Source organism: Myxocyprinus asiaticus, chromosome 37 (genome assembly GCF_019703515.2).
Source record: "Myxocyprinus asiaticus isolate MX2 ecotype Aquarium Trade chromosome 37, UBuf_Myxa_2, whole genome shotgun sequence".
In the NCBI taxonomy this organism is placed as follows: Eukaryota; Metazoa; Chordata; class Actinopteri; order Cypriniformes; family Catostomidae; genus Myxocyprinus; species Myxocyprinus asiaticus.
The window spans coordinates 14,418,543-14,706,900 of record NC_059380.1 but is presented as its reverse complement, the minus strand read 5'-3'; the positions used below and the strand labels follow the sequence as shown (position 1 = coordinate 14,706,900).

The 288,358-nt window shown below is 38.8% G+C and overlaps 5 protein-coding genes and 2 pseudogenes across 13 annotated transcripts; 4 read left to right on the top strand and 3 right to left on the bottom strand.

Moving 5' to 3' along the window:
- Window positions 1-4,991: 4,991 nt before the first annotated feature.
- Window positions 4,992-46,221, top strand: LOC127428069 (calcium-activated potassium channel subunit beta-2-like). 6 transcript variants are annotated; one of them, XM_051676131.1, is made up of 7 exons: window positions 4,992-5,045; window positions 5,556-5,645; window positions 32,148-32,261; window positions 34,473-34,643; window positions 42,309-42,504; window positions 44,103-44,383; window positions 44,487-46,221. In XM_051676131.1, the coding sequence occupies exons 3-7, from the start codon at window positions 32,212-32,214 to the stop codon at window positions 44,569-44,571; spliced, it is 783 nt and encodes a 260-aa protein (XP_051532091.1). In that variant the 5' UTR covers window positions 4,992-5,045; window positions 5,556-5,645; window positions 32,148-32,211; the 3' UTR covers window positions 44,572-46,221. The 6 variants fall into 6 exon arrangements, with proteins under 6 accessions (XP_051532091.1, XP_051532088.1, XP_051532093.1 ...); XM_051676128.1 differs by lacking the exon at window positions 5,556-5,645 and having other exon boundaries at window positions 5,015-5,045; XM_051676133.1 differs by lacking the exons at window positions 4,992-5,045; window positions 5,556-5,645 and adding an exon at window positions 7,064-7,792.
- Window positions 46,222-59,717: 13,496 nt separating this feature from the next.
- Window positions 59,718-64,817, bottom strand: LOC127428074 (actin-related protein 2/3 complex subunit 4-like). Its single transcript, XM_051676138.1, has 6 exons — window positions 64,707-64,817; window positions 63,998-64,116; window positions 63,794-63,905; window positions 63,614-63,709; window positions 61,566-61,736; window positions 59,718-61,468 (listed from the first exon to the last, which is right to left on the bottom strand). Exons 1-6 carry the CDS (start codon window positions 64,707-64,709, stop codon window positions 61,463-61,465), a joined length of 507 nt encoding a protein of 168 aa, XP_051532098.1. The 5' UTR covers window positions 64,710-64,817; the 3' UTR covers window positions 59,718-61,462.
- A 490-nt stretch (window positions 64,818-65,307) lies between these two features.
- LOC127428067 (transcriptional adapter 3) lies at window positions 65,308-84,868 on the top strand. Of its 2 annotated transcripts, none has more exons than XM_051676123.1 (9): window positions 65,308-65,452; window positions 66,032-66,265; window positions 66,371-66,621; window positions 68,727-68,832; window positions 68,980-69,112; window positions 69,275-69,378; window positions 69,519-69,619; window positions 83,370-83,561; window positions 83,830-84,635. In XM_051676123.1, exons 2-9 carry the CDS (start codon window positions 66,056-66,058, stop codon window positions 84,020-84,022), a joined length of 1,290 nt encoding a protein of 429 aa, XP_051532083.1. In that variant the 5' UTR covers window positions 65,308-65,452; window positions 66,032-66,055; the 3' UTR covers window positions 84,023-84,635. The 2 variants fall into 2 exon arrangements, with proteins under 2 accessions (XP_051532083.1, XP_051532084.1); XM_051676124.1 differs by lacking the exon at window positions 65,308-65,452 and adding an exon at window positions 65,479-65,777 and having other exon boundaries at window positions 83,830-84,868.
- A 4,272-nt stretch (window positions 84,869-89,140) lies between these two features.
- LOC127428072 (abasic site processing protein HMCES-like) lies at window positions 89,141-93,597 on the top strand (annotated as a pseudogene).
- LOC127428073 (ras-related protein rab7-like) lies at window positions 93,110-107,081 on the bottom strand. Of its 3 annotated transcripts, none has more exons than XR_007895019.1 (7): window positions 106,783-107,081; window positions 98,693-98,755; window positions 97,436-97,562; window positions 95,942-96,160; window positions 94,614-94,742; window positions 93,641-94,487; window positions 93,110-93,432 (listed from the first exon to the last, which is right to left on the bottom strand). XR_007895019.1 is itself a non-coding variant. In XM_051676137.1 (7 exons), the coding sequence occupies exons 3-7, from the start codon at window positions 98,743-98,745 to the stop codon at window positions 94,392-94,394; spliced, it is 624 nt and encodes a 207-aa protein (XP_051532097.1). In that variant the 5' UTR covers window positions 98,746-98,755; window positions 104,407-104,517; window positions 106,783-107,081; the 3' UTR covers window positions 93,110-94,391. The 3 variants fall into 3 exon arrangements, 2 of the variants coding, with proteins under 2 accessions (XP_051532097.1, XP_051532095.1); XM_051676137.1 differs by adding an exon at window positions 104,407-104,517 and having other exon boundaries at window positions 93,110-94,487; XM_051676135.1 differs by having other exon boundaries at window positions 93,110-94,487.
- Window positions 107,082-117,430: 10,349 nt separating this feature from the next.
- On the top strand, window positions 117,431-200,138 carry LOC127427777 (S-adenosylmethionine mitochondrial carrier protein-like; annotated as a pseudogene).
- A 1,851-nt stretch (window positions 200,139-201,989) lies between these two features.
- On the bottom strand, window positions 201,990-268,941 carry LOC127428058 (leucine-rich repeats and immunoglobulin-like domains protein 1). Its single transcript, XM_051676098.1, has 18 exons — window positions 267,722-268,941; window positions 249,623-249,694; window positions 238,244-238,318; window positions 231,686-231,823; window positions 231,424-231,567; window positions 229,505-229,648; window positions 229,163-229,306; window positions 222,011-222,154; window positions 218,244-218,324; window positions 214,035-214,106; window positions 213,563-213,634; window positions 213,252-213,415; window positions 211,300-211,620; window positions 209,999-210,280; window positions 205,727-206,158; window positions 205,471-205,602; window positions 204,767-205,042; window positions 201,990-204,036 (listed from the first exon to the last, which is right to left on the bottom strand). Exons 1-18 carry the CDS (start codon window positions 267,922-267,924, stop codon window positions 203,846-203,848), a joined length of 3,087 nt encoding a protein of 1,028 aa, XP_051532058.1. The 5' UTR covers window positions 267,925-268,941; the 3' UTR covers window positions 201,990-203,845.
- Between the last annotated feature and the right edge of the window lie 19,417 nt (window positions 268,942-288,358).

The window sequence follows — 288,358 nt, the reverse complement described above, 5'->3', positions numbered from 1 at the left end:
TTTATCCAGCTCTCCATACGTGATGCCAATCAGATGAAGTCCTGTTTGGTTGAGTGTACCAGCGAGACCCAGTCTCCACTTCCAGCCATCACCCTGGGCCATCAGAGGAGCCCATGCAAGTAGACTCCTCTCACCTTAGCCCTTCTGAATGACAACGCCACATCTACTCCCATCTCTGTCTCTACTGCGGCACGGCTGACCATCACATTGCCCAATGCCCAATCCGTCCTCCAAGACTCATGGTGAGTTCAGCCACCACCACACCTGCCATCTATTTGCCCTTGAGCACCACAGTGACCATCTCATCTGCAGCTTATTCCTTCACAGTCTCCGCCGTCCTCGACTCCAGTGCTGCGGCCAAATTCATCTCACGGACACTCTGCAAATGGCTCCACCTCCATCTGACTACGTGCCCCAATGCAAACCATCGGAACCTGGAGTACCTAAGGGACGCTCGTCGGTTGAAATGCCACCAGGCCCGGTGGGCATTATTCTTCACCAGGTTCAACTTCCACATCACTTATCATCCAGGGTCCAAAAACACCAAGGCAGACGCTCTCTCCCGACTACACACACCGGATCCCATTTCTACTACTCCTGAAACCATTTTGCCATCTTCCCTGATCATCAGTCCTATCCACTGGGCCCTGGATGACCAAATCGTGGAAGCTACCATCGCTGAACCTGCTCCACCAGGGTGCCCAGAGAGGCGCACTTATGTTCCCACTCCACTCCATCAACAACTCATGGAACCAGTCCACTCCTCCTTGGGAACAGGGCTTTCAAGGGAGGTATTCACCAGACCCTCTTGCTCCTCAAGGATCGTTATTGGTGGCCCTGTATGTCCCGTGAGGTTCTATGGTTCATCCAATCCTGCCCTTCCTTCAGGCAAACTGGTTCCACTACCCATTCCACATCGACCCTGATCACACCTAGGAGTGGATTTTATCACCGATCTCCCTTCCTCCGATGGCTTCACCTGTGTACTAGTCGCCGTAGATTGGTTCTCCAAGGCATGTCGTCTAGTTCCTATGAAGGCCCTTCCCATGGCTCTGGAGACCACGGAAGCCCTGTTCCACCACATCTTCTGGAACTTCTGTCTGCCAGAGGACATCGTTTCAGATTGCGGTCCCCAATTCACCTCGAAGGTATGGAAGGCCTTCTTCTCCCTCCTAGGTGTGTCAGTGAGCCTCTCCTCCAGTTATCACCCCCAGACCAATGGACAGACTGAGCGCAAGATCCAGGAGATAGGACGATTCCTCCGAAACTACTGCCACCACAACCAGCACAGTTGGAACTGGTACCTCCCCTGGGCCAAGTACACCCAAAACTCCCTGTGCCAACCTACCACCGGCCTAACACACTTCCAATGTGTGGTCAGTTTCCATCCTCCCCTGTTCCTTTGGTCAGGGGAACCTTCTGACGTACCTTCCGTCAACCACTGGTTCACAGAGAGCGAGAGGGTCTTGGATGCCGCACACGTACACCTCCAGAAAGCGGTCCGACGCCATAAAGATCAGGTGGATGCTCGACACTCTACTCCTCCACTCTACCAACCAGGACAGAAGGTCTGGCTATCTACTCAGGACATCAAACTCTGACTACCCTGCAAAAAGCTAAGTCCCCGTTTCATAGGTCCCTTCACTATTTCACATCAGATAAACCCAGTCACATACTGACTTCTACTCCCTTCACACTACCGTATCTCACCTACCTTTCACGTATCCCACCTGAAACCATATCACTCATCTCAGTCTTCCTCTTCCCCTAGATCCTGGACATCTCGAGTACCTCGTTGACTGGGAGGGGTATGGCCCAGAAGAAAGATTGTGGGTGACTCAGGACGACATCCTGGATCCGGCCCTATTAACCAGCTTCCACGCGGACCATCCACAATATCCTGCTATGCGTAGTTGGGGAAGGCCTCGACTTCGGGAGTTCCGGGCCTCTGGAGCAGCCCGTGGAGGGTGGGGGGGGGGGGAGGTAATGTCACATCCACACCGGACTCCCATTCTCATTCCACACTCCGCTCTCTCTCCCCTGATTATTAATTGCCCGCATCTGTTCCCAATCCATGGCTCATCACTCTCCACTATAAATATTCACTCCGCCACTTCGTCATTGTCATGTCTCTGCAAGGAAATCTAGACTCACTAGCTCTCCCTGTTCTAAACGTGAAGCTGAACTCGGAAGCAGAACTCCTCTCTGCTAACCTTCAACCAAGTCCTTATAATGCTCCCTTGTCTCCCAGAGACTTCCTGTGCTCACTCTTTGTCAACCTTGCCTCCTTACTAAACGGACTTCTCTCTGATCTGTGTGTTCAATAAAGTTCCCGCATCTGTGTTAACCAGCCATCTGTGTCTGTGTGCTACGTTACAATATGCATATCTGCTGAACTATGGCATGTGACGCACAGAGGCGTGAGTGTCGTTAACACTGTTGTGCATAATGACACCAAATTAAAAAAGAAAAACAATAAAAAAACACAAATATAGCGACCCATGTTTTGTTCTCCATCATGTTCACGTTTGTGATGATGCAAATTGATGATGAAAAAGCACTAGGGTTCAACAGAATCTGAAAGAGTCTGAAACCAGACCAACTTTGCAGGGGGCGCAGAGAACAATTGCTTTTGAAATTCAGACCACAGCAAACATGCCCAGTAATAAAGCCACCTAAAAGGGGCGTGTGGTGTGAGACCAGCTTTATTATCTAAAGCTAACATGATCAGGCACATGGTTGTGGGGCTTTTTCCTGCTACAATCCTGACATGAGTGGAATCACTCAGGTGAAACAGGATAACTGTGATCATATCCATATCTGCTCATATGGACTGAGCTCAGATTGTGCCATAATGCCTTTGCATGTGCAATAGCAGTGTCAAATCAGCAGGCTATTTTAAGCCTCTCTGTGTGGTTGCAAGTCATGTGGGATTTGTAGATAGCGACATTATGCTCTGAGCTGGAAGACTGCAGGCAGTATGAGTAAAGACAGGACTAAATGGATTGATCCTAACTATGATACACACACACTGTTTCAGTCTAGAGCGATTGATTAATTTTGTCGAGTAAAGACCCCCATGGAGCACCATTATTTGTAGTGGGTACAATTTCGTCATTCCATAGATTACACCATATAAACAACACACCCTTGAGATTTATCGCTAGCCCTCTTGGGTACACCACACAGCCGCTACAATGTAATTTATTCTAAATGAATGTGTAATATAAGCAGCAAGTTAGCAGGGCTACCCCATCCTGATGTATCAGTGCAGATCATTGAGTCTTACTGAGTCAGCCTAATAGAATGAGACATACTCCCTCTGAGAAACACACTGGCTGTCCCACATATAGAACATGTTACCAGCTCCACTGTACTGCTTGAAGGCTTTCTCAAAACCCAACACAGACTGAAAAATAGAAGGTTACAGATGATTTAAGGGGAAAATTAAATCTGATTAAATTAGCATAGTGTTAGCATACAAAAAGTTTCTATTTGAATGTTGATTATTTTGCTATTATCTTTCATGAAGGTAAAACTATGGTGTGTTTCTGACCATTTTTCAAGAGCTTTGCTCCCTTGCAATGCAAGAACACACTCTGTATTAACCTTAAATGTGTAACCTTTTTTTTTTCATATTTTTTTTTTAAAGGCCAATGCCAAGGCAATATAGCTCAAAAGACAGAAAGACAGAGAGAGGATGTAAACATGAACTTCGTCATGTTTCTGTGGGAACAGAGCCACCTAGTGCATGTGTGTGTACATCCTGTGGCAGGGAAAGGTAAAGGCAAGTTAATAGTAGTTCTTTAGGGTTCTGAGAGACTGTGAAAAGAACAGGTTATAGATTAGTACATATTCTATTTGCACTGAGCTGTTTTGAACATCTAAACAAAGTTCTTTAAACTTTAAAGGTGAAGTAATAATGTTTTTATTCTATTATCTGATGATTTAAAGTTTTTAATTGACAAAACTGCTTCAAAATGTTTTCTGCATTTCCTTTCATTTTCATGTCACTCTTAATTAGAATAATAATTAAATTTTTTGTCACTAAGCCACAATGTTCTGCTATTTTCTGTATACTCTCTGTATACTTTCTGTATACTTTGTTCAAAAGCAAAGCTTTTGAAAATAAAACTATAAAATAAATCATTTAAATTATACACTTTTTAAATATATATATATATATATATATATATATATATATATATATATATATATATATATATATATATATATATATATAAATGAAATCAATTAAAATGTGATACTGCTTTGCAGGAGCAATGTTGGAAGAATAGCTTACCCAATAATAATTATTATTATTTTACTCACTTTCAAGTCTGATATAACCACCATAAAAGTTGTCCATATCACCCGTGAGCTGAATTTTGTCTTCAAGAGTGCTGTGTGAGAAACAGACTGAAATCTTAGTGTTAATTCTCTGAAAATGTCCCCCTTCATCCATTGAAATTTGGGGTGCACATGACAACGTAATTGTTTTTTTATTTTTATTTTTTTTACTTTCATTGGTTCATCTGTGTGTTTGTCACCGTGGTAATTTGAATGAGTGTTAATGAATGAGGTTTGAGAACAAGAGCAGTCTTCCTTGCCAACTGTATTACAGAAATGAATTTCATCAATAAAAGTCCTGATGGGTCATTCATTCATTCATTCATTCTTTCTTTCTTTCTTTCTTTCTTTCTTTCTTTCTTTCATTCATTAAGCCTTTCTTTCATTCATTGTCTTTCTTTATTTCTATCTTTAATACATGTGACTGTACTTGGAAATAGAATAACAAACACACCTCTCCAAACTTCAAGGCCAAATTTAAGGATTTTCTGAAGTCTCTGCAGACATGTATTTTTGTTGTTGTGTAGACTTTTGTTCACAATTGAAGTCTGGCTCCCTCTTACTGTGTCAGAACTGACGGAAGTGCTACATACTTCCTTCAATTCTTTCCTCCTGGGACCAACACAAAGTGCTCTGTCAGAGAACAACACAGTACTGCAAGAGAGATACATGAAAGGACCTGTTAGAGAACAGGGGTAAGATGTTTTTTCCTCTTTTTTTGTCTTTTTTTCCCTTTCTCACTTTCTTTCTTTGTCTCCCCAAACTTCTGATTTTTAAGCATTAATTTTTAATCATTAACCTGGACTGATAGGTAATCATTTATTTATTTATATATGTATTTATTTATTTACTTTCCATCTGGTGATGGAGTAAAGAGTTTATTTCTCAGTCCACAAAGAGGATATTGTATTTTGTTGATCACTGTTTACATTAACTTGGGTGATTGGGTTTTAAAGCTTAGAATCTTGTAACATAGAAGCTTTTTTAGAACTCATAAACGTGTTGTAGAATGTTTTAGGATTCATAAACATTTTAAAGGAATAGTTCATCCAAATATGAAAATTCCTGCATCATTAACTCACCCTGATGTTATTTCAAACCAGTATGCCTTTATGTCTTCCGTGGAACACAAAAGGTGATACAATAGTCAGTATGTTAGTCACAGTCACCATTCACTTCAATTGCATATTTTTTTTTCCATACAGTGAAAGGTAACCATTCTACCAAACAGGTTGTCATTCTTCTTTTGTGTTCCAAGGAAGAGAGAATTGCATACGGTTTGGAACAACATCAGGGTGAGTGACTGATGACAATTTTCATTTTTGTGTGAACTGTTCCTTTAAAGTGGCTTCTGACATCACTGAGGAACTTGTTATGCAACTTGCAGCCTTCAGCACTAGATGGCAGAGTAATTCAAATGCAGAGGCTTTGCCTCTTTGCAGGTTGGCAATGGCAAGTTCTCCTTAGAAAATTCCTAATTCTGCCTAAAAGAGAACTAGCGCATTATAACAATCAAGACATAATGTTTTAACAAAAAATATATTGCAGAAAACATCAGCATTAACGCTACACTCTTAAAATTAATGGTTCCAATAAGAATTTAAAAGGGTTTAAACCTGCACAGGAGAACATTTTTATTTTAAAGAATGTACAGTAGATAATAGAATAGTATTACTAAACATATATAAAATGAAAATAAATCTCTTTTTATCACTCCTTATCTTTCTGTCGCTGGCTTCTGTGTTGTCTGATGTCACATACCCCCATTAAAACCTCTTAGTGTCTTACCCTCCATTTTAACTATTTAAAGTACATTTTCCTTCCAAGGGATTAAATATTTTAAAATAATAACTCACACAACTGTTTTTTTTTCCTTCTTTCTTTCTTTGTACAAGAAAATAAAAACAAAACAAGGTATGGTTATTTTTTTTCACACAAAGATAAAAGCTTTCGATATATGTTTAATAATCGTAAACACTAAATTGGGAGGAAGATTTGAAAAACAGACATACCCACTAACAAGGTACCAAAAAAATACCATGGTATTAATATTCATAAAAAATTTTGGGGTAAGACTGATCTAACTGTGAACTCGGCAACAGTAGGTTGAAAGTTCTACAGCTAAAATCGGTCCCCAGTGGCCGAAGCTGGAAGTGTTGCGTTTGGGCATGTGTGAGCTCCAGTTTCTGGGTAAAATGTAAATCAGGTTGTAAAGCAATTTTTAGTTGTAAATTAAGCTATAAGTCTATATTTCTACAGTATATGTTTATTTATATTTAATTCCATATTTTATAAGCCATACGCTAAACTCAAACCCCAATCCAAAACCTAACTGTCAGTGGAGTCAAATGTAATCTTAGAGGAAAAATGCAACCTCCGAATCACCCTTACCATTGATTATGTGAGAGCGATACTTCCTGCTTTCAATGTTGGTACCATGGCAATTCCATGGTACTCTTTGAAGTGTAAATAACATGGTATATGCAATGTGGCATTTATGCAGTTACAGTACCATGGTATATACTGTATAGGCAAATTCTAGTTAAAGATTTGGATACCCCTACTATTTCTTTATTATTATTATTATTTCACATTTTATCATAATAGTTCAGTGTTTTATACTTTATGAAGTCATCAAAACCTTAATAACACAAATGGACAAAATAATGTGCAAATGTTAATATTAATTCAAAACTATCTTATTTTTAGTTTCTTCAGAGTAGCCACCCTTTGATTTCAGTTATGCACATTCTGAACATTCTCGCAACTTCATGAAGTGCCACCTGAGATGCTTTTTAAACATTACTGAAGGAGTTCTCTTGTATCCTGGGCACTTGGCTGCTTTTCCCTCATTATCCTGTCCAAAGGAGAGAAAACAATCTTAGTTTTGTAAAGAAATAAGCACAATTTATATTTACTCTTCAAAACTAATTGTTAACATTTTATCAGACGCCTTCAAAAGGTTTATAAGATCACAAGAAACATGAAATAAGTGTCCACATTTTTGACCGGTTGTGAACCATATTATTTCCATCTGATACCACTGTACCATGGTATCACCACAGTACTTTTTTGTAAGGGATGTTTTCATCTACTTTATAGAATTGCTCACTAGAACTATCTGTTGCTTGGTCATCACTACCAGGAGTGTGTGTGCATGTGTATGTGTGTGTACACTAGTCGACTAATTTTAAGCATGAGAGAGCAAGTGAATCTATTGTGCCTGTCACTCTAGTTGCACCAGCAGCTATCTGAAACATTTTGAGCACACAGGCTCACACTCAAGAGTTAGCACGTCTCTCTGAATAATAGTGCTCCTCACAAACAGGCTTATCCAATAGAACACCTGCAGAAGAGTTAAAACTGCCACTGACAGTCACAATCGCCCTCTGGGAATGGGGTTATCAGCCAGGTAATCGAGAAGGAACAAAGACACCCAAAGGTAGGCACGATTTATGCAAAAAATCTGCCACTTTTAGCTAGACAACTAGAGTTCGATTAGATTCACACATGGATAGCCAGTGTGTTATCTGGGATTTATTGTGAGACTTGTTCACATACGTTTATGTGTGTGCATGCGTGCGTGCGTGCGTGTGTGCGTGTGTGTGTGTGTGTGTGTGTGTGTGTGTGTGTGTGTGTGTTTAGGTGTAGTAAGTGTGTGTACTGGTTACACAGAAATGATAAAGAGAAGGGAAAAAAGCACTAGAGTAAACATCCTCCGAAATTGAAGTTCTAGCCTCAAGACACTGGGACGTTATCCTTCATTTCAACTCAGTCTCATGAAAATTCATACATATTTTACAAGTTGGCTATTTCGTATGAATTTGTACGATTTCATCACGTGCAAATGCCCAGATGTCTAATGCGGAAGCAAGTGCGAGTTTCGAGCACGAGGCGTTAAGGACATGCTTATTAATATTATGCCCTTACCCAAACCCCTTATCTAAACCTAGCCGATCATTAGAGTTTGTAAACATAATAGGAAGCTGTTGTGTGTGACAGAAGCAAGTAATTGTCGCGTATTAGATGGAAAGTCATACGAATTCATACGAGTGCAGTCGTACGATATCATACGAATTAGCCAAATTTAGAAAAGTCGTATGAAATCCTTGCGATTTCGCCATGAGAGTGTGTAGTTTTTTTAAGTCTCGTCTTGTTTGTTTATTAAACTTTGTTGAGTCTTTGAAATCAGTTGCGATTGCACCGCTATTACAACATACCCTTCGAGCAATCTGGGTTTGTGTGACTTGTGGTTTGTCTTTTATCTTGATTTAACAAGTTTATCATATAAAACAGATGATTCTTTGATGTTGTGTTAGTGTATTTGTGTCTATAGGGGACCACTCGTCATCCAGGTGTAGCAGAAGGGTTTTTGAATTCCTGCCTTGGCCTTTTGACCTATATTTGGTGAAAGTCCATTGGCTGACCTTCAGTGTTTGGAATAGAAGCCTGCAGTGCCTCTGGTGCCTTTGTTTTCAGTTACCCGACCTGATCCCGAGCCAGTAGGCAGCAAAGCCACCTCCCATTAGCACTTAGCACCCAGGGGAGACGCTTGCCGAGGGGCTTTCTGGAAGTGCTCATCATGCTTTCTAACTGGCTGTGGATAAATTTAAAGGAATAGTTCACCTTAAAAAGAAAATTATGTCTTAATTTAGTCATCTTCCAATGTCGTTCCAAACCATTATGACTTTCTTTCTTATGCAGAAGAAAAGTAGGATTTTGTTAATGAATATCCAGTCTGTCTTTTCAATACAATGGCAGTTGATAGTGACTCACTTTAAAGTTTAAAAATGGTTTATTGCTGAACTTTACGTTTATCTTACACAGGTAAAATATTAATTGTTCACTGATACTTAGTCATATGCAGAAGGTGGACAAAACAACAAAAACTGTGAGTCTCTGGCTCTAAACTGAACTCATGGAATTAATTTTTATTATAGTTTCGAGATTAGAGTTAATGTTAGAGCCTCAAGATGTTGACTTTTACATTTAAAATAATTTAATGAAATCAATTTGCTTTTAAACATACATCAGACACTATTACTGTACTAAAACCTGGATGTTTTAATAAAATCATTGGACTCTGGTCATTTTTATTCAGTGTTTTTTTTTTTCTTTCTTTTTTTTCTCTTTTTTTTTTTTAAAACCAACATCAAGTTTTTATATTTTAATTTATATGAATATATATCTTAAATGTAATATAAATCTTATATGTACCTTAGGTCCTGTGACTGGTAACCATTTCAATAACCTTTTTAATTTTTTATCACCTTTTAGCCTTCAGTTCATCTTAAATGGTCCTGCGTGTGACAAATGATTTCTTAGTACAAATAGTCCATGTATGTATAATAATTATAAAAGAATTAGAAAAGTGCTGTTTAAATGTTGTAGATGGAGTATAGCATATCACACCGCATGAAATGTCAAGTATTTCATGTCAAATTCCCACTTAAATAAACTCTACACAAAATCAACTGATCAGCTTTCACTGGCAACTGCACTGCAGGTGAAAATATGATGCATCTGTATAGTTTGTTTATTATTAAAATGTCCCTACCAATGTTAAAACCAAAACTACGACCTTGAAGGATACATATGTCTTTAGAACAGGATCTCGTATTTTATGACCACAATACAGTGTGTTGCATCTTCAAATGGTGCAAACCCACAATATTGTGACCTTATAGTCCTCATAATAAAAGTCACATTGTGTTTGACTGAGCAGACCAGTTGCTTTGTATAGGGATAGCCAAGGGTGTCACTAGACTTAAAATGTAAAAGAAAGTGGTACAGAAAATGGTGAAGAAAGTACAATAAATTCACTTTTACTCTATTAGTTGTGGGTTTTCATTAATAGACAAACTACAAAATTATTTGGCAATAATCTATTACAGCCTTAAATTAAGTCATGTTAATGCTGTACAATTAAAGTTAATCAATTCACAGAATAAAATGCATTAGGGCTCTTAATATATAGCCTATCCACTAACACACAGTGGCACGTTTACTTGGTCTATTAAAAAACATAAGGAGTATGTATCTCAGAGAATTGAACTCAAGATTTCTGTCACCACTTAGCGAAGATATTATCACTGTACTTAAATACCATATTATGTCATTCTTTTTAATTGAATTCAAATGCATCTTTTCCCTGTATTTTTGCTTCTTACGGTACTTTATTTAAATTTAGTTGATAATTTATTATCTTTTCAAGCAAAGCTTGATGACAGAATGAATAGCCAAATCAAAAAAATATGTATACAGGTAGGTCTATACAGTAGGTATGGAACTAATATGCTGACTAATGACTTAAAAGGACTAATATGCCATTTAAAGGAATATTCCAGATTAATATGTTAAGCTCTATCGGCAACATTTGTGGCATAATGTTGATTACCACAAAAATTAACTTAGACGTGTCTGTCCTTTACTTAGAAAAAAGCAAAAATCTGGCTTACAGTGAGGCACTTACAATGGATGTGAATGGGGCCAATATGTAAATGTTAAAATAATCACTGTTTCAACAGTATAGCCACAAGACATAAACAATATGCATGTTAACAGGATTTTATTGTGATGAAATATGTTAAACAAAATGATATTATAACCAATTTTACAACTTCATTGTCATGATGAACTAATGCTGTGAACCCTAAAACCCTAAAACTGCCATGAAAAATACAATTTAAAAAAAATTTAGAGCTCAAATAATACACGTTTTAACAGAAGAATTAATGTAAATGCTTTTATTAAATTATAAGCTTCACATGTCTGCCCTTAAACCCTCCAAAAATTGGCCCCATTCACTTTCATTGTAAATGCCTCACTGTAACCTTTTTTCCTTTTTAAAAAAGAAAAAGAAAAGAAACAGAGGGACGAGTGTTACTTTTTGGTAATCAACATTATGCCACAATTGCTATAATTCGAGCTTAACTTGTACTGAACCCGAAATATTCCTTTAGCTCTAGTGACACTTTTAATTGACAAATGACCTTGAACAGGCAACATAGGACCTTTGACAACACAAAGCTCAACTGATTTGTGTTATAGCTGGAACTGTTATTGAGTTTAGAGACCTGTAATTTTCTGTACCCCAGTGCATTTGTGAGCTCGTTCAAACAGAGACCCATTGATCAATAAAATGCTATAATTATTTTGTCCTTGGGTCAAAATGGTGAAACATAAAAAGCTAAGTGTGTACTCAGTCAGAAATGTTCACCTGACCCGCCCAGGACTTGTCAGTGAAGGTCCACAAGTGCAGGGGTTGACGCATCAATATTTGGAGATATATCGGGAGAAGCATGTATAAAGTGAGAGTTATGGAAGTTTCCAGATTCTGACAGCACCAGAAAGCTCTATGTGACACCTGGCATAACATGACTTCTAAGAAATCCTCTGAGTTCTTTTGAGGCAGCAAGTGCAGAGACTTATTTATTCATCTTAGGTTACATGATCTAAGGGTATATTGGAGTGTGGGGGTCGGGTGTTCAGGCTCAAAGAGAAACACTCTACAACCTGCGGAAATCACATGAGCATTCACGCCGAGCTGTCTGGCACTTCTTGCCTGCCGTTATTTATCCAACCACAAGAAGAACATCCAGATGGTTACGGGGTTACCATCACCCCTTAGGATGAAGTAACATTGTTTGCTTAGGTGACCTTAACTGGGGTCAGAATGGCTGTGAATGAAGGGTGACAGCAAAAATAAACAGGATCATTACATAACGTGATACAGTCTGGTTGGCTTCTGTGAAACTCAGTGGCTGGGTGGTTGTTATGGATGTTATGATGTGTATTTAATGAGTGTGTTGTTCATATGTTGTTGCTGCCTAGCTGTAACCATGATTTAGATCTGTTAAATGACCTCTTGTATGTTTGACTTTGAAGTCATGGCAAATTTTTCAGAAGTTTTTTTTTTACACTTTGGCGTCTCTCTTGCTGGGGATGCCTGGTCTGCCAAGATCAGAAATTAACAGGGGCTAGGGGCAGAAATGTCACAGAAATTGAAAAAAATCTAATAAAATTAAAAATGTGGGGTAAAAAAAACAAATAATAATAAATAAAAATAATGCCCTCATAATGAATTCTTCTGTTTTGTTTGCATCATCTAATATATTTTATTCTAGGCCTAGTTCAATATATCATCATACAAACTATGATCTGATGCTGATTTAATTTGATAGGTAATAACTTAATTACTCAGAATGAAAATGCATTTTAATTATTTATTTTTAAAAAATATATATATTTTACATGAAAGTATGACACACAGTGTGTTTTTTATGGTTACAAAAAATATGCCCTTATTAAGAGAAAAATGCCCCTGAAAATCAATTCCTTAGGGCAAATATTGCCCCTTAATAAAAAAGTTTGTATTTGAGTTATAAAGTTGTTTAAATCATCGTTTTTACAGTCATTTTAGGGTTTATGGCATTACATCATCATGGCAATAACGTTGTGAAATTGGATATAACTTTACACAGAAAAATCATGTTAAAACATTTTATATATTTTATTTATTTATTTATTTATTTATTTATTTATTATACATCTTGTGGCAATGCTTTTCAAACAACGAGTATTTTAACATTTACAGATTGGCCCCATTCACTTCCATTGTAAGTGATTCACTGTAACCCAGATTTTTGCAGAAAAGGAAGGACAAACCAAATTAGTTTTTATGGTAATCAACTTTATGCTGCAAATGCTGTTGATTGAGTTTAACTTGTATTAAACCTGGAATATTCCTTTAATTTACACAATGTAGAGAATAATCAATATACAAACTTGTAGAGTATTCACATAATACAAAGTATACACATAATCAGGGTTGGGAGGGTTACTTTTGAAATGTATTCCACTACAGATTATAGAATACATGCTGTAAAATGTAATTTGTAACGTATTCTGTTAGATTACTCAAGGTCAGTAACGTATTCTAAATACTTTGGATTACTTCTTCAGCACTGGTGGATTGTTTCACTTGTTTTGACTATAAAAACTCTGCCAGTACAGTAAGACAAAATGCACATGTTCAAAATACATTCTCTGAAAAACCTAAATATCTTATGCAGTGTTGTTTCTAAAACAAGATAAATCAAATTGATGTTGCTTTAAGGATTTTTAGATATTTTTTTTAGGAAAACAATACAAAAATTATCAAAAATACGATTTTTGCCCTAATATCAAAGGTCTTACTAGAAAAAAATAAATTATGATCCAACGTGAATTTTCTTGATAAAAAAATATGATTGTGCCTGGTAACATGTGCATGTAAAATGGCTAGAAATAGCATTTTAGCTTAGCGTAAAGCTGACAATTTACACAAGGTTTATTTCTATTTCTTCTGCTCCAGACTTACTTCAAACGTACTTCTCTGTCTGCTCATATGAATGTAACACAACATAAGAAAGTGTTTCACCGCTGTTCAAATGCACTTTGGATCGCATCATTTATATGTATAAATGTTTCCATCTGAAAGGACTAAATATTAAATGAAACTAATGACAATAAAATGCAAAGTAATCTCTTCAGTAATCAAAATACTTTTTGAATGTAACTGTATTCTAATTACCAACGATTTAAATTGTAACTGTAGTGGAATACAGTTACTTATATTTTGTATTTTAAAAACTTAATCCCGTTACATGTATTCCATTACTCCCCATCCCTGCACATAATACAAAGATTTACAAAATGTGCAACAAGAAGTGTGTGGGGCAGTTAAAGGGGTCATGACATGCCTTTAGTATTTTAATATGTATAAGCTTCACTTATAATATTAGTAAAGTTTTTTGCACAAAAAAATAAATAAAATAAAACAAAATATTCATATATTTGTAAAACAATCATTTTCCACTCTCATTCTGACCCTCTGTGAGAAACGCTTGGTGTTTGTGCTGCTTCTCTGGTAGTGCTTTGTTTTACAGTACTGTTCTACATTTACTTACTATATAATTGCAACAACTACAGTAGTTACTAGGTACTAACCCTAACCCATATTTAAGTACATGTATTTACCTAATATTACTCAGTACTTTCTTGGGTAAGTACACTGTAAGCATACTGAAAATTCACGTACTGTAAAATAAAGTGCAACCGCTTCTCCTTTAAGACTTGACAATAAACGCCTGTCAGCATGAACAAAGAGAGAGATGTTAGTGAAACCAGTTGCAGTTTTTAATGATGAAGATAATCTACAAACAGAAATAGCACAAGGCTTGATAAACAAAAGAACAACTTAGCTCAATGCCACTATGGACGAGACTAGACAATGAGTGAGGAAACACGAAGGAATATATACAGACATGGGAATAACACCACAATGAACAGTTGGGGACACTGATGGGAAACTGGTGAATGTTATGATGGTGCCTGCTGGGAAATGTCGTGTGGTGGAAAAACTACCACATAAGTCCATGAAAGGAGTCAAACTAAGAGTCCGTGAATATGAAGGGATTGTGACATGAAGCTCGGAAGGCAGAGCCGTGGGAGGCTCGGAAGGCAGAGCCTCGGGAGGCTCGATAAAGGAAGATGGAGCCGTGGAAGTCTCGATGAAGGAGATCTCCAGGACCATCGAGGCTGGGGAGAACATGGTCTCCGTTGAAGGGTGCTCGGAGACCACTGGAATCAGAGTAGCCCCCCGAAAATTCCTCTAGGGCTAGAGCAGGCGTGAAAGCTGGCTCTGGGATGGACGAGGCTTCAAGAACTAGCTCGTTGACTGTGGCAGACGTGGGCATTGGCTCGTTGACCGAAAGACCGTACTGCAAGAGTGTAGTCCTCCTCCAAGAGTGTATTCCTCCTCCATTGCTCCCACAGAGAAGGCTGATCCACTAAATAACAATGCCAGATCCATAAATTGGGCCAGGGTCCAGGGGCTTTTGCCATAAGGCATAAGGGACTTCACTGGTTCATTCAAACCATACCGGAACATGTTCTTCAGAGCCACATCATTGAAGTTCACCTCTATGGCCAATTCACAAAATCCTGCAACTTACTCTTCCAGCGAGTGGTCCTTTTAACGCAGCCGGAAGAGTCTTACTGATGGGTTAATTCTTTGTTGTGGTCTAATCTTCCGTCAGCAAAGAGAGTGGGTTAGTGAACCCAATTGCAGTTTTTAATGATGAAGAAGGCAATCTACAAACAGAAATAGCACAAGGCTTGATAAATAAAAGAACAACTTAGCTCAATGCCACTATGTACGAGACTAGACAATGAGTGAGGAAACACGAGGGAATATATACAGACATGGGAATAACAACACAAGGAACAGCTGGGAACACTGATGGGAAACAGGTGAATTTAATGATGACGGTGCCTGCTGGGAAATGTAGTGTGGGGGAAAAAAACTACCACATAAAAGTCCATGAAAGTGTCAAACTAAGAGTCTGTGAACATGAAGAGATGTGACAACGCCCACTGTTATGATTGGCTCTCTGCCCTTGACTAACCTACTTTCTCCTTGCCGTTTATCTGCTCGCCACTACTGGGCGGGGCTACGGAAGCATTTAAGGTAAAGTAGGTGTTGATGTGTTGTTATGGAGGCGATCAGATGCAAATGTCTATCACAGTGTGACATCACTAAGTGGAGAAAGTAGACAATGAGTCGTTTTGGCAGCTTGGTTTCAACAAACTCATTTTGCAGTGAGGAATAAGTTTTGAATTCTGATAATTACAGTATGTTTTTATAGTACAATGGCCACCATAACATGGGACATTGAAAATCAGTGTGATGATTCTATTTTAAACTTTAACATGATTGTTCAGACAAAGAGCAACTAATGGAGGGAATACATTTATTGACTGTGGGCGAACTTTGATTGCATTACTGTAATCAGTGTGTGTCCTGACATGTAGTCAACTTTAGTGCAGTGAAATATGCAGTGGAGAGAGCCTTTTCAAGACACCTTTTCTTTAATTTACAGTGTGATGTGAATAGATAGATAGATAGATAGATAGATAGATAGATAGATAGATAGATAGATAGAACTTAAATTATCTACTTAATTTGTATACAGTACATAAAAATATTACATACAGTATGTCACAATAGCTTATCATATTGATGTAGGGTTCACAGAATGGTTTATATTCTGGTTATGTTTAAATTTAGCAGCACAACTTCTTTCCTGTGCTTGTCTCATATTGTAAGCCCTGCTCTGTGATTTATCCCTGTTGTTTATGTGTCATTACCCTGCGGCTGCAGCTGTGTCAATGAGCCTGAGTGAGTGTGATTAACAGTCTGCTGACTGGATCTCTGACCAGTGGTAGTGGTGGAGGAAAACAGCAAGCTTTACATTCACCAGTTGATGGCTGCTGTCGAGAGCACTCTGCTTTTTCACTCGAAATGTATTGACAAATGGACGGGCTGCACTAGCTCTCCCTGAGAGTATCATGTCAATCTCTCACGGCCAGTCTGGTTTGTTAAACACTTTGCTGGCACACACCTGACCATATTAGAACCCTCATGTTGTGGCTGATGCTGATGCAGACTGCGAAGGTTGTTGTACCTTCCGGGGAGATCTTTGTGATTTGAGGTATTTAAAAATGCAGCACCACAGACAAACAGCATGAGATAAAGGCTAAGGACTTTTTATAGTCTTGATGTGGTAAGAAGTAATAGCTGTTCTAGCCCTAGTGTGCCAGTCACTCTCTCAATGCTGAGCAACCTGACCTAAATCTTGGCTACCCAAGCTGCTGTCTTTGGTGGTAGGAAGAGTGTGGTATAATAAACTTTTGGTAATGTTGTTGGTGAACTTTATTTGATTAGCAAGATAAAGATGAAGATATCTCCATCATGATGTAGCACAATGTACCTTGTAACATAATGAGGTATGTGCCAGGAGAAAATTTTAGGGATGTTAATTGAGATGATGTGAGAATGGTGTGTATTATAACAACGTAGAAAAAATAATAGTATTTCTCGACTGGACAGTATAATCTCAAAGGTATGAGCTTTAGTGATTCCAAGAAATGACAAAGATATAAATCTGTGGAGATATTGAGTTTACCAGTCAACTGACTCTTTGATCATTTTTACTGTAAGAAGGAACCTGCACCATGTTTGAGAAACTTTATGTGAATTTCCACTCGACTAGAAATTCTGCATGTTTGAAAAAATGTTGTTATTGCTTTGTATATAGTTAAGTGGTTATATCAGTTTTTGAAACTTTTTTCACACATCTCTGAAATTCAAGAATTTTAACAAACTTACTGCCATTATGCATCATGCAATTTGTTACTGCCTTGTAAAAATACTATAGGAGAGCTGATTTGAAACATCCATTGGAGGAAGAAAGAAGAGGAGGAGGAAGAGATAGGGGGAATCTCTCATTGCACACTCTTACTCTAATCTCCTCTAACCAAATTGTAATTATTTATTAGGCATATTTATTTAAGTTTTAAACATTACATTACTGATGTATTCTTACTGTTTAATAACAACATATCGTCTTTATATTGCCATTACAATTATGCTTATCAAAGAAGCCTAATATAAGTTATACTGTATTACGTGTCTAGTAATTTAAACCTATCATGCGCAGACTGCGGAGACTCCCTATTGATTTCAATGCTGTTTTTTTAAACACTTTTTTATCCTTTGAAATAGTTTACAATGGCTTTCCAATGATCAAAATATATTAATACAATTTATTAAATGTCCCATTGTCTTTGATAAACTGTGAAAGATGCCAGAAAGATACATTTAAGTTGCACTTAATGGACTTTTTTTCAAAGCTCTCGTTATTTTACGAATGTTTTTACGAACTACTTGGATAACGATGCTTTTGGGAAATGCGCCTTAGAGATTAAGTATTACTTAAGAGCTTCTAACATTCTCAGCCTATGACACTAAAAAGTGCTACACTGCCTGCACCACCAAAGCGGTGCCCTTGGTCTGACAAAATCACCACCTCAAGGAGCAATGACAGCTTTGACATCAGTGATGTCAAGTGCCAGTGGCTCTCACATGTCTTGTTACCAGCATTGCAACATCAAAATAAAATTTACTGCCTGGTTCTTCGACCGACAGGTCTTGGTCTTGGTCTTGGGGATAGGTCTTGGTCTGGATCTGGGTCTTGAAAGGTCTAGTCTTGGTCTGGATCTGGGTCTCGAGGGGTCTAGTCTTGGTCTGGGTCTTAAGGGGTCTAATCTTGGTCTGGATCTTGGAGTGTCTGGTCTTGACTACACCTCTGGGTATGCACGTGTGACGTAATCGCATTGGAATTTGAAACACGCAAGTACTGACGCATGTCAAAAAATCCGGAAAAGCAGCTCTGCTACAAGTGAGAGGGAGGAATGCTGTATGGTAGCTTGGTTGGTTTTAGTTTAGATATGTATTGATCTGTTTCTTTACTCACAATGGTGCATTTGTGTGCTTATCCTGGATGTCTTAACCAAGATAACGTTGGTATCATGGCAATTCAAATACATCACACGAGAGACTGCTTGGACTCTACCCTCTCGTGAAGCTTACCCTCACGTTGCATTAGAGTTAAAAGTACTTAAATATTTATCTTTTATTCACACCAAGGAGTGATCGTATTGCTTTAGAAGACATTAATATAACTGCTGGAGTCGTATCGATGACGTTTATGCTGACTGTCTGTGATTTTTGGAGCTTCAAAATATTAGTGTCCATTCACTTGCATTTTAAGGACCTACTGAGCTAAGATATTTTTCTGTTTTTCTTCAAATGTGTTCTGGTGAAGAAAGAAAGTCGTACTCACCTGGGATATCATGAGGGTGAGTAAATAATGAGAGAATTTAAATTTTTTAGGTGAACTATCCCTTTAATAGGTAGATAAGGTCTAATCATGCGAAAGCAGTTAGCAGTTCTAATGATTTTACATACTTTTTTTTTATTTTTTATATGTTGATCAAACTTTAGCTGGGAGTCCAAAATAATACCTACAAATTTTAAATCATAAACAGGGGGCCTGGGTAGCTCAGTGGTAAAATATGCTGGCTACCACTCCTGGAGTTCGCTAGTTCAAATCCCAGGGCATGCTGAGTGACTCCAGCCAGGTCTCCTAAGCAACCAAATTGGCCCAGTTGCTAGGGAGGGTAGAGTCACATGGGGTAACCTCCTCATGGTCACTATAATGTGGTTCATTCTCAGTGGGGCACATGGTGAAGTTGGCAGTCTCAGACACAGAGGCAACTGGGATTTGTCCTCCACCACCCAGACTGAGGCAAATCACTACATGACCACAAGGACTTAAAAGCACATTGGGAATTGGGCATTCCAAATTGGGAGAAAAAAAGGGGAAAAATAAAAAATCATAAACTTTCTCTATTTTCTTTTGATCAATGGTAATTATAAAATCATTGATTGTTTCCTTTCTAATTGAGAAACACATTGATACAATAGTACACATTTTGTTTATCTTTTCTGTTTGAGAGTTTACCTGGGAGAACAGACATTTTAAAATAAGAGTCCCCGGTGTACATCTGGATAGAGGTCTGCACGGGACAGGTTTTTCCATCCTGCTCCCACAAGTTTCTGTCACGCACCCAAACACTCCCGCTAAATTGTACTCCACATTCACCCACTCTCTGCCCGCAGTGATTTTCTTCCTGACCGCTCACATTCCCACAACCCCGCATTTGTTTTCCACATAGAGCAAAAGCCATACAAATAGAAAACAAGTATACACAAGGAACGTTTTATTTTTCTGTTATTGCTATTATCAGACAACGTGTGAAAATGAAGCTAATTTGACTTGCCTGAAGTTGTTTTTTTAACACTAAATTGACCATTTTCTAGTCTGAGTTTCACATCATTTGATGACAGTGTTTGCTTTGCTCTGCCATTCTTCTAAAGCCCCACTTAAAGAAATCCAATCGGGTCCCATGGGTCTTGCAGGGAGTTCCGCAGGAATGCAGACCTCTACATCGGGCTTGTTTATAATGAAAAAGTCCCACATTATGCACACATCTTATTTTTTGAAGTTATTATTGGGATTTTGGCTGCACATTAAACTGCATTTAGAATTTCACTCAATTTGGACTCTTGTAACCTCTGTGTTTGGGCTGCCCTGTTACAGTAAGGAAAGGCTAAGAACATTATATATATATATTGATTTTAAAAACTTTAAAAAGACATTAGGTTTCTTTCTTCAGCTTTATATCTTGCTTCCGAACAACCATCTAAATCTAGCAATTCTGTAATTTGACAATGAAAAACAACCATTTGGCTCGTAAATGTTTCATTTTAGGAGCCAGTGGCTCCATAGTGATTTTTTTTTAGTCTGGAGCCCTGTTTATGTCAAAAATATCAAGTACTTTTTATTCCTCAGTATACGACCCCTTTAAGTTCTAGGCTATTAGCTCCGAAAAAGATCAATAATTCAGAATTCAGTTGTTTACTAATAAATACATGACTCTGGGGTTGTTCATGCTGATTTGTCTTCAGCAAGCTTGTAATTTAGTAGATAAAGCTGTTTGCCAGAGGAAAATTTTTAGCACTGTGATCTGTTTATGATGGTAAAATTACTTGAATATCTGTTGAGGACTTTCTTTAAAAAAAAGGGTACATTTAAATAATAACACTTATTAGTGTGCTCATCTGAATTCAGCTCTTCTTGAATCAGGATCCAAAAATAGCATCCAGCTGGTGTCACACTTGAAATACCATGTTCCAAAATTGAGTAAGGCAGTTACTTGGATGTGATTACTGGGGTAATAAATGTTATCATCTTGACACCATCTTTTCAACACGCAGCTCTGCAAATGGCCCGTTTGCCCTGCCGTGACTCACAATAACAATGAACCGAAGTGAAGACAATTTCTGGTTTGTTCTTTCAACCTCAGCTACACTCCACCAATATTTACAACCTAGAGATAGTTCAGCAGCACTTGCTTGTCAAATACCCCCATCAGCGCAAGATTCCTGCCCCCCTTCCTTCTTCCCACTAATACTTTTGATGCTAATTGTGGCAGGCACTGGTTGTAAATTTCACATTGTAAAATGTAAAGCATGTATTGCTGTTGTGATGTCAGACTCCAGTTGTTTTGGAGCCTTGAAAGACACACTGACCTTCCAACACCAAAGGCTTCATGATACACACCCCAGTAACACACAAGTGTACTTAGACTTGCACCATCTGCTTCAAGGGAGATACTTCTTAGCATCAGAAAATACCCAGGGGGAATTCACATAGAATGAATTGTCAACTGACAACATTATATGAGCATTGTTTTTGTGCTGGATTCACTAAAGTAATTATGCAATTCAGGTTACAGAGTAAACATGGCCAATATTTTTGTGCTGAATGCAATTTGCACATTGGAATCCCTGATCTTGCCAGTGGTGGTCCTGACATCTTAAAAAGTTAATTAAGACTGCTTTATTATCTATCCAATCACCATTCTAACACTTGTCAATTTAACAAACAGAGCAAATCACACTATGCTATCTACAGACTGACAAGCATTTATTAATGAGTGCCAAACAATCACTTGGTTTGAGATCCTTCAATAATTTTGATTTCATTTTGTCTTAATTTGAAACTCTCTCTTCACCTGTTGTATTAACCACAAGCAGGCTTGAAGATGCACTAAACTGATACTGAAAGTTAATTGGCAGTTATGGGCGGATTCAAAACACTGCTTCATGAATCTTCAAAACCGCTTTGAACCCATGCTTTATAGTGCGTATCAAACTGGCTATGTAAAATGAGTTATGCAAACGAGACTACGCCTCATCATTCTGTTTTGAAACGTTTCAAAATATTTCATGGTTTGACGTTCATGGTTTGATCCCATAATCAACCCCTGAATCAGTGTCAAATGTATGGCTGTAACTGATCTCGAGTCAGTTTAGCTATAACTTTTAGGTTCTTAAAATCTAACTGATTCAAATAAGATATGCTCATTTAAATTTAGTCATTATAAATTCCCCGTCAATCACCTTGAGTTAAGTTCCCTCTGAAATACACAATGACGGTGGTCGAGCCAGCTCCTTTTATACCTGTATGTCCGGGGGAGTGGCATGCAGATTCCACTCGCCAGTTCTCATTGGCCTTTTCTCAAAGATCAGAGGTGTTTGGGGCTCCCAAGAGCGACCCCTAGTGTCACTACATCGACACAACGTCGAGTGAGTGACAGAAGGGGAACTTGTGTTTCACATACACTTGAGCTGGATTCCCATACTGACAATATGTGAACTGTCATATGAGCTTATCGTTACAAATGTGTATTGCACAAACTGTATAGGCATGAATAAATGTTGATACACATATCGTTTTACTAAGTATGAAAATAAACTTGATTTAGAATCAGTAAAAATAATAAAAAATAAAAACATATAACATATAACTTATATGAAGGTCTACATCTTTTGCAAACATTCATATCTGTGTATTTGAGGATAATACAGATTGCCCTTAAAGAAAATGTGAAAATATATGACAGTAAATAGTTTCCAAAGCATTGTGTCATTGTAGTTGCTTTCCACTGGAGTCCTCCCATTATATCTATGGCTGTGTCCAGCAAATGTCTTCAGCGTACTGTGTTTCGAGCGTTTTGAAACATTGACTCGTTTTGCAAAGCAATTGGTTCAACTGATTCAAAGCTTTGTTTCTCACATCACTACTAATTGGCTTGAAAGATTACTTTTGGTAATGATTGCAGAAGGATGCTTTTTCAACTATATTTTGGATGGAAGCAAATTATGTTATGTCATTTCCATATATATTCTGATTGGCCAGTGTACTAATGAGATGAGCCTTTGTGCTGTCAGCCTCTTCCTTTTCATTTTTTTCGAACTCTGCAAAGGTCTGTCCATGAACTATCACTCTGTGGCCTTAAGCAAGGTACTAAATCCCAATATCATCTAGCAGGACTGCCCCTGTATTATGTATATGTAAGTCACTTTGGATAAAAGCATAAGCTAAACGATTAGTTGGTAATCAGCTTATCGTATTTGAATTTGAACACTAATATGTAATGTTGTGCATCAGGGTCAGAAGTTAAACAGGGTTTGGGGAAAAAAATGTCCCAGATATTGAAAATATGGGGGCAAAGCACTTCCATAGTGAACTCTTCTGCTTTTTATCTGTTATCTTACATTTTTTATTTTTCATTAAATTGTATTATCTTATAAGCCTCTTTAGTTATGGGTTTAGCACAGGTTTAGTGCCTCTGCTGACACCATAGTGACATGGAGCTGTCAAATATCATCTGTTACAGTATATTTTGCAATATTTACAGCTTCATTTGTATTTGCTGTTAATCTGATTTTAAAGGTAACAACCATAATTGTTCAGATTGAAAATATTTTTTTTCTTAAGTGATTTAATTTGACAAAAGAGGGAATTTAACAAAAATGGACAGCATAATGTGTAATTTTATATATTTATAAAAAATAAAATAAACATGTTCTCATTACAGGTAAAACATGCCCCTTGGGCATAATACAACCCCTTAATCTAAAAAAATAAATAAAATATTCACAAAAAAAGTTATTAAGCCACAATGAGTTCAAAACATACATTTCAAACTTAAACAACTCTGTAAAATACAGTATCACCGCAGTATTGGATGTCCTGTTATGCCAGGACATCCAGTACTAATTTCAGAGAAAGCCTGCCTACTAACAAACCTAATTTACCCCTGAAGAATTTTATTGAGCCTTCATAAAATATCTTTATATCACTGGTAGTACTTTACTTAAATGGTGACGGAATTTACTTGAGACCCATTTATGTGTAATAAAATATTGATTCCACTTTATAAATAGACTAATAACTTATAAATATCTTGGACAGTCACAAAATGAGACTTTTATATTAAATTTAAATTAAACACAATGACTGACGCATTCAAGGAGTCATGACATGCCTTTTTTTAATTATTTTAATATGTTCGTTGAGGTTCGCTTATAATATTAGTAAAGTTTGCACAAAGAACTCCATATATATTTGTAATACATGATAATTTTCCACCCTTATTCTGACCCTCTGTCAGAAACGCTCGGCTTTGGTGCTGCTTCTCCTTTAAGAATTGACAGTAAACGCCCACTGTCATGATTGGCTCTTTGCTCTTGACTGACCTGCTCTCTCTTTGCCATCTCACATCTCACCACTACTGGGCGGGGCTATGGAAGTAAAAAGATAAAGTAGGCATTGATGTGTTGTTGTGGAGAGGGTCAAATTCAAATGTCTACCACATAGTGTGATATCACAATGTGGAGCAGAGCATGAAAATTTTGGCAGCTTGGTTTCAACAAATGCTCTTTTTGCAGTTTGGAGGATGTTTTGAGTTCTGAAACTTACAGTATGTTTTTATAGTACAATTAACTCTTACATGTGAAAATGTAATTCCTCATGTCACAAACCCTTTCAGTCTCAGGATTTCATTAAAACATTTTCTGATTCTGATCACATATTTGTGTCATAAACGTAAAGAGTTTAAGGAACAGAGTAATATTTGCATTTTCATCAATCACACTTGTCACTATGTAGGACTTACTCTGTGGTTCGTCTGCATACATCTGTGCAAAGAAAAAGTATTTTGTATTCCGAACACTCTCGTGTACATGTGTTTACATAATGTTAGCATCCCATGCCAGCAGCGTTGAAAGATCCAAAATAAAATTCTCATTAGTTTAATAGACCTGAAAATGCTCCATTAAAAGGTAATTATATTTGCTTGATGAGAGCAGTAAATTAGCACAAAAAGAAACGGTTGTCAAGATCTGAAACAATAATTGAATAGAGAGTTTACTAGAAAAGAATGTCTTTTCTGATCCATCATTAACAGCCAGTAATTAACCAACAGTACATTTTTAACATCTTTTGATGACAGTGCTTTTACCTAATTAAGTTTTTAATCGTCAATACAGATGTGATCTTGATTAATTTGCCAACTTTTCATTGATTCAGATCCCTTCCAGAGTACAATATTCAAAAGTCTGATTCAGAGTAAATGAAGCTGTCACACCTTGTTTGTTCTGTGTGTACAAATACACACTTTATTTTGATGTTTCTTTATATTTCATCACACAGGCGAGAATACCATGTATTCATTAAGTTATCATTCCTGTCTTGCCGATCTAAAGATTTAAAGACTCTTTAAAGAAGTGTCTTTAAAAACTTTAAAGTAGAGCCTTCCAAAAGTTGCGCTCTGGTCAAACATCTACTATAATTTAATGAAATATGTGCGCTCTATACTGTATGTTACTTGCAAGAAAGATTATTTAATCAGAATACACAGCTCCTTTTGAATGGTCATTCAGTGGAGAAAGATTGATGAGACTGAAGATTGATGAAGTTACATATCTACCTGTAGGGGTTAACATGGTGGCCCTTGCCAGTTATTTTTAGGTATTTATAATTCAGGAGGAGGTGACATCCTTATTTTGAAGTACATTTTATTGGATGAAAATTTGGATACACACATCTGAGCAAGGTGAGTATATCTGCTAAAAGTTTATTTTGTCAATGTTTAGAAGTACACTAGCATACCGATGGACTCAAGGCCAACAGACATTATCTAAAAGACTCAAATCTCCCATTTTGATTTCATAGGGATTTTAATAGTTGATGACATACCTACAGTACATCTACAGTACAAATGTGGTCTCTGTAACTGATTGTTTCATTCAGCTTTGAACATTTCATTTAACCTTATCAGTGATGTTGTCCTTTGGTGTTTACCTCTGTTTTTGTCATTAGAGCCATAATTTCATGCAACATTAGGTGTGTAATTGTGTGTTAAATAACAAGGGTGAGCAAGGATCACATTGCTGATGAATGCAACATGGTTAATGAGACTCAGTGGACACAAAAGCATAGTTACATACAGCTAACTCAGACAATAACGTTGATTGTTATCATGCTAATGAAAGAAATATGAAAGAAAGAAATGTCCTACCCCGGTATCTCCAAAAAAGGTGTGTTTTGTTGCTTTGCTCTACTACCCTGCTGATAGGTAAACCAGTCTAAGCTTGGTCTTAGCTGGTCTCCCAGCCTGGTCAGCCTGGTCTGTTTGCTGGTTTCAAAGGGGTTTGGGGTATTTGTCAACAGGGAAAAAAATGGTTCAAGGAACGAAAACAAAAACTGAAAACAAACAAATAATTTTGCAGAACGTAACCGAAAATGGGAAAAAAATATATTTTAAATTGTTCCGGAGTGAAAACGTTATTTTAAAATGCTGTTAACCAGTTATAACCGGTTAATTTCGTTATGATAATTTTTTTATGAAACCAAAGGCCAAAGGGTTTATCACAGTACATTTTTAGAATTACACCAGAGATTCTTTTATACAGTATATAGAGATAACAACCTCCGCAATAGGTGAGAGCATAAAGGTCAACTAGCATGTTACGACAGTAAGTCACCATTTGCGGATACCATACAAACAAATGAGCAATAAACCTACCTTTCGCAAAATCATCTGTGACTTCTCTTATAAAATGTCAATTTATCGTAGTAAACTCCACACATAGTTCATTCCAAAATGATTGTTTAGTGTAAAACATGTTGAAGATTAGCGGATAGGTGCTCAATTCATTAAGTGATAAGCTGTTTCCTCATAAAAGCAGTTTATTTAGCACACTGAGGCATCTCCTCCATAGACATCCATTCAAAAAGAACATCCTCTTGTCTCCTCGGTAGTGTACTGCCCATAGAATGTCTATGGGAGCACCGTGTTATGCTATTTTAGGCTAAGCTTGTAGGCTCCCCTAGAGAAGTTCGAACTACATGACTTCATGTTGCCCGAAAAAATGAAACATGCTTTGATCCTGAAGGAAACTGCTGCATCACACATTTCTTTGCCTAATTATCCATTGTGGTTGTCATATTCTGTGAATGAAGACCTTTTTAACAACTATATAGAATTATTACATATACATGCATGGCTAATCCAGATACAAGGAAAACATTATTAGAGGTAAAAAGTAAATTTCACAATTGATTACTAGTTGTCACAGAATTGTTGTTAGATATGATGCATTAATACAGATTGATGCTGTCGGGTTTTGTAAATTAATGTAATTTAATTTACAAACTGATACTTTAACTGACCCTGCGCTCTGACCCCAGCTTGGCTGGGATATGCAAACACTTGGGGGCAGTGGTAGCTCAGTGGTTAAGGCTCTGGGTTACTGATCAGAAGGTTGGGGGTTCAAGCCCCAGCACTGCCAAGATGCCACTGTTGGGCCCTTGAGCAAGGCCCTTGACCCTATCTGCTCCAAGGGTGCCGTATCATGGCTGACCCTGCACTCTGACCCCAGCCTAGCTGGGATATGTGAAAAAGAAGAATTTCACTGTATATGTGCAAATGTGTGATGAATAAAGAAAATTATTTAATTATTTACTGCTAATTAGCTGTATGCTTGTTATGATTTCTATGCTGATAAATGTGATAAACACACAAAAAATTAGCTTATTTTCGTGAGGCATGTGGCTTATTTTGGGCAGAACTTCTGAACCGGAACCAAAAATACCTTTTTTTCTCAGAACGAACTGAAATGAAAAACATTTTGTTTTTAGTCCCTGTTTGTCTGTTGGTCAGCCTGGACCAGCTGAAAACCAGCATGGATAGACTTCAACTATTGACTATGCCATCTTAAATCAGACAAGACCAGCAAATCAGCTTTGTTAGTCAGTTGTTAGCTTTGGTTCTCAGGTGGTTTTGCACAGAGTAATCTGGGCCTTATGTAGACAGTTATGACTGGTAAAGGGCAATAATTATTTATCATTTTCATGTGTCAGGCCTCCAGAAGGCAGCATAAGCATGTCATTTTGCAAAAGATGAAAAGACAGTGGAGCAGCCCACCTGGAACAACACATCCCTGTCTCTCTCTATTTGCTAAATGGCTTGGAAAAGCACAACTAAATCAGAATCTCTACAAAGTTCATATTCATTATGAGTCTTGACTATATCATCATGTCCTGACACACTGGACTGCCTGCTGCTCAGTATTTCTGAGATTCCAGTCTGTTCTCCACATGCTGAGTATCTACAACCAAGGGTGATTCTTCTAGGTGGGCTCAGAGGACTAATGCTTGCCTCAAGTGCAAGATTTATTTTCTTTATTATTATTTTTTTTTTACTTTTTCAAATGAATTAAAATCATATTTGTTTGACAGTTGTATTTATATATATGAATAATGGTGGCGTCATTGGTTTCTTTTTTGTGATTTTACTGGAAAGGAGTGTGTTTGGATGAGAGAGAGAAATTAAAGGCAACTCTACATGACGATTATTGACACTAAATGTTGGAACGATAATACTTAATGTAACAAAGTTTTTTATGACTGTCACTCAAAAAAAAATCTTTTTGCCTATTTTTAAGATTTAAAAATCAAATGTAATTGTGTAATGTTTATCAAAAATAAATGAATAAAGCTTAAAATATGTAGTTTTTTAAATTAAAGGTTCCTCAATTCAATTTGATGTAATTTTATGAAACTGAAATGCATAAATCGTATTTTTATTTTTATTTTTCCATCTACAACGCCTCATAAATCACTGCAATGACAATATGGGTTTAGTAAATCCCATAATGCACAGCCATATCGGATAAACATTCCAGATGTTTTGGGCGAGCGCCAGATGTCTGTGTTTTTTGCAACACAAAAGGCCCATGTTAGGTGTTATTTATCCAGAAAGGTGATTTGAAGGGCAAATACCAAAAACAGTCCATGACATACTAGGCTTTTTTAAAAAACATTTCATATTAGAGCCATTTTATAGCCTTAAAGCCAATATACTGTATATACATTAGAAAAACTGTATGCTTTTCATCTGGTACCATTTTATGTTACCCTGCCATTTTTTTAGCAGATGTTTTATTGGGTGCAATGGGGTACAGTGTGTTTCCTTGGGTCAGTGGATCCTGTCTGGCTCAGGCTCATATCTAGTTCATCTCCCTGTGAGCTGCAGCACTCAGCATAGAAAAGAGAGTAAACATGCACAGATATGATATTTGGTATATTCTTATGGTGGCGTTTACCACTCTCTCCTGCAGGGTAGTGACCTGGACACTGTGGCTTATCAGACCTTCATATTGAAATAAGTGTTGGGTACAGACACAGTTGTTCACTCTGTGGGAAACAAAGCTGACACATAAAAAAATAAAAAAATAAATAACATTTACCATGGTGCTCCATGTTTTTTTGGATGTTGTACCATAGTAGTATTTAAAGTACCTTGGAGTATCATGTAAATACCATGGAATATAAATATGGTAATCAGTCAGTACCATGGTATTGAACAAAGTACCATGGTATTAACATTTGATACCATCAATACACCATGGTACTTCTACCACAGTAGCAATAATAATTTTATAGTTAATAGTTAAGTAAAACACAATACTTTTCCAGGTCAGACAGGAAGAATATTATTGTGACTCTAGGTATGACCTATTTTTGCACAGGTGATGGGTTAGAGGAAAAGCTCACTCAAAAATAACAATTAAGTCATTAATTACTCCCCTTATGCACCTTATGAATCTCCATGCAGATTTATGGTAACTGCAGCTGTTACTTCAAGGAAATAATTCTACCTGATCTAACCCATGAAATTAGCTTTGTACGGTCACCCTAATGCATTCTGGTTGATTCAGGGTATAATATTAATAAAGAATCATATTTTTTGACTTGACTAAAACCAGTAAATTTCGATGTTACCGCACAAAGCCCATTTTATAGGTTGCACTGAAAAAAAGTGGTAGCCTGCAATTGATGCATCAACGATTTAGTTATGCTTGATTTAACCCATTCCAATGCCTTTTTTTTTTTTTTTTTGGTGTAACTTAATTTGTCAAGTAAATTTAGAGATTGAACAATATTTTTACTTGAGTAAAACCAGTTAATTTTGATGTTACCACATGAAGCAAATTCTTTAGATTACCTCACACATTTTATTACAGTGTAAGTTAGCAAAGCTTCGTCTACATAGCACTTTTTAAAACTGTTTGATAGAATAAGAAAAAAGAAATACGCTAACCTTCAAAAGTTTAGGGTCACTTACACATTCTTTATTTTTTATATTTTCACATTTTAGAATAATAGTAAAGTCATCACAACTATGGAATAATAGAAATGGAAATATGGGAATTATGTTGTGACTAAAAAAATCCAAAATAAATCAAAACTGTGTTATATTTTAGCATCTTCAAAGTGGCCACAATTTGCCTAGATTTTGCAGAAATGTACTCTTGGCATTTTCTCAACCAACTTCTTGAGGTATCACCCTGGGATGCTTTTTAAAAAGTATTGAAGGAGTTCCCATCTATATGCTTGGCACTTAGTGGCTGCTTTTCTTAATTATTCGGTCCAAGTCATCCATTTCAAAAACTTTTTTTTTTATTTATTTTTTTTATAAAATTGTAATTTTGTAATTAAATACATTAATCTGTTGGCACAATTATATTTTTGTCAACAAAACTAATTTCAAACATATAAGCATACACCTTCAGATCAAAAGATTTTTAAGATCATGAGAAACATTTCAGCAAGTGACCCCAAACCTTTGAAAGGTAGTGTAATTACATCAGAAAAGGTGCACAGCTGCATGGTCCCGGGTTTGACATCACTAATGCCAAAACAGCATTCATTCTCACAAATGTTTTTACTTGATGATTCATTTTGAATATGTGGGAATTTGAATGATATTTGAGAACTACAGTAGAGGGGAAGATTTTCTGTGAATAACTACCTAAATTTCTGTCTGTACCTCACGCAATGCTATAGTACGGCTTTAGAAGACTTTGAATATAGCTCATGGGTCATATAAACTCCTATCATTGTTCTTTATGGTGTTTTTGGTCCTTTTTGGAGCTTGATAGCTGTGACCTCTATGAACTTTCATTGTATGGCTAAGAGCTATGTGAAGATTCATCAAACACTCTCTTTTTGTGTTCCATAAACAAAATAACAGCATGATTTGAAACTACATGGAGGTGAGTAAATAATGAAAGATCCAGCACAATATGACCAGCACAATATCACGAAATCCAATGCCGTGCTATAGCATAAACTTCTCAAAAGACTAATTTCTCCAACTCACAAATACATTTCCACTTTAACATTTGGCAGACACTATGAAAAGAACTGAGTTGTGTGATCTCGCCCCATTCTCAGACACTCCAATACACATGAGCCAAGACTGGATAGCAGAAGTGTGCATTCATACAGATGCAAGTGGCCCAAAACACCTGTGTCACCTCGATGCTACAGGGCTCTCCATCAACACCAGTCAGCAACAGGGTACTGTGGAGGAGGAGGCTTTGAACGACGCTCCCGCTCTCTCTCTCTCTCTCTCTCTCTCTCCTTTCCTCTCTCACTCTCTCAGGACTGGAGGAATAGATCAATGCTGTAAATGGTCTTCCTCTCCCTGCTCACTACTCTCATTATTATTTTCCATCCTGCCACTCGCCAGTCCATGAATAGTCAATATCAAACCAACAGACAGGGAATGAGGGACCAGATGCTTAGTACAATGCTTGTATTTATGGAGAGCTGTTACCAACCATGTGGGACAGAGCTTCTGTCAAGGATTCTAGTTTGGATTCTAATCTCTTTTCTCTATTTGAGGACCAATGGACTCTCTCTTTGGATTTGTCATGTTTGCCAACAGTGATGGACGCATTTGTCACAGCGGACCTGTGAAAGGCTAAAACTCTGTGGAGAACCTAGAATGTTCTTGAAGACCTAAAGGCTGATAGTTTTGGGTGTTATAAAAAAAGACACATTTATCTTTTGATATTGGGGACAGTGTGCAGGCAAACCGGTGTGGAGGGAAGCACATGGTTGATAACGAGTGTGTTTTTCTGTCAGGTTTTCCCAGCAGTCTTTTGCAAGTCCTTCAGAGAGAGCTGCACACAGTGGATTAACAGGGAGAATGTTTCTGTGGGCTGGAAGCAAAGCTCAAAGACCAGGAATTGAGAGAAGGTAAAGTACATTGACTCGACAAACTATAACTAAACCACCTGACAGCATCATGTTTACTTATTACTGTCTCGGTATGAGGATTGTTTGATTTAATGATGATTACAAGTGCAGAATGAAATAATAGGGCATAACGGAATAACTGTTTTAGTTACAACTATAAAATAAACATCTGAGCAATATGTACTCTCAAAGTTCTAGAATTGCTCAATTTATATTTATAGCAGGGAAATTCACTGCTATTGTTATGTCGTATTTCATTTAATGAAAAAAATCACTATTAATGTAACATTATAGTTCATTTACAGTTATTCTGGGTAGTTCACTCACTATTATTGTTAAATCATAGTTTATTTAATGCAAGAAAATTCACACTATTATGGTTCATTATAGTTCATTTGCAGTAATGCCGGGAAAATCACTTACTTATCTGTTTGCTCCTATGACAGTAGATTATTGTTACATATAGTTAATTTCCTGTAATGCAGGGAAATTCTCTCACTATTCATTACTGTTACATTGTAGTTCAATAATACAAGAAAATTCATTCACTATTATTGTTACATTATAGTTTATTTACAGTCATGCCGCGAAAACCATTTACGATTATTGTCACTTTACAGTTAATTTACAGTAAAGCCAGGAAAATCACTTATGGTATTGTTTCATATAGTTAATTTCCTGTAATGCAGGGAAATCAACTCACTGTTATTGTTGCATCATAGTTTATTTAATGCAAGGAAATTCACTCACTATTATTGTTACATCGTAGTTAATTTAAAGGTGCACTCAGTAATTTTTCCACTTTAAAAAAGCTTTACTCCTAAAGAAATGAATTGTAATTTTGAAACATGTATAAAATCATGACCGCTCACATAAGAAAAAAATTTACTCACAATTATTTTGATTAAATAGTTCATTTTATGCAAGGAATTCCACTCACTATTATTGTTCCCATCATAGTTTATTTTAATGAAGGGAACTTCCTTCACTTTCATTGGTACATTGTAGTTCATTTAACACAACTATTATTGTTATATCCTAGTTCAGTTTTGTAGGGAAATTCACTCACTACTATTTGCAGTTCTGTCAGTATTTGATAAGTATAACTGTTCACTTAAATTTATTTTTTCAGTTTCATTCACTCTCAGAGAATGTGGATTTTAATGAGCAAAGTAATCATGAATTCTGATGTAAACACAGGATGTTATGTGAGATTTTGATCCCTTTACTCACAGTAATTATCTAAAGGTCATTGATAAAGATAGACAGGTTAGACAGCTTGCCATCTCCCCCATGCATAATCTTCAAAAGCAATATGACCTGCTGTGAAAACATGATTAAATAATCATGAGTGAAATATTTGGAGGGGAACTGACTATGCATATGTACTAGGACAGTAGACCATGTCCAGGGTTGGGGAGTAATGGAATACATATAACTGGATTACGTATTTAAAATACAAAATATAAGTAACTGTATTCCACTACAGTTACAATTTAAATCATTAGTAATTAGAATATAGTTACATTCAAAAAGTATTTTGATTACCAAAGAGATTACTTTGCATTTTATTGTCATTTGTTTAATTTAATATTTAGCTCTTTCAGATGGAAAACATTTATACATATAAATTATGAGATCCAAAATGCATTTGAACAGCAGTGAAACACTATGAAGTGTTACATTCATAGGAGCAAACAGATAAGTAAGTTTGAAGTAAGTTTGGAGCAGAAGAAATAGAAATAAACCTTGTGTAAATTGTCAGCTTTACGCTAAGCTAAAATGCTGTTTCTAGCCATTTTACGTGCACATGTTACTAGGCACCAGCATGTATTCTGTAATCTGTAGTAGAAAAGTAACCCTCCCAACCCTGCCCATGTCTGGGTGTCATTTGTACAGTGGGCCTCAAACTTTGTAATTCAATGTTGAAATGTGAATTTTCTTGATTCAAAATGGAATAATTCCCACAGCCATCACCACTGTGTCCTTGAGCAAGGCACTTAACTCCAGGCTGCTCCAGGGGGATTGTCCCTGTAATAAGTGCACTGTAAGTCGCTTTGGATAAAAGTGTCTGCCAAATGCATAAATGTAAATGTAAATGAATAAAACATTAAATCGTGGAAATGTGATTTGTTGGTGTCATATTTGTTTATTTACACACCTTGCCTTATTTAATCCATGCTGATCTCTGTGTGTCTTGTTACTTTCCAGGACCATTTATCAGAAGATTCGTGAGTATGATATTTTGGAGAAGAGAAGGACAGTGACAGCTCTGAAGGCTGGAGAAGACAGAGCTATTCTCTTAGGCCTTAGTATGATCCTTTGTTCTGCCATGATGTACTTTGTGTTGGGAATCACAATGGTGCGCTCTTACTCAGACAGGTAAAGATGCTCAGTTACCATCTTTTAGAAACAGCAATGCACAAAAATATATTAAAATCACAAACTTAAACATCCCTAGATTAAAGAATATCGGAGCAAATATAGTTGCTAACATATTATTGAAAGCCTTTAATTTCAGGTGTTACTGATAATGCCTTCTATTCCATTCTATTCTATTGTATTTCAGTTGGTTCTGCGCTATTCTATTCTGTTATTGAAAAGATGTGGTTATAAATGTTTAATTTAATGTATTCTTTTCTGTTCTATTACATTATGTCCATTTCTATTCTATTCTGTCCATTGTATCCTGTTCTATTTTTTCAAAGCTTTAGATTACAGGTGTTTCTCACATTCTGTTCTATTTTTGAAAGCTTTAGATTATACAGTAGGTGTTTCTCACATTCTATTCTATTCTATTCTATTCTGTCCATTGTATCTTATTCTATTATTGAAAGCTTTAGATTATACAGTAGGTGTTTCTCACATTCTATTCTTTTCTGTTATATTATACACTATATTGCCAAAAGTATTCGCTCATCTGCCTTTAGACGCATATGAACTTAAGTGACATCCCATTCTTAATCCATAGGGTTTAATATGACGTTGCCCTACCCTTTGCAGCTATAACAGCTTCAACTCTTCTGGGAAGGCTTTCCACAAGGTTTAGGAGTGTGTTTATGGGAATTTTTGACCATTCTTCCAGAAGCGCATTTGTGAGTTCAGACACTGATGTTGGACGAGAAGGCCTGGCTCGCAGTCTTCGCTCTAATTCATCCCAAAGGTGCTCTGTCGGGTTGAGGTCAGGACTCTGTGCAGGCCAGTCAAGTTCTTCCACACCAAACTCGCTCATCCATGTCTTTATGGACCTTACTTTGTGCACTGGTGTGCAGTCATGTTGGAACAGGAAGGGGCCATCCCCAAACTGTTCCCACAAAGTTGGGAGCATGGAATTGTCCAAAATCTCTTGGTATGCTGAAGCATTCAGAGTTCCTTTCACTGGAACTAAGGGGCCAAACCCAGCTCCTGAAAAACAACCCCACACCATAATTCCCCCCCAACAAACTTCACAGTTGGCACAATGCAGTCAGACAAGTACCGTTCTCCTGGCAACCGCCAAACCCAGACTCGTCCATCAGATTGCCAGATGGAGAAGCGTGATTCGTCACTCCAGAGAACGCGTCTCCACTGCTCTAGAGTCCAGTGGTGGCGTGCTTTACACCACTGCATCCGACACTTTGCATTGCACTTGGTGATGTATGGCTTGGATGCAGCTGCTCGGCCATGGAAACCCATTCCATGAAGCTCTCTACGCACTGTTCTTGAGCTAATCTGAAGGCCACATGAACTTTGGAGGTCTGTAGCGATTGACTCTGCAGAAAGTTGGCGACCTCTGCGCACTATGCGCCTCAGCATCCGCTGACCCCGCTCTGTCATTTTACGTGGCCTACCACTTCGTGGCTGAGTTGCTGTCATTCCCAATCACTTCCACTTTGTTATAATACCACTGACAGTTGACTGTGGAATATTTAGTAGCGAGGAAATTTCACAACTGGACTTGTTGCACAGGTGGCATCCTATCACAGTACCACGCTGGAATTCACTGAGCTCCTGAGAGCGGCCCATTCTTTCACAAATGTTTGTAGAAGCAGTCTGCATGCCTAGGTGCTTCATTTTATACACCTGTGGCCATGAAAGTGATTGGAACACCTGAATTCAATTATTTGGATGGGTGAGCGAATACTTTTGGCAATATAGTGTATTATAACATGGTCTGTTCTAATACTCGATTCTGATTGGCTGAAATGTGTGCAGTTCAAACCGTTGAATGTGCAGGTAGTTCCGGTCAGCTTTAATCACCAGTATTAATGTACTGTTTGTAACCATAGCAACATAACATTTCAGAGTAAGCAGAGTGAGCTGCAGCAATTGAAAACATTTCCTTACCACTTTCATCAGCATAGCTAATATAATGGAGTTCAGCTTGTTTTGCTCGGAGAGTGAGAGATTGAAATCAGGACCTATTAAATGTGTCTTTCGCTGTCCAGCAAGGTGATGCAAGATGATTTAAACTGTAATGTGTTGTGTATATTATGTTGCTGTGCTGAAGTGCCGTCTATAGCCACTAGAGCTTTAAATTTAAAATTATTTAAAATTAATGATTTTAAATGTACGACATGGAGGTGAAGAACCACCCAACGTGAAGCGGAGGGTGATTTCCTCCACAAAGTGCATTTAAAATCATTTAATGTACACCTAGCCGTGGATTATCCCACTTATACCATGGTCACTTGAATTGATTAGTTACAGCTGTAATATATTTTCTGTTCTGTTCTGTTCTATTCTATTCTATTCTATTCTATTACATTGCATTGCATTCCATTCCATTCCATTCCATTCCATTCCATTCCATTCTATTCTGTCCATTGTATCATATTCTATTCATGAAAGCTTTAGATTATAGGTGTTTCTCACATTCTATTCTATTCTATTTTTAAAGCTTTAAATTATCATATCATATTCTGTTATGTTATATTCCATTACAAGTGTTTCCCATATTCTATTCTATTTTTGAAACATTTTGAAAACAGATTTATCTTAAGATGTCTTCTATTCTATTCTGTCCATTGTATCATATTCTATTCATGAAAGCTTTAAATTATAGGTGTTTCTCACATTCTATTCTATTCTATTTTTGAAAGCTTTAAATTATCATATCATATTCTGTTATGTTATATTCCATTACAAGTGTTTCCCATATTCTATTCTATTTTTGAAACATTTTGAAAACAGATTTATCTTAAGATGTCTTCTATTCTATTCTCTTCTATTCTATTCTAAACTATTCTATTCTTGAAAGCTTTTAGTTACAGATTGTAACGGGGTTCGTGATGGGGGGCAAGGAGGAGGCGGGAACCGGCAGAACAGTCAACATAACTTTAATGAGATAAATCAACTTCAAATCAAATCAAATCCCTTTATTGTCACAACCATATACACAAGTCGAACAGTAGGTGAAGGTCTTGGGTGCAGTTCCAAGCAACATAGCAGTATGACAGCTACAATAAACATCTGATTTACACATAACACAGTTTGCACATCTTGTTACACAACACAATATACACCTAATAATATACAAAATACAGTATACACAAAATAAGAAGACTGTATACAAAAAAAAATAATAATATACAATATACAGTATACACAAAATAAGACTGTATACAACAAAAATACACTGTAACCAACCCCATTTAAACAGTGGAAATAAATATGAAGTGTTGTGTTGACATTCAGCTGTCGGTTGATAGTCAGTTGCCAGTGTGTTATTAAGTGAAGTATAAATGTGGGTCCAGTCTGAGGCTAATAAAGTGCAGTGCTGATATATGTATCGTGAGCGATCAAGAGTTCAAAAGTCTGATTGCTTGGGGGAAGAAGCTGTCATGAAGTCGGCTGGTGCGGGTCCTGATGCTGCGATACCGCCTGACTGATGGTAGCAGTGAGAGTAGCCCATGGCTCGGGTGGCTGGAGTCTCTGATGATCCTCCAAGCTTTTTTCACACACCGCCTGGTATATATGTCCTGGAGGGAGGGAAGCTAATCTCCGATGATGTGTCTGGCAGTTCGCACCACACTTTGCAGAGCTTTGCGGTTGAGGGCGGTGCTGTTGCCATTCCAGGCGGTGATGCAGCCAGTCAGGATGCTCTCTACAGTGCTGGTGTAGAACCGTGTGAGGATGTGGTGGGTCATTCCAAACTTCCTCAGCCGTCTCAGGAAGAAGAGGTGCTGGTGAGCCTTCTTCACAATGGCTTTAGTGTGGACGGACCATATGAGTTCCTCAGTGATGTGGACACCGAGGAACTTGAAGCTGCTGACTCTCTCCACCGGTGCTCCATTGATGGTGATGGGGCTGTGTTCTCTGTCTTTTCTCCTGAAGTCCACCACAAGCTCCTTGGTCTTACTGACGTTGAGGGAGAGGTTGTGCTCCTGACACCAGCGTGTCAGAGTGTGCACCTCCTCTCTGTAGGCTGTTTCATCATTGTCAGTGATCAGACCTATTACCGTCATATCATCAGCAAAATTAATGAGGGCATTGGAGCTGTTTGTTGCCACAGAGTCATGTGTGTACAGGGAATACAGAAGTGGGCTGAGAACACAGCCCTGCGGGGCTCCAGTGTTGAGGGTCAGTGATGAGATGTTGCTGCCCATTCTAACCACCTGGCATCTGCTTGACAGGAAGTCCAGGATCCAGCTGCACAGAGAGCTGTTTAAGCCCAAAGTCTGGAGTTTCACATCAAGCTTGGAGGGCACTATGGTGTTGAATGCTGAGCTGTAGTCTACAAACAGCATTCTCACATATGTGTTCCTTTTTTCCAGGTGGGAGAGAGCAGTGTGTAGTGTAGATGCAATGACATCATCAGTGGAGCAGTTGCTGCGGTATGCAAATTGCAGTGAGTCCAGTGAGGCAGGCAGCACAGAGAAGATGTAATCTCTGAATAGCCTCTCAAAGCATTTGCTGTTGATGGGGGTCAGAGCAACAGGATGCCAGTCATTTAAGCAAGTGATTTTGGATTGCTTTGGTACAGGCACAATGGTGGACGTTTTAAAGCATGTGGGGACCACAGACAAGGAGAGGGAAAGGTTGAAAATGTCCGTAAAAACACCAGCCAGTTGGTTCGGCACGCTCTGATGACGTGGCCCGGAATGCCATCTGGACCCGCAGCTTTACGGTTACGTCCACTACAGAGACGGAGAGTGAACTAACCTCTGTAGCTTCGGCCGCGAGAGCTCTATCCGCGAGGGCAGTGTTATTTCCCTCGAAACAAAAATAAAAATGATTAAGCTCATTTGGGAGAGAGGCAGTGGTGTTCACGGCGGAGTATTTATTTCCTTTGAAGTCCGTGATGATATTAATTCCCTGCCACATGCTTCTAGAGTCGGTGGTGTTGAACTGTCCTTCAATCTTGTCCCTGTACTGGCGTTTGGCTGCCCTGATAGTTTTGCAGAGTGCATAACTGGCCTGTTTATGCTCCTCCGCATTAAGTGCCGCACGAACATCGCTGTTAATCCACGGTTTCTGGTTAGGGTAGATCTGTATTGTTTTGGTCAGCACTACATCATCTATGCACTTCCTGATGAAACACGTTATGGTATCAGCGTAGACCTCGATGTCGTCATCAGAGGTGGACCGGAACATCTCCCAGTCCACGTGATCAAAACAGTCCTGTAGCGTAGAATCTGATTGGTCTGACCAGCACTGGATCGTTCTGAGGGCAGATGCTTCCTGTTTTAACTAAAATAAACATAAACACACAGACACACACACAATGGCCACGCGTGTCTCTCTCTCCTCCTGGCTGATTAGGACAATTCAATGCCGGGCATGCATTCTCATGGCCCGGCCACACCCTCCTCCTCGTCACACTCCTCCACCACCCAATTCAGGCCAGAGACAGAGAGAGTGAGAGAGAGAGAGAGAGAGAGGAGAGAGAGAGAAAAGCTCGCTCGCCGGTCCACGTACATGCCGTTGCCTGGTCCTCAGCCACTTCTCCGCTGGAGAATGGCAGCAAGTCCTCCGACCCCTAGTGGACGATAACAGCTCCTCTGCTTCCTGGTGGATTGGAGCCGTTCCTCTGACTGCCAGAGGCCGGCAGCATCTCCTCCGTCCCCTGGCAGACGGCCGCGGCTCCTCCGCTTCCCGGCAGATGGCATCATAGAGGACTCCCTCCTCCTTCCGTGTTTCAGCACCAATGTAACGGGGTTCGTGATGGGGGGCAGGGAGGAGGCGGGAATCAGCAGAACAGTCAACATAACTTTAATTACATAAATCAACTTAAACAAACATAAACAACAGACACACACACACACAGCGGCCGCGTGTCTCTCTCTCGAACTGGCGTCCCCGGCTTGTCTTTATCCCCCCTCCCGGCTGATTAGGACAATTCAGCACCGGGCGTGCATCCTCATGGCCTGGCCACACCCTCCTCATCATCACACAGATTTTTCATAAAATGTCTTCAATTCTGTTCCATTTTATTGTGTTATAGTCTTCAAATCTTTTGATTACAGGTGTTTTTGATAGTGTCTGTTATGGAGAACTGCCCTTTTTAGTGTAATACATGTCATTCATTTCACCTGGTTATGAAATTTTGTCCATCATCAGTGATCAGGCAGCGTAATTATATTGTCCACATTGTACTGCATGTTCACTGATTTTATCCCTATTTGACCAGTACAGACAGATTGGCCAAAATTATAGGAGCTAAAATTCTGGTCATGTAGGGCCCTTTCAAATGCCACTGACCCACTGCAGATTGTGCACAGATAAGAGCTGGCATACACTGCAGACAAAGTCAATTACAGAGGCAGCTGATCCTTTGGAATAATGGTTGAGCACAAGGTGTGTTATTCATAGAGTGAAAGACAAGAGGCCTGGCACAAAGACAACAACTAACATGCAATCCCTTGACACTGACCCTGATATACAAATATTGTGTTTAGGGCTAAAAATAAAGCAGCTTTTATTACAGAAATATTTACAGTGTGATCACTTAAATGGGTTGTGTATATGCATAAAGTACAATAGCCAGCTTATAATCTTAGTTGTTTTATTGTCATGACAAAACATGATTTGACAGCTGTGTCCAATTTAGTGGCCTTCATGTTTGTTTGTTTGTTTGTTTGTCTATTTATTTGCTTGCTTACTTGCTTGTTTGTTTTTTGGTGTTTTACCAAATCCAAACTCAGAAACCGTATGCATAAAGAAATAAACCATTTATAAAAATAATTCTGAAGAACCAAATAATGAAAGCAACAATTTGAAAGTTTCAATTGTTTGAAAATTATTTTAAAATTAAAAAGCTTAAAAATTATTTTACTAGTGCCTTCAATTAGCTGTTGAATTTGTATATTATTTGATAGTAATCACCTGAGAAGTTTGAGAAATGAAATTAAACTATTAGCAGTCAAGGGGAAAATAAGTCTTTGGGGCGGAAAAGGGCTAAGACAATAATGACGTAAACGCCAAAGTAGGATTTCCACACATAACTGACTTTGATGTCACTGCATTCCAAACAAACAAATGTCCTTAAGCAGGATGGAAAATGAAGCCAAGGGCATCACTGCTGGAGGACATGCCTTTTAACCCTGAACATGGCCACAAACTGCTATGAAAAGTGAATTAAAATTCTGAGAGGTCCTGCCGTGATGTTGTTTTACTACTCCAGCTCTGCACTAACACATTCGATTTTGCATTACAAGGGAAATCAACAGCTAATAGGTTGATTTCCATGGATTTCCCTATGTCTATGCATTAAGATAGGAAAAAGTAGCTTTCTAAACAGCTTTAAGTCAGGATTGCAAAGTCCTATTTTAGAAAGCTTCCTCCCTGCAGAATTTAGTTCCAACTTCAATCAAGCACACCTGATCTAGCTAATCAAGGTCTTGAAATTGAAAATTTGGAACTAAACTCTGTAGGAAGGTTGTTCTAATAGGATTGAGGGCCCCTGTACTGATTTGACCCACAAATGTCATTCTAAAGGCACTTTAATGTCACTATAAAGGCTTTGATGTCATTATAATGGCACAATTATGGGAAGAAGTGGTCTGATGGTAGGTAACCAAAGAATATTTTTCCTAAACCTTTTTTCTGTTATCTCTTTCGTCATAGTGTTTGGACAGAGGAGTCTAACTGCACAGTGCTGAATTCTAGTATAGTTGCTGAAATTAATTGTAGCTATAGCTGTGGGTCAGAATGCAGGAAGAGTTCCAAGTATCCCTGTCTTCGAGTGTATGTCAGCCTGAACTCCTCTGGCAGAGTTCTGCGGCTCTCCCACAATGAGGAGGCCCATGAGGCCAACCCTGAGGTACTTCTGATCTTACGCATTTCCTATGCTATATCACATTACTTGGGAATGGTGATGCATGGACAGCTTTTTTGACACTACTAACTATGAAATCTAAAATACTTTATTTGACTGCATGGTGGAATTAGATTTTTTGTTACAAAAAAACAGAATGCCCACATTTAGTCCAATACAGATAAAACATGGAAAACAGAGATTAAACCACTTCAGCCAAAATGTTGCAGTAAAAACCTAATCTTTTGCAATCATGATTCATGTTGTTTGTGCTATAGAGCACTAACCGTCTGGTTTCTGAAGCAAGAATCCCATTCATTTTCTCCTTTTCTCTCAAAATTTTTTTTAATGATAACTTATAAACCTTTAAAGACAGACCTAGCTCTGAGGTTGTTAATCAATAGTGCATGCTTATGTTGAAGCCATCAATCTGCGTTATTTCAACTTCATAAAAAAAAAAAAAAAAAAGAACTACTGTTTCTTGTGAAGAACTACACTACCCATGGTCAATACAGCATGCAGCATAATTAAGTAAGCCATTCTTAGCTTGATTCCCCCAAAAAGGTGTAAACATTTTGGCTCTGCTCTGTTTCGCAAAATATTGTTGGGGGGTGCGTTTCCCATACAACAATGTAACTCACTGTTTAACCAATGCATCGTTGGAGAAACTAACTAGCTAGTCACAACTGTTTCCCTAATTTACACATACACCAGAAAGCCGTTTAATGCGAGAAAGCTGCTGAAGATGGTGACGGATAGCCTACATACTGTTTGCTGCAATAGACGGGTTTGCCTTTACATAAGATTTTGGGGTTCTCCCGATGCACTTGAGTACTTACGCACATACACACTCTTTAAAAATATATAAACGCATCTTATGCGTTAACATAAACACGTAAAATCTGTGTTCTCCGACAGAAACTGTGTGTGTTAAAGCGCTTTCTCATAACAGCCTTTAATCCCTTAAGCAGCTGCTTTCGCGTTTACATGACGTTTCAGAACACCACATTCTGCAAAACCCCAGAATAAGCCGTTTTCTTAAATGCATGTAAAAGTGTTGACAGAATGAAAGATACATGTGAAATGAAAGAAATATAAGCCACAGCGAAGTCAAATGATGTTCACACAGCAAACTAACAAGGAAGTTTACTTCTAACCACAGGTGGAGAGCTGTATTTCCAACCACACAACCTGCTGTTCTAATGTGCGTTGGAACTACGGTTTCGGGAAACACCAAATCATTTAACTATGTTGGTAAAGATGGAACTTACGACCACAGTTGGCTAATGATGCTTTTGGGAAACGCACCCGTTTGTTTGAACATCCTGACCAGCCCAACATAGCAACATTGGCTCAACAAATGGCGTGAGTTTGGGGTGGGACTATGTTTTTGTTCAACCGATGGCAGGCCTGGGCCCAGGAAACCGGTTTGAGAACAAGTTTTGCAATTCTGTTTGATGACACTAGTTGCACAAATATTACAAAAATTAACTTTTAAGAAAAAGTATCCACTTGATCTCATATCTTATTGATATGCCGATGGGTGTTTAATCATATGAATTGAATACTTTTCAGTAAATGCATTTCTTTCTATTTTCCTACAGTGTTTTTACATACCAAAATGTCGCAAGGATTCTACACTGATGCACACCATTGTCATGAACATCTCAGAAAGACTTAAGACACATCAGCAAGTGTCATGTTACTACGACCCCTCAGATCAGCAGGATAGTGTTCTCCTGACACGTCTTTATGGCCGTGGGGCCATCATTAGCTCCCTCCTCTGGCCCACATGTACGCTTGTAGGGGGCACACTTATCATCGCTATGGTGAAACTAACTCAGTACCTGTCCTTCCTGTGTGAGCGGATCAGCCGCATCAAAAGGTGAGACTGATGGTGTGCCAATGGATCACCAAGATTAGCCCTTAGCTCAGATGCACTGGAGAGAACGAGAGAGAAAGATCTCTAATCAATGTGTTCCTTGCAGGATGGGGCTGTACCCACTAACGGGAGCCTCGCACGCCAGGGTCTGCACTCAGAAGTATAATGGTGGCATCCAGGATGGGGTTTGATTGTGACAACAACATGCAGATCCATCGACAAACTTGATTTCTACCTTTTCACAGCATTAACACATAAGACTCAAAGTGTGTTAGCTCTCATATGGTCTTCTTCCGAGTCCCCATCAGTACTGTTAATCTGTCAATGTTGTGTTGGCAAGGCTGTAGTACTGTCGTAAATGAGAACTTCCTGTAATACTCAGCCCCCACTGAAGTCAGGCTCAGCAGAGTCCCTAGTGGTCACAGCTGGAATTTCCTAACATGAGACTGGCTAAAGTCCAATCCCCTGAAACTCAAGGGTCAAAATATCTGGTCAAGTTATGGAGTGTTAATTACACTTGATGACCATTGGATCACAGTGACTCCATTCCAAGAAGACACCACTACTAAGTGTCTTGACCAGCTGTTACTAATGTGGGCTAATGACAGAACTAAAGTAATTTGCACACACTATTTTCATCAACTATGTGACTGCGGTCTTTCACTGCTTTTTGACAAACACCTGTGGATCTCTTCTATACCAAAGGTCATTTGTTAAATTACTTTACAGTGTCTCCTACTGCTGAGTTTCATATGAAATCCTGTCTAGTTCTAGAAGAACACCATTTTAGCAAACTCAGTTAAAATTTTACAGTGATGAAGGACAATATAGCTGCGTTCCAAAACCTAGTAAGCTGTCTAGCATTTTAAGGCAGCATAGGCACACTCCAGATATGACGGCATTGTTATGCTGCCTTCTAAGACACCTTCTTTTAGCCATAATTTAAGGCAGCATTTCACGTGTTCTTTGCAGATAAGGCAATCTCAGCTCATTAAACAGCTCAATAAACATAGGTTGAGAGAAAGGTAAGTTGTAAATTTATTTCATTCCATTGCAAAAAGTATTCATGAAAATAGTCCAATACCTAATATTTGTGCATGCTATGTATTTTTATTATTAAAAGAATATCACGTTGTTAGCTGAGCAACATGCTAACGTCAAATTCTGTTGCAATCAATTGTGTCAAGTCTCGCATGCATGAGAAACACTATTTGTGTATCACATGAAGTTGCTACTTATGTTAAGTGTTCAAAATCAGTCACTTATGATACAAGGTGCTTTCTTAGAAGACAGTTGCCTATGTAGGCAATAAACAGCACAGCAGCTCGCTAGGTTTTGCAACAGAGCTTATAAGTTTACCTAAATTGATTTTAGATGTAAGTTATAGTGAATGCATAAAGACAGTGATAGCCCTCCTACATAATTTTTCAGCTGACATTATTCTTTGAATACATTCAAAACATAATAACAATCAAGTGCACCTGTGTCTGTGATAAACATTTCTGATTGTCCTGTCATATCAAGGTTTTTCTATTATTTATATGTCCTGTAATGCAAACGTAAAGCTTTTCAGTTTGTGTGGACATTTGGTGATTGTTCAACAGATCTATATAAATATGACATCAATTTGTATGCCACCTTGGAAGGCTAATTTGCCATGGGTTCCCTCTGGAATTTTTGACTAATTGAAAAAGTTTTTGATTTATGCGTACAATATGCATTCATAACTAATTTAACAGCAAGGTCCTCTCTTTCAGGATTTCATGTTAATTTTTAGTGCATTTTGCCAACTTTAAACTGGAGAGCAATGACCTATTAAAGGGATCCCATTGAACTTTAAAGGAATAGTTGACCCCAAAATGAAAATCCTGTCATCATTTACTCAACTTCATGTTTTTGCAAACCCATATACAGGGTTGGGGAGTAACAAAATACAAGTAACAGGACTGCGTATTTAAAATACAAAATATAAGTAACTGTATTCCACTACAGTTACAATTTAAATCATTGGTATTTAGAATACAGTTACATTCAAAAAGTATTTTGATTACTGAAGAGATTACTTTGCATTTTATTGTCATTTGTTTCATTTAATATTTAGTCCTTTCAGATGGAAAAATTTATACATATAATTGATGCGATCCAAAGTGCATTTGAACAGCGGTGAAACACTTTCTTATGACGTGTTACATTCATACGCACGGACAGAGAAGTAAGTTTGAAGTAAGTTTGGAGCACAAGAAATATAAATAAACCTTGTGTAAATTGTCAGCTTTACGCTAAGCTAAAATGCTATTTCTATTTTACATGCACGTTACCAGGCACGATCATATTTTTTTATCAAGAAAATTCATGTTGGATCATAATTTCTTTTTTCTAGTCAGACCTTTGATATTAGGGCAAAAATCTTATTCTTGATAATAATTTTTGTATTGTTTTCCTGTAAAAATATCAAAAAATCCTTAAAACAAGATCAATTTGATTTATCTTGTTTTAGAAACAACACTGCATAAGATATTTAGGTTTTTCAGAGAATGTATTTTGAACATGTGTATTTTGTCTTACTGTACTGGCAGAGTTTTTATAGTCAAAACAAGTGAAAAAAATCTACCAGTGCTGAAGAAGTAATCCAAAGTATTTAGAATACGTTACTGACCTTGAGTAATCTAACGAAATATGTTACAAATTAAATTTTATGTCATGTATTCTGTAATCTGTAGTGGAATACATTTCAAAAGTAACCCTCCCAACCCTGCCCATATGACATTCTTTCATTATTGGGACTCAAAAGGAGACGTTTGGCAAAATGTTAGTCTCAGTCACCATTCACTTTCATTGTTAAGGTGATGCTCCATCGTGTTTTAAATCAACAAAACATACCTCCCTACCCTAAACCTTATACCTAAACCTAACTGATAGTCATAAAAAGCAAATGTAAGATTTTGAAGATTAATGCTCTATCAAGTTTTAAATAAACAAAACCGATGTCCTGAACCTTAAAGGAATAGTTCACCCAAAAATGAAAATTCTCTCATCATTTACTCACCCTCATGCCATCCCAGATGTGTATGACTTTCTTTCTTCTGCAAAACATAAATTATGATTTTTAGAAGAAGATTACAGCTCTATATGTTCATACAATGCAAGTGAATGGGTGCCAAATAATTTTTGATGCTCCAAAAAGCACATAAACGTAATCCATATGACTCCAGTGTTCTAATCCATATTTTCAGAAGTGATATGAAAGGTGTGGGTGAGAAACAGATCAATATTTAAGTCATTTTTTGCTTGAAATTCTCCTCCCTGTCCAGTAGGGGGCGATATGCATGAAGAATGTGAATCACCAAAACACAAGAAGAAGAATGTGAAAGTGATCTGTTTCTCACCCATACCTATCATATCATTTCTAAAGATTTTGATTTAACCTAAACCTAACCAATAGTGTCAAAAGCAAATGTGAGTGGAAAACCGCAGTTGCTGAATCAATGTCATTTTGTTGCGCTCCCAGGACACTTCCAGCTCACATGTTGACTTGCGTTCTCTTCACAAGCAATGTAAAACAAATTTTGCCACAATTTCTGTATAATAACATGATTCTATGAGACCAGGTTGGGCTGTTTGTGTTTGAGATTTGCTTTTCGTATTAGGCTCACAATTGATGTCTAACATACAGTATTAATTCATGTTGATTAGTACACAAATCTGTGGTTTATTTTCCCTTTTTTGCTCCCTTTGTCTTTATCAAGATGATCTCAAATTGCACAATTAATTTTTATTCCAAAGTCAAATACGTTTCAAATCATGTAACATCACAGACAAACAGCAGAAACATTCTTCTAGAGTTTATAACAAAAGTTACTCAAGACCCCTGTGCAAAAGAGGCACAAGGAGCTGCATTCTCAGCATTAGCTGATTTGACTGTCCTTGGGAGATGGATTTGGCCTGAATGGTACCTCAATGTTGTCTCAAGAGGAGAACCTTTTTAAAGTGCAATCTGGTTACTGGCTGTGATGAATCAGACTGAAAATTAATCAGTCCGAAGCCCTTCACTAACTCTCCCTCTCACATGACACACACACACCTCCTGTACATCTTTCAAGCCTCATAAATAGACCCTTTTAATGGCTTTTACCCACCAAAGGAGGGCTTTTCCTCTTTTAAATAATTGTTAGAAAGAGATCAAAGCCTTGATTGAATGCTGTCATGATGTCCTATTTTATGTGTCAGATATGCTATTTTCTACAAGAATGTATTTTCCGTTTGAGACAAATAAGCCTGTGTGTTTAGACTGTGGCTCTTACACTCACCCTGAAGAGAGCATTAGAAGATGACCATATAATTTTTTTGCTTTGTCTGATATGGTTTGCAGTGACACATTATTGGTCCTCTGCAGCGGCTGATGAGATCTGCCTGGTGGAGTGTTTTATTGGGTTTCCGAAATGAAGTATTGCTCATAACTCCAGAGTAACTAACTGCCAGTCAAAATGATGGGATATGGAGATGAAGTTCACCGGGACTCTGGCTGTTTTGAAGATGATGCATTGTTTTAAAGTCTTCTGTCAAGCATCTCCACATAATGCACAGTCAATAGAACATTAGCTGTCAGATGCTCTAGTATAATGTTATATAATGTTTTTGTTAGATCATGTGACATTGTCATGTGACATCAGTTAGCCCCACCTTATTAAAACCTCCAACCAGGAAATTTTCCACACCCTGATGAAGGCTTTGTAAGCCACAACGCGTTGGTTTGTGGTATGTTTTAATCCAAATGCCATGACTTAATAAAGGCTTTTAAAAAGTTTAAACACTACTCTGAGTGCCTTGGACTACTAGAGCATCTGAACAGAATATCCCTTATCCAAAGAGCACCAGTGGGAATTATTATACACCCAAGTGGCACTTTTTGCATGCTGTGTTTGACTGCAACATTAGCTGTCATTTTAAATGGCGATAATAAAATTAGAAATCCTACAATTTTATTTACTTTCTAAATGCAACTTATTTGCATATTATGTACATGCAATTATCTATTTCTATACAATCTACAACTGTCTTCAGATGAGTAATTACAATGTAAATACACAGCTACTAACAATGGTCATAATTATTTCCATTTCTATTACCTCTGGTCAACCAATTCATTAGTGGTTTTTGTCAAGTCAAGCATCACTATTACTAAGGCTCATACTTGGGGTTAGGTATTTTAACAAACCATTAACACTACGTTTTAAACATAATTCACCACACAGTGTTTGTAATACAAAAATAAATACCTCAAATCAAGCAGCATGTTGAGTACAGGTGTACTATGACTTTTTTAAGTGATCAGACTTATAATGTTTGCCTTGTGGACAAAAATGGTCAAACAATTCCATTAGAGTCTAATTCGAATAAAAGTAGAATAAAACTAATAGAGACTTGGGGTGGGCTCGTTTCAGTTGGGCCACTAAAATCCTATTCAGAAGGGATTAGACATCCGGACATAACATATGTCTGTAAACAGAGGTGTGCACCTTTTTTATTTTAGGGTGCACCAACTCAGTTGAATTTGGACTGACAAAATTTAGACATGTGAATAAAGATTTCTGCCACAGATATTCTTTTTTTACAAGCAACAATCATTTAATTTAATTATCGAAGGTACAAATACGTTTTTGGAATTTCAGATAATCCATTCAAAATCCTGTTGGCTCAAAAATCTAAAGTTAGAAATACAAGGACTTTATCTCCCTGTGTAAATTCCCATAGCCGAGTTCGCCTGTTATACAGCTGGCTTTGACGTTCTTGAGCCCGTAACAAATTCTCCTGTGATAGCTGCCCCAACGTGTGGAGTTTTGCTCTCAGGTCAAGAACGTATTGAATTTCGTTTTTGCTGTTTGATGATCCCTCCTCCCAATTTTCCCTCACGACACCTAAGACACCATCAGGTTTATGCCCATACAATAATTCAAACGGGGAGAACCCCGTGGAGGCTTGCGGTACCTCTCGTACTGCGAATAAGAGGGGTTCAAGCCACTTTTCCCAATTCCGAGCATCTTCGTGTACGAACTTACAAATCACGTTTTTCAGGGTTTTATTAAACCATTCGACCAAGCCGTCCGTTTGTGGGTGGTACACACTTGTCCGAATCGATTTAATTCCCAATAATTCATACAGCTCGCATAGTGTACATGACATGAAAGTAGTGCCTTGATCAGTGAGGATTTATTTTGGAATCCCCAATCGGGAGATAATTCTGAAGAGTGCCTCTGCAACACTACGTGCTGAAATGTTATGTAGAGGCACTGCTTCCGGATATCGCGTTGCGTAGTCTACCAGAACCATCACAAAGTGATGTCCGTGTGCCATCCGCTCTAATGGCCCGACGAGGTCCATACCAATTCTTTCGAAGGGGGCCTCGATCAAAGGAAGTGGGCGCAAAGGTGCTCTTGGTGTGGCTAGCGGATTCACCAGCTGACATTCACGGCATGCCGCACACCACCTGCGAACATCCTTGTGAATGCCCGGCCAATAAAAATAGGCCATTTGATGGTTTAGTGTTTTTTCTCACCCTAAGTGACCAGCCATCGGATTATAATGAGCCATCTGGAATAACATTTCCCAACAGCTCCGCGATATTAATTGCTGGGTTGTATCTTCTTTTGTCTGAGCAACCTGTGTCACTCGATACAACCGATCATTTATAATAGAAAAGTACAGATATGCGACTGCAATTTCTGGCTGAAGATGTTGACCATCAATCATTCTCACTTGGTTGAAGGCATGCCTAAGAGTCTCGTCTCACATCTGCTCCAGAGGGAAATGCCGGCGGGGAATCCTCTAAGGGCTGGGGAAGCCGAGACTTCCCCCTCCCTTACATCATCCTGACACGATCTGACATAGACAGCCCTAGCTCTGCCTCCCCAGACAGTGCATCACAAATCCCACACCGAGACGTTCTGTTACAGGACCCATCCAAACAAATTTTCCTTAATGAAGTGGACGCTGGCCAATTCATGCCCAAAATTAGCGGATGGGTGAGGCCGGAACTAACCGCCACCTCGACACTATGCTTTCGTCCCTGGAAATGAATTGTCACAGTCACTACAGGATAATCGTGGATATCCCCATGCACACACTTTATCTTCACCTTGTGACTAGCACCCAAAGCCTCATCTTGAACCAGGCATTTATGGAAGTAAGTTTGGCTGCAACCCGAATCTACCAAGGCCTGGTATGTACCCCCCTTAATACTCACAGGTATGTGGTACATCCCAGCTCGATTGGGGGTGGCATGCAGTGCGTCAGGGCCCCGAACCAATGTCCCCACCTTCATCGCTGGGCATTGGTCCTAGAAATGCCCGGGCTCCCCACAGCTCCAGCAAACCGGCCCAGACTTCATGGCCATGGCAACGGGTCCACCAACCTGGGAGTGAGAGTGGAGAGGGACAGAGCAAATGGGAGGAATGGGCAAATCTTGAAACCGGGGAAGCTCCCTGCTTCCAGGGAGTGGGAACTGGACAGGAGGCAGGGGAGGGGAGAGAGAGAGAGAGAGAGAGAAGAGAGAGATAATGATGAGGGCTTTCCGGCCCATGGATAGGCTGCCATGTGATCCTCTGCCAGCTGGACGGTGTCATCCAGCGACGCCGGGCGATAGCATTGGACCCACTCTGCAGTTCCCCTTGGCAGACGAGCGATGAATTGCTCCAACACCATCAGATCGATCACTGCCTCGGCGTCGCACTCCTCCCCAGCCCGGACCCACTTCCGGCAGGCATCACGGAGCAGCTGGGCATAAACAAACGGGTAGCCGACCTCACTGAGCGTGAGGGAGCGAAACCTCTGGCTGTGTTGTTCTTGAGTGCGGCCAAGCCCTTCTAAGATCGCTTTCTTCAGGGCCTCATACTTTACTCGGATGTCTGTGGGGAGTTGCTGAGCCGCTGGGCTTCCCCGGACAGCAGCGGAAGCAGCCGAATCGCCCACTCGGCTTTTGGCCATCTGGAGATGGTCGCGGTCTGTTCAAAGAGCCCCACAAATGCCTCTGGGTCGTCCTGAGACCGCATCTTGGTCAGCATGAATCTCTGCCTCCGGGGTCGCAGCTGAGGACTTCTAGGGTACCAGGCTACGTAATGCCCGCCAATCCTCCATTTGACATTGCAGGAGCTCCTGGAAACGCTGCTCCTTGGCCAGGAGGGACTGATGTTGCGTCTGTTGCATGTCTGCAAGGGCTCGGATGACCTCGCCCAGTGGTGAGGATTCCATGGCAGCAGCTCTTCCTCCAAAGTTCCCGGGTTTCGGCACCAGTGTAACAGGGTTCGATACGTGTTGACAAGGAGGAAGCGGAGGACAGAAACTTCAACTCAAACAGTAAGTTTTATTTTCACACTCAAACGATAAATAGCTTTTCAGTTTAACAGTCACACAGACTCAGTGGGTGTGTGTGCAGGGCTCTCTCTCTCCCCTCTACTGGCGTCTGGCTCGCATTTAACTCTGTCTCCACTCTCACTGCAATGACAAACAGCTGTTAGAGACAGTCATTGACAGGTGATGATCCTTACCGTTCTCATCTCCCGATCTCACTCTCCATTCACAAGCCGGCGCTCGACCACGCCCCCACTACCACAGTTGCTAAGAAGTTTCTAAATAGGGACTTATAACTATAAAAAAAATAACCACACAGAGCACCTTAGCAACTACCCACAACACTCTAGTATTGTAGTGAAGATTGCATGGGAAAGCACCACTCACATTCTCTTGAGAAAATGTAAAAATATAGTTTTACTTATCACACTAAATATTGGACTTCTGCATTGAATAGTACGTCACTATAATGGTGTAAAAGGCCTCACATCAACACAGGTAAAGAATGACGGGTCAGGTAATGTAATGTGTGATGTAGAGAGGCCATTCACACATAACAAAGAGCAAATCAGCATGTTCTTAATGTTCCAGTTGCCCTCATTCACCTCATCACACAACAAACAGGTCTCTCTCTCTCCCTTCTCTGGGAACAGGAAATCCCACACTTCCTGCTGTTCCCCTGGCAACAGAACGTAGTCATGACCTTACAGACACCTCCTCACAAATATGGCCCTTCCTGTGCTTAGGCCAAGCTGCTGTGTTGTTTGTTAAACTAGGACATCTGTGAAGGGCACTATTGGGATGAAGCAATATAGAAGAAGAAGCTCAAAGTGGTGCTTACTTAGTGGTCATTACAAGCAGCATCACTTCTACTATTGCTTATATATAGGGTTAAGGGTTAAAAAAGAAATGTTCCCAAAAATGAAAAAATTTAGTTTGCTTTAAAACATGGATGCCTGCTGACATTATGTTTAGTGAGATACCGAATTTTTTTTGTTTTGTATAATACATTTAAAATGTAAAAAATAAGAGATTTATTGCTACTTTCAGAATAAACACTCTCTGTCAGCTTCCTAAGATAGATGTGCAAAGAGTGCTCTGCTCTTTAATATATTGGTTATTTGATGCGGCCACTTAACCCGTGGTTTCCGCTTCTCAGTGACGTGGTCATTTTGGCTGTTAAGAGGCAGCACAAGAGTCAGAGAAGATGTCAACAGCGTTCAGAATGTTAGTGACAGCACACGTGTGGTTCAGGATGTCACTGCCAGTAATATGGGCTCATCGTTCTATAATCTGCACAGATGACCCATGTGTCAGATCTTAAAGATCATGTGTTCAGTGATTACATGGCATAAACAGTTAAGTGGTTTTGTATAAAAGTGAAAGTAAGGCTTGTTAAATTCTGATTTTGACACACTGGGGCCATGCTGAAATACATATATTTTGTTCATTTGAGTCAGAATTCTGCAGTATTTAAATGGACCAAAATTCATGAAAATGACTGAATTGTAAAATATATATATATATTCATTAAATAGAATTTACTGCTGGACAAAACATTCTCAATAAAATATCATACCACTGTGATCGCAGGGAAGTGAGCAAAGGCTTATGGCAAAAATGCAGCACAGCTCTCAGTACTCTGTGGTTCTTTGGCACCCTCTGCTGTCTGATCACGCGGATTTATTTTTATAAACAAAATAAATAATAATACAAAATACATATAATTTTTTTGTTAGAATATATATATATATATATATATATATATATATATATATATATATATATATATATATATATATATATACATACTTTGTATGGATAATACAGAAAAATACATTACAAATGATTATCAATATACAGGTGCATCTCAATAAATTAGAATGTCGTGGAAAAGTTCATTTATTTCAGTAATTCAACTAAAATTGTGAAACTCATGTATTAAATAAATTCAATGCAACCAACCGAGTGAACCGCAGCCTTATGAGGATAGACAAGCAAAATCGATTCAAGAATTTGGGTGAACTTCACAAGGAATGGACTGAGGCTGGGGTCAAGGCATCAAGAGCCACCACACACAGACGTGTCAAGGAATTTGGCTACAGTTGTCGTATTCCTCTTGTTAAGCCACTCCTGAACCACAGACAACGTCAGAGGCGTCTTACCTGGGCTAAGGAGAAGAAGAATTGGACTGCTGCCCAGTGGTCCAAAGTCCTCTTTTCAGATGAGAGCAAGTTTTGTATTTCATTTGGAAACCAAGGTCCTAGAGTCTGGAGGAAGGGTGGAGAAGCTCATAGCCCAAGTTGCTTGAAGTCCAGTGTTAAGTTTCCACAGTCTGTGATGATTTGGGGTGCAATGTCATCTGCTGGTGTTGGTCCATTGTGTTTTTTGAAAACCAAAATCACTGCACCCGTTTACCAAGAAATTTTGGAGCACTTCATGCTTCCTTCTGCTGACCAGCTTTTTAAAGATGCTGATTTCATTTTCCAGCAGGATTTGGCACCTGCCCACACTGCCAAAAGCACCAAAAGTTGGTTAAATGACCATGGTGTTGGTGTGCTTGACTGGCCAGCAAACTCACCAGACCTGAACCCCATAGAGAATCTATGGGGTATTGTCAAGAGGAAAATGAGAAACAAGAGACCAAAAAAATGCAGATGAGCTGAAGGCCACTGTCAAAGAAACCTGGGCTTCCATACCACCTCAGCAGTGCCACAAAATGATCACCTCCATGCCAAGCCAAATTGAGGCAGTAATTAAAGCAAAAGGAGCCCCTACCAAGTATTGAGTACATATACAGTAAATGAATATACTTTCCAGAAGGCCAACAATTCACTAAAAATGTTTTTTTTTATTGGTCTTATGATGTATTCTAATTTTTTGAGATAGTGAATTGGTGGGTTTTTGTTAAATGTGAGCCAAAATCATCATATTTAAAAGAACCAAAGACTTAAACTACTTCAGTCTGTGTGCACTGAATTTATTTAATACACGAGTTTCACAATTTGAGTTGAATTACTGAAATAAATGAACTTTTCCACGACATTCTAATTTATTGAGATGCACCTGTACATTTTAAGAATAGAGTGAAAAGTTTAACTGAAAATTGTACAAACAATTTATAATTTATTTTCTTGTTTTTTGGTATGTCCCTCTTTTGCTTTTATATGTCATTCTTGCATGCACTCAAACTGGCATTAACTCCACAAATTTGTGCAAAACCTGATGGTCTGTGTCATCCAGCATGATTTGAGAATTTTCCAAAGAGCACCTTGTGTGCGTCAGTGGAAGCAAGGAAATGTGACCATACAAAGGAGTAAACTTGACATAAATGTGTGTAATTTATGACAACTTTTCTTTGTTGTAATTTTTTTTTTAATCCAAACACTTTGTGTATTTGGCTTACTGTAAATGGAGAGGAAAAAACACAGACCTGTATGTCATGGTCTACAAATCTCTATCATCTATGCATGCATAACCAACAGCATGTATCCACACATTACACTCACACACACCTGGTGACTCACTATCACCAATCCACATAAGATATTGATGATATTGAATTGCACAAGATATTGAAAGCTGATACCCCTGGTCATAAAGCAACTTCCACCTTAAACCTTAGCACTCTTTATTCTGAGTCTAATTAGACATGTTTAAATTTGAACTATGCTGGAGGCAAGTATATTATTTGGGACAGCATTATGAGATGACATTTGTTCTCTGCAATGCATGTGTTTGTAAGTGAGGCAGGGCTGTAAAGGTAGTGATGGCATGTGTGTGACTGAGATCTGCCATTGTGTTGGTGACATTTAAAAGCCTAAGTTGACCTGGATAGAGTATTAAGTTACAAACACCAAAGCCCTGTCCTCAGCCCTGCATTTGGCAAAACTATCACAATGTGTTTTTAGTGCATGCTCATCAATCAGTATGCTGCCAACAGTACTGATCAAATGAATGTTTAGTGCTACTGATTTGACCACTGAGCAGAAAAAAAGACCTTGCAGGTCATTTTCAGGGGGAGGTAAAGATGTAAAACAGGCACTCCAAAGGAATAAACTAAAAACAATCTATCCAAACTTTGCACATACACTTTCATATTCTCTTCCTTGAGTAGAACCTAGATAAATATAAGTGGATTCAAAAGTCTAAACTCTGTAGGTCCATACAATGCAAGTGAATGGTGGGCAGAACTTTGAAGTTCCAAAAAGCACATAAAGGCAGCAGAAAATTAATCCATGTGACTCCAGTGGTTAAATCCATGTCTTTAGAAGCGATATGATAGGTGTGGGTGGGAAACAGATAATTATTTATATCCTTTTTTTACTATAAATCTCCACCTTTGACCAGCCCCAACCTGTAGATTATGATATGCACGAAAAATGTGAATCACCAAATAACAAAAGAAGAATGTGGAGGTGAAATGGGTGATTTAGAGTAAAAAAAGACTTAAATATTGATCTGTTTCTCAACCACACTTATTATCTAACTTCTGAAGATATGGATTTAACCACTGGAGTCGTATGGATTACTTTTATGCTGTATTTATACTGGTGGCCAAAAGTTTGGAATAATGTACAGATTATGCTGTTTCGGAAGGAAACTTTAACTCACCACAGTGAATCAGGACATTACTGATGTAAAAAAACAGCACCATCACTATATGAAAAAAGTAATTTTTGATCAAATCTAGACAGGCCCCATTTCCAGCAGCCATCACTCCAACACTTTATCCTTGAGTAATCATAATAAATTGCTAATTTAGTACTAGAAAATCACTTGCCATTATATCAAACACAGTTGAAAGCTATTTGGTTCGTTAAATGAAGCTTAACATTGTCTTTGTGTTTGTTATTGAGTTGCCACAGTATGCAATAGTCTTAAGGTCAATATTAGGCCAACAATGGTCAAAAAGAAACAGCTTTCTCTAGAAACTCATCACTCAATTATTGTTTTGAGGAATGAAGGCTTACAATGCTTGAAACTGACCAAAAAACTGAAGATTTAATACAAAGGTATACACTACAGTCTTCAAAGACAAAGGACAACTGGCTCTAACAAGGACAGAAAGAGATGCAAAAGGCAACTAAACAAGAGGATAAGTACACCAGAGTCTCTAGTTTGAGAAACAGATGCCTCACATGTCCTCAGCTGACAGCTTCATTGAATTCTACCCGCCCAACACCAGTTTCATGTACAACAGTAAAGAGAAGACTCAGGGGTGCAGGCCTTATGGGAAGAATTGCAAAGAAAAAGCCACTTTTGAAACAGAAAAAGTCGATTTCAGCTTGAGTGCATGTTGTCATTAAAGCAAAATGGGGACACACCAAATATTAAGAAATTCTGAAATTCTTTTTTTCTTTTTACTTCTAACTCTAATCATTTTAATTTGCAATGGGAAAAAATGGTTCAATTTAAAAAGCATGCAAAATAAAAGCATTTTCACTTACAGGCTTAAACTTTGGACCCCACTGTTCATGGTATGGTGGCTCTAGTTAGTTTATTCTGTTTGTTTTTTGTTTTTTTGTGGAAAATGCATCACCTTTATAGTTATAAGTTTTTTTTTTTTTATCTGTATTTTATTAGTACCCAGGACTCAGTTTTTAGCATTAGTATTAATTAGGTTAATCATTATCATTTTGTTCAAACTTGGCTGAACCAATCATATACAGTACATGCTTTGTCCAGATATAATGAGATGTGAGTGTCAGGAGGATGTACTATAGTGTCTTTCTTTCCCTCTTCTTTTTGTGGTTTGTTTTCATGGCCACATATCGTCATCCACTCATCAGTTTAAATAAACACCTGCATGCAAAACCTCTCACTAGCTCTAAATTAATCCTGAGTGTGAATTGCTGTGGGGTCAGATAGAATCCTATTGTACTGAGATGAGATATCTCTACCCAGTCCTTGAACTTTACAAATGGAGAAATGATATTTGAAGTTTCATAATGCATTGTCAACCCACATGGATTGATATTTAGCTTTTGTGTGTCTTTGACAGACCCACAAGGATGTGGCATCCAGTTTACGCCAGTTGCAGACTCGCAGTCTCATCCTACTAGTGGACCTGAGCCACAGCATGAGAACAGAAAGAAGTGTCACACAACTTCGTGATTTTTTTTTTAACTTGTATAACAATGTTTCTCAACCAGGGGGTCGGGACCTACTAGGTGGGCTCAGTACACTTCCAGGGGACCTCAAGATCTCTTAATATTTTCTAAAATAAGGTAGATTATTATAATTTGTATATAATTATTATTATTCAACTTACTGAAAATGCTAAAAATGTAATATTTCCCTTCAAAAGCTTGCTTTTTATGAAGAATATACAGTTCTAGACATTTCTGGAATCAAAAATGTATCATGATTGTTTTAATCTATTGACGCTAGTAGTTTCTTTCATTAGAAAACTTTGAAAACAAGCTTTGTCATCATTACAGTAGAAGTATCAAAGGAAATTTTAGATATATCTTAAAATATAAATATCTCATTGCCAACATGGGGGGCCTTCGAATATTTTCTCCGACAGTGAGGGGCATTGGAGTCAAAAAGGTTGAGAACCACTGTTGTATAACACTATCTGCCCCATGAAGAAAGGCTGTAGACAGGACATTGAAAGCAGACTTTTAGAGAGCAGACTGATGACAGATAAGCATTCTCATACTCAAGTGCAAACACGTGGCTCTGATAACCATCACATTGGACATACTGACTAAAGGCTTGCAAGGTGACATCACACAATCCAAACACAATCAAAGCCATGGCTATTCCTGGACAGCCTGTGAAAAGCACACATTTGGTCAACTGTTTGGCAGTCACACTTTAAAATCTGTGGATGGAGTGGCTGAGAATTGCCAGCATGTGTTATGCTTTACAGTAGTCCAACAGTATGGTGATACTGCTAACATTACAGTTCATGATTCCCCTACACACTGTCTATTAGAACACACTAGAATTCATTTAATCCATCAAGCAAGATTAATTCCTCAAGCAATGTAGAAAGGCATTTTTATTGTAAATTTAAACAGCTCTTAAAGGAATAATTTACCCAAAAAAGAAAATTCTCTCATTATTCACTTACCCTGATGCCATCCCAGATGTGTATAACTGCCTTTCTTCAGCAACACAAATAAAGATTTTTAGAAGACAGAGCTCTGTCAAGTCCTTATAATGCAAATACATAGGTGCCAGAACTTTGACGGTACACAAGTCACATTTAGGAAACATAAAATTAATCCACCGTCCAGGGCTCTGATGCTGTTTGAAATGGCCGAACTCTCACATGATGTTCGTTCTTCTGTTGTAAAGAAGACGTTTTAATTATCGATTTATTTTTTTACACAAACATATCGATTTGATTCAGAAGACATTCATTGATCGACTGGAGTTGCATGAATTACTTTTATGCTGCCTAAATGTGACTTTTGGACCATCAAAGTATTGGCACCCATGTACTTCCATTATAAGGAACTGACAGAGCTCCATCTTCTAAAAATCTTCATTTGTGTTCTGCTGAAGAAAGACAGTCATACACATATGGAATGGCATCAGGGTGAATAATGAGAGAATTTTCATTTTTGGGTGAGCTATTCCTTTAACATCCTACTAATGATATGGATTATTTGGATTGAAATATGGATTATGTTATTGTGTATTTCCATTGTGACCTCTCTGGTGCAGTTAACATCACAGCAATATTGTCACACTCAGATTACAATTTATTGGCTGGCCTGTCTGGGTATCCTTAGTAACCTATTTCCAAGTTGTAATGCTAAAAATGAAGGATGACAAAGTCAAAACACCACTGATTTCTAAACCATTGAGGAATAACATTCTCTTTTGTACTCAGTCTAGTTTTAAGTAAGATCCTTATGAAATATTATGCACAGACTGCAAATAATAATAATAATGTTACTTTGTTGAGCAAAAAGCTGATATATAAAAGATATATAAACAGAAACAGGTGTTTGTGGAATACTCAATTAATATATATATTAGAAGAGGATGAAATCACAAGAGTAAAACTACAGGATAAAGTGTGATTCAAATGAAGACATGGTATTTAAGAAGAAAGATTCTACACCCAAAGATGCTTTTATAAAACACCATTGAAATGTTTGCATAAACCAAATTAGGATACTAATCCCAAGAGATACAGAAAGATCAATATATTTTTATTGGTATTATGTTTTATGTGTTTTTTTTTTTTTCTGTTTAGTTATCATCATATTGGAGTAGCTGTGCCAAAATATAAACACCTATTTTTTTTCCTCTCATGATGTCTTTAACATTGGTTTGATTCTATTTTTATTGAAACAAAAATGAACACGAGTACATGTACGTATATAAAAGACAACAGAAAAAAAAAAATGTACACTCTGCCAATCAACAACATTCTTGTGCCCATCAATATTAAATACAGGTAATACTTTTAAGGACCTGCCTTGTTTTTGTTTTTTTATTCCCTAAACAGAAAACTAGAGTAATAAATTCTGGACTAAATGTACAATTGTTAATATCCATGGGCACAAGGAGCACCTTGAACAGAAGGCAAAGGGGACTGCATATGGTGCTAGAGGATTGGTCAGTTGTTCCTGTGGACCTTCTTGCTGATTGGTTTCAAACTGATGAATTCTTCCCCCTTTGCTCTGTGGTGATTTTAAAAACTTCGAATGTTTTTGTCCACAAGAACCGACACAACACCTCTGATGGGTATTAGGAATGTAGAAAGGATCCTCAGAACTGCAAAAGAGTTAAATTAAAAATGAAATTTTCCATTTATTTAAACATGGCTATAATAAAATAAGCATGACCCATCTCAATTGAGCAGAAAACATACGTTCTTGAGGAATTCCTCTGCGACAATTCGGGCCCGAGCATTGACTGACAGCTTCATCTCGCTGATCTCCTTATCGATCTCCTCCATGAAATGGATAACAAAGTCCACCAGCTTGTGTTTATACATCTGTTCTGTGTGAAAATTGGTGATGAGGAAGCTGATGTCATAGCCCTGAAAATCACAAAAGAGGAAATGAGGAAGCTATGCTCAGCTACGCATTTCAACCCTAAAAGGTGCTGAAGGATAACACGCATAAATTGTGCCTAGTACCAGATAGATATCACAGATATAAGTGTCCCTAAATATCACACCGTGCTCTGCTTTTTTCAAGCGTTTAGGTTTTCTGACATTTGGTCTTTGGAGAGTGTTTCTGAAAGAGGGTGTAAGGTTGAAGGTTTGGGGCAGTCTATTTTAATGGAAGTCAGCAAAACAGCTTAACAATCTAACAGCACCTTTATCGTTGATCATTTTTTGTGACATACAACCTATAGCAGGACAATTAAACTAGCAGCCTGCTGACCAAATCCGGCCTGTTTGAAATTTTCAGTGGCCCGGGTGAGGTTGTTAAATGTCTTAGGCTGTTCACACCAAATAGGTTTTGTCTGTTCACAGTGTTTTTCAATTGTTTTCCTATTTTAGACATTGCACCATGTCTCGTGCAGAAGTGTTGTGGGTTTTTTTATGCTTTCAGAGGGTGCGCTACAAATAATATTTATCATTTTTAAGGAACTGGAAGATTAAAGGAATAGTTCAACCAAAATGAAAATTCTCTCATCATTTACTCACCCTCATGCCATCCCAGATTTGTATGACTTTCTTTCTTCAACAGAACACAAAGTTTTTTTTAGAAAAAATATCTCAGCTCTGCAGGTCTATACAATGCAAGTGAATGATCAGACCTTTTGTAGCTCCAAAAATCACATAAAGGAAACATATAAGTAATTCATAAGACTCCAGTGGTTAAATCCACGTCTTCAGAAGCGATAGAATAGCTGTGGGTGAGAAACAAAACAATATTTAAGTCCTTTTTTTTTAACTAAAATCTCAACTTTCACTTTCAGTTTTACATCTGAAAGTCATATGTGGTGCCTGTTTAGTATCACTTTCACATGTGAAAGTTAAAGTGGAGATTTAGAGTAAAAAAGGACTTAAATATTGTTCTGTTTCTCACCCACACCTATTATATCGCTTCTGAAGATATTAATTTAACCACAGTAGTCGTATGGATTACGTCTATGTTTCGTTTATGTGATTTTTGGAGCTACAAAAGGTCTGATCACCATTCACTTGCATTGTACGGAGCTACAGAGCTGAGATGTTTTTCTAAAAATCTTTGTTTGTGTTCTGCTGAAGAAAGAAAGTCATACACATCTGGGATGGCATGAGTGTACGTAAATGATGAAAGAATTGTCATTTTTGGGTGAACTATTCCTTTAAAGAACTAAAATCATGGACGACATGGAGAAATAACTGAAACAAAAAAGTTCTATTCAGTAATCTGGTCAAGAAAACATTTGATTTGAAAAGTCAAGTTTAAATCATTGCATCTACAACAAACTTCACTGTTATGGTTCAATAAAATTTTCAGTCAGTATCAGTCTGTTTACCCTCTCTGTTATGGACCAATTTTGAAAGCACTTTTTAGTAGATTTTTTTTTTTTTTTTTTACATTTTTTTTGTCTCAAGTCATCTGTGTTATTATTATTTTTTTTTTCAGAATTTCCTCTGGAAAATATTTCTCATGAATAAATAAATAAAGCTATAAACACGGATGCTTTTTTTCATTTAGTGAATAAATTTTATAGGCCTATTGCACGATATCTAATGGAAGATTTCCGTTAACAAAATATTCTGGCTTGGCACGCTTGCCCCTAAGATTTTTTTTCCATCTGGCCCACTAGTCGATGAAGTTGAATAGTCCTGACCCTTAGTATGCAAAATGTAAATAACACTTTATACAACAGAGTTTTCTGCTCTTAGCTCCAACAACCTTATGCATAATTCCATATTGCTTCATACCTTCTTTGTTCTTTATAAATTTTTCTCACCTCAACAGGTTTCCTCCGCAGGATAAAGAAGTTCTCTGCTCGCATCATCATGAACCTCATAAATTTATGGCACAGGATCTTCTCAATCTCATCAGCCTAAACAAATCATTAGAAGATGATGCAACCTTTGAAAAAAGCATCACTGCATCAACCTTCTGCAGTGCATCTTTGATTTCTTACCTGTTTGACAGCAATGCTGACTCTCACAGAGTTTATGGAGCCCTCGATCAGAACCTTCTCCTTGTCATTGCGGCTTATGACCACTGGCTGCAACAGAAGCTCTTTGCTGCTCCTGTATGGAAACAGAGAATTGAAATTGCATGTCGCCCAAAAAACAAAACATACACAGAAGAAGGGTGTGGGGTTTATCTGCGATTTCCTCACCTGACCTCCACCTCTGGCTTATTGTGTCTCTCCACCACCTGAGAGGAGAAGTTCTCCAAACACAAGGCTGCTTGAAGAGTGGAGCGCACTGCGTTCAGGTAGGGTCGCAATGTCGCCGTCTAAATATTAAAGAAGCAAATATTTGATAGCAAACATGAAATAACATTCACTTCATAGCCACAACCACTATTCATTGCGTAAAATCAGTGCATGCACACAACATGATTAAGAGCAGTTTTGTTTTTGACAACTGGACTGGGCCTATTCATGATGTACATGACAATCGTACAGATACTTAAAAGTCAATCATGTTGGTGTGACTATCATCTGTGACTATGATTCAACGACAGTGCTTGAACATCACTTTATCCTAGTATTGTTACGTATTGACTTGTGAATGAATGGAACGAGTGGCAGTTATTAAATCGTTTAAGTAACTGAATCTATGCGATATCAGTTTCATTTAAACGTGTAAATGTCTTTTTATACAACTGTCTTTGCCTCCAAGTCAGTGACGTTAGCCAGCTAGCACAAATTAAGACATCACTCGATCAAACAAGGCAAAAAAAAAAAAAAAAAAAAAACACTGCTGCGCAATCTGCTATTTCATGCAAATGGAATATGGAAAGATTATTCATCCGGTTATTTAGTTTTGTATGCTATGATAAGAAATAACGGCTGCAACTTAAAATAAATGTAAATCTCTTACCATTTTATTTGAGGTCTGTGGAGGAAGACGGAAGTCCGCACACCACGCCTGTAGAGAAGAAAACACAAGCCTTCACTGCGCTCCCACACTGCCGTAATATACCTAGTAGAACCGCAAACTATATTGCCGTAATCTATTTATTGTTTTTGTTGAGATGAAATTGTATAATTTATTAAGATAAATATGATATAATTATTTTGTATATGTCATATGTTTTTTAAAGGAAAGTAAAAATTTGAAAACTGTAGATACAAAAATAACCACAAAGTTTTCCCCATCTATTCTGATGTTTACGGTTAAGCCCTGTAGCAAATTTACCTTGATTCGCTTTTTCTTCCTTATATGGCAAATAGCACGACGGGGTCCAAAGCATTTTAGTGGAAGAGGTGGCGCTAATCTAAAAATAATACTGTCCTGAAATAAACATGTTCTCTTGGTACATTAAATAATCTTTTATTATACTGTTTGAATCAAACATGGACACGCTTATGTCAGGAATATACCATTCCCATTGTAACTATGTAATTTCGGAGGAAGTAACATTTATATGGGGGTGTTTATCTGAAAGTGAATAGTGATACTGTAAAACCTTCATAAATAGTTGTCACAAATTGTGTTACTAATACACACGTTAGTGATGCAAATGTCCCTGTAATACGTATTCTTGTTAATCGTTTATTCGGTGAGCTGTCTCCCCCCACATTCACATAATGGTTTAGTCAATAATGGATGCCCCTTCGACGGAGGTAAATAATGAAATTTTTATTAATTTTTGTATTTTGTGCTTTCAGTTTATTCTCCTGTTTTGTTTATTAACATGTTATTTATTTGCCGAGACAGACCTTTCTGTTTTAAACACCACACATATTTATTCGGACATATTGTGACCGGTTTCCTAAGGTTTGAATAGCATGCAGTGAACTAGCATATAGCCACTAGCTTACAGTCTGTACTCAAAATCTCACTCTGGTCTTATATATGGAGGGCATTATTATATTGTATACGAGAGAGAGAAAGAGAAAGAGAAAGTAGTGATGCAACACATGCAAGATATCAGCTGTCACCTAAACGGTAATGAATAACATTGCTGTACAGCTTGCATGCCTTGTTACAGTGTGTAGCTGTTGACTGGCAGCACTTGTGCCCAGCACACATATGAGACAGCCTCCAGATCACACCTTTAAACCGCATTACTAAAATAAAAGTCATTTCTGATTACTTATGGTAGAGGATTACTAAGAAGAATTAACCAAATATATCTCTTGATCTATTGCTGGACATTTTCATCTTCACACAGCCTTGGCTTTATGTGTTCCTCTTTTAAGATTTAAGTTCCTGTTACTGAGAAGATGAGTGAGCTGAAGGACTGTCCCCCTCTGAAGTACTACGACTTTAAACCTGTGGACCATGTGAAAGTGTGTCCACGATACACTGCTGTGCTCAGCCGCTCGGAGGATGATGGCATTGGCATTGAAGAGCTGGACACCCTTCAGCTGGAGCTGGAAACACTCCTTTCTTCTGCGAGCCGGCGTCTCAGAGCACTGGAAGAACAGAGACAGGTTAAAAAAAAAAAAAAAAAAAAAAAATTGAGGATTGTCTCTCTCTATTTTTCTTTGACCCTCTACATTATTTGACTAAGTATTTATTTTTACTCTCCGAAACAGATTCTTACAGACTGGCAGGACAAAAAAGGGGACAAAAGGTTCCTGAAATTGGGGAAAGATGCAGATCTTTCAGCTTCTTCTCGCCATTCAAAGCCCAAGAAACAGAAGCTTGATGGAAAAGGTAGTCATGCTCCCGGGCCTGGACCAGGCAGACCGAAGTCTAAGAACATACAGACCAAAGTCCAGGATTTTGAGTTTGAAGTGGACCCGCAAGATATACCCCGCAATCCCAAAAATGATGCTCCAAACAGGTTAGCTGAAGTTGATCTTTCATTTGTGATGCATAATAGATATTGTTTTAAGCACAAGCCTAAAAGGACATACTCAAAATACAATGGCTGTTGTTCATTCCCACATTGTATTACAGGCATAATTGTGGTCTCTTTTGAAAGGAGACACTTGAAAGTTTGCTGTTAAAAAGTAAAAAATCAATAAAAGTCATGAAAAAAAAATAAATGTTAGAAAAGCTCACATTTATTGTAAAGTGATCAGCTAATTTTTTTCCATAAATATTTATATGAAATAATATATGACACTGGCCTTGTTGATGCATAGAAACATAATGGAGCGAAGCCACAAGTCTGATAATGTTCCATTTCAAATTTGAGGATGATAACTTTAAAACTCTTAGTTATATGAATCATTTTCCATTCTGGCCTCAAATAGCATTAGCCGTTAGCATTAGCGCCTAAATACAGAATAGTAAACATTATAACATAAACATGATCTTATGCATATATTTTACTTCCAATCATAATCGAGTTGTTTAAGCAGTGTGTTTTAATGATCTCATGTGGATTCCAATCATATAATGAGGCAGAAAGCAGATTATTGGCAGGTGAAGATGATAGTAGGTGTACAGCTCTTCTGCAATTACAGCTACAGAACTGTCAGTAATCATATACAAATACCAGAGACTGCATGGAAATAATAGACAAACCATATATTTTTGTAATCGTCTACTTATTTACAATAAGTCTCAGCAGTCTACTGATTCGTTTTATGCTTGATAGTAATTTATCCTATTATGGGATGGGATGGAGGAAGTCCCTGTCATGTGGGCATTGAGGTACGCATGATGTCATAACTTCCTCTTTATCTTCACCATATTTGGACAGAGAAATTAACTTGTGCGCCTTCTAGCTTCATGGAGGTTTGAAAATCACCATATGAAATTATTACAGTGTGACAGCGGATCATATCTCATAATTTAGTGGAAAATGGACATAAATAATTCTTTATGAAGTAAATATGAGAGTATATAAAAGATTCCATAAATGTGCACACTGTTGGACTAAATGTTCTATTGGATTAACGATTAAATAAGAATTGAATGTTGATAACATACAGTTAATGCAAACAATACCGATTGTAAAATTGCTGGCGATCCCTGCCAGTGGAGAAAGAGTTCCCACAAAAATGAAAATTCTCTCATTATATACTCACCCTCATGCCATCCCAGATGTGTATGACTTTCTTTCTACTGCAGAACACAGATTTAGATTTTTAGAAAAATATTTCAGCTCTGCAGATCCATACAATGCAAGTAAATGGTGACCAAAACTTTGAAGTGCCAAAAAGCACATAAAGGCGGCATAGAAGTAATCCATAGGACTCCTGTGGTTTAGTCAATGTCTTCTGAAGCGATCCAATCAGTTTTCGGTGAAAATAGACTAAAATATAACATCAGCAGTCTCTTTGGCGATCATGATTTCAAGTATGATTACACTTCCTAGCACCTTGTGCAACAGTAGAAAGATGCCTGAAGTTGAAATCATGATCATGCTTAGAGACAGCAATGGCAAGATGTGGTCTGTTTTCCCCCAAAACCGATTGGATCGCTTCAGAAGACATGGATTAAACCACCAGAGTCTTATGGATTACTTTTATGCTGCCTTTATGTGCTTTTTAAAGCTTCAAATTTTTGGTCACCATTCACTTGCATTGTATGGACCTACAGAGCTGAGATATTCTTCTAAAAATCTTCATTTGATTTCTGCAGAAGAAAGAAAGTCACACATCTGGGATGGCATGATGGTGAGTAAATGATGAGAGCATTTTTATTTTTTTGGGTGAACTATTCCTTTAATTGTCCTCAGTAACAAGGCCAGTGAGTGCATGGAGCTTTTGCCATGTCTGAAACCTTCTGAGAGAATCTGTTTATCAGGATTTCGACCAGACTTACCTTGATCAACTATCTCAGACTACATTCTTTACTCATATCACAAAGCCTAGATGTTAAAAGCCAGACGTACTTTCTTGATCCCAGAGGGGGAATATTTAGTCATCAATATTCAGTATTTATGTGCTACTGTAATGTAAGGGCTGTTTTCATGACACTGTGTGTGTAAAACAGATTCTGGGCCTCGGTGGAGCCTTACTGTGCGGACATCACAAATGAAGAGGTCAGAGTTCTTGAAGAACTACTCAAACCACCTGAAGATGAAGCTGAGTACTACAAGGTAAATATTTTTTAGACCCAGATTCTTGCTCTATATTATTGCAGTTTTCTCTTTACTGCAGACTTCTGTTGCCTAATTGTAAACAGTATATAGTAAAATGCATGCTTTGTTGCTTTTGTGTTAGTTGTTCATGTTATTGCCTTGCAGATCCCAGCCCTGGGGAAGCATTATTCCCAGCGCTGGGCTCAAGAGGACCTGTTAGAGGAGCAAAGAGAGGGATCAAGGGCCAATGACAAGAAGAAAAGCATTATGGGTCCTCTTTCTGAACTGGATGCCAAAGGTATTTCTTTAGTTAAAGACTGAAGATATGTCTTGATTTCTGTCACAACATTGTAATGGTCAAAGTAATGTCTTTTCTTGTGTTTAACCTGAAATCTGTTTGTTTGTTTTATTCATCCTGTATATCAAATATCATGTAAATTTTGTTACATTGTTTATGTAGATGTAGATGCCCTGCTTAAGAAGTCAGAGTCACAGCATGAGCCTCCGGAGGACAGCTGTCCTTTTGGCCCTCTTACTCAGCGGCTTCTACAAGCACTTGTTGAGGTCAGTGAGTCTTCTATGCCCATATTACTCTTAAGTAATTATATTGCGTGACATTTATTCAGGTTTGTAGCAGCTTAGTTTATATTAGGGTATGAATGTTTCTGTCACATGTTAGATATTGTCCTTTTTCATGCATGTAGGAAAATATTATATCCCCTATGGAGGATTCCCCCATTCCAGACATTCCAGGAAAGGACGATGGAGCTGGTACATCTCCTCGTAGCCAGGGTAAAGCCTTCAGGTAAAATTTTTATGAGTTTGGAGCTGCATCAGTATATTAGTGTAGTTTGATGAGTTTAGCCTTCACTTGTTTATAATACTGGATTTACAAAAATGGAAGTAGACTGTGAAATGGCCATTTTTAGCTAAATTAGCAGCCCTTTCAATTCCTTTATTCTCTCATTTTTTATCTAAAGTCAACATGAAATGGCACTCACAACTGATTTTAGTTTTGTTGTGTACATGGATGAATCGAGCACAATAAAACAGGAACATGTATTAAGATTGTAAACAGGGACTAAAAATGGTTCAAGGAGCGAAACCAAAAATGAACAAATCTTTTTGCACAACGTAACCAAAAACGGGAATGAAATCTCTTTCAATTGTTCCAGTGTGAAAACATACTTTTTTAATGTTGGTAACCGGTTGATTTTGTTTCCGCTAATTTTTTCATGAAACCAAAGACCAAAGGGTTTATCACAACAAATTTTCATAATTACACCACTTCCTGTTGCCTGAAAAAATTAGGCTGCTCACTTTTTAGTGGAACATAAGCATGCACTTTTATTCGGAAGGACACCGCTAGTTTAAAACGATGTTAAAAAAAGTTTAAATAATTTGGCTCGCAAAAGGTGACGTTTAGTCCAAACGCATCCAGGCAGTGTGTGCGTGCATGCAGGAGAGAGAGATTTAGGCTATTAATTGATTTTAGATGGCCAAATGAATATTTTAAATATTTTTGGGGATATATTTAATATTAAGAATACATTTATTGAAAAGGCAATACTATATATAGGCTATTGATACTATGCTTGGCATGATTTCTATCCTGAAAATCCCCCACATTGGAAAAAATGTACAGGTAATAACTTAGTTTTGCTTATTTTGGGTCCCTTAGTCCATCATTTTTAGCTTGTTTTTCCAAAGTAGGTGGCTTGTTTCTCTTGTGAAATCTGGAAACACTGCAACTGGTATATCACCCACCCTTAGCACAAAGTACTGTCATTTTAAAAAGAAAGTTATTACCATTTGTGAGGAGGAGGGCGTGGCCGGGCCGTGAGGGTGCACCCTGGCGCCGAGTTGCTCCAATCAACGTGAGAGAGAGATAAGGAGGAGCCGGGGATGCCAGAGAGAGAGAGAGAGAGACGCACGCAGCAGTGTGTGTGTGTGTGTCAGTGTGAAGCAGTGTCTTATTGTGTGTCACGGAAGAGTGCAGCAATAAATGTCTATGTGTATTGTTCAACCTGGTCCCAGCTTCCTCCTTTCCACCCAACAAAGAACCTTGTTATATTGGTGCTGAAATCTGTGAAGGAGGAAGGATTCGCTCTCATGGAGTCCTTGCCGCTGCCGTCCGCCTGGAGGCGGAGGAGCCCGCTGCCGTCCGCCTGGAGGCGGAGGAGCCCGCTGCCGTTCGCCAGGAGCCAGTGAAGCTGGCTGAGGACCATTTGACAGCGTGTTCACTCCGGCGAACCGGAGTGTTTTTCATTTTTTTTTTCTTCTTCTTTCTCCCACTCTCTTTCTCTGTCCCCTCTCCCTCCCCTCGTCCTACTCAGGTTCCCAGGAGGCGGGGAAGACCAGCCGGTGGCGGAACGGCCGAAGGGGCAACTCCTCCCCTCCAGGAAGTTGGTTCCCTGGCCTGAATCGGGTGTTGGGGGTATGTGACGATGAGGAGGGTGTGGCTGGGCCGTGAGGATGCACGTGTGGTGCTGAGTTGCCTCAATCACAGGGAATGAGAGATAAGGAGGTGCCGAGGACACCAAAGAGAGAGAGAGAGAGAGAGACGCATTCAGCATCCTCTTTTCCACCCAACAGCGAACCTTGTTACATGTAACTAGGTTCATTGTTGGGTGGAAAGGACAAAGCTGGGACTGGGTTGAACAATACATGTAGACATTTATTGCTGGACTCTTCCGTGACACAAAATAAGGCACTGCTTAACACACACACACACACACACACACACTGCTGCGTGCGTCTCTCTCTCCCTCTCTCTGGCGTCTCTGGCTCCTCCTCATCTCTCTCCCACTGATTGCGGCAGCTCAGCGCCAGGCTTGCATCCTCACTGCCTGGCCACGCCCTCCTCCTCCATCACACCATTCTTTTATTTCATTCTAACTGGTTAACATTTGGAAAGGAGGCTGTGGAATGCTGGAACCGGAATGAAAAAATACTGTTTCTGCTCAGATCAAACTGAAATTAAAAACATTTAGTTCTTAGTTCCTGATTGTAAATGGGGTCAATTTTTATTTAAAGGGATAGTTCACCCAAAAATGAAAATTCTCTCATTTACTCACCCTCATGCCATCCCAGATGTATATGACGTTCTTCTCTAAAACACAAAGAGTTTTAGAATAATATCTCAGCTCTGTTGCTCCATACAGTTCAAGTGAATGGGTGCCAGGCCATAGATAAAGGCAACATTAAAGTAATCTGTATGACTCCAAGTGGTTTAATCAATGTCTTCTGAAGCGATCCAGTCGGATTTGGTTGAGAACAGACCAAAATGTAACTCCTTTTTCACTGTACATCTTATCATTGCAGTGTCTGTGCACGATCATGATTTCAAGCTCGATTACACTTCCTAGTGCCTGACACATGTGCAGAGCACTAGATGGTGCTACAGGAAGTGTAATCGAGATTGAAATCATAATCGCCAAGGAGATTGATGTCAAGATGGACAGTGAAAAAGGAGATACATTTCGGTCAGTTCTCACCCAAAACCAACTGGATCACTTTAGAAGACATTGATTTGACCACTGGAGTTTGATTGATTATGTTTATCCTGACTTGATCTGCTTTTTGGAGCTTCAAAGGCCTGGCCACCATTCATTTGCATTGAATGGACCTACAGAGCTGAGATATTCTTCTAAAAGTGTTCAGGAGAAGAAAGTAAGTCATAGGTGACGCTATGTGAGGGTTGTTTGCTTAAAGGCGAGCTCCGCTTAAACTTTGTTATAATTATCCTTTTAAGCAATTTTAACCAGTGAAAACTGTAATAGTTTTGTTTGTTAAACTGTGCTGGGAGGGCAGGATGTTGAAAAAATGGCAGAGGTTCAGTCGATAGTGACAGCAGCGAGCTTTGTGATGTAGGTAGGGATATCTCAAACATTTATGCATAGCTGACGAAAATCTCGACCGACATGGAGGGCCTCGCAGAAATACGTAGAGCGATCACATCTATGGAGGCGAATCTTTCCACCCTGATTACAAGAATGGACGATGTTGAAAAACGTGTAGAGTTTCTGGAGTCGGCCGAAAGAGAGCTACAGGCTAACCTGCCTGTTTCCAAGGCTGATGTGGAGCAGGTGTGGGAAAAACTAGAGGATATGGAAAATTGGAGCAGATGTAATAATGTTCATTTCATTGGAATCCCAGAGGGAAAGGAAGGTCAGGATATGTTGAAGTTTTTGGACAAGCTTATTCAGAATTTGATCGACACAGCACGCACACCGAGCTCTCTGTCAGCTTCCCTGGGTTGGTGACAGACCCCGATGTATCCTGGTTAGATTTTTGTGGTCAGCTGACCGAGACTTTGTTCTACGAGTGGCAAGGAGTAAAGGCAAGCTGTGCTGGGAGGACCACGACATCATGGCTTTTCCGGACTTGCTAGATCGACTCAAGTGAAGCGGTATGGATTCAAAGAGTGTAAAAAATTGATGCACCAATAGAAAGTAAGTTTTGCACTGCTCTATCCGGCTAAGCTGAGAATTGACCGCAAAGATGGGTGTAAGACGTTTACATGCCAACGACAAGCTATGGCCTTCATTAAATCAATGGAGTGAGTGGGTAACTTTGCCTGCACTCAATCAACAATACAGACTAGACATCGTGCATTTTACTGATGCAGCCTGAGAGGGTTTGTTGTTGTGTTGTCCGCCCACTGGCTCCTGCCTGACTCTTTTTTTTTTTTTCTTTCTTTTTTTTCTATCCCTTTGTTAACTTGCTGTAGAGCTCATTTGCTCACGTTGTGGGTTCGATGTTATCATTTACTGGGGCCTATGTTATTTTTTATTTTTCATTTAATTGAACATATTTATGTACAATTTAATGGCATGGTTTATGTTAAGAAAAAAGGGGAAAAAAACAAAACAAACAAACAAAATTATATATACAGTGCATCTGGAAAGTATTCACAGCGCTTCACTTTTTCCAAATTTTGTTATGTTACAGCCTTATTCCAAAATGGATTAAATTCATTATTTTCCTCAAAATTCTACAAACAATACCCCATAATGACAACGTGAAAGAAGTTTGTTTAAAATCTTTGCAAATGTATTAAAAATAAAAAACTAAAAAAAAAAAGAAATCACATGTACATGAGTATTCACAGCCTTTGCTCAATACTTTGTTGAAGCACCTTTGGCACCAGTTACAGCCTCAAGTCTTTTTGAGTATGATGGTACAAGCTTGGCACACCTATTTTTGGGCAGTTTCTCCCATTCTTCTTTGCAGGACCTCTCAAGCTCCATCTGGTTGAATGGGGAGCGTTGGTGCACAGCCATTTTCAGATCTCTCCAGAGATGTTCAGTCGGGCTCTGGCTGGGCCACTCAAGGACATTCACAGAGTTGTCCCGTAGCCACTCCTTTGTTATCTTGGCTGTGTGCTTAGGGTCGTTGTCCTGTTGAAAGATGAACCTTTGCCCCAGTCTGAGGTCCAGAGCGCTCTGGAGCAGGTTTTCATCAAGGATGTCTCTGTACATTGCTGCATTCATCTTTCCCTCGATCCTGACTAGTCTCCCAGTTCCTGCCGCTGAAAATCATCCACACAGCATGATGCTGCCACCACCATGCTTCACTGTAGGGATGGTATTGGCCAGGTGATGAGCGGTGCCTGGTTTCCTCCAGACATGACGCTTGCCATTCAGGCCAAAGAGTTCAATCTTTGTTTCTCATGGTCTGAGAGTCCTTCAGGTGCCTTTTGGCAAACTCTAGGTGGGCTGTCATGTGCCTTTTACTGAGGAGTGGCTTCCGTCTGGCCACTCTACCATACAGGCCTGATTGGTGGAGTGCTGCAGAGATGGTTGTTCTTCTGGAAGGTTCTCCTTTCTCCACAGAGAAATGCTGGAGCTCTGTCAGAGTGACCATCGGGTTCTTGGTCACCTCCCTGACTAAGGCCCTTCTCCCCCGATCGCTCAGTTTGGCCAGGCGGCCAGCTCTAGGAAGAGTCCTGGTGGTTCCAAACCTCTTCCATTACGGATGCCACTGTGCTCATTGGGACCTTCAATGCTGCAGAAATTTTTCGGAGGTCTACAGACGATTCCTTGGACTTCATGGCTTGGTTTGTGCTCTGACATGCACTGTTAACTGTGGAACCTTATATAGACAGGTGTGTGCCTTTCCAAATCATGTCCAATCAACTGAATTTACCACAGATGGACTCCAATCAAGTTGTAGAAACATCTCAAGGAAGATCAGTGGAAACAGGATGCACCTGAGCTCAATTTTGAGTGTCATGGCAAAGGCTGTGAATACTTATTTACATGTGATTTTTTTCGTTTTTTATTTTTAATAAATTTGCAAAGATTTCAAACAAACTCCTTTCACATTGTCATTATGGGGTATTGTTTGTAGAATTTTGAGGAAAATAATGAATTTAATCCATTTTGGAATAAGGCTGTAACATAACAAAATGTGGAAAAAGTGAAGCGCTGTGAATACTTTCCGGATGCAGTGTGTGTGTGTGTGTGTGTGTGTGTGTGTGTGTGTGTGTGTGTGTGTGTGTAATATATATATATAAAATATACATTTATATATACACTGGTAGCCAAAAGTTTGGAATAATGTACAGATTTTGCTGTTTCGGAAGGAAATTGGTACTTTAATTCACCAAAGTGGCATTCAACTGATCACGAAGTATAGTCAGGACATTACTGATGTAAAAAACAGCACCATCACTATTTGAAAAAAGTCATTTTTGATCAAACCTAGACAGGCCCCATTTCCAGCAGCCATCACTCCAAAAACTTATCCTTGAGTAATCAAACTAAATTGCTAATTTGGTACTAGAAAATCACTTGCCATTATATCAAACACTGCTGAAAGCTATTTGGTTCGTTAAATGAAACTTTACATTGTCTTTGTGTTTGTTTTTGAGTTGACACAGTATGCAATAGACTGGCATGTCTTAAGGACAATATTAGGTCAAAAATGGCAAAAAAGAAACTGCTTTCTCATCAGTCAATCATAGTTTTGAGGAATGAAGGCTATACGATGCATGAAATTGCCAAAAAACTGAAGATTTCATACAAAGGTATACACTACAGTCTTCAAAGACAAAGGACAACTGGCTCTAACAAGGACAGAAAGAGATGTGGAAGGCCAGATGTACAACTAAACAAGAGGATAAGTACATCAGAGTCTCTAGTTTGAGAAATAGACGCCTCAGCTGACAGCTTCATTGAATTCTACCTGCTCAACACCAGTTTCATGTACAACAGTTAAGAGAAGACTCAGGGGTGCAGGCCTTATGGGAAGAATTGCAAAGAAAAAGCCACTTATGAAACAGAAAAAAAAAAAAAAAAGAAATGGTTAGAGTGGACAAAGAAACACAGACACTGGACAACAGATAATTGGAAAAGAGTGTTATGGATCTTAACCCATTGAGCTTTTGTGGGATCAGCTAGACTGTAAGGTGTGTGAGAAGTGCCCGACAAGAGAGCCACATCTATGTCAAGTGCTACAGAAAGCATGGGGTGAAATGTCACCTGAGTATCTGGACAAACTGACAGCTAGAATGCCAAGGATCTGCAAAGCTGTCATTGCTGCACATGGAGGATTTTTTGATGAGAACTCTTTGAAGTTGTTTAAGAAGTTCTGAATTTTTTTCAAATTGTAATAGCACATTTTCACATTATTAATGTCCTTACGATATATTGTGATCAGTTGAATGCCACTGAGGTGATATATACACTACCGTTCAAAAGTTTAGGGTCACTTACTCATTCTTTATTTTAAATTTTTTTTTTTTTTTTTTTCACATTTTAGAATAATAGTAAAGTCATCTAAACTATGTAATAACAGAAATGGAACCGGGAATTATGCTGTGATAATAAAAATCCAAAATAAATCAAAACTATGTTATATTTTAGCATCTTCAAAGTGGCCACACTTTGCCTAGATTTTGCAGAAATGTACTCTTGGCATTTTCTCAACCAACTTCTTGAGGTATCACCCTGGGATGCTTTTTAAACAGTATTGAAGGAGTTCCCATCTAAATTCTGGGCACTTAGTGGCTGCTTTTCTTAATTATTCGGTCCAAGTCATCCATTTCAAAAACTTTATATATATATATATATATATATATAAAATTTTTGTTTTGTAATTAAATAAATTAATCTGTTGGCAAAATTATATTTTTGTTTACAAAATTAATTTCTAACATTTAAGCATTCGCCTTCAGATCAAAAGGTTTTTAAGATCATGAGAAACATTTCAGGCATGTGACCCCAAACTTTTGAACGGTAGTGTATATATAATACACTGGCGGCCAGAAGTTTGGAATATTGTACAGATTTTGCTCTTATGGAAAGAAATTGGTACTTTTATTCACCAAAGTGGCATTCAACTGATCACAATGTATAGTGTGGGGTTAAGATCCATAACACTCTTTTTCAATTATCTGTTGTCCAATGTCTGTGTTTCTTTGCCCACTCTAACCTTTTTTTTTTTGTTGTTTTTCTGTTTCAAAAGTGGCTTATTCTTTGCAATTCTTCCCATAAGGCCTGCACCCCTGAGTCTTCTCTTTACTGTTGTACATGAAACTGGTGTTGAGCTGGTAGAATTCAATGAAGCTGTCAGCTGAGGACATGTAAGACATCTATTTCTCAAACTAGAGACTGATGTACTTATCCTCTTGTTTAGTTGTACATCTGGCCTTCCACTTCTCTTTCTGTGCTTGTTAGAGCCAGTTGTCCTTTGTCTTTGAAGACTGTAGTGTACACCTTTGTATGAAATCTTTTTTTTTTTTTTTTTTTTTGGCAATTTCAAACATTGTATAGCCTTCATTCCTCAAAACTATGATTGACTGACAAATTTCTAGAGAAAGCTGTTTCTTTTTTGCCACTTTTGACCTAATATTGTCCTTAAGACATGCCAGTCTATTGCATAACTGTGGCAACTCAAAAATAAACACAAAGACAATGTTAAGCTTCAGCAGTGTTTGATATAATGGCAAGTGATTTTCTAGTACCAAATTAGCAATTTAGTTTGATTACTCAAGGAAAAGGTGTTGGAGTGATGGCTGCTGGAAATGGGGCCTGTCTAGATTTGATCAAAAATGACTTTTTTCAAATAGTGATGGTGCTGTTTTTTACAATCAGTAATGTCCTGACTATACTTTGTGATCAGTTGAATGCCAATTTGGTGAATTATAGTACCAATTTCCTTCCGAAACAGCAAAACCTGTACATTATTCCAAACTTTTGGCTGCCAGTGTGTGTGTGTGTATATATATATATATATATATATATATGTATATGTAAAAATCACCAGACTTGAGCAGTCTGGTAGCAATAGTGTACAGAAAGTCTCATGACCGTGCATTGACCATTGGATTTCTGAGCGATGGACACCATTTGGGATTGTTATGTGCGAGGTTGAAGTGCATTTTTTCTGTTCTTTGGGTTATTAAGGATGTTATGGTTACATCAATGTTGGATAGTGGTCTATATAATTTAGCATTGGGTACCCAATTGATCTTTTTTTTATGTCAATATGTCACACTTTAATATAGGTAAAATGTTTCTCTCCACGTGGAATGTTAATGGGCTGGCACCCTATAAAAAGAAGGAAGGTGCTATCTTTTCTGAAGAGCAAAAAATGTGACAGTGTTCCTTCAAGAAATGCACCTTTCTTCACAAGAAGCTGAAAAACTTGGCAGGGCATTGGGTGGGCATGTGTTTTGCAGTGCTGGTTTGAATAAGAGCTGGGGAGTCATCACATTGATAAGTAAGCATTTACAATTTAAATGTCTCAAACAGATTAAAGATAATTTAGGAAGAATCATTATTGTTTTGGCTGAAATACAGGGGCAAAATCTGATTTTGGATAATATTTATGCACCCAACACTGATGATCAGTACTTTTTTATAGATCTTGAGGGTAAGCTACAAGCTGCTGGGATCCTTCATGATATGGTTTTGGGTGGAGACTTCAATCTTTTAATGGATTCGGTCCTCGATCATAGTGATGCAAAGGTGTGTACAGAGTACAAAGGTGACACTACAGAGGATGTGTAAAAATCTTGGTCTTACAGACATTTGAAAACTTCTGAACCCATCTGTGAGGGATTACACCTTTTTTTCTCAGTTCATAAGATTTGTTTTATATATATCTAGATATCTAAGTCACTTATTCCATCTGCCACTAACTGCTCAATTTGGAATATTTTAGTTTCAGATCATGCTTTGGTGTGTTTAGAGATGTTGCCACATAAAGAGAAAAGGAAATTATGTAGATGATGCTTTAATACATCCCTTCTGCTGGATCCAGCATTTCAACAGATGTTAAAGATAGAAGTTAATGCTTATGTAGAAACCAGTTGGTCCTCAGTGTCCTCTGTGGGCATGGCATGGGAGGTGCTTAAGGCAGTTCTTAGGGGGCAGATCATACATTATGCCTCATTCATTAAAAAGTTCAAAGCACAGGAATTCAAAGAATTGGAAAAGAGTATTAAAAGTGCTGAAACAGAGCTGAAGCGATGGTCGTCATCCAATGGTCTTAGAGAGTTGACTCAGCTAAAATATAGGTACAATACTATTTTGTCACAGAAGGTAGAGTTTTGGTTATTCAGGGAAAGACAGACATCTTTTGAGTCAGGGGACAAGGCAGGGAGACCTCTTGCCATATACATAAAACAGAAAGAGTTTTTTTCCCACTTTTCTTTCAGTGAAGTCTTCTGGAGGCAATATATTTACTTTTCCCAACAGATATTAATAAAGCCTTTAAAGAATTATATTTCAATCTTTATAGTTCCATGTCCACGTCTTCCGACAAGGATATTAGCAACTTCGTTGAGCCATTAGAACTTCCTAAAATGACGAATGATCATATAGACATTCTTGACTCAGATATTAATTTGGAGGAGCTTATTAAGGTAATTAAAGCGTTGCCAAAATATAAGGCCAGGTGGTTTTGCCACAGAATGTTTTAGATCTTATATCACAGAACTGGCTACACTTTTGTTAGAAGTTTACACTGAGTCATTAAAGAAAGGTAAACTACCGCCAACCATGGCGCAAGCCCTGATCAGTCTCATTCTTTAAAAAAAAATAAAGACCCAAATGAATGTAAAAGTTATCGTCCAATTTTCCTGATTCAGTTAGATGTAAAAAATATTGTCTAAAATTCTGGCTAATCGATAAAGCAGAATAATTCCATCAATTATACATATAGATCAAGTGGGGTTTATACGTGGTTGTAGTTCTTCTGATAATATTAGACATTTTATAAATATTATGTGGTCAGTAGCGAATGATCAGACCCCGATCGCTGCCATCTCACTTGATGCTGAGAAGGCATTTGATAGGGTGGAATGGGACTATCTTTTTAAGATTTTGGAAATTTACATCTTTGGGAACACTTTTATTGGGTGAATTAAGTTACTTTTTAACAACCTGTAGCGGCAGTGCAAACTAATGGATTAATTTAAAAAAATCTTCTCTTGGTAGGGGAACCTGGCAAGGCTGTCCTCTCTACCCTTTATTGTTCTATCTTACCCTGGTACCATTAGCAGCCACAATAAGAAAAGAGGATGATTTGCTTGGCATTGTAGCAGGAGGTGTGGTGCATACATTTCTACTCTACGCAGATGATATATTATTATTTGTCTCCGACCCTAAAAGATCTATGCCTAGCCTCCATAGAATTATTAATTCCCCAAATTTTCAGGATATAGGGGTAAGGTATTTAGGCATTTTATTTCCAGCAAATTTGAGAGATTTAGTTATGTTTATTTTGACCCATTAATGAAAAGGTTCTTGTATAATGTGAATAGGTGGGCTTCATTACATCTGTCTATGGCAGGGAAGGTCAATGTTATAAAATGAATTGTATCCCTAAATTCAATTATCTACTACAGTCTCTCACTCTAGAAGTTCCACTTTCTTATTTTAAACAATTTGATAGAATATGTAAGTCTTTTATTTGGAATGGTAAATGACCTCGGTTGCATTTCAGTAAGTGACAAAGACCAATTGAAAAAGGAGGCTTAGGCCTCTCCAAAATTTTATTTTATTACTATGCTTTTAATCTCAGACACTTTGCCCATTGGTCTCTTCCACCTGAGAGAGCCCATCCCTGGTACAACGTTGAACAAGTGGTCCTTGTCCCAATCTCATCATTGCAAAGTCTTTCTATTAAATTGCCTAGAGAAGCAAAAATGCATCCTGTTATTTCACATTTACATTCATTATGGACAAAGGTTTCAGTTCCAAAATGTATATGGCTAAACCCCAAAATTATGTATTAACAAGTCCCCCTTTTGCTGGAAAGAATGGATTGAGAGGGGTGTTGCTACACTTGGTGAACTTTATGAAAATGGAGCTTTGACATCATTTGATAATATAACCCAGCAATTTGGGATTTCTAGGTCTCAATTTTTACAGGTATTTACAGTTGCGCCATCTACTTTGTACTATTTTCGATGGTAGTACACAGTCACCTAAAGCTGCAGACAACCACTGTATGGTACTCACAGCCTTTGGAAAGGGTCATGAAGCATCAGTGTATTATTCCTCGTTGATTCAGAGTCTTGGTGACGGGGCCTTAACTACTCTTAAGAGGTTATGGGAAAGAGATTTGAACTTGGTATTGGAGGATGGGGAATGGGAAAGAATTAAAAAATATATTAAAACTATGTCTAGGGATGCAAGGGTACACCTTATTCAGTTTAAGATTTTGTATAGTTTCTACTGGACTTCCTCTAGATTGTTTAGACTTAGTCTAAAAGACACACCTACCTGCTGGCGATGTCAGTTGGAGGATGGATACATGGCCCATGCTCTGTGGTTCTGTGCTAAGATTCAAGAAATCTGGGTAAGAGAATTTTTTTCACTTTTCCACTGCATGGTACAGCTCGACTCGACTCTACTCGCTTTTTGGGGGTTTTCCACTGTGGACAGTACCTGGTACATTTTTTAGTACCACCTCAGTCAAGGTTCCAAGCGAGCCGAGCCGATACTAAACGTGACGTCAAAACCCTGCAGATCACTGCTTGGTCAGAGAATCGTCACTACCAACGTCACTGGATTTGCGACACGGGACATCAACTTGCTAGTTTTAAAGTTAGCAACAGCGATAGCAGTATCATTTGTTCACACGACTTTCGAATAGTAAAAAGAAATGGCTGTATGCAAAACCACGCCATGGTCAATAAACGAGGTGCAGACATTCCTCTTGTTAGCGACAAACGAAACGACGCGAAACGAAAAAGTCTTTCAGGAAGTGTCTCAGCTGTTGGCTGCACACGGCTACCACCGGACCTACCAACAGTGTAGGGAAAAGTTAAAAAAAACTTAAAAGTGACTAAAGAACCATCAAGGAACACAACAGCCGGAGTGGTTCAAACAGAAGAAAGTGGAAGTGGTTCGACCAAATGGACGTTATCTATGGCAGTAGACCGGCGAGCAATAAGAGGGAGAGTGCCCTGGACTCGGCCACAGCGTTGTTGGAGGATGGTACGTTTTGTTATGTTAACTCTATATTCTGCTTGAAAGCTTTTTTATTTAGTTGACCAGCTACTGGAAAGCTTGCTTCTAAAACAACCAGGCCAATTTAACTGTTACACTTGTGTAAAATTACCATGCAACAACTGCTTTATGCAGCACAATGAGCTAGTAGCTAACAGCTAGCAGTCTTGTTATTGTTTATGGTCAGTAATGTTTGTGTTGCGTTTAAGATGATGTCACGGCAGTAGAGGCGGCACAACTATGATGATCAGCCTATAATCCCAACCACGTTGAGGCGGCACTAAACTGCAGTGGAAAAGCAAGCTCAGAAAAGTAAAGCGAGCAGATTCGAGTCGAACCGTAACGTGCAGTGGAAAAGTGCCATTAGATACTTAAATTTCATTCAGCCCCAGACTATGTATATTGGGTGATGGGGCGGTCATTAAAGTAGGTGACAAATATACAAAAAGCTGGGTCCAAACTACTGTAGTATAATGATTGGCAGACAGATAATTCTAAGAGGATGGAAGTCAGTTGGCTCTCCCTCATTTCAAGAATGGTTCACTGAATTGGGTAGGGTGGCAGCATTGGAAAAGATGTCATATAAACAGCTTGGCAAAATAGACACATGGTAAGAAATGGGACAGGTATTTGGCCTTTCTGGAGGGCTCTCTGTGAGGACCATGTGGAGAGAAACAGAATTCTGGTGGTAATTGTAAATTCTATTCTTTGTGGAATTCTTTCTTTTCTCTTTGTTTGTTGATTTTTATATTTTTTATATTCTCAAATATTTTCTTTTGTTTGTTTGCTTATATGTGTGCATGGTGTAATTTAGGCTTTGACCACAGGGATATTTGTTGAGGGGCAGGGTGGGAAAGGGGAGGGGGATATAATGGGAGCTAAGTTGATTCTGTGTGTATATGTTCTGTTTATTCCATATTTCACATAAGAATCAATAAAAATGTTAATAGCAAAAAAACAAAAAGAAAAAGTCAAACATCTTAGATGGCATGAGGGTGAGTAAATGATGAGAGAATTTTCATTTTTAGGTGAACTAACCCTTTAATGTTAATTTAAAATGATCTCATCTTTTGCCCTCTTTCACAGTGTGCCTCACACACGCTCTCTAGAGGCTCGTATAAGAGAGGAGCTTGTGTCTCAGGGGTTGCTGGACTCTGATGAGAGGCAAGGTGTCGGGGGTGAGTCTGAAGATGAGGTGCTGGCTGAGCTTAAGAAGAGACAGGCTGAACTCAAAGCGCTGACCACCCACAATCGCTCACGCAAGCAAGAGCTTCTCAAGTGAGTCACAGCCAACAGATCAAGACTTTTGTCAACAAATGGTGAAGTTTAGCTCATGAGAAGAAACCTGTAATCTTGCAACCCTTTCAAGAGTTAGAACTATTACTACTTCTCCATGGTTTAGTCAAATGTCTTTGAGTAGTCATAGAGACTTCCTAAGTAGAAATGTGTTTTGATATAGAATTGTTTTATTTACATGCATATTCAAAAACAAGGCTTAATGAAAGTTAGGGAAGGTAAATTTTCAATTTAACCCCTGTCTATGTAGGTTGGCACGGGAAGAGATGCGAAAACAGGAGCTTCGTCACCGGGTTCGAGTGGCTGATAACGAGGTCATGGAGGCCTTCCGTCGCATTATGGCAGCCAGGCAAAAGAAACGCACTCCTACAAAAAAAGAGAAAGATCAGGCTTGGAAAGCACTGAAAGAGAGAGAAAGTATTCTCAAACTCTTAGATGGATAAATATGATTGGCAGCTATCTTGTGTTGTATGTTAATTTGTATGATTTTGGCTTGGGACCATTCATTCAGACAACAGCAAATGAACAGTCTGGCACCTAGGTTAAAATCAGAAATGGTCCGAGACTTTTATTACAGTAGGCAACTTGAACATATCAGAGAATATTAATGTGATCATATTGTACTTATGATCATATACTTTGACTGCTTTTGATCCACAATTAGACTTGTCCATGACTAGTTATGAATAAAGTTGTTTGACACTAAGGTCTCTAAGTGCCACAGACTATACATGATGCCAGAACTATGGCACCTCCAGTTTACCATATTTTTATTTTATTTATTTTTTTGCCTTTTTGTACAAATGCAATCGATTACCAAAATAGATTGACAATAGTTTTTACATTATTAGTGTTAATAGTATTTTGGTTTCTACATGGGTTAGGGCAAGGACAGGTTATTTTGAGTTGTATATGATTGTAAGAAAATGGAGCTGTAAAAAGGTATTTTAAGAAAAATGTATTTTTGTTTGTAATTGGAAATTAAGTGTATGTTGTTGTTTTGTCCATTGTATCTGACAGTTTTTATAGTGTTCTAAACCATGGCATTGCTGTTGCATGTATGTGTGAAAATAAAAAATAAACATTTAAATAAATACTAGTTTGTATGTCCTATTCGCCAACAGTCAAAAGCGTTTATTTGTAATGTTATAAAAGGTTGTCCTGATAGTGGGCGCTATTACATGTTTCTATTGGGCGGAGAGTAGACTAGAGGCCTTTTATTTATTTATTTATTTATTGAATGAATGGATGTTTATGGAGATGTTTCAGTGTGCTGGAAACAACTAATCACTTAATGCATTTATCGCCTGTCTGCTAATCTTCAACATGTTTTACACTAATAAATCTTTTTGGAATGAACTATACGTGGAGGTTACTAGGGGAGAGCGGGGACGGTTGCAACATGGGGCAGTTGCAACATGGCTTATTCCTCCAATCAGGAATGAGCTAGAGTGATGATACTCATACTGTACATGCTCAGTTAGCCCCTCCCCCTTTCTGCAAGAAAGCAGCCACATGTGTCCATTCCTTCTGCAAAAAATACTTTTTAAGGTAATCAGTGTTTCCTTAGCTTCTAAAAGGCATAGCTACCATGTGTCAAGGCTATTGTGCCAAGCTAGCATAGCAAGTTTTATCATGGCTGTCAGTGTAGGGACAGTTGCACTATGACAACATTGATGTAAAAGCTTGTCATAACCAGTATTGTGTAAGTTACTCTAAAAAGTAATAATTAACCAAAGCATGGTTGTTACTCTTGAAAATGTTTTTTCATTTTACTAGTCTTTGTCTTAATACAGCCAATTTAACTGTACACACACACACAGTTCAGTTCAGATAAGTACACAAAAGTATTTCAGTGAATTTCAGTGTCTTGATTTTGATTTAAAAAAATATTTTGTAGTTCAAATTTATTGTAATAATGAACCAAAACATGGTTGTTACTTGAAAATATGTTTTTCCTTTTACTAATCTTTGTCTTTAGACAGTTAATTTAACTTAGTGAAGACCCTGTCTGTGCACAAAAAAAATTATTGCAAAATTATGTTAAAGAATGATTTTTATTACATTTTAATGAATGTTGCAACCATCCCCTCTTATGGGGTCAGTTGCAACATTTGGCTTTGTCTATTCAAGTATAAATTGTATGTATATTATCATATGTACACATGTTACAGCAGTGTGGGTGGGTAGCTGAGAGATGTGGGTTTAATGTATTAAAATTTTGTCTTTCCAGTACAAACAGTCTCTGAGAAACTGAAGGAAATGCAAAAAGTGTTGCAACCGTTCCCGCTCTCCCCTACGATAAAATAGCTGTTTTATAATAGAAGATGCACAATTTTGCGACAGGTAGGTGTCAGGTTACGGCTCTCCCCATTCGTTTGTATGATATCCGCAAACGGCGACTTACTGTCGTAACACACTAGTTTCTTTGAAGTTTGAACTTCAACGTCGCTCCGGTCTACTTCAGGGGTCAGTTGCACCGTCTCGTACGTTACAACTTAGCCTAGTTGTGGCGTAAATGGGCACTAAGTCACAATTTACGCACTACTAAATATTTGAGTGTTGCACCATTAAACTTAGGTAGGACGTAACTCTACGTATAAACTAAATATTTACGGAAGCCTCCGACCAGGAGTAACGGATGGAATAAAAAAGCAGACTGATATTTTATGACATCAATGAGCTCATGTTTTGCGTGACAGTCTTCAATCCTTTCGACATACAGTATGATGTTGACATTTACATTAGTTTACATTTACGTATATATATATATATACACACAGGTGCATCTCAAATTAGAATGTTGTGGAAAAGTTCATTTATTTCAGTAATTCAACTCAAATTGTGAAACTCGTGTATTAAATAAATTCAATGCACACAGACTGAAGTAGTTTAAGTCTTTGGTTCTTTTAATTGTGATGATTTTGGCTCACATTTAACAAAAACCCACCAATTCACTATCTCAAAAAATTAGAATACATCATAAGACCAATAAAAAAAAAAACATTTTTAGTGAATTGTTGGCCTTCTGGAAAGTATGTTCATTTACTGTATATGTACTCAATACTTGGTAGGGGCTCCTTTTGCTTTAATTACTGCCTCAATTCGGCGTGGCATGGAGGTGATCAGTTTGTGGCACTGCTGAGGTGGTATGGAAGCCCAGGTTTCTTTGACAGTGGCCTTCAGCTCATCTGCATTTTTTGGTCTCTTGTTTCTCATTTTCCTCTTGACAATACCCCATAGATTCTCTATGGGGTTCAGGTCTGGTGAGTTTGCTGGCCAGTCAAGCACACCAACACCATGGTCATTTAACCAACTTTTGGTGCTTTTGGCAGTGTGGGCAGGTGCCAAATCCTGCTGGAAAATGAAATCAGCATCTTTAAAAAGCTGGTCAGCAGAAGGAAGCATGAAGTGCTCCAAAATTTCTTGGTAAACGGGTGCAGTGACTTTGGTTTTCAAAAGACACAATGGACCAACACCAGCAGATGACATTGCACCCCAAATCATCACAGGCTGTGGAAACTTAACACTGGACTTCAAGCAACTTGGGCTATGAGCTTCTCCACCCTTCCTCCAGACTCTAGGACCTTGGTTTCCAAATGAAATACAAAACTTGCTCTCATCTGAAAAGAGGACTTTGGACCACTGGGCAACAGTCCAGTTCTTCTTCTCCTTAGCCCAGGTAAGACGCCTCTGATGTTGTCTGTGGTTCAGGAGTGGCTTAACAAGAGGAATACGACAACTGTAGCCAAATTCCTTGACACGTCTGTGTGTGGTGGCTCTTGATGCCTTGACCCCAGCCTCAGTCCATTCCTTGTGAAGTTCACCCAAATTCTTGAATCGATTTTGCTTGACAATCCTCATAAGGCTGCGGTTCTCTCGGTTCGTTGTGCATCTTTTTCTTCCGCACTTTTTCCTTCCACTCAACTTTCTGTTAACATGCTTGGATACAGCACTCTGTGAACAGCCAGCTTCTCTGGCAATGAATGTTTGTGGCTTACCCTCCTTGTGAAGGGTGTCAATGATTGTCTTCTGGACAACTGTCAGATCAGCAATCTTCCCCATGATTGTGTAGCCTAGTGAACCAAACTGAGAGACCATTTTGAAGGCTCAGGAAACCTTTGCAGGTGTTTTGAGTTGATTAGCTGATTGGCATGTCACCATATTCTAATTTTTTGAGATAGTGAATTGGTGGGTTTTTGTTAAATGTGAGCCAAAATCATCACAATTAAAAGAACCAAAGACTTAAACTACTTCAGTCAGTGTGCATTGAATTTATTTAATACACGAGTTTCACAATTTGAGTTGAATTACTGAAATAAATGAACTTTTCCACGACATTCTAATTTATTGAGATGCACCTGTATATATATATTAAAATGAATATTTAGACAGGGCAAATCTACTATTTATCAAATCTACTTTTATTACATATCGTATTTTAATGGGGATATAATTTATTACAGCTGACAGTTACCTGAGCAAACAAGGTTTGAACATCAACCATAACAAGATCAAATTGAAGTTCACAGATCTTTAACAGTTCTGTGTACAAATTTGAAGGCTGCTTATTGGATAAATACAGGTAAACGTCATATGTGACTACACATTACTTTACGGAGAAGCTTACGACCTACTAGTTAAGTCTTGCCTTAAGAACAGGTGGTGCAACCAAATGAAGCACCAACTTAGTTACAAACTAACTAGTAGTTACTAAGCCCTTAGTGTGAACTTTATGTCCCAACTTACGTGAGACCTTACGCACAGCTGGTGCAACCTTACCCAGAACACTAACTTTTCCCATAACAAGTGAGAATTTAACCATATGTTTCTAGTATGTATTTCTCTGTGCATCTGTTACAGGAGCCAGCTGGTAGGTAGCTGTGCAGTATGTAAACCGTACTCCCCTGGCCTCAAGAGGTGCACTAGTGACTGACACTAGGGGCTTTAGCCTCCTCGCTAGTGCACCTGCCTCCCATCCCGGAGACCCCAATTTGAATCCCGCCCGGAGTGCGTTAAGCAGGACCAGATACACATCTGTATTTATCTTTTGTGCCAGTCTATAAAAATAAAAAATAAATAACGGGGTGACTCAATTCAGAAAAAGTTGCATGAAACTAGCCGCCTAGCGTCTAGCTGCTTCAAGTTTAGTGTAAACATTATTTATTGTTAAGTTTTCTAATATGGTTCGAGGTCAAATTTGCATGTGTGCAGCAAATTTATTTCGATAACTAAATGTAAAGTGAGGAAATGTTTACTCCCATTTGAATGACCAGACAGATATAGTTAGTTTGCCTTTGACACTAGTTGTTGAGTGTCTTGTCCCAATGTGACTCTACCCACCCTAGCAACCGGAGCAATTGGTTGCTTAGGAAGCCTGAATGGAGTCACTCAGCACACCCTAGATTTGAACTTGTGACTCCAGGTGTGGCAGTTAGTGTCTTTACATGCTGAGCTACCCAGGCCCCTCATTAGAGTATTTTTAAACTGATTGTCACTTCGTCAGTTTTGATGGCTATTGGCTAATGTGTGGTGACGTCATGCAGATTTGGCGTGCCAGCATGTGCGGGAGAACGGCATACACTCTCGAGCTGGAAGAGATCAGTTGCGTGCCTCTGTATGGAAACTGAAGAGGACAGTGTCACCGATCCTGGTGGAAGGATGGAGACACTGACAAATACAGACCTTCATACAACAAGAGTATTCAGTCCTTCAGCCCCGTTCTGCTGTCCAACAGACACTTCAACAAGGCACGAAAACGAGTCATTTTGTCAAAACATGCATGCTTTGCCACTGGAGAACAATTATTTAATTTAGTTATTTGTTTTTCCATAGGATGCCCCTGTAGATGAGTGTGTATTCCTGGCATGGTTTAAGGAAAATGACCCCAACAAGATGCGGTACAGCACCTCTAATTGCCACAGTGAATGCCTCCTAGAAAAAAAGTCATACAAGGTACAAATGTCCAGTGTCCAGATATGCATAGACCACATTCACATAAAAGCAGAATACGGCTGTCAGTCCTGTTTGGAGTTCAAAGTATGTTTGTTCATACACAGTTCGATTATGTAACAGATTCCAATATAATAAGAAGGCATACAAGGTTAAAATGGGAAGTTTTCAACCACCACATATCTTAGAGGATGAAAGCAGCAGGAGCCGAAATGTCATAGAGGCTAGAATAAAATGTTAATTATTAATGACTCAATGCAAAGCACTGACATTTACTGTCGGTATCTTTGACTTTGGTTAACTGTCCATACCGACATTATTCTGCTGTCACCTGTGCAGTATGTTGTACAGGATAATTTGAGACCCTGTTTACAACTGGTATTAAGATGAGTCACGATCACATGTGGTCAGGTGAAACAAATCACTGTTTATACCTGATCGCTTAAATGCATCTCCTGTGACCACTTTTGTTTGGATTGGAGGGGACAGTCTCTGATTTCATGACGACATACATCAATCACTATGTTACTGTGTTACTGCATGATATCAAAGCGCAACAAAGTCAGAAAAGACAAATAAAGCAAAAAAACAATGGCTCGCTGAAATTTAATCCGAGCACAAACACAAAATTTCGAGCAGAATTATCCATTATTTTTGTGGATTTCTTGTATTAACCTGAGCTTCAGATTTGTGTGCTTGCCATCAGTCCTGCATGTTGAAATCAGACACACTGAAGAAGATCCGTGAAGTTCTCATGCTTCCGTATGTATGTATATATTGCAGATTTTTCCGATCGGACAGTTTTTCCTTTTAAAGCCGCTCGTAGCCAGCAAAGTTTAAACTCTTGTTTTATCGCAGTGGTTAATTGACAGGTGAGGGGTGTTGCTTCACTGCTGTCTGAGACACATTCAGGATGGATAGCGTTTACATCTCAAATGTGATGTGGTCACGTGTGTTTTGTCTCCCTTTATATGTGGTTTTTCGTTTTTTGACCTCATTCGACCTGTATTTAGGGCTGACCGCTTGTGATCGGATCACCCGAAACACATCTTAAAGGTATAGTTCACTCAAAAATGAAAATTCTCATTTACTCACCCTCATGCCATCCCAGATGTGTATGACTTACTTTCTTGTGCAAACACAAACAAAGATTTTTAGAAGAATATCTCAGCTCTGTTGGTCCTCACAATACAAGTGAATGGTGACCAAACCTTTGAAGCTCCAAAAATCACATAAAAGCCACATAAAAGGAATCATAAGACTCCAGTAGTTAAATTCATATCTACAGAAGCTATATGAAAGATGTGGGTACCATAAATCTCCACTTTTCACAAGAGTAGATTTATAATGAAAAAGGACTTAAATATTGATCTGTTTTTCATCCACACTCATATTGCTTCTGAAGATATCGATTAAACCACTGGCATTTTATGGAATACTTTTATGTGGATTTTTGGAGGTTCAAAGGTCAGGTCACCATTCACTTGTATTGAATGGACCAACAGAGCTGAGATACAGTATTTTTTTTAAAATCTTCATTTATTTGTCAACAGAAGAAAGGAAGTCATACACATTTGGAATGGCATGGGGGTGAGTAAATGATGTGAGAATTTTAATTTTTTGGTGTACTATCCCTTCAATACCAGGTGTAGACGAGGTCTGAGAGTCACACCTGTTAGTAAATATGATTGTCAATCCCAAACACTAACCAGAATGTTTAAATGCGTCTGTCTTACAGAATCCTCTTCTGAAAGGCAGCACTGTGTTGTTCTAACTGATGGCTTCTATGAATGCGACGACTCAAGGAGAAACAGCCTTTCTTCTTTTACTTCCCACAAAGCCAAGAAGGAAAATTGCCCAGTCAACAAAGCACACAGGAGAGGAGTGAGCAAAGACTGGACCAAGGAGAGGTTGGCTAAGTGATGGTTTTTAATTGTCATAAGATGGAAATGCATTGTTCACCCTTGCCAGTCTAACTTATCAGTTTTTCTTTTGTTCATTCCTCAATATCTCCCTACAGAATGATCAAGAAGACAGTGACTGGACAGGGTGGTGTCTGCTGACAATGGCACGGCTGTTTGACTGCTGGAGTCCTCCAAGTGGTGGAGAGGCACTGTACACAGTCATTACTGTAGATGCCTCACCAAACATTCAAAGCATCCACGACAGGTTCAGTACATTAATATGACGAATCATCAAATTTTCATGTAGCAATGTCAGTTTCATACAGTTAGCCAAAGTTTGTTGTGCTTGCTTGTTTGAGTCACTGTGTTTTGTAACAGGACGCCTGCTGTACTGGATGGAGAGGATGAGGTAAGACAGTGGTTGGATTTTGGAAAAGTGAAATCACTAGAAGCCTTGAAGTTGCTTCATCCAAAGTCCTCCCTGACCTTTCACCCCATCTCATCATTGGTCAACAATTCACATAATAAATTCTCCAGAGTGTCTACAGCCTGTAGATCCCACAGTTAAAAAGGTGAAGAAACATTGGTTTGGAACAGTAGTGAATACAACCCGTAGAGGGTGCTGGACCTTAAAGGAATATTTTGGTTTCAATACAAGTTCGGCTCAATCGACAGCATTTGTGGCATAATGTTGATAACCACAAAAAATTATTTTGACTCAAGGTTCAGTAAGGCATTTACAATGTAAGTGAATGGGGCCAATATTTGGAGGGTAACTTGAATTGAACCCAGAATATTCCTACAAGTACTGGCATGTCTTATACCTGTTTGGTTTGGACTTATAGTTTTGCTCAGTAGCTCTTAGTGATAAGGATGGAAAGGGTGTGCTAGATTTCTAAATGTACAACCTTAATGACCGTTACTAGTTTTTATAGATGTAATGATGCCAAAATCTTTATCATAGTCACAACTCTTTATAAAAGCATTCATATGGATCATACCTTAATAGACAAAATGCTAGCCTCATACCTTCCCTGTCCAAACCCCTCATCCTTCAGCCAGTAGTAAAATTATAAGCTGGCTGAAGACCGCCTCACCCACTAAGAGGAAGGATCCTGATGAAGATGCTGCATTTAAAGCACCAGAAGAAAAGCTTGTATCTGAGAAGCAGACAAAACCATCTTGGCCTCTCCAGCAATGGCTGCCAGGAACAGGTTCCAGTAAGAAACCAAGAACTTTATAATAGAGAAAGAAACATTACAGTGCACTGCCAGTGTCCATTCACACAGACTGGAATGAGCTTTCTCTTCAACCAAAGAGAAGTGTAATGATCAGAGCTGGTGACCAGTAACTAGTATAAGACGATACACCCAATGGATGAAGAGTCATCTTAAAAACGGCATAAGAATGGAGTCAAATCTAGACTAAACTTTGACATGCCTTGCAATGTTGGCTAAAACAGTTCTGCACTTGTTTTCAAAGTATTAAGTGTGTTGTTACTAGTGTGCATTTGGTCTTTTTCCTTCCTTTCATGATTTATGATGCAAATAAATGTTTACAATTCATGGATACGTTTGATACATGGTTCATTTAAAATTGTTCCAGTTGATAACACATAAGTATTGAATAAATGTTAGTCTGAAGATCCAAAGCAAACATGCAGTGTACAACAGCTGTATTCAACAACTTAATTTTAATTCCATTATTACTTTGAAATACATTTATCTTGAACAATGAATATGCTGTGCATTTTGTTTCATTAAATGTCAAAATTCAGTTTTCCTCCATTATTGTCTAGTTGTGTTTATTTATATATGCAATGCAGATAATAATTATAACAATAATAATAATAAAGAACAAACAGACAGAAAAAGATCTGAGTGATACCAAGCACTTAACTTCTCTACCATTACTGGTAGAGTTAGGGCAAAAAAAAAACAACAAAAAAAAAAACAAAGAGACAGACAAGAGATGGCCTACCCCAGTGGTTCCCAACCCTGTTCCTGGAGGCCCCCCAACACTGCATATATATATTTATACATTTAGTATATCTCCCTTTTCTGACACACCCAATTCAGGTCTTGGGAGTCTCCACTAATGAGCTGATGAGTTGAATCAGGTGTGTTTGATTAGGGAGATATCCAAAATGTGTAGTGTTGGGGGCCTCCAGGAACAGGGTTGGGAACCACTGGCCTATGTCACTACTTGTTCATGGCAGACTCACGGTGATACGGTCATGCTGACATGACGATTAGAGAAAAAGACAATATAGACATATTTAATGTCATGATAGTACGAATTGTAATGAGAGATATTCAAAAGAATATCTACATTCCCCATCCCCTATCATACAACTGACAATACCCCCCCTCTCTTATTGATTAACAGGAGGACAACAACCAGGTGTACAATGGATTAACTGGCTGCAGTTCTCAGATGTAATAGTGGGGGGCAGTATTAGACTCCAGTGCTTTGGGACAAAGCTAGAATGATGGTTAATTGTTGCAACAGGAGGGGCATTTTGTGTTAATGACATAGAGATGCAAATAGAGCATGTCGCATGCTTTTTGCCAGGTCGCCAGTTTATTTCAAGCAGAATGATGAAGCAGTTGAAAATGGCGGGTGAAAAGTTTCAGTAGGACTTGTACATGGGTGAACTGCTTTTGCAGAACCAGTAGATGATGTCGGGATTGTGTACGAAAAATGTTTCTTATTTACTTTGGGCATCAGGTTTAGCCTCTTCAACATTTGTGGGTGTGTGTTGTGTCTATGACTGTGAATGCAAACTGTGTAGGATCATGAAGAGGAAGTCTGCTCGTTGACAAAGGCCAGTGATTATAGAGTAAAGGGTGAAGAAAGAAAATGAGAGAGACAGAAACGCAAAAGAGAGAAAGGGAGTGAGGCAGAGACAAAGCCAGAGAGGCTGAAGGTGAACGTAGCACCCCCCTGGAGGTCCTCAGCAGCTACAAGTCTCTGCTGATGGCTTGGCTCTATCATTCCGGTCTAGTTTAATTGGCTCAGGAAACTCATTGTATAACTCCACTTCGGTTTCCTTCAAAAAAAAAAAAAAAAAAAAAAGAACGAGCACAGTTAGCATCCTCTACATCATGACTCAAAGTATAAAACGTACTTAAAAATATATTTTCGGGATATTTATATTAGTATACAGTGCATGTACCTGTTTGAGTGCATTACGTGCAATGGTCTGGAAAGCCTGCTCAACGTTGATGGCCTCTTTTGCACTGGTCTCAAAGTATGGGATGTTATTCTTACTCTGACACCAAGCCTGTGCTCGCTTGGTTGCTACCTGAGGGTGAGATTGTGTGGAAAAAAAATCTGTAATGAAAATGTGTTGAAGGTACAGAGCTACAAAAGCAGTGAAAAGGGTTGTGGCCACTGTTAGTACATGAATGTGTTTTAAATGAACTAGTTTGTATTGTTAAGGTGGCGCCGTTATGGAATTATTTTTCCATGTAAACTCACGGTAGATGGACGTGTTTGACCGTTGCAAAAGATAGGGTATCGGTGATCCTACATTAACTCCCTTAGTCTATGAATGGCCTCTTAGAATGTAAAATGATCTTTAAATATTCTATTCTCACTTCTATATGTTCAAAACACTCTTGTCTGGTAAAATTCAGTTACTACACCTGGTTATATACGTGACTTCAAAGGATAAAATACCATTTCTCTCGACTGACACTCTGTAACGACCTGATTGACTATAAATCTTCACAGATATACACTCACCGACCACTTTATTAAGTACACCTGTACACCTACCTATTTGTGCGTTTATCTATTCAGCCAATAGTGTGGCAGCAGTGTAATGCATAAAATTGTGCAGATACAGGTCAGGACCTTCAGTTAATGTTCACATCAACCATGAGTGTGGGGAAAAATTGTGATCTCAGTGATTTCGACTGTGGCATGATTTTTGGTTCTTGGCTGACAGAAGTGGAATCCGACATGGTCTTCTACTGTTATAGCCCATTTGCATCAAGGTTTGACATGTTGTGCATTCTGAGATGCTATTCTGCTCACTACAATTGTACAGAGGGGTAATCTGTGTTACCTTAGCCTTTCTGTCAGCTCAAACAGTCTGGCCATTCTCCGTTGACCTCTCTCATCAACAAGGCATTTCCATCCGCAGAACTGCTGCTAACTGGATGTTTTTGGTTTTTGGCACCATTCTGAGTAGACTCTAGACATTGTTGTGCGTGCAAATCTCAGGAGATCAGCAGTTACAGAAATACTCAAACCAGCCCCTCTGGCACCAAAAATCATGCCACGGACGAAATCACTGAGATCAAATTTTTTTCCCATTCTGATGGTTGATGTGAACATTAACTGAAGGTCCTGACCCGTATCTGCATGATTGTATGCAATGCACTGCTGCCACACGATTATAATCGCATTAATAAGTAGGTGTACCTAATAAATTGGTTAGAGAGTGTAAATACACTTTACAAACTCATTTGCCTACAGGAATGGCACTTCACACACCTGCCTATTCTCTAGGTCAATTTTGTTGCCCAGCACCACAAAGGGGAAGTTCTCTGGGTCACGTGGGCTGGCCTGGATCAAGAACTCGTCCCTCCAGCTGTCCAGTGTTTTGAAAGTGTTGGGGGCAGTGACATCGAACACAAGCACACAACAGTCTGCACCGCGGTAAAATGCCACGCCCAAAGACTGGAACCTCTCTTGACCTGCTGTGTCCCATATCTGTATATAACAACAAAACAATGTGTTGGCAAGTTAATTCTGTTTTTACGTTAACAGCAATTCAGCATTCATATATGATTTTGTCAGGCTGAATTGAAATATTTACTATGTAGTTGGAACTATAAGAAAACTTGTTTAAAATGTGAGAAAAGATTTATACATTATTATTAAGTATTTTTTTAAGGAGGCATATCAGACATTTTAAACAGCAATTGTTTTTCCCCTGAGGTCCACTAGGTTTATAATGTAAGACCATTCATGACCACTGCCCACACTCTCTATGACCCTTAGAAATAGATGTTCCATTTTTGGCTGCTGCAGCACCCTTTAGAAATGCCCCCTTCGCATGTGAAATGAGCAGCAGCGCTTTTCCGCAAGCTGCGGGCTAACTATCGAGTCCACTACAGGGTCTTTGGAAAGCCTGCATTACATTGTGGCATTTTAATAAAACAATCCGAGCTAATGTGCTGCACAAACAGTTACAATTAAGGGGCGGTCACACTACACTTTGTGCTCCATTCACTCCCATTCAAACGCATCCGAAAGCGGGAGACCGGAAACACAAGCTCATGCGAAGAAATTTCGAACAATGCTGCATACAGAAGTTTAAGCTTGGTGAACTCTGAACTGCGAATCTGGAAGACGAGAGGACGCGTAACCAATAGAAGATCAAAATGTCTTACACTGACCTCTTGACTCAATTCAATGGATACAAATTTCAAAGCCATCAATATGACATCATATCCTGGTCCGTTGTATTTTCCAAAAAAAATAAAAAAAAATAAATAATAATAATAATAATTTGCGTGCTCAAAGCCTAGTGTGACCCCCTTTTCTACTGAAATTATCAGGGTCCTTGTTTAAAAAAAATATACTTAAGCCACTAGTTTTTTAAAAACAAAATTTTTTTGGGGATCCTTCAGATGGATATGCAGAGTCGCAGGTGCTACACAGCCTGAAAACCCAATATTTTCAGAACAAGCTGTTTTTCCCAGCTTAGTTTCAAGTCTTTTTTGGACTGGGGATGAAGTTTTGAAAGTTATTTATGTTTTCTTCACACAATGTACTCTTCTGTTTTAAAGGATCAAGCACAATTTGATTCCTCATAATATGACCCCTTAAAGTCTAAACTCAGCTGAATGAAATGTCAGGTAAGGTGCATATTTTCCAAAAACACACTGGCATGCAGGAAATAAAAAAATGTTTTAGATGCTTTCATTTTCAAAGTGTTATGTGCTTTTCAGTAAATATTTGCCTGTAAAATACCCTCTGTACCTGCATTGTGACGAGTCGATCGTCAACCATCACTTCTTTTGTCAGAAAATCTGCTCCTATAGTGGCTTTATACTGATTACTGAACTTTTTATTCACATACTGATTCATCAGAGATGTCTTTCCAACCCTGTTGAGACAAACAAAGAATAATGATACCAACCAAATTGGTAATCACTGATGCAAATCCACACTTCAGGTAGAAGCCGAGGAGATGGCTGTAATGTGGATATAGTGAAATAAAAAGTCAAACTGACACTATTTTCTTGAGCATTTCTCTCCCACCCACAAACTCTCCCATTTTCACCCTGCTGAGTTCCAATCCGGAAAGCTCATAACACAATGCGAGTAAATATATGACTACAAACTGAATATTTTGTCGATTTGTATTTGGGTGGTTGACATGACATGGCTTTTATATGTCTAGTGTTTCATACATATAATAATAGTAAACTTTCTTAAGATACAGTATATGCTTATATTGTTAGTCAAACTGTGCATTAGTAAAGTGTAATAGGGTGCAAGTGGAATTTCTAGCACTGTTCACATTTTTCTTTACCCATAATTTACATCTAAATGATTGTGTTGTATGACTCCCCGGGCTAAACTCCAATTAATGCGGTTTCATTTTTCATACCAATCAGTTTGTTCAAACTGTTTATTTCAATTAATAGTGTAAAATCAATAACACTGATAACATTAGATTTACTTAAAAAGCGGCTTTATTAACTATGTTTTCATTTATGTTCCATCAATAAGAGTGTTTATTTTGATTGGTGTAGACTTGCTGCGTTCATGGCAGGTCGAAATGATCCTAATTCGAGTTCCCAACAAATTAAAACTTTTTATTTAAAAATATGACAAAAAGACATAAAATATGCATACATCAACAGCAAAATCAGAGATTATTTTGGGATTATGAATGTTGGTATAGAAATTAATAATTTCTGAGTCAGACGATGTAAAAAGCTTTGAGTACATTCTCGGAGTTTAAATTATGGTATTTCCAACATGACATGAATGCAATGTACGTAGATTAATGTAGTTTCTGCCACTTTAATTTACCATCAGTTTGTGGCTCTTTGGACATTTTGGTCAATATATGTTATCACTTAGGTTTAACATATTTCCAAATAACACATTTTAAGGCTTAAATGACAACCATTGAGGTAAAATAGAGGAGGGGGACGGGGTACTGATCTATTAAACAGAATGCTCTTTATCTAGCCCTATATCTAATTTTGAAATGTGGAAACTCACCCAGAGTCTCCAAGGATGATCACCTTTAGTAGAACTTTCTTCCTTGATGTCATAGTGTCACAGCTGTGGGAGGAGAAAGCATAGCATGAAGCAAGGGTTTTAACAGCACCGCTCATTTGAATAAAAAAAGAAGTGAAAGCAGACCCTCTGTACTCACATAGGCCTAATTTAAGGGCAGGGACCCAGGGCACAAACTTCATCAAATTACTACATGCTAAACCCACAATTGCACATTTCATTTCACTTGCACACTCTAAAGGGTGTTATAAAAGCCCTTTTTGTTTGGATGAAAAAACCCATGATTCTGCTTGCACCTCAAATTGGTCATATGCACTCTTACTACCAAAGTCACGAGGAACACACTCTCACAGACGACATGCGCACGCCTACTGTTAAACATACAGACTTCCATTTTTAAGAAGATGGCTGGAACATATCATTCATGAAGGACTTTTTAGCCTTTTAAATCAATGAAGGCCCATCTGCTGAGATGCAGGGGTATACCCATGTCCGGAAATTGAAAGAGAGAGAACATAGGGGATGGATCATTACTTAATACTCTGGAAGTAAATTAAGCTGACAGCGCTGACCCTTTTTACATTCTTAATCAAATGGGACATTTGAGCACTGAGCACTTAAACACGGTCAGGAGTCAGGACATCTTCATTTCGGCCAGAATACAAGACGTCCCGACTAATATAGGACAGTTGGCAACTCTATTCTTAATACACATGTGTTTTTGTTTACGTTTCATTGGTGCACATTAGTGATGAGGAGGAGGGCGGGGCCGGGCGTGCGTAGCCCAATCGGGCTAATCAGCCAAGGAGAAGAATAAGTGCAGTGGGATGCGGCAGTTCGAGAGAGAGAGAGCCACACACAGCTGTCGTGTGTGTGTTTATGTTTGTGTCTTTTTGTTTCTTTAAATATTTCTTTGACTGTTCAGCTGGTTCCCGCCTCCTCCTTTCCCATTTTAACCCTGTTACAACATTATTTCAAAGAAAAATATTATTTGTCTGCATACTCTTTCATCACAATGGAATAACTGCTCCACCTCTGAAAAGACTCTCCTTCCCGGATAACATCACCAAGTCCTCAGATTTCTTAACCTCTCCTGTAGAGTTGGGGTACTCGAATTTTAATGGACTTGTCACGGACTTGGATGCATTTTTACTCTGACTCGAGCCTTTGGGACTCTGGTTTTTTTTCCGAGTCCAGCCGAGTCCATGGCCTTTGTGATGCAATAAAAAAAATAAAATAACGAAACAGAAATAAATGAACATCTCTTTCTGCATGCAGCTGTAGTACCCCCTTAAGTTGTAGATGTAGCCAGAGTTTGTTTCACCTTGTTAAGCAAACACACACATACACACATATGCACGCGCACAGTTACACTCATCAGTCAACCAATACGCTTAAATGTTACTACGGAGACTACTGTTTAACATCGATTACGGAGGTGGCTGGCACGACGAAAACATAAAGACAGGTATGTAGCCAATGTACTAGAAACAAGGCAGTTTCGCACGGCACGGGACCTGACAATTGGTAAAATTGCACATGCCATTTGTGCAACCAAGGTGCTTGCATTGCGGTTTCATCGTGGTTAAGAACTTAAAGTATTTTTAGAAATAATGTATCCACACATGTAGGCTTCTGAAATGGTCCATAATAGCTTGATGAATTAACTGTGCAACTTTTTAAGAATTCAAAAAAAAATCTTTATTGCTGAAGCAGACAGCAACTCTAAACAGATAAACAGCACCTTATTATTATTGATTTATTATTTTCACAGCATTCAAAGCATGCATTATTCAATGGCAGAGTTTGTGTATGAAGCTACTTCACATAACGGTTTGAATTTAGTTGGTTATTAAATTTTTATTTTAACGTTTTTTTTTTTTAGCTTATATCTCTGAAACTTTTGAAGGACAATTCTGTTAAATTTAACTCAATATTATTATTTTTCATGTTTTTTTTTGTTTTGTTTTTTTTTGTGGTTAAAGAAGACCTCAGTGAAATTCTTTGGTTGATATTTAAAGATTTCATAATGATTGTAGACTACCGTGGCTGCTGCTCAAGCAAATATAAAATATTTTTCATCTTCGGTGTCAGCTGCTGCTAGACACACACAGACGCATCAGGAGTTTAGGTGCACTAGCAGCACGCAGAACTGTTTTCTGCTAATTAACTATGTCTGTGTTAAATGGCCCTAATATTAGCAGTGGGCTTTTCCTGTGTTTTTGGATGTAACATTTGCAGTCAAATCATGAGATGTAACTTCTCAGCAAGTACTAATTACTACTGTGTTGACTCATTTGTATGTGTTTTCCCAAACCAGTTGGCAGATAGAGACTCCCAGTATAGACTATTATTTCTTTAGATAGGGATAATTTTAGATAAATTGAAAGGACATATTGAAAATGTAGAAGAAATAAAAACTAATTTAAAATTCAAAACATTAATAACCCAGGTTGTAATGACTAATACAAGTTTCACTTACTTTAGTCTATGTTTGTTTTTGTCAAGATTTTGTAACATTTATATATTGACAAATTGTTTTTCTTAGTTGTGAAGGTTAAAATAAGCTTAAAATATTGATATTGAGTTTACGTTTACAATTTTCAGATTAATTCGGACTCGGCCTGTTATGGACTCGGTCTTGAGTCTGACTCAGCCCCTTTTGGACTCGGTCACGGCTCATACTCGATTGTTTAAAGACTCGGACTTGACTCAGAATGGACAAAGGTGGACTCGAACCCAACACTACTCTCCTGTCATGCCACCAGTCGAGACCACTTTTCAAGCTCCAATCAATTCCCAATTGATAAAATCAAGTCTTACCCTGTTTACTTAGTAATACATCACATCATGGAAGTAAAATGGGTTGCAAACTATCAAAACTGAAAATTACTGGGAGGTCCCAATTCACACTTTATGGAGCTATTTGTTGGGCGATGACACAACACTGAAAGCATGGTGTGGTACCTAACTAATACTGGTAATGCCAGAAATATGAAATGGAGAATGGCAAGGTCTTCATGAAGACAATCATGGCTAAAAAAAAAGACAAAAAAAAACAAAAAAAACAAAAAAAAACAAGGGCCTAGCATTGTCATGTACCTTGCAAAACATTATGACATCACAACTTAAACATGGCATAGTTTCATAGGGCTGAATGTTTTTTATTTGTTTTATTATTATCTAAAAAATGGCTTTGTTCATAAGTCGATAAGACTCTTTACATGATGAGGGTGAGCAAATCAAACACACATTCTATGCAAGCATTGTGTCTTCATCTGAAATTCTGAGAACTTTGAAGCCTGATTTTGGGCACCTAGGCTTTGGTAACGCAACAGCTGAAAGACAAGCACAGCTATATACAAAATTATAAGACTGAAGTTACAAATTTACTCCTGGAGAATTGTCAGACAATGCGGAAAGAAAGTTCACTTGACTGTGTGTACAATCTATCAGTCTGAAGACTTAACATGAGAGTGCAAAACAATATATTTAGGCTGGCGACAGAACCCAAATGTAAACATTCATTTTGGGGGGAAAAATGTCTAAAGAAACTGCTCATAGCTAAACAATAAGACATTATGTACAGATAACACGAACCCTCACTACCTCAGAGTGCAAAGATCATTGCTGCTTTCTACTCACTGGGGGTCGCATGTTGGTTATTTGTCCTATAGTACGATCATAGGTGCAAGCAGTTAAAGTGGTTTTAAATAGAGACCATCTGAAAATAGGTCTATACACTACAGATCCATTAGTATACCTTTTAGCTGCTAATTTCCATATATTATGTAACAGCAACTAATAGGCTAAAATCAGGCAGATAAAATCAATTGTAGGGTGGATTATGCAATTAGCCTTTCATTTAGCAGTGAAGCCTCTGTCTGTTGGCTTGGGGATTAGGTTTACTTTAGAATATGCTTCTTCTGCCTTGATTTAGCCTTGAGAATGTCAGAAGAACATTGGGATCCAAATGTAAGTTTTGGGGGAGGACAAAATAAATGCTTTGCAGCTTTTAAAGCTAGCTTACATATCTTGATAAATCAGAGTTTTTTTTTTTGTATTTTATTTTTTTTATGTTACGTTATTCAGGCTTTAATTTAAATCTAGCTTCCCCCACAAAAAAAATTAAAATAACTGTAGTGGTATCATCGTACATGGATATATTTCATATACCAAAGTACTACAGCTGTTTAAAAATATTGTTTTTCCGATTAATCACGATCTTCATTCGAGCAAACCCGACAGTGATTCTTAAATTCCTGAGATCGATCTTTTACGTTTACTTTAAAGTTTACTTCAGTTCAGTTGTGTTGATTACTGTATCTGTTAAATAAATAGCAAATTAACTGCATAGTTTGGGCCCTGTTGTTAAGTTTAAAATTTATATTTTCATAATGTACAAAGTTAGAAGGTTCCCTGCAATTTACAACATTAGCTGAGAGAATGCAAGAAAAATGGATATTATAACTGAAATATACCTAAATAAATCAGAATCTAATCAAATCGTATCGAAATTGGAATCGAATCGAGAGCTTGTGAATCGGAATCTAATCAAATCAGGAAATCTGTATTGACACCCAGCTGTACAAGGTACTTCAAAGAACACCATGATATATCTCCAAAAAAACATGGTAGTACCATAGTACTTTTTTGTTAGCGCTTAATGTAAGGTCACTTTTCCCCCTTAAACTGCGGCACAAAATTTCCTAAGCTAAATAATAAAACCTCTAGCAACATCCTCAACAGTCTCAAACCTCCCAAATTGCTTCTTCCACACCAAAACTTGCATGAATATCAAAAGCCAACAGCCATACCCAAGCCAAATGCTAATTAGCTGAGTTTCCATCTAAATGTCGAAACGCATTTTTTAAGCGCATTTCTAAAAACTCGACTGAAGAAAATACGAATCGTTGCACATTTCTATCCACTATGTCATGTGCATTATCTTGAGGGAGCTGCCTTGTCATAATGGAGCAGCTGAATGGTCTCCTTGCATCGGGGAGAGTTTTATTTGCAGGATTGGGGCAACTGTACCACGTTTTATTGAAATGCTGCCAGGAGACAACACAGAATAAGTATAATATTGGGGCTGAAATAGCTGTGAAGCCCATATGCTGCTAGCCTCCGATTTCCTGGGAGCGCCCGCTCTCAACTGTTCTGACGGATAGCGAGGACCCACTTTAAGGACCAGCTGTGGGTTAAACACTTCCGAAAGTCAAGGGCTATGTTCGAAGAATTATGTTCCTAGGTCGCACCTTTTGTTGGGCCAGTCACTTCAAGCTATCACACACTCATTACATATGATGTGCACAAATGGTCAAAAAACAAGGCTCTTCACATATCAAGCATTTCCATTCAGGATTTCTTATGCACAATTTCAAAATAGGCATAGTTGGATAGAAGATCTTCAGGCTCCTACTAAGCACATCATATGAAACGACCCTCAAGGACTAAATGATAAACTGCTTGATTTTCATTTAAAATAGTTTACTCTAAAATCAGGGTCACAAAAACTACCAAAGCTTGAAGAGTGGTTAAGAATTGATCTAGCATTTTATTTCCAGAAAAGAACGTTCCTTTCTGCTAGTAACATGCTTGAGGATCCACAGCTGCAGAGAGCTTCACAAGTGAGCTGAAGAGCCCCTCCACACAATACTCAGATAGGATGAACATCATAACTGAAAGTCACCAACCTGGAACACTTGCTTTTACTTTCTCTCGACAAACGCAGTTCCTCACATTGTTTCAACAAATATTATGCAACCATCAAGAATGGCGGCAATCACTAATAAACTGAAGTAAGCCTGTGGCAAGATAGGAAAACAAAGCAAAAAGACAAGAGTAAAGAAAAACTGTTGATGTCTTTCCTTCGTTCACCCCACATTACATCACTAATACAAGAACATAACAAATGTATAATAAATTATGTTTTATAATCAAGACTACAAAAAGCTAGGGTCAGATCCCAACTTGTTTAACTGCTGTTTTGTGAAGACAATCCAGATACTGGAAGACAGCTGTGAGTTATGAGACAAAATTGGAGCATATTCAGTTAAAATAACACAAAAGTCTTCAAACATTTACTGTATCCTGGTTCGCAACATAAAACATCCTCTCTGATTTCAACCTTAAAAGCAGGCAGGCACACATAAATTCAGTATGATGGCTACAATCTTTAAGCGACTTTATGATTTTCATGGCAGTATGGCTGTCTTGCCTACTACTACTACTAGTGAGCTGCCTACCAAGACAGAATTTTTTTTGTATGTGACTGAAAGAAGCTCCAAATTGCTGCACATACCTATGATGCCAGCAAATTTGAAATGGAATTGTATAGCAGCTTACAACTTAACTCAACACTATGCTACACTGCTGTCACATGAACTCATGTTGTTTATTTAATTCAGTGACAGGCATCCAGTTATTTCTTTGGAACTAAAAATGGTTATTGTGCATTTGAATTTAATTTTGTGTAAAAGTGTCTGAACCTTTGTCAGTCCTATCAAATAACGAAAAAAAAAAAAAAGAGACGTTGGAAAATTCATATTGCTCCTGGTTCAAGTCGATCAAACAGTGTTATGGGATAAAGTATCTTGCGTAGTGTGATCTGGTTATATATTGCACATTTTGGCAAGTGTACCAAGCCATCTGAGTATTCTGCATTGCATGCTGCGTGATTTGTGTGTTGGTTTCAAACATGGGGTTCAAAACCCTCTTAATTAAAATCATTTTTGAGAACGTTACCATCCAAAGTACATTTTCACAATCACATTGTTTGCTACAGCTCTTGAATAAACAAGCGAACATAAACAAACCATACTGGCATACATTATGGCAAGGGTCAACTATGTTATGAAGGCATTTTTACTGAAAGGTTTAAATGTTTTCTAAGGACAAAGTCAGGTTTGCATGTTGCCACATTTATATTGGGGCAAGTTGTCATGTGTTTTAAATGTCATAAACTTATATTTAATATTGTAGCTTATCAGTTACAATATTTGCTGGCCAAAACAATGTTTTACTATTTGTTCATTACCTTTTCCATTTTTGTTGTTTCATAAATCGTTTTGTGCCTCATAACTGTTTTACTTTACAAATTTAGCTGAAAATCATGTCACTATTTTAATGCCACATTCCATCTTATTTCCAGGGCAATAAAGGTGAAACATTTTCAATAGCTCTTTTTGTAGCCAAGTTTAAGATATGATGCTTTACAGAAATTGACTTTCTATGAGATATATCATATATGAGACACTATATGCTGCTGAAATAGTAATAGTATGGTAGTATGAGACACAGTCGCTGTCTCTGTAGGCATCTCACTAGGTTTTCAGCCCACGACTGCTACTGCCAACAGTTTTTGGACTCCATATTTAATCTAGAACCCATGACACTCGGTAAAGTCGGATCACATGGTACACAACATTTTCCCTTAGTGAATGTGAACTATAGTCAGCAACGCATTTCATAACATAAAAGTCTACGTTACTTCTGAATCTGAAATAAGAGTGCTCGGCTTATTTTGTTATTATGGAGCCTTTATACTCATAGTCATTCGCTTCTTTCGCAATACTTCACTCCTGTTTCAAGTGTGCTGTAAACATTCGGGCAGAAACTGAGTGTTTGATGCGGCTGCTTGTTGTGCAATCAGCTGATTTGATATGAAAGCCAATCAGCGCCCTGAAATCCATATCTGGTCGATTGTTATTAAGTTAGTGGCATTTTTTAATGTCCTATTGCATAGTCTGTTAGCTCAAGACATTGATCTGATGAAACTCGAAACATATGATCATTCAGGGCCTGAATGCAGACGGATCACAATTTTAGAGCGTTTAAATGAATGCTTTTCACCAGATTTTCACCATATAAATAGGAAAACATAACTGAGAGCATCATAGCCTCTCACATCTTTTTTCAGCATAATAAATGAGCTGTCGACCAGCTCGTTTGCTAACGTCAGTTATATTATAGAGCATCACCAAAGTCAAATACATCATCTAGTTTTACAAATCAACGACCAGTGTCTGGATTTAAAATGTACAATCATAAAGCTTGACTTTATAACTCACCTGGTTAATATAGCAGAAGTTCTGGCGAATATCAATCTGGATTTGTGCTAGTAATGTCGCTTGAGAGCTACAACGCTACCGTGCCCTTCTACAAGCCTGGTGATTATGACAAAAACTAAAAACTAACTTCAGCCCCTTTCGCCTACGGAAGACTATATCGCTTATTCTAATGTATGGATGAAGTAATACAGAATATTAGATAACGATACGGTTGTTGTTACCGCTATTGCCCCTCTGACGGCTTTTTTCTCTTTCTGTTTCGGGATCTGCTTTGACTTCCTCCAAAACAACCCTGATGACAGCCAGCGATGTCATCACGCAGATGATGTCATCACGCATTTTTTCAAACTTTTTGCTGCCAAGGACCCCCAAATGTATAAACAGTTGCACGATGTTATCATATATATTGTCATTGTACCAAAGCCAAATAAATTAGTAAATATAAAATTATTATATAAGAAAATATTTACTTTTCAATGAGTTTGTAGCAGTTCGTGTGCCTTTTTTTTTTTCTCGGAAACATTTTAAATTCAATTCAGGCGTAAGCCTATTTGCATCAGTTTTCATGAAAAAGCAGCTGTTTGCTATACAAACCCCAGTGAGCAATCCAAAGGCGACGGTGCTGGGGCAAAACTTTATATATTTATTTTTGTTTTTCATGTGCCCAGGGGCCTCTAAACCCAAAGGGCCCAGAGCTCTAAATCAATTATTTATTTATTTTGAGATATCTATTATACATGTCACGTAAATGTCAGCCTTATGTGAAATACCATTTGTTCGGCCGAATGTAGGCTGTACGACAGCAGCGCGTGCACATGCACTCGAGTGCGCGCTCAGGGAATCTGAGTCTCACAGGTGCAGCGCGTTTATTTGAAGGACTACAGAAAACAGCGTCAGATTTACAAAACGCCTCCAAAGATAAAGTGCAGTTTACCCTGGCTGTGTACAAAGCTGATGGTTTAAATTCAAATAAGCGACAGAATTAGAGGGCTTTAAAATGTTTATTCCTGCATGCATTTAATGTTTAATGATGAAGCGAAATGTGCCTTAATACCATAAATATGTGCACGGTAACCTTTTGTAATACTATTTGGTTAACTGCGAGAGTTCACGAACGGTTATTTTTATTTTTCGGGAGTCGGACTCGGGAATAAAGAAAGTTTATTGTCATGAATGCGTCAAACACAAACTCAGATTAGCAGGGAATAAAGTGCACACTGAGCTATGAGCATAAATAGCACAATATGATCTTTAAATGATAAAATCACATTAAAGTCGAACAAAAATAATCTCTGTCACCCTGTCTGCAACATAGTATGCCTATTCTTAATAAATGGAAAATGCGTAATTCTGGAATCATGCGTAACAGTCACAAAGTCCTCTTTGCAACCTGAACTTCATCAAAATGTCGATGTGTGACACCAGCGCAACAAATGATGAAACAGAACACAGGTGTCTCGAGATGCGTTAATAAATATTGAAATTATTTTTTTAAGTTAACAGTGTCTAAAAAAAGTCAGCAGTTCTGCATAACGAATTGTAAAACAACACAGGTGTGTTGAGATGCGTTTATAAATATTAAAGTTATTTTAAACTTTACAGTGAGTTGTGACACAACGATCAAAGACGTCTGTCCAGTGCTTGTTTACATGGCTTCGATGAACGTGCGAACAGCCCGTAACTCGCCCTATAGCCTACGTGAAAAACTGACCCAAACCTGGCCCAAAACCTGTAGATTTGTCGGGTAGGCCTACCGTCGGACTCAGAGGACTAAGACCTCTAAACACGTGCAGAATAACAGAATAGTGAATTTGGTATTTGAATACCCTATTAATAACGCATGATTTTGGATCGGTTCATAATTAAAAAGTACATATAATTGGCCGTGTAAGATATTGCTCCAAACTTTTCTTCCATCAATTTGAAAAATGCGCATGAAAGTGAATGAAGTCACGTGACACGTCATAGGGGTGCCCCCCTATGGGGTAAGATACTGTACATCTTACTAAACTAAATGTTTAGTAAGATGTACAAAATTACACGGATACAATTACTGAGTCATAAAGACTAGACGTACAGGTAAAATAATAAATAAATAAAATACAAAAATGTAATAAGATAAATAATCAAAGAAATAAAATAAATATATTTTTTATAAGTCGTGGGTCAGGAAAGTTCTAATTTTAGCAAATAAGAAATGTTATACATTTTTTATTATTAATAACTGTCAAAGCATTTATTGCTAAAACCGTAGAGGATGTGGTAAAATGAGTTATATTTATATGAACAATTGAAATTGATAACAATAGCACCTGAGGGAATCCCTAAGTGAATGTAAATGGTATCCGCTTAATTATACAAGGCCATATTTTCTTTAAATTGGCACCCCAGGTGGAGTAATATCGCCCTCTCCAGGCTGTAATTGGTTTTACGTTTCGTTATGTGAGTTCGTTATATTCATTTAAACAATTTCTGATAACTTATTCTGATCATTTAATGCAATATACTAACTCGTTTTGAAAAATAAACTTTCTTCAGTTCTCAACATCAGTTCTTTGTGCATCACCTGCACAGACCTGAAGTAGGCTACTTTTACAAACTGTAGGTCTGTAGTGAATTTTTTTTATTTTATTTTTTATTTTTTTACGGGTCAGTTATTTACATTTAGTAGCTTAAGCATACAGTTGATCATGCATTAACTGGAATTAGGAATAACAAGGACGGGGATTTAATAACAACACTTCAGACAATTTGAACAAAACTGTATATCAATTTACACACAGATACAAGTGGAAAGCAACCCATAAACCTTTAGATGTATCAGTAAAACATAGCCTATAATTAATATAAGTATCACTAATCTGTCACTTTTTATTTCAGTAAAATAAAGATATTTAGTTTTTCTCAGTTTTTAATTAAGAAACTATGGAAGAGAAGGGTGGGAATATGAGCATGTTTGTTCGTGTTTAAAAATGTACAATATAAAATTAAAAAGTTGACTTTGTTCCTCTTATGACATTTTTATTTTATTTTAACAGTAAAGTTTACAGGAGTACGTGAGCACATAGTATTTCATTTTTTCTACCATTAAAGAAACACTACTTAAGTTGGATTTGTGAACATATTATCATAGTGCCTTACACAAGCTTTGAACTTTTTGTTATTTAACAGCCTTGAAGATTTTAAATAATTGTAAAATTCTACAGTGAAAATCCGGTCAGTTGGGGATATGTGCACATTTTTGCTAATTAATATAAAATTTAGCTAATAAAATAAAAAGGATAATAATAAAATCATTTAAAAAAAAGACTCTTATTTACATTAAATGATTTCCAACATTTGTTCCAAAAGACTGTTGATGTAACGGCCGCCTTAAACATGGCAGCGCCCTTGATGAACGCGTGGTAGTTGGTGCAGTGTGTCAAAGATGACCAGCTCCACAGAGTTCGTTAAGTGCTGGTTTAAGAACTAACGAGAGCAAAATGAAAGTATAATTGTCCATGTAATAATCCATGTTATATTGGTCCATGTAATGGTGTTCCCTGAATTCAGCCTGTTTACTTGACAGGACTTAATAATTACCTAACACCAGCCGCGGCCCGTGCATTTTAAGTCTAGGCCTTCAGTGCGGTTCATGCCATTAAGAAAACACAGTTTCACAATAAATAAGACACCATATGCCTAGGTGTCAACTAATAATACCAACTGACATTTTAAAAACACATCCACGCACGAAAGCCAGAACCAAGGAGGTCTAATACCAAGAAAAAGCTCACTAATAATATTTGCAATTTAAAATTTGCTTGCAATACATTTTGTTTCGTCTAGGTACACGGTTACTTTTCAAAACTGATCCGACACTGAATGCTCAAGCAGTCTAATTTACACTTAGAAAACTCCTGATGTTGCTATAACAATGCAAAAAGCACTTACCAATTTGCTTTAAGTGAAAATCAGCCCTACTTTCCTGTTTAATTAATCAATCTCATGATCATGCAGAACATCTCAGGTTTTTAAATCCATAAGGATCTCTTTCTCAACAGCAGTGACAGCCGACTTGTCAGCATCTCGCGAAAATTGAGTTTAAATGTATTTGGCTAAGGTGTATGTAAACTTCTGACTTCAACTGTAGCTGTATAAATGTTGTAATTGTGCTGAGAGTTGATCAAACCTCAGTGGATGCTTTCAGTTTATTACTCTACTGTATTATCCTTAGGGATCCCATGAAGAAAATAGTGTATGGTCACATATGCACCTCAACATTATTTTTTACTGTTGTGAACTGGTAACAATCTGGTAAGTGAGCTGAAACATGTTTCATGGACAATAACCATTAATTAATGAATATTTTGAGTAAATTTAATTTCAAGTCAGATTTGACCTGAAGGATTATAGGAGTGACAATTTTCTTTGGGCAATAGAAGGGTTAAACTCACCGCTGTCTGTTTTGCCATCTATTTTTCAATGACGAAGAAGACTCTGTAAAAATTGCTTTTTGCCTGCAGTTGGACCAGCTATTATAACTTGCTAATCCCAGTCATTAAACATAGCCCAAAAAATACAACTCAAATGAAAAGGTCAGCCTCTACCAATACCCAAGATATTTTAATATAAGGTAAAGATGTAGTCAGGTCAGTTGATAACCCTTTGCCTCCTGCAGCAGGATTTGCACGCTTCAAAAGAGGGATTTTTAACAGCAGAACCCTGTGTGTTGGAGGTACACGCTGCCTTGTACAAAGCCTATAATCCCAGAGCTTAGCCATAAAAGTCTTCCCCTAAAGCTGTCTGGAGCTGAAGACGAAGTCATCTTACTTATGTAACTTCTGCCATCAAGTTTGTTTTTTATTTTTATTTTTTTATTACCAATGCTAACAAGGTTTATTGACAAGAGGTGATTAATGACTCATTAGTTTTAGATTTGAAATTTTCTATCTATTTTTATTTATAATTAAAGTCATTCAAAGTATTCCTTATTACTCTTTCCCCAGTACTTTTTCTAAAAGGAAAAAAAGAACGTGAGCCACTGCTGTACTGTCATAGTTATCTAGTTGACCCTATAGTAGTTAACACTAACAGACTAATCAAACGTGGATCCAGGACCTTAGCATCAGGGATTCAAACTATGCCTTAGTAGCATCAGATCGACATCGTAGAAAAGCCCTTCGGCTGCAATCTCTGACTCAGCCTGACTTCATCCTCACTTTATTCACCTTTACCAGTTTCAGAGTCAAACTCACCCCTTCAAACAGTCATATGATAGGTTTCATGCTGCCTTATTATTGTGTAATGACAGCAGCAATCTTTCTGTCTCGTCTCAGTTCAGCTTAGCTGCGTCCATGTAGATGTGTATATGTGTAGTACGCACTATAAAGAATGCACTGGCTGATGGTGCCAGAGCAGGCTGTTATCTAGCCATTATATCAGATTTATCTTCAGTTCCATTTGCCAACACACTCTTCGAAATCTAATTTGTCATGGTGTAGGAGTGGTTTTCTTGCATTTATGAACCTTGTCTCCCTGTGGCTGTGGGGTGATAGCACAGCATAGCATTACTGTAAGTGGGCGACTGGCATCCCGCTATGCTTGGCACAGCAAATAATCCATGCATTGCCCATGAGAATCGGGCTGCCAGTGATTTATTGTACAAATCATGCCGCTGTTGGTGTTTAGGTAACCCGTAAAATGATCTGTGGAATATTGCTGTAGATACTTGTTGGAATTTCAGTTTCCTGAACCTCTGCTGGGTGGCTTATGTCTGGGTTAAGTGACAGTTTGGAATGTTCCAGTGTCTATTGATGTTTGGAATCACAGCTATGTAAGAGACAGTATTATGTACACAAGGTGTTTTGGAATTTGAAAATGTGGCTTCAGGTTTGTGGATAAAATGGCAAAAATACTTAATAAATTTGTTACTATTGAATGGCTTTTAATTTACATACAAAACTTTTGGTAAAACTTACTTATTAATGCATAGTAATGGTGCTTATAGTGCTTATAATGCTATAATGCCTATAATATGCATTGTAATTCATTATCTTGAAAAAAGTTTTTAAAAAAAGTAACAGTTTGTAATACATTATGAAAATTATCCAATCATGTTAACACCATTAAAGAGTATATTGCATAATACCACATGAAACTGATTGGTGCTGATCACGTTTTATTGCAATGTAACTCTTTATATATATATATAAAAAACAACAACATCAAACAACTATTTTATGAGATACAGTTGTGCTCAAAAGTTTGCATACCCTGGCAGAAATTGTGAAATTTTGGCATTGATTTTGAAAATATGACTGATCATTCAAAAAAAACTGTCTTTTATTTAAGGATAGTGATCATATGAAGCCATTTATTATCACATAGTTGTTTGGCTCCTTTTTAAATCATAATGATGACAGAGATCACCCAAATGGCACTGATCAAAAGTTTACACACCCTTGAATGTTTGGCCTTGTTACAGACACACAAGGTGACACACACAGGTTTAAATGGCAATTAAAGGTTAATTTCTCACACCTGTGGCTTTGTAAATTGATATTAGTGTCTGTGTATAAATAGTCAATGAGTTTGTTAGCTCTCACGTGGATGCACTGAGCAGGCTAGATTCTGAGCCATGGGGAGCAGAAAAGAACTGTCAAAAGACCTGCGTAACAAGGTAATGGAACTTTATAAAGATGGAAAAGGATATACAAATATATCCAAAGCCTTGAAAATGCCAGTCAGTACTGTCCAATCACTTAAGAAGTGGAAAATTCGGGGATCTCTTGATACCAAGCCAAGGTCAGGTAGACCAAGAAAGATTTCAGCCACAACTGCCAGAAAAATTGTTCGGGATACAAAGAAAAACCCACAGGTAACCTCAGGAGAAATACAGGCTGCTCTGGAAAAAGACGGTGTGGTTGTTTCAAGGAGCACAATACGATGATACTTGAACAAAAATGAGCTGCATGGTCGAGTTGCCAGAAAGAAGCCAATGCCACAAAAAAGCCCGGTTACAACATGCCCGACAACACCTTGACATGCCTCACAGCTTCTGGCACACTGTAATTTGGAGTGACGAGACCAAAATAGAGCTTTATGGTCACAACCATAAGCGCTATGTTTGGAGAGTGGTCAACAAGTATTGTGCTCCTTGAAACAACCATTTTTTGCATGACCAGTCATATTTTCAAAATCAGTGCCAAAATTTCACAATTTCTGCCAGGGTATGCAAACTTTTGAGCACAACTGTATTATGGACAACAACATACAACTATTTTATGAGATACAGTTGTGCTCAAAGGTTTGCATACCCTGGCAGAAATTGTTAAATTTTGGCACTGATTTTGAAAATATGACTGATGCAATGTTTGGGAGGGCTTTTTGATCTTTAGGTTGGGCAAGTGGTTGTCTCTTCATTGGGAGGGGCAGGGGGTCAAAAGTTTCTTGGGGGTACAAAGAAAATCTATGGAGGCAGTCCTCTAGCACCCCCTTAGACCTGGCCATAATTATGGATCATATATGCATCAAGAATGTTTATAATTTATTATATAAAGCTGTACATGCTTTGATTGCTATTAAATGTTTATTACTTCTACAACAGAATAAGAAACGTCTTTCATAGTGATTTAATAAAAAAAAAGAAGCTGACTAAATATGTTTTGTCTGTTTCAAATGTTTGAGGCAAATCAAAACAACTGAGAGGTGTGAAATGACCTTGGCCAATTTGACAGATGTTTATGTGGTATTCAGTCATTCGATTCATCCTTTAACAGTTGTGAGCTGTAGAGAACTGCCTCAACATATGGAAAAGACAAAATACTCTGAATTGATTCACCTTTGTGCTTTTATAAGTTTCGTGACTTCCTTTAAATGTAACCATTCCCTCATCGGCCATCATGTTGTGATTGAGTGCTGTACGGTGGCCCAGGGGTGCACAACACAACGAAATTAGTGAAGCAAATAAAAGCTGAAAATACAACGGAAATACAAAAAAAGCTCAATGAAATTAAGCCATAAAACAACTGAAATAAGCCACAACACAAGAGAAAAGCCACAACACAATTGAAATAAGCCACAACACAACAGAAAAGCCACAACACAATTGACATAAGACAACACAATGGAAATAAACCACAACACAACAAAATTAAGCCACAACACTATGAAATTTAGCCACAACACAACAAAGTTAAGCCATAATGTAAAATTTAAAAATATGTATTTTCTGTTAATTTTGTTGTGTTGTGGCTTGATTTTGTTGTGTTGCGACTTATGTTGCTTTATGGTTTATTTTTGTTGTGTTTTTCATATTTCTATTGTGTTTTCAACTTTTGTTTGCTTTGTTAATTTTGCAAAGACAACAAATTTATCAAGCAAATTAAGCCTAGGTCAGAAGAGTCTAACCTTAATGGAACAGTTCACCCAAAACGGACAATTCTCTCATCATTTACTCACCCTTATGCCTTCCCAGATGAGTATGACTTTTTCTTCTGCTGAATACAAACAAAGATTTTTAGGAGAATATTTCATCTCTGTAGGTCCTCACAATGCAAGCAAATGGTGACCAAAATTTTGAAGTTCCAAAAGCACATAAAGGCAATATAAAAGTAATCTATAAGACTCCAGTGGTTTAATCCATATCCTCAGTAGCGATATGATTTTTGTTTTTGTTTTTGGCATTTAACATTCTTCCTGAATATCGCCGCCTACTGGGCTGGGAGTAAATTTTATAGTAAAAAGCACTTCAATATTGATCTGTCTTCATCCACACCGATAATATTGCTTCTGAAGATACAGATTTAACCACTGGAATCTTGTGGATTACTTGTATGCTGCTTTTATGTGCTTTTTTTTTAGCTTAAAATTGTTGGTACCCATTCATTTGCATTGTGAGGACCTGAAATTTTCTTCTAAAATGTTTTTGTTTGTGGTCAGGAGAAGAAAGTCATACACATCTGAGATGGCTTGAGGGTGAATAAATGATGAGAGAATTTCGTTTTTGCGTGAACTGTCTATCCCTTTAACTCTTTCCAACAAGACAATCATTAGAGCTCTTAAATGTTAAATAAATTAATCATGATTGACTGGACACATTCAAAATTACCTGAAAACTACAATCCTTCAAGTATTTTACCCTTTTCTCTTTCCAGTTTTCCCACACACTGTTCTGTGTAAATTGCCTAGATACACAATTTCGGGAACTGATCTGATATAATCTCTCGCTAGTCCTCCATCAACTCCCCTGCAAGATGATACAAAATTGCCTCAACGCGAACTCGCGCCCACCAATTCAATTATGGCTAGAATTACTTGTCATATCCACTTCCCTCTCTATTTAGTGCCGTAATTTTGATCCTTTTGAGAATTACACGAGGAGACATGATGTTCAGTGTTTCATAAATGTTAACACAGCAAAAAACAATGTAATGAGCTTTGTAAAATGGAACCTGTCAGTGTGTAACGAACTGACGGTGGATAGGTTCCATGGTGCACCGCAAGATGGCACTCTTGTCACACGGTTATGGTGTTGCTTTTAGAAATATGATCCTCTTACACTTGCCCTACTGAGCTTACTTTTTCTCAGTGGAAATAACAATTAGGAATGCTTTGTTTTTGTACCTCAGATACAAATTTAAAAATTGTTGAAATGTCCGATTAATTCCAGTTTGGCTCAACTTGCTGCCAAACATGCAAAGTCTCCACACACACACACACACACACACACACACACACACACACACACACACACACACACACACACACTATTTTGTAAGCCAAGTGGCCATTCGTTCAGCAACTGCGATGAGCAAAGTAGACGTAGAAAGGCCCACAGATCCTCTCTGGGCCTTCCACAGATCCTCTCTGCCGTCTGCCAGACTCACACAGAGCTCAAACTACCGCAGCTTGTTCACACACATGCCGTGCCAATAGGCTGTCAGCTGGGCTCACAGCAGACCCAACAGTGGACATAGCAGCACCCCACGCCCGCTCTCTCATTCAAAAGAGATTACTTCTAGCACCACGGATCCAGCGTGTGAGTCAGGGGGTTAGATGGGGAGTCCTGTGGTTGTGGAGATTGTTTTCCATCCTTGGTTCGCCCTGGTATTTTCACCCCCAGCATGGAGAGGATAAGAAGTAATGCAGAACAAGTATATTTTAAGGGGGAATGCGGCCGTGAAGAATGGAGTTTGAATAATGCCACAGTTCACCTACCAAAAAAGTATGCTTGGTGGAATTGTACAGAAGCCATTTCAGCTGCTATACAAGTGTGAGTGTGCTTATTTTTGAAGGCATAACACATACCTGATTCAGAAAATTTGTTCAAATTAGTGATTTTTATGAAACCTAAAAGACAATATTGAGGGCAGTGCAGTCATTCGTGTACAGGGAGAAGAGAAGTGGAGAGAGAATGCATCCCTGAGGAGAACCAGTGCTAATAGTGAGGGTCCCGGATGTGAGTTTCCCCAGTCTCACTAGCTGCTGCCTATCTGTTAGAAAGCTGGTGATCCATCAACAGATTGGGGTGGGCACGGAGAGCTGGGTCAGTTTGGTTGAGAGAAGATCAGGTATGATGGTATTGAAGGCTGAACTGAAGTCCACAAATAGGATCCTTGTATAAGTCCCAGGTCTTTCAAGGTGTTATAGGATATAATGCAGTCCCATGACAGCATCATCCAATACAGCTTTTATACAGCTTTGTACCATTCGTCCCATTGAAGAGATGGTAAGTCTATAGCAAAAATAGCACTAGTCTATACCCTGCTTTAAACACTCTTAATATAAACTAACAATGAACAATAATTTTACAGCACGTATTAGTCTTGGTTAATGTTATTTTCGATATTTACGACTTTTAATTTGAAAAATATACTAGTATACAGTATATTAGCATTAGATAATGCATTATGAACTAACATAACCTTACAGTGAACAGTTGTATTTTCACAAATTAACATTACAAAGATTAATAAACACTGTACAAATATACAGTATAAGTTCATAATACCTAATGCATTTACTAATGTTAACACATAAAACCTTATTGTAAAATGTTACCATCTTAATAAATGCATTTTGTTCCATTGCCAGATTTCTTTACTATTATATATGATTTTATAATTACATTTATTATTATGAATGTCAGTAAATTTGTAATTGTAGTTCTTATTTTCTAACTGCCATTTTTTCTTCTTGTGTATTTGCAGTGCACTTGTGTTTTTAATTGCATATAAAAACACATAATTAGAGATTTAATGAGCGCACTCTACTTCTTACAAAGGTCGCCTGTCTGATCTGTGTACCGACTGAAGTGGTAAAACAGAGAACGCTGGCCAATCCCTCCCTCAATACCTATCAGGTGCTGCTGAATACATAACATGAAGAAGTGGGCATATACTGTCAGGTTGATTTATAGTGAACAATGCACTTGAGTGCACGCTGGCTCATTACAAGCAGATAGACAGACAGGTTGGTTGAGATTTAGGTTGTTTACTGTTAAGCAGCCAGTGATGAAAATGACAATGTTATTTTGTTTGTACAGAGGTTGTATATCAAGAGATGCATGAACAATGTTTCTAACTCTTTTTCCTGACCTGTCATTGCAGGGTTTCAGAGGGTTATACAGAGGTTACGGCAGTACAGTCCTCAGGGTGGTAGGCAGACTCTCCTATATAACAGTTCTTCCTGTAAAATACCTCACAAAGAGTTTTGTGGCTGTTAGGTCCATGCCTGTTAGCTTTGTGGCTATCTATATGCTATTGTACTCCAAAAACTAAAAAAAGGGCCTTTTTTAAAAGGGTAATACTTAAACAGAGGAATTAAACCTCATCAAACCATTTTATGGGTTATTTAGAACAACCCCATACAGTACCTATTGAAAAGTCTTATTATTCCTTAAAATTATACAAATGCTATAATATTAGCTTCTGCTTTGAGGATAATTTAAATAGAAATTTCTGTATTCATATTGTCGATAATTCCACTCATATAATGGGTTAGTCTTCCCCTTTCTGTTCTTTTCAGGATTCTTTTCCAAATAAATCGTTTTTTTTTTTTTTTAATTTTTATTTTTTTTTTAGCAATTTATCTAGTTAATTAAACTAATTAGCAATGGAACAATCATCAGAAACACTACACCCCCCTAACACACACACACTCTCTCTCTTTTAATGGATCTCTTGTTCACACCCTTTGAGTAATCATCTGGTTCCCTATGCACCTGCATCGCATGATAATGCTTACTGAGTTCCTGCAAAGCTCATATTTTTTCATTTGTTTGCCTATTTTATTTTCTCCACTTTCATGTCGTGTATTGACAGAAGAAGAAGGTAAAGGCAGTGAAATATTTGGAATCTAAGAGAACTTGTTGTCTATATAAAGGTGACACTCATTTTTTCATGAGGTGATATCGTCTCTCTCTGCTGGGCGATCCTTTGCTTATTTTCCACCTCACTTAACACAGGTTATTCACGCAAAATTCCATCTGGACTTAAAGAAAAAAAGAACAACAAGCCTTGTCTGATTTCTCCAAGGGCTTCTGAATAAATGAATACATTTTGGATGTGAGCAAGCGGCTCTGACAGAATACTAAGGGCCAGATAAAATAGAGGTGCTGAGAGGTGCCCCGCTTCTTCCTTGGGATTGGCTTTGACGTGTGTCAGGAAACTAATTCATTTTCTAGGCCAGCTATCTTATCCAGTGCCGCAACCCTGTCAGGATAAGTTTGTTTACCCTGGATGCCGAGTCCCCCTCACGCAAAGATTTAATTGGGGTCTTCTCCATTATGCAGATTCATTAAAGAGCCCTGGACAAGAGGTTGTGAGGAGATACAACTCGCAGAGGTGCTCACAGAAAAAGCCACTATCAATTCATTCTTTTGTTCTAAAGTCTGTGTTTTCAAAGTTAGGTTCCTCAAGAACAAATTAGTTCTGGTTTAAAGGGATGCTTCCCCCAGAAATGAAAATTCTGACATTATTTACTCAGAGCAGAGCAGCCTCTTGAGTTTCATGGAAGGAAGTCAGTCATGAGTAAATGAAGACAGAATTTTCTTTCATTTTTTGGTTAACTATTCCTGTAAGAAGAATTTTTAGACTGCACTGAATATGTGTTTAGGGAAATTAGCCTAAGGTACTTAATATGTTCAAGAAGTTTATGTGTCTGAGAGTCTCTACTTCATAGGGTCTATCCTTGTTGCAACCACTAGAGGGCACAACAGGATCAGGGCAAATCCAAAAACAATCTGCATGGATGCTGAAAAGATTAGAATGCATCAGATTACTATCTACATCAATTAACAGAACTTTATTCAACTTTATGAAAGTTATATGGTCAATAGGAGTCTTTCTCTCCTAATTTTTAATGTCCTTTATTGTATATGGTATTGGTCATGAAATCATTTGAGAGACTGGTGTTGGCCCACCTGAAGAACATCACTGGACCCTTTCTAGATCCCCTTCAATTTGCTTATTGAGCAAACAGGTCTGTGGATGATGCAGTCAACATAGGATTGCATCATATCCTGCAACGTCTGGACAGACCAGGGACGTATGCAAGGATCCTTTTTGTGGACTTCAGTTCAGCTTTCAACACCATCATCCCAGCTATACTCCAGAATAAATTACACCAACTCTCTGTTCCCATGTCTATCTGTCAGTGGATTACCAGCTTTCTGACGGACAGGCAGCAGCTTGTGAGACAGGGGAATCTCACTTCTAGCACCTGTACAATCAGCACTGGTGCCCCCCATGGATGTGTGCTCTCCCCACTACTCTTCTCCCTCTACACCAATGACTGCATCACCAAGGACCCCTCTGTCAAGCTCCTGAAGTTTGCAGATGACACCACTGTCATCGGCCTCATCCGAGATGATGATGAGTCTGCATACAGAAGGGAGGTTAAACAGCTGGCTGTCTGATGCAGTCAAAACAACCTCGAGATGAACACGCTCAAAACGGTGGAGATCATTGTGGACTTTAGGAGAAACACCCCAACACTGACCCCCCTTACCATTCTAAACAGCACTCTGGCAGCAGTGGAGTCAATCAGGTTCCTGGGCACTACCATCTCACAGGACCTGAAGTGGGAGACCCACATTGACTCCATTGTGAAAAAGGCCAAGCAGAGGTTGTACTTCCTTCACCAGCTGAGGAAATTCAACCTGCCACAGGCGCTGCTGATACTGTTTTACTCGGCAGACATTGAGTCTGTCCTCTGCACTTCAATAACTGTCTGGTTTGGTTCAGCTACAAAATCAGATATCAGAAGACAACAAAGGACAGTTCGGACTGCTGAGAGGATTATTGGTTGCCCCCTGCCCCCTGCCCCCCAAGTTCAAGAACTATACACTTCCAGAGTGAGGAAAAAGGCTGGAAAAATCACTCTGGACCCCACTCACCCTGCCCACTACCTTTTTGAACTGTTGCCTTCTGGCCGACGCTTCAGAGCTCTGAGCACCAGAACCGTCAGGCACAGGAACAGTTTTTTCCCTCAGGCTATCCATCTCATGAACAGTTAAATTGCCCCACTGAGCAATAACTATGTGCAATACACAGTTTAGTCTTTTTTTATATTTATCCAACACATCCAACCTCTTCTGCCATTTCATTCCTCTGAAAAAAAAAAAAAAAAAATTTGCACTGTACATAACAGATTGTATTAGATTTGCACTACCCATGTGTATGTGTGTATGTATGTATGTATGTGTGTCTGTACGTATGTGTATAATTATTTTTTATTTTTATTTTTTATTATTATCTATGTCTTGCTGCTGTTTTTGTATTGTTTTTGTATTTTTGTACACTGGAAGCTCCTATCTCCAAGACAAATTCCTTGTCTGTGTAAGCATACTTGGCAATAAAGCTGATTCTGATTCTGATATCTTGGCATTTTTTCCACAGTACATATTGTATTTTGAATATGAATTGTATGGAATTTGTTAGAAAGGTTTCCTGTCATGTTGACAGAGGGATCCAATCATAGCACTTTCTCATGGTCTATGACACTCGCCTGACAGAGAGAGCGTGAGAGACAGACAGAGGAAGAGAAACTCACAGTTCTCTTGGTAGCCATCTGACAAACTTCATTGTATGTCAGCACAGATGTTAAAGAGGGGAGGAGAAGAGAGCTGGCAACCCTGTAAGAATGTAGATATGAAACACCTACGCCTTGAGCGCCGTTCTCATCTTAAGTTCTGCATTAATTGTTGCTGAGATCTCTAAAAAAAAAAAAACTTTCACAGCATTCACTTAGACTCGAGTTCTGCTATTACACTTAAAGAAACAGTTCACCCAAACATAAAAATTCTATCATTCATTTAATTCATTCATTTATTCTGTCAATGTTTTACTCACCCTCATGTTATTTAAAAAAAAAATTTTTTGTTCTTTGCAACACAAATGACGATATTTTGCTGAATGTCCAATCTGCCTTACAGATAAACAAACTGATCTCATAGTGAGATCGGAAACAGTAAGTTAGCTCTTCTTTAGCTAAAATCGGTCTGTGCTCACTGAAATGGGAAACACTGCCCCCAGTGGCCAAAGTGGTAAGTGTTGTCGAGCATTTGGGCATGTGCGAACTCCATTTCCCAGGTGAAATGTCCACGGAGGGGCACCAAAAGTGAGTTGTTAAGCGAGTTGTTCTCAGAGGTACAGGCTGTTAAACACTGAAGAGGAATGCATATTTTACAGTACCCCCAACACAAACCACAAACCTAAACCTACCATCCGTAAAGTAAAAATTTAATGTAAGACTCGTGCTTGTTGCTGATTATGCGAATGCAATTACTTCCTGGTTTCAACAGGGGATCTGAACTCGGGTCTCCCAAGCTCCTGATGCAACGCACTTGTAGTCATGCCACGGGGAAGGTAAATATGCTGAAGGTAAAGCAAAAATGTCAGATAAGAGATGGTGCTTGTCAATGATGTGGGCAATCCTAGGGTACCGGAACTTTCGGAAACAATATGCCGACTTCTGCACGTGATCATGTTGCACAAAAATGAATGTGGACTGGGGTTGTCAAACTCCAAAACAAAAAAAGCAACATATAGGTTGTCCATTCAATTAGTGCACTATATTCCAGGTTTTCTGAAGCCATACAATAGGTATAGATGATGTCATTTTTGGGTGAACTATACCTTTAAAGATTCTCCCCGATTTCGCAACTTGGCTTGTAACATATCTGCAGCTGAATCCTATTGTCTCCCATTATAAGACAGTAACTTTTGCGGGAAACCAGGATTTTGGCAAAATATTAACTGAAATCACAAACGTTTTGAAACAGTGTTGATGGCTGAATGCAAACAGTTTAGTTAAATGCCTATTGTTATGCTGAGGAGGAATTGTCTCTGCATTGCTGGTCTTGATTTTTTTTTTTTTTTTTTTTATGTGTTCACTCTGTTTGACAGAACGACAAAAGAGTTTCTTGTTAAATTAATCCAACTCAGTTCTCTGTCCTTTTGCTCTTTCTTTCTCTCACTCTCCCTCTCTTCCTCTGATTGCTAGTTGACACTGAAGTCAAAGAGCCCCAGAGGTCTTGGACTTGCCCAAGATCAATTTGTCTGCTTTATCCCTGTGTTTATGTGGCTGTTCATTGGTCACAGTGGACCGTGTAGAAAGCAGGTGGAAGTGTGCATGGTTGAACTGCATTGCGACATTGATTTGCCTCCTGTTTTCCCTGTTAAACTCAGAGAGGGTGGGAGGAGAGGTTTATGTCATTATGCTTTTCCATTGTGTTAATTTGCCAGTCAATTTCCTTTCTGTTTTCTGTCTGTGTTAAATTGGTTACAATTTTCCCAATTATTTTTAATTTATATTTTAAGATGTATAAGACCTAACAACATACCACAATACATATGTCACATATGTTAAATAGATTGCATCACGATATCACAACTTGAAAGGTGTTTTTGAGGTGTTCTTGAAAGGGTTTTGAGGTGAATTGTGGTAAAATGTTGCAAAATTGCAACAATGTTTTTTCAAGGTAACAAAATTTCATTTTATGAAATTATTAACACAAATGCTTTTACTTTCTTGAGAAGCCTTTCCAGCAAGCTATGAGGCTGAAATGGATATGCTCACCTCAGAGCAGCCCTTATACACTCTCTGAAGTTTAATTAGACTATGTATCATTTGTAATATTTATCTATGATTTACTGAATTTTGTGGATTACATAAAAAAAGTTGTTGACCACTAAGGCCCATTGTTCTGTGCATCAGTAAAATGTCTCATATTTATGCAAGCTTATATTTTTGTGGGACACTGCTATTTTTCCATCACTAATCATTGGGAATCAACAGAACATATTACAGGTCAGATTCTTAATTTGATCCAGAACAATTTAACTGTGGTGTCAGTATGCAGTGACCAAGTTTTCTGACTTTGGCATGCTGGGATGTCTAAATTGTAAATTGTTTCCTGCCAAACTTTAGCTGCTTCTTTATGTAGTTTTAACCCACATTTAGTTAAAAAGTATTGCTTTAAAAAACAATTAAAGGCAATTTTGCTATAGTTGTTCTCTGAGATTTAAACTATTTTGTCAGTGCTGGATTTAATTGAACTTCAAACGAATGTTTTCAAAGCTGAGCCATCCAGCCCTTGATCGTCAGACCTGCTTCATCACTCAGTGTGATCTTATTTATTGTCTTTATTGTATCTGATTAGCAGACATTAAACATGCAAGCCATGCACATTCCTCATCATATTTCACAATGTCTTGTGTGTGTGCATATGTGTATGTGTGAGTACATTTCTGTGTATGTGTGGGTGCATGTACAGTATACTGTATATAAATGTGTATGTGTTAGCATTAATCCATAGCGGTTTGTGTTTATTCTCTGTCGTCTGGTTGGCTGGTGGGCTGAGTTTCTGTTTATTTTAACTGTGCCATATATCAGTGAATGATTTACGGTGCACATGTGGAGGCACGGAGGCTTCCTTTCTGTCCTCCACCTGAGCACATTATGCCTCCAGCTGAAATATGAGAGGGAATTTTAAAGAATGTGGTGTACTGTCAGAACAAAGATTCTGTTCCCATACTGGCTGAGTATTAAAGAGGGCTGGTTCTCCCCAACATGATCACACTGGAAATCGGCATGTTGCTTCCGAAAGTTCATGTACCCTGAAATCATACCTATTTAGCTGAATTACAAGCACTATCCCCTATCAGACATTTTTCATCAATTCATGCGCAAACACATACCCCTCTATCAGTACTGATAGCGTGTTGCACAAGCTACCTGAAGATATGGGTTCTGGTCTTGTGGGAACCAGGAAGTTCACATTAACGATGATGAGTGTGATTTTAAGGCTGCATTTTCACTCTTAAATTTTTACTTCACTAATGGTTAGGTTTTGGGCTGGGGGTACAGTTAATAAAATATGCCTTCCTGTTGACTGTATTACATCATTTACTTAAAATACAACTAGATTTCGGCACCACTTTGTGGACATTTCACACGCAAACGGAGCACACACATGCCCATTCATTCAACAACACTTCTATCTTTGGCCACTGGGGGGCAGTGATCTAAATTTCTGTAAGCACAAACTGATCTTTCAGTTTCAGCTTAAGCTTAGTCGCTGGCTACGTTCACACTGCAGCTGAATGTGGCCAAAATCTGATTTTATGCTCAAATCTGATTTTTTTGTAAGGCTGTTCACACTACATTTTAAATGTAGCCCACATCAGACAAGTCTGAACAGCTGATGCTCGTTAACAAACCTGCATGTGTATAACACTCCCTGACCATGCATATAACAACATGTTCATTATTTAAATATGTATAATGGATTAACTTATTAAAGTTGGCATGCAGTGGAAGTTGCAACCGACTTCCGTATTTTTGAGATTTTAGTTTATCCATTGGTTGTTGACTGGATTTTGAAAATATGGCCATTGCATAGCGGAATGGAGGCAGATGTGAATGCAGTTTGCATTCAGTGGACACACACACACCCCTATCACCGTGCTGCTAGAGTCAGAGCCGGTTATCTGTGAAATTGAGCAGCGATCTCAACACATTTATGATCAAAATGACAACATAAACGCACAAGCACATTTTGTTTACGAAGAAGATAACCATATTTTAACCTTTTGAATCACAATACACTAAATATGACGAAAAAAATAAAAACACTTACTCGTGCTGTGCATCCCAAGATAACCGCATTCAAAAATAATAATAAACTCCAGAGGCATCAGAAGCTTTGTGTTCATTAGTGATCACCTCAGCAATTCAGGCATGAAATGTCTCAAGCACAACCGTGAATTTGTCATTATTCCTCATTCTAAATGTAAATTCAAGCCAGCTGAGCCGTAGCCAAGGAAGTTTGGGTTAAGGAACGATAGTTTTGAAGGAAAACAGACGAAAATACACTTTGCCATCTTCACCAACATGCGATTGATGCTCTGTTCAACTCTACACAAGGTTGTGGTATTTATAAGAAAGGGGCAGAGTTTAAGCAAATTAAATGATTGGGGAAAGTCTTGCATACGTCACCAGAGAGAAGTCTGTCATTTCACCGGAAGATCGAGTTCTGAATTTTTTATTTAAGATTACAAGGTCCAAAAAAATAAATATAATAATAATATAAATTAAAAAAAACATATGCATGGATGAGTCATTCACATTAAGATCAATAACATGCATTTAGAAAATAGATAGGGTGAATTTTCATTTCATGCTGACTTTAAAATTGTTATTAGCAGTTATTTTGTTTTATTTTTAACCCGAATAGGACACTTAATGACTATCTAATAAAATTTCAGCAAGTGATGGAAGAGCAGTCTTATGGTGGAACTTAATTATCATTGAAGCTCAAGAATGTAATGTTATGAGCGAGACCTCGAAGAACAGCAGGGAAAACGGCAATATATATGTAAGGTAAGAGTTGTTATCTGTAATTATTTAAGATTTCCATTGACTTGTATGCATTCATGACAATTTGAGAAATATAGAAACCGTTTTCTGCACCAGTGACATGAGCTAAGAACGAATGTTACATAGGCTAAATCTACCTCTACACTCTTCGTGCACATTTTTTCCTATGTGAAATTCAAACGAACCGCTGAACCCAACTATTGAAGCCTATAATTTTCTTTTCTTAAAAAGGAACTGAATGCATCAACTGGAAAATAGATGTAAAATTAAAGGTTTTAAACCATAACAGGCATATCACGCTGTAAATCAAGTGCCCAAGTGGCAAATGTTCAGTTAGATTGATGTAAAAAATCACATTAAATCTGCTCTGGCTGTTCAGACTGAAGGCACATTGGAAAAAATAAGATACATATCCAATTTATTTACAGATATGAAAGTGGCCCAGATTGGATTTGAAAATGTTAGATTCAAAGCCAGCTCCAGATGGCACGCCCATGGACCATTAACTGACCGTTTGATGTATATTGCACAAAAAATGTCAAGAGCTATCTCAAAAGACCAAGCTCTTATCTGACTGGATGACTTTACACTTTCCCTGTATTAAGGTACCCGGATTTTATCAGTTCAGAAATTTTCCAAGCTGTTACAATTAGTGCTTCTAAGGAAGAGGTAGTCACTGGATTTGGGAAATATTTAGTTTGAGACACTTAGTAGCAATTAAACGAGATATATACATGGATATTCAATTTGATTATACTGTATATTTTTACATTTACCCACCCTTAAATATCATGTAAAAAGAAACACTGTTGGTCACTTTACATGCAAATCAGATGTTATCTTCCTGTCTAAGTGGGCAGTCCTTGGCCAGAATAAGCTGCAAAGTGGTCCAGACTTTGTGCCAAAAGTCTGGTTACAGTAGAATTTGAACCAAATGACCCAAGGAGAATTATGCATTCTTGTATGCAGGTGGTAGTCTGCTGATGTATTGTAGGGATGTTTTGGACAAGTTGAAGATAGGTTAAGTTGAGTGTATATGTCATGAACACACTTTGAATGAGCCAAAAGTTGGTCTCTGACTGCCGCTTGCTCCAACCGTCCACTCTTTTCACTCACTGAGGGACTAGTTTTGGCTGGTCTTCTCATAGGGCTGCTGGTCAGAATTAGGAGAATCCTCTTATATGATAGGGCTAAACAAGACACTCCATTTGTCTGAGTTTTTCTAATAACTAATAAGAGTTGAATTGGATACAGACCTTTCCATGTGTGGAAAAGACCTTGTTCACACGCACACACTTGTGAATGAACTCTTGCAGTCTCCCCAATACCCTTTCATAGAACACACACTCACAGTTGTGGTAGCCAGCATAATATACAGATAATGATGTATAGTTCATGTTGTTGGTGTGCACTTCCTGTTTGACTCCTATCTGTCATTCTTTTCATTCATATCTCATGCTGGGACTCCTGTCTAGCACTAGACTCATATCAGCCACAGCTGTTAAATTATCCTTTTAACTCAAAATCCACTATAGAATTTGTTCTTCTCACTAATAGCGTAACAATCCCAAGACTAGCCACTCTCGCTAAGGTTTCTGGACTAGGATCCTCAGAACAGCCTGAAATGTTGATATTTCTGTCCAACGTTGTCTGTCCAACAAATAAACTCAATTACCTCTAGCATAATGGTTTTGTCGATAGATATTAAGTGTGCTTTCCACCCAATCCAAACACAGGGTCTCAAGCTTCCATGTGTGCAACATTTCATGAATTATGCGTCACTGTGACACTTCAGTCAAAAACAAACACTCAGTTTTACAGCTATTGTCCATATAGATAGTTAAAGTAGGACTGGGTATCGCCAACTACTTTACAAAATGCATACATATTGCAATGCATACACAGAGCAGATCTCTCCTGTACAGTTTGCTTCGCTTTTGTCCAGATGTGTTTCTGGCCACACTGCAAAATTAAGACAGCCTGCTTCTTCATTAATTAAACTAGCCCGATATGAAATTTATATGAATGCACACATAAATATAAAAATATTGATTGAAGAATTAGTGAGAAAAAATAATTGTGATAGGCTATATATGATGTATTAGTGCAGCCCTAGTTTGAAGAAATATTAAAATCTTTTGTGTTTTTATTCCCTTTTGAGGTTCAGAGAAGCCAGACTACAACTTTGCCCTGTTTTAGGTTTTTGTGTTTTGCTTAGTTTTTTTTACAGTCAGTCAGTCAGGGTTTGTCGCTGTGTGTTTGTGTGCACAACCTATTTGTTGGTTAGATTGTTTTAATTAGCATATCTCGCTAGGTCTTAGGGTTATGTTTGCTTCCCACAATTTTCTGCATGTTTGCCTCAATCCGAGCAGAAAACCATCTCAGCCCCTCACATATGGTTTCAATAAGGGCCGCCGGTCTGGCTGGGGACCTAGAGCGAGAGAGGGAGAGAGAGAGGGGTAATGGGGACTGGGGTGCGGGGGTAGGGGCTCACGTCCATCTGTTGCTCCACAGACCTGTGACCTGAGCTTGAAAATGCCTCAGAGCAACAACAGTATCACTGGGTCTCACATGCATAAACACGCACTCACCCAGACATAAGTAAAATTACCCACCGACTGTAAAGACTTATAAGAGTTTAATGATGCTCACATGAGAAAGCAATTGGGAAAGAGAGACAGTCATCCCTCCTAGCGGATGATATGCATTGCCCTTCTCATGAAAGAGCTGTGCCCTTGTAAAACAAGTGTGAGGCTAACCTCTAATTGTAGGGTGAGCTTTACTGTCTCACGATGTGATTTATTTCCCTTCCGCCATTGCTCTCTCTTTTTCTTCATTGTTCTACAAACTTTCTGGGATGCATTCACTAAACCGTTGCAATATTTTGGCATGATTTATTTCCAGACTGATCACACTGTGAATTTGGCAACAGTAGTTAGAAAGTTCTGCTGCTGAAAACGGTCTGTGCTTACAGAAATTTGAAGTACTGCCCCCTTTGGCCGAAGCTGGAAGTGTTGTTAAACGTATAGGTATGTATGAGCTCCAGTTTCTGGGTAAAATGCCTACAGATTGGTGCCAAAAACGAGTTGTATTTTTAGTTGTAAATGATGTGGTACAGTTAAATGGAATGCTTATATTATTAATTGTACCCCCTAACCCCAACCCTAAACCTAACCGTCAGTGGAGTAAAAATTTAATTTAAGAGCAAAAAAGCAACCTCCAAATCACGCTCACCATTGTTTATGTGAATGCGATTACTTCCTAATTCCCACGGGACCCGTGTCTCAGAGATTGTTCATGTAGCGTAGCATTCAGAAACGTCCCCAAATATTGGCAGTTCAGCACAAAATCTTACGGCATGTTTGTGCTGTTACCTAATTTGTCTTGTGTTTAAACAATGCTATCAGCGGGCACAGTTCATACTTAGTGAATCCCCAACACTCTTTATATCCTCTCAATATTTTTTTTAAAGGTGCACTTAGTAACATTTGTGTTTGTTGCATTGACACCTAGCAGTGTACAGGCAGCATCACACAAAAATTAGAGTTCCCAGTTACCGATGTCATTGTAAAAATGCTCTATTTGCAGTCAGCCATGATTATTTTATTCTGCAAAAGCATGAGTAATATTCAGCTGGTCATGTGTTCTCAACATGTGATGTACTGTAGAATACAGCAGCTTTTATGTAAGACTGATATGACATGAGTCATCAGCTCATGTGAATGTACATCATTTTAAACATATATATATATATATATATATATACACTATTCTACTATTACCATTCATTTCTGTTTAAAAGTTTTGCAGCTAGCTAAAGAAAATCACTGAGCAAAGTGATTTTTTTAAAACATTCTTTGCCGCCTCCTTTTATTTGAAGACAGCTTTTCTTTCTGTCCCTCTCGCTCTCATAGTCGGTCTCATTTCTTTCTGTAGTTTATCTGGGGGGCAGTGATGCTTATGTGCCCTGGAGTTGTGTACTTAACCCCAGTTGTCTCTGGAGAAAAATAGAGTCTGATCACTGAGTTGCATGATAATGGGAGGTTGAAGGTGAGTGGCTCTATGGGACAGTTAATGTTATTATTACAGCTTGAGTGAGGCTCTGACCAGGAGCTCATTCTGATCAATAATTGTTTCAAATTTGGTTGAAGCACTGAATTTGAGGTTTTAACCAATTATCATTTCTCATACGTGGAAAATAAAATGGCTTGGTGAATTTCTTTCACATGTTTGACCCAACCATTAGCATTGACTTCACTTTTCAGAATTTCCTGTGTCCATGTAAGGTCAACATATATTAAAGTAACATGTCTCATGGCAGATTTTATCTGGCAGGATCTAACAATGAACTCCCATTGTTTAAAGCTCATAATATAAATCACAGAACTCAGAATGCCATTTGCTATTGTGTCTAATAGTGAACAAGTAATCATTGACCATTCAGCTACACTATTGCTCTCTTGAGGGATAGTATTGGACAAAATCTAATGAAATCATGATGATGTCATTTGAAACTACACTTGCTGGGAAGGCCATAAATGGGGCTGTGATTAGTGTGCCAGGTAGACGTTGTTGTGTTTTGCTTATATAATAGTAAGCTTCTGCCCAAATTCTAATGGTAACCATATCTGATATCAGTGAAATAGCATGAAGTGTTATCTGCTCAATGTTAAGGGCTGCGTAGATGATTGGTGGTTTGGGAGGATGCACCTGCTGAAGCACTGACTGGTGAGAGCTGAAGACTGACTGTAATGTTTAGCTTATCTCACTTAACAGCGGCTCATAGCTGGAAACATCTGTAGAGAGCTGTCAGGTTTGGGGTGAGAGGATGATGTCACTGCTTTATGTAAAAAAAATGCTGCACTTAGTCAACCCTCAGAGTGGAGGAAAAAATCTAGCTGGAACTCCTCTTCCATTTCCATTGTGAAGCATTTAATTGTGGTGCATGCTAAGACAAATAGACTTTAGTCAGGGTAGACGGCATATTTAATTTTTTGCAAATGAAAGTCCCTTTAAGGCAAGTCAGGTCACTCAGTGGCCATGTTCCAAACACCTCTGGGCAGCCTGTGGGATGCTATTTTCTTGGGATACCACAACAGCTCCCATTCCAATCTTGAATGTGGACTGAAAGACTGAAATTTCCAAAACAGTTGGTCCAGATTATGAGCTAATAACATATTTCAAATCAGCAATAAAATCTAACAACAGTCATCGTACATTGTGCTTCTTTAGCTCACATTACACTGAAAAAAAGTTACAGACTGGTCTTGCTAATGTGCATGTGTGATCTCTGTGTAAACTGACTCAAAAAGCCCCTATTTCAAGAGTGCTAAGCATGGGGGAGTCACGTGATGCCAAGCGAGAGTCGGATGTGTGAACGGCAAGCACTGCGCTCTTTGATAGTTTTTAAAACACCCCGCTACTATATCTGTTCTTTGAAGTCAACATGGCAAAGAATTCAAAATCTTCGGGCTCTGGAGATATTAAAAGACACTTAACGTGCTCAAGCTGAAACCTCTGACAGGCCTGCAGTCCAGGGACTCGGTTTGGACAGTGTGGTAGGAGAAATCCAGTGGCAATTGGCGAGCATGTCTGTGATGCTGACGAAAGTTGTTGCTGACTTAGAGGATCTTGCTGTAATATGTCGATCGATTATGGTGATGGAAACTAAATTCTCTGAGTTGGTTACAAGAATTGGGGACGTCGAGAGATGGATCGATTATCTGGAGTCATCGGAGAGGGAATTAGCTGCTAATCCGCTAGCGACCAAAGTAGATTTGGAAAGTGTTTTGGAAAAACTAGAAGACCTTGAGAATCGTAGCTGGCGAAACAACGTCCGAATTGTTGGAATTCCTGAGCATGAAGAAGGTCGAGTTATGGTGAAATTCCTAGATGAGCTCTTCCCGAGTCTGCCCAACAAAACAGGCCATAAGCTGGAAATGAATTGAGCTCACAGAGTCCTGGTTCACAGATCGGCTGAGGGAGACAGACCCCGATCGATTCTGGCCAAATTTCTGAGATCATCTGATAAAGATCTTGTGTTGCGCAAGGCGAGGAAAGCTTTCTTGGAAGAATCACAGCATTTTCTTGTTCCCAGACTTTGTGAATTAGACAAGAGAGAAACGTGATCGATTCAAGGAATGCAAGAAACTCTTACATCAACGGAAGATCGCTTTTGCACTGATGTTTCCGGCCAAACTGAGAATAGTTACTAAGGATGGCCGCAAAATATTAACATGCCCACAACAAAACATTTATTTCATAGAGACAATGGGGTGAGTAAGCCATTTGGTGATTTTCATGTGGCATACACTCGACTGTCTGAGGAGGCTGGGCACCATTTTTGTTTCTTTTGGTGCTAGTTCCGCCTAGTGGCTGGAGCCTGTTTTGTGTAGTAACACACCTTCAAGAATCTCTTGCATCGACGGAGGATCACTTTTGCACTGATGTTTCCAGCCAATTGAGAATAGATACTAAGGATGGCCGCAAAATATTTACATGCCTACAACAAGTGATGTTTTTCATAAAATCGATGGACTGAGGAAGTCAGTGTGTTTCTCACATGCCTCCAAGTGAGCTGTCTCGCTGAACATACACTTGACCGTCCGAGGAAACTGGGCACCTGTTATGTTTCTTTTTGTGCTGGTTCCGCCTGGTGGCTGGAGTTTGTTTTGTGGAGTATTTTTTGCAGGACATTGGAAGGATTAGTTCATCTGCTGCACTTATGAAACAGTTGGCTCACTGAACATTCGTTTGATTGTCTGAATATACAGAACAAGGATTTTTTTACATTTATTTATTTTTTTGTGCTGGTTCTGCTAGAGACTGGAGCTTGTTTTGCGGAGGAACACAACTTCGATACAGTTTTGTGAATGAATCTACATGTTCTTTGTGTTTATTCTGTTTATATGTTTATTGGCGGGAGTTTGTTTTATAGATTATTTTCTGTTATGTAATTCTGTCTCACAAAATTTGTATAGAAACACCGGACTTGAGCAATCCAACGGCAAAGTTGTCACGGGGGCTCTCGTAGGAATACATGGACTGTTTGAGTTTAAAGGGATGGATGCCGGTTGGCACTGTCATGTGCATGTTTTTCTTTTTTATGTTTATTTGGTTCGGGGTTTGATTGTTGCACTAATGGGGCATGTGGACTTTATAACTTTATTTTTGACACACAATTTCTAACGTCAAAATGTCAAATGTTAATATGAGTGGATTGTCTCTCTCCATGTGGAATGTGAATGGGTTGGGGCACCCCATAAAAAGAAGGAAGGTTATTTCTTTTCTTAAACATAAGAAATATGATATTGTGTTTCTTCAAAAAACGCATCTTTCTCCGCAGGAAGCTGAAAAATTTGGGAAGATATGGGGTGGACATGTTTTCTTTAGTGCTGGCTCAAGTAAGAGCAGGAGAGTCATTACATTGATAAGTAAACATCTACAATTCAAATGTCTCAAACAGATTAAAGATAATTTAGGAAGAGTAATTATTGTTTAAGCAGACATTCAGGGTTAAAGGTTAATTTTGGCTAATATTTACGCACCTAACGCTGATGATCAGGGCTTTTTTATAGATCTTGAAGGGATGTTGCAAGCTGCTGGCACCCCTCGTGATATAATATTGGGAGGAGACTTTAATCTTTTGATGGACTCAGTCCTTGATCATAGTGAATCAAAAGTGTGTAAGCACCTTAGAGCAACATTGATGCTCCACAGGATGTGTAAATATGATTCACATTAATCTACACTCCATACGCCATAATGACAAAGCAAAAAACAGATTTTTGATAACTTTGAAAATGTATTAAAAAGAAAAAACTTAAATATAACATTGACACTTGAAATTTAGCTCAGGTGCATCCCATTTCTCTAGATCATCTTTGAGATGTTTCTACACTTTGACTGGAGTCCACCAGTGGAAAATTCAACTGATTGGACATGATTTGGAAAGGCACATACCTGTCTATATAAGGTCTCACAGCTGAAAATGCATATCATATTGGCAAAAACCAAGCCATGAGGTCAAAGGAACTGCCTGCAGAGCTCAGAGACAGGATTGTGTCGAGGCAAAAATAACATTTGTCTGCATTGGTGATTCCCAAGAGCACAATGGCCTCCATAATTCTTAAATGGAAGAAGTTTGGAACAACCAGGACTCTTCCTAGAGCTGGCCGCCCAGACAAACTGAGCAATCGTGGGAGAAGGGCCTTGGTAAGAGAGGTGACCAAGAACCCGACTGTCACTCTGGCTGAGATCCAGAGATCATGTGTGGAGATGGGAGAAACTTGCAGAAGCACAACCATCACTACAACACTCCACCGATCTGGGCTTTATGGTAGAGTGGCCAGACGAAAGCCTATTCTCAGTGCAAGACACAAAAAAACACCTAAAGGACTCTCAGGCTGTGAGAAACAAGATTCTCTGGTCTGATGAAACAAAGATTGAACTGTTTGGCCTCAATTCCAAGCATCATGTCTGGAGGAAACCAGGCATTGTTCATCACCTGCGCAATACCATCCCAACGGTGAAGCATGGTCGTGGTAGCATCATGCTGTGGAGATGTTTTTCAGCGGCAGGAGCTGGGCTGACTGGTCAGGGTTGAAGGAAAGCTGAATGCAGCAAAATACAGAGATATCCTTAATGAAAACCTGGTCCAGAGTGCTAAGGACCTCAGACTGGGCTGAAGGGTCACCTTCCAACAGGACAATGACCCTAAACACACAGCCAAGACAATGCAAAAGTGGCTTAGGGACAACTATGTGAATGTCCTTGAGTGGCCCAGCCAGAGCCTGGACTTGAACCCAATCAAACATCTCTGGAGAGACCTGAAAATGACTGCCCACCGACGGTCCCCATCCAACCTGACAGAGCTTGAGAGGATCTGCAGAGAAGAATGGCAGAAAATCCCCAAATCCAGGTGTGCAAAGCTTGTTGCATCATACCCAAAAAATTACTTGAGGCTGTAATCGCTGCCAAAAGGGCTTCAGCTAAGTACTGAGCTAAGGGTCTGAATACTAATGTCAATGTGACATTTCAGTTTTTATCTTTTTAATAAATTTGCAAAGTTATCAAAAATCTGGTTTTTGCTTTGTCATTATGGGGTATGGAGTGTAGATTAGTGTGGAAAAAAAATTATTTAAAGCATTTTAGCATAAGGCTGCAACATAACAAAATGTGAAAAAAATGAAGGGGTCTGAATACTTTATGAATGCACTGTATATCACAATATAGTTAAATAAAAAACATTAAAAAAAAATCTATAAAAATTGGTTTATATATTAAATAACCATATTGTAATGCCTGTTTTTGAAAAATCCAGTCATTGAATTAAATACTTCATAAATGAAAACTACTTCCTCTTATATAAATTTCTCTTTATTTGCAACTTGACAAACATAGTCAAACTCAATCAAAATACAGTTGGTGGTATACAAAAAGTGGTAATCAGCCTTACCATAATGCTAAACTTCACATTTCAGTCTGATGTTGTTGACTAGTATTATTATTATAAAACACTTCATTAGGCTCTTAATGGATTAAGTCATCTCTGTAAACAATATTTGAATACCTGAAAGCAAAGCCGGTTTGTTTTTAATATCTAACATTATTCAAACTAAATTTTATTAAGGGTGATGATGTCTACTTAAAAAAATCTGCATGACAGGTGACACATAATTGCTGGCGCATGACACATTTTTAGCTGTTTTCCTCTTCAGTGTTGGTTAGAATGTCAGGCTCTCTTACCATTTGAGATGTTTAACTTCCTCCATAGCACTTTAATGTAAAAAAACCTAAAAATTCAGTAGAATTCAAATGGGTCACACAAGTTTTGAAGTTTGTGCCGTGATAGAGAGAAACCGGGTTTAGTAGCACAAGTGTCTTTGGAGCCCAATCTGGAAGTCTGCTGGACTTGCGCGCACTTTCTTCAGAGATAGCATGCACGAAAATCACGTGAAACACAGCTGCATGTGTCTGATGAGAATCATATTCAGTACGCGACATATTCAGTAAGTCATTGAATTTGCTTCGGCGGGCCGATATTTAGCTTGGACGGCCGCGAAAAATGGTCAGTACCTGAAAAACCCTGTTTCTTCAATTCTTTCAGTTTCACATAAAGCCACTCCACCTTCCTCCTCCACTTCTCCGACAGAATGTGTACCGTGTACATGTTACGTGAATAGAATGAGGTGCACATTTCTTGCCATGCGGTGGCGGTTTTGTGTAACCGAGATACAGACGATAATCCAACATTTCTACCGGTTGCCAAATTTCTACCGGTTTATCATGTCTACTGGTATATCGCCCACTCCTACACTTGGGGTAAGGGATTAAAACAAACCCCTAACCATAAGTATTAAACTTAGGTGCATAACCCCTCCCACACTGTACATGCTACGGAAATGAATGATTCCTCAAATTGTGCGACATGTTGAGAACTTTGATATTATTTTTTGAAAACGATCAAACATATGATGTTTGCCTAGTAGATGATAAAATGGGCAAAAGAACTTACATTGAAGGAGAGACTGAAGTCATTCAGTATATATGAACCATATTAAGCCCAGGTAATGTGGTTACATTTTTAAATTGGAATAAACACACACACTTGTACATATGCATACAGTTATCATTCTGCATCATGGCAAAAGTTCATCTGGTTCTTATCTTGCTGTAATTCATTTGAGCCCCAGATCAAATATGCTTTCAGCCTTGGTCTGTCTCCTGTCTCCTGATACAAAGAAGTGCTATTTATAACAAAACACATACACATGTTCACTATTACCAAAACTGGAGAAGTGGAGAAGCTCTGTATACACACCTTCTGCACAGCATCTTCCAGATAACAAGATTCCAAACTTCTTTTTCAGACTGAGGCCATTAAAGATTCTTGCACAATATTTATACTTGTTGGTTAATGTCAGTGCGATCTAACTTCCGTGAACGCATCTCTCTGCCCCTAGAGCACTGGATTGTGTGCCAAATTCTGTTTTGATGAAGATTTTCAAAATGATGCACCACCCTGACTGCGCAAAGTGTTCCACGATTCATCATGGAAGCCTATTTTCACCTTCTGGTCTCCAGTTTTTTCCACGCACATGTATGAACTTGTGTATGTTCTTAGTGGATTATGTGAAAACTTGGCAAAAAAAAAAAATAACGTTTGGCTCCAATAGTGCTGATAATTTACAGAGTTGCAATGAGAGTCTTTTGACATGCCTCACCCATTTAGGTTTAAGGAGTGGGTGCATGACGTAAAGCTATGGACCCAGCTTACGTTGATGATATCATTAACTACTCTGAGTTATGACATTAACATCTGCACAACTCCTACTCCAACTACCAACAGCTTACTCTAACTAACACTTAAAATGGTTGTTGTTCTTTGTCTGGAACGCTGGTATTGGTATTTTTTGCTTCCTTTGCAGACCAGAACCAGAAAACAGTCCAGCGGAAATCAGAATCATCATGGTGTCACCTAGTGGTTGGTCATTAAAATGTGAATAGGAGAACTGTGAATTTGAATGTTGTCATGTTTTGTTTCAAAAACCTTTCTGTGTCACTTTTATACTCTCCTCTTGCCCCTGCCATCTTCTATCTTGTCTCTCATACTGTCTATGTCTTGCTCTGTCTTTCCGTCTCCCCCTAAGGACCACCATCCATTTCCCCAGCACTGTCAGCACCTAATTGGACCAGCCAAGGGGCATCCGATGTCACATGCACGCAGATTATAAATTGACTCACTAAAAGATTTCCTCTGACATCATGCCCCATGTGTGAGGCCCCGCTCTGCGCTTTTGTGCCTCGCATGAAAGGGCCTCCATGGTGGGATGACAAGTTTTTGTGTTCATTTGTGTTCATATATGCACCTGTTGCTTTCATTGGTCACTGTCATACTTGAATTTCCTATTTTGATTGCCATGCCAAGGCACATCATTCACCTGTTCAAATGGGAACAAAGGGAACGAACGGTTTGCTTGTAGCCATTGTGTGTCAGCCGTAGACCCGGTAGCTTGTTGATAGGGGTTTGGACTATGTTTTCACTGTTCTTTTGTTCACTTGTTGCATCAGCCTGGCACACTTGCTGCGACGGCACAATGCAACCATGGCCAGAAAATCCCCCCACAATGTAAATATTATGTGATGGTTCTGGGAAGCGTTTTCGCTCATGTCGATGGAATTGCACTCTTGAATATTTGCCAGTTCACTGATTCCAAACAGTCCTTAACCACATAACCCCTCCCACCCCCTTTATTTCTTCTTTTTTTCTTTCCCCCTCCAGCCTCAAACAAGTCTTAATTTGTTTAGAATATTATTGCCTAGAACTTTTACTTGCTTGTCAGAAGCGCTGATGGAAAAGCAAGTAAATGACTGGCTGGCCACAGCATTCCGCAACTCCTGATTGGCTGATTGGAAGATTCTAGAGCTCCACGCCTGGTTTGGCTTGTTCAAGCACTGTTAGTGAAAGTGTTTATGTGACTGTGTGGCATTCAGCCTGTCAGGTAGAATTCTTCAGCAAGTGGATTCACATATCCATACACAAGAGTTATGAACTCTGCTGATTCAAGTTTGCTCCACACTTTTGAGCCAGAAAAGTTTATATTCAAAACCTCAAATCCACCTTTCTCAACAGATTTGACTTTTGAATTTACAGGGATTTACAAACTGTGTGTTTTAGTCATGGGAGCTCATGGATTTTTGTTCAGCAAGGAGTACATGTGAGTGTTTTCTGTATGAGAGAGTAGGCCTCTATCCTTTCCTCAGCCAAGATTATATGGCCATAAGGAAGCATGGAACACAACACAGCCAGGTTCCCTCTCTCTTCCTCTCCCCATCCACTCTGATAAAGTGTTTGGTGAATCCCGCTGGCCTGCTTTCAGCTCATTGATTTTCTATTATTTATGTGTTTATTTATTTTTGAAACAGGCTCCCAGAGGAGTTTTTAGAGCACAGTTATTTTTTTTTTTTCTTCTTTTTTTTGTAGGCTCACAAAAGATCAGTGGTTCAGATCTTGCTCCATTAATATCAACCTCTAATATTAAATCAGTGTAAAGTTCAAAAGTGTAAATTACTTAGAATACCCTTCTATTGAATTATGGGTGCAACACTGCAATAAGCTGGATTTTGACATTTTCTGAGGAAAGGTACTTGCCTGTGTGGAAGTTCCACCACTATGCCAGGGCACTGCTTTGCGGTTTCTATGCAGGTGTTCTGAGTGGTTCTTAGGTGGTTACTTACTGGCCCAAGTCAAAAGAGCCCACCACCGAGTCGATTCTTGTCCCTTTATAAATCTTGGGTCTCTCCTTCAATGCAAGTCTGTGGAATTAAGTTGCACACTGAAGTTTAATACTTAGTTAACCGTTTGCTAAGTATAACCCTAAGTATGACCCTAGATTTTTCTTCAACTTGGGCACTTTTGGCACTGTGGACTTCTAGAAAGTAAAGTCTGGTCAAAACATTTTTCACAAAAAAAAAAAAAAAAAAAAAAAAAAATAATATATATATATATATATGTCCTCAGCTGGCGCGTCCGTTGCACCGACAATAAACGGGTGTCGCGTTCCATTTTGCGCTGCATGCGCTGGCGCTACTGCACAAATTAAACGGTTTAGAACGTTAGTGTCGACGTGTCCAGTTTTGACACAGTTTTCACTTTTGTCAGTTCATGTTCAACATTTTGTCAAATGTTCACTAACTTTTGAAAACTTTTTTAGGTGTAAAATTGATTGGTGTGGTGGAAATGATGGCGCAATAGTAGGAAAGTCGTAATATATATACAAATAAAAATAAATATAGAAATAATATTCACACAATAAAGATTGAAAAGGTTTATGTTTATTTCACCCTTTCTTTAGATTGTCATATTTTTTTTAAAGTATTTTGTATTTTTGTAATGCATTTTATAGTTTCATTTGAAAAGTCTGGGTCTGGGACAAGGCTAAAACAATAAAATACATAAAAGGCATTTGAAAAGTACCAAAAATTAATGATGAAGGCCTGGTAAAAAAGTCAGTTTTTAATGTGAACTACATACAGTAGATATACAGTATATACTAATATATATATATATATATATATATATATATATATATATATATATATATATATATATATATATATACACACACACACACACTGACCATTCAGCACTGTACTTATCATCTTGTTTAGTTGTACATCTGGCCTTCCACATCTCTTTCTGTCCTTGTTAGAGCCAGTTGTCTTTGAAGGCTTTAGTGTACACCTTTGTATGAATTTTTTTTTTTTTTTTTTTTTGTCAATTTCAAGCATTGTATAGCCTTCATTCCTCAAAAAAAAAAAAAAAAAAAAAAAGAAAAATGATTGACTGATGAGTTTCTAGAGAAAGCTGTTTCTTTTTTGCCATTTCTGACCTAATATTGACCTTAAGACATGCCAGTCTATTGCATACTGTGGCAACTCAAAAACAAACACAAAAACAATGTTAAGCTTCATTTAACGAATCAAATAGCTTTCAACTGTGTTTGATATAATGGCAAGTGATTTTCTAGTACCAAATTAGCAATTTAGCATGATTACTCAAGGATAAGCTGTTGGAGTGATGGCTGCTGGAAATGGGGCCTATCTAGATTTGATCAAAAATAACTTTTTTCAAATAGTGATGGTGCTGTTTTCTACATCAGTAATGTCCTGACTATACTTTGTGATCAGCTGAATGCCACTTTGGTGAATTAAAGTACCAATTTCCTTCCGAAACAGCAAAATCTGTACATTATTCCAAACTTTTGGCCGCCAGTGTATATGTGTATATGTATAAAATATGTTAGTTTTAATAAAATCAACCCCTGGGACATGAAATTGCCTGACATTGTAGAAGGAATACAATTTATTTATTTTGTATTTTTTTTATAGATAGGGAGGGAGGTAAGACATTTGTATTTGTGCATGGTTTATTTTGTCAGGTTATGTTAGTTGTTGGGATAACAGTTAAAGTGAAAGTTTTGTTTGTTATTTTGGTCATTGCATGTCTTTTGCTTCCTATAGTACAGTGGTGATAAAATAAAACAAAAATTTGTTCTTTCAGTTTGTTGACGTGCATCATTTATGTTTCACCTTGACCAAAGACGCAGGTTGCAACATTAGTAAATCATTATAATAGAAGACATTTAGATATTGCTATGGTTAAAAGTAAAATAGCACCAGTTTATAATTATTTATGTGCTTTCTTGGTGAATGAATGAGTGGTGTAATTAACTGTTTCAAATTTGATTATGTTTCACAGAGTAACTTTTCTCTAAATCTGGATTCCATCATTTGAAAAGTGTAAAGTTAATATATCTTTTCAGGGAGCTCTGCACTCTGTCAAATGTTGAACGCATATGCACACAAACACACACACACAGTACCGTGACAGTCATGAGCAAACATTCCTGTGCAAACACAAATGTGACACCCACACGTGCACACGCACCTGTGAAGAGGCTCATAAATCACTCAAGACACAAACAGGTTTAGCAACATGTTTGACTTTGGCAGATGTCTTTGCATAATAAAACTTTTCCTTCTGTCTCAAGTTCTCTCCCCCTCCTCCTCTCCTCCTCCAATTTGTTCCTGTTTGTTCCTCATCACACTTAAACAAGCTGTCAATTAAAGGCTTTGGCTGATAAATTTGCTTATGCATTATGCAACTGTGGCAATGTGTGCACTCTCTTTTTATTTGAACATACCATCAGTATTGCTATGGCTTCTGTGTGTATGTGTGTGTGTGGGTGTGTACAAGCTTTTGTACGGGACACATTTTTGAAAACGTCCTCACTAAAATAGTGAAATATGTCAAAAACGGACTTGTGAGGACATTTGAAGTGTTCCTAACTATTTGAAGTGCCCATAAATTGGCCAGATCAAGTTTAGCCTAAATCTTTAAATCTACTGCTATCAACAGGTTTAGGGGTAGAGTTGGGGTTTTGCAAATACCGTCTACTTTGTATAAAAACTATTTTGTCTATGAGCTGTTCTTGGTAATATAGTGAAACTAATCTGTGTGTGTGTGTGTGTGTGTATGTGTTAGCCAGGACATGTTATCGTTGCCATTTTTCACAGCTCTTAGTAATAAAATAAGGATTAGTCTGTGGCTTTTAGTGATCCAGTTCACCTCCAGTCTGTCTGTTGTTTTCATACCCAGTGTTGCTGAATCACGACTCAGCTGATGACTTATCCATCTGGCCCTCATCTACTTTCTGTCACTCAGCCTGACTCTCTTTCCCTCGATTCTTCTGTCTCTGAGTGTCTCTGGAGTAGCCTGTATGTCCTCCCTCTAGGGTTGAGAAATATCCTCTTTCCACTCTGCTTTAATAATTCTTCTTTTTATTTCAGCACTGTACAAATATCTGTCTGTCCTCACGCTTCCCTCACTTTGAAAAACTTTTTAGTCAGAACTGCAGAATCGTTACCATTATTCCAGAATGAATTCTCTTTTCAGTGGCCAGTATTTTAATTTATTTTTATTTTATTCAATCTTTATTTACAACATTTTGACCCAAATTAGGTCTTCATCAGGTCAAACAAACTAATCTTCTTTTCCCTCTTAAGCTACATACGCTTTTTTATAGGAGGAAATACAAGTGGGTGGAGTATACCATCACCGGATGTTAAAATACATTTACAAAGGAACAACTAATTTTTTTTTAGAAACACAACATTTATATATATATATATATATATATATATATATATATATATATATGTATATACAGGGTTGGGAGGCTTACATTTGAAATGTATTCCACTACAGATTACAGAATACATGCCGTAAAATATCATTTGTAACGTTTTTCATTTGAGTACTCAAGGTCAGTAACGTATTCTAAATACTTTGGATTACTTCTTCAGCACTGGTGATTTTTTCACTTGTTTTGACTATAAAAACTCTACCAGTACAGTAAGACAAAATACACATGTTAAAAATACATTCTCTGAAAAACCTAAATATCTTATGCAGTGTTGTTTCTAAAACAAGATAAATCAAATTGATCTTGTTTTAAGGATTTTTTGATATTTTTACAGGAAAACAATACAAAAATTATTATCAAGAATACGATTTTTGCCCTAATATCAAAGGTCTGACTAGAAAAGAAGAAATTATGATCTAACGTGAATTTTCTTGATTAAAAAATATGATCGTGCCTGGTAACATGTGCATGTAAAATGGCTAGAAATAGCATTTCTATTTTGGCTTAGTGTAAAGCTGACAATTTACACAAGGTTTATTTCTATTTCTTCTGCTCCAAACTTCAAACTTACTTCTCTGTCTGCTCGTATGAATGTAACACATCATAAGGAAGTGTTTCACTGCTGTTCAAATGCACTTTGGATCGCATCATTTATATGTAAAAATGTTTTCCATCTGAAAGGACTAAATATTAAATGAAACAAATGACAATAAAATGCAAAGTAATCTCTTCAGTAATCAAAATACTTTTTGAATGTAACTGTATTCTAATTACTAATGATTTAAACTGTAACTGTAGTGGAATACAGTTACTTATATTTTGTATTTTAAATACGTATTCCTGTTACATGTATTCCGTTACTCTCAAACCCTGTATATATATATATATATATATATAGGAACAACAAAAGTTCTAATTGTTTCAATCCATAAGTATCCAACCACATTTTTTGCATGCCTTAATGAAAATATGAACATATATCAATAGGCACAGACAGATATGCAACTTTATAGACAGATGTAATCTAATGAAATCATTGCAGTTTTTACAGTATTTTTGTCTATATCCACCAAATTTAAAATCACAAAAATGGTTTTATATCATAATCCTGGTTCTGGCCTTTTGTGGTCAATGTTTGTAAAATATGAACATAATAAGTCTCCCTCCTAAGTGGTAGATTATTCATGTCTGCTACTCTGCTTGGGATTCTAACTTATTCAGTCCCTATATGCCTTAACGAAGACACCGGATGTTTTGTTTGCTTCGTTAAAATGTACAGCTACTGGGCTGTGTTGGTCCTGGTTCCGACTGCAACTTCTATGTTCAGCAATCCTTGTTTACAATATAAACGAGTATATGGTCCCTTCTGTTTTGTTCTCAATTTACACTTTTAATTTCACATCTCTCTGACTATTTTTTTCTCTATTACTTTTTCATTTTCTCTGTAAGTATCTCTATCTTGATCTTTATCTCTCTCTTTTCAATTGAATGTTTATAGTTTTCTCTCTGCAAGTAAGCTGTCAGACCCTTCTGTCTTGAGAACTGGACTTTAAAAAAAAAAAAAACAGTTGAAGAATTTTCAGCATATTTTGTTTAATAGAATTGGTAGTTGTTGAGTAACTCTTTAAAAAGGTACGTTATATAGGTACGTATAATGTAGGGTGGCAACAGGTAAAGTCTGAAACTTTTTGATAATTCTACAATGCTGTTATTTTTTAAATATGATCCAAATGACTGCATAATGTCATCCAATACTAGTTTATACTTGTTAATGTTGTTTGTAGTAATGAAGGAATATACACAATGATAAATAATTAAGCTTAATTGCCCCACTTTACATGTATTCACCTGATTATGTATTACAATACATTATAATGTAATTGTACACCGATCAGCCACAACATTAAAACCACCTGCATAATATTGTATAGGTCCCCCCTGTGCCACCAAAACAGCACCAACCCGCACATCAGAATAGCATTCTGAGATGATATTCTTCTCACCACAATTGTACAGAGCGGTTATCTGAGTTACTGTAGACTTTGTCAGTTCGAACCATTCTGGCCATTCCCTCATCAAAGTGACCTCTCTCATCAACAAGGTATTTCCATCCGCAGAACTGCCGCTCACTGGATGTTTTTTGTTTTGATTATCTAATCAGCCACACGACTGGCTGATTAGATAATCACATGGATTATTGTTGGTGCCAGATGGGCTGGCTTGAGTATTTCTGTAACTGCTGCTCTCCTGGGATTTTCACACACAACAGTCTCTAGAATTTACTCAGAATGGTGCAAAACATCCATTGAGGGGCAGTTCTGCAGATGGAAACCCATTGTTGATGAGAGGGGTCAACAGAGAATGGCCAGACTGGTTTGAACTGACAAAGTCTATGGTAATACAGATGAATGCTCTGTAAAGTTGTGGTGAGAAAAATAGCAGGATATGCTGTTTTGGCGGCACAAGGGGGACCTACACAATATTAGGCTGGTGGTTTTAATGTTGTGGTTGATTGGTGTAGTTAAATGTATAGTTATCAACTATACATAAAAAACATTAAAATTTGTCAATTATTTACAAAAACATTATGAATGCCTTCTAATGCGATTAAGAAAATATTTTTAATGCATTATAGTTACCCCAAAAGGTATTTTGAAAAAAAAAAAAAAAAAAAAATAGGTGAGCATCACTGCATTAGATAACAAACCAGTAACACAGGTGTAGTTCATCATTTTAAAGGAATATTCCAGGTTTAATACAAGTTGAGCTCAATCGATAGCATTTGAGGAATAATGTTAATTACTACAAAAAAATAATTTCGACCCGTCCCTCTTTTTCTTTAAAAAAACCAAATATCAAGGTTACAGTGAGCCACTTACAATGGATGTGAATGGAGGGTTCAAAGGCAGAATTTTGTAAAGCTTATAATTTTATAGAAGCACTTGCATTAATTGCTCTGTTAAAACTTGTGTATTTTTGGAGCTGTAAGTTGCTTGAATCATAGTTTTTATGGTCATTTGAAGGTTTTAGGGTTTACGCCATTACGTCGTCATGGCAACAAAGTTGTAAAACTGTATCTAAATGTACACAGGAAATGCTAGAAAGCGATTTTATCACACTAAAATCATGTTTACATGCTTATTGTTTATGTCTTGTGGCTATACTTTTAAAACAGTGAGTATTTTAACGTGTACAGATTGGCCCCAATCACTTCCATTGTAAGTGCCTCACTGTAACCCAAATTTGTAACCCAGCTCAGTAGGTCCTTAAAATGCAGGTGGATGGTGATCAGACCTTTGAAGCTCCAAAAAGCACAGGCAATCATAATAAAAGTATCCATTCGACTCCAGTGGTTAAATTAAAGTCTTCTAAAGGGATACGATCACTTTTGGTGCGAAAAAGATCATTTATTAATCATCGCTTCCGGTTAGAAGCAGTATCTACTATAGAAGTCTTAAAGGTACAGTAGCAAAAACAAGTTTTAATTCTTAGTGTCAAGAGATGGTGAAAATGAACAAGAAAACTGAATAATGTCTGTTTTTGGTGCAAGAAACCTTGCCTAACATTATAAGTGAACTTTAAAACTTAAAATGCTACAAATTGTGTTGCTAATGTGGTGGTATAGTTACAGCTGGTCAATAATCAGACCACACATGTTAAACGTGCCGTCATCCATTGGACCGACTCCTCATTATGAAGATACTAACTGGGGTTTTGTCAAAAACCAGTTTTCTATCCCTCTGTCTTTCCATCCCCATCCTCTGCTCGCTCTCGTCATCCATTAAGGCCTTATCAATATACATCTGACCATCTGCATTGTTCAGGCACCCTGTCTCTGCCAGAAGTGTAAAACTGATGCATGAATCAGCCTTGCCTCGTTTTTGTTTGCAGATTCCTTTTAGGGTTCCAATTCTCCTGAGCAAAGAGTTGCTGAATTTATCATGTCAGTAATAAAATACAGGTGGCTGAGTTAGATTTTGGAAAAAATGCACAAATACACACACATACACACACACATTCATAGTGTCAGGTCAATATGTTCATTGTTTGGAAATTAGGAGATGTCACTTTTTGGCAGTGCACAATGATGCTCTGGCAGCTGCTTGCTCTGGTTATGTTAATTGTTAAAATCTTTTGGAGGTTTTTCCAACTTAAGCCAATGAGTGCTTTGTTTTTTTACTACCATATAAGATCACATTCAGTGTGTCCAACGAGTTGTTTCCGATAAACTATAAGCTTGTTTACATGCACTGATAACTAAAAATAATCAACTTATTCGGAAAATCAGACAACGCAAGCAAACATCCTGGTTACTTTCGTAACCTCCGTTCCCTGATGGAGGGAATGAGACGTTGTGTCGATGTAGTGACACTAGGGGTCACTCTTGGGAGCCCCAAACTCCCAAGAGTGAAAAAAGGTCTTTGAAAAAAGGCCAATGGGAATTGATGAGTGGAATTTGCATGCACTGGGTATAAAAGGAGCTGGTATGCAACCACTCATTCAGGTTTTGTGCTGAGGAGCTGAGACCAGGTCCTGGCCATTTCAGCGGGTAGTTCAGTGTTGTGGCAAAAGGGACACAACGTCTCATTCCCTGCATCAGGGAATGGAGGTTATGAAAGTAGCCAGGACGTTCCCTATCTGTCACTCACTCGACGTTGTGTCGATGTAGTGACACTAGGGGTCCCTATACAAAACGCCACAACTAACCGAACTGTATTACGTGGACTGGCAGTGCGAGAGGGGCAGACCGCTGTGTGCCTCATAGCCAGCGCACCAGGCCGTCAAGTAACCTCCCCCAACGCTCTTATGGGCATCGAACGGTCCTTCGGGAACAAGTCGACTGCCCAAAAAATAGGTACAGGCTAGCCCAGCTGTGGCCTCTTTTCCTCTCTTTTCTTCCCAAAAAGAGTGGAATTTGTTAACCGACTGGGGGCCCATAAATGTCTATGTCAGAGGGGGTGTCACTCCCAAGGGGAAGACACCGCAGAGACCACACCCCACCCAGAGAAGGGGGGGGGGTATTTTGAGTGGAATTACATCACATGGTCTTAACGAGTCTTGTCGGAAGTATGTCATGTGGAGAAGTTCCTGACGCGAAGACCCCCAGAGATGCGCAGTCGGATCGGTGCTTTCCTTCCTGCAGGAAAGAAGGGGGCAGAGGAACCTCTGCCCAAGGAAGATGCAGTTTACCAACAGGGAAACGATTTAGTGGCAAATATACATCACATGGGGTCACCTATGGGGAACCAGCATATGTGGAGCACCTACCCCAGTACGGGGCTTAGTTAGCACATGCACTGGGCTGGCAGTGAGTTTCTCCGCAAACTCATGTGTCACATGGCTAAGGAGGAAATTCATCCAGGGATCACCACTTTGTGAACACTACTGGAAGTCAACAGCGCACGTCTTCACCTCAAGGGAGGGACAGGCGCTATGCGCAAGCGGTACACCTGACCAGCTGTACCGGAACTTACCTGTTTGTACCTGACAAAACACGGGACAAAACCGGCTCAACCCAGAGATTGTAGAACCTCGCAAAGGAGTTGGGTGTTGCCCAACCCGCTGCTCTGCAGATGTCTGCTAGAGAGGCGCCACTGATCAGGGCCCAGGAGGCCACCACACCCCTGGTAGAATTGGTTCATAGCCCCACGGGGGGCGGCACGTGCTGAGCGTGATATGCCATTACGATGGCATCAATGACCCAATGGGTGATCCTCTGTTTGGAGACAGTGCTTCCTTTCCGCTGTCTGCCAAAGCAGACAAAGAGCTGATCAGAGTTTCTAAAGCTCTGCGTGCGATCCAAATAGAGGCGTAAAGCGTGTACCGGACACAGCAACGCCAAAGCTGGGTCTGCCTCCTCCTGGGGCAGCGCTTGCAGGTTCACCACCTGGTCCCTAAATGGGGTCGTGGGAACCTTGGGCACATAGCCCGGTCGGGGTCTCAGGATCACGTGAGAGTAGCCCGGGCCGAACTCCAGGCACGTTTCGCTGACAGAGAACGCCTGCAGGTCCCCTACCCTCTTGATGGAAGTGAGCGCAGTCAGGAGGGCAGTCTTCAGAGAGAGTGCCTTTAGCTCAGCTGACTCCAACAGCTCATAGGGAGCTCCCCGTAGTACCCGAAGGACTAGGAAGGAAAGCACCGATCCGACTGCCCATCTCTGGGGGTCTTTGCATCGGGAAGAACACAACTTAGCGAACAGACGCCACTTCAAGGCATACAGGTGCCTCGTAGAGGGAGTCCTAGCCTGACTGATCATGTCTACCACCACGGGTGGTAGGCCACTTAGGTCTTCCGTGTCCCATCCAGATGCCAGACATGGAGATTCCAGAGGTATGGTCGCGGGTGCCAGATGGTGCCTTGTCCCTGAGAAAGAAGGTCCTTACTCAGGGGAATTCGCCAGGGGGGCTGTAGCGAGGAGCGTGAGGTCCGAGAACCACATCTGGGTGGGCCAGTAGGGTGCTACCAGGACGACCTGCTCCTCATCCTCCCTGACCTTGCACAGGGTCTGTGCAAGTAGGCTCACTGGGGGAAACGCATATTTGCGTAGTCTTGGGGGCCAGCTGTGTGCCAGCGTGTCTATACCAAGGGGTGCCTCGGTCAGAGTGTACCAAACCGGGCAGTGGGAGGATTCCCGGGAAGCAAACAGGTCTACCTGTGCTCGACCGAATCGGCTTCAAATCAGCTGGACCACCTGGGGGTGGAGTCTCCACTCTCCCCTGAGCGTAACCTGTTGTGACAATGCGTCTACTGCGGTGTTGAGGTCGCCCAGGATGTGAGTGGCTCGCAGCGACTTGAGGTGCTGCTGACTCCAGAGGAGGAGATGGCGGGCGAGTTGTGACATGCAAAGGGAGCGTAGGCCGCCTTGGCAGTTGATGTATGCCACCGTTGCCGTGTTGTCTGTCCGAACCAACACATGCTTGCCCTGGATCAATGGCCGAAGCCTCCACAGGGTGAGCAGTACTGCCAACAACTCGAGGCAGTTGATGTGCCAACATCGCTGTGGGCCAGTCCAGGAGCCGGCGGCTGCATGCCTGTTGCATACGGCGCCCCAGCCCATCTTGGAGGCATCCGTCGTAACCACGACGCGCCTGGAAACCTGTTCTAGGGGAACCCCTGTCCGTAGAAATGTCAGGTTGGTCCAAGGGCTGAAGAGACGGTGACATATTGGCATGACGACCACGCAATGTGTCCCGCGGTGCCATGCCCATCTCGGGACTCGAGTCTGAAGCCAGTGCTGAAGCAGTCTCATATGCATCAACCCAAGCGGTGTGGCCACTGCTGAGGATGCCATATGACCCAGGTGCCTCTGAAAAAGAGCTTGTTCTTTTCCCAGTTGACCCAAAGCCCCAGCCTGCTGAGGTGTGTGAGCACCAGGTCCCTGTGAGCACACAACACATCCCGAGAGTGAGCTAGGATTATCCAGTCATCGAGATAGTTGAGGATGCGAATGTCCACTTCCCTTAGAGGGGCAAGGGCTGCCTCTGCGACCTTTGTGAAGATGCGAGGGGACAAGGACAGGCCGAAGGGGAGGACCTTGTACTGGTACACACGGCCCTCGAAAGCAAACCGCAGGAAGGGTCTGTGTTGAGGTAGAACCGAGACGTGGAAGTACGCATCCTTCAGGTCTACCGCTACGAACCAATCTTGACGCCGGACGCTCGCTAGAATGTGTTTTTGCGTCAGCATCTTGAACGGGAGTCTGTGCAAAGCAGGTCCAGAATTGGCAGCAACCCACCGCCTTTCTTCAGTACGATGAAGCAGGGGCTATAAAACCCCTTCTTCATCTCGGCCAGAGGGACAGGCTCTATCGCACACTTCCGTAGAAGGGTAGCGATTTCTGCGCGCAAGGTCGCGGTGTTCTCGCCCTTCACCAAGGTGAAGCTGATGCCGCTGAACCTGGGCGGACGCCTGGCGAACTGAATTGCATAGCCGAGTCAGACAGTCCGGATCAGCCATCGCGACGGGTTCGAAAGCACGAGCCACGCATCCAAGCTCCGGGCGAGGGGGACCAAGGGGAAAATCCCGTCGGACGTACCGCCGGGTGGGGCCTCGCGGCGGGGCAGTGCCTGAGGCACCACGTCGAGGGGGCTTGAGCCCCATGGCCATGTTGAGTCGAGGGACATCGAAGCACTTACCTGGCTCCTGAAACCCACCATAGGATCGGTCAGGGAGGGGGGAGGAAGTATATCGTCCCCGCAGTCCATCGGAACCATCCCGGTGTGGGCATGCTTGTGCCACAGCCGGGTGTGCAGGGGCGGGGAGGGGCCACCGCTGGAGCGCCAAACCTGCCAAAATGGAATGGTGGATGGTGGTCGTGATGATGCCGTGCGCACCAGATATGTGACCCAGGGAACAAGAAAACCGCTATTTTGTTGAATTTTTGGGTACCGCAGCCTCTTGAGCATGCGGCAAAATTAAATGAAAATGAAACAAAAGATTCTCCTCTCGGCCCTCCACCGGGGGATGGAGTGGTTTGTTCACCAGCTCCAGAGCAGCGGGTCTCCTCATCCCTGGGTCGCCCATCTCAGGGGCGCTTCGAAGCCTTTCTCGATTTCTTGGCGGCCAGCTGTGAAATGGGTGGCATCTGCTTCCTGCGGAGAGGCTCCACACTGTGGGGGTGGGCTGTGGCGGAGCTGGTGCTGTTGCTGCAGGAGGACGCCCTTGGCGATGAGCAGACAGGTTGCGGGGTCTTGAGCCGTGCCGGGGCAGTATATGTTGAATGGCCTCTGTCTGCTGCTTCACCACCAAGAACTGCAGGGCAAAGTCCTCGACGGTGTCGCGGAACAGGCCAACCTGGGAGATGGGGGCATCAAAGAACCGTGCCTTGTCAGCTTCTCTCATCTCGAGCAGGTTGAGCTAAAGGTGGCGTTCCCGGACCACCAGTGTGGACATCGCCCGCCCGAGAGTCCGCGCCATGACCTTCGTCGCCCGGAGAGTGAGGTCGGTCACCGAGCGCAGTTCCTGCATCAATCCCGGGTCGGAACTACCCTCGTGCAGTTCTTTCAGTCCCTTGGCTTGGTGTACCTGCAGGAGAGCCATGGCATGCAGGGTGGAGGAGGCTTGTCCAGCAGCACCGTAGGTCTTAGCCATCAGAGACAATGTGAACCTACAGGCCCTGGACGGGAGCCAGGTGGTGGCGCTCTGCGGGCACAAGTGCGCCTTATCCACCTGGGGGATCCCCGAATAGCCCCTGGCCGCCCCACCATCGTGGGTAGCTGAGAGATCGGGATCGGGTCGTGAAAGGTGCCCTCCATGATCTTGTTGGCTCCTCATGCACCTCCGGGAAGAAAGCAACCAGGGCTGGGCATGGCCGTGAGCGGCGCTCCGAGCCTAGGAACAATCGTCGAGCCGCAAGTGTTCAGGGGAGAGTGGAGGGTTCCACTCTAACCCAACGCTCGCGGCTGCCCGGGCAAGCATGATGGCCAGCTCCGCATCGAGCTGCGACTGGGAGACCGTACCCGAGGGAGGAAGCCCAGCCAAAGCCTCCGCGTCGGACTGATTGAGCCCGCTCTCCGATGCAGCGCTTGAGAGCTCATCGTCTTCCCGGGCTCCGAATAAGAGGTTGAACTCACCCTGAGACGAGCCGGCGGTCTCATCCGAGAGCCCGACCGGGGCAAGCGAGCATGCTGAGGAATGGGAGGTCCGTGGGGGGATACCCGGCGGAGGTGCTCCCATTGAGGTCCCCAAATCGCCCCCAGTGCTAATACCCGTAGGTAGAAGAACCGAGGCGGGGAGCCGCTGGGGTGGCTTGCTTTCTCACAAAAGCAAGCCACGACCGCAACGTTGCCATGGTCATGTTCTCACAGTGAGGACAAGACCCACCCATGAACGATGTCTCCACATGGGCAGCGCCCAGACACGTAAGTCAGCGATCGTGGCCATCAGAAGCTGAGAGATTACGACCACAACCAGATGTTCCGCGTGTGCCGCTCTTTTAGAAAAAAATATACTCTTTTAGAATATACTATTTTTGTTTTAGTTATTTCTGCCAAAGCGCCCAGGGGCGTTCTCTGCACTGCACCGGTGCAGAGGGGGAGAAGCCACTGAAATGCGCCATAGAATCCAGCAGAGGAGGTTAATGAGAATCGCAGAGAATTCAGCTCAATGAATAGAACCGCTCGGCTCCGAAGAGAAAATCTGAAAGAGTGGATGCATACCAGCTCCTTTTATACCCGTATGTCCAGGGAGTGGCATGCAAATTTCACTTGCCAATTCCCACTGGCCTTTTTTCAAAGATCAGAGGTGTTTGGGGCTCCCAAGTGTGACCCCTAGTGTCACTACATCGACACAACGTTGAGTGACAGATAGGGAACCACGTTTACATGACTTTTTAAATCATTGGATTATTCCCTCCTTTCAGTGTTAATCTCGTCAATGAAATTATGAAAATGTTAATTGATTAAAGGTTTTTTGATTTTGTTAACAATAACAAAGACAAGATGGAAAAGACGTATCATAACGAAACGGTTTAATTAAAAAATTCTGTTGATGAAAATATGAAAAGAAAAAAATTCTGTTAACAATGTACTGCTTTTTTAAAGAAAAAAAATCTAGAAAGAATTGATTCAAATAATCCAGTCACAATATGTTGGGGATTTCCCCGCTCAATGAACTTTACTAAAGTGTTAATTACCTAACTGCTAATTACCTGGTAATTACAAACACATCCTCTATATGTGAGATTAATCAGTTATATATCCACAACATAAACATATTATTACAATTTACATATGCACAGACAATGAAGCGAATGAACAGGAGAACTTGAACAAAGTCACATACTAATCAGAATGCGTACACTCAAAAATAAATATTTTAAGATTTACGCATTTCAATTTCATAACAAAATTCGATCAAATTTAATTGAATAATCTTTTAATATTTTATTTTATTTAAAACTACACAATTCAATTTGATGGATTGTTTTTAATGAAATTTAAATGCATAAATCTGATAAGCTTTAATATGTTTGAAACATGTTTAAATAAATAAATCAATTTTGTGACAAATTTTGCACTGCTCACATTTTCAAATTTTCTTCAGAAAATGTAAAAATCAAGTTACTTTGCATGACCTTCAGATCAGTTTCTCTCTCTCTCTCTCTCTTTTTTTCTTTCTCATTTATAACAAAACAGCCAGCCACAGGATTTTGGATTTTGTCAGCCCACTGTTCAGCACTGACATTGATTTCCTCGCTTTCAGCTTGGTTTTGCCTGATTGGGTGCTTCCAGAGGGCTGTTTCTGCCACCTCTCTCTCTTTTTCTCTCTATTTTTCTCTCTCTGACCACAGACTCTTCATTTATTTATCATCTCTCTCTCTCCCTTTTATAACTTACACTTCCAGACTTACAGACATCAGTATTAAAACAGTCTGACACGTGAGATATATGGCCAATGCTTGTGGTTTAACATGTTTCCACAAGTCATCCATTTTATTTTACCGAGTGCTCAGTGTTGTTCATTCATTATTATTTTTTTTTCCCTAGTGAACATCAGCATTGCAATATTTTGGTTGTATTCTAAATGCATTTATTTTATTATTATTATTGTCAAATCACTTTAACAATTGTTTATATCTGTCACATTAGAAGGACTGGCTTTGTATCTATAACAAATCTAGAAGGAATAGTCCAAATATGGAAAATATGTCATCTATTACCCTTGTGTCAACCCAACCCAAACCCAAAAGCCTCAGCTTTCTGTTATTGGCTGACAGAAGTGGGACCCGACGTGGTCTTCTGCTGTTGTAGCCCATCCGTCAAAATGTTCAACATGTTGTGCATTGAGATGCTATTCTGCTCACTACAACTGTGCAGAGTGGTTATCTGAGTTACCGTTGCCTTTCTTTCAGCTAAAACCAGTCGGCCATTCTCCGTTGACCTCTCTCATCAACAAGGTGTTTTCGTCTGCAGAACTGCCGCTCACTGGATGTTTTTGGCACCATTCTGAATAAACTCTAGAGACTGTTGTGAGTGAAAATCCCAGGAGATCAGCAGTTTCTAAAATACTCAAACCAGCCCGTCTGGCACAATCAATCATGCCACGGTCGAAATCATTGAGATCAAATTTTTTTTCCATTCTGATGGTTGATGTGAACTTTAACTGAAACTCCTGACCCGTATATGCATGATTTTATGCATTGTACTGCTGCCACATGATTGGCTGATTAGGTAATTGCATGAATAAGTAGGCCTAGGTGTACATGTGTTCCTAATAAAGTGGTCACTGAGTGTAAATTACAAGTTTTGTGAAGCCATACAATAGGTTTCTGTGAGGAACAGACAAAAAGTGAAGTAATAATCAGATAATCTTGCCCTCCCCCAAAGCTTATATCTGCGTACAGAATTATAAAATATCATGTCATTTTTGAGTCAATGGCTTTGATGATCTTAGAATCTGAAGGTTTTCAGTGAGTAACAAATTAAAGTTATGTCTGTTCTTCACCAAACAATTGAATGATGTAATGTAATGTAAATGATGACAATAATTTCATATTTGGGTGAACTATGCCTTTAGCTTGAAGTTTAATTTTCTGCAATGAGCATGTGGCAAGACTTTACTGTTTTTGACTCTGCCAGTATGCAGTTCAATTCAAGTAGCCTATACTTAATGGATTCACCTTTGTTTCAATTTCAGATTCCGTTGTCGCTGGTGCAGTTTCCTCTCTGGGTGTACCTGAAGGTATTAATCCACTTTCTTTACTCTTTCATTCTTTTACTTCCTCTCATTCCATTCAAATTTGGCCACATAATGTTGTGCTAATAAAGGAATAATGACCTGCTAATGGTCTGACACTCAAGCTACCGCTTCACCCAGATATCACTTGCTGGCTCTCTTTTTAGGTACTCTCAAAATGACGCCCATTTTATTGGTTTCCTTCACTGGTGGTGCTTAAACGGAATCGTAATTTCTCGCGAGCCTTAAATCTTGGCCAGCTGTCTATTTCGCTCTTCATTGTCTGGTCTGGGCCACATAAAAGTTATTTTTCTTCAAAAAGGCCCAGTTTGTCAGGATGACATCATGTCTCCAGGGCAAGAGCAGAAAATTCCATTTACACTCTTGGCCTAGCGACCAGAACGGAGCAAAGAAGGAGAGGCTTCGGAGGACAATAGCACGTGCAGCTGTGGGCGAGCATTAATCACGATTCTCACCCTTAATAAGGAGTGCCATTCATGGCCTGCTCTTTGTGACACGTTCAAAGGCATTCTCTAACTCCTTCATGCTTTCATTTTTTCACCCTCTCCGGCCATCTGTGCGGAGTCGTTGGAATGTGAGAGTCTTTGCTAAACTCTCTCTTTCAAATGTACATGGGTTTGAAAAGCAAGAAAGCATAGATGAGACAATAGCATGGGATGCCAGTGTTCATTTTATACAGCTGCTTATGCTTCATTGAGCGTTTCCAAGAATTCCTTATTCTTATAAACGTTCATTCAGTTTTAAATTACCATGTAAACAAGTTTTGTCAAGTGGCATAAAAGCAGTGCTGTGTCTTCCCACATTTTACATAGTCAAGAATTACTGCAAGGACTGAATTGTGCTTTAGACTGGCACTAGTTTTGAAAAATTATACCTGAAAGTGGACATATTTTTATTTTCTTTAGAAATAAAAGACTTAAGAATATGTAGACATTCACAATGCAATATTTAAGGTGCAAAAGTGGGTTATTCTGAAATTAACTTGGTTATGACATCACAACCATGACCACAATAACGTATGACTGCCCATGCCAGTACGCTGAGGCCAGTCAATCATAAAAAGCCTTTGGGTAACATAGTCTTAAAGGACTGGGTACCTTAAAAAGGAAACTTTTGTCATTATTTACTTTCCTTCATGTCGTTCCGACCTCATATTAATTTCTGTCAAACACAAAATGCGACCTTGTCCGAGAATGTCCGAGCTATTCTTTTGCCATACAATGAAAGTTGATGGTGATTTATACTAAACAACGACTTAAAGCTCTGGCATACTCATGCAAAAGTTTATCTTTATTCTTCGAATAGAGCACAAATTAAGTTTGAAACAGCTGAGCAACGGTATACAGTTTGCAAACATTCAGACACCGGTAACACCGCTGTGGGAGGCGTTTAGAGGAGCATTTACATTATGAGGATGTGCAAGACTACATGTAAATCCTTAAATAAAGGGACATTAAAATGTGTTATCAATGACTTCATGCCTCATTCTATTATTAGAGTTCATACGAGTTCAGTAAAAGAAGCTGTTTTTACTACTCGATGATGACATTCTGCATTCATTGAGCTAATTAATTCATTGAGCTAATAACGATTACACTATTGTAACTGATGACACTGATACTACTGCAAATATGGGTGTATAAAAGAGTGCTAATGGACAGAATAAAGATTAAAAGAATAATGATAAATGAGGCATATCTCACTTTGGGCAGATTTGTGAATGGCTTTCCGCTGCAGACGGCACTTAGGGTATTTGAGTAGATGTTTTTTCTTTTGTAGATCAGTTAAACCAAAAAATCACATTCTTGGAAAGTGTTTCTATGCAAACAATCATACAGATCTAGGGAATTTGCACCTGCTTGCTTATAACTCACGCCAGTGTGTTCATGTTGACTGAGCTCCAGGTCACACCGATGATGTGGACCAATGTCAGTAAGGTGTTTAGCAGCCGGTACGAAGTTGTCCTGAAAGTTCGCACTGGCGAGCTGTTACAAACCACTGCAATGAACTCAAAAACACCTTCATTTTGGCCAGATTTTGTTCTAAATTACATTACACCTGTTTGTTCTTCTATTTGGCCTTTAGTATACCAAAAGCAATGACGAGTTTCAGGCTGTTTGTCACGAAGCGTATGGCTTCAGAAGATTTGCAGGAGTCACATCGAATACTTTGATACTTAATGGTGCTTTTTGTGCATTTTGAAGCAATATTATAATGTGGGGTCAGAATAACATGGGGTGAGTGAATCAAGATAACATTTCTATTTTGGGGTGAAATTTTTCTTTTAATGGAATAGTTTACCCAAAAATTCTCTCATCATTTTCTCACCCTCATGCCATCCCAGATGTGTATGAATTTCTTTCTTTTGTTGAACACAAATTAAGATTTTTAGAAGAATATTTCAGTTCTGTTGGTCCTCACAATGCAAGTGAATGATGACCAGAACTCAGAAGATCCAAAAAGGACATAAAGGCAGCATAAAAGTAATCCATACTGACTCCAGTTGTTAAATCCTAGTCTTTATAAGAGATTTGATTGGTGAGAGTGATAAACAGATCAAAATTTAAGTCAATTCTTTACTCTAAATCTCCACATTTGGCCAGCCTCATGCAGTAGGTGGCTGAACGTGGAAGTGAAATTGAAAGTGAAGATTTAAAGTACAAAAGGACTTAAATATTGATCTGTTTCTCACCCTCACATATCATATAGCTACTGGAGATATGGATTTAACTACTGGAGTCTTATGAATTACTTTTATGTAGCCTTTATGTACTTTTTGGATCTTCTGAGTTCTGGTCACCATTCACTTGCATTGAGAGGACCAACAGAAATGAAATATTCTTAAAAAAATCTTGAGAGGGTGGAAAATAGTCATGTAAAACTAAATTACAACGGATTATGGCACAAGAAACCTTTATTAACATAATTAAACTTCAGGAAAAAATAAAACACTGCAAAAATGTAAAAATTTGACATCTTTACAGCTGAGTGTATGGGTTTTTGATCACATGTCAAGCACAATGGCTGCTGCATTGCAACAGCGGGCCACACAGAATCCACAAAATAATCCGATCTACAAACCTGGCAAGCATTTCATGTCAGGAAACCAAACATTAAGTATTGCCAAACCACTTCTCAAGTCATTCACACCAAAAACAACTTAAGCCCTGGCATCTGAATGGCAGGCCGCACCAAACCATGTGTTCTATCCAGCAGATTCCACAATTCCCAAAGTTTATCTACCAGCAATGCCCTAAACTCTGTGTTGCTCTGTTACAAAACCACTGAGCAGCTGTGTCATTACATCACCCGGCCATTTATTTCCCACCATGCCCACTCAACTCGAACGTTTATGTGTCAGTGGATCAAACATATTTCCTTGATTAAGTGCAAGTTTTTCATGAGTAAGTCTTAGTTTGGTTAAGTAATTGAGACTGAAACTTACTTTTTGAGTTTCGCCAAGCCTAGGTGTTGTGGTCAGGAAACGGGTGGTAAATAAATCTCAGATATTGAGTTTAAAGTTGTTTATGTTTAGAAAGAGGTCCATGCTTGTACATAAATACTTTTAAATTTATTTCAGGGATGTTCTAGGTTAAAATAGGGTCTCAGTGAGTGTGATCAGTTAAGCTTTTTATCAAAGGACAGTTTATGCTAAGGTAGACTCAGGTGACATGAGTTTATCCCTCATGTTCTGTTCATGTATATTCTTTTTGTTTGGGGTCCCAGAGACCCAATTACTGGGAATAATTACCTGTTTTGTTTATCTGACTTCATAACATTTCTGCTTTATTAATGATTTGAGATTGAATAACAACATAAATTGTTCTTTACTTTGTTCTGTCCATCACACAAAATGATCTTATCACTTCAGAAGACTTGTGCATGAGTCATATCGGTTGCTTTTGTATTGTGGTTTTATGGTGATTATTTTGTTCTTTTTTTAAGCTTGACAGACCGCAGTCGCTATTCTTTTTCATTATATGGCAAATAAACCCTGTAAAGTTTTTTTTTTTACTGAAAAAAGATCATACATGTTTGGAGCAACATTTGAGTGATTAAATAATGGCTGAATTTTAATTTTTTCACTAAACAATTCCTTTAACCTCCTAGAAATTCTCTCACACTACACCTTTGCTTGAATATCTTCAGTGGCTTCCAGTTCCTGCCAGAATCATTTTAAACACTCTGTTTCGTCACTCAAGGCTGCCTGTGGACTAGTTCTCACAGACTTTTATTAAACCATACAACACAGTCCAGCTGCTGAGATCAGCTATATCAGTTTATCTAGGCCGTCCATTTTTCCATATGAAAAGAGCCCACCTGCTCAGGTCTAGAAATGTCTCAATTCTGTCTTTTCAATGGTGAAATAAACTCCTAGTCACTATTTAAGCAGCAGGCAAAAATTAATCAGAATCAGAACAAACTTGTTGACCTAACTTGATGACCATTGTGCATAATTAAGGGAGTATTCCACATTCAATTCAAGTTAAGCTCAATCGACAGCATTTGTGGCATAATGTTGATGCGAGTCTGTGTTTGTAGCCTGCTAGCTTTTTTAGCATCATTTATCTATCTGTTTTCAGCTTTTAATATCTGCCATTTTTCAGCGCGCATCAGGTTTTTCCCCGCATTATTCTCTTATCGCGATTCAACTGCGTGCATTTTTCCACGTGCATCCGCTTTCTATTTTTATCACAATTAAACTGTGTGCATTTTACAGTGCGCACCAGTTTTCTCCTCTGTGTTACACAGATTATTGCATCGATCTCAAAGCACAGCTTATCAAGAACAACTGTAACAACAAACAATTGCATGAGAGATTCACATCGATCTCAAACCCTCACCGCTCAGGAACATCCAACTAAAACAAACGATTGCGGTAAGTCATGGCATCCGCTCATATTATTGCTTCCTGCATTACATGCCACATGTTTACTATAGCTTCTTCCATCAGCAGTTAGGGATTCACATGTGATAATTGTAAGGAATTAGTCAGGCTGTCGGAGAAGATTCATGTCTTAGAGACCCGCATCCGAATGCTAGTGGAGGTCAGTGAGAAAGAGAAGCCAGTAGATATGAATGCGGGTAGAACAGCGAGCAACACACACACTTTGAGTCCCCGCAGCAGGGCGTTTGGATGACGTCTCGGCAGCATACTCTCTCAGCAAAATGATACCACTCTCCTGTTCATATTAGGGTTTCCAATCGATTCTCCCCACTCAGTGATGCATCCACTGAGATTCATGTTGAAAGAGCCTTGGCCATAGGTGATTCTATTGTAAGGAATGTGGAAATAGAGGCTCCAGCCCCCATCATTAAATGCATTTCAGGTGCCAGAGCATCTGTCATCAGATCAAATTTACAAGTACTGGCTAATACTAAATGTAGATTTTCTAAAATTGTTATTCATGTCGACACTAACAATGTCTGGCTTCGCCAGTCGGAGATCACTAGAGATAACTTTAAAGAGGTGTGTGAACTTGCACAAACGATGTCAGACACTGTAATATGCTCTGGCCCTCTCCCTGCTCATTATGTTGACGAGGTTTATAGTAGATTAGTGTCACTGAACGGCTGGATGTCTCAGTGGTGTCTGGAGAATAGCATAGGATTTATAGACAATTGGAAGAGTTTTTGGGGTAGACCTGATCTGCTAAAGAGAGAAGGACTCCATCTCTCCAGGGAAGGTGCAGCTCTCCTCTCTAGTAATTTGGCTCATAGTCTTAATAGTGATAGTATCTGACTTACTGGGCCCCAGGTCAGGAAGCAAACAAACTGGCTAATACGAATGTCTGCTAGCTGCATTGAGACTTCACACAGCTCACATAAACTATAACACATAGAGACTGTATCACCTAGATATCATATAGAGAATGTGTCTGTCCCCTGAACTACCAAACTCAAACCCTTCACTAAATCATTTAGAATTTTTTTATTAAGGTCAAACTTGAAAAAAATAAAAAAAATAAAATGAAGATAAAAATCATATAAAGTTAGGGCTACTAAACATTAGAACTCTTTCAACCAAAGCATTAATTGTAAATTAAATTATTACAGATCATTGTTTGGATGTGCTCTATTTGACTGAAACCTGGCTTAAACTGGATGAATAAATTAGAGGAGGAGGTGTTGCTACAATTTACAGTGACGTTTTTGGTGTTACTCAGAGCACAGGATATAAGTTTAATTCTTTTGAACTAATAATGCTTAATGCAACACCATCAGATAATTAAAAAAATCTCTGTCATCTTTTGCCCTTGTTACAGTATATAGATCACCCGAGCGTTTCCTTGGTGAATTTGCAAATTTTCTATCAGATCTAGTAGTTACTGTAGATAGAGCTTTAATTGTTGGTGACTTCATCATTTACATAGATCGGGGTCGGCAACCTATGGAACGCGTGCCAGCATTGGCACGCAGAGGGGTAATCACTGGCATGTCAGCAACGGCGAGAGTGGAGTAGACTATTTTATTTATATAAATTCCGCACCTGCATTCCAATCTACATCTTGATGTAATTCTTCCTCATGATTACGCAGTGTGTTTTCATCAGCTGAATGGGAGGCTAAACACTGTTAAAGTGTGATGAGACTTGCGCTGCACGTGCAAGCCCTTCACACATCACGAGCTGCTGCCAATGTAATACATCAGGACTTAGTGAAGCAATTGAACATCCCCACAACCAAGTGTGAACCACCTATTACTGTAACTGCTGTCGATGATGGTCCCATCGGTAAAGGTCATATCACTCATCAAACTCTTCCTCTGCTTCACATTGAAGAAATCACTCTGTATGTCATTTCCTCACCACGAAACCCAGTGATTCTCGTATATCCCTGGTTATCGACTCACGAACCCCAGTTTTCATGGAAGAACAAGGACTTAATCCGTTGGTCTCCTCACTGTCATCTCCATTGTCTGGAACTGCCACCCAGGTTTACAGTCTGCACAACTCATCTCACCGAGAAACTCCCTTCATTGCTGAACAATGTCCCCAATGAGTATGCTGACTTGGCGGAGGTTTTTAGTAAAGAGAGGGCCACCCAGTTACCTCCTCATCGATCCTGCGACTGTGCCATCGACCTTCTTCCTAACACTTCTCCACCCAAGAGCCGTGTTTACCCATTGTCCATCCCAGAGACCAAGGCCATGGAGGAGTACATTGACGATCTTATGGATTTATTAGACCCTCTACTTCTCCAGCTGCTTCTGGATTCTTCTTTGTTGACAAGAAAGATGGTGGCTTAAAATCTTGTATTGACTATCGTGCACTAAACACAATTACTATCAAGAACCGCCATCCACTCCCACTTATTCCTTCTTCCCTGGAACAATTACGAGAGGCCAGATACTTCACTAAACTGGACCTCAGATCTGCTTACAACCTCATCAGAATATGAAAGGGTGATGAATGGAAGACAGCCTTTCTCACCACCAGGGGGCACTACGAATACTTGGTAATGCCATACGGACTATCCAACTCACCTTCCATCTTCCAATCTTTCATCAATGAAGTCTTCAAGGACCTCCTGAATCAATATGTGATAGTCTACATAGATGACATCTTGATCTATTCACGGTCAATGGAGGAACATATCTACCAAGTAAGAAATGTCTTGTCACATCTACTTCAGAACAATCTTTTCGTCAAAGCCGAGAAGTGTGAATTTCATGTTCTTTCCACCACATTCTTGGGATATAATATTAGCCACTCTGGAGTGGAGATGGATCTCACCAAAGTAAAAGCTGACACTGACTGGCCCACACCCCCCACGGTAAAGGAATTACAACGATTTCTAGGCTTTGATAATTTCTACCGCAGATTCATCTGTAACTACAGTACCATTGCTGCACCCATCACCTCTCTTCTTAAAGGAAAACCCAAGAAGCTGGCATGGACAGAAGCAGCAACAACCACCTCCAATAGACCCAAGTCCAGTTTTACCTCTGCCCCCATTCTCAAGCATCCCGACCCTCAACTTCCCTTCATCGTAGAAGTCGACGCCTCTGATACTGAAAGTAGAGTGCAATTATGACATCGGTAACAAAGAGTTACTATCTATCAAGGCCGCTCTAGAAGAGTGGAGACACTGGTTAGAAGGTGCACTTCATCCATTTCAAGTCATCTTCAAGTTTTTCTGTTAATGCATGATTTTCTGTAAAGCTGCTTTGAAACGATGTGTTGTGAAAGGTGCTATACAAATAAAAATAACTTGACTTGATTACCACAAAAATTTATTTTGGCTCGTAAAAAAAATTAAATGTAAAATAGTTTGCAAGATTTATGCTGCTAAATAAGGTTCCATACAGTAAAAAAAATAAAAAAAAAACACTTTATGGCAATATTTAATATTTAAAAAATAATTGTAAATAGTAATTGTAAATAATGGGAATAGTAAAAGTAAAATGTCTAAACGCATTCAGGTAATGAGAATAATGACAATTTTGGTATAAAATGTGCTTAACCCTTGTGCAGTGTTCGTTTGTGAGTCACACTTGTGGTGTTCACAGGCTTTTTTATGTAGATATGAAAAAACCACAAATTGTACTTAAGTAAAAACACTAAAGGTGTGCATTTGTTGGTGGGATTTTATGGTATTTAGACCTTATTTAGCTCTAAATTACATAATTCATTTTCATATAAAATAAGCACATTTGATGTTATCTTTACTTCAATAAAAACCATTTCAATAAATTGAAAGAGTGTCAAAACATCTAAATTTGTCATGCGTTGGGGCTCTCTGGTGGCATCTGCTGGAATAAAAAAAAAACCCAATTACATTATATAACAACTATCGCCAATAGATGGCTTCAGTGCTCACTGCATTGGCTGATCTCTTTAAGCCAATGTTATCACAGGTTATGCATCGGATATAGGTTTAGACATTATATAAAAAATAAAAAAATCTATTATTTGTCAAATTGTAGAATTTTTTCTAAACCACTTGTGTTGAAGTGTCAGATTTTACTTTTGTTAAATCTGAACATGCTGCCATAGTCAAAACTGATTGTGTTACAAAGAAAAGACAGAGTAAATATTTTATTACCTGTCATTTATATCAAACATCAAAATTCCAGCATAAACTTTGTCACACAGGGGTCAGACTCAGACTTCGACCTATGTGGTATGTTTGGTATATATAGACAGGTTTGTCTACACTTGGAAGGGCAAAATGCCCTCATCAGTGTAAAAAAAAAAAAGAAAAAAAAATCTTAAATGGGTCAGATGATGTTGATCTTCAAATCTAATGATGTGCACATGTTTGTGTGATGGTTAGGTTTAGGAGTAGAGTTTGGAAATAGAAAATATCATTAGCCTGATAGGAAATCAATGTAGGTCAATGAGAGATCACTAATATAATCAAACAAACCTGTATGTGTGTGTGCGCGTGCGTGCGTTTTCTGCATTGTGGATGTTTTATAGTCTCACCCCTTCGTTTATGTGTGATTGTGTTCTGCTTTGTGTCTGATTTATTTATTTGTATTTGACAAATAAAAAAATCTCTGTATTTTAGTATTTCCAATTAATTTCCAATGAATTTTTTTTTTTTTTACGACCACTTAGACTTAGCGAATCATGTCCAGATTTTGTGTGTGTGTTTACATAGCTAATGGTGGAAAAGCCACAAAGTCTTGTAGCACTCAGATAAAGGATAACATTTTTATTAAAGAAACAAAATCAAAATGAGTCTAAAATGACCCAAACACCACAAGAGGGTTAAGTGTCCTGCCAACAGTGTTACATTGCAAACAATCTTAATGGCCCTAAATGTAGGATTCATAATCTTAATGCAAAAAATAATTTCACTTTCACATTTTTTTTTAAATTCTTTTTATTTGTATTAGCATTCTTAGTTGCTCTTGAGGTTGAGTTTTAGTTCTAATTTATGCAATTTTTTATGTAATTCTAAAAATATATTTCTAAAATGTATGTGTGACAGGGATAAATGGATGTTCTCCAGCACAGAGTTCTCTGATCTTCAAAACAAAGACTCCCTCTTAATCTGACAGCTAATGAAACACACATGATGTTCTGACAAAGAGAAAGTTTGTGTGTGTACTTGTGCACAGAGTTGGAGGGGATAACTCATAATTATTTCATGCTGTTCTTCAATTGTTTTTCCATGCTTAGCCATCAGATGCTCCTGATCTGTGGCCATAGGAGAGCTCCAGCAATTATCTGTGGCCTGGCTGCATAATATTACCAACAAAAACAACACCAGTGTAACACAAAACCAACAAACATAAAATCGGTATCTGTGCACACTGAAATTATACAAACACACATGATTCTCTTTAAAGCTGATGTGTGTAATTGCTGCATCACTAGTATCACCAAACAGAATTCATAAAATAATCGCTGTTGTCAAACAGATTCCAGATAACTCCCCCCATCTTCCAATGATTGTACAAACAGATACCCCCCGCCCCAAAACTCAACCCTTTAGTTGAGCCAATGTTTAAATGAACACAGCATTAGACTTTTAAATGAAATCATCTACAAATGGCTTACTTTAGTTGAATCTGTATATTAAGCTGGGATACAAGAAAGAATTTTAACATTAAAAAATGACTGTAGCAAAACTTCACACAGGGAGGGAAGGAGGACACAGGGAACCGGGTTTCTTCAGTCTCAGGTAAAGCTTTTTAATTGTCAACTTTCTGAGTTTATAGCTTCACAATAATTCATTAGCTTCACAATAACTCTTTAACTTCACAATAACTCTTTAGCTTCACATTAACACATCAACTACCCAGTGGGACTCTAGATCTCTGGCTCTCTCTCTCCCCCCTTCTTGTCGGTGGCATGGTCCTTTTATACCACTCTCCCCAAACTCACTGCAACTAGAAACAGGTGTTAATCATAATCTGGCTCAGGTGTATGCACCCTTACCGCTTTCTCTCTCTCCGGGCGGACACTCGACCATGCCCCCGCTGCCACATACCCCCACCACCCAACTCAGTCTGGGGAAACATCCGGCCTGTCTACCACCCCCCCCCCCCCCCCATTTCTGGAAAGGAAGTCGGCGACAGCCATCTGCGCTCCCGGTCTGTAGACCACCTTGAACTTAAACGGCTGAAGAGCAAGTTACCAATGGGTGATCCGTGCGTTGGTATCCTTCATGCAGTGGAGCCATTGGAGCGGGGCGTGGTCTGAACAGAGAGTGAAGCCACGCCCCAGCAGGTAGTACCGGAGAGTGAGGACCACCCATTTGATGGCAAAACAATCCTTTTCAATGGTGCTGTACTAAGTCTCCCTCAGCGAGAGCTTGCGACTAATGTACAGCACCGGGCGCTCCTCCCCCTCCACCACCTGCAAGAATACGGCCCCCCATCTCCCTGTCTGAAGCGTCCATCTGTAAGACAAAAGGGAGAGAGAAATCAGGTGAATGTAAAAGTGGCCCCCCACAAAGTGCGGCTTTCACTTGTGTAAACGCCTGTTGACACTGCTCCGTCCACTGGAGCTCCCTTTTTAGTGAGATCAGTCAAAGGGCTGGTGACATCCAAATAATTAGGTACAAATCTCCTATAATAGCCAGCCAGCCCCAGGAACTGTTTCACCCCCTTTTTGGTCTTGGGCCTTAGGCAGGTCGCAATCGCCGCAGTCTTGTCAATTTGGGGAGGCACCTGCCCGTGGCCCAAGTGTAACCCCAGATACCATACCTCCACCCGTCCAATCACACACTTTTTGGGTTTGCTGTGAGTCCAGCTCGTCGCAGCGATCTCAGAACTGCCCTCAGATGCTGCATATGCTGCTGCCAATCATTGCTGTAAATGATGATGTCATCTAAATAGGCAGCAGCGTAAGCCGAATGCGGTCTGAGGATTCAGTCCATGAGATGCTGAAACATATCTGGGGCCCCAAACAAACCGAACGGAAGCATCACAAATTGGTGTAATCGAAACGGAGTGGAGAAGGCGTTTTTTTCACGGGAAATTGGTGTCAAGGGGATCTGCCAATAACCCTTTGTCAAATCCAATGTCAAATAAAATCGAGCAATGCCCAACCGATCGAACAATTCATCAATGCGACGCATTGGGTAGGCATCAAATTTAGACACCGCATTGACTTTTCTATAATCCACACAGTACCGTACAGACCCGTCGCTCTTAGGATCTAGAACAACCGGGCTGGACCAATCGCTGTGGAATTCCTCTATTACCTCCCATATCGAGCATTGCATCCAATTCTTCCCGGACAATTTTCTTTTTGTGCTCGGGCAATCGGTAGGGACGGCTACATACCACCACCCCCGGCTCGGTCTCGATGTGGTGCTGGATGAGGTTTGTATGACCCGGTAGATGGGAGAACACATCTGCAAACTCCTGTTGCAACTTGGCAACCTCTGTGAGTTGATACGGTGAGAGGTGGTCTCTGCAAGTGACCGGGATGAAATGACTGACTTTTGTATTCACCTCCAGCCCGAGCTCCGCCCTCTCCGGAACTACTGTAGCCATCCATACTGTGGCCATCTCCCTCCATAATTTCAGGAGGTTGAGGTGATATATTTTACGTGCACCCCCTCTATCGGTTTGCTTTACCTCATAATTGAGATCCCGCACTCGTTGTGTGACCTCAAAGGGTCCTTGCCATTTGGCGAGTAATTTGGAGCTTGATGTGGGGAGTAATACGAGTACCTTATCTCCCGGCGCAAATTCCTGCAGCCGAGTTCCCCTGTTATACAGTCGACTCTGTCATTCTTGAGCAAATTCTCCTGTGTTAGTTGCCCCAAGGTGTGGAGTTTTGCTCTAAGATCAAGAACATACTGAATTTCATTCTTACTGTTTGAAGGTCCCTCCTCCCAAGCTTCAAGCATGCCACGCGGGCGCCGCCCATACAGCAGCTCGAAAGGGAAAACCCAGTGGAGGCTTGCAGGACCTCTTGTACTGCAAATAACAGGGGATCGAGCCATTTGTCCCAATTTCTAGCATCCTCATGCATGAACTTACGAATCATGTTTTTAAGGGTTTTATTAAATCGCTCCACCAGGCCATCTGTTTGAGGATGGAAAACGCTGGTGCGAATTGACTTAATGCCCAATAATTCGTAAAGCTCACGTAGTGTCCGTGACATAAAGGTTGTGCCCTGATCGGTGAGGATTTCTTTCGGAATCCCCGCCCGGGAGATTATTTTGAAGAGTGCCTCCGCAACACTTCATGCTGAGATGTTGCGCAGAGGCACTGCTTCTGGATATCGCTTTGCATAGTCTACTAGGACTAATACAAAGCAATGTCCACGTGCTGACCCCTCTAATGGCCCAACAAGGTCCATGTCAATTCTCTCAAAGGGAACCTCGATCAGCGGAAGGGTGTGCAATGGCGCTTTTGGGGTGGCCGGTGGATTCACCAACTGACATTCGCGGCATGCCGCACACCACCTGCGAACATCTCCGCTAATGCCCGGCCAATAAAAACGGGCTATTAGTCAGTTCAGTGGTTTTCTCGGATTATAATGAACAGCCTGGAACTCCATTTCACGGTGGCTCTGCGGTATTAAGCGCTGGGTTGTATCTTCCTTTGTTTGAGCGTCCTGCGTCACCTTATACAACTGCTCGTTTAAAATCCCCTTCGGGAAATCTCCTGAGGAAGGGAGGGGTGGCAGACCCATGTCCACCAAGGCTTGGTGTGTACTCCTCTTGACTCTTACCAGTATCCTGTACCCTCCAACCCAATTAGGGGCAGCCTGTGGAGCATCGGGGATCCGCACTACAGTTCCCAGCTCCATCACAGGACACTGATCCCAGAAGTGTTCCAGATCCCCGCAGCGCCAACAGGCCGGCCCAGGCGCTACGCTCACACTTAAGGGGGTAGGTGCATCCACCTGAGGGGGAGAGCGGGAAGGCACTGAAGTCACCAGGAAAGGGATAAACCGGCACAAGCGAGGTGCAGGAACAGGGCCTGGAAAGAGGACAGAGTGAGAGGGAAGGGGGGCGTTGGATGAGATGAGATGGGAGGAAGCACAGTGGGAGGGGAGAGAGAGAGAGGGCTCTTCCGCCCTTGGGCATGCCACCATATGGTTGTAGCAAATTAGCTTAAAAGGGAATTATTTATAATTAATTATAACTGGTTATAATTAATAATAAATATTTAGATTAGATCTTAGAATTAACTGTAGCAGAATCGATATTACAATTACTTGATCTGTCCGTCCAGCGAGCAGACAATATAATTATTTATCAATTCTAGGAAGATTACTTTCCTGGCCAAGGAACAATAGTCTTCCTACTTATACAGTGCTAGCAGTAGTTTAGCATGTAGCAAGGAGCAACATTCAGTGACTTTGAATTATGAGCGGAACACAGAGACAATCAATCGTGAATATAAGGGATTTAATAAATGAAACTATAACTAACATACAAACAAACTAAGCAAAACATACATATATAGAATGAAGGAATGTAAGGAAAAGAGAGAGAGAGAGAGAGCACAGAATGGCAATATTTCACATCAGTTAACCACAACCTAAATGAGAATCATCAGAGGCACAATTCACCTTAAAAGGGGTTCAAACTTAAACGCGCATCTAATCAGTTGTAAATGGTTACTTGCATTGGTTTGTTGCTGAATAAGAGTCTTGATGCGGTAGACGAGGTTCTCGATGATTTCTTTAGGAGTGAGTTGAAGAAGTCCACAGGAAATCCACAAAGTTACTTGAAGGTAAACACTGCCAGAAGGTTAAACTCAAGAGAGAGTTTTGGAGTGGGTTGGTCTCAAGAAGAAGAGTTTTGAGCGATGATTTCTTTGCGCTCTGGAGTTTTGATAGTTCATTGCCGCACCCATTTTGTGGGTGGAGTGGCCAATCAGAGGCATGCATTTTGAGCGGGAGAAACATCCTTTGTCTCCGTTTATGGCCCATTCGCATTTTATTGCTGATCTGGACCTCTAGTGCAGCTTTTAATTCAAAACATAGTAAGAATTGTTCGATGCATTTCACGATCACATGGTGTACATTATTGTGTGAGAAATAAAGGGAAGATCATTTTGATACCAAGAAGGTAACCTCCAGACGATATTAAAGCAGAGATACACTCATACACTTGAATATAGGCATTTAACGTCTAACTAATACAAGTTAATATGATAGGGGAATATACATACAACACATGCATATAGCAGATACATTTATAACTGCTTACTATGGCCTAAATAGAGAAAATGTCTTTAGGTGTGTGTGTGACGTGTATTGGAATTACTGGAGACAGACAACTGCTCTGGTGCCTGGCATGGGGGTCACCCATTATGGTGTGAGAAATAAAGAGAAGATCATTTTGATACCAAGAAGGTAACCTCCAGACGATATTAAAGCAGAGATACACTCATACACTTGAATATATGCGTTTAACATCTAACTAATACAAGTAAAGGGTTTTAACCAAGTTAATATAATAGGGGAATATACATACAACACATGCACATAGCAGATACATTTATAACTGCTTACTATGGCCTAAATAGAGAAAATGTCTTTAGGTGTGTGTGTGACGTGTATTGGAATTACTGGAGACAGACAACTGCTCTGGTGCCTGGCACGGGGGGGGGTCACCCCCCTTTCTGTGGAATGTGTTTGAAGCTTGATGGAGACACTTCAGAGGAGACCTGTTTTAGCATCCTTTTGATAGTGATAAAGACCATCTGCAATTTAGCACCCATATAAATGTAAACGTGGAGGCCAGGTCAGTAATTTATATGCAAATGTCAAAAGGCTAAAAGGTTTTTTTTCAAACAAAGTTTTTTTCAAACAAAGTGTAATTAGCCATCACTGATCTTACACAGACGTTACAGACTCCTCCGCCAGCTGGAACGCTTGGTCCAGCGATGCCGGGCGATGGCACTGGACCCATTCTGCCGCCCCTTCTGGAAGCTGGCAGATCAGCTGTTCCAGCACCACTTGGTCGATAATTCCCTCGACGTCACGGTCCCCTGCTAGTAGATGTCACAGAGACGTCGAGAGAAGGCAAACGGGCTGCCGGTCCTCTCCAACTTCATTGACCGGAAGAGCTGGCAGTGTTCTTATGGGCTCTGGCCAACCCGCTGCAGGATGGTTTTCTTCAAGACGTCGTAGGCCAGGAGACTAGCTGCCGGAAGTTGTTGAGCTGCGAGCTGGGCCTCCCCGGACAACAAAGGGATAAGGTGGGCCACCCACTGAGCACGTGGCCTATGCCAGATCTCGGCGGTCTGCTTGAACAGGTCGAGAAAGACTTTGGGGGTCATCTTCCGTGCCCATCTTCACGAGTGAGGGCGGGTGCAAGGGACTAGTGTTGTCCGGGGTCGCAGCCGGGTCTTTCTCCTGGCTGAGGAGGCTTCGGTTCGCCTGCCGGTCCTCTGCTTGAGCCCTGAGGATCTCATTGAAACAGCGTTTCTGGTCCTGATGGAGCTCAAGCAGGGCCTGTTGGTGGGAGTGGTGCTGACCGGCGAGGGACTTCAGCCAGTGGCAAGGACTCCATGGGGCATACTTCCTTCGGTTCCATGTCCCGGGTTTTGGCACCAGTGTAACAAAACTTCACACAGGGAGGGAAGGAGGACACAGGGAACCGGGTTTCTTCAGTCTCAGGTAAGGCTTTTTAATTGTCAATTTTCTGAGCTCACTGATTCACAATAACTCATTAGCTTCACAATAACTCTTTAGCTTCACAATAACTCTTTAGCTTCACATTAACGCATCAACTACCCAGCGGGAATCTAGATCTCTGGCTCTCTCTCTCCCCTTCTTGTCGGTGGTGTGGTACTTTTATACCGCTCTACCCAAGCTCACTGCAACTAGAAACAGGTGTTAATCATAATCTGGCTCAGGTGTATGCTCCCTCACCGCTTTCTCTCTCTATGGGCGGATGCTCGACCACGCCCCCGCTGCCACAATGACATACATCAGATTTAATTTACCACATTCCTTCCCTCCTACTTCACCTCTTTAAAACCGTCTCAACTCAAACAACAATTTGCTGTCCTCAACTTAACACTAATTGTGTAATTGAGATCCTGTCAAACCTGTCCTACCTGAGGCTACAGATCGCACCTGTTGCTGCATACGTAAGTCTTACACACAATAGCTCAGTTCCAATACCTAGTGAGCTGCTAGTCAGCATTTTAAGGCAGCATCATATGCTTGCTCTCAACTCAGTGGCTATTCTAAAATGTTGGCCAAATGCTAAGGCAGTATAGCATATATCATTAGTATATAAGGCAACACTGTAATGCACTGCTTTCTTGGTAGTAAATGAGCTGAGGGAAATTCTGATGATACATACTGTATACTTATATTTCATTCAGAACCAAAAAGAACCCATAAAAAACTTAAATCTTATTCAAAAAGGACTATTTTACCCAATATTTATGTGTGCTATTTCTTTCTTGTTATTTTAATATCACATTGTTAGCTTAGCATCATGTTAATGTCAAACATCATTCAAATCAATAGAGTGCAACAGTACCCACCCACTTTTTCTGCCATCTTGTTTCCAGTTGTGTTTTCCCATTCATTTTTTCCATAGGGATTTTATAAAATCATGCGTACTTATCATCTTTCAAGAGGGCGTGAACTGCAATCCCATGAAGCATTGCGAATTATGTAATCACATTAAAAATAATGGAAATATATTAAACTGTTGATATTTGGTTGATTTTTGATTATAAGTATTGAAACTATGCATTTGAAGCTTATAGCAAAATATTCAGATATATACAAATATATAATTAGTTTAACCTTCTGGGGTCTGAGGGTGTTTTGGGCCCTGGAGAAGTTTTGACATGCCTTGAAATTTGTGCTTTTTTCAGTTGCTTAAAGTCATATTAATGGCTAAAGTCTGATAAAACTGTATTCCGCTCAAACTGGGCTACAATAATATGTGAGCAACATGTATGTACATATTTGTATTTTTGAGAAAATAACGTTTATGCGTGGTTTTTGAAAAAACAGAAATTTTAAGTCACTGAAATAAGGCCATATAACACATACTAAACATTTGTTCACAAGACATTTGAGAACTGGATCTTGTAGCCTAGAATTTTTGCTACAAAATTATGTGAAAACCATCCTGATCACTCATTCATACAAAACAATATAGTCGTTTAACTTTTGTAAGACTCTTTAAGTGTTAGAAAGGCCATATGCAAGGATGATCATGAATATTGATGTGATTCACACCTGAGGAGACAATGACACCTCCCCTGGGCCTATCAATGAGGAATGTGACTGAGAGAGAATGAATGTGAGGAGACTTAATGATTGAATGTATTGTTTGTAGCTTATTCACAAAATCAAGTTTAAGTTAAAAGAAGTAATCTGACTATGCATTTTCTTTACATAAAGACTTCACTTAAAAACTTTAGACCTACACTACCGTTTAAAAGTTTTAGATCTGTAAGATTTATGTTTTTAAAAGAAGTCTCTTCTGCTCACCAAGGCTGTATTTATTTGATCCAAAATACAGCAAAAACAGTGATATTGTGAAATATTTATACAATTTAAAATAACTGTTTTCTGTTTTAATATATTGTAAAATGAAATGCATTCCTGTGATCAAAGCTGAATTTTCAGCATCATTACTGCAGTCTTCAGTGTCACATGATCCATCAAAAATCATTCTAATATGCTGATTTTCTAATATGGGCATATTTACAGCACATTTTACACATTTACACCCGAACAGATATTTGCAAGCAAAAGCTTTATTGATGATAATGAGGCAGCATAAACACTAGTTAAAATATAATCTAAACATTCATATTATTTTTATATCATATTACATATCATATTTATATCATACAGCTTACAATTTAAATACCTGCTTTAGCCGAAACAACATTTAAATGTAACTAAAACTTGCCTATTAGGACATATTTCAAATGTCAATACACTGAATACTGGCTGGCAAGTCTAGAAATAGTCCAACTAGTAAAATATGTACATGTTTATATAAAATAGCATGTCAACTAATGTAAGTAAAGACTTACTCATCCGAAATTGTATCCTCGGCTGGATCAAGTTGCTCTTCATAATGCAAACGTTCATCGTCGGAGTCCCGCTCTTCTTCTGAGGAAAATGTGAACTCTTCGTCACTATCCAGGAGCTTCCTCAACTGTGTAGCGTGCCATCTTCCAAACACGCAGGAAAGTGAATGAACTTGATGTTTTTTAAGGCACTGTTGGGGGCATTTACCATTTGCATAGATCGCCTCAGCACATTACCGTATGAATAGCGCCCTCTTCGCGTGGGTGGGATCACATTAGCAATAATTAGCTGAGCCAGGAGAAACTGTACATCTCTTTAGTTTCATAGAGATTACATTGCAGCAGAATATTTGTTTTAAATTTGAATTGTTTTATATAAAAGTAGACATTTTAAGCTTTCTTTAGACATATGTTTAATGTTTGTCTGATAAGTATTCGCTGAGTTTCAGTTCATTTTTGTGACATGTTTCAGAAAAATGCTCATGGAGACAGAGACGGCTGAAAGTGCAAGCTTTTGTGTTACTGTGAGTGTACACAAATAAAAGTAGACCCTTTATAGTCTCTAATGATGTCTTACACTTATCTGTATGCCCAAAAATGACAGAGTATTTTAAGTTGTTTCCGCTGTCATGAGGAAAAAATCCAGCAGGACGCGCCAGCGCGTTCGTCGACCCCTGAGGGTTAAGGGGAAAGGAGACCTAATTGATTGCCTCACTCACAATGCATTATAGGAGTGGGCGGATGCTGCTGGGCTCGTTTGGCTCGCTTTTTTGGCAGCGATTCTCTGGGCAGTGTAGTTCCTCACCTGTAGTTCTGTTATTAAACACGATTTTTAAACAATGAAGCTGAATTAACGCAGACTGAAAGATTCAACCATACCATCATAAGAGGCAAATACCATCGATTACCATCGATTAACAACCTTGGAGCTCATGGAGAAAATTAATGGGACTTTTACTTCCAGAATCTGACTTTTGCACTCCAGTGTGAGTAGAGTCTCCTGTGCGCTTCACATGAGAAGTGCTTTTTGTGGGCACTTTTTGTGTGGTTGAGTTGCTGCCCATGAATAGCACTCAAAATCAGTCATGATGTTCCATTTCAGTTTTGATGCTGCCTTATAATGCAGTTGTGTAGGTAGACAGTAAGGCAGCTTAATTTTGGCTCGGTTTAACAATATCTTTGGTAGCACCAGGATCTCCGCTTTGCACAATGTAGAAATGCTAGACTCATAATACTCTTTCATCTGCAACTCTCATCAAAGCTTAATATCATTTTCCAGTCACTTCTTGGAAACCTCTGAACCATGTAAGACAATGTGTTTTCCAGGGCTTGACAGTGTTGCATGTGTGTACAATATCTAGGACAGCGTTTTGCTGAGCTGTGGAGTTCTGGGATGTTTTAGGCTTCTTTCTTTCAGACTTTGTCACTGTTCCTTAAGGGGGAAATTAAACCATGACATCATTCTGGAAATGTGGACATTAACATTGCTGTTCTGTTTAGTTCCCATACATGCAAACCCAAGGGCTTTGGGTTGTTTTTAAAATGTGTCTTAATAAATGTAATAATCCCCAATTCTTTCTTTTCTTTTCTCTCTCTGTAGGCCGTGTGGTGGAGAAGGAAGGGGGAATGGCTGGACTCTTGGCAGGCTGCAGTGTGTGGAGCTGTTGCAGGTGTGTTGGATTAGCCTCAGCACAGAGGTCTGGGAAAGAGAGAGAAAGGAGAAAGAGATAGGAAATTGGGATGAGGTCCAACGCCAGGAATATCCAGACTTTACCCAGCCACATTCCTGTTTAATTCCACACAGGTCAAGATTCTCACACCAGGTTGTTTTCCAGCAGGTGTACACTGACAGAGAGGGACAGAAACAACCAATTAGAGGTGGAAAGTGGGGCTGGGGGATACAGCTAAACAAGTTATATTCTTCAGCCCTTTTACGATATTCAAAATATATCTCGATATTAATGTACTGTATTTGGTCTAAAATTGCTAAAAAAGGGTGATTTTTGTCTTTATCAGAGGAATCATGATTTCAACCAAATAGCTGTTGTTGTCAATTGGATTCAAAATATTTAATGTAAGAAGTAAAATACAGTAAAAATCTAGTTAAAAAATAAGGCATGTTCTCAACACTGTTTTTTCACTAAATAAACACAAGAATATTGAATCATTCTCTTTTATCTGTACAATACAAATATATATATATATATATATATATATATATATATATATATATATATATATATATATATATATTAAACAGTGTTCATTTTTACAGTTTTGTGTTTTTGTCATAGTTTTAGTCTTTTGCCAAATTTCTCCCCAATTGGAATGCCCAATTCCCAATGCGCTCTAAGACCTCGTGGTGGCGTAGTGACACCTCAATCCGGGTGGCGGAGGATGAATCTCAGTTGCCTCCACGTCTGAGACCGTCAATCTGTGCATTTTATCATGTGGCTTTTTGAGCGCGTTACCGCGGAGACGTAGCACGTGTGGAGGCTTCACTCTATTCTCAGTAGCATCCACACACAACTCACCACGAGCCCCACTGAGAGCGAGATCCACATAATTATAACAACCACAAGGAGGTTATCCCATGTGACTCTACCCTCCCTAGCAACCGGGCCAATTTGGTTGCTTAGGAGACCTGGCTGGAGTCACTCAGCACGTCCTGGTTTCGAACTCACGATTCCAGGGGTGGTAGTCAGCGTCACTGAGCTACCCAGGCCCCCTGCTGAAAACATTTTTAACATTTTGTCATGTCATATTCATTAGTTTCATCAAGTTTAATTTTAGTGAACAAAAATAACATAATTGATGATAATGTGCAAAATGAAAAAAAAAAAACAGTAACAGACCAAACTTTAAATGACATTTTCCAACATTGAAAAAAAATATATATTCACATTTATTAATTTAAACATGTATCAAACTGTGGCAGCGGGGGCATGGTCAAGCATCTCTCCGGAGAGAGAGAAAGCGGTAAGGACACCTGAGTTAAATTATGTCTTACACCTGTCTCTAATTTCAGTGAGCATGGGGAGAGCGGCATAAATAGAGCCACACAGCAGTTAGAGGAGAGGGAGAGCCTGGGCACGGACTGTGAAGTCAAAAGTTATTATTATTACAAAGTTGAGAGTGTATTTTGTAAGCTAGTTTGTGGATGTTTTTAAGACTGTGTTATCCAACAACGTAAAGCCCTGAGAGTGTTTATGTGCTGCAGTGAGGAAAATAAAAACGCCTACCTGAACCAGGAAATCTGCTTCTCGCCTCCTCCTTCCACTGAGAAGTGCTACACTGGTACCGAAACCCGGGACTGAAGTTTGGTTGAAGATGGATGGAAGTCGCCCCGTAGAGTCCTCCCAGTTGGCGGAGATCCTCCAAGCCCTCGCTGGCCTACATCGGAGCCACCAGCAATCCCTGCTTGAGCTCCAGCAAGATCAAGACCGCCAGTTTGTGGAGCTCATGCGCGCGCAAGCAGAGGACCGACAGGCGATCCGGAGAACTCTGACCGCCCGTTTGCCTTCGCCCAACGGCTCCGCGACGCCTGCCGAAGATGGTTGCTAGCGGGGGACCGTGGCATCGACGGGATCATCGACCAGGTGGTACTGGAACAATTAGTACATCAACTGCCAAAAGGGACGGCAGATTGGGTCCAGTGCCACCGCCCGGCATCGCTGGAGGAAGCTATCCGGCTTGCGGAGGACCACGTGGCGGCGATCCCGAGGGCGGAAGAGCCCTCCCTCTCTCTATCTCTTCCCCCTGTCTCATTCCCCTCCCCTATCTCCTCTCGTTCTGCTCTCTCTCCAGGTCCTGTTCCTGCCCCATGCAGACGAGAAGAACTTCAGCCACAGAGACCAGTTCCCCGGGTGTGGGAGGCGACACCTTCCCCTATTCCAATGCCCCGCCGCTCTCCCCCTCGGGGGGGGGCGCCCACTGACGCAAGTGCGGGGGTAGCGCCTGGGCCGGCCTGCTGGAGGTGCAGAGACCAGGGCCACTTCCGAGATCAGTGCCCTCTGATGGAGCTGGGGACGGTGTTGCGGGTCTCTGACCTCCCACAGGCTGCCCCCGACCGGGCCGGAGCGTACCGGATACCAGTAAGTGTCAAGGGGCGTACTCACCAAGCGTTGGTGGACACCGGGTGTAATCAAACCACTATCCACCAATGCTTGGTTCAACCCGAGGCATTGGTCACAACTAAAACAGTGAAGGTGAAATGTGTACACGGGGATATTCACAAGTATTCGGTGGTGACCCTGACGATTAAATTCCGGGGGAAAAAGCATAGAGTGGAGGCCGCGGTTAGTTCCCGCCTCACCCATCCGCTGATTTTGGGGACTGATTGGCCTGACTTTAGAGCTTTATTAAAGGGAATTTGCGCGGATGGGTCCTGTACGAAGTTAGGGAGATGTGCAATGTGCGATGCTCTGGCAGGGGAGGTGGAGCCGGGGCCGTCCTCGACAGCTCCACGTCATAATGATGAGAGAGGGGGAGAGGCTGCAGCCCCTCCTCTTCTCAGGGAATTCCCTGAGGGGGATTTCCCTTTGGAGCAGTCGCGAGACGAAACTCTCAAACACGCCTTTGACCAAGTGAGAGTCATCGATGGTCAACGACTCCAGCCTGACATTGCCCTTTCATACCCCTATTTTGCAATTATAAATGAGCGGTTGTATAGAGTGACACAGGACACTCGGACCAAAGAGGATACAACCCAACTTTTGATTCCAAGGAGCCGTCGGGAAATGGTATTCCAGGCGGCTCATTATAATCCCATGGCAGGTCACTTAGGAGAAAGGAAGACACTGAACCGTCTAATAGCCCGTTTCTATTGGCCGGGCATTGGCGGCGATGTCCGCAGGTGGTGTGCGGCATGCCGCGAATGCCAGCTGGTTAACCCACCGGCCACCCCAAAAGCGCCATTGCGCCCTCTCCCTCTGATCGAGGTCCCCTTTGAGAGAATTGGAATGGACCTCGTCGGGCCATTAGAACGGTCAGCACGTGGACATCGCTTTGTATTGGTCCTAGTGGACTATGCAACACGATATCCGGAAGCAGTGCCTCTTCGCAACATCTCAGCACGCAGTGTTGCGGAGGCACTCTTCAAAATAATCTCCCGGGTGGGCATTCCAAAAGAAATCCTCACCGATCAGGGCACAACGTTTATGTCACGGACACTACGCGAACTGTACGAGTTGTTAAATATTAAATCGATTCGCATCAGTGTATACCATCCTCAAACGGATGGCCTGGTGGAACGATTTAATAAAACCCTCAAAAACATGATTCGTAAGTTCGTGCACGATGATGCTAGAAATTGGGATAAACCCCCTGTTATTTGCAGTACGAGAGGTCCCGCAAGCCTCCACTGGCTTCTCCCCATTCGAGCTGCTGTATGGGCGACGCCCACGCGGTGTGCTTGATATATTGCGAGAGGCCTGGTAGGAGGGACCTTCAAACAGTAAAAATGAAATTCAGTACGTTCTTGATCTTAGAGCAAAACTCCACACTTTGGGGCAGCTAACACAGGAGAATTTGCTCCAAGCTCAAGAACGACAGCACCGACTATATGACAGGGGAACTCAGCTAAGGGAATTTGCACCAGGAGATAAAGTGCTTGAATTGCTTCCCACATCGAGCTCTAAATTACTCGCCAAGTGGCAAGGACCCTTTGAGGTCACATGACGAGTGGGAGATCTCGATTATGAGGTTAAACAAACTGATAGAGGGGGCGCACGTCAAATATACCACCTCAATCTCCTGAAATTGTGGAGGGAGGTGGTTTCCGTGACGTTGGCTACGGTAGTTCCCGAGAAGGTGGAGCTCGGACCGGAGGTGAGTTCAAAACATAAACAGTTCACCCCGGTCATTTGCGGAGACCACCTCTCACTGAGTCAACTCACGGAGGTTGCTAGGTTGCAACAGGAGTTTGCGGATGTGTTCTCCCCTCTACCGGGATGTACAAACCTCATCAATCACCACATCGAGACCGAGCTGGGGGTCATGGTATGTAGCCGCCCCTATCGATTACCCGAACACAAGAAGAAAATCGTTCGGGAAGAATTGGATGCGATGCTTGATATGGGGGTAATAGAAGAATCCCACAGCGATTGGTCCAGCCCAGTTGTTCTAGTGCCTAAGAGCAACGGGTCTGTGCGATTCTGTGTGGATTATAGAAAAGTCAACGCGGTGTCTAAATTTGATGCGTATCAATGCCTCACGTTGATGAGTTGCTCGATCGGTTGGGCACTGCTCGTTTTTATTCGACGTTGGATTTGATGAAGGGTTATTGCCAGATCCCCTTGACACCAATTCCCGTGAGAAAACCGCCTTCTCCACACCGTTTGGATTACACCAATTTGTGACACTTCCGTTCGGTTTGTTTGGGGCCCCGGCTACGTTTCAGCGTCTCATGGACCGAATCCTCAGACCGCATTCAGCTTACACCGCTGCCTATTTAGATGACATCATCATTTACAGCAATGATTGGCAGCGGCACATGCAACATCTGAGGGCAGTTCTGAGATCGCTGCGCCGAGCGGGACTCACAGCGAATCCGAAGAAGTGCGCGATTGGACAGGTGGAGGTACGGTATCTGGGGTTCCACTTGGGCCACGGGCAGGTGCGTCCCCAAATTGACAAGACAGCGGCGATTGCGACCTGCCCGAGACCCAAGACCAAAAAGGGGGTGAGACAGTTCCTGGGGCTGGCTGGCTATTATAGAAGGTTCATACCTAATTATTCGGACGTCACCAGCCCACTGACTGATCTCACTAAAAAGGGAGCTCCAGACCAGGTCCAATGGACGGAGCAGTGTCAGCAGGCGTTCACGCAAGTTAAAGCTGCACTTTGCGGGGGGCCGCTTTTACATTCACCTGACTTCTCTCTCCCTTTTGTTTTACAGACAGATGCTTCAGACAGGGGGCTGGGGGCCGTGCTCTCACAGGTGGTGGAGGGGGAGGAGCGCCCGGTGCTGTACATTAGCCGTAAGCTCTCGTTGAGGGAAACTAAGTACAGCACCATGGAATAGGAGTGTCTTGCCATCAAGTGGGCGGTCCTCACTCTCCGATACTACCTGTTGGGGCGGGCCTTCACCCTCTGTTCCGATCACGCCCCACTCCAGTGGCTCCACCGCATGAAAGATACCAATGCCCGGATCACCCGTTGGTATCTGGCTCTTCAGCCGTTTAAGTTCAAGGTGGTCCACAGACCGGGAGCGCAGATGGCTGTCGCCGATTTCCTTTCCAGGAATGTGGGGGGACTGGTAGGCAGGCCGGATGCCGCCCGGGCCTGAGTCGGGCGGTGGGGATATGTGGCAGCGGGGGCGTGGTCAAGCATCTCTCCGGAGAGAGAGAAAGCAGTAAGGGTGCTTACACCTGAGTTAAATTATGTCTAACACCTGTCTCTAATTTCAGTGAGCACGGGGAGAGCGGCATAAATAGAGCCACACAGCAGTTAGAGGAGAGGCAGAGCCTGAGCACGGACTGTGAAGTCAAAAGTTATTATTATTACAAAGTTGAGAGTGTATTTTGTAAGCTAGTTTGTGGATGTTTTTAAGACTGTGTTATCCAACAACGTAAAGCCCTGAGAGTGTGTATGTGCTGCAGTGAGGAAAATAAAAACGCCTACCTGAACCAGGAAATCTGCTTCTCGCCTCCTCCTTCCACTGAGAAGTGCTACACAAACATATAAGATACAACAAAATAGAGAAACTGTCCTTAGAAAAGCCTGAGTTCCTGAAATTAGCTACTGTATTAGCTACTTTCTAATATATTGAATTTTTCATGCTTTAGTTATTAATTTACAGAAACAAAGCATTCATAGCACAAGTTATACATTCTGATGCACATAACTTAGTTCACGTTCACCTGTTCACGCGCTTTATTGTCTGTGCAGAAAACACATGATTCTCTAGATGTTTCTTCTTGTTGTGAACTGTATCTTGCAGTATTATTTTTGTTCTCGTCATATCTTCGTCAACAGTATGTTTTCATCAAATCGTCAATTATCGCCATGATGCATCTTTTTTGGTCTCGTCTTCATTATTGTATCCTTTGTCAATGTACATTTTTGCCAGTAGTTTCATTGTCAAGATTAACACTGGTAGTAATAAACAGGAATATTTACCTAAATATATTGTTACTAAAACCTTTTGCTAAATGTAAAATGACATGCAAGATGTCAGTGAATATTTTCGTTGAGCCAGAGTCGATTCATTAAAACAGACAGTTTAAAGTGATTCACGATGACATATCAAATTGACCAAATCTAACACTGTTTTTCCTACTGAAGTTTAAATCAGAGAAGCTTTTAAAGCATCTTTGTCTAGTTTAAAATTGCAGCCTTTAAGAAATGTAATGGCCAAATAAAAAGCAAATTTAAAATCATTGTGACATTAATTGTTGATTAATTTTAAATATCAGCCGAAAATTGTGAATTTTCAATATATTATTTTGCCCAGCCCTACTGGAGAGTCAAAAAAGAGAGGAAGCTGACCTTATATTGCCCCTCCATCAAACTCTCTGTAACATGCATAGCTGTTGTCAGCATTCATTGAGTTTGCTGGGTCTAAACTAGATCCAGTCTAACTATGTCCAGGCTTATAAGGCACTGCAAATATGGCCTAGGGGCCTTTGCAGCTGTCTGACTTCCCAGTCACCCCACATTCTGGAAAGCATCTCAGCCAAGGGTCATAACTCACCATGGTCTTTACCAGGTATTGGGACTACACGGACAGTATGGCGGAACAAGGACACTTCATCCACTGGGGAAAGAACATCCTGTTGCTGGCCACACCACCTGGACACTAATCGTGGAATTGAATTGTGTGTGCACATGTGCTTCTTTGGCACAGATTTACTGCTTTAGGATTGCAGTTGTTAGAAGCATTTTGAAACATCATGAAAACAAATGTGATGAACTAAACCTCAACTGTTTTTGTTTTTTTTCCCTCACTCTTAATCAGTGTTTCCTCCTTTAAATTTTTAGGAATGTTTTGGGTTCAATACAACTTTAGCTCTATTGATAGCATCTGTGACATGCTGTTGATTACCAATAAAATAAATTTGACTCTTGCCTCAGTTTAAAACAAGCAAAAACTGTGTACTAGAATGCACTTACAAAGGGAGCCTTACAAAAACACACTAACAAGGGCCGTTAATCAATTAAAACATTTAATCAAACTAATTACATAATATGCTTACTATTTAATCACTTTATTCAGAAATGAATCACTTACTTATCAACATTTGATGAGAAAAGTGTAATACTTTACATTTCTATGGCAGACTAAAGGCAAAAAGATACTCTATGCAAATACGTGACATACTTAACATGCTTTCTTGCATTACCGTGGCGGGAACAAACCTCAGTACTCAATGGGGAAATAGTTACCTTTAAACGTCTGTGCCATTAAACTGGATGTGTTATTATTCTGGTAAGTTGCTCTAAATATATTTGCTTTACCTTTCTCTCTCAGCAATATTCTCTGTAAACTGTTGCTCCGTCATGACAGTAGTTGGCTTGAAAAAGAAAACCCACTAAAAGGAATAGTTCACCCAAAATGAAAATTCTCTAACCATTTACTTGATCTCATGTCATCCCAGAAGTGCACTATTGCCTTTCATCTGATGAACACAAGTGAAGATTTTTAGAAGAATATTTCATCTCTGTAGGTCCAAACAATACAAGTAAATGGGTGCCAAAAATGTGAAATTTTTTTTGACAAAACATTGTATACTGTTTTAAAACTGACATTGATCATCTGTCAAAAGTTAAACTATTTGAAACTTTTTTAATACTGTGAAACACAGTGTTAATGATACAAGATGCTCAAGAAAATGGCAAGATATGGCGCAACAGCCAAAAGCATCCATCTGGTGCATATGTACATAAACCAACAATTATAAAATAGGGCATACTGAACACAAGTGCATGTCCATGAGAATTATATCATTAATGCATAATCAGATGCCTTAAAGAGTAGTCCCCTCACTAAAAGGATGATTAAGACAACTTTACAGTTCAGATAACATAAATAAATTTTTTGTGCTGAAGAATTAATAAAAGTACTTAAAAAAAAAAAATGAACTGAACATTTATGCTTTTAACCCCTCTGAAATGCCTTGGACCAAACACATTTTATGTTTGATTTTAGAAATTGGGGCACAAATCAAAATTTATGTCACAATAAAGCTTGTTATAAACCCAGAACATTCCTTTAAAGACAAATCACCTGTGTCCAGGGGGACGTTTTAATAAGTCAAGTGAAATCAGACCTGATGGTGAATATAGCTGTTTCTTCTTGCATTGGGAAGGACATACAAATATTGTTTGTCTAATCATTTTAACGAAGAGAGAGTGAACCTCTTTTTGTTCTCATTTAAGCAAAGCAAGTTTATAAATGTACATAAAGTGTTTACGCGTGCGTGACAGTGCCAGGCTAGTTTGAAAAATCGATCCGCATTTGCTCTTTTTCCATGGGGTTGATCAGTGCGTCATGTATATTGTGTCATGTCACATATTTACATTTTCAGTGGTAATTATAATACGATTAATATTGTAATTAGTGCTTGTTTGTGTTTGTGCGTGAATGCATACACATAATATGTATTTTTCCAGGTGGAGTAGCAGCGCTCGTAACGACTCCGCTGGATGTGGCAAAAACTTGGATAATGTTGGCTAAGGTGAGACTTTGAGACTGTTGTTTAAATCTGCTGTCTTCTGATGCCTCCCAGATGTAAGGTGAACAAACAAAGGGCCCTAATGTAGACAAAACAAACTGATGAGAGAGAGAGAGAGAAAAGAAAGATAAACTCTTTGTAGACACACAGCTTGATCCAACTGCAAGGTCAGGCAGGGACGGTACTGACTCACAAATGCACTCCCTCTCTCTGTCCGCTGGCCAGTTGAGACTCAAAACAGACAGTCCTGTGGATGTGCATGTTAGATGACAGAAGGCATTTGTATATTCAAGAGTAATTTCCACATGTCTATGGACTGGAATGGAACTGTGCTTCAGAGCTCCAGGCTACAGACTTGGTATCTCTTGTAGAAATAGACATGGAACGAACTGTAGAGCAATTCTTAGCATTTGAATCCTTAATACGGGAAAGCATGATTAAAACAAGAAATGGCCCGAGAATGGCCTTCATAATGCATTTTAAAAGCAAAGGCCTGAGTTTGTTTGGAGCACAGATTCTTAACCGCTAAGAGACCCCTGAACCAGACATCTAATTTCTAGATATGCAGCACATTTTTGAAGGAAATTCAAGCACACCAACAAGCTGTGATGTTTTGTATGGTGTAAAGTAGGGGGAAAGACACATTTTAAAAAGACACACAAAGACTTTGTTTATTATTTTTTATTGCTGACATAACTTAAAAATAAAATAAAGTTTTGGCTGAGCAGATAATAGTAGCTACCTCACAGACAACAAAAATTATGTACAACCATTTGAATAATAACGGTATTTTGAGAATTGGGTACTACAATACTACCGTTTACATCCAGACTAATCTCTCAGTGAAATTGGAAACAGTAAGTTGACTTTTCTTTTGCTAAATTCGGTCTTTGCTTACAAAATTTGAAACACTACCCCCTGTGGCCAAAATAGTAAGTACTGTTGGGCGTATGGACACATGTGAGCTCCATTTTCTGGGTGAAATGTCCACGGAGGGGTGCCAAAAGCAAGTCGTGAAGCAAGTTGTTTTCAGATGTACAGGATATAATGCAGTTCAGAGAAATGCACATTTTATTAACTTTACCTCCCAACCCAAACCCCAAACCTAATCATCAGTGGAGTGAAAATTTTATGTAAGAGGGAAAGCAACCACCGAATTGTGCTTGTCACTATGCGAACAAGATTACTTTCTGGTTTCAACGTGGGATCCGAACCCTGGTCTCCTAAGCTGCTGATGCAATGTGCTTCCGGTCGCGGCATAATTTGGCCAATCCTAGGGTACCAGAACACTCTGAAAAAACATGCAGACTTCCCGTGTGATCATGTTGTTACATCGATTCGCAAAGCTTCCTTCCAAGTCCACCTACACCATTTATGAAAACTAAGCTGCAAAAACAAAACCATGAACATTAAAATATGACATCCCACATATACATATAATACAGTATTTATCAATTTGGTTAGCTCTGATGAGTGGCAGCGTAATCTACGCCAGTATGCCGAGGTTAGCAGATCGTAACAGAGCTTATTAGCTTGTTTAATTCTAATAGTCAGAGAGAGAGGTTGTAAAATTATCATGTAAAAAATGCAACTGGTTTTAATGTAAGAAACCTTGACTACCATGAAAAGTGCATTTCAGTGTAAAAAAGATAAAGTGCTTGCCCCTTTAAAAAGTATGGTACTTTTATAGTGAGTAACAAAGTAAGTGAGTAACAAAATGTATGTGTTTGGTAAGGGATCTCTTTTGGCACCTGTCTCCTCAGAAGTGTGATGTGTTTTGGCAATGGAGGTCTCATGCTTTAGGTCATCACTTCAGGTTTGCTCAAAAAAAAAATTCATTTAACCAATCAAAGAAATAGAGACCTCGTGTTAAGACAGGTCTGCTGTAGTGTGTGTATATTTTGGCAAATAGGCACTCCAGGCTGTTTTCCAAGCACTGTGGAGAACTGCAATGAATGTGTAATAGGCTGCTCAATGTACAGGCAATTGATCAGTTCTAAAACTCGAAAACTCGATTACCCCAGTCTAAATATAAAGCAATCAAAATGTCTTGCCCTGTCTGTGCGGAAATTATGAAACAAAAAAATGTAAGAGACCTTGAAGAGCTTGTTCCATTCAGTGAGGGTGAAAGAATTGACACAATTTAGAAATTAATTTATTATTAGACCATTACAGACAAATTTTGTTTATAAAGTAAGAATGTGACAGCCCATAACTTGCTATTGCTATTGCTATTGTCTGTGACAGGTGGTATTTAAGACTTTCTCTGGAACATTCTCATTCTAAAGAGTATTTTATTGGACAAACATTTGTTAATGTCCAAGTTCAGAAGATGAGTCATGAATAGTTTTGGTCCATATTGTCAGAAGAAAAGGTAAATTTTAAATGTGGATATCTGCTGATTTTTTTTTTTTTTTTTTTTTTTTTTTTTTGCTTCAAGTTTTAGGAGTACACTATCCTAAATTTCATATACAGTAGGCTACTATGCAAAAGTCTAAGGCACATTAGATGTTTCACAAAAACATTTGTCTTAAGATGGTTATTTTATAACTTCTGATTTAGTGTGTTAATAGGAAATATACATTTTTAGATTTCAGAACATTCCTTTTGCAAATAGAATAGAATGGAAATAGAATAAGGTGTCCTGCAACAGATGGTATGGCCCCCACAGAGCCCAGATCTCAACATCATTGAGTCAGTCTGGGATTACCTAAAGAGAAAGAAGCAATTGAGAAAGAATGCTTCGAAAAACCTCTCTGCTAACAACCTTGAAAAAGTGCACCTAGGAAAATTGGTGCTGTTTTAAATGGGTCATGGGTCGTTTTTTTTTATATTTTTATTATCTTGCCTGAGGGCCACTTATAATTTTAGTAACATTTTTTTGCACCAAAAAAGTCATAATTTAATAATATATGATCATTTTCCACCCTGTCTCTGGCCCTCTGTCTCAAACGCTCGGTTTTAAGCTATCTGGCCCTTTAAGACTTTAATTGTAAATAGTCACTGTTCTGATTGGCTAACTTTGTGCAGCCCCTCAAATACAGCTATATTTGAAAGTCAATCGGAAGAAAATGAACAAGCTTCACAATATAATTTATAAAACTACATTTCAGGGTTAACACATAACTTACACCAAACACACTTCATCTTAATTTGTCAAACTGTTCACCCATGCACAGCAACTATCAAACAGTCATGACATTTGAAACATTCATGAATGAAACTGGTTACTCACAGTTTTCTGGTCCAATAGTGTTTTAACTTCCGCATCTTTCAATAACAGTTTCTTTGCAAAGCTTTAATCATATTGTGACTGGTTCACAAGCAATCCATGCTGATATGAGCCCCAAAACACATACATTCCACGCTGAAATGCTCTGAAAACATTTACATTTACATTTATTCATTTGGCAGACGCTTTTATCCAAAGCGACTTACAAAAGAGGAAAACATAAGCGAATCATCTTAAGGAGACAGTGGTATGAAAAGTGCCGTATTACAAAGTTTCACTAGCATCAGAATAGTATTCAAAACAGAATAAAGTGCAACAGGATTTTTTTTATTTTTTATTTTTTTAATGACTGGTTAAGTTCTCATGGAAAAGATGTGTTTTTAGTCGTTTTTTGAAGACAGAGAGTGAGTCAGCTTCACGGATGGAGTTGGGAAGGTCATTCCACCAACATGGTATGATGAAGCTGAAAGTTCAGGAAAGTGTTTTGGTACCACTTCGTGTTGGTACAACAAGGCGACGTTCCTTAGCCGACCGCAGGCTTCTAGTGGGCGCGTAGCTCTGCATAAATTATTTTAGGTATGCTGGAGCAGACCCAGTGACTGTTCTGTATGCCAGCGTCAGAGCCTTGAATTTAATACGTGCATCAACTGGCAGCCAGTGGAGAGAGACAAAGAGTGGTGTAACATGCGCTCACTTTGGTTCATTAAAGACCAGACATGCTGCTGCATTCTGGATCATTTGCAGGGGTCTAATTGCACATGCAGGGAGGCCTGCAATGAGAGTGTTACAGTAGTCCAGTCTAGTTATGACAAGTGACTGGACAAGCAGTTGTGTGGCATGTTCAGAGAGGAAGGGTCTTATCTTCCTGATATTGTAGAGTGTAAATCTACATGATCTTGCGGTCTTTGAGATGTGATCTGTGAAATTTAGTCTGTTGTCGATGGTTACCCTTAGATTTCTGACCGATTTGGAAGGCGTTACTGTAGTTGCACCCAGCTGCACGGTGATGTTGTGTTCAACAGCAGGGTTGGCTGGAAAGACAAGGAGTTCAGTCTTGGCTGGGTTGAGTTGCAGGTGGTGCTCCATCATCCAGGCCAAGATGTCTGCCAGGAAGGCGGAAATTCGAGCAGTCACTGTGGTGTCGTTGGGCTGGAAAGACAAGTAGAACAAAACACAAACGTAATACAATTTTGGGTGCTTCAACCGGTTTCAATAGGCCAAAGCGGAGACGCTGTTCTTCACATCTCACATCTTCCTTGTTTTTTTACACACAGAACGGCATGTGTTTCTCCCAGTCAGTGGCAGCAGCAGAATGAGACGCGTTGTTAAATTCTGCGCTTGTACCGCTCTTAAAATGCGACTCACATCGCCGGAAACGCATCAAAATTATCAAAGACATCCATCTAGTGCGTGTTTACAAAAGACCAACAATTAACAATAGCACAGATGGGTGCAAAAATGTTCCAGGACACCTTCAAAACAGCAAAACAGCAAGGCAGCAAACAGCACAACAGCACAACAGCAAGGCAGCAAACAGCAAGATTAAACAGAATGGAGGGTCTTCTTTTTAGAGTTTTAACTTGACATTTTGTCTTTTAAAAGCATTGCAAGATGCATGATAATGGTTAAAGCCGTTCATCTAGTGCATTTTTATATAGAAAAACATTTAAATCCAGATAAGCACATGAAGGTGTCCTGTGTAAGTCCACTTTGGTGTAGATAAATCTCCCATGACAGGCCCATGTCTCTCCTCTTCACATTTGTGAGTATGACTGAGCACCAGTGGGCAGGGCCAAGGGTGCAATGACGAAAAATATGTGTTGATGTCTTGCTGAAGAGGCAGTCATATGCAGATGTTCCAAACAAACCATTTCTAAAGCTTGGTTTAAATAAATGCTCTTTTTCTATTAAAAGGAGAGTTCACCCAAAAATGAAAATTCTCTCATTATTAACTCACCTTCATGATATCCCAGGTGTGCATGACTTTCTTCACCAGAACACTTTTGAAGAAAAATAGAAAAATACCTTAACTCAGTAGGTCCTTAAAATGCAAGTGGATGGTGATTTCTCTTTTGAAGCTCCAAAAATCTCAGACAGTCAGCGTAAACATCATCCATACTGCACCAGCTGTTAAATGAATGTCTTCTGAAGTGACACGATTGCTTTTGGTGAGAAAGATAAATATTTAAGTAGTTTTTTAACTTTAAATCATGCTTCTGGTCAGGAGAAAAATGCACATGATGTAATCGCATTGGCATTTGAAACACGTGTGAACTGAAGCACATGAGTCACAACCAGAAAAGCAGCGCTGTTTACAAGTGAGAAGGAGGAATGCTGTACAGTAGCATGGTTGATTTTGGTTTAGATCTGTATTTATCTGTTTCTTTACTCACAATGGTGCGTTTGTGTGCTTATCGTGGTTGTCTCAACCAAGTGGAGAACATGAGATTACGTCGGTATCATGGCAATGCAAATACATCACACGAGAGACCGCTTGGACTCCACTCTCTTGTGAAGCTTACCCTCACGTTGGATTACAGTTAAATGTATTTTTTGCACCAAAAGTGATCGTATCGATTTAGAAGACATTAATTTAACTGTTGGAGTCATATTGATGATGTTTATGCTGACTGTCTGTGATTTTTGGAGCTTAAAAAGAGAAGTCTATATTCACTTGCATTTTAAAGACCTACTGATGCAAGATATTTTTCTGTTTTTCTTCAAATGTGTTCTGCTGAAGAAAGAAAGTCATACACACCTGGGATATCATGAGGGTGAGTAAATAATGAGAGAATTTTCATTTTTGGGTGAACTATCCCTTTAAGGAGGGAGTTTTAAGTTCTGAAACTTACAGTATGTTTTTATATTACAATGAAATCTTAAATGTCAAAAGATCAAGGAAAATTTGATTCCTCATGTCATGACCCCTTTAAAGGCATTCCTGTGTGGTTTACTTCTAGGCTGTTGTTTTGTTAACTATCTTTCACAAATCCCTGAAATAGATAGCTGTTTTGAAAATTATTCTGTGGAACAGGTGGAGATGGTAGAGTTACCCAGGGATATATCAGAATCACGAGGAAGACAAAACACACTGTGTGTGTACATGTTTGACAGGAAGCGTAAGACAGATCATCCACCATGACTGTATTTTGTCTCTCTTTATCAGGCTGGGACGAGCACAGCCAGTGGAAACATCCCTCTGGTTTTATATGAGGTGTGGAAGATTCAATGAATATTTGGGTGAGTGTGAATTATGATGTATTAGGCCTGAGATTACTGAAGTAAAACAATGCATTTCTCCTTCATTTATTCCATTTAAAAGTTTTTTTTTTGTTTTTTTTTTGTCCTATCCAATGAGTGACCATTTGTAAATATGTCTCCTTAATTACCACAGCTTTTCTTGCCCCATAGCTTGGCTCAAACATTTTATAGTGTTTTTTAAACACTATTGTGTCTAAATATAAGATTTTTGAGATGCATTTCTTGTTTGTAGAACAGTTGAATCTCTTAAAGGAACAGTTCACCAAAAAATGATAATTCTCTCATCATTTACTCACCCTCATGCTGTCTCAAACTCATATTACTTTTTCTGTGAAACACAAACAAAGATTTTTGAAAGATGTCTCAGCTGTTTTTGTCTAAACAGTACAAGTCAGTGAGGTCCAAAACTTTCAAGCTCAGAAAAGGACATAAAGGCAGATTAAAAGAAATCCAGATGACTCAAGTGGTTTAATCCATGTTTACTGAAGTGGTACAATTACCTTGGGTGAGAAAAAAACAAAAATACTGTCCTTATTAAACAAAAAGCTTCACAAGAGTTTGAGATAGCATGAGGGTGAATGAGAAAATTCTCATTTTTCGGTGAACTATTCCTTTAACGTACAGGCTCCATTTAAACTTTGCTATTTAGTTTTGTTTTACTTTCAAAATTTAAAATCAAAGTTTGAAAAATTTGAAAATCTCTCATTCAAATCTAACCGACTAATATTTGCATAAAGAAGTGCAATTGGTCTTCTTTCTTGCATTTATTTGCATACTACATTGCGATTGGTCTTGCCTTGCATCTGTTCAACCGTAGAGACCTTACAGTGCAATAATAGTGTCATTATATAATGATTCTCATGCGCAGCGAAAGAAAACAAGTGGCATGCTGAGTGTCATGACAACAGAATGCTCTGATGCAGCATTTTTATTTACACAGAATTAAAGCCTAAAACCTAAGATTTTGTCAAAATTTAACACTATTCTTTGGTTGCAACTTGCATTAAAAGTGCTTTCATTTTTCAGGAAATGCACATTTAGTTCTGTTTTCTGTTTTCTCTTCACTTCATGTTTCGCAGTACACTCTGCAACCTCAAATGCAAGAAATTCCTAAAATCTCTGCCTTGATTGCAATATATGGAACTCTATGAAAACACAGAGCTGTAAAAGGGGGCTCGGCCATGCTTGCATAAGGGGCAACAATTCTGGTAGTTTCACCGCTGCATGCCTTCTACAAATTGCCTGGCTCTAAAGCTGTAATTACTGTAATGGTTCCAAGTGCAGACTATTGAAGCCAGAAAGTGCTTCCATGTGTGTCAGAGCTCTGCGCAGCAACCAAAACAACAGCAATCAAGGCAGCATTGCGTCTGTGAGCTAATCCTACTCCATGCATTGAAGTGCTACTAAACCACTACCATGTCCACCACAAACAAGTAGGCTTGGTAGGTAGTTTGCTGCCTAAAGTAATGCTAGCAGTGTTTACAATAAGCAAGATTGGCAGAACAGAATGTAGGAAAGGATCATGATTTCATAATGTGCCACGTAATCTTAGAATTCCAGTTGCACTGAAATCAGTTAGAGCTTTGGTAGATTAAAATAGATTAAAAATTAATACTTCCTTTGGTGTTTTGCAGTGGTGTACGACCTACTTCTGTTCAAGTCCAAGTCTCTGATCTAAAATCTTGTGAACATCTGGGAAGTGTGCAGTATTTATAGAGCCATTAATAGCAATGTTATTAGACCCAGCCGCTGACAAACTTGCTGGCTATCATGATTGGTCATGGTGATGATGTCACAATGAGTCAGTGAGCTCTGTAGCTCTCACTGTGACAACTGTAGCAGGTGGGGCTGGTTTGTGGTTTGCTTGCAAGATAGTAGATAATGAAATGCTTAACAATGAAATTAGCAAGTACTTTATTAATGGTGCTTGCAATTGCTCATACTTGGGGTTAGGGGTTTGTTCAAATAAGTTCTAAACGGACATGAATGATACCTTAACCTCCTGAGAAATTTTCCATTTCCCTTTTTGAATTGTAACTAGTAGCACATAATAAACAAGCAAAAAAATAATAAAATAAAATACAAAAAAATACAAAAAAGAATTAACTTAACATTCTAACTTATGGTTGGATTTTAGAAGTGAATGCACTTTCTGCATAGAAAGCTATAGGATGCATCCTTGGTCCCTATTTAGTGAATAACTTAACTTCCAGTGTGCTGTGTGTCAGCACTAGTCTCAGAACAGTTCGAAATGCACCTTATTTTCATCCTAACTCCATATAAAGCCCCTGAAAGCAACATTTTTCAGCTTTTGCATGAATACATTTATTCTCAATGTGAAAATGCATAGTAAATATATAGGAATGCATTTACTAATGTTAATGAATAGAACCATATTGTACGGTGATAACAAAATACAATTAACAATTTATATTCAAATGAAGTGAAATGACCCACATATGTGTTATAGTTGAAAATTATTCAAAATAAGTAACATGTTTTTTCAACTTCTGAGGGAATGCGGTCCTAATTTCAACATATGTGGACTTCATGTTTATCAGCGCACTGAAGCGCGAAAAATGAATACATTTTTTAAAGCGGCATATCAAATTAAACTAGAGATGCTACTCTTTACAACCAAATTTTCTTTTTTGAAAGTTTCTTACCAGAGGCACTTTTGTTGGTGCTGCGCCTGTCTTCACGGAAATCACGTGATTTGGTGCGCCAGAAGTTTAACCCTTAAATGAGAGTGTAGAATCTTTTGAACAATATCCAGCCAGTTTTATTTCTTTTAAATGATACAATGCATATAGCGAAGCCAAAATACAACGTCCACAGATGTGAATGCGGGGTCGCACGAGGTTAAAGGAATATTTTGGGTTCAATACAAGTTAAGTTAAATCGACAGCATTTGTGGCATAATGTTGATTACCACAAAAATTATTTTCAACTTGTCCCTCCTTTTCTTTAAAAAAAGCAAAAATCAAGCAATGGAAGTGAATGTGGCCAGTATTTGGAGGGTTTAAAGGCAAAAATTTGAAACTCATAATTTTATAAAAGCACTTAGATTGATTCTTCTGTTAATTTTGTATTATTATTTGAGCTGTAAATTAGCTTCAAATGTAAGTTTTACAGTCATTTTAGGGTTTTAGGGTTTGTTGACATTACATTGTCATGGAAGTTGTAAAATTGGCTATACATTTACACAGAAAAGTTTAGTAAGTGATTTTATCACACTAAATTCATGTTAACATTGATATTGTTTTTGTCTTGTGGCTATACTTTTGAAAAAGTGAGTATTTTAACATTAAAAATTGGCCCCCATTCACTTCTATTGTAAGTGCCTCACTATAACCCACATTTTAGCTTTTATAAAGAAAAGGAGGGACAAGTCAGAATACATTTTTCTGGTAATCAGTATTATGCCACAAATGCAGTTGATTGAGCTTAACTTGAATTGAACGTGGAATATTCCTTTAAATTCATTAACACGGCTTGTTAAGGCAAAGGGTGCTGTTACTTTTCTTAGCAATTTTACTTTTTGGGAGTATTTTCACAAAAGAAAAATTAAATACCATAAACGATAAAACAGGCTAAAAATCCCATAGACTTAGAATGAGAGACCCAAGTTATATCTAGGTACCAGAGCATCATAAGTTGTCTTTACACAGCTGAGTTAAGGCTGCTTTGTGCCTGCTCAGAATTCTGTGTAAAGACTAAATTATGCCAGCACTGACTCCCTTTAGCCCTTAGTATCAAAGGCATTTTTGATGCTGCTTTTGTTCTTTGTAAATGAAATGCAGTATTAGAGAAGTCTAGAACTTTGTTGTTGTCATGACATTTAAAATCTTCATATACTGTATATATACAGTGTGTGTGTGTGTGTGTGTGTGTGTGTGTGGGTGTGGGTGTGTGTGTGTGTGTGTAATATAAATCTGCATATATTTCATAATTTAGTTTCATATTTAAAAGTATAATTTAATTTCATATTTCATTGTTCATATTAATAATTTTATATTTAAAACATGAATCACATAACATTATTTATGGTATTGTAATTGCAGCGTAACTGCATTTATACCAGCTCTGAGCAGCAATAATCAGTCTGTATAAATACATTTAAATGCCACTTCAGATGCAGCTTATGTGCCACCTTTGCAGTGTTAAGATGGCTATAGAGAGTTTGGGTTGGGCTCTTTTTGACTCGGGCCTATAAGCAACCACTTAGAACACCCAAGCATCCATATTGCAACATACGAAAAAACACACTGAACACCTAAGCAACCACATAGCAGCACAATGACAACCATCCACAACACCCTAACAAAGTGTAGTCGACTTTTGCAAAGTAATATTCTTGTTTTCTGACTACTTATGTATATTATACAACATATACCAAGGTATTGTATCAACCTTTTGAACTGAAATATTAACAATCTGAAAATCCTGTGCATCAGTAAATTCAGGATAATTTCACAAAGTTGTATTGGAAATGAAATCTATGATGCATATTTGTGGTTTCCATTGCAGATGAAAAGGTCAGATCTGACACAAACCAAGCATACAAGGTTTCACATTTCCCTTCTAGTCTGAAATACCAGCCTCACGCTGCACAGGCAAACTGACAGAATGCATCCTTGCTAATTCGTTCCAGGATGAGTGTGTTTGCTCATAGATCCACACTCACATGCTCACTCGACATAGCAACTCTCGGTAAACACATGATTCCAGGGGAAGCATGCTGAAATGACGAGTTCTGCGAATCACTGGAATAGTCATAAGATCCCTGACATGCTTTGCACCTTGTACAGCTTTGCAGTTGACAAAACTGATGTATTAGTGGTTACACCACTTGTGACCTTATTTCTAATTTTAGAACCACCCAGCCACCCCACTTTCTGACCACCATTATCCCCCACAGGTGTTACACACTACAGAGGCTTGATCAGGCTGATCCCAGATCAGTTGGTTTAGGGGTCTCCAAACATTTTTTTAAACTTGAACCCTTATGATCTAAAATATAAGTACCCCCTGAGATACCAAGTAAGGTTGAGGTTTTCCAAATAAATATTATGAATTTCACAACATCTTGGCATGTTATTTTTCTTATTCTTATTAGATTGTAATGCATAATTTTTTTATATTTATTTACTTTATATATTTAAAATAATAATAATAATAATAATAATAATAATAATAATAATAATAATAATTATATATATATATATATATATATATATATATATATATATATATATATATATATATATATAATTTCAAGCATTGTCTCTCAATGTTCCTGGAAGACTCCAGCACTGCACATTTGGGATGTCTCTCTTATCTAACACACCTAATTCTACTGATTAGCTCATTAGTAGAGACTCCAAGCCCGAAATGAATCTCTCAGACAAGGCTCCAAAATGTCTAGTGCCTTCCATGGATCTAATGGAAGGTTGAGAATAAGAGAAAGAAGGAAGAATGAGGGTTATTGAGCAAGAAAGTACAGAAAGAGTGAAAGAGGACTAAATAGAAAGCTGTTTTATTGGAGCAGGGGTGGGGGTGGGGTGGATCTGTAAGCTTCAGGGACATGTGTGGATGTCATCTGGCCATCAGTCATGCGGAGAGGCCCCCAGAGGCCAGTGCTTATAACAAAAACAGCTGCGTGGAAAAGAGCCTTAGGAGAATACAGCACTTTCATGGCCTGTCGCATCCTCTAACCTCTCCAACATCAACAACCCCTACACTGCACATTTCTCCTCAAATGTACCATAATCTGTCAAATAACACAATGTCAGCTGAGAAATAGTGAATACATGTTTAATGGGGCATGCTTAATGTTTTATTTTATGTTGCTCTGTAAATTTCATCTACCAAAATCAAATCCAAACTGATTTTGCAAGTATGAGCATCTAGTTGAAAAAAATGTTCTTTTACATATGCATATACTGTAATTAAGCAATATGATCAATATGAATATGATTGCTCTGAATATCAGCATAGCCATGGGCAGCATTTTATCTGTGGGTACACACAGAAATCTGTTCAAAAGTATACCCTTATATCTAAGGGGTCCTGGGGCATGGTCCATGTTTTTTTTTTTTAAAACAACCCCAAACCGTTCAATTCTGGTGACTTTGAAAGAAGCAATGTTTTTTTTTTTTTTCATATTATTTTCGCAGGTGTGTAGCATTCATGACACTACTCCATGAGAGAGTGGTCGGAACAAACTAGGAATCGATTCAGACCAATTTGTAAGCCCGTTTGGCCAATTCACGGAATAGGACCGACTCAAAAGAATGATTTATTCGCGAATCGGGCATCGCTAGTTCTTTTAAATAGCCAACAGAAAGACAGGACCCATGTCATTATTGCTGAAATATTCTGAGAGAAACTGTTTCTCAGGTCAGACGGAGCTCTCTAATGTACGCATGGTGCATACAGCTGCAGGCGCCACTGAGCGCAGCTGTGATTTGGCCACCGGTACGAGGCTGCAGGTCACAGCCAAGCTGATAGTACAACAGCATGATTGCGAGTGTGATAGTGCTTTTATACAACAGTTCATTAAACAAGAAGATAAAGGAATAGTTCACCCAAAACTGAAAATTCTCTCATGATTTACTCACCCTCCTGGCATCCCAGAAGTGTACGACTTTCTTTCTTCTGCAGAACACAAATGAAGATTTTTAGAAGAATATCTCAGCTCTGTAGGTCCATACAATGTAAGTGAATGGGTGCCAACATTTTTAAGCTGCAAAATCCACATAAAGTGTTAAATCCATGTGTTCAGACATGATATGATAGGTGTGGGTGAGAAACAGATGAATATTTAAAAAAAATTTTTATCATAAATTCTCCTCCCTGCCCAGTAGGGGGAAATATGCCTGAAGAATGTGAATCACCAAAAACAGAAGAAGGACATAGTGAAAGTCAAGGGAAAAAAACTTAAATATTGTTCTGTTTCTCACCCACACCTATCATATCGCTTCAGAAGATATGGATTTAACCTCCAGAGTCGTCTGGAGTACTTGTATGTTGCCCTTATGTGGATTTTGGAGCATAACATTTTTTGAACCCTTTCATTTGCATTGTTAGGATCTACAGAGCTGAAATATTCTTCTAGAAATCTTCATTTGAGTTCAGCAGATGAAAGGACGTTTCATCTGGGTTGGCATGAGGGTGAGTAAATGATGAGAGAATTTTCATTTTTGGGTGAACTGACCCTTTAATATCTTAGTAACTAGGGTCAACCCTTGTGTCACTGAGCGTGTTTACATGCACACCAATATGCTGATAACTACCAAAAAACAGCTAATTAAAAATATCCAACAACGCAAGAAAATCTTTTTAACATGAGATTCAAAATCATCAGATTTTTCTCTGCTTTTGATGTCAAAACATAAATAGGCATGCACGCAACATGCACAGAACACTTACTCAAGTGTTGCACAAGTTTTTGAATAAGAACTCGGTTTATGATTAAACTGTTTATGACCTTACCCCGATAAAGGAAAGACATTATACATGACCTTACAGATTGTCAGCTCTTTCAGCATTATCGTGTAAGAAGATGTAAATGCATTGATTGAGCATCACACAGACTCGCAGCTTGTCTGGAACATCGCAAACGCAAACAATTTATAATAAACAGTGAAGTGTCCCAGTGCTGTTAAATATCATCTCTCTTAGAACACCACTTGTCCAATCAGATTAGGAGTTAACTTGTGTAATGCAGGACAAAGTGCATCTACTTCCTCTTTGCCAGATACATAAGGCAGATTATTGGTAGAAAAACTGCATACATTGCTAATGCCATGAAAAGGTTATTCTTTCTAACTGTTGGTTTTATCTGTGCCGTTTCATCATGTTTGAAGTCTGTTCGCAGGCAGCATCCCTCGAGTGACATTCATCAGCATGGGAGGCTTTATTTTCCTCGGAGCGTATGAGAAAGTGCAAAGTACATTTTTATGAAAACCATCTCCATGGAACAGGTCTATTTGTGCCACGAGACGCTGCAAACATTTTCTGCCACAAACCAGCTTTGCAGACGAGAGAGAGATTTGTCACACCTGCCTGAGAATAGAACCCTCTGTCCCAGATTGAACCAGTGGTCTTGAGGGCCACAACTAGGACACCTGGTGCCTGGATAAAAAGATCACATAACACGACGGTTTGCATTCCTGGTCATCAGTGCAAAACGTATCGAGTTTAACTGCTTGAATTGCATTTCTTTTGCACCACAGATCATGTTAAATCTCAAATGTTATTTTTGCAATTAATGTATGGAAGTCTTCATGAATCCCTTAACATGCTATTAAAAAGTGTTTTTATAATAATGCGTTTATGTGGTATTTTATTTTGCAACATTGATAGCACTGGTTATTAAATATGTGAAGTGGCCTAGGTATTCAAGGTATTACATTACGAAGAAATCATGATTCATCAAGTTTGCACCTAAAGGAATATTCGGGGTTCAATACAAGCTAAACTCAGTTGACAGCATTTGTGGCATAAGATTATTAAAAAAAAATATTTTGACTTGTCCCTCCTTTTCTTATAAAAACAAAAAGCAAAAGTCTGTTACAGTGAGGCACTTACAATGAAAGTGAATGGGGCCAATGTAAATGTTAAAATACTCAGTTTCAAAAATTTTATTTGGAATTTGGAAGAAATGTTGTCCGAAATTGCCTTACTGAGATCTGAATATTTATCTGATCTTATTAAATCATTTTTATCTGCTAGCTAGCCCACAATACTTCGAATCAGTAACAAGCTAGAGTTGGATCAATATAAGGCCTACTTCATGTTTTGTCTAGACTTTAATCAATACCCAGGCTTAAGCTAGTTGCCCTATCTGTTTCGTTGTTGTGAGGTGAAAACACTCACACAGAGTCAAGCAGAGTGAAGAGAGAGAGACAGATTAGTCCACCGGTGTGAATGTTTTTCAGACCTGTCATGAAGCTCGGGGCACAAGAACAATATTTTGTATTTGACTGGAGCGACAGTGGGCTGTTCCAGCCCTGTGGGTTCTCAGTCAACAACTACCATTTACTGGCATGTGCTTTCTTTCCAAACACAAACTTGAACAATGGAAGGATTGGTGAAGCTCAATGGATCACACTTCTAAATCACTGAGCGACAGTGAATTGTGTGATTCCATTATTTATTTAGCAATAAACAATGATAACAGGGTTGCAAGTACCACGATTGCTGATTTCGCTTAAATTATGCCATCATTTAGGAGGGGTTATCCTGAGTAGGACCAATTGTTAGTTTGAATGTATTGACACTTATAATTCCCTTAATTTAATGAAAAAATATTTGTTTTCTATATAGATATAGTATATTAAATATGTCCAAATTAAATGTAATGTGTATGTCCAAATGAATCATAATTTTGAGTCACAATTTTATGTAATGTTCCTTTATAATGACATTACATGATAATTGAAAAATCTACTTATTGTAACAACCAAAACCAAAATTAGCTTTTTTGGTTCTTACTAAACGTAGATTGTTTTTCTGAACAGAACATCAGATCGTCAAAATTGTGACATTTTAATAGTTTGATACAGTTGAAAAGGACAAGACCAGAGAGGTGGAACAGACCAAAAATCTAATTTTTTTCATGCTATGTTAATTTAATGTTAGATACAGTTTATCTAATAGTTCTCACTCCAAAACAACATGCAATTTGGGCCTCTAACAAAAAAAAAAAAAAAAAAGAAAGTAAAGAGACACCAAATTGTACCTATTCGTACGGAAGATGCCAAAGACATTTTAACCATTGCACTTCTTAAAATAATCACAGACCAGAGGGTATAAAAGAGCAAAATGTGACTTTATTTAACACTTTCCATTTTTGACACTTAAACAGTTTTAGCAATGTAGGTATACAGCTGTGATTAAAGTAAATTTCAATAAATTAATCTGGTTTGAAAGATGGTGACCCACACATCTGTAAAGATATCATATTTTGAGCTAGTGGAGTTCTTCACAGAGCTGGATTACACAGTTAACCAGCTAACCACAAACAGTTAAAGCTACTGCTTTGGCTGACATCAATTCTGATTACTGTTTTCAGATTTAGATGTCAATTTAGTTTAGTAGCCTGGAACCAAGTTTTTAGTAGCCATGTTTTGGGGTTACACTGGCATTCACAGTAATCCAACTTTACAAAACTCTCCTAGTTTAGTAGTAGAGTTTCACTATTTGGCTTTAAAAAACAAACCTTGGCTGTTGACATTAACCTGTTATTTGTTTCAGGCTAACTAAAAAGGACTATATGTAGCATTAGAATTAGCTCCTGAAGTCTGTACCAAATACAATGGAAGGTTATCTGGTGAGGTATTTACTGAAGAAGAGATTCTGCTTATTCCCTTTGAAGACATCATGAAGACATTCTGTGCTGTTGAAGGAAGGCCCCTGAAATCCAGTACACTTGACTGGAAGTGCCCTCCCATCAAACAAGTTTTCTAAAGAGTTGCATTTTCCCTTTCGTGGTTTGACAAAATTCAATTTGCTGTTAGCTTAAAGTCATTGTTAGAACAAATCTCTCTATATCCTTTTGAATGAGATACACACTGATTTGTTATTTCCCTAAATGTGCTACAAAAGATGGTCGACAAATACATTTTAAAAGTTAAAACATACCACAGGTACCGTAGTTGAGTGAAGCAGCTTTTGATAATGTGTACATTTGTTGAAGGAAAAGTCTTGGCTTTGCTGAGAAATTTGGGGTGTACATACTGGAAAATATTTAGACCAGTTCAAATAGTGAGTCTTCTAGGGTTTATATCAAAGTGCTAATATTTTGCCTCCAATATTTTCCTGTCTGTTTGTACTGTAACAGAACTGAAAAATTCAAAGCAAAGCTCTTCCTTCACTGATGAGAAAAAAATGAATTCTGATTTAAAGGAATATTCCAGGTTTAGTACAAGTTAGTGGTGACAAATACAAAAAAAAAAAAAAAAGAAGAAAAAAAATGCATTGACAAGTCACTTGCAATGAAAGTCAGTAGGAAAGCATACAACAGTTGCCCCACAGACTTACACTATCAATGCATTTTCTACACGTACATGATAGCATGCCACAGATATTTAACCTGGAATATTCCTTAAAGGCTGCGAGTTATGATTATTTAATTAATCTAAACTTCAAGTGCATGACAAACATTTCATTTGTGAAAAGGAAAAATGTACGATCTTGTAATAAGGCACTGCTTATTTGAACTGTGAATAGCAGGAGAGATCTGCTAAAAAAAGATAAAGCGAGAAAGTAAAATAAAATATAACCACTCTGATCTGACCATGCAACGAATAGAGTTAAACACTCTTTTGTAAAAGTTATCAAATACATACATTCATATATATTTATATATGAAAACTCTTATTTACAGCTCAAAGCCCAACACTATAGCACTCTGTTATACATTTGCATGCGTTAAATGCAAGTCACATTTCTGAAGTGTGAATCAGGCCTCCCTCAGGAGGATTTATATCTATATACAGCTTTAACGCTCAGATGGGACGCCATCATCCCACTCAAGCTTTGCCCTTCAAACTCCGGACACCCCTATTCTGCATTCAGATAGATGGGGCCAGCTTTGGCTGTGCCCCTCAGTGTGAGGTAGCAGTTCTCAGTGCAAAAAGGATAGTTAAAAGAGGGTTGGTTTGGTGTTATTCACTGGGCCGCCTTAAGGATGTGCTCTCACTCAGGGTGGAATTGAGTGTATACATGTGCCCGTTGGGTAGTAGAGTCTGTGTAAGCTCGGACACAGTGTCACAGTCCCCACCAGGCGGGAGCTTTACTGGCCGATGGTAGTCCTCTTCAAGTGAGGGAGGGGTGCCTGTCCTGTTCACCAACAATCCTGAGAGAGGAAGTGAGAGAGATTAGTGAGGTCATTCCCATCCTGAAACTAAGAATGGGTCACAATACTCAACTAGTTCTCCAAAAACCAACTAATGATTAATGAGGTTGACTAATTTATCTAGAGCCCTCTCTGAAAAGTTGCATCTTTAAATTAATCCCATTTAAAGCCCCAACGCTATATCCATTCACATTAAAACGGACAAATTTGATGGTTGTGTCACACCTCCCGCTTTTTTTTTTGAGTGTTCCACCACAAGCGTTACATTTTAAAGAATGTGTGTCATGTTAAAAATAGTCTAGCTTTAAAAACATGTCTCAAGACCACTGCATTTTGTTCCGGTCCATTGTGCTCCATCTATCTGTTATTGAACTCAAGAATGCATCTTATGTAAACGCCCCCCGAAGTAACACATCCAATTGGGGTCAGGTGAATCCAAAACCAGCCTAGTTATAATTCTTAAGACCAATAAGTGAACTAGTCGATTTTTAAAACAAAGTTTTGCACATCCCATCCTGAAAAGTTAAAGTGAAGATCACCAACCCAACGTAAATAAATCCACAGCACTAACATAACAGATTAATGTGCATGTTTTTGCCAAGTGATGGCAAAAATAGATGAGTTCTCTTGATTTATGAGACAAGGGCGACTCTTCTAGAACTATGGTGAAGCAAAAAAATATGAAAAGTGTCAGTGAAAGATTAGTTCATTTTTCCTTCCTCGTTCTCACCTTTTTGGTCATTGTACTTGTGTGACGAGAGTGATATAGTCACCCTGTCATGGTTGGTCGGAAAGATGGGAGACTGGCTGTCTTTCCTGACCCCATTGGGTGTGCCATTGCAGTGTGATTCACCAATGGTTTGGCTGGTGAAGGTTGACGGTTGATGTGTCTGCTGATACTCCAGACCTAAAGGGGGCGCTATATCCTGAGGGAGGTAGTTACAGTGTGTAGAGTAGCAGGTGCCATTTTCCAAGCAGTCCGTGCACACAACTGGACCATCGAAACCTAAGTTAAAGTAAGGCAAATGTTAACCCATGATGTCTTACGCAAAGATAATTTGAAATAACTATGTAATAATTATGTTGAATTGCATTTGTAGAACTTTTTGGCAGATAATCTTTGCAATATACAATGTTAAATTACTTAATTGAACACTCATTTAATGTTTTTAGCTATAAGCAGGCTCACACACATCTGCTGCCACAGAAATCTCTACAGATTTCTGCTCAATTTAACGCCCATCATTTTTTAATGTTGAATTAGTTTTTTAGTTTTTCCAATAAGAGTATAGTACTCTCAGCCCCATTAACATATTTTACGATGTTTAAATTAATTACACAGATTTCCCCCCAAGAATCTGCACAGAAAATGCAGAGAGATCTTCAGATTCCATTTGGGCCTGGCTAAAAGCAAATCTAGTGTGGATACTGCACCATTGTTATCTATGCGTCCGTTGGGTTGACATCTGCCATCGGACTCCACTCGTATACACACATCCTGTCTCTCTGATAAAGTGCCCTGAGAGGACAAGTAACTTGGGACATCAGGAGGGACAACTGTCTCATCTGTAAGAGGCAAGACCGAAGGTTACAGATAAAAGTCTTGCACTGTAATAGAATAAAAAATAAAATACATAGTCCTGCAAAACATACCAAGCCCTATACAAAAATACTGGGTGAATGTACACACCTGTGTTTACGCTGCACTCCTCACTCTTCTTCCTCGTCTGGTAAATAATACAAACCCACACCAGTGATGTTACCACAATACTGGTCACCACGGCAATAACAATGATTCCTACAGTAACAGTGCTTGGGCTTGAGAAAGGCACGCACTCTTCAAAGCGTTGATAAACATTCAGTTGGCAGTGAGCGCGTTCCGTGCCGAGCGTGTTGGACATGAGACAGGTGTAGCGTCCTGCGTCCTCTAAGGTCGTGCTACCGATCACCAAGAGCTGGTTCCCAGGGGTGAAGTGGTGACGGTCACTGGGTCGAAGAGGCTCCTCCCCCTTTAGCCAGGTGATGCGAGGAGGCGGGCTGCCTAAAGCCTTGCACTGCAGTGCAACAGTCTCGCCCAACACCACACTCCGATCCTCCATTTCCTGTGCCAAGTGAGGGGTCTCTGCAAGAAGATCACATGGAATATATTGTAGCCTTGTGGTTAAAGATCTGAGTTTGTTACCACAAGGTTGTATGTTCATATCCTACAACAGAATCTTTGAGCTATTGCATTGTGCCCTTGAACAAGACACGAATTGCCCTGTAACTTAATGCAGGGAATATTGTCACCTAGTAGTTACAGTAAAGATCTGAGCTTGTTACCACAATGCTACAGTTCACAACCTACAATATTTGAGCTATTCCACTGTGCCACTGAACAAGACACAAACCAAGAATCAGAAGCATTGATCCTGTAACTAAACACAGGGAGTACTGTAACCTAGTGGTTAAGATCTGAGCTTGATACCAAAAGATTGGAGGTTCACATCCTACAATGGACAATCTTTAAACAATCCCATTATGCTCCTGAACAAGATGCAAACCAAGCTTCAGAATAATTGTCCCTTTAACTTAACACAGAGAATATTGTAGCCTAGTAGTTAAAGAATTTAACTTGTTACCACAAGGTTGCAGGTTCACATCCTACAATGGACAATTCTTGTGCTATTCCATTTCATCTTTGAACAAGACACAAACCAAGCTTCAGAAGAACTGTCCCTTCAACTTAACACAGGGAATATTGTTGCCAAGTGGTTAAAGATCTGAGCTTGTTACCACAAGTTTGCAGGTTCATGTCCTATAATCTTTGAGCTATTCCATTGCACCACTGAACAAGACACAAACCAAGAATCAGAAGAATTGTCCCTTTAACTTAACATATGGAATATTGTTGCCAAGTAGTTAAAGATCTGAGCTTGTTACCACAAGGTTGCAGGTTCGTATCCTACAATCTTTGAGCTATTCCATTGCACCACTGAACAAGACACAAACCAAGAATCAGAAGCATTAACCCAGTAACTTAACACAGGGAGTATTGTAACCTAGTGGTTAAAAATGTTTGCTTGTTAACACAAGGTTACAGGTTCACATCCTACAATGGGCAATCTTTGAGCTATTCCACTGGTCTTTGAACAAGACACAAACCAAGCTTTAGAAGGATTGTCCCTATAACTTAACTCAGGGAATGTTGTAACCAAGTGGTTAATGATCTGAGCTTGTTATAACTAGGTTGCAGGTTCATATCCTACAATGGGCAATCTTTCGGCTATTCCAATGCTCCCTTAAACAAGACATAAACCAAACCTTAAAAGGATTGTCCCTGTTACATAATGCAGGGAATTTTGTAGCCTAGTGGTTAAAAATCTGACCAAGGTTGCAGGCTCACATACTACAATGGGCAATCTTTGAACGATCCCAGTGACAAATATTTTAAAAACTATTTCAGAGAGGCATGTAATAAATTATTCTGTTCCATTTGAAAGAAGATACAGAATACACATCTACACAAATCTATTACAAATAATGAAAGATTACGAAAGACAACCTTGGCCAGTCTGGCTTATGCCTGCTATACCACACAATGTCCACATTAATAATAAAGATTTCACATAGACTAAGGGCTCTGTTTTTACCTTGCAATTACTCGGTTGAGAGCAAAGCTCAGAAATGCTCAAAAGTACCACTGTGTGAGCCCCCTGCCCTCCCCCTAGCCCTTGTGACCTCCTTTCTGACTGTTAACCTTTAACCCAGAACATGAACCCAAGCTGCTTCAGATGAAGGAAAGAAAAAGAAAATTATAAAAAATTCCTACAGTTTTATAAAAAGATTTATTAACTTAATATCAGGGGAAAAGGAAGCCTACTTAAATTATATTGCATCCATACCTTAAATGGATGTAAATGGGTAGTTGACATGAAATACTTTTGGAAAACTGGTATGTCCTGCTATACTCTAAAACTATTTTAGCATTTTGCAAAAAAAAAAAAATAAATAAATAATCTTATATGTAAATATCCTTAATGTATGTGGTTTTCATGATCTCCTGTTAACTGAGGGGCTACATGGGATGTTTGTACTTTAAAAAATTTCATTTGTCACACTGTAGGACTATTTGAATTAAACTAATAGAGATAAAATTGTGGAAAAATGTAAAAGAAATGAAGTCATAGCACCTAAAGTATACACTTTCTCTTATACATTCATATACATTTTCATCTTTAATCGTGATGTTGATTTAAAATGTATATATATATATACAGGTGCATCTCAATAAATTAGAATGTCGTGGAAAAGTTCATTTATTTCAGTAATTCAACTCAAATTGTGAAACTCGTGTATTAAATAAATTCAATGCACACAGACTGAAGTAGTTTAAGTCTTTGGTTCTTTTAATTGTGATGATTTTGGCTCACATTTAACAAAAACCCACCAATTCACTATCTCAAAAAATTAGAATACATCACAAGACCAATAAAAAAAACATTTTTAGTGAATTGTTGGCCTTCTGGAAAGTATGTTCATTTACTGTATATGTACTCAATACTTGGTAGGGGCTCCTTTTGCTTTAATTACTGCCTCAATTCGGCGTGGCATGGAGGTGATCAGTTTGTGGCACTGCTGAGGTGGTATGGAAGCCCAGGTTTCTTTGACAGTGGCCTTCAGCTCATCTGCATTTTTTGGTCTCTTGTTTCTCATTTTCCTCTTGACATACCTCATAGATTCTCTATGGGGTTCAGGTCTGGTGAGTTTGCTGGCCAGTCAAGCACACCAACACCATGGTCATTTAACCAACTTTTGGTGCTTTTGGCAGTGTGGGCAGGTGCCAAATCCTGCTGGAAAATGAAATCAGCATCTTTCAGCAGAAGGAAGCATGAAGTTCTCCATAATTTCTTGGTAAACGGGTGCAGTGACTTTGGTTTTCAAAAAACACAATGGACCAACACCAGCAGATGACATTACACACCAAATCATCACAGAATGTGGAAACTTAACACTGGACTTCAAGCAACTTGGGCTATGAGCTTCTCCACCCTTCCTCCAGACTCTAGGACCTTGGTTTCTAAATGAAATACAAAACTTGCTCATCTGAAAAGAGGACTTTGGAACACTGGGCAACAATCCAGTTCTTCTTCTCCTTAGCCCAGGTTAAGACGCCTTTGACATTGTCTGTGGTTCAGGAGTGGCTTAACAAGAGGAATACGACAACTGTAGCCAAATTCCTTGACATGTCTGTGTGTGGTGGCTCTTGATGCCTTGACCCCAGCCTCAGTCCATTCCTTGTGAAGTTCACCCAAATTCTTGAATCGATTTTGCTTGACAATCGTAAGGCTGCGGTTCTCTCGGTTGGTTGTGCATCTTTTTCTTCCACACTTTTTCCTGCCACTCAACTTTCTGTTAACGTGCTTGGATACAGCACTCTGTGAACAGCCAGCTTCTTTGGCAATGAATGTTTGTGGCTTACCCTCCTTGTGAAGGGTGTCAGTGATTGTCTTCTGGACAACTGTCAGATCAGCAGTCTTCCCCATGATTGTGTAGCCTAGTGAACCAAACTGAGAGACCATTTTGAAGGCTCAGGAAACCTTTGCAGGTGTTTTGAGTTGATTAGCTGATTGGCATGTCACCATATTCTAATTTTTTGAGATAGTGAATTGGTGGGTTTTTGTTAAATGTGAGCCAAAATCATCACTTTTAAAAGAACCAAAGACTTAAACTACTTCAGTCTGTGTGCATTGAATTTATTTAATACACGAGTTTCACAATTTGAGTTGAATTACTGAAATAAATGAACTTTTCCACGACATTCTAATTTATTGAGATGCACCTGTATATATATATATATATATATATATATATAGTCATGTTATGCGTCACTTCCCACGTATCACTGAAAACATAAATGAAAAATGTTTAAAAAAAAAACATGAAAATCAGATTTGGTGCATCTTGGGACACACTGCCTTACCTAGCACTGTTAGAGTGACGTTAGCCGAGATCATGCCTGCTGTGTTTTTTGCCGTGCAGCTGTACACGCCCATGTCCTCTGGCTTCACGTCCATGATGAAGAAGACATCATCATCAGGCATCACACGCATGCGACGCTCTCGTGCAGCGGGAAAATCTGTACCGCCATCTTTCTGCCACGCCACCTGGGGGGTCGGATGTCCTTCTGCGGCACATTCCAACCGTGCCTTCGTGCCGGTGCGGATTGTGATGTCGCGTGGGGTCTTCACGAATGAAGGTAGCACTGTGAGCATAAACAGACAGAGAGCAAGAAAGGGAAATTAGTCATAGCAAGCTTGTTTTCCATAATGTTGCTACATGAGCACCAAACAAGTCCAGCATTCATAGCTGTGACTAACTCAATTGGCAATGGGAAATAGCTTGATTTGGAGAGGCATGAAACCAAAATGCCAGAGGACAATCAATTTGCATCTGTTGCTCCAACTGACAAGGCATATAATCCAAGTGTACTGTTAATACAGAGATGGAGCTTAAAAAATTTAAATTCCAGTGGCAGAATTGGGGAATGCAAAGCAGAAGTAAGCAAAGCAGATGTAAGCAAAACAATTTCAAAGCTGGTCGATAAAACTGGTGGGACCAGTTGACCTTAACTGGTAGAGCATAACAATAGCAACACCAATGTCAAATTTACAGCTTAATCTGATAAAAGTGTCTGCTATATCTGTATAATGTAATGTAAATGGAAGATTCATGCAATGTTTCAACTGGAATTATGTACCTTTCGGCACATAAATTTAGTTTTGAAACATAATCTTATGCATTTGAGCTTTTACTCATCATGTAATTTATGTCATTCTAATTCTGCTCTAAAGAAATGTTTATAATGTTGGATGATGGCCTTTTTTTATTAACTAGTGTGATTTTGCATTTTCAACTGCAAAGGAACGCATATCTTCTACAAAACAAAATAAAAATAAAAATAAAAAAAAATAAAAAATGTAAACTAAGACTGAACCTTCTTTTATCATAACACTAATTTGCAATATTATAATATGTAGTTAAAACAATCTTTTTTTCCATGGAACACAAAAGGTTCCTAGTCTAACAGTCACCATTCATTTTCATTACATCTTTTTAATGCTGAATTGTGACTGAGGCTAACATTCTGCCTAACATCTCCTTTTGTGTACCACAGAAGAAAGAAAGCCATACAGATTTATAACAACATAAGGGTAAGTGAATGATGACAGAATTTTAATTTTTGGGTGAACCATCCCTTTAAGATGTAAAAGTCAAACGTACCGTTTACAGTGATGCGGGCCTTATTAGAGTAGGAGGAGCCAAAGTGATTACTGATGATGCACTGGTAGCGGCCCTCATGGCTAAAGGTGATGTGTCGGAGGTGGAGGATGGTGGTGTATTCCATCACCCCTCCGTCACTGGCCCGAACATGGGCAAAGTTCTCCACCTCAGCTTGGCGCAGGGTCTCCTGGTCCTTACGCCAGGTGAAGGTCATGGGCGAGCTACTGCTGCTGGCAGCCGTGCAGGTGAGATGCACATCTTTTCCTAATACTGCCGCTGTGGTCACAGGGTTGATGGTGATCTGTGGTTTTGGAAGGTCATCTGAATAGAAACACACACATACATTCATTTTAAGTAAGAAACAATGTAGTCAGCTGGGTGTTTAGGACCCTGATGTAAAGGAGGAGCGAAAAAAGACTGATGTGACAGTTTTGCAGTCATTTACAAAAATAGAATTCTGCAATTAGCCTATTAGAATCAAGTATTTCTGAGATATGTGTAATAAAGACTTTAGGTGACAGTAAAGTAATCCCCATAAAAATGGAAGTGGCTTTGATTGAACAAACTCCCCACACAAAATTACAGTACATTAGGGCTGGGCGATATGCAAAAAATATTTTAGCGATAATCGCCTTAAAAAATATCGCAATCTACGATTATATTGTCAACCCTCCTGCCGAGGGTCTGTGAATATTTTTGCTTTAAAAATTACATTTGTTTATTGCAACATGAAAAACGTAAACAAAAGACATTTCTAAATTCAAATTGCACTTTAAACTAAATGAAAAAGCAATAAAATAACGAAGTGATCAAAAACTCTTTTGCTCAGATTAAGAACGAAGACAATTATAAATGTACAAATAATAATAATCATAATAATAAAGCCTAATAAATTCCCTTGTGTTCCCAAAATAATGCTGCCAAATGTGTGTTCTTATCGAATTTTTGTTTGTATTGTGTTTAGGTAATACAGTTAATGCTGCCTAAAGAAAAGAAAATATAACAAAATTTTAGGCTCAATGTGAATGTGTCTTGTATTATTATAGAAAGATATACTGTATATTACTGAACCTGCTGAATTGCGTTCACAATGCATGTTAACCACGAACTGGTCTGTGGAAATAAAGCAAACTAAACTCACAGCACCTCCTGAGATGATCAGAGATCATATGCAGCATTCTCATAGACAACATAATTCTTGCAAACAGTTTTCAGATGAATGAAACAGAAAAAAGAATGAAAACTCTTCACATGCCCTTGTTCCACGAGACAGGCTCACACTGCAGGCTTACATGCTGCACGCCTCTGAACAAACACCGAATCAGACACGAGCACTGATGGCTTTTCTTTTGTCTGTTCTTAAAAATATAATAAAGTGTGTTCCTTCAAGCACGTGTCTTTGTGATTAACAGTATTTTTTGTCATGTGTCACTCTGAGACATCTTACAGGTCGCCCGCCTGTTGCAGGTAGATGAGCAAAATTACCCCCGCATGAAATACAATTGGACGAGGAGCTTGCGAACTGGATTCAGCCTCGTCGCATTTGGCGGGTGGCAGGTACTAGTTTCACAGCCTGGGCACTGTTTAATATATTTGCTGACTTCCCAGATCCATGGTTTTGCCATTTCCCAATATTGTCTATCATCGTCTGTCAATATAGTGTCGCAATCGGCATCTTTGTAAGATAACGTCGATATCCGATAACATCGTCCTATCGCCCAGCCCTACTGTACATTAAACAAATTGTGCACGTATGCATCTAGAAACTAGCAGTTCTTAACTGTCTTGTTCTCTGGACACTAATATAAAATACCTGAACTAATAAATGTAGCAAAAAAAAAGTTGTAAAACTTCTGAATAAAATCTGTTTGGTTTTCTTTAATAATTTTAAAGAACATTTTGCCATTGACAATCTGCCATAGTCTATGAAAGTAACACATAACTATGCTTACCACAAACAAAGCTCTGCGATGGAGCCTGGTAGATGCTGGTGCCTTTTAAGGTCTCTGGGTGCGCACATGTGGCCTGAATGCCCGGCTTCAGCCCTCGTGTCACAAGCCACTCTGGAAACCAGTGAAGCTGACAGTCGCACAGAAAACTATCACTCTGAATATGACTGGAACAGATGAGATTGAGAGAAAAATATCAGTAAAAAACAAAAACAAATTTGAGTTATAGAAGACAAATCTAAAGTGTAGATTGATGTTATTTAGAAACAGTAACTTGATGAGTAGTGGGAAAGAACACTTTTAATATGACTCACAGGTAGCGCAGGTACTTCATCTTGCTGAATGCCTCGGGTTGGATGGAGCGGATGGCATTTTCCCCCAAGTTCCTGTTGAGAGATTAAACAGGACCCTCAGGCATGACTCAAAAAGGACATGGGAATGTTCATGCACAGCTGTTGCATTTGCATGCAAAACTGGGCCTTGCGTTGCCTATTTTTATACGGAATAACTCCGAACAAGGTGGAAACACCCAAATGTCTCAGACATGGAGTAACAGAGTCTGCAGAAGTGCTTAAAAATCCCATTTCTTCTATGAAACTGTCCATATGCTTCATAACTGTGTTCCTGTGCAAGTTAAAGCTGGCTCTAATGAGACAAAGGCAGCTGGCCTTGCAAACTACCCCATCCTCTCCTTTTACAAAGACACTATTAAATTGCTAGCAGCCCTCTTAAGCATTTACTTTTGGCAGCCGCTGTAGAGGCCGAATGGCATTGTGGGATACTCACAGGTGCTCGAGAGCCTCCAGGCCCGAGAAGGCTTTCTTGGCCACCGACTTGATCTTGTTTCCATACAGAGTTCTGCCATTGCCAGACGTGCAGGGTGCGATAAACGAGGGGAAAAAAGAGAGGGAGAGAGGGTGAGGAAAAAGATAACAGGGATAGGAAGAGAGAGAGAGAGAGTACACAATTAGTTCAGTTAAACCTGATAAGAGTGAGGGATTGTGGGACTGGAAATCTGAACTGTGTAGAGATTAGGAGGAGGGTGAGGATATCAGGGCCCAGCGCATCTCTTCAAAGCTTACTTTTATCTTTATTAGAATTTAATAGCGATGATGGTGGAGCCCCAAGCCTGAGGTCACATGAAAAGGAGATTCGGTGGTGGAGGGCAATGCGGCTTGTAAAGTAATAAAAGTGGCCTTGTCAAGGGTGTGGTTCAAAATCAGTATGAGCTTCTTACCTTCACTTTAAAAAAAAGAAAAGAAAGAAAATAGAATACTGCACCCCTGCAGATGTAGAAAAGACTAATCTGATCTACAATGTGACATTCAGCACAAGTTTTGGGGTTTTATTTTTACAGTTTTGTAACAATAGTTTAAGTAGTTTTGTTTTACATATGGTTCCTTTTGTATTACTTCGATTTCTGAATGTTTCCTTGAAAATTTTATACTGCTGTTATATGACTACTGTTACTCTACTATTTTTTATAATTTTTTTGTTGGAATGCCCAATTCCCAATGTGCTTTTAAGTCCTCGTGATTGCATAGTGCTTCGTCTCAGTCCGGGTGGCGGAGGACGAATCCCAGTTGCCTCCGCATCTGAGATCGTCAACCTGTGCATCTTATCATGTGGCTTGTTGAGCGCGTTGCCACGGAGACACAGCGTGTGTGGAGGCTTCACGCCATCCACTGCGGCAACCACGCTCATCTCACCACGCGCCCCACCGAGAACGAACCACATTATAGTGATCACGAGAAGGTTACCCCATGTGACTCTACCCTCCCTAGCAACCGGGCCAATTTGGTTGCTTAGGAGACCTGGCTGGAGTCACTCAGCACGCCCTGGGATTCAAACTAGCGAACTCCAGGGGTGGTAGCCAGCGTCTATAACACTGAGCTACCCAGGCCCTCTTACTGTTACTCTACTATAAACACTGTTTACCTAATTTGTTTCTTTTATTGTTTTTATTTGTTCTATTGTTCATATATTTATGTTCCTAATTACATTTTTGGTTGTTTACTTGAATAATTGCTTTAAAACATTGAAGCAGCGTTTACTTAATGAAGAAGTACTCGAAGTTTACAACCCATTGTTTTAATATTAATATTTATTAGGTCTGAGAATCGATTAAAAATTAACAAATTAATTGTACAGTTTTCTGTGATTAATCGCTGCCATTCAGTATACCAGGATGCAGCTTGATGAACAGCCACATCCTTCTCAGTCTGTATCGTGTACATGCTAAGTCTCACTCGCACGGTTTTATTTTTGAAAACTGCATCAGATGACAGTAAGTGAGAGTTTTTGGGCGATGCGAAGTTTGCCCGTATCTCTGCCACACCTAGATCACCGCTTGCAGGTGAAGTCTCCATTCTCCATACAGTAAATCTGCTCCTGTGTTTATTATGCCCAGGACATTGCGTCACGCGTGTTGAATAATGTGCACTGCTCCACACAGTCAGTTTCTGTGTGAGAATGTGCAGTTGAGTTGAGCGTGAACCTCCTGAAAATGTATGTATGCCAATTTTAGCCACAGAAATTGGGGAAAAAATTTGTGAGGTTTCGCCCATTGTACAAAGGTGCCTGGGTTTGTTCCTGGCAGGCCCTAACCCTGCCCCCACCCTAATCGGAGCCTGTAATGCTAAGTAGGCTGCCAGGAACAACTAGGTACACTTTTCTCCTATCGCATGAAGTTTCAGAAAAAAAAGAAGAAAAAAAAACTGATACTGTATTAATTTCGTTATTTATTTTTTTTATTTTTTTTACCCGTTAAAAGAAAATATTAATCACAGAAATTAACGCGTTAAATTTCCCAGCACTTATATTTATATATTCAACTTACATGATAACCCTGTTACTGAGTTTATTCAGTATGTGCTTGCAGGAACCCATGTTGTATGAATCACAATAGTCAATCTCTAAAGCACAAAGCCTAGCCACTACCATATCTGTCAGCCGTCTGATAGTCTGTGGGAGTGCGACAGCATCTGTCATCTCCTGCAAGACTAAGACATCACCTCCACTCATCTCCTCCGGCCCCCCATCATTTCTGGACCCTCCAAGGAGGCTCAGGTCCTGAGCTTCCATGCCAATCTCATAATTCAAAATGCCCGGTCTCTGGCAGATCACGCAAACAAAACTGCAGTTTCCAATAGAAACCCTTAAAATAAACTAGATCTGTTGACATGCATACATGTAAATTGGGCTTAAAGGGATAGTTCACCCAAAAAGAAAATTCTGTCATCATTCATGTTGAATTTACATTTTGGGTGAGCTATCCCTTTAAAATGCATGCGAATCATTATCAAACAAAAAGAGACATGGATTTTATCGGTAATCTACTAAACCTACAGTGTCCCTCTCTTCTGTTAAAAACTACTGGAATGAACGCAGTCCACGTCCTGTGGTAACAAAACGGCGGAAAACATTTTGAAGTAGTGTGCATCAGGCTCTCATTCTCTCTCACATATTCCCAGGATGGGTGAATAGGCTTTCTAGCGGGGTGGCTGGCAGGATTTGGCCAGGATTGTGCATCAACAGGCGGCTTCCGCAGATTTACGAACCTCTGCTCCTGTAACAAAAGGCACCGAGCGGGGCGTTTGATGTGTGTGAATGCATCCCCCACTCCCCCCCGCCCGCCCTCCTCCCATTATATGCTTTCACTGATTCTATCACTAAAGCCAAAGACCAGAGCTTATCCCCTGTCGGCCAATGAGGTTCGCCCCAGTGCTCAAATTCAATTCACCTTTGCCTCCACCAAAGGCGTGCTTTGTCCTAAACCTGCACATGAAAATGGGGGAATTAACTTAAATTTGTATGTTACGTGGATAAGTGGATCTTGATAGAAGAACAATGGACCTTAAGCCTGGTGCACACGGTACTATTTTTACGATCCTTTACGATTGTTGCTTGACAGACTGTACGATATTATCCCAGTGAGATCTTGGGTAAAAGCCATGGCACACTGTGCGACATTATGACTGTAATGCAGAATTTCTGACACTGCCAGAACTTCGAGAGAACTACAACACTCATCGCATCGGCCGCCGGTGCGATGATCAAAGAATGCAGATTTTGCCTTGTGACCAGATACATTTTTCATTAACCCCAAAATTTGTCTCAGACCACAAAATTGTGGCCAAAATCGTACAGTGTGAACCTGGCTTTAGTCATTTGATGCAAATGAAAATGAAGCTGACACACGGTCATGTTCAGCGTGTTGCACTATGCACCTTGGCGTTGATCATGAAAGTCCAGGTTGATGAGGCAAGTCAGTTTACTTTGTGGCCATCTTGGTAAGAACACTGGGCAGCTATTTTCTATGTAGGAAACAGGCATACAACCAGAATGGGGGAGGGCCGAAATCTCCAAAATTGATTGTCAAGATTACGTTGTTGCATTCTAAAATGTGTCAGACCGCAATTCATAACTTAACGCAAGTATGTGTTGCATTTTCATCGTTGTTGCAAGGGCCACTATAGCGGACATTAGTGTGACTTGTCCGCTTCTACAGCGTGTTTTCTCTTTCAAGTCAACTACTATCCTGGCAGAGCAACAATCTGAAGAAAATATTGCTGAGCTAGTAAGTTTAAGTCAATATATTTATAACAATTTACCTGAATATTAGTACATCTGCTTTTAAGGCACAAACTTTTGAAGTTAACTCTATCAACCCCTTGAGTACTGTGGTATATTACCACCACAGAAACACAACAATGCATGTTAAGCACATTCGGACCGGCAATGTGTTGGCCAAACGCACGGGTCCATATTCAAGTACTTGCGTAAAGTATGTTTCTGGTCTTGTACTGCCTCTAAACATTCAGCCTCGTTTTCATTTATGTCAAGGTCCATGGCAGGCTAAACTTGATCATAGCACTTCAGTAGATATCAAAGGCTAAGACCAATCCTACATCAATGCAAGGATAAGAAGGCCCAAAATCAAGGTGAAGAGGTGGAGATGGTGGTAAAGAAAGAAGAGAGAGGGCTGATACTCACAGCTTGTTGAGGTTTTCAAGCCCAGTAAAGGCCCCATTGGTGTCCTCTATAGTGCCAGAGATGTCATTATGGTCCAGCTCCCTGCAGAGAGAAAAAGAATAGAGATTAAGACAGAAAGACAGAGAGAATGCAGAATTGCTTGTCCATGAATCATTTGCAGACACTGGGCAGTGGTAGAAGCTGCCCTCGGCACCTGGTTATTTAGATGATACTCTCTCTCTCTCTCTCTCTCTCTCTCTCGTCTGTCTTTGCCAGCCATGCACATTCTTTCCGTTGTGAATTGTGACTTGAAGGAGCACAGCAACGCACACGCTAATGCGTGAATAATGCATGACAGCTGAAAGCAACTTGCACAAACACAAGTCCTTCACACAGATGCACACGCATTCATTCTGACAGCCGTTTGAATCCATCACCGATCCAAACATGTTGGCAGGTAAGGGTATATGGGCACATCCCACAATGCAACTGCAGATGAAGCATGGACAAGCCCGAACATTGCCTGTGGCTTGCCTACATGGTTCAAACTCTTTCACTTTCTGACACAAGTCTCTAAAGAAGATGGATGAAACCGTCTTTCTCTCACATTTGTATCTTCAAGCTTTCTGAACATATTTCAACAACACCTTGACTATCTAAATTATCAAACTTTTTGGTTATTTTCGATATGTACCATCTTAATTCCATTGTATTTTTAAGAACCTTGGAGTACCATTTAAATGACTAGGTATATGAATATGATCATAAGGTCATTTAATACCATGATATGTATATATATATATATATATATATATATATATATATATATATATATATATATATATATATATATATATATATATATATATACACACACACTACCGGTCAAAAGTTTTGAAACACACTCATTCTTTATTATAATTTTTTTTTCACATTTTAGAATAATAGTAAAGTCATCAAAACTATGGAATAACATATATGTAACTATGGGAATTATGTTGTGACTAAACAAAATCCAAAATAAATCAAAACTGTGTTATATTTTAGCATCTTCAAAGTAGTCACCCTTTGCCTTGAATTTTCAGAAATGTACTCTTGACATTTTCTCAACCAACTTCTTGAGGTATCACCCTGGGATGCTTTTTAAACAGTATTGAAGGAGTTCCCATCTATGTTGGGCACTTATTGGCTGCTTTTCTTTATTATTTGGTCCAAGTCATCAATTTCAAAAACTTTTTTTTTATTTTTATTTTTTTATTAAATTTTAGTTATAATGAAATAAATTAATATGGTGGCACAATTATATTTTTGTCTACAAAACTAATTTCAAACATTTAATCATACGCCTTCAGATCAAAAGATTTTTAAGATCATGAGAAACATTTCAGTCAAGTGTTTAAAGACTTTTGACCGGTAGTGTGTGTATATATATATATAAGTACCATGGTATTACCATCTGATAACATCACTGTATCATGGTGCCAGCACAGAACTTTTTTTAATGGGTCACTTTGTTTTCAACAACATAAAAAAGATCGTTCCCTATGAAAAATAAAAAGCGTCTTTCTAAGGTGAGAGGGAGGAGGGAGTTTGCTAGTTGCCTTTTGGCCCACAACCGCCCCTTGGCTCTTTCTGTTACTTTCCCTCTATGCCTGGCCCTAGCTGCCAATTACCAATTCTTTCTGGCTGGCTGCTTATGAAAGGGCCTTGGCTTGTTAATGACAGTAGGCCCGGAGGCCCCAAAGCCTGACCCCCACCTCCGCAGTGCAAAGATGGTCCGGTTCTGGTCTTTCACACCCGACCAGGGTTCCTCTCTCCCAGCCAGAAGTGCGCACCAATTAAAACCTCCCCTGCTTCTTTTCAACAGGAGCCCCAGCAAGGCACTAAGGCCATGATTAGATTAGAACTGGCTCAGAGGAGAGAGAGAGAGTCAGAAAGAGAGAGAAAGGAAATCAAGCAAGTAAGACATAAATGAAGGCTGGAACAAAAGGGACGGTGGAAAGAAAGGGGGCACGAAACAGGGGCCCTCACAATTCACAGAACCCCCCCCCCCTCTGCCCACTGCTAGCAACAGAACTGAGGGCCGTGTTGTACCTTGGCTTGTCACCCTACTGTGTAAAAGCCTTCATCTAAGAAAGTAAAGGCAGAATTCTTCTCTCTTTTTTGAGAAACTGAAGGAGAGGGGCAAGAAGTAGCAGTTAAGACTTTGTATTAGTGTCTATAAAAAGTCAAATTGGAGAGTTGGTCTCCCATAATGCATTTCACTGTGTGCTTTGAGAGAAAGAAAAAAGGTAGCCTCTTCTAGGAGGTCTTGAGCAGGGAGCACATGTGCATCCAACTTTGGTGGGTACCAACAAGCAAACAATGAGGCATAAAGAAAAAAGAAAGAAAAGCATGGCTACTTCACCAATTCCACTAAATCAATTACAGGCTTCTTCCACACAACAGTTTTAATTGATTGAGAAGCTCCAGTTGTGCTTTCTGAATTTCAACTCCAAGCTGTATTCCTGCTTTATTCAAAACTTGACTTCATCATTAATTATTTTTGAACTTTTGTGAAGCTGTAGTCAAAAACATACAAACTGAAAGAGCTTCACTTGGTTTTCCCACCAAAATAAAATCTCCATTTAAATAGAAAAAAATATGACAGAAATATATCACTACTGTATAGTTATGTAATATTCACTGTAATTCTACCACCACCACTAATAATAATAATAATAATAATAATAATAATAATAATCAATAACAACTGTATTACATTTGAGCAGTATTTCACATTACACACTGATATACTCTGTCATGAAGCCCTTTTTTTGACAAAAAAGTGTTATGTTGAAAATGAATTGTTCTATTTTATATTATTTGATTACAGTTTTAATGAATTCATTCATTTATATGCCCATTTGATGATCAAATGGAATTAAACTGTCAAATACAAAATTCAGAAAAATAAAACAGAAACACAGAATTTGTGAAAAAATAAATAAATAAAAAAATAAATTGGGGGAAAAAACATAAAACTAATTTTTATAGGGCTCCACATGTTAAAGTGCAGATATGCTTCTGTCTATGACAAAGAACCCGCCTCTCGCATTTGGAGAAGAATTGACTAAGAAAAAAAAGAGCTGATAGACAACCTTTATATTTTTTATATATTATATGGGGGATTGTTTTTGGTGAAATGTTTAATTTTTGACAATATGAAAGCTAAAATTTACTTACTGTTTTGTTTTTTTGTTGTTTTTTTAAATAATTGAGTTACAGGAGCTGAAACCAATAAAGTAAGCAGGACAGCTCTATTGGTTTTGTTTGTAGTGATTATTTTTATATACTGTACATTTTTGTTTTCTGTGAAAGTGTTTGTGATTTTTGATAATTTTGTGACAGCTAAAAATGATTTTTTTTTGATGATGTCTTTTGAGTAAAACAGTTGCTGAAACATAATAAACATGCTGTTCTCAAATCATGTATGTATCGGAAAGTACCAAAAAGGAAGTATTGGTACTCATACTAAGTCTCCAAAAAATGGTATCAGGACATCCCTACCTTATTATTAAACAGATATATTAGAGAGTGACAGGAATTATTGGGCAGAAAAAAGGGGGAATGGGATCGGGGCAGGCTGGACTTCAACGTGCTTCTCCTGCATGAGCACAAGCTACATGTTTCAGAAGTCCATGTGCTCACCACGTTGCCACATCACCAATACCATCATGTGCTTTTCACATGCATGACTTTACCTAATCTGGAACCTAGAAGCTTCATCACAGGTTAGAAAAACTTACAGCGTGCGTAGGGAACTAAGGCCTTTGAAGGCTCCCTCTGTGATCTGACTGATTGAATTGTGTCCCAAACGCAGAGAAATCAGATTCACCAGCTTGGCAAAACTTCCCTCGGTCAGCTTCGTCAGGTTATTGTAGGACAGGTTCCTGAAGAGAAAAAAACAATTAAGAATTGCATACAAGTTTTGTAAGATTTTTATTAATGTCGGCACTAACAATGTCATGCTTCGCCAGTCAGGGATCACCAAAGATAATGTTAAAGAGGTGTGTGAACATGCAAAAACTATGTCAGAGACTGTAATATGCTCTGGCTCCTTCCCTGCTCGTCGTGGTGACGAGGTTTATAGTAGATTAGAGTCACTGAACGGCTGCATGTCTGAGTGGTGTCTGGAGAATAATATAGGATTCATAGACAATTGGAAGAGTTTTTGGGGAAGACCTGATCTGCTAAAGAGAGACAGACTCTATCCCTCCAGGGAAGGTACCGCTCTCCTCTCTAGTAATATGGCTCATAGACTTATAGTAATAGTATTTGACTAACTGGGGCCCAGGTCGGGAAGCAGACAAACTGGCTAATCCGAATGTCTGCTAGCTGCCTTGAGACATCACACAGGTCACATTAACTACAACACATAGAGAATTAATCACCTATATATCATATAGAGACTATGTCTGTTCCCCGAACTACCAAACACGAAAGACTCATTAAGTCATTTAGAAAAAAGTTGATTTCAAACTTAAAAAAAAAAAAAAATGAAGATAAATATCACCTAAAGGTAGGTCTACTAAACATTAGATAGCTTTCATCCAAATCACTAATTGTAAGTGAAATTATTACAGATCATAGTTTGGATTTGCTCTGTTTGACTGAAACCTGGATTAAAACAGATGAATATATTAGTTTATATCAGGTTGTTGTTATAAATATGAGCCTCGTCTGATGAGGCAAGGTCGAGGAGGTGGTGTTGCTACAATTTACAGTGGTATTTTCAGTGTTACTCAAAGGTATAGATATAAATTTAATTCTTCTGAACTGATAATGCTTAATGTGACATCGTCAGATATAAATAAAATCGTCTTTTGTTCTTGCAACATTATATAGACCACCAGGGCCATATTCTGAATTCCTTTGAGAATTAGCTGATTTTCTGTCAGATCTAGTGGTTGCTATGGATAGAGCTTTAATCGTCTGTGACTTCAATATCCACGTAAATAATGAAAATGATACATTGGGATGAGCATTTATTGATATTCTCAACTCTATTGGGGTTGGACAAAATGTGACAGGTCCAACCCACTGCCAAAATCAAACACTAGATCTAATTTTTTTCATATGGGATTGATGTTGATAATATAGAAATTCTGCCGCAGAGCGATGATATCTCCGATCATTACCTCGCCTCTTGTATGCTGCGCTTAGCAAAGGTAACTCAATTTACGCAACGTTATCGTTCAGGTAAAACTATTCTTTCAATTGTCTCAAATGCTCAGTACGCCAAAAAGTTCTGAAGAACTTGATGTTGTCACAGAAAATATGGATACAGTCTCTAGCACTCTAGATAGTGTCGCCCCCCTTCGATTAAAGAAAGTTAAAGAGAAAAATCCCGCACCATGGTAAAATGACCACACTCATGCTCTCGAGAGCAGCTCGGAAAATGGAGCCTAAGTGGAAGAATACAAAATTAGAGGTATTTTGCGGTGCATGAAGGATAGTGTATCTTACTACAGACAGGCTCTAAAAACTGACAGGTCTGCATATTTGAGCAAACTCACAGAAAATAGCCACAACAATCCTAGGTGTTTATTCAGTACTGTGGCTAAATTGGTTGGGAATAAAACTTCTATTGAACCAGATATTCCATCGCAGCATGGTAGTAATGACTTTATGAATATCTTTACTGTTAAAATCAAAATCATCAGAAACAAAATTGGAATTAAGCATTAGTCTGCAACAGCACCCCAAAAGACTAAAATTATTGCCTACGAGAAACTTCAATCCTTCACTGTTATAGGTCCGGAAGAGCTAACAAAATTGATCAAAACATCAAAATCAACTAAACTCCTAAAACAGGTGTTTCCTGTAATCTCAGAACCTCTTCTTAATATTATTAACTCCTCATTATCCTCAGGGCATGTCTCAAGAAACTTTAAATCGGCAGTTATCAAACTGCTTATTAAGAAACCACAGCTTGATCCAGGAGAATTGGCTAATTATAGACATATTTCAATTCTCCCATTTATGTCGAAAGTACTAGAAAAGGTAGTGCCCTCCCAACTATGTTAATTTTTACAGAGAAATTGTATATATGAAGAATTTCAGTCAGGATTTAGGCCCCATCATAGTACAGAGACTACACATATCAGAGTTACAAATGACTTGTTCTTATCATCTGATCGTGGCTGCATTTCACTTCTAGTGCTTTTAGATCTTAGTGCTGCCTTCGACACTACAGATCATGACATTCTCTTGGATATGCTTGATAATTACGTTGGCATTTATGGACAGGCATTAGCTTGGTTAGGTCCTATCTCTCTGACCGCTACTACTTTGTCTGTGTAAATGAGGAACTGTCAGATCACAGGGAGCAGTTTTAGGGCCTCTGCTTTTCTCCCTATATATGCTCCCCCGGGGAGACATTAACAGGAACCATGAAATTTGTTTTCACTGTTATGCTGACGATACCCAACTTAATATTTCTTCGAAACACAACAAAATTTCACAATTTTCCAAATTAAAAGTGTATAAATTATATCAAAGAGTGGATGGCTAGAAATGTCCTTCTACTCAATAAAGGTACTAAAAGGATAAAACAGGTACTAATTATATGGAACAAAAACCTCAAAAAATACGATGCTAAAATATAATCTGACTCTTGATGGATGTACTGTAACGTCAGCTTCTACAGCCAAAAAATTAGGTGTTATATTTGATAGCAATCTAACCTTTGAAAAACAAATTTCCAATATTTGTAGAACTGCATTCTTCCACCTCAGAAATATTGCTAAGTTACGACACATGCTATCTGTTTCTGATGCCGAAACAATTGATGCGTTCATGACCTCAAGACTAGATTATTGTAATGCATTACTAGGTGGATATCCTGATGGCTTAATAAATAAACTTCAGTTGGTTCAAAATTCAGCAGAGAGAGTGCTAGCTAGAACCAAGGAATACGATCATATCAGCCCCATTTTATCGGCATTACATTGGCTACCTGTTATGTTTCGTATTAACTTTAAAATTCTGTTAATTATTTGCAAAGCTTTGAATGGTCTAGCTACAAAGTACTTAAGTGACCTTCTATCAAGCTATAATCCATACCGCTCACTACAACTGCAAAACTGTATTGCCTGTTAACAATACCGAGAATATCAAAATCCACAAAAGGGAGATCATTTTCATATTTGGCTCCTAAACTATGGAATAGTCTTCCTAATAGTGCTCAGAACTCAGAAACACTCTCTCAGTTTAAGTCTAGGCTAAAGACTTATCTATTAAGCCAAGCATTCACCTAATTTATCCCTTAATTATGCTGCTTTATTTAGGTCTGCTGGAACCGAAAACACTTCTCTTATTGTTTGTATTATTAACCCTGCTTTAAAGTGAATAGCATCTATGCTAATTTTATTCCATTTCTTTCCCTGTCTAAACCTCAGGGATACCAGAGCCTGGCAGATCCATCTCCGGTCCTGCCTGATGTCCGATTCCCACAGTGTCGCTGAGTGATGATGACCAACTGCAGCATGTGCCAGCCAGACTTCACTTCAGTCTACTAAAACGGACTTCACAGAGGATGAATTGATGCAAACTCAAAGACATGAGATTCTTCATGAGCCTCTGTCTGAAGCATGGGCTCAGGATGGAGTTCACCGAAATTACCTGCCATAAGCATCCAGCCAGACTGCGATGCTCCTCACTGAATGATACCTATATCAACTTGGTCAAAGGAGGGACAACACTCTCTTAAACTACATAGAAAATAACTTAACCACTAACAAAAGCCTTCATCGGCCAAAATCAAAGGACAATGCATCTACGTGTATTTCCTCGGGATGAATTCAAGGACTTTAACACTGAAACTTAGTTCATACAAAATAATTGTTTACTCACTGACCCAAAACACTTAGTTTACTAGTTTTAACCACTAATAGTTAAAAACATAAATAACTAATATTGGCATTATATTAATTCATTTTCTGTTATAGCATAATTTCATGTACTGCTGCTCTGAAACAATGCCTTTTGTGAAAAGTGCTATACAAATAAATTTGACTTGACTTGTATTTTCATACTTAATTTTCAATTTAATGTAATCTTTTTAAACTGGTCTTCTCTTCAAAGTCACCAGGAAACAGCGTTTGAAACAATAATACTACCGTAAAGTGATGTATATTACATGTTGGGGTTGATTTTATACATTTGAATTATTTGGATCGTGAAAACAAATTATCTAGATGAAAGGTGGTAAGATGGGAGGGTTTGAATACATTTATACAACATTTATAAACATGTTCTTGCGCTAAAAAAAGATAGATGCAATGCCACAGTCTCGAGACGCATTGTTAAAACATGAATTTCTTTTTAACCTGACAAAAAAACACGGCAGTCCTGCATGAGACAATAAAAAAAAACAAAAAAAAAACAGTGAGACACGGCACAATGGTCAAAGACATCCCTGTAGTGCATGTTTACATAGGAAAACAATTGTAAAACAGCACAGACAAGAAAGTAATTTCGGAGTAAGTTATATTTTGATGATGTATTACAAAGATTTGTTTTTCTTTGGAATAACATGCACAGATAAGTTGTTAACAATGTATTAAGACAATAAATAGAGTAAATGTTGACTTGAAGTTCAAGTAAACTTGTTCCAAAATCTTGGTTCGAAGAATTCATTGAAAAAAATCAAAACTTTCAATGACAGTGCTTCTAATGAGTGAGAAAGAAACAAATATAAAGAAATGCAGGGAGTTATTCATAATCATCCATTTGCATAAAAGCATGCTGATATCCCATCAACTCATCCGCAATGCAGTTATAGCCATGTCATAAACAGATGGGCAAAATCACGGCTGTCCAAGGCAGATACAGCAGTCAACAAGCCCTACCGATAACGCCTTGTTACCACACAACTGACAAGGGTTTTAGTTACAGGAAGATATCACACAATGGGGATATGACACGTTTGATGGAACTGACCTGTGTATACATACATTCACAGAGATAAGATCGCTTTCACTCAGGTGGAGATCTCTGCATAATGCTTGGCAGACACATACATGGTTGATTACGCTGTTTTTTTTTTATTTATTTTTTTTATTTTTTTACTTAGCATCAAGAGAGTTGAGTTAAAATGGGACTGAGCTCGTAAGTGCTGGCAATCCTGTGCATTATTAGGGGATAAACAGGACTTATCTACAGGAAGACAAGGAGTGTTGTGTGTTTAGTACAGTGGGTTATAGCAGGGCATATTGTGGATGGAAACTTTCTTGCAACGTAAAAATATCTTTACCACATGTCAAAATTTGTGCAATAAAACAGAAAATATACACTCACCGAGCACTTTTTTAGGATCACCTGTACACCTACTTATTCATGAGATTATCTAATCAGCTAATTTTGTGGCAACAGTGCAATGCATAAAATCATGCAGATACGGATCAGGAGCTTCAATTAATATTTACATCAACTATCAGTATGCGGAACAAATGTGATCTCAGTGATTTCGACCGTGACATGACTGTTGGTACCAGACGGGCTGGTTTGAGCATTTCTGTGACAGCTGATCTCCTGGGATTTTCACACACAACAGTCTCTAGAGTTAACTCAGAATCAGACCTTATTCACGCTAGCACCATCTTTGATTTTGTGTGGTCACCATTTTTAATCGGAATGGCAACGAGGCTGTGAGGGATAGATATACAGTCACTTCAATGGACTGAACTGCAGTTTAAAGTGTTTTTGGATCGTTCCGTGGACAAAATATTGAAAAAATATCTTTCTAAGAACATTCAGAAGACAAAAAACTTCAGACAACATCAGTTGTGGAAAATCAGATGTGACCAAGGAGCTTTTTACAGCTTTATACCATGTGTGCCACTGAAGAGATGGTGAGTTTCTCTCTCACAACCTCATTGTCATTAAAAATCAAAGATTGCGCTAACATGAATAAGGTCTATGGTGCCAAAAACAAAAAATATCCAGCAAGCTGACCAAAATGTCTTGTTGATGAGAGAGGTCAATGGAGAATGGCCAGACTGGTTCGAGCTGACAGAAAGGTTACGGTAACTCAGATAACCACTCTGTACAATTGTAGTGCGCAAAATAGCATCTCAGAATTCACAACACGGCGAACCTTGAGGCAGATGGGCTACAACAGTAGAAGACCACGGGCACTTTATTAGGTCCATAGTGTTCCTAATAAAGTGCTTGGTGAGTGCATATTCCCAGGAAGCACACATACATCACATCATACATCATTCATCTGTGAAAGAGCGCCTCATATGGAAAATATTGCATTATATTTTATGCATTATCTTTGTGTATAAACATCTGATAAACATCTTAGAATTCTACATAGGTTAAATAATAAATGCTGCAACAAAACTGCTGTACATTGTTCTAACATCAGATAGGGAATGTTTTAAAGACATATTGCAGATGAGCAAATGCCAAATAAAATAAACACATTGAATAGACATCTCGGTGACATATGGATGACCTCTGCACACAGAATGCAATGTTTCCCACCAAAATATAAAAATAAACATGATCATCTCTTTGTGTCTGTACCAGGCAGACACTTTCCAAAATAAAGGTCTTTTAAGATAACACTGTATAAAAGGTTTGTTCCAACTCTCAATTTAAGTTGCAACATTGGTTTAACAGTGTACAGTTAGACTAAACAACTATATTAATTGATTATTTTGATAATCATTACGATTAATTGTGTTTATTGAACATTGCCGTCTTTATCATATATTGCTGCCATTTTATACAATTTGGCTAATAACACCCCTTAACTGTGGTAAATCACTGTAAAGCACAACCTTGCGTTGCTTATTTCTTTATGTTACAGTTCAGATAAAGGAATACAAAGAGGTATGAGTGAGACAGAGAGAACTAGAAAGAAAGGAGATCTAGTGATGACTTACAGTTCTCTGAGTCTCTCACAGAAGCTCCAGCCTTCCGGGTTGAAGTTGGAGATGGAGTTGTTGGAGAGGTAGAGCTGCAAGAGTGACTCCAGACCGTACAGAGAGCCGCTGTTCACCTCCCGCAGCCTATTAAAGTCCAGGTGACTATAAATAAGAAAATATGAGTGTTTATGGTTATTATGAGCACTGTAAATCGTTAAAAACATAAACATACTGTAAATGGTCTACACTGAAACAAGCATGTCATTAATACATCATTGTGCGGCTTTTGTAAATGCTATATGCTTTAATATAAGTAGTTTAAACCCATTATTATAGTAATATGTGAAGGTTTGGACTCACAGGACCCTCATTCGGGCCAGACCCCAGAACGCTCCATCCGTCAGCTTGCTGATGTTGTTTCTATGGAGCTTGAGAACCTCTAAACTGCTCAGACCCTGGAAGGTGAGTCCCTCGATTAGCCGTAACCTGTTCCTGCTCAGCTCCCTACAATACACACATAAACTAAACTAAAATGTGTTCAAAAACACACTGAAAAGCATTACCAAAGGTTTCAGGGTTCAGTTCTTTTAACACAGCAACTGGATGTCATTTTCAATAATGGTTGCCGTTATCCAGCAACAAGAGTGGCAGAGACCGCTAGCGACAGGATAAGGGCATGTCCATCCACTCAACATAGTTGAGAAAAGTATAACTGCATGCAAATGAGATGCAAAGCAATGCACCGACTACCAATGGGACTGAAAACAGTGGAGCTCACGTGATTCATCTGCTCTGAGATATAATATTAGAGTGTCGGCAAGATGGAAAAAAGTTGATGTTACTGTAAATGATTTCACAGTTCTATATGATTTGTTTCTGCCCACATGCAGATATATAATATGAAGAGTTATAACTAAACGGCAAAGGCAGTAAACAAATCACAGATACTGGTGCTAATGATTTCTCACTAAAGTGGTTTTGGAGCTTGTAATGGATATATCACTCTTATTTTTGAACATACCTCCACTGAGTGTGATGCCCTCATGGTTTCCTGGTTGCCAGTGTGTCACAATGATATTTGTTAGTGACAACAAAACTACTCATAACTGTTAACACTGCACAATTAATGTAAACTGAATGTTATTTTATATGTGGGCATAAACATATAACTTCAGCATATAACTTGAAAAAGTGTAGCAAAGGGTAGGTACTTTTATAAGAAATTTCAGTGATTGGATCGGTATTGGCCTATCTCAGGCCTAAAATTTCCAGCACCACTAGTAAAAAACTATTTTTAAAAAATGTGTCAGAAACAATGTTTGATTCATACATTGATAATCGTTCATCTTGTCGATGATATGTTGTATGAAGCACTGTAGTAATTTATATACAAGCAGAATTATTCTTTTTTTTAAAATTAGAATAACATTTTATTTTCACAGACAATACATTTCATTTGTGATTAGCCTAGATACTGTACTTAATCTATAGCCAGTTGTACAGTGGTGACTAATAATGTTAGAACATTCAGCAGCAGGAATGCCTATTAGTGACCAACAGTGCCCAAAGCCAGCTGTATGTTTTATACTGTATACTGGATTATAAAAAAAACAGTATCTCATCAATCAACATCAACTGACCAATCAGGTCAAACACAATGGCTGAATATAATGCTTCACCAAAACCACAGAGAACTGCTCTGATCTCTCTTTGATGTCATAACTAACTCTCCCTCTCAGCAACATAGCAGTGGCTTTGTGGCTATTGCAATGCGCTCCAGGTGTTTGTGGACATGTGTCTGTGTGTCTTATGTTGCCTCATTCACACAGAGATTCAGTTTGAGACTGTCTACCTGAGGAACAAAGAACTGTCTTTGTTGCAGTCTGATGCAGCTAGCCTTTTAAAATAGTGGTTACCTACCCTACATTCTATCTAAAAGGACAATATCCTTTTAAATAGTAAGGCCTAACTATCTCATGATATTATTTAATACTGCAATCAGAGCATTATACATCGGAAAAACTAGAAAATTTGCTAATCCATACAAAAAGAGCCTAAATTAACATTTCCCTACTGCCCTTCTCTATTTGAACTGATTCAAATTATTATTATAATTTTTTTTTTTAACCAGTTCATTACATAAACCATCCAAACAAATCAATTCATTCAAATTATTTGGACTTTAAAGATCTTGATGTCTCTGGTCATCTAGTACTGAAGATGAACAATTTCTCAGATAATGTACAGTATACATTATGCACAGTATATAATGCACTTACAGTTGTGTGAGCTTGGGCAACTCTAGGCCTTTAACAGGAAGGTGAGTTAGTCTGTTCCGGCTCAGTCTGAGGACCTGCAGGCTCCCGGCAAGGTTCTTAAAAGCCCCAAACTCCAGGTGAACAATCTTATTACTGCTCAGGTAACTGCAGAGGAGAAATATTACAGATCAAACCACAGATTATGAAAGACTACAGCACTTAATTAAAACACCAGATTTGACCGATATTCACAGATATATCTATCTGAGAGTGCGTTTCTTACAGGTCTTTGATTGGTAACCCCGAAGGGAAGCAGTGCTCTCTCAGCTCTGTGATGTCATTATTACTCAGATCTAGAGTCTCCAGAGCAGAAAAATTCTGCAACAGGCTCCCCTCCACCCTCCGGATTTTATTATTGTGCCTAAAAGGGGAAAAAAAAGAGCACATTTATTAAAACTAACACTATACACAGTAAAAACCTCCAATGATCATCTCTAGACAGATTACATACCGAACAAACTAATCTATTGTCTGTACAGATCAGGTAAAACAAATCCAACATGCTGACAATGATTAAGACCATAGATCTGTCCTTGATTACTTTAGACTTACAATTTTTAAGTCGCAATATCTCAGTGTGTTTTGGTTTATTAGCGTACAGACAGTGTAACTACACATGCTGACCCACATATCTGCACTGATAGGCGGCTGGCTGCTCTAACCACATGAGACTCTATCGGAGAGAATGTGCCAATAGATCTTTGAAGCCCAATGGACGCTTGTTTCCACACACCCTCAGAAGTGCCAAGTGACTGTGGCTTCATACAGTAACTTGATTTGTCAACACACGCATACAGATGCACACACACATATGGCATGGAATCCCAAACAAAAACCCAGCTATGGTGACAAATATCAGTCAGATGAAAGATTAATTTAAACATGTGTATATCTGTTGCTGTACATATAGCTTTGGGCACAACAAGAGATTAACAACTGACTAAACATATTACTCTTTCTGGCCATGCCTCAAATGCAGTGCATAATCTACCTACATGAATGGATTTACATCTACCCTAGCATTAGAAGGTAAATTATGTAATATATTTTTACATTAATTTACTTTTTGCAGACAGGGGCAATAGGAGTGTTTGGTGTTGCTAACATAAAATAAGATTTTAAGCACTGCCAAACGGAATATCCACACAAAAAAAAGCACATTTTTATTTTATTAATTCACAGGACTAGGTCTCCAAGCTTTTTGTCAATTCTGCTTTGGACTCTTTTGATGTGAACAGATTTGGTGCGAAAAATTTATTGCGAGCATTTTATACTATGGTGTCATTTCGGACTTGGTGTGAACAGTTCTTACAGAAAACAGCTATTTCAAATAAGAGTTTTCTCTCATGGGGCTTTAGATTTCTGTCTTTTCCCCTTTTTTCTTTGCTTTCATTTCTCTTTAGAGTAGAGGCATGAGAAAGCGGCTGACTTAAGAATCACACTTGTTTTTGCCGGCCACGGAAGGAATGGCGAGGTCAAGGCTCTCCACATCTGGAATTTGTTTTGGGGTAGTTTCAGAGAAAGCAATCTCCACACTGGAGGATGGGACAGTACTAAAAAATCTCCCCCTCTCAAACATGGTACTAAATAAAAGGTTAGCAAGTGGCCACAAAGAAATTATGTGGAATATGTTGAAAGCTTGCTGCTAATTACTATATTTTTCATTCTTCCAGATTAATGCCAGCTCCATGATGACATGGCTAATGTCCCTGCAGTCATCACCAAAAAAAGCCAAACCAGATCAATGCTGCCCTGTCAAATTTGGATTATGGGCCTGGTGTGATGGGATAACTGTTAAATCTACAGTTTGTGGTCTATAAAACATCTGAACCACCACATCAAAATGTGCGGTAGCATGTCATAGTAGTCAAAGATCTGGGCTGGTCGAAATGTTGTAAGTTCAAACCACCTACAAGTGTTCAAATCCAGTTGTCACCCCGGTACCAATGTACAGTAGGTCTTTCAAGGGAGACTGTCCCTAAAATAAATGTACTGTAGCTTATCTGTGAAATGACAACTTAAGATTTCTAAATTAAATGGTTGGTCACCATAAAAGTTATGGATCGCTCTTTATAGCATAAGTGCTCTTAAGGCCAAAGTATACTTCGGTTTTCCATGTGCCAGTACATCTCGCGCACAGTGCATGATGCAAATGTCGTCATCGGTACATTACACATGCAATGAACGCGTGCAGTCGAGTTTTTCTAGACACACATACATATTACGTCTTTGGCGTGTGAACCTGCCATTGAATGTGCTAAAAGAGTACCACAAAGCAGTCATAGTGCTCCTGCATCCTGCGTGGACTCGCGGTCAAGAGTACACTTTGAAAGGCAGAATGTGCAACAGCTTGATGGAGCGGCAAACGAAAAAAAAAAAAATACCCTGGCCTTTAAACAGAGTAAAAATTTAACTTCAATATTCTCCATGAAAGATAATCGTAGAAAGTTCCTTGGAGATCTTCAATTGTATCTGAAATATCTCCATTGTTTGGCTAGTCATGCTTGACTCCCCAGCACCTGCACTGTGATCAATGCAAGCCGGAACTCCTACAAAGTCCAGACAGACAGGCCCATACAGCGAAGAAGAGTCAGCACTGGAACAACAAAGCCTTCTTATTCTGATCCCCAATTCTGTGTAAATCTCACAATAAACACATGGTCCGTTGAGACCGAGAGGGGATTTCTGCTCTGGTTGTCTGCTGGCAGGTGTTCTGTGGGAGCCTGAGAGACCAACGAGGCCTTTCCCAGTGAAGATGAGACCCAGTCTACACGCAGATGCTCCCTGGCTTGACCGTTTAACTGGAATTCTGGGTGGGAATTGTGAGAAAGAAAGTGCAATGGAAAGACAGAAAAAAAGGAAGAGCGAGCGAGCAAGACAGCAGGAACGAGAACAAGAAAAGGAGGGGGTACCCCCAATGTCCCACCTGAATAAACATACAGAGGGTATGGATAAGGATGAGTGCTGTGCTCACCGCCCTACAGGATGTTCCTGTGACTAGCAGAGCACTGAGACTCAACTGAGGAGCAGGTCAGCAGCTGGTGACCTTCGCCAGGCAAAAAAAACATGCTGACGTTAACGAGAGAAGCGGCCCACACTCATATGCTGGCCATCCCAGGCCTGTGTCCACAAAAATGTTCTGGATCATTGTCGGTGTCTGTTGTTGTATCGAAAGAAAGTGTGGGAGTTGAATGTCTCTGACACTTAATCCAACCAAAGCAGCGGCGCACAGAGGATTAGCAGGTTAGCTGCTTTAGGCAGCACTGATTGGCTTATCTGCTTGATGAACTCCAAAAGTAAGGAGATGAAATGGTAGAGGAGGTTTGGGAAGGGTGTTCAAAGAGTGGAGAGAGAGAAAAAGAGAGAGAGAGAGACCGTTGAGTGTCACCACACACTAGAGTTGGGTGATAGGTTTAATATTCATGATACATTCAATGCATCATGAATAGTGATAATTTAATGCACTTTTGGCTATTAAGATTCCGAAAGAAAGTGACAGTGGGCTAGTTTTGCAACCTTGTGCCACGACTTAAGCCTAGTGTACACTAGAGGACTCACAGTTAGTGTCCTGCAAACACTACACGACTCACAGTCTATCGCTTTCGGCCATGTTGGTGCACGCTCCACGCGACTGGCTGTGTCAGCTACATGAACATTCATCGCCGACTGTAGCTTTAATATCTGGAAGTTGTCACGCAAACTCGCATAGCAATGCGAACATGTCTATAGCAACACAAACGTGTCTATAAACAGCATGGAGCAGGAACTGCCGCTCGTTTGTAGAAGAAAAAGAACCGAAAAACCTGGATGAGATAGTGGTTAGAAAGATGTGGACAGCAAGGGCTATCAGTTCTGCAGACAGAGTTGGAGGTAAAGCCAATTTTATCTTTACATTCTGCATTCATACAGTTGTTTGTCTGTTATTAGCTATGTATGCTGATGACTGCATGCATTTGTAGGGTAACAAAAAACGTTCAGCAGTTTCTTTAGCGAATAGTTTTGTATTTTATGATATCATAGCAATAACGACAAAGGAGTCTCAGTGAATGAAACTCAAAGTAAAGTTTGCAAACGTGTACTGCGTGTCGTGGCGGATGTACATTTCAATTTAATACGTTTAGCACATACAAGCGCATTTTGAGCATCATTTCTCATATTATCCTATTCTACCTTTGTTTTACTAGATGCACGACAGGACATGGTTCTGCTCCTCTTGTTGTGTTCAACTTGCGTTGATGTTGTATTTTGTTTTGAGGTTCCGCTTTCCCCTACCTCCCCCTCCTCTCGCAATTTAATGGCTGTTGGTCACCACCGGACTCTTGCTTGTCAGGACAGTGCTCACACGTGACGACAAGACGTCTGGATTTCAAGGAGTTTTGAAATCCATCTTGGCGTCTGGGACGAGTCAGGGTGTGTCACAGGAGTGCACACACAACAAGACCATTTGCTCCATTCAAACGAAAACAAATTAGTGTGGATGTGGCCTTAGTCAGACATATTTTTATTTTAATAATGTTGCCTCAGTAGCTAAAATGCAGATAGAGTTGGAAAGTTAATTCATTTCTGTGAAACGATTTGTTTGTGTCATCACTTAAAAACGTGTCAAGGAAAATTTGGCATGTGGCCTTTTACCTGCTTTCAAATATTTTAGTAAAAAATTAGCCATTAATTACTATGTATTGGGCTAATTATTTTGGTGCATATACTGTAAATAAAAAATGACTACAATGACTCTTGTGAGAAAAACATTTCCATGTGCATTTGTATTACGTCACATCTGAATTACCTTATCATTAAAAAGTTACAAGACATGTTAAAAAGACACATTTCACACAGCACATTGTATAAGTCAGCTCTGTCAACGGTCAAAGGAAAAGATTAAAATCAGTAGAATGGCAACTCCACTGTTTAAACACTTAAAGAGAGAGAGGGAAAAAGAGAGCTACTGTTTAAATGCTGTACTGAATTCTCGGTGGCTAACCCTGTCCCTTTCAGATGAAATGGGGCATTGAGGAGTTGGTGTTGGTGAAAGACGTTGCAGTATTTTAGTGCTGGCTCTGTGGCTCTATCACAGGGGGCTGCTGTCCGACAGCATTCCAGCTGGTGAACTCAGAGGAGAGGAATTCAGGGAGAGGAGCATCTTTGCGAACAAGAGCCGCAAGCAGGAGAGGGGTCAGGTGCTCCTCACAGGTGGAAACTGAGAACTCTCGCTCTTTCTGTTCCTGCCATTTCCTACCCTTCTCCATCTCTCTTTCCATCTGAATATGTAGCCAACGATATCGTACAGACCTCAACCTCTTACGATTGACCCCTCCCCCATTTTTTTTTTTTTTTTTACAGTAAACTGTTTGACTGACAGCTACAGCTGGGCGTTCTACTGCATTCAGTTGTGCAGCTCAAAAAAGACAAGCTCTTCCCAATATGCAAAGGCACTCCATAGCAACAGGCCTTAAACCAAAGACAAAAAAAGAAGCACCCTTCCCTTTGGACCTACATTCCCCAATTGAACACCCCCATGCTAACCTATCCAACACCATCCAATGTCCTTAAGTGCAGTTCGGCAGTGTAACAGCAGTCAATATCAAATGGCATTAGGGAACATTTCTGAATCCTGTTAAAAGGATAGTTCAGCCAAAAAAAAAAAAAGATCAATACATTCTGTCATCCTTTTCTCACCCTCATGTTTTTTACAAACATGTATGAATTTCTTACTTTTTGTGGAGGTGAAAAGGAGGTGTTTAGTAGATTGTTATGGACTGACAACCTCATTATCATGTTCATAGTATGCTCACTGTATGGAGAAAAGGTGCAATGCAAGAGAATGGTGAACAAAGTCAGACAGGTCACAACATGAGGGTGTGAAAATGCTGACAGAATTTCCATTTTTGGGTGAACTATCCCTTTAAAACAACTGACCAGTCATCAGCACATGGATATTTTTCACAGATTCTAGGAGATAGTGATGATTAACTGTAAATCAATGAGGTCACACCATGACAGTGCGACTGACCACAGTAGACACTGATCGCTTTACTGCTCAAATGAACGGCACATTTGGTAGTGGAGAGATATTTTACAGATGGAAACCTGATCCATGCAGAAGGCAGATCACAGCTGGGATATCAGAGGGTGTAAAAGTAATACAGGCAAACCTGTGTTTTGTACCTGGGTATTGATAGATCTACAGACCTGTTCAGATTGAACATGATTTGTTATGTTAGATCTGAACATACTAGTTAACTCAAATTCTACGTGATATCTAGAGGAGCCTGAAAAACAAATGTGTACCTGGGTGCTGAGGGAGGATCCAGTCTTACTGCCAAAACACAAACACCCACATCACGTGATAGCCCTGAATAAGGCGGTAATTCTCCAGCGCAATGCTGACAAAGGCAAACCGACCAGTCTGAATTTCACAACCACAGCCAGCACCACAGAGCACAATCTTCTAGGGGTGGGAATTATTAGGGATCCCATGATATTGAATTATGATACTTGGTCAAGTTATTTTTAAGTACTGTGACACTAAGTATTGCAATATGGGGTATTAATGTTTTATTTGCAGTAAGACCTGCAATTCGAAAAATGAACTGTACAATATCATAAATGCGTACAAAATAAACACTTAAGAAATGGATAGGCTCTAATTGATCATTTAAGAAAGACATTTTTGCAACAATTGAATTGTTGCTTAAAGATAACATGACAGTCAACTCTAAACAAACAAAAAGAGTTGATTGTCACGTGAATAAAAAGTGCTGGCTGAGCAGACGACACTTACAATAAGAGTGTAACAATTGTTTCTGCGCCGTCTCCAAATGAAGGGATGGATGTCAACTCATTGTGGTCAAGCCTCCTAACAATCAAAACAAATGACAAAGTCCAGGTTACATATGGCTTAATATCATTTTGTTATTATTATTATTTATTTAAAGTGATAGTTCACCCAAAAAATGTTAAGTCAATCATCATTGACCCTCATGCCATCCCAGATGTGTATGACTTTCTTTCTTCTGCAGAACACAAATGAAGATTTTATAGAAGAATATCTCAGCTCCATAGGTCCATACAATGCAAGTGAAAGGTGGCCAGAACTTTGAAGCCCCAAAAATCACATTAAGTAAACATAAAATAATCCATACTACTCCAATGGTTAAATCCATATCTTTAGAAGTGATTTGATAGGTGTGGGTGAGAAACAGAACAATATTTAAATAATTTTTTTACTCTAAATCTCCACTTTCACATTCACTTAAATTTGGATCTGTTTCTCACCCACACCTATTATATCGCATCTGAAGATATGGATTTAACCACTGGAGTCTTCTGGATTCCTTTTATGTTTCCTTTATGTGATTTTTGGAGCTACAAAGGTCTGATCACCATTCACTTGCATTGTACTGACCTACAAAGCTGAGATATTCTTCTAAAAATCTTTGTTTGTGTTCAGCAGAAGAAAGTAAGTCATACACATCTTGGATGGCATGTGGGTGAGTAAATGATGGGAGAATTTTTATTTTTGGGTGAACAATCCCTTTAATTACATAGAATTTAGAGAGGAAAGTATACAGTACATATTGATAATGCCACCAAAATCTTGATTAATTGATCTTTTAAATGGTAACAGGATACATTAAAAGGCTTTAAAATTCTTAAAATTCATGTAAAATTCTTACATGGAATTTTTGTACCATGATGTTGAATCCCACAAAAAATAATTTAATCTCGTCCCTCATTCATCTGACACATTGACACATTTATTTCTATAGCACATTTAAAAACAACACGTGTTAACCAAAGTGCTTTACAATAAAATAACAATAATAAAATACATTAATCACAGATTACAGCAACTTCAAAACTGCTGCACTTATAGTTTGCCATAAGCAAGGGAGAAAAGATAAATTTTGAGCCTAGATTTAAGATTGGGAGATGTCCTAATATGGAGAGGTAGAGAAGAGAATCATGGGCCAGCAACGGAGAATGCACAATCACCCTTACATTTTAAACGAGTCCAAGGAATAACCAGGCACATATCATTTGATGACCTTAGAGCCCTAGAGGGCTGATAGACAGTTAAAAGGTCAGAAATATATGGAGGAGACAGTCCATGGAGACCCTTAAAAACAAATAATAATGTCTTGAACTCAATTCTGTATTTAACTGGAAGCCAGTGCAGAGAAGCCATTACAGGTGATATCCTGTCTCTTTTCTTGGTACCAGTCAAGAGCCTGGCAGCAGCATTTCGGACTGACTGAAGACATGATGTACAGTGCTGTGAAAATATTTGCCCCCTTCCTGATTTCTTCTATTTTTGTGTATTTTTCATTCTAATTTGTTTTAGATCTTCAAACGAGACACATCATAAAACAAAGGCTACTTGAGTAAACACAAAATACAGTTTTCAAATATATATATATATATATATATATATATATATATATATATTTTTTTTTTTTATTGAAGCAAAAAAGTTATCCAACACTTATATCACCTGTGTGAAAAACGAACTGCCCCCTTAAACATAATAGTTGGTTGTGCCACCTTTAGCGGCAACAACTGCAACCAAATGCTTCCAATAACTGGAGATAAGTCTTTTTGCAAAGCTGTGGTGGAATTTTGGCTCACTCTCCTTCACAGAACTGCTTTAGTTCAGGCACAGTGGAGGGTTTTTCAGAATCAGAATCAGCTTTATTGCCAGGTATGCTTACACATACAAGGAATTTGTCTTGGTGTCAGGAGTTTCCAGTGTACAACAATACAAAAACAATACAAAAAAAAGCAGCAAGACATAGATAATAATAAAAAATAAAAAAATAAAACTAATTATACACATACGCACAGACACACACATACATACATACACATATACACATGGGTAGTGCAAATCTAATACAATCTGTAATGTACAGTGCAAATACAAATCTGTTATGTACAGTGCAAATGTTTTTTTTGTTTTTTTCCCAGAGGAATGAAATGGCAGGTTGGATGTGTTGGATAAATATAAGAAAGACTAAACTGTGTAGTGCACATAGTTATTGCTCAATGGGGCAATTTAACTGTTCATGAGATGGATAGCCTGAGGGAAAAAACTGTTCCTGTGCCTGACAGTTCTGGTGCTCAGAGCTCTGAAGCGTCGCCCAGAAGGCAACAGTTCAAAGGGCAGGGTGAGTGGGGTCCAGAGTGATTTTTCCAGCCTTTTTCCTCACTCTGGAAGTGTATAGTTCTTGAATGGGGGGCAGGGGGCAACCAATAATCCTCTCAGCAGTCCGAACTGTCCTTTGTAGTCTTCTGATGTCTGATTTCGTAGCTGAACCAAACCAGACAGTTATTGAAGTGCAGAGGACAGACTCAATGACTGCTGAGTAAAACTGTATCAGCAGTGCCTGTGGCAGGTTGAATTTCCTCAGCTGGCGAAGGAAGTACAACCTCTGCTAGGCCTTTTTCACAATGGAGTCAATGTGGGTCTCCCACTTCAGGTCCTGTGAGATGGTAGTGCCCAGGAACCTGAATGACTCCACTGCTGCCACAGTGTTGTTTAGAATGGTGAGGGGGGTCAGTGTTGGGGTGTTTCTCTTAAAGTCCACAATGATCTCCACCGTTTTGAGCGTGTTCAGCTCAAGGTTGTTTTGACTGCACCAGACTGCCAGCTGTTCAACCTCCCTTCTGTATGCAGACTCATCGTCATCTCGGATGAGGCCGATGACAGTGGTGTCGTCTGCAAACTTCAGGAGCTTGACAGAGGGGTCCTTGGCGATGCAGTCATTGGTGTAGAGGGAGAAGAGTAGTGGGGAGAGCACACATCCCTGGGGGGCACCAGTGCTGATTGTACAGCTGCTAGAAGTGAGTTCCCCCTGCCTCACTAGCTGCTGCCTGTCCGTTAGAAAGCTGGTAATCCACTGACAGATAGACATGGGAACAGAGAGTTGGTGTAATTTATTCTGGAGTATAGCTGGGATGATGGTGCTGAAAGCTGAACTAAAGTCCACAAAAAGGATCCTTGCATATGTCCCTGGTCTGTCCAGGTGTTGCAGGATATGATGCAATCCTATGTTGACTGCATCATCCACAGAACTGTTTGCTCAATAAGCAAATTGAAGGGGATCTAGAAAGGGTCTAGTGATGTTCTTCAGGTGGGCCAACACCAGTCTCTCAAATGATTTCATGACCACGGATGTCAGGGCGACAGGTCTGTAGTCATTAAGTTCTGTGATTTTTGGTTTCTTTGGGACAGGAATAATGATTGAGCGTTTGAAGCAGCATGGGACTTCACACTGCTCCAGTGATCTATTGAAGATCCGTGTGAAGATGGGGGCCAGCTGGTTAGCACAGGATCGAAGACACGCTGGTGAGACGCCATCTGGGCCTGAAGCCTTCCCCGTCTTTTGTTTCCGAAAGACGCAGCTCACATCATCTTCACAGATCTTAAGTGCAGGTTGAGTAGCAGGAGGGGGGAGGAGGGGGGTTGCAGGAGGTGCTGGTGTTTGTGTGAAGTGAAAGTCAGAGTGGGTGTGGGGTGTGAGATTGGGCCTTTCAAATCTTAGGTAGAACACATTCAGGTCGTCAGCCAGTTGTTGATTCCCTACAGGGTTGGGGGTACGAGTCCTGTAATTTGTGAGTTGTTTCATGCCACTCCACACTGATGCAGGGTTGTTAGCTGAAAACTTGTTTTTCAGCTTCTCAGAGTATCTTCTTTTAGCCACTCTGATTTCACTGTTCAGTGTGTTCCTGGCCTGATTGTACAAGACTTTATCCCCACCCCTGTAAGCATCTTCTTTGGCCTGACGAAGCTGCCTGAGCTCTGCTGTAAACCACGGTTTGTCATTGTTGAACTTTAAATAAGTCCTAGTAGGAATGCACATATCCTCACAGAAACTGATATATGATGTAACAGTATCTGTGAGCTCGTCTAGGTCTGCTTCATTGGTCCATCTCTTTACAGTCCTTACTAATGGCTTGGTTGATTTTAATTTCTGACTGTAGGTTGGAAGAAAATGAACCAGACAGTGATCAGAGAGTCCCAAAGCTGCTCTAGGGACAGAGCGATATGCATTCTTTATTGTTGTGTAACAATGCTCCGGTATGTTCCTGTCTCTGGTGGGGCATGTGATGTGCTGTTTGTATTTGGGCAGTTCACGTGTGAGATTTGCTTTGTTAAAATCCCCAAGAATAATAATAACTGAGTCCGGGTATTGTTGTTCCATGTCTGTGATTTGATCAGCCAGCTGTTGCAGCGCTGTGTTCAAACACGCATTTGGTGCGATATACACACTCACCAGAATAAACGAGGAAAACTCCCGTGGCGAGTAGAAAGGCTTACAGTTAATAAAGAGCACTTCCAAATTAGGACAGCACATCCTCTTTAACGTTGTCATATCTGTACACCAATTTTCACTGATATAAAAGCATGTTCCACCGCCTCTCGTTTTCCCTGTTAACTCTGCGATGCGATCCGCTCTGAACAGCTGGAATCCCGGCCGATGTAACGCACTGTCCAAAATGGCTTCACTCAGCCAGGTTTCTGTGAAGCACAAGGCAGCAGAGGTTGAAAAGTCCTTATTTGTGCAGGTGAGGAGATGTAGTTCGTCCGTTTTGTTAGGAAGAGAGCGGAGATTCGCTAAGTGAATACTCGGCAGCGCTGTTCAAAATCCGTGCCGACGGAGTTTGACCAGCACACCGGCTCGTCTCCCTCGCCTGCGTCTCTTGAACAGCAGAGCTGCGCCTCCAACTAAAATGTCTAGCAAATCGTCTGAATATTTGAAAACTGTGAAAAGATTGTCTGGTACATGCTGTCGAATGTAAAGCATTTTGAGCATGAATTGCCCGTTTAAGGTCCTGCCACAGCATCTCAATCAGGTTCAAGTCAGGGCTTTGACTCGGCCACTCCAAAACTTTAATTTTGCTTCTTTTGAGCCATTCAGAGGTGGACTTACCCCTATGTTTTGGATCATTATCTTGCTGCATAATCCAGTTGTGCTTGAGCTTCAACTCACGGACTGATGACCGGATGTTCTCTTTTAGGATTTTCAGGTAGAGAGCAGAATTCATGTTTCCCTCAATTATTGCAAATTGCCCTGGCCCTGAAGCAGCAAAGCATCCCCACACCATCACACTACCACCACCATGCTTGACCATTGGTATGATGTTCTTTTTTGGAATTCTGTGTTTGAATTACGCCAGATGTAACGGGACCCCTGTCTTCCAAACAGTTCCACTTTCGACTCATCAGTCCACAAAACATTCTCTCAAAAGGTTTGAGGATAATTAAGGTGTGTTTTGGCAGAAGTCATACGAGCCTTAATGTTCTTCTGGATTAGCAGTGGTTTTCGCCTTGCCACTCTTCCATGTATGGCATTTTTGGCCAGTGTCTTTCTGATTGTGGAGTCATGAACAGTGACCGTTATTGATGCAAGAGAGGCCTGCATTTCCTTAGATGTTGTCCTTGGCTTTTTTGTGACTTCCTGGACGAGTTGTCGCTGTGCTCTTGGAGGAATTTTGGAAGGTCGGCCACTTCTGGGAAGGTTCACTACTGTGCCAAGTTTTCTCCATTTGGAAATAATGGCTCTCACTCACCTAGTTTCCATCCACTTTTCGTGCTTTTTTGTTATCGGCAAAGTAAAAATGTGTAAAAAAATTTTTGCGAAATTTGCTGTATTCTGCCTGTTTTAATTCAAATGGCCTTTTATCGATAAAAATGGTGTGCGTGATGACGTCATGCCTAAAAAAAACACTTTGTTGCATAAGTTTTGGTTTAATGCAAAAGAAATCTGCCCTTAAGCCGTTTCCATTCAGAAATGTGTGTTTATCGCTAATTCGCCTCCCAGATGTCCCTCATTTTTTTCCTCCGAAGTTTTGGTAAAATGTGGAGAGTATTGAGACAATTCATTGAAATTAGCCAGCTTATTGTCATTTTAATTTCACAAATAAATGCAATCAGTAGACGAGGAATTACAATCAAAATGGAGCTGCTGCCCTTCTGATAGGACTGTAATATTGGTCCTGATGTTGCGCCTATCGCAGGTTGTCACCGGTTTCGACCCGAAAGCGAATCATCATGGCCCTGTTCAAGCTGGCAACCTGCACCAAGTAGTGGAGGAAACTTTCAGTCTTAGTATAAGGACCATCCATTGATGTGTATATGCTGTGTGCACAACTATTAAAGAAAAATTGATGCGGTGTACTATCAGGGTTTACATTTGATACATTCCTGATATTCAACAGGCTATTTTGAACAATCATCTAAAGCATTTGCCATCACAACTGTATTATGTCCCGTATATTTGACCAGCAACTTTAACGACCAACTGAACTTGATTGTCATCTCAAATTAATTTTAGCATCATTATGCAATTTACATTTTCTGAAGAAGCTCAGCAAATGCGATCTGAGGTAAAGAGGGTTAGATTTTAAAAACAATTTAGTTTTAAAAGGTTCAAAAGCTGGATTTCTGAAAGTGAAGTTCTAGTTCTGATGTAGAAAATGTAATTCAGCTGACTTTATTCGTCTACAGAACAGGGTACGGCTACTTTAAGTTTGTGTAAAGAAAAAGCAATTATGCAGGCCTAACAATATAATTTTTTCGTTTGGTAATTTATTTTTTTTATTTAATGCATTTTTCGTTTGGTAATTTATTTAATTTAATACAGGGAATTTTGCCGGTATTTTTTCAAAAGCTAAACCATAATTTTATAGAATTGGGCTGTTAGTGTTCCAAAAAAGTACACTGAAGCTTTTCTCCTAGTATTGTGTATTTATTTTTAATTTAAAACATCTTTGTGCACAGAAATAAGTTTTTTGTATTGTGGGCTAATTCCATGACTGCTGTCTATTGTTTTTAATGGTGTGAAAAAGCAACTTTAATAAATAAACGGATGTCTACAGAGATTACATTAATCACAAACAGTGGCCATTAATTTGTTCTCCGTGCACTTGTCGACGTGCATGATATGAGATATTTGTGTTGGCACTCCTGGAAGTGTCATGACGCAGATGTGTTTGCCGCATCGGATCTGTGCAGGTATGCCGTTAAGATCAATCCATAATCACGTACAATAAATTGGCTTTCAAGGATGTATTCCTTGTCGTCATGATTAACAAAGGCTAACGATTGGGGCAAATTCTGTCATGTGACACTAAATTTTTTTGTTAATGGCAATTTTCTCGACAAAAAATGTTTCCAAACCAGTTTTTCGCGACATTTCAAGTATCGACGTAGAGTTTATGGCTAGAGTTAAACGGAAAAATATTATGTTGACACTTGTGAAATTTTAGCGATAATTTGCGCTTCCATCAGCTTAATTTTGATGCGCTAAAACTTTTTTAGCAAAAATCCTTGGATGGAAACGTAGTTACTGTGGTTCTTTGGAGTCCCAGAGCCTTTGAAATAGATTTGTAACCCTTCTCAGACTGATGTATTTCAATCACCTTTTTCCTCATAATTTCTGGAATTTCTTTCAACCTTGGCATAGTGTGCTACAGAACTTTTAGCCAACTTCATCCCAAGTAACTAATGGGGGCAAATACTTTTTCCAGCAGGTCCAGTTGGTATTGGATAACTTTTTTGCTTCAATAAATAACTGTATTTTGTGTTTACAGATTGCCTTTGTTTTATGTTAGAATTTGTTTGAATTTTTGACACAATTTAGTATGAGATATACACAAAAACAGAACCAATCAGGATGGGGCAAATACTTTTTCACAGCACTGTAGATGATTGAGAAGCCTGCATGTACAATGAGTTACAATAATCAAGTCTAGAAGAGATAAAAACATGCACAACTCCAGATCCTCAAATGACAGAAATTATTTCAATTTTGCAATGGACCTGAGTTGGAAGAACTGGCTTTTACAATTGATGACGAATTCAGTAGAGTTTGAAGGGCCAAAGACTAAGACTTCTGTCTTTGAGTGATTAAGCTGGAGAAAGTTGGCATCCATCCAACTTTTGATATCATTTAAACACTCGAACAGAAATACAGTTGAAGTCAGAAGTCTACATACACCTCAGCCAAACACATTTAAACTCAGTTCTTCACAATTTATGACATGTAATCGTAGAAAACGATCTGTCTTAGGTCAGATAGGATCACTACTTTATTTTAAGAATGTGAAATGTCAGAATAATAGTAGAGAATTATTTATTTCAGCTTTTATTACTTTCATCACATTCCCAGTGGGTCAGAAGTTTACATACACTTTGTTAGTATTTGGTAGTATTGCATTTAAATTGTATAACTTGGGTCAAACGTTTTAGGTAGCCATCCACAAGCTTCTCACAATAAGTTGCTGGAATTTTGGCCCATTTCTCCAGACAGAACTGGTGTAATTGAGTCAGGTTTGTAGGCCTCCTTGCTCGCACATGCTTTTTCAGTTCTGCCCACAAATTTTCTATCAGATTGAGGTCAGGTCTTTGTGATGGCCACTCCAATACCTTGACTTTGCTGTCCTTAAGCCATTTTGCCACAACTTTGGAGGTATGCTTGGGGTCATTGTCCATTTGGAAGACCCATTTGCGAGCGAGCTTTAACTTCCTGGCTGATGTCTTGAGATGTTGCTTCAACATATCAACATCATTTTCCTTCCTCATGATGCCATCTATTTTGTGAAGTGCACCAGACCTTCCTGCAGCAAAGCACCCCAAACAATGGTCATTATGGTCAAACAGTTACATTTTTGTTTCATTAGACCAGAGGACATTTCTCCAAAAAGTACTTTGCACTTTGTCCCCATGTGCCCTTGCAAACTACAGTCTGGCTTTTTTTTATAGCGGTTTTGGAGCAGTGGCTTCTTCCTTGTTGAGCAGTCTTTCAGGTTATGTCGATAAAGGACTCGTTTTACTGAGGATATAGATACTTGTCTACCTGTTTCCTACAGCATCTTCACAAGGTCCTTTGCTGATGTTGTAGGATTGATTTGCACTTTTCACATGTTCATCTCTAGGAGACAGAATGTGTCTCCTTCCTGAGCAGTATGATGGCTACATGGTCCCATGGTGTTTATACTTGTGTACTATTGTTTGTAGAGATGAACATGGTACCTTCAGGCGTTTGGAAATTGCTCCCAAGGATGAACCAGACTTGTGGAGGTCCACAATTTTTTTTCTAAGGTGTTGGCTGATTTCTTTTGATTTTCCCATGATGTTAAGCAAAGAGGCACGGAGTTTGAAGGTAGGCCTTAAAATACATCCTCAGGTACACCTCCCATTCAATACACCTCCTATCAGAAGCTAATTTGCTAATTGTCTAAAGGTTTGACGTCATTTTCTGGAATTTTCCAAGCTGCTTAAAGGCACAGTTAACTTAATGTATGTAAACTTCTGACCCACTGGAATTGTGATATAGTCAATTAAATGTGAAACAATCTGTCTGTAAACAGTTGTTGGAAATATTACTTGTGTCATGCACAAAGTAGATGTCCTAAATGACTTGCCAAAACTATAGTTTGCTAATATTAAATCTGTGGAGTGGTTAAAAAATTTGTTTTAATGGATTCAACCTAAATGTATGTAAACTTCTGACTTCAACTGTAACAAAGCAGAATTGTCATTGGATTTGATAGGAAGATACAACTAAGTTAATAAAAAAAAAAAAAAATGATCACAGTTACAGTAAGGTGCTTACAATGCAATTGAAAAAAGCCAGACTGTAGTTTGCAAGGGCACATGGGGACAAAGTGCAAAGTACTTTTTGGAGAAATGTCCTCTGGTCTAATGAAACAAAAATGTAACTGTCAGTCCATAAATCTCAAATACAGTTTCAAAAGTATAGTCACAAGACTGAAACGTAATTTGTGTTAACATGATTTTAGTGCGATAAAATCACTCTCTAACCTTATCTGTGTGAAGTAATACTCAATATTAAAATTTAGTTGTAGTGACAATGTAATGGCAGTAAACCCTGTGATCTGGTAAATGTCGAAACGCTGGTAAATCCCAGATTTTATCACACTAAAATCATGTTAACAAGTATAATGTTTATGTCTTGTGGTTATACTATTTAAACAGTGTGTATTTTAATGTTAATGGACTGGCCCTATTCATTTCCATTATACAGTAAGTGCCTTACTGTAACTGCGATATTTGCTTCTTTTTTAATAAAGTCACAATTTTATTTTGTTTTTTATTTTGGTGCTAATAAGCATTGGCCACAAATGCTGTTGATTGTGCTGAACTTGTACTGAACCTGGAATATTCCTTTAATATATTTGGTTCTAAATGTATTCATGAATAAAATAATAACAAATATAAATATGAAGTATTAAATATATGTTTATAGCTAAATATATTGTATACTTATTGTTCTTAAATAAAGATGTATTAAATAAATATAACTATTCATTTATATAAGGATATTTTGGTCCCTTAAAAAAAAAAAAAAAAAAAAAAAGACTATGGTAAGGGTCTTACAGTCTGAGCAAAAGAGAAAGAGTGAGAGAGAGAGTGAGAGAGAGAAAAAGAGAGAAAGTAGGCCCATCTGGCTTAGGGCCAGACAATGTCCCTCGATGTATTAAATATTTACAGCGCAGGTTAGTGGCTGGTGTCGGGTGATGATGGAAGGCGCTTATAATAGCAAACCTCTTTATTCCCAATCTCCGCCACTTTCAGGACAATATCCACCAACAAAAGCACTTAAATATCCAATAGAATTGACAGCACACTTTAAAATGATTTATAACTGATTGTGGGTAATGGCTGTAATTAACATCATTACACCATTTAATGTACTTCATTCAATTGCCTCTCTCTGTAGGGCTTTCCTTGAGGGAATGTTTTCTAGCAAGGATTAGTAGAGGTTTTTATTTTACCCTTAACATTTACCAGCACCTAGACACCCACACACACACACAAAAAAAAAAAAAAAAAACGTTTTATGCTGAACTGAGATTCATCTTATAAAGCATAAGCTTAAAGTTTTAGATTGAGGAAAGCTGAATCTATTTTAACCTAAAACAGCAGTCTTTTAGGGGGGAAACAAGTGCTGGTTCTAAAGTTTGTGAAGGCCGACAAAACCCTTGAACATTCTGTTAGAGTCATGGAAACTTTGCTATCCTTCTAACTGATTTTATTAAACAGGGACAGATATACAGCAGATCTAAAGGAGGTTTGGACTGTGAGTGTCTGAGTGCTTGAGACATGATGGGGACATGGGACTGTTCTACTCACACTTCTTTCAGGTTGGGCAGATTGGAGAGGATGTCCGTATCGACTGCCGCCAGCTTGTTGTGGCTCAGGTTTCTGAGTGAACAGAGAGACAGAGAGAAAGAGAGGGAAGAGGAGGAGGGGGAAATTGAGAGAGAGAAATATATTAAAACACTTTAGTCAGGCACTCAAAACTGTCTACAGGTCTCTATTCCTTCAAAAAAGTGGTGACATGAAAATTATTGCATTTCTTTCATGAGCAGACTCAGACTCAGACTAACACCCTAAATACCTTTTCTCATACTAGGTCATGAAAATAAAGTCACCCTGAAGTGCCTTCACGAGCACTGTTCGGTATGCTGTTTTGACGTATTTCCTACTGATAAAGAAAGTGGGGGCGGGACATGTCGAACAACTCGTTCCATTTAAAAAATTGCTAATAGGCTTTAGTTTACCATTGTTTTTGATTTTTTTCCCTCCCCTTTTCTCCCCAATTTGGTATGCCCAATTCCCAATGCGCTCTAAGTCCTCGTGGTGGCGTAGTGACTCGCCTCAATCCGGGTGGCGAAGGACGAATCTCAGATGCCTCCGCGTCTAAGACCGTCAATCCACGCATCTTATCATGTGGCTTGTTGACCGCGTTACCGCGGAGACGTAGTGCGTGTGGAAGCTCACACTATTCTCCACTGCATCCACGCACAACTCACCACGCACCCCACCTAGAGCGAGAACCACATTATAGTGACCACGAGGAGGTTAACCCAACGTGACTCTACACACCCTAGCAACTGGGCCAATTGGTTGCTTAGGAAGACTGACTGGAGTCACTCAGCTCTATTGTTTTTTATTAAAAGATTAAGAGGGCAAACTATATTTTTAATAACGTGCACAGATAAAAAGTTTATAATAAAAACAGCAACATCCAAAATGAAGATAAGAATTGTCAATGTTGAACTCATGGTGACTTTCAGATTAAGTTATTTTTAAGTATTGTGAAATACAGAGTATTGCAAAATAAGCAATGTTTAATTTGTAGTAAGACATCAAATACAAATTGTAAAATGCATTGTAATATCTGATATAATAAATATGCACAAATTATAATTTCAGAACCATAACTACTAAAACACTTAAGTCAGGCGGTAATAATAGTAAAAAAGACTATTCCTTTGGTAAAAAGCGGTGATGTGAAAATGATTGCTTTTCTCCCACGTGCAGACAAGCACCCTAAATCCTCTCTCCGCAGTCTAGCTACTGTGCCAGCACCAGCTTTCAACAACACACCAGGCGGTGCACTAACTATCAGTCTGGTCCATCACTGAAACGTGTTGTATAGACACTTATGACCCATAAATCAGTAAAATCAACAGCCCCCTTAAGCAGAACGTCATCTTCATTTCAGCATGGTTCAGGCGAGGACTCGTCCAAGGGCTTCAGATTGGGCTTGGCAGAGCGTTGGCTTCCTGCTCTTCTTGATGAAATGACTGAGATTAATGGCACTGTGATCTATAAGCTCCTGTCAGCTCTGTGGTTTCTTCCTCCACTCCTTGGCTACAGCATGCTTCAGATTTTCCTTTCGGATGGGCTGCACTATTCTACATTGTTTATAGTCTGACTAACTTGGTTACAAAGGGACTCCTTGACTGAATCAAGATTGGATATTTTGGAGGAGTATTGACATTTTGGCAGTACTTTCAAACCTTTTTTTAATTTTTATTTTTGGGCTTTTTATTATGGAGCCCCTTAGAGGACAGAGAGGGAAGTTATTTTCTGAAATATTTTCTTGTGTTCCCTCGCAATTATTTTGGGTTCCCTTGTAATAGCTTTATTCATCACTTACGAAAAATTAACCATAGTTTTACTACAGTAAACAATAGTTAAACTATGGGATTCGTATTAAAACTATAGTCCCCACAAAATTTACCATCGTTTTACTACAGTAACAATATTTTAACCATGATAGTCATGGTAAAACCATAGTAATAATACAGGAAAACCAAAATCATGGTAATAAAAATCATAATCATTCTGTTTCACTACAGTAAATCTGCAGTAACCATGACTATAGTAACAATGTACCACAATTTTTTTTTAACACGAAACTTATTCTGAGGGAGCGCAAACCATTGCGAGTGAACGTAAAACATTTTATTGGAAAACCCAAAACTATTTCAGCAAATAAATTCCCTACCTGTCCCCTAAGGAGCTCCAGAATGCAAAATGGGGTCAAGATGCAGGTCAGATTCAAACTCGCATTTCCCACATAAGCACTAAAGCTCAACATGTATAGAGAACTGACCACTAAGCCACAGCTCCAATCTCAAACCTTTTCAAATAATTAAATGTAAAAACAAAAAAAAAACAACAACAAAAATTAAATGGACTGTTCCTGGTTAAATATAAAAGTTACGTTCTTTTCAGGGCATTTGTGGCAGGCAATCCTTAAACTGAAAACAGTTTCGACTCATGCTCAATTTATAAAAACAAACAAATGCTTTGGCAGTTATGCACTTGTCTACGGGGCAACCTTGAATATTCATTCAATGAGTGACTGGCAGTTTTAGGTCAATAAAAAGTGCAAAAGAAAGTGTTAACTAGTAAAATCCATTAAGAATGCTGTTTTGCCCACAGAAACATACATCTATTGACTGCGGGATTATGTTCAACTGACTGACTAAAAGCTTCATTGGCACTGTTGATTAATTTTTACAGATACACACCCATATTGTTAGACTGCATAGGGTTAGTCACTCATCAGTGCTTATAAAGTCACAATTGGATTGTTGTCTTTCTGTCTGCTGAGCTGATTTTGACCGTTTTGTGGGGCTGTAGCAGGTTGTAAAGGGGCGTAATTGCCTTACACATTATTTAATGTGTCTGTTTCTTACCCAGAGCTGTCAGCCACATACAGTGAAGCTACATGTATGCGGACCTGAGATAGAACAGGCCTGTGCTATAGTCAACATTCAGTTGTATCATTTCTCCATCTAAAACTGAAGAGAAACAATGTACTGTGTGTACCATTTAAAGACCCCTTAAAATAAAATTGATGACAAAATGCCTGTTAGCTTTGTTAACTGTCTGCTAGTGTACTCTTAGACATTGACTAAATTAACTTTTAGCAAAAATATGCATTTGAAATGTACAATTTCTTTGAAATTCAATCTCTTCCAGGAATAATCAAATATATTGATGATTACTCATACTGTACTCTAATGAAATACTCTCTAGAATGAGAATGTCCCACCCCCTAATAAAACCTAAAATAACTGTGCTCGTCAAGCTAGTTCATGGGGACTTTAAGCAATGTCTTTGTCTGAAAAGAAATGGAAAAAAAAACGAACTATTTAAATAAAAATGCAATCTCATTAATAACTCTTATATTAATTTAAATACACATAACCTATGTTATGCTCAATTTGTCATTATTAAAGTGGTGGAGGTAAAGTTACATAAACTAGCAAAGCAATTTACTCTATAACTTTATTTGGTTTAAATAGGAAAAAAAATGTTGCACCGCTTTTATAGCTCTGCCCGTGTATGTTTTTTTTTGTGAGGAGATAATAACACTGGGTGAGCTGCCCTGAAGGAAATTGTCTGACAGGGGTGAACACTACAAAATTACAGTCCTGTAAAATAAAGCAATTACCTAATTATACTGATGCAAAGTGAAAAATTGCAGGCTTGCTTAAAACAAGCCACGCCAGGGGGCATGAATACAGTCGAGAAAATCATGTACACTATGTAGAACGCCGGTCGCTAATCTGCTTTAGACGTTCTCAGCAACCTGCAAATTGCAGAGCATAATGAAACCAATGTTGCCATTCTCTCTTCTTGCTCAACACAAAAGAACATCTTGTCATACACTGATTACTGACTTACGTTAATATTAGTTTCCACTGCAGAATGTTATGGGCTGAAAATGAGACCGGCAGGAAAACGTGATACATAGTCATTAAACGAAAGAGTCACAAATTTAGAAAAGGGGCTTGTGATAATTTTGTTATTCATGTACTTCAACAGGATAATTAGGGAGTGAAATAAAAGTCCACTGCCAAGTCTCTATGATGCTCTGGTCCTTAAATATGGTTTGGGTCCCTCCTTCAATCTGAGTCTACGAGATTTTTTCACTCACACATTTTATAACCCACCAAGCATAAATCTTAAGTCTGATCATTTGGAAAAGTAATACTCAATTCCATATTTTTTCCGTTCAATTCAATTTTCGATTAAATGTAAATGAAAGGAAAAGATTAGTTCACCTCTGCCCAACAGGTAGCAAAATTTTAGGTATCTCTCATGTCTAAAAAAATAAATAAGTAAATAAAGAGTCTGAGGGTTTATAGTCTTTACTGATTAGCAATTCCACAATTGACTGGACTAAGATATAGACAACATTTACATGCAGAAAGAGACGTTCTGAAACATCATGTAAATGAGAACGCCAATTTCCTAACACTTTTTAAGGGATTAAGACACAGGTTACAAATGGGGGGGGGGGGGGGGGTGCGTTTATCAGTCATAAAAATCAAATCAAGTTCCTCTTTGCATTAAAACGTTTATCTAGACTTGGAGTATATCAGTTAGTTCTTAATTATATGGGTTGGAATGTAGAATTTGTATCACGGTTCATCTGATTTTGAAGTCCAGCGATGCATCTGAAGTATCCGGTTTAGCAGCGTCAAATACACAGGCAGAGGCACAACCTCTGCTAATGCACCTATATGGCTCTGTAGATGGATACGGCTCAATGGACAGAGCAGCGTGAGCGCAAACATCTTAAAGCTTGAGCTCTTAAGCTCGCAGCTTTACGAGAATCAGTGAGAAGCAAGGTGCGGAAACCATTCGAATTCAGCACAGAATTCAACATCACCACCCTTGAATTTACTATAGTAACACTAACTGTACTTTAGTCAGAAATAGATTGATAATAAATATTATCATATCTAGTGGTCGACCGATATGGGGTTTTTTAATAGACTATGCCGATATCCAGAGAGATATGCCGATATACAATGCCGATATATCACACAATTTAATATAGTAAATAACAAACTTAAAATTGATAAAAATAATAATAAACTCTTATTTAGCACTATATTTACTTAATTTCACACAAAACTAAAAATTATTGTATTTTAAATGGTAAATAGCAGTTTCTTCAGATTTCTGTTTAGTCATCAAATTTTAGTAATTCATTTGCACATGAAAAAATTGTTAATATATTAGGAAGGAAATAACAGTATACACAGTAGTCCAGCAACCATTGATGGCATGTCCACGTTAGCAATCGCATTTTCTCAAAAAATACCAAATCAAACCAATTGTACATAAAGTACATAGTGAACAAGACATTTACTTATAGCACACGTGAAGTGCTTTTACCTTGGGAGCATCTAAAAACATAGGCAGCTTACTTGCTACCTTGCTGCCTAATCAGTTAATGGCTTAACTGACAGCTGTTAAGGAAACTGGTCTCCGAACGGTTTGAAAAGCACCTTAATTTCATCGTACCTCCGTATACAGCCTCCGAAGGCAGCATTTTCTTGGTTTCGGACGCAGCCTTGAAGCTGCACTCACGCGCTCGTGTGGATCCAACACGAGCCTCAATCTCCTGACAGTTTAAACGGCTTGGATTGCCTGCTTGGACTGTTACAGAGTGACCGTCATGATTTGTGAATGAGAGGAACTTTTGATCCTGGTGCTAAAGTTTCTGGCTGATAGAATACGTGCTTCAGAGGAAGATATTAGATGAGTGCTCGGTGGGAAGAAAACGCTGGATTTTCATGAGGTTCATGAATGACATCTGTTTAAACGAGATATCTGCATATTTGCAAATGGTATATAATACAAGTTTTATTGATATTTGCCTTTTATCATTAGAAAAGTTACAGGGAACTGTTGAGGAGAGACTGTTGGAATATGTGTTTCAGAGGAAGATTTATGAGCGTTCCACAGGATGCTGGGTCTGCTGAAGTTGTGTGAGGTTGGTTTATTACATCTGTTTAAACAAGATATGCTCATATTTGCAGACAGTATGTGATATTATTTTTATTGATATTTGCCTTTTTATCATTAGACAAGACAGTTAAAGTTACAGAGAACTGTTGAGGAGAGAGGGAGAATGAAACAGGCGAGCACTTTAACATTATGAGCTCAAACACGTCTGCCGTGGCTCTGATATGCGGACCATTTAAATGATACTGTGTTGCACACCGGTCTATTATGTGTAGTAACACGATGTCCTGTAACAACAAAACAAACCATGACTGGTCGTTTACATGTCTCAGTCACTTCACATGCAAGCAGGTGATTTCTGGCACCCTCCAAAAAAACAAAAAACAAAACAAAAAAAACAAAAAAATCGGCCAAACGGAAAAATTTATTGGCTGATGCCGATAATTAAAAAGTCCAAATATCGGCCGATTTATCGCCTCCGCGATATATCAGTCGACCACTAACCATATCACTACTTCAGCTCTATTAAATTTGTCATAGGCTACATTATGGGTGAGAGGGAATAGAATACATTTTTGTTACAACTTATAAATATATTTGTTTTGTAGTTATTGTTTTTACATGTGTTTAGAGTAGGTCTACTGTTTATAATTTAAAAAATGCCATAGTTTGTTTTATAGAAATCATGTTACATCTAACCATGGTAGTGAAGATCCATGCTTCCATGTGTTTACTATGGTCTTGTTACAAATACCACTGCTAAAACTATAAAAATAAATAATTAATGAATACATTTACATTTTCAAAAAGGCAAATGTAAAATATATTAACAATATCACTTTTATTATTAGTTTATTATTAGTCTTCACATTTTCATTTTATAGGCCCCAGATAGAGCCCTCCATCTGCTTGAATTCAAGAAATTATGCACTGCATCGAAGTTGCATTGAGCAAATTAAGCAAATAACATAAATATTGAGTTTTTTTTTTTTTTTTTTTTGGTACAACAAAGTCTCCGCTTTCACATTATGTCACATAATTGGGGGGAATACAGTGGGAAAACTACATACACAATAAACTATACCCATTTATAAACACCACTATAAAATATCGACGGTCCCTCGCATTCACGTATATGTGCTCATACATAGAGGGAATCCCGGAGTTTTACGTAAAGGGAAACCCCACTATAGCGCAATTCCACTGCAGGTCGTGATAGAAAGGTAAGGAAAGAAACACAGCAACAACTCTGGAATATCTGGAAATAAAGCGAAGCAACAGAGAATAAAATAGTGAAGTCTTCCTCAGATACCATGTTTGTTATTTACACAAGCGTCGCAGGGAAATTATGTTGTTCTGGGGAAAGCTGCTTACTGACCGAGCCGCATGTATACAGGAGAAAAGAGTATGCTGTTTTTACAGTGCATGTAAACAAGAATGCTGAATTCTCACAATATGCCATCTTCTCGCAATTACCCGCTTTCTGATGTCCATGTAATCGTAATCATAACGTGTTTGCCAACAGTTCTGTCAGCCGTTAGTGGGTGGTGCTAATGGAGGGGCAGGGTTCATTAGTGTAACATTAATGTTTAACTGCTTATCAACCAATCAGACACATCGTTCATCCGATGTCATTAGACGGGATTGCCTCCAGTCTTCATGTGGACCTCAAGGTGTTTGGATTCACACTGAAGTTATTCCTAACCAACCAGAAAGGAAATTAAAGTGTTTATACAATCACAGTGTTTTATCCTCAATCACTCCACTTTGTTTAAGCCTCTTTATCTTATGAGATAACACTAACTTTCACGCCTCTAGGCTGAATTTTGGGACATAAATCACATGGATGTTGAAACCAAACGATAGGCTTAACTAACGCTCCAGTTTCCAGTACGGTTGATTTAAGGTACTGGTTGCAAACAAGTTCAACTTTTGTTCTTAGTAGGTTTAAATGTTTCATGTAGGGGAAAGCTTGTTTCAGTTTAGTGTGCTTCTGAAAATGACTGAAAAATAATCTGAGGAGATTGCTGATAAATCTCAGAATAAAAAACATTTTTTTTTTTTTTTTACAATTTTACATTTATATGAATTCAACAGTAAACTTTTATAAACTAATGTCTATTCTTGGTCACCCCTTTTTATTTTTCAAAACTGACCCTATTTCTGATCTTATTGTGAGTGATTCGTCAGTGCACGTTATTCTAAAGAAAAAACATTTGTCTTCATAATCTTACATCACAATATAATAACTTATTATTGTTATTTTCCAACTGCTCCAATTAATTCCTGATGGATAAAATCAAGTCCCGCCCTAAACTTTTTTCTCATCACATTCTGGAAGATGGGTTGCGAACTTCAATTCATACCTTTTAACAGAAAAGAGAACAAAAAACAGAAAAATGTTGTGTATAAATTAGGTGTGTGAACCAGTTTTCTGCTTTGACTAAACATGACTGCATAATCTTAGGTAACTTAAAAAATGTGGTGACGAACCTACATGTTGCATAAGGAGTGCTTGAAAAAAACTTTCCACCAAGAAAAAGTCAATGTTTGGATGAGACAAAAGTGCCCCATCACCTCTACCTGGCCTTCATCTATTTGGTTTAAAGCACACCATGATTCAAACCAACAAAACACTAGTCTGTGGAATTAAACAAACACCTACCTAAGAGACTACTGGTGGCCATATGGACTCTTAAAGGAAACCAGAAACACACTCTTGGATTGCTAAGAGACATCTAGTCAATGCACTTGAAATTCCATTTAAGGAAAGATGAGTGCAACATATTTTTCCAGTCATCCTCTGACCTTAAATTTACTTAAATCTATCTGCCGTAATTATTCAATCACATACTAGATTCCCAGATTGAACTAGAGCAATCAGACAACTGCTCTCAGATCAGCTTGAAAACATTTTACCCACACATCGTGTCACTTCCATGCTTACGAGCCTACACACCTATAGGCTAAAAACACTGTCTACATTCTATTCAACCATTTCATAGCCACGTAGGCAATAATGACTTCAAACCTAACAGCACTACAGGTTAGTAAATCCAACTCAAACTCTAACAGCCACTGATGTTTTGTTTTTTCCTCTCTCTTTTTTATTAAACCTCAAGGTAAACGGCCAACAGTTTCCTATGTCAGGAAAAGGGGGTGAGAGAACATTCACACCTAACAGCGGTCAAAGTCATTTAGGAAATGACCAATGAGAGAAACTGGAACCATTTAGTAATACAAACACAATAGCCAATAATAGACTGAACTGAAAGGCTTTTTTGTTTTTACGCCAGAATGATAATCCTTTTCCAGATATTAGGTTTTAATTTGTTCATTTAATCAAATTCAATGACAATTGCTCATTGCTATGAGTTTAAACAGCAAAGAGAATTTGATTTGTTGACACCAAACAGATCTCACATCTGCTGGCTCGTAGTAAGGCGTACAAAATAATAACAATGTTTGAATTATCTTCTTAAAAGCAAAAGATTCTGTGTCAGAATCTTCCTCAAGAACCACATCATGAATAGAGTGGCGAAGAGATTACCTTTATCAAGCTATTTTTATCACTGATAAGCGGAGTGTGAACTTCGTTCTTTGGAAGTGTGAAATACCGTCAATGATAGAGCTTTATGATGCAACTGGAATACAGAAGCGTCTTTAATGTACCCTGTTTCAGAGGGCCATAAACTAGTCAAAGAATAACTTTTCTGTCACAGCTCTGAACGAGAAAGAGAGCGAGAGACCAGACGGACGGACACTTGCTTCGCTAAAGTCACACAGCTTGTGCTCTTTTCTCTCTCTTCCTGCCATAAAGACCATTTACAGCCCAGCAACCCCACTGATAGTGAAGCCAGGAGCTTTTTGCAGACAGTCCAAACAAAACACAGAAATAGGGAGCGAGACTATCAGATCTAGAGTTAAGATCACAATGAGATAAAGATCATCAGGAAGTGAACGCTAAAAGGAAGGAGAGAAGAAAATAAAATTAAATGACGAAAATAAAAGTCAACAGACAAATAAAAATTGAAGAAGTGAAAACAACCCAAGACAAACGAGACACATTTTAAAGTAAAAAAAGACTGAAATCAGGCCCAAACAAGCAAAAGGTCTCTTCGCCGTGGGCTGAACCAGAACCAAAGCCATGAAGACACCAGCCAAGAGTCCAGCGCACTCATACAGAGTAGTCTTGATTACATACACATTTGTTCCAACTGATAATTTTTTAAAGTTTAATGAGAACCCTGCCTCTGCCTCCTGCCTCAGAGTTTAGACAGAGAAGTATAAATACGTTCTGCATAGTTACAGACTAACTCTTAATGGACTGTTCCAGAAAACTTCAAAGCGAACAGAACAAGTGATCATCAGTCCGGCCCTTCATACAGTTTATTATCTTAGCAGAAAGAAAAACTCTGGAATAATTGCACCACTAGTTTAGCCGGAAAAGTCATAGTCAGCTTTAGTACATTCATCATATGGAGTATAAAGTATGTCTGAAATTTAATTTTGTAGGACTGCACCACCAAAAGGGTCAAACTGCGTACACAGTGAAGTGACTAAAAGGGTTATGAGATTCAATCCTATTCAAATGTAGCATTATTTTCTATAAATGTGGCACAATTTACCTCAATTCACTCTATATGAGTGGTTGACAAGATTGGAATGTACATAGGTCTTTTAATTGGAAAAAAAGATGAAATGTTCAATTGACAAGGCTGTTGGTAGAGTTTGGAACTGACACAATGGGGAGGTAACCTTTCTGTTGTTTGGCAATATAGATAATGCATACATCTACAGAATAAGAATGTGTAAGCACAATCATTTACATATGTATACCTATACGCCTGCAGATAGTGGTAAAAGGCCATAAAACTACCAGAAACCATGTGCAGTGTGGAGTTAGAGAGGTAGATCTTCAGTAATGGTGAGAATGTTGAATTGTGATTTTGGTCTCCACACCAAATGTGCTGGGGAGGGCGGGGCTCTATAAGGCCTGTTCCTCTCTGATTATCTCACCCCTCCCCTTCCTTTCACTCTTTTTTTTTATGTCTTTTCCAGATCTCCAAACTCATACCAGATGTACAGAATTCACAGATAAGTCATCCATCACTTTGTAGACACTTAAACAAAGGAGGGGAGAGAAGTGTCCCTGAATGCATGGAAACTCCGTACTCAAGAGCTGTGCTAATGGAGGTTGCCATTAACCTGAGCCATGCAGGCCAAGCTAAACAAGGCCTTTTACTCATAATCTGATAACGCAAGTAAACTCTGCTCCAGGCTACTGCACACACCTGGAGCAAAACCGTTGAGGTTTTACATACGTTTTATGTAAAACATTGCACAGCTAGATTGTGATTTGTTTTTTGTAGTTGTTGTTTTAGAATGTACAATTAATACAATTAAAATTGTGATCTGTCCTAATGTGATAATTAAACCACAAAAAGCTGAGATTTAATTAAAGATACAGTGTGCATGTGCTGCCTGCTTCAAAGTGAATGTGTGAAGCCGGCTGTTAATACACCGACAGCACCTCACCATGAGCATCATGCATGCTTTGTGCATACGATGACAGAGAGCAGAGCGCTCATTAACAGTGAAGCGCACAGCACATGTAGACTACCTCTCTCTCTCTCTATGTATGTGTGTATATATATATATTTTATTTCATCACATTTATATAATTTAATCACAGCCTTTTGCAGTTTAATAGGCACATTAAAACATATAGTGTACTGCTTATCCATAGGTGAGAAAGTGTTGTGAAAAACATACAAACTGAAAGTGATTCATATGGTTTTCCGCCAAAATAAAAGTTCAACTTAAATAGACGCAAGAAATTGAAGAAATTGCGATAGAAATATACTACAGACCACTAAAATGTAATATTCAATGTAGTAGTAATAATAATAAATTATATATCAATACTAATTACATTATATTTAGGTAATATCTCACAAGCAAGAGTGCTGTTGTAATAAAACATTTCGTCAATGCTTTCATGCATACTGTGATACTCTGGTGTGCAGCACTGCATTTGACAAAAATAACATTTAAGTTGTGTTTTGTAGTGCTGTGGGGATCTGTAGAAATTTTATTTTGATAAAAATAATGCAATGGTAAGTTGAATAGTAGTTGTTCTGTATTCATTTGATTAAAGTTCTGTGAATTAAGAGTTTGTTTGTTGTTTTTTATGCTAAAGTTTTATTACATTTTAAAAGAAAATTCAGAAAAATAAAAATGGAAAACATGAATTTGGGGGAAAAAAACATACTTACAAATATAATTCCTATGTTATGTTTTGTATAATGGTATTAACATTCAGGTTTACTCAGCAACTCCACAACAGGTGGCAGGGACTGTAAAAAGAGAAACCGTCTTCACTCAAGTGCTCACATAAAAATACACACCAAAAATCTGGTGGGCTGTTTACCAACCCTAAAGCGGGGACCAAAACCACACTCACACAACCCAGGTTGCACATACATACCATCCACTACCCCTCAGCTTTCAAAACAAGCAAGAAAGCCACCAAAGGGTCAGGAACCCATAGTTTACTTTGAGAAGTACACCTCATGAGACTAATTTTTGTGAGCCTAATTTTTCCTCCACCCTAGTGCACTCTCAGAAATATACTTCATAGTACACTAAATGATTCCAGTCATCCTCTGACCTTAAATTTACTTAAATCTATCTGCCGTAATTATTCAATCACATACTAGATTCCCAGATTGAACTAGAACTAAATGATTAGACAAAATAAACAGCCATTTAATATGAAACTTATCTCCTTTATTCAGACTGATCCGTACGATCAGTACTGGTGGCATTGAGGACTCAAGGATAAGCATGGATGTTTGATAAATTGCCATAATCAAAACCAAAGTTACTGCATTTTTGGTAGTTTTCATTAGTTCAGATGGATCAAGTGCAGGAAAAATGTTTAAAGGGAAATAACTGATTTAATTCAATAGGAATTCAGATGATTTTTTTAGCCGGCTTCAATTTAGAATTCACAGGTTGAGAACTCCGATGGTGTCATGAACCAGCAAAAGCCTAACAATTATTCGAGTAATCTGAAAAATTATTTAATAACTCAGATTGCATAAAGTTGTCGAGGTGAAGTCACGTTTGGCTAAAATGCATTCATTAGCCTAAATTTTGATGCACTCTACACTGTAAAATTTTTTCATATTTTTAACGGTAAAATACTGTAAAAAATCTATAGTAAAAAAAGTTAATTGGTTAACGGGTAGTTACCTTAAAATATATGGTAAAACAATTGAATATATTTAAAAAGACAATACATGTAGTTTTACAGTTAAATTTTGTAAAAAAAAATATATATTTTAATGTAAAAAAGTATGGTTTCTGTATAATTAACAGTAAAAATTTATATTATGTTTAACAAGAGAGTACATGTACTTTTTATGGTAAATTATTGTTAAAATTATGGAAAAAACAATAATTGGACGTTCCCAGAATTCCCTGCGTTACCCAGTTCGTTTCATCATATTTTATGGCAATAGTTATGTTTCTTCTTATTTTTAATATCAGTTATTTACATTGGGGTGTTCTGTGTTATATCTGATGTAGTTTAGTTAGTGTTTATTACATTATTTAATTTCACATGCGTTCCCCTGATGGTGTTTAGTGTTTGTGTGAGTGACACTGAAAGCACTGTCTCTACATGTTTATTGGTCATTGCTCCAGGAAGGGCATCTATTGATGACTTCATGTCATCATTTGCTCTTTTGTAATTACTACGGTGATTAACAATACATTATAAAGTGAAAAGCAGATTTTTAGTTTCAGAAGGTTAATATATCAAGTTTATTATTTTATAATATAAACGACGGTAATGCACCGTAAAATATACAGGCATCAAAATTACATCCCATAAAGCCTGAAACATGGTTACCGTATGTTTTACTCTGAATTTCTGGCAACCACAGCTGCCAGGTTTTTACCGTAAATGTAACAGGATTTTTTTTACAGTGTACGATTGAATAACAACAACAAAACATTTGTGCAAACAATATCTAAAGCCAACAGACACCCCAAGCAGATCCATAATATAAAAATGTATATAATTCAAGCTGACAGGGATTGGCTACTTCAGGTGTGCCCAGCTTTTTCTTTAACTAGTTCAACACGATCTAGACATTTCAGTTTAGAACTCAAATATGAGAAAACAGGCCATGGAAATACAATATTTTATCTTTTCAGAAACAATGTCTGCTTACCAATCTTGTTGACGGAGGATGAGTTCCATTCATGGTTAAACATTTAATGGAGATTAAAAATACATTTTATTTGTTTGTTGTTTTTTAACTTTCACTTACTGTACATGCAACACTGAATACAATATTTACAGTAATCACGTCACAGAGAGATGCATGTTTCCACTCATTTCCCCTTCAGGTAAGCCAAAGTTTTATATTGTGTCTGCGGGGCACGAGATGCGCAGCTGTGTGGCTTTAATGGCTCATGTTGAGCTTTGACTAACAGCATACAGAGCTGTGGCTTTATTCAGTAAATAACATTCTCTGGATTCCCCACACTGAGTTTTATCTGTGATAATGGCCATACACTATAAAATATTTAGTGGAAGTGGGACATTACAAACCACTACAACCTTAATCATCATGAAATCTAGTTTACATGAGAAGGATCGCATTTACATTTAAATGGTAGCCTAATTAATGTACACAGAACGGAACACATATTATAATGTGCAGAAAATAACCTTGTTAGATCATATGGATGCAGTCAGAAAGTGTTTGTGCATCCATCAATGCGTTTTTAACTTTTTGCAAGTCCGACGGACATCTTTATCATTACATTATTTTATCTTGCTTCATAAAAGCCTATATTGCAAACGATTGTGTAGATAAATAGGTTTAGAGTGTATTCCAATGTGTTTTTTGCTGAGTTCAATGTGCCCCGCATGGAAATAAATGGCTCCCCTTCTCTCGTGCATCTGGACGTGCAGCACTACAAATCACATGCAGATGAGCTTATAGAGTGTGTCCAGCGGGTCTGTGGAAACTGGATATCATCTGTTTGAATTCTGTTGCATTTCCGAAGTGATGTTGTGTTTTTTCAGGTCCTGCATTATTTTTCAAATCTAAAGTGAAGCGGTCACACAGCTGACACCTCATCGTTATGTGTTCACACCCTCGTCTGTGAACTGCATCACTTTCCACCTTACTTTTGATTTGTCGATTCGGCAATTTTGTAATCGAGGAATTTTTTTTATCAAGTTATCGAATTAAATCGAGTAATCGTAACAGCCCTAACATTCATCAGTTATTTTTACCACCTCCTCCGCTCTCAGGTTAACCCTGACACATTCTCTCCTTGTATAACCCTATCTGCCACAATCTACTACCCACTCCATTTCTCTTCATCTTGATGGAGTCATGAGGCCCAAATCTCAGAGCTAACCAAAATCCACACATGGCCATGTGCAAGCTGGCGATGCCAACACCTTGCTGTTTCCTACTATTGCCATCAATGTCTCTGCGAGCCACGGGGGACCCATTAAAAAAAAAAAAAAAAAATACATACAGGCAGAGCAGAGAAAGTATTTGGACAACTGGAAGGTATTAAGACTTTTTAAGACAGATTTTATACCAAGGCCATGTCCACAGGTTTTTTCCTACAAAAGCTTTTTCTGCTTTTGACTGATATATTGCAGATGGACACCTCAAAATCTGCAGCTTCTGTCAAGACAACAGCATATGATAAAGGAACAATAAGATCATGGAACTAATGCCTTTCAGTTCATGAAAATGCTGCAGTGTGGTTTAATGTTGTCTTTTGTAACTCCTGAAGAACTTAAGTCTGGATATCATAAGCATCTTGAGTCCATATCGATTAACAAAGAGGTGTACAAAAGGCACAGAACATGAATAGGGATTGTAGAGATTAATGGGTATATACAAGTATATTTAACACACAATTTATTGTCAAAATGCCAACTAAATGTAAATATTTTAAAAATAGTTAGATTTTAATGACTGCATATAAGGCAAGCCATGAGGAAAAGTATACCACCTCATGTTAGGCTGTGGCCTACCAACACAAACACTGCTGTTTTGTCAAAGTTATTATCTGCCTGTGCTACTGGTTTGAAACAAGGTAAGACACTTCAAATATAGGTTTACCAATTTACTGGTTGTTTAGCAAGGAGTGTAAATGAATTATTCATTGGCACTTATTAATGAATTGTGAGCTTAATCAGTGATAACAATGGCCCATGTTCCCTGTAATCGTAGGGTACGTGGCATGTCAAAAAAACAGAGTAAAGCTGTGAAAATGAATATGTACTGCCTATGTTTCATGGAACATGCATATCAGACTATACCTATAGGTACAGTCAGATCCAAAAACTTAACATACTTCATGCATTCTACAGATTTATCTAAGGGCCACAAACTAAAGCACTCAGCCAGACCAGGTCAAATTACTCAGCAGTAGGTAAGGCAGTCCTTGATGCGGAACAGCAACAAAGCTACCTGCACAATCTTTCCCTTTTACAGCCTGATATCATGTTTAATGAATGTTGCACAGTCCTATCGGACAAAGGACGATTATTTACCAGCAAAACAAATCTCCCATCTGTTACAGCCAAGACATTCTCAGCTTCAAAAAGTTATATGTGGTTGTATTTGTCATACACCACCACATATATAAATTCAGGCACCAATAAATACCTATCTTACAACATCTTAGACTAGAATCTGACACATCGAATAATATAAAACGCAAAACAGATGACTCATGACTCCCGTTAATGCTTCTGTGTTGAAACTTGTTTATGATAAACATCTTTTGAACCTCACTATGACTAACAAGTGAGCTGCCTTTGTGAAATCTACAGACAAGACAGTATCTTCGCAGAGATGAAACATGGTAAAGGTGTTAAAGATAATACTGGGGAGTAAAATCGTTCCCTTTGAAAATGATATGACTGTGATCTCAGCAGATATACAACGACAATACAGATAACAACTTAGTGACTGTGCCTAGGCTGTGGAGATACATTACACCAAAACCTAATGCCTAACAAGGTTAAATAGAAACTTCCACAAAGCGTTGTATGGTTTGATGAAAAAATCTTCAGAAAGAATAATACCGCTTTTTACATTTTCTACACAATGTTCTGAACTGCTAGTTTCATATATATCCGCATAGGCATGGGGGGGATATATCTGAGAGTTCATACAATGTACGATAAGAGTAAAATAACCACTGCCACTGTTCTGCTGTTTATAAGGCTGACAGGATCTTTCATTTTGGTTAAAGCATATGGCAATGCTGAGGGAAATAACATATTTTAAAAATACATGCAAATACCGCATTTAAATTTTTTGTCTTAAAGACCAGCCTAAAAATTGATTATTTCACATTTAATGTTTTTTTTTTTTTCTTTCTCTCTCTAGACAAATTAATCACTTCCAATAATGTGTACACTAGTTATAGCCTAACTACCCACTGTCAAGCCTTTGAAACTTATGAGAGTTTAGGAAAAGTTATTATGGAACAGTTTGACCAAAGGTGACATGTCAGAGATATAGGCCAATAAAATAGTACTTTAAAAAAAAAAAAAAAAAAGGTTTCTAGTCTGTTACCTCAGAAACATAAAATTACCTCTCTAAACACAACTATGAACAGTTAAACTTTACACTAAGGCCTATTTGTGGTAGACTAGGAAATATATAATAGGTCATTTTAACAGCCCAATGGCCTTCGAGTAATTATAAAATTGAGTATTTATGACTGTTGCTTCATTACTTTGACTCTTATCACACCAGCAGGCCTCCCAAACCTGTCAGAATTTCCAAACTTATGATATATCATTACAAGAAGGCCACAGCTAGGCCTTTTTTAGACTATTACTGATACTTAGAAAGATTTTAATGATAAAAGATTTGCTATCAGAAACAGTTCTGCCAGTATTTAAGTCATTTGAAAACATAAGGCATGAAACTGGACACATGTCATTTGGCATTATGTGACTTTAAATCACTTTCTTTTCAGGACGACTTAGGTTAAGGGTGTTAAAAGAACTTTTAAAAGCGTTGTTAGTAGTTAACGAAGATTAAGTTGTTTCAGCTCGAGATAAGCCGTTTGGACTGGGCGGTTTAATTTACTTACAAATGCACAGTCCTCTTAGGCAAGTCTTGAGGGACATCAGTCATGTCCAAGTGACTGCAGTCGGTCGTATCTAGCGTACACGTACAGTTTTGAGGACACGGTGCGTCCGAGCTCAAACCATTATTGATTAACAGTTCCAGCGTCAAAACCCAATAAAACACATAATATGAAAGTGATCCCATCTGTCCCAGCCACGCCGCCATTTTGTATCCAGTTGTCTCAGCGCTTAACGACTGATCTCTCTCATCCACATACGGACAGATTGGGGTTATTCCGTTTCTCAGAGTACGAGTGATTCGTCTTCATTAAGTTGTATATTTACACAAAGGTAATATCGACTTATATTGCGTTGTTTGGGGACAACACATGAGTCCTGACTTGAAAACTGTCCACAGTAAAACTGTATCTCCCTTGCTGTCCCACGTTAAGTAAATCAAAGGTAAATAACGACAAGGCAATACAAGAAAACTTGTTAAGAAGCCAAAACTAAAAACAAGTTGCGAGCAGCCGTCCTTAAAATGTTGAAAAATGGGTATGCATGGGAGATAAGCGCTTTGTTTTGGCAACAGAGATTCACAAGATCAAATGTATTTCGAGTAGTTTCAATCGTCAACGGTGTTTCTAAAGTTCTTGTAATGTTTTTCTCCCGTGCGTTTCATTATTATGAGAAGGAAAAACACAGTAAATCATGTCCATGAACTCCATATGAACGAAACAAACTTTTCCTATGGGGAAAAAAAACCTTTGAGCCTCTCGCTTCTCCGCAGATTTTATATAAATTTCTTAACAGCGAATTCAGAGTTCATTCAGTCAATAACAATAAACCACTTTTGAAACAAAACGAATGCGAAACAGTTCCAGTAAACCCGTCCGAGTGGTGTGAACTTTGCGGCTCTCGTTCACTCTCTCCAGCAGTCCTGCGCGCGGTGGAAGGAAATTGGAAGATTTTATCCTGATCTCGTGCACGATCCGAAAAAACTCCCGTGATCCAATAATTCCCAATTCCACCTCGCACTTCTGACCGTTTCCACCGCCTGTTCCCCCTTCCTGGACTTTACTTTTCTATTAATCCAAACGTTCTTTCGCTCCACGATGAATACAACAGAAGTTATAAAGATTTTCCCATTAAGCTTCACTATTGGTTCTCTGAGGATGATGGACGGCCCAACTCCGGATCTCACTGGCTGTTTTTGGAGCGCTCGGGCGCCACGATTTTGGACTTGCCAGGGGCCAGCTGTCAGTCACCTCGCGTTGGCTCCGCCCATCTTTCCCACCCAGAGTGCTAAACCGCACTTTCATCGCGTCTTAAAGAGATACTGTTGCGTGCTGAATACTTGAATATAATCATGAGAGAAAACTGTACTATGCCAAACGGACGGAGAGGGAAATAAGCAGTTGACCTTCTTTGCGTTTTATTTATTCATTTTTTTGTAGGGCGAGTTTTGATGCAAAATCCAACAGCAAAATTATACAACAATATTTTTGATCCTTAATTTGACATTTTTCAAGTTGTGCAATTTAAAATGTCTTTGTTGCATACGGTTTAAAAGTAAAAATGCATTGAATTTAATTAAAGATTGCTTAGGCTATGTCAGCAAAAAGTTACTTTAAAGGAATAGTTCACCCAAAAATGTAAATTCTCTCATAATTTACTCACCCTCATGCCACCCCAGATGTGTATGACTTTCTTTTTTCTGCAGAACACAAACGAAGATATTTTTTTTAAGAATATCTCAGTTCTATAGGCCCATGCAATGCAAGTGAATGGTGGCCAAAACTTTGAAGCTCCAAAAAGCACATAAAGGCAGCTTAAAAGTAATCCAAATGTCTTCTTAAGCGATCTAATCGATTTTGGGTGAGAATAGTCCAAAATGTAACTCCTTTTTTGCTGTACATCTTGTCATTGCAGTCTCTAGGCACAATCATGATTTCAGTCACAATTACACTTCCTTGTGCTTGAAGCATACGCAGAGCACTAGATGGCGCTAGGGAGTGTTTAATTGAGCTTGAAATCATGATCACCAAGGAGACTGCTGATGTAAAGATTTATAGTGAAAAAGGAGTTATATTTTGGTCTGTTCTCACCCAACACCAATAAAATCCCTTCAGAAGACATGGAATAAACCACTGGAGTTTTATGGGTTACCTTTAAGTAGGTTTTTGGAGCTTCAAAAATTTGGTCACATTCACTTGCATTGTATGGACCTACAAAGCTTAGATATTTTTCTAAAAATCTTTGTTTGTGTTTTGCAGAAGAAAGAAAGTCATACACATCTGGGATGGCATAAGGTTGAGTTAATGATGAGAGAATTTTCATTTTTGGGAGAACTATTCCTTTACAAATAGCACAGCAATGCGGGCCTTTGTTTTATGTAACCTGTGATAATTTTTGACTTTAAGCTACATTGCTGGAAAATATCTATTTAAATATGTTATCCTATATTTTCATCCTCTTTAATCTAAATGGAATTTGGTTCAGATATTTTGGCCTTCTATTCTGAGACAGCTGTTGACATGTTTTCACATATGATTTATCTGTCAGTGTGCCGCCAGTAAATAATTTGCTTTACAAATAACTTGTAAGTGACACACAAAGAGTCAAGAGATCATAAAGAGACACAGATTAGTGCTTAGGGTAAGCAGCACAAGTAAACTTGAAAACAACAAGACTGCTATGTCACAGTATTAATATAAAAAAATACAGCAATAACTTTAATGTTTAAATGTAATTAAAATAAAATAGAAAAAACAACTAGAACACTTTACACATAACACTTAATTCAGCAAAACACTTGAGCATTCCAGCAAACACTGTTTGGATCAGTTGTAGTCACAAGAATGTGTGCCACTAAACTCATGTGCATATGAAATTATCCTTCCTTTACTTTCTTGCCTGCTCTTTCTTTTTTCTCTCTTTCTCTCTCACTTAGTCTCTCTCACATCTAGTGCTCATCTACAGCTGGAAAAAGATGGAAGACATTCATGCATGGTTAGGCACGTAAAGACATTGGATTTGGTGCCTCTCTGAAAGAAAGAGAACTTAAAGGAATAGTTCATTGTAAAATGAAAATTTTTTCATCAATTACTCACCCTCATGCCATCCCAGATGTATGACTTTCTTTCTACTGTAGAACACAAGATTTTAAGAAGAATATCCTAGCTCTGTTGTTCCTCACAATGCAAGTGAATGGTGACCAGAACTCAGAAGGTCCAAAAAGGACATAAAGGCAGCATAAAAGTAATCCATAAAACTCCAGTGATTAAGTCCATATCCTCTGAAGCAATATGATAGGTGTGGGACCAACAGAACTGAATTATTCTTCTAAAAATCTCTGTTTGTGTTCAGCAGAAGACAGAAAGTCATACACATCTGGGATGGCATACGGGTGAGTAAATGATGAGATAATTTACATTTTTGGGTGATCAGTCCATTTAAGAGGGAGGAAAGTGAAGTCAAATGGGCCTGAACCAGAGTTTTGAAACTGTAGATATTTCAAGGTTGGAAGGGATGCCGTCCCATCTGTGTGCGTTGGATTTTGTATGTGTGTTGGTCTGTGTGTGTTGCAGTCCTGGGCCAATTTATCACGCAGGCCATGAAAGAATCTTCAAAGATAACGAGCACATCTGCTCAAGCTATTTGTCAACTATAATACAGAGAGGCGTGAAACGAGGCCAACACGTTGTGCTATCTCTGGATGGTTAAAGGGTGTGCACTAGCAAGGAAATGCCTGGGTTAATAGGATGCAGAGACATTTGCACATCTCATCCAATCTTCAAAAAAGCGAGAACCCCAAGGAGAAAACACAGCCATACAGAACTGTCTAAATTTCAGATGAGGCACGAATAAAGGATTTATATCCACTGAGCCAAATGTAGATTGCTTTCACTGAGGCTTTATTTAGCTGTAGATTTTGAGACAATTACGGTTGCATAACACCTTCACAATGGCTGCTATTTTCCAGAATTGCTGGCTAAGAAATACTGTCTTTAACTCAAGCCCAGTGGCATGAATCAGGCAGAACTTTGCACAACCACTCTGCAGGTGTCCAAACAAGTATGTAGAGATTTTTTTATTGTGTGTGTACACTAACATTTACATTTATCACTGTTGTTTGTTTAATAAAATGAGTGAATCTCACACACTTGTGCCAAGTTCCTTTCATTCCCCAATGCTCAATGCGTTCCGACCAAAACTGAACATGCTGAAAGATGTCTCCTCCTTGACCTGCTCTTGAGCATTGCACATTGCCCATCGCTTGATGTCATCCTCGTAGAAGGCATGCATTGTTGCAACAGACTTGTGTTAACAGCTTGCTTCTACAAGTGTTTACCTCATTTTCATTTGTACTCAATCAGCACACAAATTCAGACTTGATGTGTAGATCCTGTCTCCCATCTGCTGGCAGGTTGGAGAACACAAACCCTGCACAAATGCAGTGAATCTCATTTGGACAGGAGTGTTTTTATAGGGACAACTCCATAATACGTGATAAAAGAAGCGATGGTCTGGAACGCGTTTTTTGTGTGGTGCAGGCCAGGAATGCAGAGTGTGAAAAGTGACTTCTTTATGGCCTAGCTAAGAGGTGATGCACCTTTGTTTAGCAGCATTCTTTTTTCATTTTATTTTTTTGTTTTTAGGTTTTGCATGTTGCAGTGCTGGCTTTTACTCTGAATAAGTGCAGCATTTGTGAAATCCAAAGTGATGATGGATTTTCAGTATTGCAAAAAATCCACTATAATCTCAAATCAGTGGTGTAATTATGTCATTTGTGCATATGATCTAATAAAGTAAAAAACTCTCACTAAATTATGGAATTGTTCAATGTATACTTCATTTACTAACAACCTTTTCCTCCAAATGCACAGTTGGGTAATACTCAAGCTGTTTGGGGGGAAATAGGGGATGAAATCAACTTCATGCAGCATATGAGAAGAAAGATTGTTGATCAGTCCAAACATGACTTATCTGGATTGATGAACAAAGTTTTACAAATAATTTCACTGTAATTTCAAAACTTTACACAGGGTTTACACAGTGATATCATAGCCTTGAATCTACAGAAACTCCAGTACATAATATTTTAACTTACTTCTTCAATGGAGGCCATTGAACATGAAAGCCCGGCCGGGGAAATGTAATTTAACAATAAAGTTACACAATCCTCATTCCCATCCACTACAAATGAGATAATGGCATATGCTTGGGGGACAGATTTATTGGTAATTTATCAATGTCATTACATTATATTAACTGACTGATGAGCTGTTGGGAAGTGGTCATTACATCTTTGTAGGCAGGGGTTATGGTGCACACAGGCAGTCTGATTTACTTAGGCTAAAAGAGCCTCTTTAGAGATAAAACTGATAAAATGGCCCTCTGGGGATAGAAATGAGGGCAATTTCAGGCCTGACTTAACAACATAGCTTTTCTCACATTATTTGCAATTCACAGCAAACATGAGTTACTGTACATCCCTTTTAAGGGGACTTATTTTAAAAACAGTCCAATATTGTGACAACATTTTATACTAGTACTATGGAAAGATGGGTAATTTGGGCTAAGAATATTGTCCAACAACAAAAGTGCATTATTAGGCCTAATATTTCCCACCTTTTAGAAAGTAATCAAAACAATGAAAAACACAAATAGAAATATGGGAATTATATAGTGGTCATTAATATTTAAATAATAATAATATTAATAAAAATTGAAAATTATTTTATACATTAGTTTCTACAAAGTAGCTACCGTTTGCCTTGATTTCAGCTCTACACACTCTGGGCATTCCCTCATATTATATTTATATATATATACACTACCGGTCAAAAGTTTTGAAACACTTACTCATTCTTTATTATCATGTTTTTTTTTTTTTTTTTTTTTTTTTTCACATTTTAGAATAATAGTAAAGTCATCAAAACTATGGAATAACATAAATGGAACTATGGGAATTATGTTGTGACTAAACAAAATCCAAAATAAATCGAAACTGTGTTATATTTTAGCATCTTCAAAGTCACCCTTTGCCTAGAATTTGCAGACATGTACTCTTGACATTTTCTCAACCAACTTCTCGAGGTATCACCCTGGGATGCTTTTTAAACAGTATTGAAGGAGTCTAGAATCTATGTTGGGCACTTATTGGCTGCTTTTCTTTATTATTTGGTCCAAGTCATCAATTTCAAAAACATTTTTTTTTATTAAATTTTAGTTTTATAATGAAATAAATTAATATGGTGGCACAATTATATTTTTGTCTACAAAACAAATTTCAAACATTTAAGCATACGCCTCAAAAGATTTTTAAGATCATGAGAAACATTTCAGTCAAGTGTTTCAAAAATTTTGACCGGTAGTGTGTGTGTGTGTATATGTATATATATATATATATATATATATATATATATATATATATATATATATATATATATATATATACACACACACACGCTGATCAGCCACAACATTAAAACCACCTGCCTAATATTGTGGCATCATTCAGAGTAAATTCTAGAGACTGTTGTAAGTGAAAATTCCAGGAGATCAGCAGATACAGAAATACTCAAACCAGCCCATCTCGCACCAATAATCATGCCACGGTCCATATCACTGAGATCAAATTTTTTCCCCATTCTGATGGTTGATGTGAACATTAACTGAAGCTCCTGACCAATATCTGCATGATTTTATGCACTGCACTGCTGCCACACGATTGGCTGATTAAATAATCGCATGAATAAGTAGGTGTACAGGTTTTCCAAATAAAATGCTCAGTGAGTGTACATTGTCTGGACAAAAACAGCAAAGATACTCTTAAAAAATCTTAATTTGTGTTCTGCAGAAGAAAGAATGAGTTTTCAATGGCAAGAGGGTGAATGATGAGAGAATTATCATTTCTGGGTGAACAATTCCTATTAAGATTCCTAGCTAGCTACAATCACCTCAACTACAATGCACAATGGTAAAACGTTGCATCAAAACCACCCCTATGATTAGTTTTAACCAATCATCAATGCTCTTTGACATCTCCAAGAATTTCAGGGAAATTCATGAAACAGGAGAAATTTCATCAAAGGAACACCTTAGCTGAACAAAACTATTAGTGCATTTCTTCATTTTTTTTTTTTTGGAGAAATAAAAGAAGCCTGTTCACCCAGTAAGTATAAATTAGCCATGAGAAAACCCCACCAGGAACATAACCCTATTCAAATGACCTAGAACATCATGGTTCTTGTTTTTTTTTTCTTATCCTTTTTCTTCTCCTCGTTTATTAAGTGCAATAAAAGAGGGAAGGTGAGAGAAAGAAGGAAGATGAGCAAAAAAGAGAGAGGAGACATAGGGGCCAAAGCCCTATAGAGGACTGAAGCATGAGCATGCTCAGCAATCACAAACCCTGCGTTTAGCCAGCTGCAGCAGTGAAACTTTTCTCTCTCCTCTCCCTCTTTCTTTCTGGCTCCCTTTCTTTCCCAGACCTGAATAGAGCTGCCCTGAATAGATTGGGCCAGGTTGGCTGAATAGTTGCACCGGAGGGAGGGGTGGGAGTGGAACCCAAATGAACCGGAACCCCTACAGAGTGCTCCGCTCCTGGCCACGGCTATGATAGGGAGGAAGGGGGAGCTGTGTTTAATCGCTCATAATAGAAATTAGCATGGTGTAATGAACCCGTTTAAAAGTCTATTATTTGCGCAGTTCAAAGAGAAGGGTGTTTTTGTAGTTGGAATCTGCAAGCCCGAGCCAAACATCAAAAGGAAAGCATTTGTCAAAACTTAGTATGGCTTACAACTTTGTCAAAGCAAACAGTAAGTTTTCCCTTTCTTTTTTTGCAGGAGAGGAAGTTTGCGTAAATCTTGTTCAGTTTTAAAGAAATGTCTTTTTTTTTTTTTTTTTTTTTTTTTGTGAATACAAGAACTAAGGAGAACATTGCTAAAGAAAATGCTTAGCCCTGGCACGTATGTCCAACATAATTCTACATATTTATTTAGCAATCAGTCAAGTTGCACAAAGCATATTTTCAAGGCTGAGCTCTTAGTTTTTGTCCCTCATCCAAGCAGAACTGTCAAGATGCTACATGTTCAATGTGCAAAGAAATTAATTTGGTTGATTATGCATGATTTTTTTTAACCTTTTCTTATAACTTAAATCAATGAAAAGATTCTGGGGAAAATTCACTAAAACCTGCAACCTAACTAACCAGTTTAACCAGATGCAATCAGCACTGTAACAGCACTGCACTATGAGTATGAATACTATGAAATTAAGCTGCTAGCTGTGCCCCAAATGACACACTATACACTGTGCAACTGCACTAGTACAGTATACACTATGCATTCAGCCTTGTGATTTTTTAAGTGTAATATCATCCCAAATGGAACACAAAATTTTTTTTCTACATGGAAGCAATCGCTGTTTTTCAGCCAACGGAAGTGACATTTAAAACGCACACGATGTGTTGCTGCTAGCTTTAACCCGTTTGCCAATCTCAGTCCAACACTTATATCTCAAATAATGCACATATTCACACAGCATGCGGTGATGGTAAAGCATTCAACTCACATTTGTAAGTTGCTGCCGTCACAGAAGTTTCACTTCTTGCCACATACATTTTTTGTCAGGCCAGCATCATGACCAGGTAATTCTGCCCCTTCCGCTACACAGGGCAAGCCATGTAGTATCCAAAATTCAACATTTGCACGTGGTATTTTAGTGCAAAAAACCTGCATCTTAAACACCCGCAATCTAGTGTAAGGGGGAGAGGGGTTGTTGTGATGGCAGTTTTTGCTTGTGTGAACTTTTCAGACGGTCCCTTATCACACCCACATCAGTATTAGGACATTTTAGCACAATGTGTGGACTTTTTAGACGGTCCCTCACCCGTATTAGGCAACATTTAAAACGAATATCAAGGTTAAATTAATGATCTTGAACGATTTCGCTGTGACGCCATCTGACCAGCTTAAAATATGGAAATACGTATTGATTTGATACGGGACGTGACTTTTCATCTTTAATAATGGGATGATCCCGTATTTTATGGGATGGGTGGCAACCCTAATCACAGTAGTCAGTGATGCTGTTCACTCCAGCCAAAGTGTGCGTGTGCAAATTGCATTTCCACAGCAATTTTGTTGAGCACCTTTTTGCCGTTTCCTGGTCTGCACAATTCCATTAGTGAATCGGGCGCTAAACCAGCACAGACAGTGCATGCAAATAACCAGCACTTTTTCTGGGCGCAATTCATTCTTAGTGAATCTCCCACTTTGTATTGTTTTTCTTTTTCTGAGTGACTATTTGCACCCCAGTGTAAATAGCATCTACCACACAGTACAGCTATTTGCATCCCAGTAGTCTGGAGCAGTGGTTATCAAACTTATTTGTACCAAGGCACATCTTTGTAAATATTAAATTTCCAAGGCACACCATTTTGTTCCTCAAAATACAATGATGCATACATCCTCATAAATGTGAAATAAACTGTATTAAACCTGAAACACAAATCAGAAATGAAAAATGGACTTGAAACCATGGTAAATCATATCTGTGAAAAAAATATTTAAAAAAATGTACTACACAAATTTCATGCAATATTTGAAAAAGGTTATTTAGGTTGTAAGGACAAATCAGGGCTATACAAAAAAACAAAACAAAAAAAACAAAACAAAAATTAGATAAAAAAATGCAAAAGCGTAATGACGGATAAAAATAATATGATGATTATAAAACAATGTTTGTTTATTTTTTGGAAATTGCATTGACCTGGAATTTGCATAAGCACGATGCCATGCAGCATCTTGGTAGTATCTTTATAAAGTGTGAACATTTCAACAGGATATGCAGTTTTAATAGGTTTTTGCAGTCTGGCAGTGCATGGTTATAATGTTACAATGCGCACCTCCATTAGAAGCAGAATAATGTTTGGTACGGTGTGCTGTCACCCTCTCGCAGTTGTGCAAAGAGGCTCTTATTGTTAGTGACATTTCATAGTTATTTGTTTTTTTTTAGATTTTGCTTATCATGATGATTTAGACGAGGACGCTGACATGCTGTTTAATGGTATCACGCATTTTATGGATTCATGCATTTTTATTTGACTCGCTATTTTTCTCACAAACTTGACAGTGTATTCAAAACACTGTCTGTCATTTTGATAGATAGGCCTACAAGCAAGAATCTCCGCTTAAACCATTTTCACATGGTATATCTTCACTATCTCTTGGTCTATGCATGCGTGCGAAAGAGAGAAGAGGATAGCGCTCGCAGCCGTGTGAGACTGAGAAAACGGCGCTTTGAATGCAAAACTAACTAACGTGCCTCTTTTAAAATTACTTGATATATGATGCAAGATGCATCAGGGAGTTTTTATTCTAATTGTAGGTTGCAATAATAAGTTCATAACTTTGGGTGTAAGATCAGCTGTCACTCGCAACGATGCAGCCAAATAATTGTCCGAAATCACACGCAGTAATTTTCACTCGCAAATGCTGGAGCTCTACAAATTCCATGGCACACCGGCACACCTGCCACTGTACACCAGTGTGCCGCGGCAAACCATTTGAGAACCACTGGTCTGGAGAAACCACAGGAATATATAACAAACTAGACAGCAGGTGTGTCGCTGCAGTGGTTTGGGGTGTCAGGATGGTGTGAATGTGTACTGTTGTCCTAGCGACCCCGGTTTGAATCTGTCTTTTGTCCCACTCGTCAAATAATAATTAAACGGTGGAGAAGATGGGCATAGTCAAAAGCACTTTCGACATTTTAAAAGGGTCGATTCAGGTGCCTGGATCACAGTGGTACAGCGATGCTGTACAATCCCAGCAGTGTATGCCAGAATGTGGTAGTCTGCTGCATCCTCTGCAATCAAACACTCAAAACCGACATGCAATTTGCACTCAGCGCAGATTTTGCATTTGCAACATTTCCTGATTTGTATAATTCCTTTATTGAATCAGGTGCTAAAACAACGCTAACGCTTAAAAATTAATTTTCAGCATGCACAATTAATTCTTAATGAATCCCCCTCTTCAGTATGCTTCAACCAAAATATATTTCCCAGAGAGCACTGCCCCTCTGATTGCTTGACATCTCCACCTCATAATCATCCACCTCTGACAAGACAACAAGTTTCACCCTCCCTTTTTTCAGCACTCTGATCTGAGACCTGTTAAACTGATGACATCGCCGCTCTGGTAAAACACTCTCAACTGATTGCTGCAGCTGCACAGCTTACGGCTGTCTACCCTGAGGCCCCTGTTACAGATAATGGGATAATGGTTGCCACCTTCTGAACACTTGTGGCCCACAGCGGTGTGTGATATTGCATGGATTGGTTAAATATTTGCTCAAAATGGGTGGGAAATGCATGTGGGTGTGTTAGGAAGCTTTGTTCTTAGAATGAATATACAGTACATTTATAATTGGGCCAATAAACAAATAAGGTTGTCCAAGGTGATAAAAATGAGAATTTAAAAAATATATAGTTTCAAAACATGTATCAAATTCATAGAAATGTGTCCATTTTGGTTTCATACATACATAAAAAAATAAATAATAATTATAGTGTATTTTACAAATATTTATTTAATAATTTTAAAAATGATTAGAGGTGCAAATATCAAGTAAAAGCTATAAAAATATAGAAATAGTTTACTTGCACCTTAACTTTCCAAGGTAAAAAAAATATATATATATTTTTGAGTCACAAATATCAAAAAGTTCCATTTGACCTGAACAAAATGTGCTTTTTCTTAAAAATGTAAAAATAAAAGTGTGCGCAAATGATGATAGATTTTGCATTTATGGGTGAACTATTCCTTTAAGAAATAACAATAAAAGATTATTCCAAACTACTTATGCCAACATTTATTTTTTTAAATAATTATTTTTCCTTCATATATTTCAGCTTTTAATCATTCTTTTTTTTTACTGTCTCCAGATGGTTACACCACTTAGACATTTTTTATTTTAAGCCCCAGAAAAAATATCAAAATTACTTTAAACTCTTAAACATCATAGAAGAAGTGTATTCAAGTAATTTTTTTGTGTGTAAATTGCATTTTTTTTTAAATGTATTTGTGAATAACTTAATAGATCCAGACAAAAAATGATGATCACTACATTCACCCAATTACATTTATGCTGGGGGGTAGCAACCATTATGGCTTTTGGAAATTTTTATGCTTCATGCAAAGAGAAAAATATAGCTGGCCGCATAAAAAGACAATTTTAAAACCAAGCAAAAGTCTCCAATCAGTTGCATTGGCAGTGTAATATTCAAGCCAGGCTGATAATATACACACAATTCTCAGATCGTTCCTACACGCCTGCATTTGTATTCTTAGTAGATACTTTCTTATATATAAAAAAAAATCTCTTAGGAAATCACTCTGCTGCCTATTTTAATTTAATAAAAGTAATAATTTGAATATGAACTGTGGCAACACAAAAAACAAACAAGGTAATTAGTATATAAAATGGTCAAATATGACAAAGACACAAGCAAATAATCAGTTTCCAAGAACGGGATGAATGGCTTTAGTTTTTCTTCATCCAGCCGCTCCCAGGTATGCATCTTAATTTGAGCTTAAACACAAGGGGTTCCAACACGGCAAGTAAATAAGAACAGAGGCCTATACAGCGAGGCCTATTCAGTCTTCTGACATGGCTTCTGTTCTCCAGTCTTCTCGAGCATCCAGCTGTGAGCACTTGAGACAGGCCAGGGCCTCACACTGAATACTCAATGCAGGGAACTGCCAGAGGACTTTCCAAAACCCTCCATTCCTTTGGCAGACAGCACCATGAAAGAGCCATATCTCTAAACCCCCAATTAGATTGAACTGTTCAATCCAGAATCCCTGTGAATAACCTAAATAGAAATAATAATTTTGGCTGGGGAATTCTCTAATTGGTATTGATATTTCAATACTTATCTTTCCATATAATTGAGGTTACTTGGAACTACATGCTTGACAAGAACACAACACAATTTTATTTGTTTTGCCTGCAGTACAAAGATCATGGAAGAATTTTTTTCCCCCTCAAACTATCTCCATTGGCCTGCACACATGCCAGTGGAGTAAAGGGAGTCAGTGTTGGGTTTTCACATTTTTTAATTTAGTGTTACATGAGCTGGTGTTTCTGTATATACAGTATATCGACTGCCAAAGCATGCTTATGTGAAGCATCTGATTTACTGGCCCAAATAAATACTTATGTGGATTTTCAGCTCAGTCAAAATAAGCTAAAGCTAACTCTGTAAAACCACAAGGCAAATTGCCCCTCATTTAGTCAGGGTGAAATCTGAGCCATGTTCATTCATTCATGACACAGAGACTAAAAATGATAAAAAGACATAAAGAGAGAGAGAGAGAGAGAGAGAGAGAGAGAGAGAGAGAGAGAGAGAGAGAGAGAGAGAGAGTTAGGGAGAGAAAGTGTCAAAGAAAAATAACTAATGCACTAATTTACTCATATCATTCCAAAAGGAGACTATTGGCTAAATGTTGCTATTTTTTCAAATATAATAGAATGTTCAGGGTTTTTTATTTTTATTTTATTTGTTTAGCATTTTTCGAGCCATGGGTTTCCTCAGGATTTTCCATGGTTTTTATAATGCCATTTTGGATTCATGAGTAAAATAAGGTAGAATATGGTCTGTGATAAACATTACATGAAGATTACTGGACATTTTTTCTGCAATATAAATTACACACAGTCATACCTCAAATGTGAATTTTGAAGCCGGCGTGTTTAAATAAAAAAAAAGTATGTTGTTAAGAAGTTGCTAGATAAGGACTTCACTGGTTTTCTGTTTCGCAGGGCACATTTGCTCACATGCTTGTGGTAGGCTTGTGTCCTTATTTAGCAACTTGTTAGCAACATAATCTTTTTTTAAAAAGATGGCAGCTTCAAAAATTGTCTGCAATTATTTTATTGGAAAAATAAATGTTTAGAATACTTCGAACAGTTGAACAGGAAATGTAAAATAGAATAAAATGTATATTATACAGATACTGAAATTGTTTTAAAGGACATTACATTTTTATTTTCTCCAAATTAACCTCAGAGACAAATTTTAGACCATATATAAACAATCGAGAGCTCTGTCATTCAGGAAACAGTAATCAAAAAATAATAACTTGTCCTACATGCACTTCACAGTAAATGCCTTGTTCTTTACTAAAAATGATTCCAACATTATGCGTTAACTGAAGCCAAACCTGTGCTATTGCTGTAGATTTACAATGGCATGCTGTCAAACAAGAAATTCTGTGAATAATGGACCTTGTGCTTACTTCCAAGAGAGCGGAAACGTACAGACCAATAACTCAACCAGGGGTGTGAAGCACAAGTGTGTTGGGTTAGCTGGAGTCCGTGTAGGATTTTGTCAGGGTGGGGTGGTGGATTTGTTCAGGGTGTTTGAAGGTTGTTGAAGAGTAACAGGACCGTGACAGTGGAGATGCATCACAGTTCTGCATGTCTAACTCCCAACAGCTGTTTAGAGGAGCAGTCAAGACACTAGTGTCATCATTATTCTCATCACCATCTATAGTGTTGTAGTCTTCAATATCATCTTTGCATTGCACAGCCTAATCTCATGAAAATAATGTTAGCATTTAATTATATATTTCGCTGCAGTTTCCTAGTGATGTCCCGCTGGGGGTGCCAAAAGTGAGCGAAATAGTGTGTAAAAGTGTTTTGATATCATAACATAGCAGTGTGTGAGTAATAGATCGAAAAATAAGTGTTTATAAAGTCATAATCAGCCGCTGTACTAGTGATTTGTGTGAAATTAATGTTAATTTTATTGAGAAACTGCAACGAAATGTAGAACGCGGCACGTAAAAGTCAATTTCCAAAAACTGAGTTATAGTAACATTCAGTCTATGAGACTAGGTTGGCATTGCAATATAGTCCAGCATTGGTGATTGTTGTAGTAATCAACAACATGTGTGTCATATTCCAAGTTTTCTGAATAAATCTGATTACTTTGCATGATGATCAGACAGAAATTTTAGTTGTTATTCAACTGAAACTCAAATAAAATTATTGATCTAATTATTTAGACCAGTTGTTATTGACGTGTTACCATATTTGCTTCGGGCCAGGGATAGACTGGCCATTTGGAGCACCGGGATTTTTTCTGGGCTGGTTGAGAACTGGGCTGATCAGTCGAGTAGTGGGGCTGATGGAACTAAATGGTCGCATTTGCAACCATTTTTTCCCACCCGTGCAACTACAAAATTGCCCCACTCTTATTTATTAAGCACTGCTGTTTACTGCTGTGCATGGGAACCACCAAATACTCCAAAAATGTGACAAAATAGCACTACCAGATTTAACCACACAGTGCATCTGCTGGCTGCTGGCTGCTGGCTGCTGGCTGCGGCGCGAGAGCAGAGCGGGACCGGCCCAAAACCCGAAAGGCTCTGTGCAATGCTGGTTGAAACCAGATTAAACAGCCCCAAAATTCTAAACTGGAAAACACTGTGTGATTCACAATGTTAATTACATGCTTTTCAATCCATACATCATTATTCTTATTAAGTATCACTAACTGCAGAAACTATGGTGTTTTGACAGAAACATTGTAAATATTTATTTAATAAATGTTACAATTATTATAATTATATGAAATATTGTATATTAGGGGAATATGAGTCACTTGAATGGCAGTTTATACAGGGTTATTGTTTTTCATTACAAATTCCATAGTTTTTTGGGTTTCTTTTAAACCATAATTACATCTAACCATGTTAATGGAGAGCATGGTTTTACCTGTGAAAACCATAATCTTACTAATATCACAGTTAAATTCTGGATACTATGCAAGAACTGTGGTAAATTTTCATAAGGGCAAGTACATAGAAGAATTTCACAAGTGTTTTAAAGCATGGATCCCAATGAATTAAGGATGAAGGACGAGTTTTTCTCCTCAATTATTGCTTTATTGAAACTCAATGATTTATTGTCAAATGTGCCTTTCTATGTGACAGAAAATATGCAATATTAATATTGTGAACTGCATTTGTGATTCAGTAGTAATATCACTATACATCAGGGGCGGACTGGCCATAGGGAGAAACGGGGCCTAACGTCTGAACACCTCAACCCCCCCATAGGTTGATCTTTGATTTGATTTGAGATTGAGTGAATAAGTACTTAAATTGCAGCCTGGTCATCAAACAAAGTGATCGTACGCCTTCTTATTAATTTTTTTTTTGTAATACTTTTTCATACTTTTTTAAGTTTCAAAGGGAGTCACTATCAAATGCTATTGTTTATAAATCAGCAATCTGACATTGTTTAAAAGATATCCTTTTGTGCTTAGCAGAAGAAAGTCGTATTGGTTTGGAACAGCATGTGGGTGAGCAAATAATTACAACATTTTCATTTTTGGGTGAACTATCCCTTTTGACTAAGAAAAAGCCTCTGCCAACTGGTAGTGATTGCAGTAGACTGAATAAACGAGTAAGCAGTATCCAGCTTCAGTCAGCACTTATCAAAGTCTGCTTTTCATCCAGTCAGTTAGGATCAGTTAGGATAAAGGCCCCTGCACACTTCCTACATAATCGAAGAATGAACGGGTGTGACGTCAAATTGGCCAAAAAGAAGGTGTTTTTAATTTTTGTTTTAGTGGTTCGTAACAGCTCGCCAGGGTGTAATTCCAGGAAAACTTCTTACCGGCTGCTGAACACCTCACTGCCATTGGTCCACGTCTTTGGTAGGTGTGACCTGGAGCTCCACCTCCTTTGAGGCCAACAGCAAATTCCTGTTCAGTCAGTTAAGATCAGTCAACATGAACACATGCGTACAGGTCTGGACGATCGTTTGCGTAAAGACATTTTACAAGAACATGTCATGTGATTTTTTGTTTTTGTTTAATTAGTCTACAAAAGGAATCAAATACACTCAAATACTCTTCATTGCTCATTCACTCTGATGGCACACATGTGCCATCTGCAGCCGAAAGACACCCATATTTGCAGTAGTATCAGTGTCATCATAAATTACCATCATCGGCACATATTATGGCCGCGTATCGCATGTAAGCGCATTAGCGCTATGAATGCACAAGGTAAACATTACAAATTACCTACTGCATTTATATTACTTTAATCATTGAGTAGTTAATACAGGTTCTTTTACTGACCTTGTGTGAATTCTACTCATAGAATGAGGCATGAAGTCACTGATGACACATTTTAATGTCTTATTAGTTGATGTTTTACATGTAGTTTTGAGCGTTCTCATATTTAAATGTACTTCAAAATGCCTCCCACAGCAGCATGGCCGGTGTCTGAATGTTCGCAGATAGTATGTTGTTGCTCAGCCTTTCGAACTTCTTTTTGGCTCTGAGTGAAAAATGAAAAAGTACTTTGTCATGAGTGTGCTGGGGCCTTTACTAGGCAAAAAGTCTTGCTGGTTCAGCTAGTTAAGAAGATGGTACACGCCCAGCATACTAGCCTCCCAACCAGCATGTAAAACAACACATATGCTGTTGACCAGCAGTTCTTGTCTTTTCAGCAGGAATTGTTTAGAAATATGTTGCCATAATCATATAAACTTTTATTGTGAGGGTTTTCCAGAGGGTATGAGATATTTCCTAAAGCAATCCAAATAAAAGTATAGAAGTGTCACGGTCCTGTCTGGGTTTTTGTCTGACCCGTGGCATTATCGTCCCATGACTGCACGGTTTCGGTTGTATTCCCTGCCATGCACTCTTCGGTCTGTCTTGTTTCATGTCGGGAGCACGGTGTCTGGATCCTGACTTTCTGTCTGGTTCGGTTTCAGTCTGTGTCGGGATCCAGACACTCGTGCTCCATGTCTGTCTGTTATTGACGTGGGTGCATCCCGCTTATGTCATCTTGGCAGCATGCAATCGCGTCAATAGGCAAACACAGGTGCACCCTGCATCGCGCCCGCGTTGAGTGCCCGGATCGCGAGCTGTCTTCATGTTGTGCTGAGGTTCTGTCACTTCGGTCTAAGGTGTCGGGTGTGTGTGTGGCCGAACTCTTGCACAGGTGTCTTGTCTTGTTTTTGTCGCCTATTGTGTGCATCGCGTGGCATTTGCCTCGCGATGTACGCTCAGGTTTCGTTTAGTGTGAGAATGCGTGGCATCACTTTGTTTGGCGTTGCTATGCATTCTCTTGTCTTGTTGGTTGGGGTGTATATTGCCTCATTGTCTTGGCAATGTGCGCTCATGCCATTCGGATGTTTTGTTGTCTTGTGAGAGCACGTGGCTTTGTTTTGTTTCTGTATCGCGGCGTGTCTCTCTGTCTTACGTCATACCCTGCCTCCTTGTTTGCCCATTATTAATTTATTAGTCACACCTGCCCTGCCTTGTTAATCTGTTGATTTCTCTCCCTATTTTAGTCTCCTCATGTTTTCTGTCCAGTGCCAGTTCGTCTTGTTTCCTGACTTGTTGGTTCTCTCATGTCGGTCCTCTCAGTCGGTCTGTTTCCTCCTTCTCTGGTTCCCTTAGCCCAGTCCGGTCGGTCCTGTTCTCTGTTTCCCCTGCCTGGATTATATACTCCCCCCGCCCCAACAATATTTTATGTTGTTTTTTGTTTTTTGTAAATAAGTCCCCTTTTTACTCTGCAATTGGGTCTTGCCTCAGCATTTTCCTGCCCAGACTTTTTGTCCACTGCACTTGTACAATACCACCTATAAATCAAATCAGACAGTGGCCCAATCCATTACAAACTAAATTTACCAATATTAAACACGTTGAAAAATGAGAGGTGACAACTGAAATTTTTGGCCTGTGTTTTTGATCATGCACTTACAGTATAAACCTTTGTACGAGAGGACTGTGTATGTGTTGCAAAATGGCAGTTTTGTTGTCCTCTCTCTCTTTCCCAGGAAAGCCTCTCTAATGGAGAAGATTAGTGGATCTTTTGTCAGCTGTGCAGGGTGACACAGGAAGGTGAGAGGCAAGTTCTCTTGCTATGCTTATTGAATGTGTATTGTACATTCTGTTAAAAAGTCTAAATTCCTAAAACTGATCAAGTACAAAGCATTTATGGAACTATGGTTCATCCTAGAGCACTGCTGATCTTTGTATTGTGAATCAATAACAAAACTGTAACATTTCATGTCCAGCCACATGACATTGGCTTTTAATAAACTAACTTCATCTTTTAGTATTTAAGTAGTGAGTTTCAATGTATTTTCCATACTTATTTCATGTGGAGACTTAAGACAAGTTCAAACAGAAAAATAATCATGTGAAATGTCCAGGGTCACTGTTGTTTAGAGATGCTTGTGCTCTCCCCAACTTTGTCCTTGGAGACATAAACCTGAATCTATAACTGCTGACTCGAACATGCGTGCTTATTGTAGAGGTCTATCTCAAAGCCAGTAAAATGGTAAGACAAATACATAAAAAAAAAAAATAAAAAAAAAAAAACGTTTTATTATTATTATTGTTATTGTTTTTATCCCTTTTCTTCCCAATTTGGAATGCCCAATTCCCACTACTTAGTAGGTCCACGTGGTGGCGTGGTTACTCACCTCAATCCGGGTGGTGGAGGACAAGTCTCAGTTGCCTCCACTTCTGAGACAGTCAATCCGCACATCTTATCACGTGGCACGCTGTGCATGACACCGGAGACTCCCAGCTGTGGAGGCTCATGCTACTCTCCGTGATCCATGCACAGTTTACCACGTGCCCCATTGAGAGCGATAACCACTAATCGTGACCACGAGGAGGTTACCCCATGTGACTCTACTCTCCCTAGCAACTGGGCCAATTTGGTTGCTTAAAAGACCTGGCTGGAGTCACTCAGCACACCCTGGATTCAAACTCGTGACTCCAGGGGTGATAGTCAGTGTCAATACTCACTGAGCTACCCAGGCCCCCCACAGATACCGTTTTTGAATGTTACAGGCTCCTGACCTGTGCAAAAATTTTTTCCATAAGTGGTTTTTATACAAGTTCTCGTGTGAACATTGATGGCAAATCCAGATTTATTGTTCCATATGCCCCTGTACCTTTCTCTTTCCCTGTTTTCCTTTAGCTCTCTTTTGCCACATGCACAAAAAACAGAACAAATATATATATATATATATATATATATATATATATATATATATATATATATATATATATATATATATATATATTAAAATTTTCCATTAAAAATTTTGAACAAGAAATACTTTTTTTGGGGGCAGTTATTTAGCGACAGGTTATTTTAAGCAGAGGTTTGCATCTTGTGTTTTTCCTCATTTGAGTTTGAAGTTTTTAGTTTAAAGTTAGTTACCTTATTGAATAGTGTATATCCCATGATATTTATGAAGTTATTGTAGATATGAACACTTAATCATTATATATCCCTAACCAAATCAGAATCATAATTTACCTAAATATATTAATGTGGCAGGACAGCTGGAGCCGAAGTTAAGTTTTTAAGTTAATAATGACTTAAAGTTTGGTCTATTCTCTACACAAATCTGTCATATGGCTTTTGAATTTTTAAAGATTTGGAGTACAGTGTGAGTTGTATGGACTACTTTAATTGTGCTTTTATGTCTTCTTTTGAAACTTGAAACACATGGTCACAATAAACTGCCATTGAATGGAAAGCAACTTCCGTGCAACTAATTAATATTGTATGGGTTTGGAACAACATGTGGTT

Excerpts from the sequence above, each read along its gene's own strand:
- LOC127428058 (XM_051676098.1), bottom strand. The coding sequence starts at position 267,924 with ATGGCGGCGTGGCTGGGACAGATGGGATCACTTTCATATTATGTGTTT. Across the intron at positions 231,568-231,685 it reads GGGTTACCAATCAAAGACCT|TTACCTGAGCAGTAATAAGA; the intron begins GTAAGAAACGCA and ends TCTCCTCTGCAG. Across the intron at positions 229,649-231,423 it reads TTGCCCAAGCTCACACAACT|GGAGCTGAGCAGGAACAGGT; the intron begins GTAAGTGCATTA and ends TGTGTATTGTAG.
- LOC127428069 (XM_051676127.1), top strand. The coding sequence starts at position 15,774 with ATGATTGGCTCTCTGCCCTTGACTAACCTACTTTCTCCTTGCCGTTTA. Across the intron at positions 15,863-32,147 it reads GGGCTACGGAAGCATTTAAG|GTTTTCCCAGCAGTCTTTTG; the intron begins GTAAAGTAGGTG and ends TTTTTCTGTCAG. Across the intron at positions 42,505-44,102 it reads CCCATGAGGCCAACCCTGAG|TGTTTTTACATACCAAAATG; the intron begins GTACTTCTGATC and ends ATTTTCCTACAG.
- LOC127428074 (XM_051676138.1), bottom strand. Across the intron at positions 63,906-63,997 it reads AAGCCAGAGGTGGAGGTCAG|GAGCAGCAAAGAGCTTCTGT; the intron begins GTGAGGAAATCG and ends GTTTCCATACAG. Across the intron at positions 61,737-63,613 it reads TGCGGAGGAAACCTGTTGAG|GGCTATGACATCAGCTTCCT; the intron begins GTGAGAAAAATT and ends TGTGATTTTCAG.
- LOC127428067 (XM_051676124.1), top strand. The coding sequence starts at position 66,056 with ATGAGTGAGCTGAAGGACTGTCCCCCTCTGAAGTACTACGACTTTAAA. Across the intron at positions 66,266-66,370 it reads CACTGGAAGAACAGAGACAG|ATTCTTACAGACTGGCAGGA; the intron begins GTTAAAAAAAAA and ends TCTCCGAAACAG. Across the intron at positions 66,622-68,726 it reads AAAAATGATGCTCCAAACAG|ATTCTGGGCCTCGGTGGAGC; the intron begins GTTAGCTGAAGT and ends TGTGTAAAACAG.
- LOC127428073 (XM_051676137.1), bottom strand. The coding sequence starts at position 98,745 with ATGACATCAAGGAAGAAAGTTCTACTAAAGGTGATCATCCTTGGAGAC. Across the intron at positions 96,161-97,435 it reads ATCGACTCGTCACAATGCAG|ATATGGGACACAGCAGGTCA; the intron begins GTACAGAGGGTA and ends TGTTATATACAG. Across the intron at positions 94,743-95,941 it reads TTGACCTAGAGAATAGGCAG|GTAGCAACCAAGCGAGCACA; the intron begins GTGTGTGAAGTG and ends TCTCACCCTCAG.